At 40.3% G+C, this 288,358-nt stretch overlaps 11 protein-coding genes and 2 long non-coding RNA genes across 17 annotated transcripts; 5 read left to right on the top strand and 8 right to left on the bottom strand.

The window, feature by feature from the left end:
* Positions 1–3,429: 3,429 nt before the first annotated feature.
* On the bottom strand, positions 3,430–61,985 carry cdk17 (cyclin-dependent kinase 17). Its single transcript, XM_034162925.1, has 17 exons — positions 61,644–61,985; positions 34,597–34,741; positions 28,003–28,167; positions 15,248–15,381; positions 13,104–13,229; positions 11,437–11,493; positions 11,207–11,321; positions 11,012–11,106; positions 9,618–9,680; positions 9,171–9,294; positions 8,959–9,079; positions 7,538–7,635; positions 7,359–7,464; positions 7,120–7,162; positions 5,523–5,613; positions 5,344–5,421; positions 3,430–3,695 (listed from the first exon to the last, which is right to left on the bottom strand). The coding sequence occupies exons 2-17, from the start codon at positions 34,721–34,723 to the stop codon at positions 3,655–3,657; spliced, it is 1,584 nt and encodes a 527-aa protein (XP_034018816.1). The 5' UTR covers positions 34,724–34,741; positions 61,644–61,985; the 3' UTR covers positions 3,430–3,654.
* LOC117503710 (histone H2A.Z-like) lies at positions 44,625–45,107 on the bottom strand. Its single transcript, XM_034162928.1, has one exon. It carries the CDS (start codon positions 45,009–45,011, stop codon positions 44,625–44,627), a length of 387 nt encoding a protein of 128 aa, XP_034018819.1. The 5' UTR covers positions 45,012–45,107.
* On the top strand, positions 54,618–76,659 carry phyh (phytanoyl-CoA 2-hydroxylase). 2 transcript variants are annotated; one of them, XM_034162927.1, is made up of 10 exons: positions 54,618–54,622; positions 63,794–63,878; positions 65,706–65,761; positions 66,164–66,274; positions 68,526–68,694; positions 68,768–68,849; positions 72,748–72,929; positions 73,009–73,158; positions 74,726–74,860; positions 76,553–76,659. In XM_034162927.1, the coding sequence occupies exons 2-10, from the start codon at positions 63,816–63,818 to the stop codon at positions 76,604–76,606; spliced, it is 1,002 nt and encodes a 333-aa protein (XP_034018818.1). In that variant the 5' UTR covers positions 54,618–54,622; positions 63,794–63,815; the 3' UTR covers positions 76,607–76,659. The 2 variants fall into 2 exon arrangements, with proteins under 2 accessions (XP_034018818.1, XP_034018817.1); XM_034162926.1 differs by lacking the exon at positions 54,618–54,622 and having other exon boundaries at positions 63,766–63,878.
* Positions 76,660–81,080: 4,421 nt separating this feature from the next.
* Positions 81,081–88,384, top strand: ucmaa (upper zone of growth plate and cartilage matrix associated a). Its single transcript, XM_034163383.1, has 5 exons — positions 81,081–81,254; positions 83,231–83,290; positions 83,379–83,474; positions 85,587–85,685; positions 87,812–88,384. Exons 1-5 carry the CDS (start codon positions 81,197–81,199, stop codon positions 87,898–87,900), a joined length of 402 nt encoding a protein of 133 aa, XP_034019274.1. The 5' UTR covers positions 81,081–81,196; the 3' UTR covers positions 87,901–88,384.
* A 1,410-nt stretch (positions 88,385–89,794) lies between these two features.
* On the bottom strand, positions 89,795–107,621 carry mcm10 (minichromosome maintenance 10 replication initiation factor). Of its 2 annotated transcripts, XM_034163841.1 has the most exons (19): positions 107,486–107,616; positions 104,647–104,715; positions 104,364–104,414; positions 104,010–104,279; positions 102,520–102,723; positions 102,056–102,175; positions 100,340–100,514; positions 99,927–100,092; positions 98,445–98,612; positions 97,235–97,351; positions 96,821–97,017; positions 95,777–95,871; positions 95,460–95,573; positions 93,008–93,484; positions 90,918–91,048; positions 90,674–90,787; positions 90,426–90,571; positions 90,193–90,235; positions 89,795–90,094 (listed from the first exon to the last, which is right to left on the bottom strand). In XM_034163841.1, exons 3-19 carry the CDS (start codon positions 104,368–104,370, stop codon positions 90,011–90,013), a joined length of 2,628 nt encoding a protein of 875 aa, XP_034019732.1. In that variant the 5' UTR covers positions 104,371–104,414; positions 104,647–104,715; positions 107,486–107,616; the 3' UTR covers positions 89,795–90,010. The 2 variants fall into 2 exon arrangements, with proteins under 2 accessions (XP_034019732.1, XP_034019733.1); XM_034163842.1 differs by lacking the exon at positions 104,647–104,715 and having other exon boundaries at positions 107,486–107,621.
* Positions 107,622–108,828: 1,207 nt separating this feature from the next.
* Positions 108,829–127,320, bottom strand: optn (optineurin). The gene is made up of 13 exons (XM_034163417.1): positions 127,165–127,320; positions 117,934–118,058; positions 117,165–117,361; positions 115,558–115,719; positions 115,214–115,389; positions 114,911–115,013; positions 113,495–113,610; positions 112,661–112,807; positions 112,472–112,559; positions 112,233–112,391; positions 111,051–111,193; positions 110,869–110,951; positions 108,829–109,832 (listed from the first exon to the last, which is right to left on the bottom strand). The coding sequence occupies exons 2-13, from the start codon at positions 118,052–118,054 to the stop codon at positions 109,720–109,722; spliced, it is 1,608 nt and encodes a 535-aa protein (XP_034019308.1). The 5' UTR covers positions 118,055–118,058; positions 127,165–127,320; the 3' UTR covers positions 108,829–109,719.
* Positions 127,317–149,620, bottom strand: LOC117504057. Its single transcript, XR_004558715.1, has 3 exons — positions 148,898–149,620; positions 134,994–134,996; positions 127,317–127,330 (listed from the first exon to the last, which is right to left on the bottom strand). It is a non-coding gene; the product is annotated as an uncharacterized LOC117504057 (long non-coding RNA).
* On the top strand, positions 129,934–139,929 carry ccdc3a (coiled-coil domain containing 3a). Its single transcript, XM_034163416.1, has 4 exons — positions 129,934–130,171; positions 130,281–130,772; positions 133,325–133,502; positions 139,548–139,929. Exons 2-4 carry the CDS (start codon positions 130,366–130,368, stop codon positions 139,839–139,841), a joined length of 879 nt encoding a protein of 292 aa, XP_034019307.1. The 5' UTR covers positions 129,934–130,171; positions 130,281–130,365; the 3' UTR covers positions 139,842–139,929.
* Positions 137,285–147,520, bottom strand: LOC117504058. Its single transcript, XR_004558716.1, has 3 exons — positions 147,510–147,520; positions 141,596–141,606; positions 137,285–137,591 (listed from the first exon to the last, which is right to left on the bottom strand). It is a non-coding gene; the product is annotated as an uncharacterized LOC117504058 (long non-coding RNA).
* Positions 149,621–155,909: 6,289 nt separating the features above from the next.
* On the bottom strand, positions 155,910–241,133 carry camk1da (calcium/calmodulin-dependent protein kinase 1Da). Of its 2 annotated transcripts, XM_034163415.1 has the most exons (12): positions 206,404–206,408; positions 194,697–194,707; positions 191,847–191,978; positions 187,535–187,609; positions 170,300–170,438; positions 169,468–169,594; positions 163,099–163,174; positions 161,853–161,965; positions 157,830–157,908; positions 157,646–157,733; positions 156,342–156,603; positions 155,910–156,207 (listed from the first exon to the last, which is right to left on the bottom strand). In XM_034163415.1, exons 3-12 carry the CDS (start codon positions 191,927–191,929, stop codon positions 156,083–156,085), a joined length of 1,167 nt encoding a protein of 388 aa, XP_034019306.1. In that variant the 5' UTR covers positions 191,930–191,978; positions 194,697–194,707; positions 206,404–206,408; the 3' UTR covers positions 155,910–156,082. The 2 variants fall into 2 exon arrangements, with proteins under 2 accessions (XP_034019306.1, XP_034019305.1); XM_034163414.1 differs by lacking the exons at positions 194,697–194,707; positions 206,404–206,408 and adding an exon at positions 240,814–241,133.
* Positions 241,134–247,639: 6,506 nt separating this feature from the next.
* On the bottom strand, positions 247,640–257,993 carry cdc123 (cell division cycle 123 homolog (S. cerevisiae)). The gene is made up of 13 exons (XM_034163705.1): positions 257,853–257,993; positions 257,561–257,632; positions 254,902–254,965; positions 254,059–254,091; positions 253,805–253,900; positions 253,571–253,677; positions 253,077–253,128; positions 252,378–252,453; positions 252,094–252,216; positions 251,478–251,506; positions 251,276–251,380; positions 250,306–250,443; positions 247,640–248,343 (listed from the first exon to the last, which is right to left on the bottom strand). Exons 1-13 carry the CDS (start codon positions 257,924–257,926, stop codon positions 248,296–248,298), a joined length of 1,017 nt encoding a protein of 338 aa, XP_034019596.1. The 5' UTR covers positions 257,927–257,993; the 3' UTR covers positions 247,640–248,295.
* Positions 257,994–259,599: 1,606 nt separating this feature from the next.
* On the top strand, positions 259,600–265,621 carry nudt5 (nudix (nucleoside diphosphate linked moiety X)-type motif 5). 2 transcript variants are annotated; one of them, XM_034163595.1, is made up of 10 exons: positions 259,600–259,660; positions 259,886–259,951; positions 261,201–261,268; positions 261,348–261,400; positions 261,540–261,647; positions 261,838–261,933; positions 263,046–263,147; positions 263,777–263,785; positions 263,890–263,943; positions 265,484–265,621. In XM_034163595.1, the coding sequence occupies exons 2-10, from the start codon at positions 259,895–259,897 to the stop codon at positions 265,591–265,593; spliced, it is 657 nt and encodes a 218-aa protein (XP_034019486.1). In that variant the 5' UTR covers positions 259,600–259,660; positions 259,886–259,894; the 3' UTR covers positions 265,594–265,621. The 2 variants fall into 2 exon arrangements, with proteins under 2 accessions (XP_034019486.1, XP_034019487.1); XM_034163596.1 differs by having other exon boundaries at positions 259,627–259,669.
* A 4,474-nt stretch (positions 265,622–270,095) lies between these two features.
* On the top strand, positions 270,096–282,219 carry fbxo18 (F-box DNA helicase 1). The gene is made up of 21 exons (XM_034163442.1): positions 270,096–270,347; positions 271,466–271,633; positions 271,735–272,288; positions 272,499–272,632; positions 272,909–273,056; positions 274,355–274,536; positions 275,037–275,105; positions 277,039–277,130; positions 277,322–277,490; positions 277,653–277,866; positions 277,981–278,071; positions 278,166–278,261; positions 278,422–278,558; positions 279,082–279,178; positions 279,264–279,430; positions 279,647–279,713; positions 279,810–280,001; positions 280,694–280,819; positions 281,652–281,758; positions 281,847–281,981; positions 282,078–282,219. Exons 1-21 carry the CDS (start codon positions 270,329–270,331, stop codon positions 282,159–282,161), a joined length of 3,048 nt encoding a protein of 1,015 aa, XP_034019333.1. The 5' UTR covers positions 270,096–270,328; the 3' UTR covers positions 282,162–282,219.
* The last annotated feature ends 6,139 nt before the right edge of the window (positions 282,220–288,358 follow it).

Genomic DNA, 288,358 nt, shown 5'->3' with positions numbered 1-288,358 from the left:
GATTGCGGAGAGCGAGACAAGAAGGATCCACGACCATCTACTTGTTTGCTCAGTACTAATTGGTAAAGAAGTTGGTCTAGAAGTTGCCACTGCAGTGCTGTAGGAACTCCTACCCCAAACTCAAGCTATTTAACTTTGTCTCTTCTAGTTTAAATGTACCAACCATCCCGGCATTGTAACCAGTGTGAACGTGCCGCCGGCACCGCCACTGCTACCATTGCTTCTGACATCCATGTGTTCACGCTGCATCTTTTCCTGTCTAAAAACTGAGTCTAATAGCTGTACACCATCATTCATGTCATGAAAGCTGCTAAACATTTGTCTGCCACACCCACCCTTGGAAGCCAAAAAACTCTGACCCTTCTCCGATTATATTCTTAAGTACGCACTAATAATAGTCAGAGCAATTTTTTTTTAGACACAAAAAGACCCATCTTGATGATCTAGAGTGGTCTAAACTGCATAGCACAAGTGTATTTGGGGCTTGTTCAACTCTACTTTGCCCTTTAGCCGGTGAACAGTCACAACAAAAAGAAGGGGCTTGTATTTAGTTCGTGTTTTGGGTGTAACACAAATTAAACCAATCCCATTAGAGCCAGGGTGCTAGGACCTGGTGCTTTGCTATTCTGATGGCGGGCTTTGGCATTTTTCTGGTGGGTCAACAGGTATGTTCTTCAAAGTGCACAAGCAGCAAACCAAAGCTCCCTCAGGTGAAGCATTGCAACATTAAGTTTTGCATTTTTCTATTAGTGTTACTTAGTCATTTTCAGTTCAGTTTTCTGACATGAGCCCAGATTTTTCAGGGTCTGCTGTATAATCAGTTTTATTTTTTGAGCCTGTAAAATGAATGTGCCCATGGATGCCCAGGTCAGGTCTGACGGCATGTGCCGGTGCTGTGTTGCCACAACTATCACACGGACAATATAATCACCTTGGATCCAGGAAGGCAACGACTGTGGCCTAGGTGAACTTTCCACTAGTCCTCGGGTCTATGAGTCCTAGGGTATACTAGGCCTGGTTAGGGTTAACTTTAAAATCAGTCTGGAGTTATAATATACACCATCAAATAATATAAAGAGTTTAGAACCAGTGGACCCTCCCTGTGGCCTATAGCTGTCTATCAGCTAGAAACTAGGAGACACTTGCACTGTGTGCAGCGCAATAACCCATGTTTTCACAACACTGAAAGGGAACCAAACGTTGAGATACTGACTATCCACTTTCAACTTTCCACATTTTTCAGTCTGAGTAAATCTTGCTAATATGACTTTCGTTAGTTGTGTAAACCATTTTAATCTGAAATACATTTTCAAATAAATAAGATGCTGCAGATCTCTTTGTATGAAACAGATTAAATTTACTTCCAATGGTTATGAGAAATAAATAGTTCCAGTAAAAAGACTCGCACACCAACTGTTCACCGGCAGCTCAGTGTTTCCAAATGTTCACGACACAGCAGGCCTTCCATGCGGCAGGCGCACACGTACATACACATACAGATGCCTCAGACACGTTCACATCACTTCAGGTCATTCAAACATCTGAAAAAAGTACAGTTTGAAACAACAATAAATATTTAGCCGTTGGAGAAATCTCCTTTCTTGCATGCAGCTGTACTTCGCTAAATTTAAAAAAAAAAGTATTACTTTCATCAAGAATGATGACTTACATCCCCATGAAGCATCTCGTTGTATTGCAGGAATTTGTTTGCGATAAATTACTGTGATCAAGATCAATTATGTGTTAAAGGGATCGTACTGTGCACTAGTTTTTATCTGCTTTTTACAATTAAATTTATGCAGGGTTTCAAATTAAACTTCCCTAAAGTCCCACAATCAATTCTCAGAGTCAATAGAAAAAATCATTGGGCAACACGCAAAATTTCAATCAAATACACTTCATTTGATACTTCTGTGACTTATGTCACAAAAGTCAACGTATGACTCACTGGAGCTGCAGTGAAAGAAAATTACCTTTCATCATGTTTTTGTAAATTCCAGATGTTAGTTGACAAATCCAGTTAAGGATGTGTGGGTTTTCTACATTAAAAGTTTCAGGTCTACGTTTTTTTTTTTTTTTTTTGTTAGAAATGCTCATCAGTTTAAAACTGTGGCACAACTCAGTTTATCTCCTGCGCTTTAATTTTGTAAGGACTGACACAACCTTTTGGTTTATATATATTTAAGCACTTTTTTCTGGAAATGTGCCGTTACAATCAGAAACAATTCGCAATCTAAATAACACTGGGATGTAACAGACATCATATGATTTTTGGACGATTATTTTTGTTGTTGTTGTCTTAAACACGCAGTAAAAAGGGAGATTTCTCAACCAGCTTCATCTGTAACATCACTGTCAGTTGCAAACAACACAGCGGGTGTTAAATATAAAATTTCAATTTGAAATCATTTGTCGTTGTTTGTATACAAATGCTGCAGGTATCAGCAGTCCTTTGGAGATCCGCCTTCAAAAACGATGCCACAATGACAAGGCGAGGTCAAATGTCTCGGAGAACACACCTTAATACTGGCAGGCCATGCGGAGGCCCGGGTCCCTGATTCCAAATATACGCTGGAGTGCAAGTTAAACACAAAGAAGTACTGCAGTGAGATCTCAAAAAAAGGACACGGAGTGAGAAAGTGATGAAAAAAAAAAAGAAAAGAAAAACAGCACTGAAGCTCTGACAGATTAGCTTTTTTTTTTTAAAGGGGGCGGGGATGCTGGTTTACAGTGGGATGTCACAATTTCCTCTTCAGGGACAGTGTTCCTTCTCCTCGTCTTTAGAAGAAAAAAAAAAAAAAAAAGAAGCTGCATCTGCTGCGTCTCCAGTTTTTGCAAGTTTTGGTCCCATCTGCTGATCCAGAATGGTCCAAAAGATCTGAAGGTTGGTTTTGAGTTTATCCTGTGTGCTTTCTTTGCCATCGCAGCTCTGACACTCAGCGTAACGCTGCTGAGACAGCAGGGGGGGGGGGGGGGGGGCTTCAAGGAGAAGTATCCATCTGAAATGTTTCGGAGCCACAACCAGACGCACCCTTTTAACCCCCTGAGCAAGACCGTGAAGCTGCCCCAGTCTGTAAACCTGACAACGCAGAGTTCAGTCACGGAAGCTCAAAAACAAAACAAAACATAAACTCCATATATATATATATATATATATATATATATATATATATGCAACAAGAGAACAATTTGGATCACAGCGTCGACATCAATTATCAGTGGAATTCTGACTCAAACGAAGCCGGACAATCAGAGTCATCTGTGCATGGCGTCTCGAGGTCACATCATGCACACACACACACACACACACACACACACACACACACACACACACACACACACACACACACACACACACACACACACACACACACACACACACACACACACACACACACACACACACACACACACAGTGTGTTAGACAGTAGTATTTTAGCAGCAACAAATTCAACATCCCCCACCCCACCCAAATAAATTAACCCAGTTTCAAAAATAACAAACAAAAACACACCCAAACCCTGAACCCAGAGTTGCTTGCTCAGAAGAGGGTGGGAGAGGGTGGGGGGGCGGGCTCATGCGATACGAGTTGGTCGGGGCAGGAAATGATGATGAAGGAGGAGTTGTGCAGTGGACCTTCATCTCCATCGAACATTAGAAGAGCATGCTCTGCCTCCTGTTGATCTTCCCGTTAGCTGGAAGAAGAGGAGAAATTAAAGAAATGCAACCTCCCCCCCCCCCCGTAATGCTTTGCTACTAACAACCAGAGTCACTTGAAAACAATGTTAACAACCGAGCCTCTGAGTGCTGTACTCACCTTTGACGACTGCTTGGTTTGCGCGAAAACTTTATCCAGTGGAGTTTTGGACAAAAGCAATACAATATAGGCAAAATTGGTGCAATTTTTTTTTAATTGGCGCAATTTTTTTTATAGCTAGTTCAGTTATATAATTATTTAGAAGTGATGTTACAGGCAAAAATAGTTAATGTTTCAGACATTTGTATCCAGATGTGAATGCAGAGTTCCACGTCTTGTGTCAAAATTAAAAGTACAAAAACAGACTATCGTGGATCAAAAAAAATGCAGGTGGTTTAAAAAAGGTTTAAAAAAAAAAAAAAGGATACAAGTTGCATTGGCGTATAACTCACACCTTTTTTATACCATTTCCTGGGAGTGAGTTTCGCAACGGACAGGAACTCTGTAGCAAAATGTGCACATCACAGTATGTGCTGTTTCTTCACATAAAGATTCTTAAATTCCAAAAATAAGCAAAATCGGAAGATAAACGTGTTGAACAACATAATTAATGATATTTGACACGGTTTGGACAAAAGAAATCATCAACACCACTGTTTAAGTCTCAGACCTCCTGAACTACTACTTAAAAAAAAAAAAAAAAAAAAAAAAAAAATGCAATTCAATTATATAGCACCAATTCACAACAGAGCTGCCTCAAGAGAAAAAACAAAACAAAAACTGTCCAACTATGCTTGTCCACTGTGTGGTAAGCACAGTGGGTAGTAACTGGGGAAATTTAACAATATCACCAGCAATATACAAGTAATCATAGGTTAACAGGACAATTCCACAGGGCGCCGTTATACTATGACTGCCCACGATCCAAAAAAAAGTGTGAAATGGTTTGAAATGGCTTAAATGCACCTCCTCCACTCCAGGAGCTACAGGCTTGCCTTTTCTATCCTTGCGTCCTCGACCAGACATGATCAAACTGTTCATCTTGGAGCAAACAAAAAAAACGCAGCAAACGTTGATAAGGACTGCTTCCGCATCAAATTTTTACCCAAAAAGAGCAAGATGAAACAGGTTTCAAGCTGTAGTCACTAGAAATACCCCAATTAAATGACTGAAGCGCTTAAGACTATGAACACCTAGAAGTTAGTGCATATTATAAATGATTTCAAGGACTGGGTTAAATTTTGTTGAAATGTTCGAAAATTTGATTCCGATTTTAAATCTGGTGCCGACGATGGCTGTAAACTACTACGTACACCAGGTTACTACGATGTTTCGAAGCATACCCAGATTTGCCATTCGGGACTAAACGAGAAGAAACAGCGCTCTGGAATAGCCTCTATAGATAAATGAAGCGTGGGGAGAGCACTCGACTCGATTGGCAACAATGTTTCAATATGACTGAAGACACAACAAAACAGGAAGTTGTCCTACAAATGCACTGATGGAACCTTTCCACAGAAATAAATCAGTTTAATAATTTAACCCATCAGCTGTTATTTCTGATGTTCATTACAGGACTGAAATCGTTTCAATTTTATAATGCATTTATAACAGAACAGGCAAATCGGTGCATGTTCGTGGCCCACCTGACTCTGGGTACGAGGAGTTCCTGTAGCCAGGATCTCTCTGCAGCTGCACCTCCTTCAGTGTGAAGAGTGATATGCCTGCAGCACAAAAACATTAAATTTCATCAAACGGTAAAAAAGGAAGATTATTAAATGTAATCAGGCTGCTGCTGCTGCTGCTTCCAGCCGAGTGCACTCACTCTCGGGCAGCGTGTGAACTCTCATCCCGAGCTGCCTGAAGTAGGAATGTTTCATGGCCTCATCAGCAGAAATCCTTTTCTTGGATTCGTACTGTGAAAACATAAATGACAAGTATCAGCTGGGATCCCCTCAATACATGTGGGTTTATCATTTTCTCAGCACTGTTCCAGTTAGCTGGTGTGTTTAAAGCTACAGTGTGGAGGATTTAGTGTCATCTAGTGGCGAGGTTGCAGACTGCATTATGCCGTTGTCAGTTATATTGTTTTCCTTCATGTTTTTGCTTCTTTGGTGCCGGGATTCATGCTGCCTTGCCTCCTCTTGTGATAATCAATATGTACACTCCTCCATTCCTCAAAACGTGTTAGCCTGCGCTAAAATGCACTAGCTAGCATGCAGGTAATTATACACTAATGAAGAGATGGTTATGAATGCTATATTCCATTTCTGCTAATGAACACCTATAAATCTCACACAATGTAGCTTGAAAGACCTGCAACCACTTGCAAAGCCATAGTCAGGAGCCGCGCTGCCTTGCTACTACATACTGCTGCCCACAAGAAACACACGTGTTGGTGCACACGCAGAGCCTGAGCTGACTGTCGCACTTCCATAAATAATGCCAATTTTTTCCATCATTTTTTAAGTATTGTGACTCAAACCACTGCAATCTGTCATTCACTTGTGCAGTGTTATGTTTTAACACTAGAGGGCAAAACCCCACTTAACATAGAATATAATGTCTTCCTTACGATATAGATTTCAGAACAGTGTTATGAAACATAGGTTTTGCAAAGGATTGGAAATATTCCAGTGTTTTGAGTTAGCCATCACTAATTTGCAGTGCAGACGAAAAGTGTTTTCATCATCTTCAGTCATAAGTTGGATCCTTTACTGAATTCTTGTTTTACTTTAGAGTTCTGTTATATATTTCACATATTTACACACATAATGGGCGTCATGTTTTTCCCAGAGATTTCTGAATTCTGTTTACTGAAGGTGATAGCTATTTTAACTGGTTAGCTGACACTGTCACAAAGGCAGACCATGCACCAACCAACACATATCGTGCCCACCAAACTACATGCAAGTACCATAGCTGTTCATAATTTTCCATCATCCACTAACCATCCAGTAGGGGGCAGACATCTATAGGATATATTGCAAAAGCAAAAACAAAGCTGGTATTTCGACTGATCTCGTGCTTCAAAGTTAACTTCATCCTCATTATCTGTGCTTTTAAACTAGCTAAGTTACAACGTAGCATTTATTGTTTGAGTTGCCAGCACAGAGAATAAGGCACTGTTTACAGTTCATTTATACTTCAACTGATTATTTTGTGGCATTTATTTTTGTTGTATTTTGCTATTTAATCAGGAGTCTGTAGTTTTCTTTGACTCTCTGTTTAATAAGAGACCTAATATTTAGAAAGTATATACTGAATTGGCACAGATATGATATATGGATATGCTAATTAAGGTGCTGGTTTGTAAAATCAAGAATGCTGAAAGTCCAGCAGGACACTTCCCAATGCAGTCTGCTGTCTTTTCGAAGTGAATTAATCTTATTTTAGACAACATAAAGGAGACAAACACTCACTCTGAGGAACGCCAGCAGCAGCTCAATGCCTTCAATGTCCAGCCTACACGAGACAATGCAAAGGTTTACTATTAGACTGCAGCAAGGCCTGATGGGAATGTGGGTGCTCATGGGAGGAAGGAAATCTGTTACAGGATTTCCTGGTCATAGTGCACGTGCGCACACACACACACACACACACGCAGAGCGAGTGTTTGTATTAAATGCAGGGACAACAAAGGAGAGAGTGAGACCTGCACCTGGGGGCGTGGTTGATGAACGGCTGCGGTTTGTATTTGGCAAAGTTGTAGGATTTGAACTCATCGATGGAAGAGATTCCCGGCCAGCTTTCCTCTGTGGGTGTGCCTGTAGACAGAATCAGAGCCAATCACAACCTGCGCAGCTGATCACGTGATGTGGGTCGGCTCCGGTCACTCACCCAGTAACCTGAAGATGAGGTGGAGCTCGTCCTCCACCGTGGAGCCGGGGAACAACGGCCGACCTGCAGCCATTTCATAGAATATACAGCCAACGCCCCTGCGTGCACACACAGAGATCAGCAATCACAATGGCAATACTGTAACCAATAAACCACAGATCAATTATTTAACCCTCTAAACTCCAGCGGTTTCTGGCCGTGTTTCTGCTTGTCACATTTTGACTTATTGTGGGCTCAATTTTCACCGCACCTGCAAGTCCTGCACCTCTATGGAATCAGCACAGTTATGACTATAAGAAGACAGAACTCAAAAATGTATTTTAAGCAGTATGACACAGTAAAGCCATGAATTATAAAAGAAGAAAAAATTCAAATTGTGTTGATTTGCTAATTAATGCCATCTGTAGTTCAAAGTGAAAGATTTGCTAAAATTTTTGTCACGACTGTTGGTCTCAACCAAGTCTTTTTCTCTTTGATTTGTGGAGTTTTTTTTTTTTTTTTTAAACAGAATCAGCATTAAACACACAGAATGTTTTAAGTGAGACATGTAGAATAAAGTGCTGGAGTGAATGAAATGGCACATTTTAAAGCTTGCATTAGTTATTTCCTGCATCAGCAGCATTCCACAGACATGGGTAGTTCAAGGACTGGTGGAAATGCAAAAAAAAAAAAAAAAAAAAAGAAAAAAAAAGAAAAAATTTCAGAAGATGTAACTCAAACCTTTGGTCGTTGTGTTTTTTTATCTTTTAATTGTGCTTTTTCTTTTTTTTTATTCATTTTAAATTGTTTTTGAATTGTTTTATGTGAAGCGCCTTGGGGCGACGCTGTCATGAGTTGGTGGCGCTTTATAAATTGAATAAACTGAACTGAAATTGTATTTGAACCTTATCAATAACAGAAATTACCAGACAGTTATTGAAACTGCCAAATTGTTACATTGTGAAGTAAAAAGTAATATAATATTTTATTTCATGAAAATATTTTGGATCTGGGAGCTTTGGTAGCAAATTTTTCAAATTTATTAATTTAAATCAGGAATCAGAACAGCCAAAACACGATGCTTGTTGTTGAGTTCTGTATTGTAAACCTTTATGGTAGAATGGCCTAAGCAGAGCGTCACCCCTTTGAGTCTGGTCTGCTTGAGGTTTCTTCCTCAATATAATCAGAGGGAGTTTTTCCTTACCACTGTTGTCTGTGTTCTTGCTCTAGGGGTTAGTAAGGTTCGACCTTACTTGTGTGAAGCGCCTTGAAACTAAATAAATTGAACTGAATTGACTGATAATGAGAAAAACAAGTTGAAGGCTAACCCTAACCCACTCGGCCATGTTCTTCCGGTTATAACAGACTAACAAAACCTGCAGCCAGCGGTGGCGTTCACCAAGTGAGCGCAGTGTCAGTGAAATTAACAGCGAGGCTCATACCACATGTCAATCTGCGTCGAATACTCGGAGGATCCCAGGAGCACGTCGGGGGGTCGGTACCACAGAGTCACCACCTCGTTGGAGTAGGTTTTAGTCGGGACTGACTTGGCCCTCGCCAAGCCTGGAGACATGAAGCGACATCAGGTTGATTGATGAGAGGAGAGATTTTCCCATCACATCTGATTAACACTCCTGTCCTGCATACATCTTACCGAAATCAGCCAGCTTGAGCTCCCCTCTCTCATTGATGAGGAGGTTCTGTGGCTTAAGGTCTCTGTGCAGAACTTTCCTCTTGTGACAGTACGATAATCCTCGCAAAATCTGGAACAGGAAGATCTGGAGAGATCTGACGTTATTAGCACAGACACACACACACAGCTGCGGCCTTGTTCTGCTTTATCAATCAGTCAACTTTAGCTTCAGCCTTTACATCCAAAAACACATGCAAAATAAATTACAAGGCGCTAATTTTAGCGCCTGAGGCTCGCGCACTAATTAGCCAAAAGGGATATGAATGCAGGATGTGGTCGTGCATCGTAAAAATTAAATGATGGTGAATGGATGTATGGCGGAGGAAATGAAAGTGCAGCGTCCTTCCACAACAGCACAACGTCTACGGAGTAAAAAAAAAAAAAAAAAAAGATAAGGAGTGCGCTCACCTTCACGTTATGCATACTCATTATGTTCCCACAGTCGTCCATGTACTGCTTCAGATCCTTATCCTGCACAAAAAGACACCAGTGGAGATTTCACCTTGTGCTTCCACATTACACTGTAACAAAGGCTTTTATCGCACCGTAAAACATCCGTCCTCACAGGGGCACCAAAACCTGAAAGAAAAGCCAAGGTGAAGTTGAGGACAACAACTCCACGGAGAGGAACAGACATTCGAGAAGAAAAGACTGATCATGTAACCAAGACTATTAAAAATTCATACAAAATAAATACATAAATTAATAAATAAACACCCCCTCCCTCACCATATGAACATAGAATGTCTCTTCACTGGCTTCTGACATAAATTGTCAGCTTCAGATTTAATATGAACATACTTACATTCAAATCTTAAAATAATAAAGGATTATTAACCGAGTGAGAGGTCTGTACGAGGACATAGAGTGAGGTGTCAGGACAGACCGAGGCCTGCGCGAAAAACACAGAGGTCTGATATCCCCGTACAGACTGAGCAAACGAGGTTAACAATTTGTTTATATATATATATATATATATATATATATATATATATATATATATATATATATATATATATATATATATATATATATATATATATATAAACCACTCAAACTTACAGTATCACCTGACTATGACTGTGTTGAGCTCGTTCACTTCCTTCACCTCCATGAAGAACTTGCTAACAGGTGGTCCGGTCGTTAGCTGGTGAGCTTTCAATCTGTGTTTTTTCCGATGCTGTTTAGATACTTATGGAGTACGTTTATTTTTGGTTTTTCTAATTGTGTTTTTAGCTTCCTGGGTTGTAATGAAAATACAAATTGCGGACCGATTGTCATGGCAAGCGGTCAGATATGGGAAAATATCCGACCAGTAATCACGCCAAACAGAGCGCGCATAGCGTCACAGCCATATAATAATAGCATTTATTTATATGTCTGTCCAAGTTGCCATTTTAAAAAAACAAAAAAAACAAAATGAATCTGACATTTGATTACTGCACTTCATTTTGACAAGGTGCATGTTACTATGTCACTTTTCCACTGACAGAGAAAATTTGTGAGAGAAGCCATAAACACATCAAGACTCCAATAACAACTTTGAAGGAGTTCATTAGTGGCCATGACTGGTGAGATTGTGCACACAGTAACATCTACCTGAGAGAAAGTAAAACATGTGACCAATTCAATAAGTGTGAGTTAGCCTGAAATCCACTTTTGGGACAGAAATGTGTAAAGAGTTGGACATCAAACATTCAAACCACAGTGAAATGATCCTGTAACCTTTTTTCATGCAGTCACTTTGTTCAAAACTCCAGATGTTTGTATTAAAAGATGCACAAAGAAGCAGCGACTCTCACCAGGTACTCAAAGACCAGTGTCAGGCTCTTGTCAGTGTGGACAATATCATGTAATGTCACGATGTTGGCGTGTTTGAGGTCCTTCAATAACGATACTGTAGAGAAAAAAAAAAAGAAAGAGAAAACATTAACTATTGACACAGTAAAAATGAGTTCCTATTAGTTATGTTTTAAAAAATAGAATAAGCTGCTTACCCTCTCTGATGGCGGTGCACGGCGCCCCCTCCTCGTGTTCAAGTCGAATCTCCTTGAGCGCTACCAGGTTGTCCGTCAACTTACTGCGTCCTTTAAATACTGTGGCGTAGGTTCCCTGAAAGCGACACACAATCCTGTTTCATTACACCCGAAACAAACTGAATTAAAGAGCACTGAGAAGACAACAACAAACACTGCAGCGGCGGAAACAGATTTCACGGCTTTCTCACCTCTCCCAGCTTGTCTAGCTTGATGTAGGTCTCCAATTTCCCAAAACCGATCTCCGACTGAAGGGGACAATAGGCATAAATGATGTTAAAAAAAAAAAAAGACCAACAGCGCAAAAATGGTTAAAATCTTATTTCTGCAAATTCTGTGGTGTTATTCTTCCTGCAGCACTGTAGACAAGATCATCACCTCAAGAAAAGAACCATAGGATCTTTAAACTTGTAGTGACACAATGTGGAAGGTTAATGGTTTCACATAGTTTGACACCAATATCAAGATTATTGATCCAATCCAATTATCTGCTTGGCGCAGATCTTCCAAAATACCTACTCCCCTGATTTTGTCTATTTTAAAGTACAAATTTTAAAAGATATTAATCTTAAACATTTTAGTAGTAAACTTTTGATAAATTACAAAACGAGTTACACATTACCATATTTGCCAGACTATACGTCGTGCTTTTGTACTTTTGTGGCTGGTCATGCAATTTATATTCCAAAGTGAGTTATGTATTTAAAAAAATAGTGTATTATCATCTACGGCCACAAGATCACACAATCTACACGTGACAATCAGCTCCAGTGTACTGATCTGAATGAGTTGCTGTCTGATGCAAACTCCAGAGCAGAAGATGGTGGTAATGCACCATTAAAGTCAATGCCAATCACTGTAAAATACAAAGAATAACAAGAGCCGAATGAAGAGGACATGTTGGGTCTTAGAGAAAGAGCAAAATCAATACATCATGCTCTCAATCTGAAAGACCACTCAAGTAAAGATCGAGAATATAACAGTCAGACTATTCGACATTCCCCCCTTTTCGCACTTTGTGGGACAGCCAGAACAGTAACAAGGACAATTAGTCTAAAGTAAGGGTATCTATAAACATTTAAAAATGTAGAACAAAATAGAAAATTTATTTACATTTACTGAGGTAAATGTACACACATTTAGCACTTCTGTGTTGTTTGTTTGTTCCGTGGTGACAAGCAGTTTACTCAAGTTCTTTCTGCCTTGTACAACAACTTGTAGCCTGGTAGTTTCTGTTCACTAAGACGGTGTAGGGCAGGGGTGGCCAAGTTCGGTCCTCGAGAGCCACATTCCTGACACTCTTAGTTGTCTCCTTGTTCCAACACACCTGAATCCAATGAAAGACTCCTTAGCAGACTTTTAATGAGCCTTTCATTAGATTCAGGTGTGTTGGAGCAGGGAGACAACTAAGAGTGTCAGGAAGGTGGCTCTCGAGGACCGAACTTGGCCACCCCTGGTGTAGGGTAATAAATGAATAATAGCCCAATTCTATTCATTTTGTTTCTTACTGCATTAGGAGACAGCACCACTTTCCACAAATAAATGCAGACCAATGTGACTTATGTCCTCCCTCGCCCCCTTCATCATGGATTTTTGGACAGATGCAACTAATACTCTGGTGTGACATACAGTGTAGTCTGGAAAATACCTTGTAATCCACCTTGTGAATCCCTTTCTGGAATAAGGCTGTATAAATCAGTCAACAGTGGAACATTATGGTCTAATTCTTTGGATCGTGACTCTAGGTTAATCCAGACATGGCTAGTTGCCACGGTAACCCAATGCCGGGGGAGTCTGGCAATAGGATTGAAGGAAGGCAATAGGACATGCGTGCGCACACACCCACACACACACTGACCAGGGAAGCTCGGCGGGAGCGTCGACTGAGCGGCTGGTCGAAAGGCGGGCTACTGAGCTGCAGCTTCTCCAGGTAACCGTCAGGAATTCGGATGTCAGCAGGCAGTGACAGGCGCTTGTTGAGGTCCTGGAAGACACACACACAAAACTGGTAGGAAAGTTTAAATTTAGAGCTGAAGCTGCCGTTTAAAGTTTCTTCATCTGAGTGTTTTTCCCCCTCGAAGGAAACAAATCAAACACGCATTAAAAAAAAATAACTGTTGACTTTTAATTTGTTATTGTAGTTGCAGAAGCTGGACGCACAGTAGTTCTTAATCAAAATCTCTTATGGTTGTAAGCTGCATTTTTCTTTTCCCCGTCACAGCACACTGTCAGAGGACACGTTCACAGCCGCCTGGCAGTGTGGGACACTTCACCGCCGAACAGCAGAAGACAATGTAGGTTAGAGAGTCCACCCACGGACACGCCATGTCTTAACCAGCTCTCATCTCCTCCTACACACAGACAGATCAAGTCAGTTACCATTTTACAGTGTCTAAAAATAACACGAGGTGTGCGTGTCTGCGGTCGAACAACAAAGGCTTCATAAGCAAATATCTAATTCTGACCTCTTTTGAAAACACACGTCAGCAAACAAAGGCTCGAATGTCAAGAAGAAAAAGAAGGCAGGTGTATTTATTCTGACCACCGCACACAAACAGAGGCTCTTCTGACACCACGGGCTGCCGAGGCTAATCTGATATAGACGTGAACTGACATAACGCAGGCTGATAAAAATAAGAGCAGGCGTCTGTCAGCTGTTTGACGAGCCGTTTAGTTTGTGCTTTTACAGAGTCCGCCCAAAAATATCAGTCAACTCAGGCGTGCTTCAAATGATCCCACAGAGTGTGTGAAGAACAAAACTCTGTTTTCCATTAGTGTGTGAAGGCACCACACATAGAAGAGCTCCTTATTGACACAAGACAGCCTCATCTCCAGTAGCAACACAGCGAGATGCAATAGCGGCAACAATCGTGCAACAGACAGTGTGTGTGTGTGTGTGTGTGTGTGTGTGTGCGCGCATCATGCAAAAATGGAAAGGTGATTTCTGTCACACACATACACTCCTCTGCCAGCAGGGGGCAGCATGCCGCCAAGGCTAAGATGGTCACTAAAAACAAATTCCATTTTATAAAGACAAAAATATGATTTATTGGGGACGTGCGAATGCGGAACAAAAACTCACAAAGTCAACAGCTGAATGTTTTATTTGTAGAACAGACTCAAAGCTGGCAATTTATGTAACAGCAAGTGTGAACGAGTATGTCAGCAAGGTGAGAAACTGACAGGAACAGAGTAAACATCTCAAAAATAAAAATCAAGAAAATAAATGCACAAAAAACAACTTTTATTTCATGCTGTTCAGTTCATTAATTTGCTATTTGTACCCTTGGGGCTCATGCAGGCAGTTTATTTTCTTATAAACATTTTACAAGACAGTTCCTTAAAGTCCTGTTCTGACAGGCAGGTGCATCCCAAAATGCCACAGATTAAAACCTTGTCCACATCCGGGAAAGCCTTTAAGGGTTAAGGAGGGTGGACATGATGAACTAGGATAGTCAGTCATGATGCCGTGATAAAACGTTAGAAATATCTTTTTTTTTCCCCTATTGTGAACGTTAACATACTTCATAATTCCTTGCACTTCAATGGAGCCCAGTTCTCTGGAAGCACTGAAGTTGGAATATTCCAACTGGAATATTGAGACGCTGCTGGTTCAATATTTCAGGTGTGAAAATAACCAAAAATGTTGCACTGCGATTGTACAGATGCTAAAATAGGCCTGAATGACATGAGGTCATTATATCCAAAACAGAGCAAATTCATATCCCAGCATGCTCTCTGTTGCAGCGTGCATGCTCTCTGTTGCAGCATCATCGTGCAACAGCAAACTTTATAACGCTGCGTCCCTTTATCAAACGCCACTGGCATCCTTGTGGAGTAGAACTGATACCAGTATCGCGTCAGACAGAGACGGAGAGCCCATTAGGAGAGGATCAACCCCCCCCCAACCCCCTTCTAATCTACACTTCCCTGTGGAGGAATCGAGGGGGTGGCAAAGAACAGATCAGAAAGAGGAGGGGAGGGGGCGTGTACGTCACTCACCTCCATAGAGATTCGCCGATGGACCCGGTTCCTCAGGCAGACACCGGTTGGAGACTGAACCTCATCTGAAGACGTTCCCGATGCCTGGTCGCTCTCCCCGTCCGAACCCATCTTCAGATTCTCATGAACAATATCTGCAAGAGAATGTGAATAAGAGGATGAAAGCATATTTAAAGGGAGTAATGTTTACTATTTCAAAAAGTGAGAATGAATCTAATATTAAATTTGAACACATATTTGATCAGTTTTGAAACAGGACGTGTGCTGCTTTTGGAAGAGGACTCCTTTATTTTGAGCCAAAGCTCATTATAACAGAATAAAATCTGTCCAACAGGTCACGTGTTGTGGATCCCTTGACAAATTCACGTGTACATCTGGCAGTATTAGTCACATCATCCTCTTCTCGACATGTGAAGATGCCCAGTCATCAATGATTACAGTGATGACTACCCCGCGTCTTACTGGACAAATACACAGGCTGTTGGTACTCCAACCTTCTTTACACACTTCCAAACTCCATCACAAACATTCTTCAAAACAATACGTAATTCCCTCATGCTGAACTCAATCATACAGTCAACCTCCTCCTCCTACACAGTGGTATCTTCACAGAATGTCCTCAGAGCTTTAATTTAATGCAGCAGTGGTCTCCATCTCATTCCATAAAGGATGAAAAGGGTTTTCATTCCACTCAGCAGGTGATTTCCCAAATAAATTCCTCCCCATCCATTCAAAGTGATCAATGCAAATCACCAGTCTCCAGAGGCCACTGCTCGATCATTTCTGCAGCCCTAATCATCAGTCCTTTCCTTAAAGATGGGCACAATCAAACATTTCCTCTATTCTTTTGGGGTTTCTCTGCTGAAATATTGTCCCACCAGCCCAAAAGTGTGGTGCACGGGGCCTGAAATATGCTTTAAATCAGGAGTGTGAAATGGGAGCTATTACAAACACTTCTTCTCATTTCTGTTGCTGCAGGTAGTAAAAGAGAAATGTGTAAAGCCACCACTAATTACTAAATTTGTTAGAACATGTTTCACAATAAATCTGTGCACATTTCAAAATAAAACCATTTTACTGTGTAAGTAGGGGCAAATGTACAGCAAAATTTTTACTGTGAAAGTCACACTGTCATTTTGGTGCATGAAGAAGTGTAAATGAACAATGTTTAGACAATGTTTGCTAAAGGTTTCCTAAAAATAGATTTTAAAACTGTCTAAACAAACAACATTATGTGAGAAAGTCTATTTGTAATTTTGCAATCAATTCTAGCACATGACAAAGCACAATAAAAGAGAAATTCAAAATGACGACATCTTTTGTATATCAATCTTTTTTTTTGGAGCATATAAATAAAAAATAAATAAATGAATAAATAATAAATAAATAAATTAAAATAATTTTTTTTTTTTTTTTTTTTTTTTTTTTTAAAGTCCTACAGTGACAAATTAAGATGAATGCAGTTTTCAACAGCGTTTCAATAAGAAGTAAATATTGTTAATATTATACATCCATTCATTTTCTATACCACCTTACTCCGGTTAAGGGTCACGGGGGAAGGGGGTGCTGGCTATCCCAGCAGTCATAGGGTGTGAGGTGGGGTGCACTCTGGAGGATTCCATGGCAACTGCCCACAAGACATATGCTCACACCCTTAATGGAAAAAGAGACAAATGCTCACAAGCCAAGATTTGTATGTTTTAATGTATTGTTTTCATAGTACTTCATGATTTATTTATTGATTCACACCCATAGATAAAAACAGCTCACAATCCTTTGCCCCCATCACTTCACACATGCCAAACTTCCATTCACAGCTATCACACCTCTTTCAATTTCAATTTATTTAATTTTACATAGTGCCACATCACAACAAACAAAGCTGCCACACAAGCAAGGTCTAACCTTACCAACCTCTTGAATAACACCTCTGCTCAAAGTTTTGTTCTTTGTCTTATGTTCTCTAAGTTATTTGAGCAATTTGAGGAGTATTTTGAGCAATTCTTACTACAGCCGAGCTCTTTTTCTGTCAGTATATAAGTCCGTCATGTTGAGAATCACTCAAAACTCACTCAGCATGGAGAACATCAAGAGGTGGTGACAAGCTCTGTCTTGATGGGTACATGTATGTCAAGAAGAAGACCTAGTGAAAATGGACCCAGTGGTAATGCACTCAGCAATGCTCCTTGGGGTGTACTTACAACTTCTTTGACAACGCACGGTCCCTTGTCAATCACAGTCACCTAGCAGACAGGACTGAAGTGGAGGTCACCAAGCGTCATACCACCATGAAGGCTACAGCACAGAACTCCAAGGCCCTCTCCAACCAGATCCTCACCCAGGCTCTCCTTGAGGCATCTGTTCAAGTCTGAGCCAACATTGGGAGCGACGGCACCTGCCGCGGTGTGGGTGTCTTCCTGTATTATTCTCGTCTGGTGTTAAATACACTCATAACAGAGTTTCCTCAGTGTTTAGTGTTAAATGCACTTGTATTGAAAATAAAAGTTTCCTCAATGTACGAGGGCTGTCAATAAAGTAACGGTCCTTTTTATTTTTTTTCAAAAACTATATGGATTTCATTCATATGTTTTTACGTCAGACATGCTTGAACCCTCGTGCGCATGCGTGAGTTTTTCCACGCCTGTCGGTGACGTCATTCGCCTGTGAGCACTCCTTGTGGGAGGAGTCGTCCAGCCCCTCGTCGGAATTCCTTTGAGAAGTTGCTGAGAGACTGGCACGTTGTTTGATCAAAATGTTTTCTAAACCTGTGAGACACATCGAAGTGGACATGGTTCGAAAAATTAAGCTGGTTTTCAGTGAAAATTTTAACGGCTGATGAGAGATTTTGAGGTGATTCTGTCGCTTTAAGGACTTCCCACGGTGCGAGACGTCATGCAGCGCTCTCAGCCGCCGTCGTCAGCCTGTTTCAAGCTGAAAACCTCCACATTTCAGGCTCTATTGATCCAGGACGTCGTGAGAGAACAGAGAAGTTTCAGAAGAAGTCGGTTTCAGCATTTTATCCGGATATTCCACTGTTAAAGATTTTTTTAATGAAAGACGTGCGGACGGGTCCGCGCGTCGGGACGCAGCCGACGCGACGCTCCGCCACAGGAAAAACACCTCTGTTGAAAGCCTTAAGGACAAGTTGGAACACGTCCTGCTGTTAAACAATTTCTCATATACTCACTCCACTGAAAGCCATCAAAATCCGCCTGGATTTTACAAATGGTTATCAACACGGAGGTGTTTTTCCTGTGCCGCCGCACCGCGTCGGCTGCGTCCCGACGCGCGGACCCGTCCGCACGTCTTTCATTAAAAAAAATCTCCTTTAACAGTGGAATATCCGGATAAAATGCTGAAACCGACTTCTTCTGAAACTTCTCTGTTCTCTCACGATGTCCTGGATCAATAGAGCCTGAAATGTGGAGGTTTTCAGCTTGAACAGGCTGATGACGGCGCCTGAGAGCACTGCACGACGTCTCGCACCGTGGGAAGTCCTTAAAGCGACAGAATCACCTCAAAATCTCTCATCAGCCGTTAAAATTTTCACTGAAAACCAGCTTAATTTTTCGAACCATGTCCACTTCAATGTGTCTCACAGGTTTAGAAAAAATTTTGATCAAACAAAGCACCAGTCTCTCAGCAACTTCTCAGACAAAGGAATTCCGATGAGGGGCTGGACGACTCCTCCCACAAGGAGTGCTCACAGGCGAATGACGTCACCGACAGGCGTGGAAAAACTCACGCATGCGCACGAGGGTTCAAGCATGTCTGACGTAAAAACATATGAATGAAATCCATATAGTTTTTGAAAAAAATAAAAAGGACCGTTGCTTTATTGACAGACCTCGTACATCCCTGTTTTCTTGTCTGGTGTTAATATATTAGAATGAGTTACTGCAGACCACCCTGGATGGACATTATCACATCTTCAAAATTCTACGGAATAATATTTTTTAAAAAAATTATCAAATATACTTTCATTCTTAAAAGCAGGACTTCTGCACCTTGTGAGCCTGACCACTGGGCAACAGTGGATCATCTGCATTCAATCGCACCATATATCTATTCTATTCTTCTTGTGAACACACATCCGCTGGTATTTCTTCCTTCCTGGTCTTTATCCTTTTCCCAGTGTGTATTTTTTGTTGGGGAACGTCTTTAGAGACTCCGCCTCCAAATGCCACCCTTCATTCAGCAGCTTTTCAAACACCCGTTTGCGTCGATATTTTGGTTTTCTTCAGAAACTTTCTCTCTCCCTCTTGCGTGTTCCATTTTCCATATGGCTCTTCGTGGCTTGGCTCTTGCCATCGTCTTCCTCTCCTCCTCATATAGATTTCTCTATCTCCCTCTCTTCCACATGTTGTTCTTCTTTGCTCCTTTCGTAACCTTTATTACATCCTGCACCTAACGGTTCCACCAACACATCTCCTTATCTCTTGGCGGTGCCTTTCCTGTCGCTCTACCATAGACGGCCAGCTTGAACGGAACTCAACACAACTTCCACTTTGCATCAGTCTCTAAAAACTGCAATTCTTGCCGGTAGAGTTGCTTCATTTGTTCACAGACCACAGGTCCTCTCTGTCTCACTGTAGGTCTATTTCTCTCACTTTTCCCCATCTCCTTTCAGACCCTTGTAACTGCTGAGGCCAAAGATTAAACACTCAAACCTGCACCACTTCCTCCAGGGCAGTAAAACTACCACAACTACCATAGCACGGCAGGAGGAAAATGCACTGATGTACAAACCGCACACCCTGCCGCCTCCGCACGTTCACTCAAACACAGAGTTAATGAGTAGCCACGGTTGAGCAGTTCTCTGTCATCAGTGTGTCAGTGCCTCCAGCCGCGCAGTCTGTCATCAAATGTGAAAGCACCAAGCAGAGAAAACAGGAGGAAGAAACCTCCATAAGATCTGTGTGGCCAAACAGCATCGCTGCAATGTGTGTTTTTTTTTTTGGAAAAGTCACAACATTAAATTTTCTATTAACATTACATTAATAAAGATTAATCCTGTTTATTCACTTTGATTTCAGGGAAGGAAAAAAAAAAAAAAAAAAAAAAAAAAAAAAATCAGGAAAATCTGATTTTCTCGACTGCAAGTCTAACTGTCGCTTTTTCCATAAACATTTTACGTGAGGTTTCCCTGCTGGTTATTCATACGAATGTTGGTTTTCATAACAGTGAGTGCACTTGCTGCAGCGCAGCAGGTCTTTGAGCAGAGTATTAAAATTTAACACCCCAGTAGCACCAAACGGATTAACTGTCAGCTGTAAAAATGTAATGTTTTAAACGTTATTTGCAGCTAATTGTTCTGCTCCTAAACTGTGTGGCTCAAAGGCATCATTTATCCGGTTGTTAAGCGCTGACGTAATGCATCACATGATAAATCTGTTTCCGGGTCCAAAGACCTCCAAGTTTATAATTAAAGTTATGTCTGTTTGATCTTTTTAAGGATTTACAGTTTAAGTTTAGTTTGTGTTTACATTGAGCGCAAACCTCCGTCCCTCCCTTCTCCACCTCCACCTCCGTTAACTGCATTCGCCTATGGTCGTCTTATATGATCAGAACACTTAATAAAACTTTTTTTTTCTTTTACTTTACATATTTTATTATGCACAGGTAAAATATACATGTCTGTTTGTTAATAAAAAATTATTTATTACAATAAACAGGACGTTAAACTGCAAACGTCACTTTCCCCCCGAACGACATGAACAGGAAGCGATTGCAGCTCGCAGCAACTCCCATTGAAAAATAACGGAGAAGCAACCTGAGTGTCTGACATTTTTACATAAAACAAACGCAGTAACAACGTCGAAAAACCAAGTTAATATATCCAGGAGAGTTTTAGGCACAATATACAAATCAATCAATCAATTTTATTTATATAGCGCCAAATCACAACAAACAGTTGCCCCAAGGTGCTTTATATTATAAGGCAAGGCCATACAATAATTACGTAAAAAACCCAACGGTCAAAACGAACCCCTGTGAGCAAGCACTTGGCGACAGTGGGAAGGAAAAACTCCCTTTTAACAGGAAGAAACCTCCAGCAGAACCAGGCTCAGGGAGGGGCAGTCTTCTGCTGGGACTGGTTGGGGCTGAGGGAGAGAACCAGGAAAAAGACATGCTGTGGAGGGGAGCAGAGATCAATCACTAATGATTAAATGCAGAGTGGTGCATACAGAGCAAAAAGAGAAAGAAACACTCAGTGCATCATGGGAACCCCCCAGCAGTCTAAGTCTATAGCAGCATAACTAAGGGATGGTTCAGGGTCACCTGATCCAGCCCTAACTATAAGCTTTAGCAAAAAGGAAAGTTTTAAGCCTAATCTTAAAAGTAGAGAGGGTGTCTGTCTCCCTGATCCTAAAGAGGTTTATGTTGCGACGTTAATGCTGTTGTCCGTGTGCAGCGGTGTAAGTGCAGCCTGATCAGATCGTCTCAGTGCAGTTCTCAATGTTAATGACAGCGCACCTTTTTTTTGGAGCCGGAAGTTGAAAATCACGATGCGTCACGTCACACTTAACCGGATAGGGTCGGCCAAAGTTTTACAGCCGGACGCCAGTTCACATCGAATGCGGACGGCCGTTAGAAGACAGATATGTGACCAAATATCTGAGGCTTAATAAAGATTCAGAAGTTACTACAAAGATGGATGACCGGGTGTGAAAATCGCCCCACACTCTGCAGTCGGGATGGACCAACTGGAAGAGTGCATCAGGCATGTTAGTGTGATTGAAACAATTAAGGCAAATAAGGTATAAGACAAGAGTAACAAGTAATGATGTATCCATACATATATACACATATACACATTATATATATATATCATTTTCAGGGTTACCACAGTCCAGCATTAGGGGTCTTCAGCTGGTTCAGAATGCTGCTTTTGACACAAAGCAGAAGGTTTGAACATATCACACCCATTTTGGCATCTTTACACTGGCTCCCCATCTCTGTGACAGCAGATTTTAAGGTTTTGTTATTGACTTATAAAGCTGTTCATGGACCGGCGCCGTCTTATCTGGCTGATGTGGTGGAACCTTATGTGCCGGCCTGGGCTTTACAGTTGCAGGATGCGGGACTTCTCTGTGTTCCCAGGGTGAAGAAGAAGTCAGCAGATCAAAGAGCTTTTTCTTATCGTGCACCACGGCTGGACTGGTTATCTGGTGTACCGGGCAAATCCCCCTGGGCCCTCGCGCATTTTGGGCCCCCTCAGGTCTGTCATTAAAATATGTATGTATATAATTATATTTTTTATTGATTGCGACGGTAAAAAATTACACATAGAGGCCCATTGGATGCTTCTCCTGAGGCACATTGGGCTAGTCCAATGAAATTCCTTGGTTCTCGAAGGCCCGCCCCTCCCTACAGGCCCCCACCTGACCCAAGTCATCACTCAAAGTTTTGGCTATTCGGTCTGAGCTTGAGTGGAGAACGGAGAGTTGTGCGCAAAGTGGAGAAGCAAAAGAGTGGAGCTGAGAAGCGAAAGGAAAAAAGAAAACAGAAATTAAAAGACAACGCAGCAAAATGTGCCAAAATCACAAATATGTTTAAAACCACAAGCTCGACCTTGGGTTCGGGTAGTGGGGCCGCCGGTCCGTCATTTCAAACTAGCCCGGGACCGGCGTTGAGAGCACAGGTGGTGGAGAGTGAAGAGGAGGAGGAGGAGATAGAGATGGAGAGAGACGTGACCCAGGCAGGGAGAGATTGAGGTTAGAATTCATCTCAACACTTGCTATTAGCTAGCCAATGCAGTGTAGCTATTCACCCAGCAAGGGCAGGTGCATTTTTCGGCAGCGGCATCTTGTCTCAGCACCTCCTGTGGCATCTGCGTGTGCCGCGACAGCCGCAGCAGCTGCCGCTCTTTCGTTGGCATCTTTATGCGCCTGCCACGTGTGAAGATGCCGCTGCCGCAAAATGCACCTACCGTCTCTCTATTCACCACTTCGGCGTTTCGTTTCCCATTTATTGCCTGAAACTAAGTCGTCATCCTGACTTTCTCAAATCAGTCACAAACATGTACCCATTTATTTTCATACACTTTGACTTCTCTTGTATTGTTGCTCCAGCATAGAGAACTCTTCCATTTGTCTTGAACTGTCACAAGGACGACCCATTTATTTTCATACACTTTGACTTCTCTTGTATTGTTGCTCCAGCATAGAGAACTCTTCCATTTGTCTTGAACTGTCACAAGGACGACCTGTGCTGTGTGTCTAAAGTAATTGCTAGTGTGTGTTAGTTATGGCATCCCCCCCTTTCACTTTCTCAAATCCAACTAATATCTTATTTCTACTCTACTGCTTGTCGTGTGTTGTGCAACTCTGATTTTATACAAAATGTATTTTTGTAATCTTTTCCTTCTTGTAATGGCATGCCATGTCATTATCAAGACATCTGGTATTAAGTATTAGCTGCCTCGTGGCGTGGTAGATGGATAGGTAAGAAGCTGACAAGCTGTGCTACTGTTTACCAATCGCTGGTAGCCGTTCCAAGGTGGAGTAGCTACTGCCAGCCTGGTGAGAAGGGGCAGAAAGACGTGTGATACGCTGTGGAATTGGCATCAAATATTTTTGGTTGTTATTAACATTCCATTCAGTAAGCTCACTGACAGTATCTCTCGACTGGAGCAATTGTAAGCTGAAAGTATGAAAATGTTTAACCTAGGAAATTATTACTAAGGGATTAATTTTATTTATTTATTTTTTTTATTATTATTTTATTTTATTAGCTTTGGTGTCAAATAATGCTCTGACTAGATTTGGTGTCCAACTTACAGTGTTGTGTGTGTTAGTGAAATACTGCTTTGCTTAACCCTCGTAAGGTGTTTGGGTCTGTGGGACCCGTTTTCAGTTTTTGCTTAAGGAAAATGGTATGAATATATATATATATATATATATATATATATATATATATATATATATATATATATATATATATATATATATATATATATATATATATATATATATATATATATATATATATATATATATATATATATAATTTTTTTTTTTTTTTCACATTGAGATTCACTGGCCAGGGCTCATACCAGGGCTCATAATCAGGAAAAAAAAAAAGTTAGTGACCTTATCCTCCTCTCTATCTCTCACCCTCAAAAACATACATACACAGAACTTCACATACATTCTTCTTTAGCATACGCTTCCAGACATCATATATAGGCCTATATATAAATCGTATATATAATGGCGCTGGGCCCTCAGGTGCCCAGACCCTTTTCAGATGCCAGTCCAGCCCTGTTGTGCACCCACCCTGCGGAACAGTCTTCCTGCAACCGTGAAGCAGTCGGAGTCCGTGGACATTTTTAAGTCAAGACTTAAAACCTATTTTTATTCTCTTTCTTTTGAATAGTATTTATTTTGTATCCGTTTTATTCTTTTACTTCTGTTTTTGATTATGTATTTGATCTTTGGGGGCACCTTGAGATGGCTTTTGTAGTGATCTGGCACTTTATAAGCTGATTAAATTGAACTTATTAAAAATTGAAATATACAGTGGAGACATAGGCAGTGAAGGGAGTGAGAAGTTAAGCAGGAAGGGCAATGATCATTTTTAGAAGAATAAATTATTCCACTATCAATCCTCTACCTATGGAGGTACACACACTAAAATAATGATAAAAAAAAAAAACTATAATAATAATAATAACCCTTTAGTGATGGAAATGTTTGTGTGCAACTCTTAGCGATATAGTCCCCACAAATAAATAACCTGCACTTTATGCTGTTATCTTTTTTTGTAAATGTGGGAGGAGGTATCAGACTGTGCAGTGTGGACATCGTCAGTCAAAAACAACGCTGAAAGAGTGACCTCACGTTGCATACGGAAAAGATGAACAGAGAGAAGAACTGTGGTACCCAAACACAAATACACGTGACGGGTGACTTTTGTTCCTCACTACTGCTGCACAGTGAGCCTTATCCTGTCCACTTCAACACAACTTTAATCCCTAACGCTGACCGTTTCTCTTCCTTTATTGGTTTTCCAACCCGCTGTTCTAATCCATCTCGTCTAAATACTTGATCCTTTTGAAAGCATAAAAGAAAAATTAGTAGTTTGCGTGCCGCCAAAATATATCACAAAAACATTTATTAAAGTTTAGTATTTTGTGTTATTTCCTTTTAGGGCAAATTTTTAGCCCCAATTCATGTGCAGATTTCAAAATGGAAGAAATCAGGTCCATTTTTTTTTTAAACAGTAGGCATAATTTGTATTACCGCATTTTCCGGAGTAAAAGTCACACTGAAATATAAGCTGCACCTTGAAGAAGTAAAACCCATATCCAAGTTGGACCATTTTTATGTATCATCAGTGCTTTAATTTGGGATTTTTGTGCACTGTCGTGTTCTTTTTGTTACTGCCATTTATTCTTTTATTATTTGTTTGGTTCTTTGATTCCTGGGAAAGTCCTATATAAATAGCTATGATTGACATTTTTAATCACAAATGTGTGATTTTTCAGTATACAAGTCACACCAGAGTGGAAGTTGCAGGACCTCCCAAACCTGTAAAAAACAAACAAAAACAAAAACAAAAAAAAACCCTGTGACTTATACTTCAGAAAATTCCTATTACCTATTATTTTATATTTGCTTACATATGAGTGTAAGTGATTACTGCTGAATATGTACGATTTCCATTCCCCCGATTTTTTATTTATTTTTGTGCATGCATCAACGCATGCACAAAGTGCTACTTCTGCATTATTTCCCTACCCTTTTCCAAAAAGCCAAACTGACTGTTACCATCTCACAAGTGGCTTTTCTTGTACAGTACATGTTTTCCATGAGCTTCCTGTTGCAGAATATGAAGACAAGGAGGATTCTGGTCGGAACAATAGGTCCTAATTACTGCATATTATACCTGATTGTCCACTTTCACCTACTTTTATACAAAATTAGCCCCAATCTGCACCAATTAAATCAGATTATTCACATTTTGTGGATCACGATTCATCCTGATTTCACAAAGTTTTTGAAATGTTTAAAACTTTGTTCGCAGGTATGGTGCATACCTGCGAACATTTGACATTACCAATGCAGGACACCCATGCGTGACTGTGAGTGTCAATGGCGCGAAGTGTAACTCATGGGCATCCCACACACACTCATGTGGGGCGCGGGACACGGGTAAATCCCGCCCAATGCGGGAAGATTGGCAGCTCTGCAATACTACTTTTACAACATTATACACCCAATTTCAGGCTGATTGGGTATCCCATTTTTCCCCCTGACAAAAACAGACAATCTGGTATCAAAAATCATCATCATCAAGGACCACTCTTAAAATAACTTTTTTTTGGAGTTTGATGGGTCAATGTGAGTCGTGTGCTTTCTGACTACTACACTCATTAAATATCACTGGACCTGAGACCAAGTTTGTGTTAGCTAATAGCGTAAACGCTTTCTAGTGCTTTAGGGTAAGTACACACCAGCTGTGTGCCCAAACACACCTGATTTTTAAATCAATACGCCCATGTGAGTGCAACTATAGTGGACGTGGGCACAACAACAGCTGGTCATCTGGTGGAAACTAACAGTAGCACTGGGTGGAAGCTAGGGCCTTTGACAGTCAATTCCATACATTCCTTTTTTATCTTGACATTTCTAACGTTACGTCATCTCATCAGAAGTACCCACATGATCTCAGCCCCCATCAGCTCTCAATCTCACCCCAAACTCCCCAAATACTTTTATTCTAAGTTACTTTTTTTTTTTCTTCTCACTCTAAGCTTGGATCTTTCTCTTCAAATAACCTAAAATCTATATCTTTTCCATTTGCTTTTACACATTTATTCTCACTTCTTCCTCTCAACAAACACTTTGCAAGATTTTATCCTCTACCATTTTCATGTTTCTTTTTGATCATCCTTTGCCACACATCCTTCCTTCGCTTCCTCCTTTTCTGGCAGGTTACTGGAGTTTCTTGAGATTCTGAGAGCTTTTTTGTCTCCTTACTTATCACATTGTCTTCCTGCTCTCGTCTATCTTCATCAGCTTTTGTAATAAGCACACTGAGGAAAGCAATGTCCCACTTAAGTGTCCTGTTTTTGGATCCAAGCCCTCTTTTTAGGCCAAGGGACCAGAGTTTCTCACAACTGAGAAACCTAGTAAATTACATTGTAGTTTGTCGTATCTGACCTGGACAGATACGCAATCAAACATATAAAACACAAGCAAAAACAGAGTCCATTCCATTTGCTTTTGTCATTGAAAAGATCACAATTTCTGTAATGGGCATCTTGAACTCAGCATAAATTATGAATAAATCATGACTGAAGCCTTGTGACATGTGAGTTATGATGCCCACTACACACAGATTCTCTATTTCACAGTGTTCCATGAATCATGTTGCCACCCTCTTTCCTGTGCCGATTGCCACCTTGAAAGCTGCTGCAGCTCTGAATCATCCTTCACTCTCAGAATGAAACTCATTGGCATGGATCAACTGCTATGAATCAGTTTGTGTCGGCCACTGCGTCATGTTTGACAGAATCCCCCATCCAGCTGTCACTCCTGAGAGAAACTGGAGCGGCTGAAGGTGAAGAGAGAAGCAGTCACTCTGGTCAGAGCGCGTTGGTGAATGTGAGGGGAAAAAAAAAAAAAAAAAAAAAAGGATGGAAATCTCAGGACCGTGACACGCTTCCTGTTTGTTCCCAGCTACCATGTGGTCTTCCACTACTCACTTCCTTCTGTGTAAGAGTGTAAAAAATATGTCTGTCTCACCAAGACGGCTGCCGTTGCGGGGCATGGCCATGAAAGACCCTAGGGTGCCACCGATGACGCTGTGCGGCCGGCGGAGGGGGGGCTTCTTGAATGAGCCCGTGTACTGGTGCAGGAAGGAATGCATACTGTGGGAGGTAGGAGGGCGGCCGTTCCTCATGAAGGGCTCTGAAACAATGAAAGTAATGATTACTGTTGACTTTATGAAAATCAGTACTTTTGCACCAATATTTCAGTCAAAGCTAACAAATATACGTATAACGGGTGTAAATAAAGGCCTTTTTATGCTTCTACTACTCTGTAACTCCATGGTTATGCAATCACTTTGACACAGTCGTGGACCTTTTGAAGTTCTCCATTAACGCGTTGGTGGGTATTGCGTTGCAATTCACCCCCAGAACAGTAGGGGCACACCTTTTTTCACGAAGACTGGCTTACTATCCCATGATGTCTATGGTTGTGCAAGTCATTAATTGTGAAACCGGAAAAGTGAGATTTTGGAAATGATGTAGTTCGCAGTCCCTGTCATCTTGACATGTAATTACAGTTTTTTGGGATGTGCAAGTCAGGGTATGGAGAGGGGGTCGGAGGGGGTTCACAACGGCGCAGAGGGCTCTGCATGGCAACGGCCTTGTGGATAAGGAGTAGCATAAATTAGCCTTAATGATTACATTTTTAAGCAATTAATCTATGGATTATTTTTTGTTGACCCAATTAATCTAATAACTTTTAAAAATTACTCAACTATTTTCAGATTAGCCGAGGACCTTTTGGTTAGTTTACCATGAAACATAACCATAAAGTCTTCCAATAACTTTCAACCTTCTATTCAAATACTGGTAACTTCCCGGTTGGTCTACTCCCATTTCGTCTACTCTCAGAAATGTAGAGTAGTGCCATTTTGTCTACTCTCGTATTTTCCAGATTTTTTTCTTATTTACAAGATTTTGAATTATAAGCGGTTGTAATGATTAGATAAACCAAAAATACCCCCAATTTTCAAAATATTATTTTTTTTAGTATTTTTTATTTAGGGTTAGGGTTAGCCTGGAGTTTCTTTTGTATTTGTATCAGTTGCTATATTTAAAGACAAAACTAAGTCAATAATATTACTCTTTTAGTTTTAGAAAACTAGGTTTTAGGATATTGTAGGAGTTAATTTCCTTAATTTCATGCAAAAAATAAAAACTATCAACTAAAAGTTGCATTTTAAGTTTCATCTGCATAAACATCCAAAACAAAAATGGGAGTAGACCAAATGGGATTTATGTACTTTCCTAAGAGTAGACGAAATGGGAGAAGACCAACCAGGAATAAACCTAAATACTTTGCTATGAAAAGTATTTTACAAAAATAAAATAAATTTCAACAAATAAAGTATCTAAAGCGCCAAAAATTAAAAAAGGCATTCACCGTGCCAATAAAAACAAGGGGCTCCTAACTCTCACACTGGCTGTGACGGCCATCAATTATTCTATTGCAGTTTGAGGAGACAGTTTGTAAAGAGATGCTGCAACACAGTGTTCTCACTTTGAACCTTTTAGGGAACAAGTAGAGTCATAAGGTGTGGAAAAAAAACTCTGCTATTTAGTACGTCTGTAAAGATCCATATCACGTCAGTGGATCCAAAAGAAAAACTGATTTCACTCACATTTTTATTGTAATTCTCTCTTGTCAGCCTGAAATTAAATGAGTGAAACTAGAAACGCCCTCTAAATACCTCGTTCGCAACCTGGGGTGCAAGCAGCCCCTTAGAGGGGCGCCAAAGTTCACAGGAGGCTCAAAAGTTATCAAAATTAAAATTTCACCTATGAAATAAAGTCATAATGACCCTCTCACTTTACAAACAAAACTAATTAAGCAGGTCATTTTCTCTCGAAGAACCAAAAAGAACAGAGGGGTTCCAAAGAAAAAAGATAAGGAGTCATTGCTCTAAATGATGGACAATGTGGTCATTGTCAATCAAACAAATCAAAATGGACAGCCAATCACACTGATTCCATTAACATATCCAAAAAGGCAGATCATTACATAAAGAAGCCCAACAAATTTGTGCATGCCACTGTGAAAATGCGTGTTCATTTCTTGAATGACACCTTATTTGTTTTTCAGTCATGTAATTGTGTGTGTGTGTACATGTACCAGAGCACATTTTCTGCTCTTAGTCCTGTTACATAACTTGATGAAGAACTACTCACCGGAATCCTTTATACAGCCCCTGGCAAAAAATTATGGAATCACCGGCCTCGGAGGATGTTCATTCAGTTGTTTAATTTTGTAGAAAAAAAAAGCAGATCACAGACATGACACAAAACTAAAGTCATTTCAAATGGCAACTTTCTGGCTTTAAGAAACACTATAAGAAATCAGGAAAAAAAAAATTGTGGCAGTCAGTAACGGTTACTTTTTTAGACCAAGCAGAGGGAAAAAAATATGGAATCACTCAATTCTGAGGAAAAAAAATTATGGAATCATGAAAAACAAAAGAACACTCCAACACATCACTAGTATTTTGTTGCACCACCTCTGGCTTTTATAACAGCTTGCAGTCTCTGAGGCATGGACTTAATGAGTGACAAACAGTACTCTTCATCAATCTGGCTCCAACTTTCTCTGATTGCTGTTGCCAGATCAGCTTTGCAGGTTGGAGCCTTGTCATGGACCATTTTCTTCAACTTCCAAAGATTTTCAATTGGATTAAGTTCCGGACTATTTGCAGGCCATGACATTGACCCTATGTGTCTTTGCAAGGAATGTTTTCACAGTTTTTGCTCTATGGCAAGATGCATTATCATCTTGAAAAATGATTTCATCATCCCCAAACATCCTTTCAGTTGATGGGATAAGAAAAGTGTCCAAAATATCAACGTAAACTTGTGCATTTATTGATGATGTAATGACAGCCATCTCCCCAGTGCCTTTACCTGACATGCAGCCCCATATCATCAATGACTGTGGAAATTTATAAATCTCATTGGAACGGCACCAAACAAAAGTTCCAGCATCATCACCTTGCCCAATGCAGATTCGAGATTCATCACTGAATATGACTTTCATCCAGTCATCCACAGTCCACGATTGCTTTTCCTTAGCCCATTGTAACCTTGTTTTTTTCTGTTTAGGTGTTAATGCCTTTCGTTTAGCTTTTCTGTATGTAAATCCCATTTCCTTTAGGCGGTTTCTTACAGTTCGGTCACAGACGTTGACTCGTTTCCTCCCATTCGTTCCTCATTTGTTTTGTTGTGCATTTTCGATTTTTGAGACATATTGCTTTAAGTTTTCTGTCTTGACGCTTTGATGTCTTCCTTGGTCTACCAGTATGTTTGCCTTTAACAACCTTCCCATGTTGTTTGTATTTGGTCCAGAGTTTAGACACAGCTGACTGTGAACAACCATCTTTTGCAACATTGCGTGATGATTTACCCTCTTTTAAGAGTTTGATAATCCTCTCCTTTGTTTCAATTGACATCTCTGGTGTTGGAGCCATGATTCATGTCAGTCCACTTGGTGCAACAGCTCTCCAAGGTGTGATCACTCCTTTTTAGATGCAGACTAACAAGCAGATCTGATTTGATGCAGGTGTTAGTTTTGGGGATGCAAATTTACAGGGTGATTCCATAATTTATTCCTCAGAATTGAGTGAGTCCATATTTTTTTTCCTCTGCTTGGTCTAAAAAAGTAACCGTTACTGACTGCCACAATTTTTTTTTCTTGATTTCTTATAGTGTTTCTTAAAGCCAGAAAGTTGCCATTTGAAATGACTTTAGTTTTGTGTCATGTCTGTGATCTGCTTTTTTTCTACAAAATTAAACAACTGAATGAACATCCTCCGAGGCCGGTGATTCCATAATTATTGCCAGGGGTTGTAGCTGATGCCAACATGCTCACACAGACTCTGTAGTGATTCTGTTGTTTCATCATTTAAATACCCCCAAGGTCGACCATGATTCTAAAATCTGTATGTGCGTACGTCTTCACACTGGAGGTGATGGACATGTGCAGGAAGAAAGTCCAACAATGACATATGTAGGACTTTATTGCCTTGACAAAAACAATTAAACCTTAAACTTAATTATTTAATGTGCCTAAAATGTTTTAAAATCACAAATATTTTGGAAAATGCACCTGTTTTGGTAATAAAATGTCCTTATTTCTTTTAGTCACTCTTCTGTAGTTTATGAGAAAACACATTTGCATTTAATCCTGTTTGTTGTATAATTTTATAGCTGGGTGATCGTGTAGGGGTGTAACAGATAAAAAAAATTCATGGTTCAGTTCGGATCACGGTTTTATGTCATGCATTGGATCATTTTTTTTGAATTATCTTAAAAAAGGTGGGGGGAACAAACTGAGTTCAATACTTATATTAAACTTCAACAGTAACGAAAACACCAAACTTTTACCGTTAGTCATAATAAATTGCAGTATGAACAGTACTCGTGAATAAAATTAGTTCTTGTCAACATGACAAAAAATAAGAAAATGAAACAATGGAGACTTGAGTTTATAACTTCAACTTGTTAAAAAAATGAGGCTGTCTACACTGCCTGGTAAGAGGGAGGTAATAACAATAATTTAACTTTTCAATTTATTTTCATTTATATAGCACCAAATCACAACAGAGTTACCTCAAGGCACTTCACACAAGCAAGGTCTAACCTCACCAACCCCCAGAGCAGCAGTGGTAAGGAAAAACTCCCTCTGAGGAAGAAACCTCAAGCAGACCATACTCAAAGGGGTGACCCTCTGCTTGGGCCATGCTACAAACATAAATTACAGAACAATTCACAGAACAATTCACGGACAAATATACAAGAAATGCTATTGGCACACAGGACAGGAGGATCACCAACACGACTACAACTCCCATCTCTGGATGGAGCTGCACCTTAGAGAGAAAAAAACAGAATCAGGCATCAAAGACAAAAAAATACTGTATAATTTGCCAACATTAAACAACAAGAAAAACAGAAGAAATACTAAGGTGATCGCCGGCCACTAGCCCTAAACTTCACTAAAAGACCCAGAATTTAGGTAAAGCTGAGGCCGCTGCCCGCTCCAATTACTAATAACATTAATTAAAAGAGTAAAAAGCGTAAAACAAAACTGTACCAGTATGCTAGCCATATGAAAGGGAAAATAAGTGCGTCTTAAGTCTGGACTTGAAAGTCTCCACAGAATCTGATTGTTTTATTGATGCAGGGAGATCATTCCACAGCTCTGTGACCCGCAGACTTCTTATTCACCTTAGGGACACAAAGTAGTCCTGCACCCTGAGAACGTAAAACCCGGGCCGGTACGTAAGGTTTAATTAGGTCAGCTAGGTAGGAGGGTGCAGTCCATGAATAATTTTATAGGTTAGTAGCAGAACCTTAAAATCTGATCTCACTGGGACAGTGAGTAGTCCAATCTAGAAGAGATAAATGCATGGATCAGGGTCTCAGCATCAGCCATAGACAGGATGGGAGGAATCTTTGCTATATTTCGCAGGTGGAAGAAAGCAGTCCTAGTAATATTTCTAATGTGGAGGCCAAAGGACAACGAAGGATCAAAAATTACCCCAAGGTTCCTCACTTTGTCAGTGTGCTGTATGACACACAAGCCGAGGCTGAGTGTTAACTGGTCAAATTGACGCTGATGATAATAATAATAATAATATTAATAATAATAATACCACTCAGCAAAAATCGGAAGAAGTTGTCTGCTCCCCTCAGCCCTCAGCTGAAGATGGCATGGCCTCACTGATCTGAACAATCTCAGCAAGATCAGTGCACATTCAATCATCAGCTTCTCAATATTCTGGAGAGATTATTGCCACGTGTTAAGTTTTACAGGGTGCCTCGAGTGGAGCACAAGCCTGTGTTTTTAACATGCTCCGTTCATGTGAACACACAAATGCTTTGTCTGCTCACACAATTTCACTACATCTCTGCACTGAAAGTTATGCAGTTATTAGTTTTAAAAAGTAAAAGTCATCATGAAAATAAATCGGTATTACATACTATGATGTAAACTTTTGCAATTGATCCCTGGTTTATGTGTGTGCTGAACTATGAGTGCGGTCCGCACAGATCGCTGCACCACAACTTGGTGTTGTGTGTCGTAATGTGCAGGACAGTATACCAACAGTACTTTGTATGTTTGTTTCTTGAATTTATATATTATTTATATATATGGGATTTGAACTGGGAACCTTCTGCACTGAAACCAAGCGCACTAACCACTTGGCCACCACCCCTGTCAGACTGCAGACAATTTATATTTGTGGTTATTGTGAAAAGTCAGAAGTTTAGTCCCAGAGCAGACGGAACATGTGGGTGGGAAACATGAATGAACAGGACTCGTCTCATTCTCAATACCATCACTGAGATGCCCTTGAGCAATATGTCCCACCGCAGAACTGCCTTTATCATTTCAGACTCACTGAAACCGAAACAGCATGCAGCCTTTGAATTAATTAAAATTGAAGATTTACATTTCATCAAATATCATTTAGCAGCTCTCGCACTTGCACAGTGCGCTTGCATTAATACCACATGTCTAAAACAATCAGAGCTTTAACTCTCTCAAACATCAATAACATCTGGACAAACTGACCGTTGTCTTTGGTGCCGCCGTCCTCCAGGTTCATCTGCTCAGCCAGTTCTGACAGCGACTCATCAATGGTCTGGCTGGAACGCAACGTTAATGACAGACGCTTCTTAATCCTCTTCATTTTTTCCATGGCAGGGCAGTACACGGCCTGTGGGAAAACACACACACACACAACATCAATTTCACTGTAATGGGTCCATAAACAAACTCAGCCAACAGTTAGGAAACAGTTTTGTTATATGTACTCTATAAATGCACGTGTTTGTGAGAGAGGCTGTACGGCGGCTGAAGATTCCACGAAACATGCGTACAGTCCAAAATATCTCAGCTCGTGCATAATTAAAATCTACTTTTAATCCAATATTCATTCACGCCCAACACATCAACAGCACATGAATAAAATATGGACAAAGCATGAATAAAGAATGAATTTCACAGACGTGAACCTGACCGCTTTTACTGAATACACACGTACATTTACAAAAGCAGAGCAGTAAATCTGCGAGGTCTAACCAACGCGTGCACACATGCATCTGTAGGCACATGCAACTGTTGTTGCAGACTAGAATGTTTGTGTTGACGCAGCAGTCGTCCAGGTCACAGGAAACACCTTGCTCAGTGGCTCTTGAGCTCATTGTGTTGCTACATTAATGCTCGGTGTGAGTGCGTGTGTGTGTGTGTGTGTGTGTGAACATGCTCATGCACAGGCTGTGAAAATGGTCATTCTTCAGTTTTACACAGTTGCCAAACTTAAGTGTCTCAGATGTTCAAATAAGAATTTAAAGCTACAGTGTGTACAATTTAGTGCCATCTAGTGGTGAGGTTGCAGACTGCATTATTCCATCACTGGTCATAATTTTGTTTCCCTTCATGTTTGTTTTTTTGTTTGTTTGTTTTGTCTTTGACGATGGGGATTCATGGTCACTTTCATACAGAGTAAGTAAATCCCTTTTCCGATAGTCTATCAACATGGCGGTGCAACATGGCTGCCTCCATGAGAGGCCTTTCCATGAAACTATGAAGGGCTCATTATAAGCTTATGAAAACACACTGATTTGTTATTTTAGGCAATTAGCACTAATAACCAAAAGGTTATGAATGCTACACTGACGTTCTGCTTATAAACACCCATAAATCCTACACACAGTACCTTTAAATCATTAGCAAAACATAAATAAATAAATAAATAAAAAGCGAGAGAAACGAGTAAAACTACATACAGTTTTCAAATGATCTAATTTATTAGGAGAGGAAAAATGTATCCAACACCAATATTACCCATAATAAACACAAACTATACACCCGCCCCCTTTAGAAGGAACAAGCACAACTAAACATTTCTGGTAATGTGATTATCAGTCTTGGGTGTCGCTGTAGAAGAATTCTGACTTGACTACAGAATTGATTTCATTTACGGCTTGTTTTAGCTTTAGCCACGGCATCTTCATAGAGTACAATTGAAGACTTTGACCATGCTGCTCCAAATCAGTCAAAGGCTAGTTTTACGCTACATCGTAAGGTGACAATGCCACAGTCTCAAAACGCCAAGTTTGACTGTTGGTCTGACATTCTTGTTGTCACATGCTTTGTTAGCTCTGCACCAGAAGCAACGACACTCCTGTCTTTAATAAAAGTTCCATTTTAAACTCGTCACGCTCAGATGCATCACTATTGCTTTCTTAATTTTTTTTTTGTTTTTTTTTTTGCAAATAAGTCAAGCCTTAATGTTCCACTTGCACTACTTTTAGTCCTCTATCTCGATGTTGTGGACTCTCTTTGCAAACTTTGGCCTACCATTCCTTAGATATTTATCTGGAATCCTATAATGGTGGAATTTTGGGATGCCGGAGATGTACCACAGTTTCACATTCTCAATGTGGTCTTCTAGAGTGGTAACTTTTCCAGGCTGATACATAAATGGCTGCTTTTAAAAAACTAATAATAAATACACTACTCACCACTGTACTTTGTTTATCAAGGCTGTCTTTGTATTACTGATTTTGGATGAAATTTATAAAAACAAACGATGAAGAACGGTGCAAAAATACTAGTCAGTGCACTGTAAGTGTGCAAATACAAAGAGTGTGTGTGCTCACTGGGTGACTAAAGGAAGTGCATTGAGGAAACGGCTGCAGAACTGCCCCGCCTGTCCAGTCTGACCCTCAACGCAAAACGGACTGACCTCAGCCATCATCATCACTCTCTCTCTTAATCTCTCTCTCAAGGTCGTTAGCTCCCTCTGTGCAACTTGTCATCCAAGCTACTGTGTGGACAGAATGGAGCTGACATTATGAATATTAATAATAACCCTTAGTACACCAATCTGGATGAGCTTCTTTTGTGTTGGCTGCTGAAGATTTTCTATGAACAGCAACATCAGTCCATTAAATCAAAGGGAAAACTAATTAGTTTCAGCATTCTTAAATTCTTGGGTATGACTGTGCCATCAATTTAGAAAATGCTTTTTAATCATTAAATGAATGTTACATAAACTATATACCAATCTGCCACCTACTGGACATTTCTGGGTTTGTTGGAGGGAATAAACATATCATCACATGCATGATGGAAGCTGTGGTTGAAGGTACACGTAACATGAAATTAGCATTTATCGCATTCTATCAAGCTGAGGTCAGATCTGGATCAGGTAAAATGATTGTCGTTGCTGTCTTTTACACATTTTATGGTATTTCAACAACTTGCTTTCTGACATCACAAAGATCTATACATAGGGCGCACCAAAGCCATAGAGTAGATAGTCACCTCGACTACAGCTCAAAATGCTTGGTGGTCAAGTGGTACATGTAAGCTTTTTACACTGCTCAAAGTAATTAGGGGAACACAGTGCTCCTCTTATTATTTTGAGCAGTATGTAACATATCTATATGATCTTTAAAACATCTCACCTTTTACAAGTATTATAGACACTTTATTCTGCTGTATGGTTAGCATTTGCTGCCAACTTCCTCGAACTGACAGGCTCCATGATCTGGCATGGTTGTAAAAAAGTAAATAATTTTAAAACAGTAAATGACATTTATATATCCAATAATTTATATATTAAAAGCCAAGTGTCCTCTGTGTGCATGTGCAACTTAGAACACGGAGAAACTGGGGAGAGCTGACATTTGCCATTTGGTATGCTTATGTATTTTGGGTCAAGGATGAACGCCGCAAAAACAAAAAGCTGATAGGACTAATATTTTTGGACAAATTATGGATATTAGGTAAGAACAGTAAACAATGGATGCTGATATCACCATTATTATGTCCCTGCTAACCAGACAGACTCTGAACAAAAGGAAATATCTCAACCTTACCAGTTGTAAAACAAGACATCAACTAAATGTGACAAATAATAAATATAATTACAAAACTGTCGTTTTATTTTCCTGCACTATCAGTTAAAAATCATGATAGAAACTTTGCAAAATTTATTACCACCCTTAAAAAAAATGTCAGCTACCTGTTTTATAAATGCTACCCAATCTAGAACCCGTGGATCCCCACAGGTCAACACACTGGTTCAGTCTTATTAGCCCAAACCATTAATTGATATTTGTGGGTTAAAAATTAAATAAATCATATTTGCTATTCAAACCTTGCCTGAACATGGTATTCCTTCTCGGAATGCCACAATGAAATAGAGAAATTTTGAAAGGTGCATTTTTCATTGTGGATCTCCTTCAACGTATTTATTATCTGGGGATCTCTTATTCCCAGCCTGGTGCTACCTCAAACTATCAAAATATGTCGGCGTAAACTAATAATGAAACCCTGCATTGTTTCTAGATAGATCGCTTTCTGTAATTGCAGTCACTTCTACGTGGGAAAACATTTTCTTAATCCCATTTCTGTTTAAATTTGTGGATTTTCCAAGCACTTTTCCAAGCTTTTTTTTCGTTCTCCGTGTGCATTTGCAACATGTGCTGTGGTCCTCAGTGTTGTAATGGGTGTGTAACTAGCCCATATGTAAAGGGGAAGTGTGTCATGCTGGTGCCATCAACACGCCGCTCGCATGATGCCGCATACAGGCGCGCTTGCACACGACGCCCAGACAGTCCGGTGATTAGAAAACAGGAAACAACATATAGGCTAATGTGTCTGAAAATCTAGCTGTTTTAAAATAATAAACCAAAAATCAAAATGCAAATGTAAAAAGGAGTGAAGTGGACCAACGCTCACACAGACACGTATTCTCCGTGTATCAGAGGAACGTGCCGTATGTGACATAAGTGCTCTTTGTCTCACTTACAGAGGAGTGTAACAGAGCCGGGTTTTATCTCTGCTGCAAACCAAAACAATGAGGCTCATGTGACGTGTGTGTGTGTGTGTGTGTGTGTTGACGGTACAGCATCTGTCACATATGAATAATGTGTGTGAGGGGAATTCAACATAAAAAAAAGTATTCCAGCCTTTTGCCAGTGAATAAGCGAGCGAGAGAAACGCAGAGGGAGAACTGAACCCCGAAACTCTCCCTTTTTCATCATTAGCATCTCCAGAAATTCTCCTGACCCACATTCCCGGCAACCCCCCACTCCATCACCCGTCTCCTCCTCCTGCATCTCTCCCAAGTGCATTGTGGGGAGCCCGGTAGAGGAGGCTTCAAAGGGGGCGAAGACAAGCAACTGGGTCTAATTAGAAAGCTAATAATTAAGTGTACAATTCCTACGTCATTCCACAGCTCCTCTTTCTTCTTCCTGCCGTCCACTTTTGCTTTTTCTCCCCCAACTGCGTATCAGCATGATGGGGGGAAAAAGCTAAGAAAGGGAGCGTTGCTTTGTCTCCGATGTCACAGACGTGGATAAAAGTGTGAATGTGAAGAGGAGGAAGAAGAGGGAGAGAAAGGAGGGAGGTTAGCGAGTTTATTCTGGCCAAAGGTGCCATAATGGAGGCTTTGTGGTTCGTTAAGAGCCGTGAAATCACTGCAGTGTCTGCAAGCGCGTACAGTACAGCCGACAGACGAGATGAAGAAAAGTAAAGAAAAAGAGAAAAGAAAGCAAAAAATGAAGAAAGAAAGAAAAAATATGAAAGAAAAACCATTGGTTTAGTTACAGGAGCTAAAGTCTGTAACTTTACTTTCTGCAGGCATCACCTGGACATGAAAGACAATTCCTCAGAACATCACATAACCACAGAAGGTAGGCGAAGGTCCCAGATGACATCAGCTTTCCAAATGTTACATCACTACATTAAAAACAAGAGTGCCCTGAGAGCACAATATCCCCCGCTGGCAAATTCTGGTTTGTACATGTGCTTGTTACATCCTCATAACATTTCAAGGTATGTGATAGTTGACTTCAGAATGAAGACACTGACAGTGTCTAGGTTTGTTAATCAAGGGCAATAACTCTGCCAAAATGTGTCAGTCTTGTACAATATTACAATATGCATATTACCAACCTATAACAAGGACTTGTACCAAGTTTCATGAAATTCCTCCTAAAAGTGTGAGAGAAGTTGATTTCAGAATGCAGGCACCCACTCATGAAACTGACAGGGTCTTGATTTAGGGAATAAAGCTGCTGACTCTGATGATTTGCGGACGTTAATGCTGGATTTTATGGTCGCAAAATGAGTTTTCGGATATCCAGCATTAACGTCCGAAGTACGCAAATCATCAGACACAAGGGGGTTATTTCCATTCTAATCCAATTCCATCGTTTGCATGGTTTATTTTTTTGTAAGTACTTCGACCTGGAGCCGTGTTTTCAATGAAGCTTCCAGTAGCAACAGCGTCTTCATGCCAAACCGGAAATTCGGTGAGCAGACTCACAGATTTCTCCATCTCGTCAACTGCACTGAGTAATTCTGTGTCAGAATCCACATCAACACTTTTGTATGGTAACTTAAAAAAAAAAAAATGACAAAAAGGGACAAAAATGATAACACTGAAACCTTAACTCAAAATAGACCCACTCAGGAAAATCACGGAGGTTTAAAAAAAAAAAAAAAAAAAAAAAGAACAATCAGTGTCCTACTACCAAACTCAGATGGGACAAGGCTTGAAGGGAATGTGTCCCTGCATGTGACACCTATTGATCTATTATTAGTTTTTTTCTGCTCAGTGAGCAAATGTTTTGTCATCTGCGTGCTTTGTTCTACAACAGATTGTGATTAAAATGCTTTTACTTTAATATACATTCAGGAAATCCATTATCACCATTAGCCTTACACATTTCATTTAGTGTCTGCAGCAACAGACGTTTTTCTAGTTTTAATTTCCAAAAACATCAGGTTAAGCAGGCACCACCGTCTCCCCCACTGGGACAAAGGAACCCCAGACGCTTAATAAAGGACCAGACAGCAACATTTGAAGATCTGATAACTGTGGTTAGCTATGCACAGAGAATGATCAGCTGCATTCAGTTTTGCTATTTTTATTACGTTTGGTGTAAGGAATGCTTACTTTTAATTCCCCCCTGTTTGTTCTTTGGCTAAAGATACTAAGACCCACTTCTCTATAATCTTTAGGTCAAGATGTAAGTTTCTGTAAAAACTGATGTGGTTTGTGGAAGTCCTCATTAACGCTCAAATCAAAATTGACCACTTTTCAGACATCCACAGCGCGTTTGCATAGTGCAAGTAGTAAAGCTACAGGGTGAAACCTGAACTTGCACAGGTGCTCACACTTTATTTTTCCTCTTTTGAGGGACAGACGCAATGTTCGCACTGCCTCAGGACCACTTAGATCATCCCTGTCACACAGGGATCACTCACATACTCTGGGGTGAGGGGAACTATACATTACAAATGAGGCACCAATGTCCATCTGACATGGAGATGACTACAAAGACTTCAAAGACCAGATACACCGAACTGTATCATCTACAGCCTAGAGGGTAGATGAGCCAACACTGTGAAACACGCTTATATATACAGTTTTTGAAAAATTCTTGCAGATTCTTGGCATTTATCAAGCTGCAAATGTCAAAATTCAGCATTTCAGGAGGCATTCCTGCACAGAAAAATCTTTGTTGGTTTGCAAAAGCTCAAATCCTGAAATAGTCAACGCAAACTCAAACTATCTTCAGCTTCAGTGAAAGGTTTTCAACACTGCCGTCATCACTTGCAAGACCCACTTCGAATGAATCCTCCCAATCCTCACAGGCATGCGTTTGTGTGGCTCTGAGAACACGCATAACATCGCCGCTACTGCCCGGCGCAGTGGGCAATTTGCACTGAAGGACCTTTTGTTTGTTTGGCAGAAACTAACAAGAAGCTTCAGCATGACTGACCCAGAGGGGTGAGCTGAAATAGCGCTGTGCTTGTGTGCACACAAAAGCCTGCAGAGCAAGCATTAAAAGGGAAATTTCTCATATTCATCAAGCAAGATCTGTCTTAGGAGAAGAATGGATGCTTTAATCACATTTGTGCTAAAGATTAAAAAATTATTACAATAAAGTTTGCACCAGATTGATCGTCAGATTGATCGTTTATTGAGGCAACATTTACGTACTGTATGGAAATCTATCAACTGCTTCGGAGTAACTGTCACTGCCCACATACTTCCATGTGTCTTTTACATTGACGTGGGTGGTGAACAAAAACATCCACTAGAGGACACTGTAGGCCCTCTTGAAAGTTTCTGTCTGACAACATCAAACATGGTGACTGTCAAAGTTGTTATAATGTTTCCACAGCAAAAGAAACAAAGTTTAAGTAGCAGGTGGCCTGTATGGCTATGAAATATATATTTCATGACAAGATTTTATGTTACCCATTTTCATTGTGTGCTTCTTCTTTGAGCTGCAGCTACACTGCTCTAGCTTCAACACTAAGGCACCTATGTGCTGGAAATGCACAGAGAAATGCGTCACATGGCCAAAATATCTCATCTAAGTCTCCCTAAGCAACTGCTTGTTTGACACAAAGTCATTCCAGCAGACACAATATGGATTAAATGAATGCAGATCGCAGACAGAAGGCGCCATCCATATCTGTACCGTTACTTAATGCTGAGCATAAATGACCAAGGACAGGGAAGGAAAAAAAAAGAGAAATCAGCCAAGTCAGATGTGTGGCCTCTGCAAATTTCCTCATCTCACATGCACGTTTGAGTCTGTAGTTAACTCATTGTTGGAAGCTGATGCATGGAGACTTTCTTTAATAGTGTGTTTTGGTGTCACAAAGCCAGTATTACCTGTGAGAGTACGACTATCTAGGCTCTGGGTTTTTAAAATGCGCACCACGGTTTTGTTAGGTCTCTGGCATAAAGCGGCAGTTGAAGTGACTGTTCGCTCCGCACGCACACTCATGTTTAAATAGAGTTTAATTCACAAATACCGATCAATCCAATAATATATATATATATATATATATATATATATATATATATATATATATATACATATATATATACACACACACACACACACACACGAGGGCTGTCCATAAAGTATAGGTCCTTTTTATTTTTTTCTAAAACTATATGGATTTCATTCATATGTTTTTACGTCAGACATGCATGAACCCTCGTGCGCATGCGTGAGTTTTTCCACGCCTGTCGGTGACGTCATTCGCCTGTGAGCACTCCTTGTGGGAGGAGTCGTCCAGCCCGTCGTCGGAATTCCTTTGTCCGAGAAGTTGCTGAGAGACTGGCGCTTTGTTTGATCAAAATTTTTTCTAAACCTGTGAGACACATCGAAGTGGACATGGTTCGAAAAATTAAGCTGGCTTTCAGTGAAAATTTTAACGGCTGATGAGAGATTTGAGGTGACACTGTCGCTTTAAGGACTTCCCACGGTGCGAGACGTCGCGCTGCGCTCTCAGGCGGCGTCATCAGCCTGTTTCAAGCTGAAAACCTCCACATTTCAGGCTCTATTGATCCAGGACGTCGTGAGAGAACAGAGAAGTTTCAGAAGAAGTCGGTTTCAGCATTTTATCCGGATATTCCACTGTTAAAGGAGATTTTTTAATGAAAGACGTGCGGCCGGGTCCGCGCGTCGGGACGCAGCCGGCGCGGTGGCACAGGAAAAACACCTCCGTGTTGATAACCATTTGTAAAATCCAGGCGGCTTTTGGTGGCTTTCAGTGGAGTGAGTATATGAGAAATTGTTTAACAGCTGGACATGTTCCAACTTGTCCTTAAGGCTTCCAACAGAGGTGTTTTTCCTGTGGCGGAGCGTCGCGGCGGCTGTGAGCCGACGCGCGGACCCGTCCGCACGTCTTTCATTAAAAAAAAATCTCCTTTAACAGTGGAATATCCGGATAAAATGCTGAAACCAACTTCTTCTGAAACTTCTCTGTTCTCTCACGACATCCTGGATCAAGTCTGCTGTGACTCCACAGTTAACACACATGAACACAAATGCAAACATGGCACGTGGCGTACAATAATACTGTTGCACTAGTACCACACCAACACACAAAGCCACAAGCCACGAAGTATACACACAAGTCAGCTGACACACACACACACCTTGATACGAGCCAAGAAATGTCAGTGTCATCTGTCTGTACCTTCACCAGGATGAGGTTAGAAATAAACAAAAATTTCTCTCTGACTCTCTCTCAGCAGGAAATGGACACAATGTGGCGCTTGCAAATAAGTGCTCCAAGTTGTACTTGTGTGGAGTTGGCCCCATCACATTTTTTTCAACTCTAACAAAACGTATGTCAATTGTTTGAACAATAGCACAATTGGTTCAAGACTAACCAGCACTGGCCAACACTACAAACTAAAATGATGCGGAGTGTCGGCTGACCTCTGATGACCCTATTACTTAACTTTTTCAGAAAGACAGCAGCACAAATTAAGAAATCAATTCATTAATTTTACCTTGAAAAATGTTTGAGGTCAAGTCCTGTTAGAAGTGACTTATTCATAAGGTAAAATATAATACAAAATATCAATCAAAAGGGCTCCTCTAAATGTGAAATACGGATCAGACTTAATCTATTCATTGAGAGTGCCAGTTTGCACCTCACTGTCAAAAATGAGAGTCACTGAGGCACTTTTGATTGAGATATAATGCAAAATGTGCACCAAATGGGCTTTTCAATATTAGATTCAAATGTCAACAACACAGTTATACGGTCTTCTGCTGGCCCTTCTTCCCGATCAGGGACTTGTGGATGTGCGGGATCACACCTCCTCCAGCAGTGGTTGCTTTGATGAGTGAATCCAGCTCCTCGTCTCCTCTAATGGCCAGCTGCAAGTGACGCGGGGTGATACGCTTCACCTTCAGATCTTTGGACACGTTCCCTGCCAGCTCTAGAACCTCGGTGGTCAGGTACTCCAGGATAGCCGTGCTGTACACCGCAGTGGTGGCTCCAACTCTACTGTGGCTGGTGGTTCTGGACTTGAGGTGTCTGTGGATGCGACCCACTGGGAACTGCAGCCCCGCTCTCTGCGAGCGCGAGATGGCCTTGGTCTTAGTCTTCCCGGAGTCTTTGCCTGCTTTACCGCCAGCCATAGTTACAAGGACCGGATAATGTTTCTACACTGAACAAGAAGAAAAAACGATCACCGACTATTTGAACTAACGCCCGCCTACTATTGTACCTTAAATAAAGACAACTTCGATTTTTTTTTTTTTAAACACCACTTTAACAACGGGAATGCCACAAAAGCAAACAGCAGAGAACAGAAAGGCGGGAGGACACCCCAAAAAGGTTCTTTGAAGCCACTTAAAATGAACAAACAAACAAAAACAAACAAAAAAAACAAACAAAAGAAAGGATGGGTGACTGAATGCTACCGCTACAGGGCGACTAAAGCTAAGACATAAATCAACAAAATCCACAGTCCGGATCAGATCCGGATTAAACTTTGTCAGGTGATAAAGCAAACCATCCTACATAACACTCTCAAATATGAAAGAAATGTTCTTTTTTGACAGAGTTATGACTTTTTTTTTTAATATTCATTGAATGTTAAAGGACAGGGATTTTACCAATTTTCCAAGATTTTTCCTCAGTTTGACCTTTGACCTTGAAAATTGAATCAGTTCTTGCTTATCAGGATATGAATCCTCTGTAAAAAATTCAGAAGGATATGTGGAAAAATTGTGCGTTACAGGCTGTTCACAAGCAAACAGACAAACACGGGTGAAAACACAACATCGCTGGGGAAGGTAACAAACCCAAAAACGGGTGGTTACATCCTTCTCATTATGATCACTTTCGTCCTCTGTCATTGTGTTTTATGGGTTTAAAAAGTGCACTTCCTGCTCTTTCCAGCCCAGCCGTCATTCAGCCAGCATGCCGTTATTCTTGGGATATTTCCAAAATATAAGCTGGTGAGTCCACATCCATCACAGGACGAATCTACTGACGGGAACTTTGCTGAAAGTTCTACTTTACAAATACACATGTAACCAGTTTTTTATAGTATTTTATTCTTGCTTGTTCATCGGCAAGTGTCTCTATACAGATATTTACATATGCACAGATGTAGATCTGCAAGTACAGATATTTACATACATGTTCACATATTAGACATATGTGAACAAGGCCACATGTTCACATGTCTAATTTATATGAAATTAGACATATGTGATCATGTGGTCTTGGCTATAAAAACACACAGGCATATCTCTCTCTCTCTTTCTGCATATGGGCCTCTACTGGTCGTTGGCTCTCACTGCGGTATTGTATCACTTCCTGTTCCGGAGCACAGCGGTGTTTTGCTGTATCTGTTAGCTGTTTAATCTGCGCAGTTAGATTGATTTAGTTATCTAGATAACGATTTGTTTCCCAGTGTAATCTTCACGTGCCTTAACTAAAGCACTCCTTCTGCTGAATCACCTCTAAAATTATTTACACATTATTCACTTTGTGTGTTTTTAGGAATCCGCTAGCTTAGCGCAGCTACTAGCTCTTAGCCGGTTTAGCATGGCGGCTTCTCCTGTCTCTCCCGCACTTTTCTGCTCTGGGTGTGAAATGTTTAGTTATTCCTCGGCCTCCTTTAGCAGTAACGGTACTTGTAATAAGTGTAGCTTATTCATAGCTTTGGAGGCCAGGCTGGGCGAATTGGAGACTCGGCTCCGCACCGTGGAAAATTCTACAGCTAGCCAGGCCCCTGTAGTCGGTGCGGACCAAGGTAGCTTAGCCGCCGTTAGTTCCCCTCTGGCAGATCCCGAGCAACCGGGAAAGCAGGCCGACTGGGTGACTGAGGAGGAAGCGTAGTTCTAAACAGAAGCCCCGTGTACACCGCCAACCCGTTCACATTTCTAACCGTTTTTCCCCACTCGACGACACACCCGCCGAGGATCAAACTCTGGTTATTGGCGACTCTGTTTTGAGAAATGTGAAGTTAGCGACAGCAGCAACCATAGTCAATTGTCTTCCGGGTGCCAGAGCAGGCGACATTGAAGGAAATTTGAAACTGCTGGCTAAGGCTAAGCGTAAATTTGGTAAGATTGTAATTCACGTCGGCAGTAATGACACCCGGTTACGCCAATCGGAGGTCACTAAAATTAACATTGAATCGGTGTGTAACTTTGCAAAAACAATGTCGGACTCTGTAGTTTTCTCTGGGCCCCTCCCCAATCGGACCGGGAGTGACATGTTTAGCCGCATGTTCTCCTTGAATTGCTGGCTGTCTGAGTGGTGTCCAAAAAATGAGGTGGGCTTCATAGATAATTGGCAAAGCTTCTGGGGAAAACCTGGTCTTGTTAGGAGAGACGGCATCCATCCCACTTTGGATGGAGCAGCTCTCATTTCTAGAAATCTGGCCAATTTTCTTAAATCCTCCAAACCGTGACTATCCAGGGTTGGGACCAGGAAGCAGAGTTGTAGTCTTACACACCTCTCTGCAGCTTCTCTCCCCCTGCCATCCCCTCATTACCCCATCCCCGTAGAGACGTGTCTGCTCCCAGACCACCAATAACCAGCAAAAATCTATTTAAGCATAAAAATTCAAAAAGAAAAAAATATAGCACCTTCAACTGCACCACAGACTAAAACAGTTAAATGTGGTCTATTAAACATTAGGTCTCTCTCTTCTAAGTCCCTGTTGGTAAATGATATAATAATTGATCAACATATTGATTTATTCTGCCTTACAGAAACCTGGTTACAGCAGGATGAATATGTTAGTTTAAATGAGTCAACACCCCCGAGTCACACTAACTGTCAGAATGCTCGTAGCACGGGCCGAGGCGGAGGATTAGCAGCAATCTTCCATTCCAGCTTATTAATTAATCAAAAACCCAGACAGAGCTTTAATTCATTTGAAAGTTTGACTCTTAGTCTTGTCCATCCAAATTGGAAGTCCCAAAAACCAGTTTTATTTGTTATTATCTATCGTCCACCTGGTCATTACTGTGAGTTTCTCTGTGAATTTTCAGACCTTTTGTCTGACTTAGTGCTTAGCTCAGATAAGATAATTATAGTGGGCGATTTTAACATCCACACAGATGCTGAGAATGACAGCCTCAACACTGCATTTAATCTATTAGACTCTATTGGCTTTGCTCAAAATGTAAATGAGTCCACCCACCACTTTAATCATATCTTAGATCTTGTTCTGACTTATGGTATGGAAATAGAAGACTTAACAGTATTCCCTGAAAACCCCCTTCTGTCTGATCATTTCTTAATAACATTTACATTTACTCTGATGGACTACCCAGCAGTGGGGAATAAGTTTCATTACACTAGAAGTCTTTCAGAAAGCGCTGTAACTAGGTTTAAGGATATGATTCCTTCTTTATGTTCTCTAATGCCATATACTAACACAGTGCAGAGTAGCTACCTAAACTCTGTAAGTGAGATAGAGTATCTCATCAATAGTTTTACATCCTCATTGAAGACAACTTTGGATGCTGTAGCTCCTCTGAAAAAGAGAGCTTTAAATCAGAAGTGCCTGACTCCGTGGTATAACTCACAAACTCATAGCTTAAAGCAGATAACCCGTAAGTTGGAGAGGAAATGGCGTCTCACTAATTTAGAAGATCTTCACTTCGCCTGGAAAAAGAGTCTGTTGCTCTATAAAAAAGCCCTCCGTAAAGCTAGGACATCTTTCTACTCATCACTAATTGAAGAAAATAAGAACAACCCCAGGTTTCTTTTCAGCACTGTAGCCAGGCTGACAAAGAGTCAGCGCTCTATTGAGCTGAGTATTCCATTAACTTTAACTAGTAATGACTTCATGACTTTCTTTGCTAACAAAATTTTAACTATTAGAGAAACAATTACTCATAACCATCCCAAAGACGTATCGTTATCTTTGGCTGCTTTCAGTGATGCAGGTATTTGGTTAGACTCTTTCTCTCCGATTGTTCTGTCTGAGTTATTTTCATTAGTTACTTCATCCAAACCATCAACATGTCTATTAGACCCCATTCCTACCAGGCTGCTCAAGGAAGCCCTACCATTATTTAATGCTTCGATCTTAAATATGATCAATCTATCTTTGTTAGTTGGCTATGTACCACAGGCTTTTAAGGTGGCAGTAATTAAACCATTACTTAAAAAGCCATCACTTGACCCAGCTATCTTAGCTAATTATAGGCCAATCTCCAACCTTCCTTTTCTCTCAAAAATTCTTGAAAGGTTAGTTGTAAAACAGCTAACTGATCATCTGCAGAGGAATGGTCTATTTGAAGAGTTTCAGTCAGGTTTTAGAATTCATCATAGTACAGAAACAGCATTAGTGAAGGTTACAAATGATCTTCTTATGGCTTCGGACAGTGGACTCATCTCTGTGCTTGTTCTGTTGGACCTCAGTGCTGCTTTTGATACTGTCGACCATAAAATTTTATTACAGAGATTAGAGCATGCCATAGGTATTAAAGGCACTGCGCTGCGGTGGTTTGAATCATATTTGTCTAATAGATTACAATTTGTTCATGTAAATGGGGAATCTTCTTCACAGACTAAAGTTAATTATGGAGTTCCACAAGGTTCTGTGCTAGGACCAATTTTATTCACTTTATACATGCTTCCCTTAGGCAGTATTAGACGGTATTGCTTAAATTTTCATTGTTACGCAGATGATACCCAGCTTTATCTAGCCATGAAGCCAGAGGACACACACCAATTAGCTCAACTGCAGGATTGTCTTACAGACATAAAGACATGGATGACCTCTAATTTCCTGCTTTTAAACTCAGATAAAACTGAAGTTATTGTACTTGGCCCCACAAATCTTAGAAACATGGTGTCTAACCAGATCCTTACTCTGGATGGCATTACCCTGACCTCTAGTAATACTGTGAGAAATCTTGGAGTCATTTTTGATCAGGATATGTCATTCAAAGCGCATATTAAACAAATATGTAGGACTGCTTTTTTGCATTTACGCAATATCTCTAAAATCAGAAAGGTCTTGTCTCAGAGTGATGCTGAAAAACTAATTCATGCATTTATTTCCTCTAGGCTGGACTATTGTAATTCATTATTATCAGGTTGTCCTAAAAGTTCCCTAAAAAGCCTTCAGTTAATTCAAAATGCTGCAGCTAGAGTGCTAACGGGGACTAGAAGGAGAGAGCATATCTCACCCATATTGGCCTCTCTTCATTGGCTTCCTGTTAATTCTAGAATAGAATTTAAAATTCTTCTTCTTACTTATAAGGTTTTGAATAATCAGGTCCCATCTTATCTTAGGGACCTCGTAGTACCATATCACCCCAATAGAGCGCTTCGCTCTCAGACTGCAGGCTTACTTGTAGTTCCTAGGGTTTGTAAGAGTAGAATGGGAGGCAGAGCCTTCAGCTTTCAGGCTCCTCTCCTGTGGAACCAGCTCCCAATTCAGATCAGGGAGACAGACACCCTCTCTACTTTTAAGATTAGGCTTAAAACTTCCTTTTTGCTAAAGCTTATAGTTAGGGCTGGATCAGGTAACCCTGAACCATCCCTTAGTTATGTTGCTATAGACGTAGACTGCTGGGGGGTTCCCATGATGCACTGTTTCTTTCTCTTTTTCCTCTGTATGCACCACTCTGCATTTAATCAGTGATTGATCTCTGCTCCCCTCCACACCATGTCTTTTTCCTGGTTCTCTCCCTCAGCCCCAACCAGTCCCAGCAGAAGACTGCCCCTCCCTGAGCCTGGTTCTGCTGGAGGTTTCTTCCTGTTAAAAGGGAGTTTTTCCTTCCCACTGTAGCCAAGTGCTTGCTCACAGGGGGTCGTTTTGACCGTTGGGGTTTTACATAATTATTGTATGGCCTTGCCTTATAATATAAAGCGCCTTGGGGCAACTGTTTGTTATGATTTGGCGCTATATAAAAAAAATAAATAAATTGATTGATTGATTGATATGAATATAATAATATTAACAACTGGCGTGTGGTCCGTGGGGATCCACAGGCTCTAGATCAGGTAGTGTTTATACAATAGGTAGGTAATATTTTTCAAGGGTGGTAATAAATTATGCAAAGTTTCTATAATGAGTTGGAATGGCGTGTGAGTCCAGAATGTTTTTCAAACCTTAGACCTCAACCCTTTTATTTCCTGTTAGGTACATACATTTTTTTAATGTTAATTTACTGTTTAGGTTCCTGTTATCATATAGACACTTATTATAATCAGTATTATTATTATTATTTCATTATTACTTCTATTTTGTCATTTGATTTTTTTTTAATGGACTACAATGGAAATAAGTGTTCACTTTTGTGTCATCCATGTATTTTTAATATATTTACAATTATATTGTGCATTTACAATAAACTTATGAAATAAAATCATGCACTCACACTTTTAATATATAGATTATTTACCACCCCCTAGACTAGACTCACATGGATTGGTATGCGAGTCTAGAATGTAAATATCAATGTCCATTGTTCAGTGTTGTTAGCAAATATATGTAGCTACTATAAATATATTAGTCCTATCAATGTTCTGTTTCAATGACGTTCATCCTTGATCCAAAATAAATAAGCATACCAAACAGTAATTGTCAGCTCTCTACAATTTGTGTGTGATAGAAATTGTATGCACACACGCAGAGCTTTTTGTCATTTCTGCATTCTGCTGTAAGTAGATGCTTTTAATATGGCACACAGAGATTGTGGTGGAAAACATCAATAGCACTACACTTTTCACTTATGGTACCAGTAGCATAACACTTAACTCAGTCATGGTAACAACAACATGACACTAAACCAAATGAACTACAAAAACATAATAAATCAATAACACTAACAACACTGTTAAACTAGCATGAACCATAATAACATTTAAAACCCCAAACTCCCATGGTACACTGCAGCACAATGTTCACTGCTTACTGGTTAGCTAAAATTGTTAATTTCTCCAAAAATATTTGTCCTATCAACTATCTGTTTTCGCAGGATTCATCCTTGACCCAAAATACATAAGCATACCAAATGGCAAATGTTTAAAAAAAAATATATATATATTCAACAGGCTTGCTAGCAGTATGCAGTATAAAGGATAGATGTACCCGTTTGAACTTTACTTTCAGTTCACAATTTGTTGATGCCATACTGATTCAAAACAGGAAAGTTATGCTATGTTAACAGTTATCATCTTCTCAAGTTGCCAAACAAAGAGACAAAGATGTACATCCACCATCTTCATCTCCTTTTCTTCACTTGTATTTAGACACTGCCAACTCTCTCCTCTGCGACAGTTTTTCTGTCTGATACATAGACATATACTTTATTGATCTCACAGTGGAGAAATTATGTTTACACTCCAGTTACCTCGGACAGCAATTAATCCACAATTATTACTTGTTTACCGTAATAATGGCACACATCAGAATTAAAAACAGCACATACACATTTGACATTGTTGTCATTAGTCGGCTCTGCTTCCTGTGCCACGACTGGCTGTGGCGAGGTGACTTGTGGCCCACTCTGAATCCCTTACCAGCATGAAGTTAGATTAATAAGAACTAATTTCCTAACAACAATACTGTACACATATCCTTCCTTTCTGTCTTCTGTTGTCTGAACTATATGGTGCCTTCAGGCGCTTTCCAGTTCATGTGCCAACCAGGCCGACCATTCCAGCCTGAGAGAAACGCAGCATCATCATCCCATAAAGTTAGAACCTCAGACATTTGCTCGCTGAAGAACATTTGTTTATTTCAGGTGCTCTGACGCACGCGGTGCAATCTCAAACCTGGCATTCCCGGAATTCTCAATTCAAACATTGAAATATAAACTTTGCTTGTGCATATAGTTTATTCTTATTTTTTTTGTCTTTTGCACAAAAATTCACTAGATGAAGTACTCCACTGTGGATACTGCTTGGTACCTTTCTGATTACATTTGCCAAAGAGGAGGTTACAACTAACCCAGACAGCATGCATTTTGGTGAATAATTCAAATGCTACTACATACAGGTCTTGATAGACATCAAAGTGCAATACGAGGTGCTTATAATTGCACCTATGCGTCATATTTCTCTGCAGCTAGTAGCTCTGTGCATACATGGCAGACAGCGCTGGTGCCATATGCAGAATGACCCTGCAATAAAAACATTAAGCAGGGTTCTTTTCCCTTCTGTTCAGCCTTGGCTGCCATTACTGCTCATGTAGGACTGTTGCTTTAATCCAATTCAATCAGATTATTACAGTGTAGAAGCATGTCTGGCAATGTTGACCTTGAATGTCCTGAGCTTTCAGATAATGATGAATGAGATGCTTGCTGGGCTAATACAGTGAAGTACTTCATAAGTAAAGAATAAAAGTCCTTAGTAGTATCAGGAAAGTGTGGCCTTCACAATAACAATCCTGGTAAAATAAACATAAAGAGGAAAAAGAATAGGAAGGTCTATGAAATAAAGTCAAGTCTTCATTGTGATCCACCTTTCTCTGAATGTTTGATGCACATTGCTGGCACCGATTGCAGATAAAGACTGCCTGTGAAGCAATGATTAACCCACAGAGAAGAACCAAGGATAATTAGAGCCTCCCAGTTGAGATTAAAAGCGAAATTCACTTTCACACGGTGACTGGAAAGTAAATTCAGTTGACGCATTTGGGTCGGATGAGGTTACACAGGCTAGCATAAAGTTTCATCTCCGCTCACATGTTCAATTCCATGAAGAGCAACATCTTCTAAAAATCAAATAAAATATTAAGACGTTAAAGAGATCAAATTTTCTTGTTGAAAAAGCAAACCCACATTTCTAAAATGTGATGAGGTGCAAATCTGCTTTCAGAATAAGGCTGGTAAGTCAGCATTGTGCAGGACGAGATGTACTGAAAGGAATGTCAGCTGTCTGAGAAGCACCAGACAGCCAGTTTACTGCAGTTGCGTGGATTATATATTGATGACGGTACATTTTTGTGATGAAATGGCTGGATTAACAAAGTGGTCAACCTCTATTAACGGGCCCAACAACTCTGTATATACGTGTAACTGATGAACATAAGGTACTACAACAACTCTTCTTGGAGATGCTGGACCACAATTATTTTTCCTTCATGCATACGGTGTCCTTACAATGTGTGAAGTTTCAAAATTCAACAAATGGTTCAAGTAGGAGTAACACTTTCACATCTCAGACAAATCAGATGGACGGACAAAGGTGATTCCCCCAAAATTGTGTTTGGGGTGAGTATAAAAACAAAATGTCAGCCACCAAGATTTATGTGGGAAATATTAAAACAAGAACAATCTGCTGCAAAGTCAAACATATGTCAACAAAAATGTATTCACAAAGAAAAATAACCAGTAAAAAAAAAAAAAAAAAAAAAAAAAAAAAAAGTAAATTGATGGACAGGAATAAAAGAAAAATGGGTTATGTACATTGAGCAAATATAAATCAACATAAACTCAAACCTCAATCTCTGGTTCCCTGTCAGGTTTGTAAGTTTTTGGGGTTTTTTGTCAGTCAGTTTAAATCAAGTGTGAATTTCTGCAACGGGACATCAATATAATTCAATTAGATTATTTTATTCTCATGCAGTGGTAGACATCGAAGTTTTCTGCACATTGCCCCAGGGGGTCAGACACTTTTAAAATTTGCTGCCCTCACAGTGAATGCAGCATAGAAGCATGTATGGCATACGACAGAAAGAAATGTGCCCCTGTGCAATATTACTTAAATGCCTGATCCCAGGTATTACTGAGGGGGGGGGATGTGACTTTGCCTCAGCCTCCAAAGGAGATAAGGCTAACAAAAATGTGGGTTTGGATAGTTAAGGGTGAGATTAGATTGGACATTGCAATGTACGCAACTACTGATCCAAAAAAATCCTTCAAAAGAAGAAGAAAATAATGAAAAGTATTCAACTCTTCTTAAAATCATATGACATTTCTTTTAGAGTTATTTTGGCCTTTTTATAAATAGAACAAAAGCTTCCAAAAATGATATTCAAAGCAGAGCAAACAGAGCGGAGCTGTTCACTACTCTGAGATATGCATCTGTGTGAGTGTGTGTTGAATATTTCAGTATCCAGGCTGATAAATGACAGCAGATCAGTGCTCCTCACCCCCCACCCTCAGCCACACACACACACACACACACACACACGAATCTGGCCCATTTATTTTACTGTGTGACCTCTGTGTGTGTCAATAATCCCTGTGTGATGCGATGCTAACAATGCCACCAGCTAATCTCCAGATTACCAGCCAATCTCACCAAATCCAATGCCTCCACACACATTTGTCCAACTCTACATTCCTTGCATGGTTGACATAACAACATTCCTCTTTGGTTTCTGTGTTCATATCACTAGACCCTCTTTCACACGTCAACCTGACTGAGCTAAAGAAAACAGTGCAGGTTATTACACAGAGGATTATCATCATCAGGATTATCATACACAGGATTATCATCAAGCAAGAACGAAGTGTTGATGATGTTTCTCTTATGCAACTGGTGCAAAACCGGAAGAATCCAGTGGTCAAGGAAAAGGACCATTTACACAAAGACACCAAATAAAATGTGCAACTAGATGAACAATGAGATTAGGGAACTACTGTAGGGAAAGGATGAAGCCAAAGTCAGACAATTCAAGGCACAGCAACAGTGTACATTTTACATCATGTCTTGCCTCTTGCACACTTAACTCATGTGCCAACTAGTGGTGAGTGATACATTAATGTCATAGTAATCATTGGTGTGACTGTGCAATCATATAGCCTGTGCTATACCATGAACACCATGAGAAATCAGTTTCTCACCTATAAGAGTACAGGCAGGTCATCTGGCCAATGGGAAGCCTCGCCAGGCTAGGAATATTTTTAATGGCAGCAACAAAAAATAACAAAATATCCATTAAAGGTGTATGGCCTTTGGGTTTTTTCAGATTTAAGTCATAAAAATAAATTTTCTTTAACAGCACTAGAATTTCATTCCTTTGCTTTTAATTAAAGGATTCATAATATTTTCCTGCCAATATGATGAAAATGCACGCTGTCTGGAAACAATTTCGAATTCTGTCCCTTGATGGGTAGAAATTCAAGCGATCAGATGCAACCTACATCTGGCACCAATTTCATATGGTGGGTAGGACATGGCGACTGCCAATCGGAGTAAAGAAAGGCAGCGTGGCATCAACTGGCTGCTCACTTGAACAAAACAAACCAAGATGGAGGAAAATGCTCAGAAACAGCTTATTTCTGAATAATCTGTTTTTCATACTGTATATTTTGCAAAAGTTAGCGAGAAATAAAACACTTCTAATTATAAAAACACTGTTTTTGTAACCAGATAAGGCCTCTGAAGTGATTTACAAGACATCTAACATCAGTAAGATGTTAGTGTGCACACCCTGGAAATGCACAACAAACAAGTGGGTCAAGTCACAGGTAATCTCAAAACATCACACATGCACACATGTAACTCCTCCTGTAGTTCATTTGCATGATGGCATTACAAGGAAAAGACAGTATTTGCCATGTTCACTCCCCCCCCCCCCCCCCACCACCACCACCCAAGATAAATATGCACTCTTCATTAAAATGAGCTGTAATTTTGCAAAATGTTACAAAAATAAACCTACATTATAATGCTTGGATTTCAGCAGAACTTAACATTTTGTCAGTTTCATTAAATCTGATCATCATTGACACTCTGCATGGCTTTAATAAGCACTGAGGCTATAAATTAATTGAACTGATTAGACACCCATGCATAACAGAAATTCACTCATATAAAAACAACCAAACTCATAACAGAAAAGTCAAAAGTAAAAAGAAATATAAGAAAATAAATAAAATACATGGTGCCTAAAGGTGTAGGCAGAAGCAATGCTTACCAACGCCTACCCCCCTGTATAAAGTCAAATCAAACCAGGCATATATGCCTGATCATAGACGTTTATATCCAACATAATCTGAACAATGGCAGCACATAGCTACAGATAAAAGAAGTCAAATATTTCTCCAGACAGCTCCCAAAACAAAAAAGGTTCCAGTATAACAGCATCTACATATAACACAACTCAACCACATTCATCTAATTCATATCTAGAAAATACCATTTCATTGTATAAATATTAGAACCGGTTGATATCTAGACATTGCTTAAGTTTCTCTGGTAAATGATTCCATTTTTTTTTGGGCCACAAATGGAGACACAGAAGCACCTCCTAATCGTCCTAGTGCCAGCAATTTTAAAATAATACAAACCCCTTATATTCCTTCTCACTGCGTAAAATATTCTTGAATTCTGAAAAGGATTTGTTTATTTTTTTCGCTTTATGCATCAACTGAACAGTCTTAAATGAAATCATATCAAAGTTTTAATATCTTTGATTTAATAAACAATGGATTGGTATGATCCCGAAATCCTGAATTATTTTTAATGCTTGTTTTTAAAGGATGATTAATGATTGTAATGTAGTTTTATAGTTATTACATATAATGATCAAATTTCAGTTTATCCCTTGTCTCGCTAAGGTCCACACATAAGTCAAAACATCTTTTAAATACTTTTCTGATAGCTGTAACTGCCTATAAAGTAATTTTCCCTTGGATGCATACATGGATTATGTAGAGAACTTTTAGTAAATACTGTGTTTTTCTGCTGTTAAAAAAATAAATCACAATAATTAATATTTAATAAGTCTAGCTTTCTAACATAAATTTTACACCGGGCTTTTCAGCAAAGATTTACACTATTAATTGCAATCATTATCAGGATAATGGTTCATGTTGTAATTAACACACAGTTGCAGGATAATGGATAATATACTGTATTAAACGCACACAAAAACATGCAAATGGAATTATGCAATAAAAAAATCTATACAAACACAAAGAGAGCACCAATGCAAAAAGAAAAACTCTGCTACAAGAAACACTGCACAAGTTTGAGATGATAGAAACCAGAGTCGGGGGGCAGAGGCTGCATGCTGCTAACCTGATTGTCAATAGCAACAGTCTTTTGGAGGCTGCTCACCAGTAAGTATTGTCAGTTCTGCTGCAAAGCATGATGGGATACAACCACACATTTCACCACAGATGACGATTATTTGTCAGTGCAGCTAACAGCTTCATGTAATCCGGGCAAACAGTTACACAACACACCGAACTGCCGTCAAATCAACTTCACAGATTTAAGGAAGCACCGATTTCATCTTCCTGTGACTTCAGCTCATCGGGGCGGCCTGATCCTTATTCTTCTCTAGTGTTCACGGCAGGTAAAGCTGCTTCAAGACGCGGCAGGAATACTGACTGAGTCTCCAGCTTTGAACACGAACCAATTAAACCAACCAAAAGTGAAAAAAAGTTAAGTTGTAAGATGGTTGTAACAAGTCTATGTTTGAAAAGTTGAGAAAAATTGTGATTCTGATTGTGAGTCGACCACCACCTCTATCAGAAATGAGATGGTTTCAATGCTAACAAGAGACAAGAATAAAACTACTATGAATGAATGAGCAATCACAAATAGGAAGGTAAAAGTCAGCTCATGGATTCGGCTCCAATGTGGCCCAGTGGATATATTTTTAAACTCCAAGTTACGGGTAGAGTACACAAACAAACTTTTCACTCCAACAGGAATTCTCGCCTAAAAGGATAAGTTAGTCCTGTGACAGTACTCGCGGCATTAAAATGCTGCCAGCAATCAATCTTTTGAGTCGTTTACTGACCTTTGACAACTGCTTCACTTAAAAGAAATCTCATTTTGATAAATCATCTTAAGAAGAAATGAATGAATGAAACTGAAAGAAGCAGCCATAAAGTGAGTTTTAAAAATTCCCCTGTTCAAGATAGAAAGAAAATAATGCCCGTTGAAACCGACTTTGTAATAAGTATGGCTACCTAGGTGTCATTTTTTTCTAACATACCGGTCTTTCTAAATCTGTACGTGTACCACAATATTACACATAAATCTCACTTTCCAACTCCTTTTTTAAACTGTAACAATAACGTATTGAACGCAGTTCAGTACTTCATACTGTACATATGGACTGTAATTGTTGTGACGGTTTTATTGTCATGCTGAATTGATTTTAAAGTGTTAATTGCAGGTAGGTAAATCTTGATGCAGAGTTGCAGTGACATCAAAGCAGTTGTGTGTTCACACGAACAGGAAAAGAGCCGTCACGCTTCTATCACATATGAACGTGACTTGGACATGAACTCAGGTCTGAGTTTTCTTCACAGAACCCAACCACATCCAAACAGAGGGCGAGTACGGTGCATCCGAAAAGTATTCACAGCGTTTCACATTTTCCACATTTTGTTATGTTACAGCTTTATTTCAAAATGAAAGAAATACATTTTTTCCTCAAAATTCTACACACAATACCCCATAATGACAATGTGAAAAAGTTTTTTTTTTTAAGATTTTTGCAAATTTATTAAAAACAAAAAACACTAAGAAATCAGATGTATATAAGTATTCACAACATTTGCCATGAAGCTCAAAATTGAGCTCAGGTGTATCCTATTTCCACTGATCATCCTTGAGATGGTTCTACAGCTTAACTGGAGTCCACCTGGGGTAAATTCAGTTGATTTGACATGATCTGGAAAGACACACAACTGTCTACATATAAGGTCCCACAGTTGACAGTCAGAGCACAAACCAAGCATGAAGCCAAAGGAATTGTCTGTAGACCTCCGAGATAGGATTGTCTCAAGGCACAAATCTGGGGAAGGGTACAGAAAAATTTCTGCTGCTTTGAAGGTCCCAATGAGCTCAGTGGCCTCCATCATCTGTAAATGTAAGAAGTTCGGATCTACCAGGACTTTTCCTAGAGCTGGATGCCCATCTAAACACAGCAATCAGGGGAGAAGGGCCTTCATCAGGGAGGTGATCAAGAACCCGATAGTCACTCTATCAGAGCTCCAGCATTCCACTGTGGAGAGAGGAGAACCTTCCAGAAGGACAACCATCTCTGCAGCAATCCACCAATCAGGCCTGTATGGTAGAGTGGCCAACAGGAACCAGGAGACTAATCAGGATTGAGGGTAAGATGAATGCTTTAATGTACAGAGACATCCTGGATGAAAACCTGCTCCAGAGCGCTCCTGACCTCAGACTGGGGCGACGGTTCAACTTTCAGCAGGACAATGACCCGAAGCACACAGACAAAATATAAAAGGAGTGGCTTCAAGACAACTCTGTGAATGTCCTTGAGTGGCCCAACCAGAGCCCAGACCTGAATCCGATTGAACATCTCTGGAGAGATCTGAAAATGGCTGTGCACCAACGCTCCCCATCCAACCTGATGGAGCTTGAGAGGTGCTGCAAAGAGAAATGGTCAAAACTGCCCAAAGATAGGTGCACCAAGCTTGTGGCATCATATTCAAGAAGACGTGAGGATGTAATTGGCACCAAAGATGCATCAACAAAGTATTGAGTAAAGGGTGCGAATACTTGTGTACACATAGGTGATTATTTCGGGGGTTTTTTTTTAACATTTCAAAAAAACATTTTTCATGTTATCGTTATGGGGTGTTGTGATTAGAATTTTGAGGGGGAAAAAGAATTTACTCCATTTTGGAATAAGGCTGTAACATAATAAAATGTGAAAAAAAAGTGAAGCGCTGTGAATACTTTCCAGATGCACCGCATGTGCACATATGTACAGTACAGCATCTAATGTTCCTGCTATAAGTGACATATGCAGAGACACATCGATACAACCGCTGCTATATGGCGTCGATGGGGAGGGGGCTGCCCGGATAATTACTTTGTCCTCTGGGTTGTATCACTCTCAGTACCCGTACATCTGTATGTGGGTCAATACACACACACACGCACACGCACACACACACACGCGCGCGCGAGAGTGGCCAGTTGGTCCAGATGGAGGAGATCTCCAGTGCAATGACTGCAAAATGTACACAGCAAGAGCAGGACAGCATTTCAGCTTCAAAGAAGACGATGCTGCATTTGAACTAACACATTTCATGTAAATGAGCTGACCATGCTAGTAACGGCCAAAAAATAAATCCAACTTTTGGTTGCAGGTGATTTTAAAATTCTGGACACATTTTTAAGGCACTTTTGATCAAAGGCAACAAAAATACTACACTAAGTGGAATAAATGGCCTTTGTTTATGTTGAAAAATTAATAAATAAAACCATTAAGAAATACCTTGGATTTTTGCTAGTGCCTTTTTTTCATGTATGCATTGGTGACATGTTTAACTTACAAGCACGTGCAATGTATTTAATTTAATGTACTTGCAATCTGTGCCAGCAGAAAATTCCAAGTATTAACTCGGATTGGGAGCAAAAACACTTAACTGGGAAATCCCTATTTTACAGTAATCATATGCTCTGACAGCGTGACGTGTTAATAATATATGATAACATTTCTATATCACAGGATTATGATATCCTACATGATCCGTAATGTTTAGGTGGGCGGAAGACTCGCGCCTGTGGATGCACAAGTTATGTAAACACACCACATTTTCACCCGCAATGTCAAAATAAAAGCATAAGATTAAACGCTAGCTAAAGCGTAAGAGGGACGTTCGAAAAACCACACGCATAAAAACGTGAAGTATGGCAATCAAACGACAGACTTATTCTCCAGATGTCGTTTCCTCGCTGAGTGTTGTCATTTCCACACACAAACGTTCAGGATTCGTCCTTCGCAGTCACGCCAAACGTAAAGCCATTGAATCCATTATCGGACATAGCAATTATTATACACACAAGCATGAAAAAAAATAAAAAATACAAAAATGCGTGAGCCATATTACCTGATAATGATGAAAAGCGTAGTTTCAAGCCGAGTCTGCGGAGCTGCCAGGCCGGATGCCCTCTCTGCCTCCTCCGCTATATCCGCCTACTTAAGCTTAACAACACAGCCCCGTTTGTGTTAGCTTTCGGTTGCAGAAGAGAAATAATAAAAAAAAAAACATAGAGAGAGAGAGAGATCCTCAGACACAGAAACACGACGTGTAGAGAGGACGGGCTGCGAGAAACCGAACCCCTGAAACCGTCGTCTGTGTGGCGCTGAAAGCAGTTTAAAGAGACTGGAGGAGGTCGACACAGAAGAGCGACAGGAGTGGTGCAACAGCCCACTGCTGTCACTTTAAACGCTGCACGACACAACTTCCTGTTACGTTTCAAACTAAAAGCGCTCCTGACGATCATGTGGCGTCGCTTTCAAAATAAAAGCGTTGCACCCCACATTTGACATTTTGGGCAAGGCTCGGTTTTCTGCATACATACTCGTAGAAAATATTAACAATCAATCAGAACTCAGAATTGAGTGAGTCCATATTTTTTTCCCTCTGCTTGGTCTAAAAAAGTAACCGTTACTGACTGCCACAATTTTTTTTTCCTGATTTCTTATAGTGTTTCTTAAAGCCAGAAAGTTGCCATTTGAAATGACTTTAGTTTTGTGTCATGTCTGTGATCTGCTTTTTTTTCTACAAAATTAAACACCTGAATGAACATCCTCCGAGGCCGGTGATTCCATAATTTTTGCCAGGGGTTGTATCCGGTGGTGGTATCCGTACTGTAAATTCCGCTAAAGATTCAACATCTGGCTTTGTCATTCATTAATCCAAAAAAGAGTCATAACTACTACAGTCAACAAGGCTGTGTGGTCGCCTTTTTGTAAGTGGTCAAAACAGTCCATGCATAGATTAATATCTGCATAAAAGGGTTAAAACTGCTTAAACATACTATACTGTAACACTGTTAATAACCACAGATAAGCTGTTTAAATATTGATAATTTGATAAACATTTAGTCATCATTTACTTGATCTGAAAAAAAGGCTGTCGTTTGGATGATTTTCGATATTTGCGTATGGAGCATAAAGGGTCAATCTAAGAAAGTAAAGACCCCAACATTTTTCTTATGCTTTCACATACTGACACATATAGTACTCTAGATTCACTTATGTCTACTGGTTTGGCCCGGCATGGGATAATTAAGATTTCATCCACCAGATTTTAAACATCTCCTTCCATATGTGACCTTTTGACCTTTAGCTCTGCAGCCATTGACCCTAGGAAAGATTTTCTTTCTTTCTTTTTTTTTTTTTTACCAGTTTACACCTTACCTTATACCCTTTACAATGATACCCAGGTCATCTCATTAGAAATGACAATAAAATAACCAATTGCATTTCCCCTACCCCTAACTTTAAAGCAGGTTTTCCTTATGGTCTATGAATATGAACTCACTGAAAATGTAACTTTTGCAAGAGAATATCCCAAGCAGACCTCCAAAAAATCAATGCAGAAATGGTCCATTATATATATTTTCCCCGGACATGCCGACGGTCCGTGAATTTAACTACTGGTTGGTTGGCGACACCTGCTGGACATCGGCCTTGTTTCACTTTATTGTGTCTAATTCTACGATCATAGTTACCTGCTCTATCCGCTAATAGAACAATAGCTAGCTATTAATATAATAATAATAATTATCGGCACATAAACACTATTACATATATGTTTTATTATGACTGTAATTTGAATAAATAAAAACATCTTAAATCGAATTAATCTAGTTTCTTTGAAGGTTTTATAGTGTTGATTGTTCAGTATAAAAATCTTTTTCTAAATAGTATTCATTTATTTATTCATTCATTCATTTTCGGCTCTACTCGGCTCGTATTCGGCTTTCCGAGTCTTTCCGAAGATGACGGAACATGATTAGCTGTGGCACCACACCGCATAGCTCAGTAAACATTTGTCCTTGACTACAAAATTGTGAACATATTAAATAACACATTATTCTGTGACGAATAAGCAGAATTTATTGTGGTGAAAAAAAAAAGTCAGGCAACAATAAGAAGAAAGATGAGAAGATACGCGCGGTGACGCACACGGACGGAAGCGGCCATTTGCCCTGATTTTTTTTTTGGGGGGGGGGGTCGGTTTTTCCGTACGATCGTTCTGGACGGAAAAATAATGTCTCAGCCTGCTAAAAGACTGCGATTCTTAATCAATCATCTGGATCGATCAGCGATCGTCGTATCCTTTTAATCCTGCTTAAATTATCCGGTTTAGGATTCGGTGATCCCAACCGGCTGGATCGGAACCGAGTGAAACCGGCCTGGTGGACAACATGAAGACATAAAGGAATTCGTCCTCATAGTGCTTTTTAACATCGGCTTCCTCCGGACAAAATAACAGCTTGTGAACACGATCATGACGTGTCAGCAGGTGGACCAGAGGCGGCACTTGGTGGTGAGGGACAGTGGGATTTGTGGTTGTTTTTTGTTTGTTTTTTACTCTTTTTTTTTTTTTACTCTTTTTTTTTTTTTTTTTTTTTAAACAAAATTAGCATTAAATACGCCAAAAACGTTTCAACGCAAATGTAAAATGCCTACAGTTGTCTTTGGGATTTACCCACTTGCTCCGTAAGTGACTTGGTTTTGTTTTCACTCCAGTTTGTTTGTTAGCTAGATATATATATATATATATATATATATATATATATATATATATATATATATATATATATATATATATATATATATATATATATATATAGCTAGATAGATAGATAGATAGATATATCTATCTAGCTAGCTAATTAAAAGGTTAAAGAAGCACATTTAAATAAGTAAAAATAAATAAAAAGCATAGCATGGCATATTTAATTTGCCTCTTTTATTCACTTTACATTTCATGTTTATTTTTCTTTTTTCCTCCAGACCTTTCAAGTCTGCGTGTGGTTTACTCAGGTTTATATTTGCACTAAAAGGCTTGCACCTTACCTTTCATTGTACTGGTTAACATCACAATAAAGAATCTGTATCTGTATCTGTCAAAGGTCAAAGTCATGAAAAATCTTGGAAAATTGGAAAAAAAAATCCCTATCCTTTAACACTGAATGAATTTTAAAAAATTCATAACTCTGACAAAAAAGATCAAATTTCTTTCAGATTTGAGAGCATTATGTATGGTATCCTTTATTGACTGAGAAAGTTTGATCTGGATCTGACCCAGATTACAGATTTTGTGGCCATTTAAATTTAACATTGAAAACCCCATTTAATGTATATTTTACAAAATATCTTCAATCAAACGTGCCCCAATTACTCTCATATTTGAAAGTGAGGTGCAGAGTGACACTTACTATCACCTGACAAAGTTTGATCCAGATCTGATTCAGATTGTGGATTTTGTGGACATTTGATTTTAATATTGAAAACCCCTTTTGGTGTACATTTTGCATTATATCTCAATAAAAAGTGCCTCAATCACCGCCGGTGTTCTTTAGAAAAGTCAGGGGATGGATACATAAACATTTAACGTCAATGAATACGGTTTGGACTTCATTTGTATCACTTACTAAGAAATAAAAATGGTATGATACTGTGTGGTAAATCTGTCTGGAGTAGATTTTTTCTGAAAATCTGAGTGATCTTGGAAAATAAATAATTTAAATTAAAAAAAACAAACAAACATGTAATTACTTATAAATATTCTCATACATTTTGTTAAACCAATAATGTTTTAGAGCTGTTTCAAATTATATTTAATTAAAGCACCTATTTTAAAAAAAATTACATATTTTTTACACATATACATTTTACATAATTACATAATTACAATTACATTCAGGAATGTAAAATTGTACTTGCTGTTTGCTAAAATGTGTCAACTCAAGTATGTGCTTTGAAAACTGCAACAGCGACATATTGTGTTGCAGGTACTCCTTCTGTTTTGAGGAAAGGCTGGAAATGTTTGAAGGCTACATTTTCAAAGTTCCTGTCAGATTTTGGGCAGCCATCTACAAATAATGCATCAAAATGAAGGTTATGTTTTTTTTCCTTGACTGACTTCCTTCAGAGAGCTTTGCCAACATCAGCTCAAACTGTCACCAACCATCACACAAACAAGTTGAGGTGAGTAACAAGTCTAAATAATACAATCTGAATTTAAAACCAATTATAAACACACAATTTCAGTATTGTAGCAAAAGCTGCACCACGGATACAAAATAACACCCCAGGCTACTCTGGGAAACAGTGGTTGAAAGCACAAGCCAGGTGGTTGATGGATGCAAGTTTCTGAACATCCACTGGAGTTGCATGAAAGCAGTCATGACATAGAGAGTGTAAGGCACGACTGGAAATTACTTTACAAGTGAGGGAAGCCAACAAGACCTTCAGCACAACTCTGAAGGGCTTCTGAGGTAGAACAGCAAACTACTTCATATTTTACTCTGATTATGGAATAAAATTTCCATCTAAACGCTCCAATACCTATCACACGGTGGACTGAATGAGCTTTTATTTATATTGTAGGTACACTTTGGACAATGACTTGCTGACGCCAGAAGAGAGACTCTTCTATGAGGAAAATGGCTTCATCCTCATCAAGAATTTGGTATCTGAAGAGGATATCAACAGGTTCAGGTGACTATCACAGAGTTCAACAAATAATGTTTAAAATCAATAATCAGATTGAAGCACATCACACGGATCAGAACAGTTTGTCTGATGGTATCCAGTTTTAAACTTTTATTCAAGTTCAACTTGAGGACTGCTAGCTAACTACAGCCAGGAGAAACATTAATGCCTCTGAAACTGAATTTAGTTCCTCCGGGAAAAGAGTTTGTTTGTTTCTGTTTGTGTTTGCAGGTTGCTGTAAGTTGGGCAAATTGCCCAGTGCTAATATATAGCGAATATTTAGAGTGGCTATTCCAAGGAACTGGTTAAAGATACGCCTAAGGTTACTATTAAACACTGATATGAAGTTGTATGCCATCTTTCTATTGATCACATGACTTTTGACCTTGGATGACCTTGAAAAGGAATATGACGTAGGTTGTGGGGATTTATTAATATAGTGAGGTGCACTATAACTCTCTTCTTGAAGTTTAAAGGAATATATTTATCTATCTAGAAGGTAACTTTAGATCAGTGCTCAAGGTCTTTATTGACAGTAAATTTGACAGCTCGGTCTCAGGTTTTTCTTGTGATACCATCATGAAATGCATCACATTCTGGTAACGTAGTCACCCCAATGCGCATCCCACACCCGGTCTCACCCCAAATCCTACAGGTGCTCCAGTTTCCTCCCACATCCAAAGACATGCGGGTTAGGTGGATTGGGGATCTTTAAATTGTCTGTAGGTGTGTGAGTGGGCATGAATGTGTTTGTCTGTTTGTGGCCCTGCGACAGACTGGCGTCCTGTCCTGGGTGTACCCTGCCTCACGCTCTGTGGCTGCTGGGATAGGCTCCAGCTGCCCATGACCCTTGATTGGACTAAGCAGTTGAAGATGAGTGAGTGTCATGAAATGTATTACATTGTGATAACGCAGTCACCCTTCGCACACTAATTTTGACCCTAACCCCAACCCTAACGCACCCCACCCCGTGTCACCCCAAATTTTGTGATACTGTCGTGAAATGTATTACATTTTGGTAATGCAGTCATCCTTCGTGCACTAATTTCGACCCTAACCCCAATGCGCACCCCAACCCCCACCCTGTGTCACCCCAAAATTCATGATACTGTTACGAAATGTATTACATTTTGATAACGCAGTCACACTTCGCGCACTAATTTTGACCCTAACCCCAACCCCACCCCACGTCACCCCAAATTTTGTGATACTGTCACGAAATGTATTACATTTTGGTAACGCAGTCACCCTTCGTGCACTAATTTTGACCTTAATCCCAATGCGCACCCCAACCCCCACGCTGTGTCGCCCCAAATTTTGTGATACTGTCACAAAATATATTACATTTTGGTAACGCAGTCATCCTTGGTGCACTAATTTTGACCTTAACCCCAATGTGTACCCCCACCCAGCGTCACCCCAAATTTCATGATACTGTCACGAAATGTATTACATTTTGATAACACAGTCACTCTTTGCGCACTAATTTTGACCCTAACCCCAACCCCACCCCACGTCACCCCAAATTTTGTGATACTGTCACGAAATGTATTACATTTTGATAACACAGTCACTCTTTGCGCACTAATTTTGACCCTAACCCCAACCCCACCCCACGTCACCCCAAATTTTGTGATACTGTCACGAAATGTATTACATTTTGGTAACGCAGTCACCCTTCGTGCACTAATTTTGACCTTAATCCCAATGCGCACCCCAACCCCCACGCTGTGTCGGCCCAAATTTTGTGATACTGTCACAAAATATATTACATTTTGGTAACGCAGTCGTCCTTGGTGCACTAATTTTGACCCTAACCCCAATGTGTACTCCCCACCTAGTGTCGCCCCAAATTTCATGATACTGTTATGAAATGTATTACATTTTGATAACAGTCACCCTTCGCGCACTAATTTTGACCCTAACACCTACCCTGTGTCACCCCAAATTTTGTGATACCGTCATAAAATGTATTACATTTTGATAATTTTGGCCCTAACCCTAACCCCACTACCACCCCCCACCCCGTGTCACCCCAAATTTCGTGATATCGTCACAAATTTTGGCATGATGGCATCAGAAAAATCTACTGTGTTTTGTGGTGGTCACAAACTGATACTTTAATGACTTTTCATGACATCACAAATTTGGCGTGGGATCAGGTTGAAATTTTACGGGGTTTTTTTCCTCACATGTTTTGAAGGCCTGCAGATGTGTCATGAGGAACACGATCTGTGTTTCTTTCTTTACTCCTCAGGAAGGAATTTGAACACATCTGCCGACAGGAAATTCAAGTTCCTGGTATGACTGTGATGAGGGACGTGGCCATCGCCAAGTCTGAGTTTATTCCTGATGAGAAAGCCGTCACTAAGCTGCAGGACTTCCAAGAAGATCCGGAGCTGTTCTGGTACTGCACCTTACCAGAGGTACAAAATACAAAGGCCTTTCTGTCTCCCTCCGTGGTTTGAATTCATAGGTTTAAAATGTTTTTTGTGTCAGATCCTGCAGTATGTGCAGTGTTTCACCGGACCGAATATCATGGCCATGCACACCATGCTCATCAACAAACCACCAGACGCGGGTATGCTGACAGAATCTTTGACATTTTCACTTTTCTTTACCGATACGCAGATTTCTCCCCCAAAAAGGAAGCAAACAAACATTCTGAAATGATGGGACTGAACCACCCTAATTTTGGTTTGTGACCTTGCCCCCACTCCCCCACCACTTAGATCAGTGGATCCCAGTGCTGATCTCAGGGACCCCACACATTTTCCACCTTTCCCTATCGTGATTGCCCGAGCACACCTAAACAGGGAGAACAGAAAATGTGCAGGGTAGGTGGTCCCTAAAAAACAGCATTGGGAACCACTGACTAGACTGCATAAGCGATTTTTTTTTGGAGCTCAAGGTTTCTTGGTGGGCTTGCACTTCGAAGAGGAAAGAAGGTGAATTAATTCCTGTATAGACATATCCCCACAAGTCTACAACTCCCTCTGGGATCCCTGTGGATGGGACACCAGCCCATCACAGGCAATGTACCCAACCAGAGTTGACTGGGACAAAGCAAACAAAGTGTCTTGTCTAAGTATACAAGGAGGTAGCATGACTGGACTGATTCTAGCGATTGACCTGCTCTGCATGTGTTTTATTTGTAGGTGACAAACTTTACAATTATTCTGGTTGCGGTGTAAAGAGATCGACCCACCTTCCTAAATGTAGAATCTTTTTCTGCTATGCCAGCTTCTTTTCTGCTGTTGTCCACTCTCTACTTAATTAGTCTTTGGTAGGGGAAACCGGGGCACGGTGAATCAATAGCTATATCTGCAAAACTAGATATATTTTCAGCAATTATGCCATATTTTTATGCATAAAAACATCCCCCTTATAAATTAGTGTTTTGATTTTGGATACATTAAGGGTAAAACTAAGTGGCAAGTGAAGTCCAATCAAAAGTAAATTTTGTGGATGTCAGTGTCTTTGTATTTATTTCTCACAACAGAGGAAAGGTGGACCAAAAAAAATTATTAGTTAGACTACCCCGTTCAACTGATGAGTATGTGTTATGTCTTCTCCAGACTATCAGCTATTTGATAACATGACTGATGTGTGTCACATGCACCCAGGGCACAGTGAAACGGGCACAGTGAATCAGTCTAGAAAGTGATTTATTAAGTCCCAGTATCACGTGGGTGACATATATTACTTGTTGAAGCTTATACATTTATTTTTCTATTAATTATTTCTATAATTTGTGTATATAAACAACTGTTTTCACGTTTAAACAGAAATTATGACAGTTGTCTTTATAATAGTTTCTAAAGGACTTATATCACTACATAAGACACTCACACATTACATAGCTGGTTTGCTGGATTATAGTTTGTATATGCGTCAGCATATATTTAATAATTTTGAAGAAATCTTTATAATCATGTGTTTTTTCATTATATTCTAAGTTGATTCACTGTGCCCCGTGAATTAATGTCCAAGGCACAGTGAACCAAAAGTTTTAAACACCTGTAAGTTACACTTGGGGAGACATAAATAACACAGCCTTATAAACAATAACTTGCTGTATTAAATCCACAATAGAATGACCTAAACCTATGCATAATGTGTTTATACTGCCACAAAACAACATTTCTGATCCACTGTGCCCCGACTTCCCCTATCAAACTATAAGGGATAATTGTGGTTACTTTGAAAATCTGGAAGCTCCCGTAGATTAATGTTGTAAAAATGTCACCATTTTAAATACTAAATCACATCAAATCAATTTTATTTATATAGCGCCAAATCACAACAAACAGTTGCCCCAAGGTGCCTTATATTGTAAGGCAAGGCCATACAATAATTACGGAAAAACCCCAACGGTCAAAACGACCCCCTGTGAGCAAGCATTTGGCAACAGTGGGAAGGAAAAACTCCCTTTTAACAGGAAGAAACCTCCAGCAGAACCAGGCTCAGGGAGGGGCAGTCTTCTGCTGGGACTGGTTGGGGCTGAGGGAGAGAACCAGGAAAAAGACATGCTGTGGAGGGGAGCAGAGATCAATCACTAATGATTAAATGCAGAGTGGTGCATACAGAGCAAAAAGAGAAAGAAACACTCAGTGCATCATGGGAACCCCCCCAGCAGTCTAAGTCTATAGCAGCATAACTAAGGGATGGTTCAGGGTCACCTGATCCAGCCCTAACTATAAGCGTTAGCAAAAAGGAAAGTTTTAAGCCTAATCTTAAGTAGAGAGGGTGTCTGTCTCCCTGATCTGAATTGGGAGCTGGTTCCACAGGAGAGGAGCCTGAAAGCTGAAGGCTCTGCCTCCCATTCTACTCTTACAAACCCTAGGAACTACAAGTAAGCCTGCAGTCTGAGAGCGAAGCGCTCTATTGGGGTGATATGGTACTATGAGGTCCCTAAGATAAGATGGGACCTGATTATTCAAAACCTTATAAGTAAGAAGAAGAATTTTAAATTCTATTCTAGAATTAACAGGAAGCCAATGAAGAGAAGCCAATATGGGTGAGATATGCTCTCTCCTTCTAGTCCCCGTTAGTACTCTAGCTGCAGCATTTTGAATTAACTGAAGGCTTTTCAGGGAACTTTTAGGACAACCTGATAATAATGAATTACAATAGTCCAGCCTAGAGGAAATAAATGCATGAATTAGTTTTTCAGCATCACTCTGAGACAAGACCTTTCTAATTTTAGAGATATTGCGCAAATGCAAAAAAGCAGTCCTACATATTTGTTTAATATGCGCATTGAATGACATATCCTGATCAAAAATGACTCCAAGATTTCTCACAGTATTACTAGAGGTCAGAGTAATGCCATCCAGAGTAAGGATCTGGTTAGACACCATGTTTCTAAGATTTGTGGGGCCAAGTACAATAACTTCAGTTTTATCTGAGTTTAAAAGCAGGAAATTAGAGGTCATCCATGTCTTTATGTCTGTAAGACAATCCTGCAGTTGAGCTAATTGGTGTGTGTCCTCTGGCTTCATGGATAGATAAAGCTGGGTATCATCTGTGTAACAATGAAAATTTAAGCAATACCGTCTAATAATACTGCCTAAGGGAAACATGTATAAAGTGAATAAAATTGGATTTTAAAATTGAATAAAACTAAAAGTATTTAAAATGGTGACTACTGAAAGTATTTAAAATGTCACCATTTTAAATACTTTCAGTATTTAAAATGGTGACATTTTAAATACTTTCAGCTAATTGGTTTTAGCTAATTTAACTAATTAGTTTAGCTAATTGGTGTGTGTCCTCTGGCTTCATGGATAGATAAAGCTGGGTATCATCTGCGTAACAATGAAAATTTAAGCAATACCGTCTAATAATACTGCCTAAGGGAAACGTATAAAGTGAATAAAATTGGATTTTAAAATTGAATAAATACTAAAAGTATTTAAAATGGTGACATTTTAAATACTGAAAGTATTTAAAATAGTATAATATCCATTTTTCTGGCATGTTTTCAGGACAGATCAGATGTTGTCACTACAGATCTCTGTACTTTGGAATTTCCCCCAGACCATTGTACAGGTGTGGCAGCTTGCCAGGTTGAATCTCAGCGCTGTCAGGCCTGTGGGCCCCTTTTCTCAGAAGCATCTAAATGCTGATCACTCATAAAAGACAAAGAGTGTTTTCAGTGGCTCAGGCAGGGATCAGAAGATCCAAAAAACATGACCCCTACTCGATTGGTTTGGATAATTCTGGGAAACCGTTATGGAGAGTACTGATATCTGAGGTGGTGTTTTTCACACAGCAGTGCACAGACACTGTATCCTCTGTAGGATTTATATATCGGACAAATTATTTTCCATCTTCAGTACATTTCCCTGAAGGAGCTTTAGTGCTAAGCTTTTTTTCTCTCTCTTATTTAGTGTATTTATTGTTGTCTGCTTGTTGTCCAGTTGGATTTTTCCGTTTGTGCATTAGTAGATGTTTGTGGTTGCTCGCTGTTTCAGGTAAGAAGACGTCTCGTCACCCTATGCACCAGGACCTGCATTACTTTCCGTTCCGCCCAGCCGATCGGATCGTCTGCTCTTGGACGGTGATGGAGAAGGTGAACAGGGAGAACGGCTGCCTGGTTGTCCTGCCGGGGACGCACACTGGCACACTGCTGGAGCACGACTATCCTGAGTGGGAGGTACACGCACACACTGCAAAGACAGTTAGTCCTACAGGGAGGTAGGTGCACAAACCATGTCGCCGCTATACATCCTCAGGGTGGAGTGAACAAGATGTACCACGGCGTGCGTAACTATGACCCGCAGCACCCCAGGGTGCACCTGGAAATGGAGAAGGGCGACACAGTCTTCTTCCACCCACTGCTGATCCATGGCTCCGGGATGAACCGGACACAGGGCTTCCGCAAGGTACAGGACTACACTACCCACAATGCATTCTGTGTTTTACTTTCAACTGCTGTAAATTAGCACCCTGCTCAGCGTGCTGCTGTCGTTGGTGCGACATCGCTGCTATTTTGTCATTGCGGGATAGCTCGCCAGACTACTTTCGCCTGACCCAGCGACATGAGAAGATGCTGCTGGATGAGTGCGAGTATTGACTTACGATCATTTAGGCCTAAAAATACACGAGATTCACAAATTCTTTTGCCAAATATACTCATACAAATACAGCATTGTTTGGGAACTACTTTTTGCGCAGGAATTCATTAAGCACGTCGGCTGCGGGAGCGTAATAACACGGAATATACAAAAACTGTATAGTTGTTCGTCCAAAGCGAGAGTGTCCACTTTTAGCTTGCCACATGCTAAGCTAGTGGCGCTCGTGAGTGTATGGTAAATTAGTGCACAGTTGATGAACTCACAAGGACCTTTACTTTGGTCTCCTTCAGAAAAAAAAGTCAGTGGGAATTCTAGGGGGAAAAAAATCCCGTCAACTATTCATTCAGGTTCTACTCTTAACGCTTAACTCTTCACGCTGAAAACCTATTTATTTATTTTAAAATATTTATTTATTTTAAAATACCTCAAAGGTTGTTTTTCCTCCTTGTGCTGCTCCCGTCACATTATTTATTAAATGTAGTGTCATTTTTCACTGCACCTGCAAGTCCTGCACTGCCACCATGTTTCTGTTTCTTTCCTACTTTCTGTCTTGATATTGTTAGACCCTGGGCTCTTTGGGTCCATCCTGGATCAACGAGATGCTGTTATTACAAAAAGGACAATTTATTTATTTTCATGTGAAGTCAATCATACCAGATCTGGGGTTCTCACCGTCCCGAGGTCACGCAGGAACTTATTCAGGAAAGAGACCCCGAACACAGTTTACAGTAAGGTTTTTATGGACATCCATTGACATCATTGATAAAGAAGTGGTCTTCCCAACTGGGTCAACCTTAAAAGACGTAAAAGCAGGGCCTTGTGTTCGTGAAACCACTGGCTGTTGCTACTTGTACATCTTTTCACAATAGCAAAATAATGCAAGATGCTAGTTTTTACAAGATATACTTTTGGTGCAGACAAATATCTTAAGATTACAGTAACTTACTGTGCAGATATCAGGAACAAATTCACTGACCGTCATTGCTCTTAACTTCACGTAACCCCCAGCAGATATGCAACAATGTATTAACATGGGTTTAGAGAGTTTGAAATCAATAATAATGTATGAGATACAACAGCTGCAGAAATTTGTATCACGTGAGGAGTGCTGAGTATTTGGTTTTAATAAGATCTAGATAAAGCAAACTTTTGAGATGGGAGGATTAAAGTGATTTAGATGAAATATCACTATTTTAAGCTTAGATTTGGTTATTTTTCCTTATGGAAGTGGTTGCTGCACGCGATAAGTTCACAGACAGTTAGAAATATGAAAACTCCTTTTTCTAATCCAATTGCAGATAAGTTGTGGACTTCAGAAAAAGAAAGCCCGTCTTTAGCTCAGTTCTTTGGTCTTTGTGTGATCATGTGTTTCCAGGCCATTTCCTGCCACTATGCCAGCGCTAACTGTTATTACATCGATGTGAAAGGAACCACGCAAGAAAACATCGAAAAGGAGGTTATGCAGCTCGCAGCCAAGAGGGTTCCTCCGGGCACAGAACTAAAGTTTGAGGTCAGATGTTTCCATTCCGCACATGTGATGTATCGTTACAGATTAAAAGTCTGCGATGAGCGTTCAATACCTTTAGCTGTTTTAAAATTGCATACATATCTGCATATGTGACGATAATTAATGCGTTATTTATGTGCATCCTCCAGTGCAGTGTAGTCGCTATAGTACAGCAGATAACTAAAACAACCTTTCAAATGCTGATACAAGGACCAAATTTGGCACAAATATTCCTGAGACATGATTCTTTTGAAAAAACAAAACAAAACAAACAAACAAAAAAAAAACACTGGCCATTTGAATTTTCAGTAGGCAGCCAAGTAGAAAAATTACAGAGGTGCCAAAATTAAAAACTGTTCCAATCATATTGAAAACTACACCACATTATTTGTCTGATCGTAAAGATTCCAAAAAGGTATAGTTTGGACTATCTATGACTGAATGTTATGGGGTAAAAACAACAAGAATGGTGACAAAGGTCAATTTCATTTAATACAGGGGTCAAAAGTTAAATTTGCTGTAATTTGGTAAAAAGTGGTGCAATTATTGGTTGAACTAATAGGATTAATAAATGGAATAGTTTTGACTCTGTTGCTTGGTCTCCAAAGTAAAGCTCAAACAGTGTTGACATTCATTGGATTCTATGACATGTGACATCCGGCAATATAACTAAGCATGACACATAGTGCAAACTATTCCTTTTTAAAACCCTATTAGCTCAATCAATAATTTGCATCACTTTTTATCAAAATTAGAGCAACTTTAACTTCTGACACCTGTACAACCGGAAATTGACCTTTGTCACCATTCTTGCTGTTTTTACCCCATAACTCCATAACATTCAGTCATAGATGGTCCAAACTATACCTTTTTGGAATCTTTATGAGCAGACAAATAGTGTGATATAGTTTTAAATATGATCGGAGCATCTTTTAATTTTGACCCCTGTGTAATTCTTCAACTGAACTGAAAATTCAAGTGGCCAATCATTTCTTTCAAAAGAGTAATGTCTAAGGAGAATTTGTGCCAAATTTGGTGCTTGTTTCACCATTTGAAGGATTCCTCTGTAAATATTCTGCTACCTGCTGCACTGCTAGTAGTGATTGATCGATCAGTTGCCACTCCGCTCCTTAGTCTGGTTGTGTTACACTTTTATAACAAATACACTGCAAATGACACTTTATTGTGACTAACAGAACAGTGATGGAGTTTGTTGATTGCTTGTTTCTGCAAATGCAAAATAATATTCACGTCTTGCTACTTCTGTCAAATTAGTAGCTAGCTGACTTACGTTACAGCAACTAGCAATAACAATCCATGAGGAACTTACAATAATTAGCTTGCGTGTTATTATAGTTTACAAGCAGATCTGTCAGTAGCAAAATAGAATGACACCAAAAATAACTAGTGACATCATGTCCTTTATCACCAGCCTGTTAAACATGTTGTAGTAGCAGCACGTTAGCATCGCAGCGACATCAAAGCGTGATCTCTGATGACTTCAGAGAATGGTACCGAGGCCATAAATGAGTCAAATTTTTACACAGTACATGCTTGAAATTACATTTTTATATATCAGATTGTTCCACTGTAGGACTGTTTTTGTTGTTATTGATCACTGGCAGGAGAGGAAAAACATAAGGATTTTATTTTTATTGCAGAGAACTGACACTTTTTTTACCATTTTGTCTGCAGGACACATGGGCCATCCGAGGCCGCCTGGTGCAAGGAGAGAGGATTTCGCTGTGACGACAAACTCACCGCCATCAACGGAGACCGATTTTCAGACAGACACTGAACCGCTGAAATTAGAACAGACCGATAACAGTGGAGAAAATAATAATAATAATAACAGGTCTTTTACTTACAGTTGAGACCATAATTTTGCATACAGCAGATTACTTCAGTTGTACAGAAATGATTATCAACAGACTTGGTTGGTGCAATTTTGGGGTTAAAAGGTCGAGATCACTGGAGGATACTTGATTTGCTTTGGGAAAATTGAGTTTTAAAGTTTTTAAACTGAGGTGAATTATGTCCTTAACTAACTTCTACTAAATCTGTATTATGGAAAAGGTACTTTTGATAATGATCTGTTTTTATCGTGCTCATTACAACGAGAAGCAGTTTGAGATCATTTGACTTCTCAGAATGTCACATGTTTTCTGTAACAGTGCAGGAATTTAGGTTTTGTTTCAAGTAGAGAAGCTTGAATCTTCAACTGGACTGGGTTGCTTGACGCGAGGATGTTTCGCTTCAAATCGCAGACGCTTCCTCAGCTAAAATTCTTGCACTGGTAGTCTGACTTTTGTCTGACCCTTGTCGAGAAGAACAAACAGAAGCCACAAAAGCTGGAGTTTCTATGTGAAACAGTTGAAACCCAGCCTTAAACGGGGAGGGGGTCTGAGACACGCTTTGTCCCGTTTACAATAGCGTACTCAGATCAAAGCAGTTTCAGTCTTTTGTTCATGGTAATGAGCCATTCACATCATCAGGAGAGGCGTCAGTCCCATCGTTAGGAGGGACAGCTACCCTGTCATTAGGAGGGTGCTAACTAGGGCACAACAGATGCTAATTAAAGCAATTGTTTAGTCACTAGCCAATAGCTGTCTGCCTCTCGGTAGGAGGCGTCTGGTTAGGTTTAAAACTCCAGCTTTTGTGGCTTCTGTTTGTTCTTCTCGACAAGGCACAGACAAAAGTCAGACTACCAGAGCAAGAATTTTAGCTGCAGAAGCTTCTGTGATTTGAAGCGAAACGTCCTCGCGTCAAGCAACCCAGTCCAGTCAAAGATTCAAACTTCTCTACTATGGAAACCACCTGGACAACTGAGAGCCTACACAGAAACGTTTTGTTTCAAGTCGTCTGTAGCATTTAGTGCAAATAAATCCTTGACCTTATGCTGCCTTAATAATTTAGCACGGTGCTAATTCGTTTTCTGGTGATGAGCAGAATGCAGGTTTTCTTGGATCTTGGTATAATGTGTATTAATTTGAATAAACTGTGAAAGGACTGTGGCAACAGGAAGCTTTTTCTTTAATCACGTTGCCACAACACGCACCTGCAGCATATAAAAGCATGCACGCACCTGTGCACGAGACCTGTGACGAGGGGTGCAGCACCGACACGGGCGCAGAGAACAGCTGTTGCAACGTGGAGTGGCAACGCGACAAAAGCACTTTATTAAAAGAAACTTTGCCAGGAAGGAAATGTTAGAAAGAAGCCAGATGGGAAGAAGTTCTGTGGTCATATGAGACCAAAACTGAGCTTTGTTTTTTTTTTGTTTACACAACACAGCCTCTTCGATCACAGCCGCTAACGCCTATAACTCCTTCAGACTTTTTAAAACCTATATGTGCCGTTCCTGCCAACTGATTTCATGAGGCTACAGGAGATAATCAGCAGTTTGGGAACGCTGCTGCCTGACGTCTGCTTTTTAATCATTTTCACATGCATGTATTTAACTGCTGTTATCTTCGCTCAAATTCAGAAACTTTCAGGTACTTTGAGTAGATGCACAAAATACCACCTCAGCCAATGAGATGTCGCACCTGTAATTTATACACGGACTCAATCACACTTATGACAAAATATTTTCCAGACTTCAGAGCTGTTGTGTTCCTGAGTCACTCTGCCAGGTTTCCCTTTGAGGAAAACGAAAAGACATTCCTCTGTACACATGCGCACGCACGCACACACACACACACACACACACACACAGATGAGGGGAAAATCGAGAGCATCTGGTTCATTTTGCATCTTTCAGTCAGCCAACTCTTTAATAGCTTCAAGGATCGTGCAAATCTCAGATCTTTCAAGGCTGCTGGTTAATGAACGGGGTGAGTGCAGCGAATTAGGAGTGAACCTACGCCCCCCCCCCCCCTCCCCCCAAAAAAATTATTTTTTTTTGCACACACAAATCCACAACTGCAGCAGTCTTGTTTTTTGCACATCTGCCACAAAAAAAAAGGTTGGCTGACCAATTTGGAACTTTCAGGATATGTTTGGACCATGTCACCGTGGTAGCCTTTTGGTTTTATAGCCAGAAGGTGAAAGGTCAAGATCACTGGAGGCATTTACAAGAAAAAAAAAATATATATCTGCAAACTGAACATTCACTTCCACGGCTCATACTTAATTGTGTGCAAACCTGTTACATACAGCACACAGCCACGCTCCAAAAACCTTATTTCACGCTTAGGTCAAAGGTCACATCACTGGAAGCACTGTTAACGCTTGATCATATGCTCCCGGTAATGTGCGTGCTTTGTGATGCCCGTTTCATTTTAATGCCAGAGTGTGCAAAGTGTGACGAATTAAGGGCTTGCAGCTACCAAAGCAGCAGTGCTGGCCGGGTTCCTCGGGACATACTCCATCCCGACTTCACTTCCTCACTCTCTCTCATAATTGGAAACAGAGTAAGAAAGTTTTCACGACAACACAAAGGCTCCACTGTAGCAGTTGCAGACATCACTTCAGCTCCAGCATGAAAGAAAACGACCATCAAGATGTGGGAACGTTGCCCATAAAATTCAGTTTGTAAGAAATATATTTGAGTATTTGTGATCATGATTGCAAATGATACCGACAATCCAAACTCGAAGGCTGCTAATCGGAATTTAGCCTTGGTTAGCATATGTGTGCTTATCAGGGGAATATTTCACATCAGTTATAATTTTACTTAATTTATTTCACATCTTCACAATCCACCTACATTCCAATATCATTTGTGAATCCTCCATTTTTGGAGGCCTTGGGCTCTGGATGGCAACCACCCAGTCAGACACTCCTCACAAAAAAACTGGAATTCCTGTTGGAGTAACTCTGCAGTTGCCTTCGATCAAAGGGTAGTGGGTGCACATTTTAGGGGCCTGGGAAGCTGGTTGGATCATCACTTCTGGAAAAGAAGAAACCAGTGGAGAGCACCAAGGGTCTTGCAATTGGAAGGTGTTGGCCGAGGGATTGTCCACTACACTGCTGTGCCCACATCTATAGGGTGTCCCAAAAAAATATACATTTAAAACACTCGGTTTGACCCTTAAATGTTACAAACATAATCACTTATGTTTCTTTATTACTTGCAGAGACCCTGAAATTTATGTTGATGCCAAGCAAGACATTTCGCGAGAAATCCGAAACATTCCTCGGGTCACTTTACCCAAAGTGATGTGGAATATGGCGACATGTTGTCTAAGAGACTGACAAAATGCAGGGCCGATATTGACATTGGTATGAAAAACTTTAACCTTTCAGCTTTCTATCCAGCCATAAATTTATTTCCTAGACATATGTTTTGACCATTTTCTTTGCTGATAATATGCTGCATATTTTTTGGGACACCCGATAAACCTGAGGCAGCTCACGCAGACGGGTACCTGTGGTGTCCTAGTTGTAACTTCAGAGTAAAAGAATTTAAAAATAACCGGTGCACAGTTTAGACCTGTTTGAATGACCTGTCCCAGCTACTTGCTACAGTGGCCAATCTGGCTTCTAGTCAACAATTAACCTCATTGTACCTCTAGAAAGAGCCTATGTTGTGTTTTGCAAAGTGGTACATCCTAGGCATTTGTAGAAATTCCCAATAACTTACTATAGATGATGGCTGGCCTACATGGGGCATTGTGACAGGCTGCTAGTCTATCCCAGGGCCAACACAGCCATTTTCGTTTTATTTGATGTTGGTATGGACTTCTTAACGCTGCTCCTGCAGTTAGAAAGCTTCAAACACATCATGCTACACAATCAACTTTGAACACACTCAGGATCGGAACGCTGCAGCTACAGCAGCTAAAATATTTCAGTGATAAGTACGTTTCTCCAATCTTTCGACAAAAATTGTGGCGGGATTCCAACCAGACATCTTGCTCATGAGGTCACTGCTCTGCTCCCCCCACACAGGAATCCCCACTAGCCAAGGAACTCCCCACATTTCAACCTCATCCTGAGGTCACAGGTGCATTTAAGCATAATGAAATTTTGTCCATAACTGGAATGACATGGTCACCTACCGCATCCTGTCAGCACTAATTTGTAAGCCATGGAAGACAATTTGTGGCTTCTGAACACAAGGTGTCACACCTTTGAGACCAATGGTCACCTTGTATCATGTTTAGTCACATTTGTACTATTTCTTAACCTCAAATCCTGTTAAAGTTGTTACAATTTGGAGCTGTTCATCTTCTGTTTCTGATTCACCTCACTCCATCACACCTTGTCCTCCTCCTCCTCCCAGAAAATTTCTCCTCCCACTCCCAGTTTCTCCCTCCTTCCCCGGGTCCTCTCTTGCATCAGTATATTTTGGAGTTCTGTCTTGTTCAGAAGAGTCCCTGCTGTTGTCTGAAGATGTCCTGGACTCGGGTGATTGTCATTTCTCTGTTCACCGCCCTGCTGATCCTCGCCAGTGAGTACGCCGTTTGAACGGTTCGGGGGCGGGGGGGGGGTTACGGGATGGGACATTTTGTTATTGGTGAAACACGACTGTCTTCAGGGTCTTGAACACAGACACACTAATACGACTCGCTTCTGTTTCACAAAAATACCACATCAAAAATAAACAAGGAATTATGTCTTATTGAATGTCACCTAATGAGTTTTTCATAATTATTAAACTTATTAATCCAGGTAATGTTTGGTCAGTAATTTGAGGAAACAAAAGCAGTGCGAGGGTGAAATACATTTTGCCACAAATATCCAGTACAGGGAAGGTCCACTAGTCCTATGGTCTAAATAATTTTCCAAAAATAAAACATATACTTGTGTTGACATTCAACATTAATCACCTTTAATTGTGCTGTTGTCTATAAATCTGTTGAACTGTAGATCAATAAATAATGGTAATTCACCATAATTAAATGGGGTTTATTAATTGTCACACTTTTGTAACATTACTTAACCTACTTTAGTGCAACAAATAGCCTACCACAAATGTAAAAACAACTTCAACATGCTCTCCTTAATACCAGGACTAGTGGACTTTAGGTCTAGTGGACACTAGGACTATTGGGAAGTTCCCATCCAGTACCTGCCCAGACACAACCCGATATCCAGCAAAAACTAACCCATACTTACGTGAAAGTTAAAAGCGTGCTAGAGCTAATGATAAGCAAATTCACTTTAATTCAATATTTGGTTTTGTGACATGTGTCTTGTCTAATTACCAGCAAAGGACCTGGTCTATGATACCTGATGATGGCTGCATTCCAGTTGGTCACAGTCAATCAATTTATACATTTTTCTATAAAAAGTCTCATGCATTATGGTATTTTTTATTATTATTATTGTTTTATGGTATAACCCCCAAAATAACCCCTTTTTAACACAAACCTTTTACTCTCAAAGTGAAAACAAATTTCTACACAATCTAAAGTTTAGAAAATTCTGATAAAAAAAATTTGTGTGAGATTTAAAATCTTTTCAAATGTTTGGTCAATTTGTCAACAATTTCACATGATGAGGTCCAAACCAATTATAATATGAAAACTGCCTCTTGGTTGACTCCGGGGTGAGGCGGTGGGGGCAGAAACGACTGACTGGGCCGTCTTGATGCGCACGGTTTCCAACGTGGCTACGGGAAGCTTCTGTCTGTCAGGATTTTATTCTCTCCTTCCTCTTTGGAAGACTGTGGAAACTTTTAAAACCAGACTTAAGACAGCTATTCACTTTGTCCTATGGTTAGAATATTGTGCTAGCATTCTTTTTCATTTTTTGTGCTTATTTTAATCTTTTAATTGTGCTTTTTTTATAAACCCATTTTGAACTGTTTTGAATTTTTTGTGTAAGGCGCCATGGGGCGATGTTGTCGTGAGTTGGGGCCCTATAAATTGAATAAATTAAAATGAAAACTTTATCATCTGTGCTGTTTGACTGCATTTTTCTCAAAGACTTCCACTCTCGTGTGGATCATTGTTCCCTGGTCTTCTAGCGGATGGAGCAGCTCTTGAGGTTGTGCTTCAGGAGGTCCTTTGTAAAGTTTCTGAGAACTTGCGCAATTCAGATCATGAGGTAAAGATTCTTCACTTTGACATAAATAATAATAAAAAAATTCTCAATTTATTTTTAGTTAAAAAACAAACTAAAAACATAAAAGCTGAAGCGGTTGAGCACTCTGCCCTTCCCGATGCAATTCCACATGACGCGGCTGACGTTCACGAGGGGTCTTGATCTGGGAACTCCGTTTTGGAAGCAAGTTCAGTGACCACTGGGCCAAAACACCGGCCCCGGTTTAGTGTGAGCAAAGTCTAAAGTGGAAACTATGATCTCGTGATCCGGTGCACACTGACGTGATGACAGGAGCAGCTGTACTCCTGAGCAACGTGACAGACAGATGTGCACGTTTTAAAATAAGACACAACAACCACTTGTACTTTTCTTCTCAAGTTTCCAGACTGGCAGACAGTGCATCCGTCCGAGGTGACACAGACACACCCGAATCCAAAGGTGAAGTTTGTTTCCCACTTTTACACGCAAGTTGGCTTTTCATCTCCTCTATGTTGTGACCTTCACCTTGTTGACCTTTGACCTTTAGGGGCAGAGCGGCAAGTGTTCATGCCTGAGGCGGATGCTTCCAACTTCTTCAAACGCCGCACTCGCCGCTCATTTCGGTACTACGATGAGCACCAAGGTAACGTTCTGAACAGTTCGGTTCTCTTTGGCCGTCCCGGTTTGTTAGCAGTCTGATACCATGCTGACCTGCGGGTCAGGATGTGGCACAGTTTTAGGACTCACATGCAGCAGTGCATGCTGGGATGTTTTCAAAGCTCTGTGTCTAAACACCATAACTCCAAGAGTTTTGAACAGATATGGACCAAACTTGTTGGACTTGTTCACAAACAGCTGAGGACAAAGTGATTTAATTAAAACAAACAAACAAAAAAGTTAAAAATCAAGGTGATATGTTTGTATGTGCATTCACCTCTTTTAATACAATGCAAACAAATAGTCAGAGTTAACATGTTTGAGAAGCTAAATAGAAACACCCAGTATATAAATAGTATTCGCTTAAAGCAGACTGTAGATGTTGTGTAACTGAGCTCACAATAATATCAAATTTAACTTAAAATGCTTGTAGACGAGTAGTTTCAGCAAAACTGGAATATTTATATGGACAAGAACGCAGTGCAGAAGTAAAAAAAAAAAAGTGTGTGAGATGTTTCCACTCACTTACAGGTAAGCCCCAAATAATTGGTTTATGTAGAAGGAAAATACGTTTCCAGACTGTGGACACACATGGTTGTTGTTTAGACAAAATCGTGATGTAATCGTCACACTGATGCTCTGGTTCAAGTTAAATTACGGACATTAAAGAAAACCATAGACAGAGGGCTCATGTCTGTTTAGCAGCTACAATAAATTAAAAAAAAAAGATGTTTGTAGCCAAAAATGCTCCATTAGACACTCAGGCTATAATAATAATAAAATAATAATCTATAATGGTTTCTAAATCTCCCCGCGACAATCCCAGATAAGAAGCTGAAGATGACATCTAAGCATCGCTCAACCGTAAAGGAAACGGGTTGGATGACGACAGACAAGAGATGGTTGGCTGAATTTTTCTGTTCTCTCCAAGAATTCTCCGGTGTTCCCTAAATAAAAGTGTCAGAATATCAAGAAAAGTACCTACCGTATTTTCTGGAGTCGAAGTTGCATTTTATTTTTTTGTTTTTCTACTACATTGGGTGGTCCTGTGACTTATACTCCAGTGCGACTTATATATTGAAAAATCTCATTTGTTTTTAATAACAGTAATTATAATAACTATTTATATTGGACTTTCCCAGGAATCAAAGCACTAAACAACTCTAATAATAACAGAATAAATGCCAATTAATAAAAATTACACCACAACCATTCACAAAAAACCTACATTACAGAGCCGATAATACAGACAAAAGGTGCGACTTATACTCCAGTGCGACTTATATATTGAAAAATCACGTTTGTTTTTAATAACAGTAATTATAATAACTATTTATATTGGACTTTCCCAGGAATCAAAGCACTAAACAACTCTAATAATAACAGAATAAATGCCAATTAATAAAAACTACCCCACAACCACGCACAAAAAAACCTACATTAAAGAGCCGATAATACAGACAAAAGGTGCGACTTATATATGAGTTGATTTTTTTTTTTTTAAGCAGGTGTGACTTACACTCTGGAGAGTACGGTTCTTTACATTTGTTATCGTATTTGTTTTTGTTGGTGTTTCCCCATGATGTCACTGGGGACATACTTTAACCCCCCACACAGGGTACAGTTGCAGCCATATTTGAAGGCAGTATCATGTACATACAAACACAGATGTAGACGAATACCTAACGCTGTGCTCTTTCTCTTTAATTAAAATAAAACTACTTGGGGGGCTCCTAGGATTTGCTCGGGATCGGCATACGGATCTGGTAGCGATTGGCAAAAGGTTTTATAATGGGTGCCATTCGTGACACAACTAGAAAGAGCATTGTGGGCTTTGAAGTGGGGCTCTGCTGAGAGACAAGGCACAATTTTGTGCCAATTTGCACCCAGTTTGTCCAACTTTACAAGTATTCCATTACTTCAAAACACATTTCCAAAAATATCTGACTATTTGTGTCAGAATGGGTGCTAAAATAAGTATCTTGATATGAGAGACGACACGCTTGCATTGGTACAAGTGTGCATCTTATATTCACTGTTTTTTGTGCGAGATCAAACCTCTGGTTGAAGGTACTGATCGCGGTCTGTCTCCCTACAGCTGAGCAGAGGGTGAGACAGGCAGCGAACGAGAGGAGGAGGGAGTACAACGAGGAGCAGAGGAATGAGTATGAGAACTACACCGAGGAGCTGCTTGACGGTAAGACCTGGATGATTCAGCTGCTTTTGGCTCCATGCCCTTTTCAGTGCAAAGAACAACGATTTACAAATTCTAGATTATGCTGTAGTTTTGTGTCTTTTGCAGCATCCTCTTGTAATGTTTGTCTGGTATGACCTTTGTTGATCTGTAGTAAAAATGTGAAGAAACAGTTACTAACGCGGCTAACTGGATAAGTAGGACATGAGAGAAGTTCTGTACTGAGACTGAAACCTCAGCAGCCACAAGTCACACACTGTGGCGAGGTTCTACCAACTCTAACGTGTCCATTTGTGGCCGACCCCAAGCAGACTTTCTTCCCTGTGGCAGGCTGTCTGCTGTGATATAACAACAGTTTCTAAACTAAGAACTGGAAACCATAAACGATACTAGTGGTTTTTAAATGTTGGATCCACAGAGTTTTGGGAGGTTGGTCTCAGTGAATGGAGGTTTCATTTTTAGCGAGTAGTTCAGTGACCAATTAAAAAAAACCAAACAAAAAAACATTCATTCGTACACAGGAACAGATCTCACGGAGGACTTGGCCAACCGAATCTTATTGGCTATTGTAGGGTAGCCAACACTCATAAAGTTATGCTCTGGTTCACCTCAGCTCAAATCAGTTGGTGCCAGATTGAGGCTGTGCTATGCTCCTCTCTCCCTGTCACATATCACATCCAATCCTATTGTAACCAGTATGTGAAAATTTGGGCACAAATTAGGCGCCACCTCGGCTGGCTCACTCTCCCTTAAACCACTCCTATTTGTAACGAACATTTATTTTTACCGGCTAAAATTGACCCTTAATTTATGTCCTTTGAGGAAAATGGCCTTCGCTATTTGAAGGATATGCATGTGGATGTGGTATTTGCTAGTTTTCGACAACTGCGCACTTACTTTAATCTGAATAGTTCACATTTCCTCAGATATTTTCAGCTACGTGACCTTGCAAAGACTCACTCTTTTTATTTCCTTAGATCTCACCCCCATGTGGTCTAGATTTGATCCTTAAAGATGAACCTTTGTCTAAGGGAGATGTTTCTTTCTTTAATAACCTGTTTTCTTCATCATATCACCCAAAATAAAATAAGTGCAAACTGGGAAAATGAACTGCAGATTACTTTGTTGGACAATTTCTTGAAAAAGCCCTACTTGTTGTCAATTCCTCCTCCAGCTGTGCTAAACTCATCTTAATACAACTGTAAGTACTATATAGAATCCACTATAGTAAAGCCAGACTTCATTCATTCATTCATTCATTCACTTTCTGCCACTTATCTAGGTCCAGGTCATGGTGGCAGCAAGCTAAGCAGCTCATCGTACACTTCCCTAGCCTATTCCCTAGGACAGACTTGCTAAGTTTTATCCAGGGAAACTAGATGAAAGATGTTCTAAGACCCCCGGTGACTTGACCCACATGTTTTGGTTGTGTCCAAAATTGTCCAGCAACTGGCATACCTTATTTTTTTCTATATAATCTCAAAGATTTTTAGATTTGAAAATCTGTGTTGCCCCCCCCCCCCAAGATGATATTGAGTGTTGGTGACTTAATGGAATGTCATTACCTTTACCACTTTGCTCGCTCACCAGAGAATTTTGCTTTTGTGGAAGTCGCCTTACCACCATCAATTAAGGCCCCTAACTATCTGAAGTGTCTCTCACCTGGGGAAATCTCCCTGTAATGTAACAGAGTAAAACTGGGATAATCTTGCTCTTGGTCGTACTTTGCCGTCTGTCCGCCTGAAGCTCGATCAGGCACAGGAGCCAAGTGTTTTTCTTTTTTTTAATACTGATTGGTCCTGTTTTTGTTTGTTTTGTGCTTTATTTTTTATTTCTCCTTTGTTCCATTTTGTGGGTTTATTTTTGCACATTTGTTTGTAGTATTTACATTCTCCAATAAGATATACTGATGAAAGAAAACTGAGCTTCATTCACAAATCTATGATTTTTTTTTCCCCTTTAAAAGCTACAGTGTAGAGTATACATGCATTTATTAGCAGAACTGGAATATAACATTCATAATCTGTTCATTAGTGAACATAATTTTAAGACACCTGCGGAATATATTAAGGTACTAAAAAGTTGTATTGCTGCTTTACGCATATTTTATTGCTATTTTTTATCCACAGAGCAAAACGAAAGAACGAGGGAGGTGAATGAGCAGTATCGAGAGTTTCACTACGACGGCCTCTACCCTCGCCGACACTGGTTCTTCTGAGTGTGCTGTTGGGTGCAGGGCGGGGCTAAAGGGCATCAGTGTGTCGTTGCTCTCAGCGGAGTAGTATTAACGTGTCACCTTTAACCGGTGGATCCTTGACACTTTATATTTTTTTTTCATTTTTAAGCACCTCCATTAATACTCAAGACACTTTTTGTATACAGCCTAAGCCATGTAATATGCCTCCATATGAAATGTATATTAAAGATGCAGATTTACAAGCTGAATTGTGTCAAATTAAAGGGAGGATACACGTTTTGCATGATTTACTTTATTAGTTTTTAGATGTACATATAAGCTGTGTAATGTGTCCTTTCTGTCAGCCTGTTTAAACCTGATATGTGGGGCAACAGAAGCACCAAATCAGCCTCTTGTGTTACAGTTTGACCTGTTTTGGCAAAAAAGAGTTTGACAGTTTGTGTTTGCAAAGAGATCGATTTCATATCTGTCAGTCAAACCAATGAATAAAGACTATTTTCTTTGACTTTTTTTTGGTGTCGTAACTGAAGCTTACACTGTCTGGTATTTGGAGTATTTAGGAAGGGATGTGGTGGAGAATGACAGAGAGAGAGAGAAAAAAAAAAAAAAAAAATCGAAGTGCGCTGCAGAAATCATCAGACTGAAATGAATTCCACATCCCAGACTGGAAGTATTAAAGAGATATTCAGCAAAAGACAGAGGAGGAAAAGAAGGGAATAAAATGGAAAAATATAAAATTAGACAATGAGTACAAAGTAAAACCCACAGAATACTGTGTCATTGCACTGCTTACTCACTAATCACATCATTTATCAGGACCTCAAACCCCATTTTACTACTCTACTGTGATTCTACCTCTGGCTTTAAAAAATAGAATGCCTTGAAAATTATTTGAGCACCATCTGGCCTCATGTGGAAAGTATTAAGTACAGATTTTCCTACAGTTACAGGAAAAAAAGGCTTGTCACAGGTGTGAATGTACAGACACTCACTAGATGGCACTAAATCCTACATACTGTAGCTGTAGGCTCTTTGATTGAACTAATAGTGATGCTTACTGTTGAAGTAATTTTCTTCTGCTGGAAACAATATGGTAACAGCAATGAACCCATCCATCTGGCCAGATAAAAGCAGAAAAGGGTAACACCTAAAAACAGCCATAAACAAATCAAAATGATCATTATTGCTTGAGAGAGAAGAGAAAGCAGCAATAATGTGAAAATGCACTTACCCTAAATGAACACCTAACTCAACTGTTGCATCCTTCTTGATACATAGTTGAGGGATGTTGTAGATGTTCTAAGACCCCCAGTGACTTGACCCACATTTTAGTTGTGTCTGAAATTGTCTAGCTACTGGCATATCTTTTTTTTAATATAATCCCAATGATTTTTGGATTTAAAAATTTGTCCACCGCCACCCCCAATGATACTGAAGTACGGGTGACTGGTGACTAACTGAAAAAGTGTTTGGATTCACTGTATATGGCCATTACTTTTTTCAGTTCTGTCAATTCCTTACAAAGCATAAACACAATAAAACCTGAAGCAGCAGAAAAGACAGAAAATGTGCATAAAATTGTACAGAATGTGTGAAATTTTTTTTTTTTCTCATATGTTTTTGGTCTTGTTGACCCCCCCCCCACACACACACAAAAACCTGAAATTGGGTTTTGGCTTTAAACTTTTAAACTGCTAAACCATCATCTTACAATGGGTAGTTTAAGTGGGGCAACATGTATTAAAATTAAAAATGTATGTATTCAAATTAAAAATCAGTGATCTGAGAGCTGCCCTGCATATGTAAATATGAACACAATCAAATAAAATGTTCCCCTTTGCTCTGATACTTTCCAGAGCTGCAGTGACATCTTATGTGCGGAACACAAACACAAACCAGACACAAAACATTTAAAAAAAATTGCATGGTGTTGGTTTAATTAGCTCATTTCCAGCAGAAACAGCTGGAGAACAAAAGACAAAAATTTTCTGTAATCACAGATATTAAAACATCCATAATTAATAAAGAGACAAAACATAAATTTTAAAAGATAAAAAGGCTATAAAAGCATGCAAAATTCTGTTTAAACACAACATTGACAGCCTGCAGCAGTGACTCATGAAGAATGTTGTTACTTCATACTGTTGAGGAACTTTGGATGCTCTTCTCCCCGCGGCTGCAGAAGTTCGCTGCCGATCTTCGGTCCCGTTTTCTCCTGCAATAACAGGTAAAGAACAAACAGCCAGATTTTCTTTAATGATAAAACCAGAAAGCGTCTCTTTTTTCCTGCTATGAGGCATAAAGAGATTTTACCTTCAGCATTCCATCGCGTGTCCACTTAAACAGACCACAGTTACTGAAAGAGTTAAATATTAGATATTATTAGTCATTTCTTTACCGTAGTGAAGTCCAAAGTTAAAATCCACAAACTCTGATTCTCTCAAATATTCCAAGATATTTCAGTAACATTCCACAAACCAAGTGATCATTAAAAACAGCTAATGAGTCGCTAAGAGAGCTCGTCAGTCACCTGGACAGATTAGTACCTGCAGTGTTTGTGCGGGAGTCTGTCCAGCGCAATGGCTCTCTGACCGCACGGACATTTGAAGAACTGTTTGACGGCGTCGTGCCACCGCAGAGTGTGATTCTCCTCCACGCAGCGATCAGCGGGCTTGAAGTAGGTGTAGTTACACTGCAAGCAGAGGAGCATGGGAAACAACAGCATCCATTTTTAAATCTGTTTTTGTTCATCCAAAGCCACTCAAGCTAATGTTTAACGTGCAACTGCCGCTACCTTTTTACAACTAACGGCGCGGCACTTCATCTCTCGGATGCCTTTCATCTTCTCCTCCATCTGCTCCTTTTTCACCAGAGCGTCAAAGTAGCGCTCCTGCAGCTGGTACTCCGCCTGACAGACAGAAACGCAACTTTCAGTTCACATTTAGTTTTAACAAATTTGCACAAACGCAACGACAACAAACGAACATACAACAATAGTGCTGGATGTGTAGGAAAAGATAAGATGCCACGTGTCCTACCGCCTGCAGTATAACCGTGTGACGAGATTTGGCATTAAGGATTTTCTGGAATTCTTCTGACTGGATGTACTGAAGTTCTTCTCTCCGCCTCTTCAGCGCCGGCTCCTCGTCGTCGTGACCAGATGACTCGCCTACACATGTAATGAAACAAATTTGATTAAACCCTGAGAAAAAAATTTATGTTCTGACACAAAGTAAATAAACTTTGTTAACTTACTAAGAACTAATTAGTACAACCCCTGGCAATAATTATGGAATCACCGGCCTCGGAGGATGTTCATTCAGTTTAATTTTGTAGAAAAAAAGCAGATCACAGACATGACACAAAACTAAAGTCATTCCAAATGGCAACTTTCTGGCTTTAAGAAACACTATAAGAAATCAGGAAAAAAAAACTGTGGCAGTCAGTAACGGTTACTTTTTTAGACCAAGCAGAGGGGAAAAAAATATGGAATCACTCAATTCTGAGGAATAAATTATGGAATCACCCTGTAAATTTTCATCCCCAAAACTAACACCTGCATCAAATCAGATCTGCTCGTTAGTCTGCATATAAAAAGGAGTGATCACACCTTGGAGAGCTGTTGCACCAAGTGGACTGACATGAATCATGGCTCCAACACGAGAGATGTCAATTGAAACAAAGGAGAGGATTATCAAACTCTTAAAAGAGGGTAAATCATCACGCAATGTTGCAAGAGATGTTGGTTGTTCACAGTCAGCTGTGTCTAAACTCTGGACCAAATACAAACAACATGGGAAGGTTGTTAAAGGCAAACATACTGGTAGACCAAGGAAGACATCAAAGTGTCAAGACAGAAAACTTAAAGCAATATGTCTCAAAAATCGAAAATGCACAACAAAACAAATGAGGAACGAATGGGAGGAAACTGGAGTCAACGTCTGTGACCGAACTGTAAGAAACCGCCCAAAGGAAATGGGATTTTCATACAGAAAAGCTAAACGAAAGCCATCATTAACACCTAAACAAAAAAAAAAACAAGGTTACAATGGGCTAAGGAAATGCAATCGTGGACTGTGGATGACTGGATGAAAGTCATATTCAGTGATGAATCTCGAATCTGCATTGGGCAAGGTGATGATGCTGGAACTTTTGTTTGGTGCCGTTCCAATGAGATTTATAAAGATGACTGCCTGAAGAGAACATGTAAATTTTCACAGTCATTGATGATATGGGGCTGCATGTCAGGTAAAGGCACTGGGGAGATGGCTGTCATTACATCATCAATAAATGCACACGTTTACGTTGATATTTTGGACACTTTTCTTATCCCATCAATTGAAAGGATGTTTGGGGATGATGAAATCATTTTTCAAGATGATAATGCATCTTGCCATAGAGCAAAAACTGTGAAAACATTCCTTGCAAAAAGACACATAGGGTCAATGTCATGGCCTGCAAATAGTCCGGATCTTAATCCAATTGAAAATCTTTGGTGGAAGTTGAAGAAAATGGTCCATGACAAGGCTCCAACCTGCAAAGCTGATCTGGCAACAGCAATCAGAGAAAGTTGGAGCCAGATTGATGAAGAGTACTGTTTGTCACTCATTAAGTCCATGCCTCAGAGACTGCAAGCTGTTATAAAAGCCAGAGGTGGTGCAACAAAATACTAGTGATGTGTTGGAGCGTTCTTTTTTCATGATTCCATAATTTTTTCCTCAGAATTGAGTGATTCCATATTTTTTTCCCTCTGCTTGGTCTAAAAAAAGTAACCGTTACTGACTGCCACAATTTTTTTTCCTGAGTTCTTATAGTGTTTCTTAAAGCCAGAAAGTTGCCATTTGAAATGACTTTAGTTTTGTGTCATGTCTGTGATCTACTTTTTTTCTACAAAATTAAACAACTGAATGAACATCCTCCGAGGCCGGCGATTCCATAATTTTTGCCAGGGGTTGTATAATACTAAAATTATTAGGATGCCTTAAGGTTTGGCTGAAAATCGATGTAGAACTTGCATAATGTAGAATTCAGAGTTTAAAACGCTTGTTTCACAAATTATCTACCCAAATATATTTACATTTTTTCGTCCATGAACTTTCTTTCAACTGAATGAACCCGATGACCTTACCTTTGGGTGAAGTCAAGTTCTTCTCCACTCGGGCGTTAATCTCATTGCTGTTACTCCTTTTTCTCTTTACGGCATTGGGGTCTTCCTTTTCAAGCCCCGCCCTTTTCGCTCTCAGCTTCCTGAGAGCAGCCAGCTTGGCGGCTGATAGGCCGATCATGCTGGGCTTAGGCGCAGGTGGCAGGCTGTGTTCAAAGAAGAGAATGTCTTCATCTTTGGAGAAGCCCCGCCCCAAGGTTGGTGTGTGGAGAGGTGGAGGGCTTCCAGTGGCCTGAGAAGCAGGTTTTGGGCACGTTGGACTCTCCTGTAAGGAGGAAGTGCTAGGGGTGGCATGGTTGGAGTTCTGCAGTGCTCTCCTCTGGTTCTCCTCGGCTCTCTTTCTGCGGAGTGCCAGCAGCTCCAGCTGCTTCTGCTTCTGCTGCTTCAACATGTCAGAAGCCGAGATAGACTGAACTGTCACTCTGCCCACTTCTCTGGCACCTGAGGAGGGAAAGCATCATATTAAAGAGCTATAAAGGCATGCACATGCCAAAGTGCTAAACTAGCAGGTCAGAGGTCAATCAGTGCATGTAACTACACTCAACAAAAATATAAACGCAACACTTTTGGTTTTGCTCCCATTTTGTATGAGATGAACTCAAAGATCTAAAACTTTTTCCACATACACAATATCACCATTTCCCTCAAATATTGTTCACAAACCAGTCTAAATCTGTGATAGTGAGCACTTCTCCTTTGCTGAGATAATCCATCCCACCTCACAGGTGTGCCATATCAAGATGCTGATTAGACACCATGATTAGTGCACAGGTGTGCCTTAGACTGCCCACAATAAAAGGCCACTCTGAAAGGTGCAGTTTTATCACACAGCACAATGCCACAGATGTCGCAAGATTTGAGGGAGCGTGCAATTGGCATGCTGACAGCAGGAATGTCAACCAGAGCTGTTGCTCATGTATTGAATGTTCGTTTCTCTACCATAAGCCGTCTCCAAAGGCGTTTCAGAGAATTTGGCAGTACATCCAACCAGCCTCACAACCGCAGACCACGTGTAACCACACCAGCCCAGGACCTCCACATCCAGCATGTTCACCTCCAAGATCGTCTGAGACCAGCCACTCGGACAGCTGCTGAAACAATCGGTTTGCATAACCAAAGAATTTCTGCACAAACTGTCAGAAACCATCTCAGGGAAGCTCATCTGCATGCTCGTCGTCCTCATCGGGGTCTCGACCTGACTCCAGTTCGTCGTCATAACCAACTTGAGTGGGCAAATGCTCACATTCGCTGGCGTTTGGCACGTTGGAGAGGTGTTCTCTTCACGGATGAATCCCGGTTCACACTGTTCAGGACAGATGGCAGACAGCGTGTGTGGAATCGTGTGGGTGAGCGGTTTTCTGATGTCAGTGTTGTGGATCGAGTGGCCCATGGTGGCGGTGGGGTTATGGTATGGGCAGGCATCTGTTATGGACGAAGAACACAGGTGCATTTTATTGATGGCATTTTGAATGCACAGAGATATCGTGACGAGATCCTGAGGCCCATTGTTGTGCCATACATCCAAGAACATCACCTCATGTTGCAGGATAATGCACGGCCCCATGTTGCAAGGATCTGTACACAATTCTTGGAAGCTGAAAATGTCCCAGTTCTTGCATGGCCGGCATACTCACCCGATATATCACCCATTGAGCATGTTTGGGATGCTCTGGACCAGCGTATACAACAGCGTGTACCAGTTCCTGCCAATATCCAGCAACTTCGCACATTGAAGAGGAGTGGACCAACATTCCACAGGCCACAATTGACAACCTGATCAACTCTATGCGAAGGAGATGTGTTGCACTGCATGAGGCAAATGGTGGTCACACCAGATACTGACTGGTATCCCCCCCAATAAAACAAAACTGCACCTTTCAGAGTGGCCTTTTATTGTGGGCAGTCTAAGGCACACCTGTGCACTAATCATGGTGTTTAATCAGCATCTTGATATGGCACACCTGTGAGGTGGGATGGATTATCTCAGCAAAGGAGAAGTGCTCACTATCACAGATTTCAACTGGTTTGTGAACAATATTTGAGGGAAATGGTGATATTGTGTATGTGGAAAAAGTTTTAGATCTTTGAGTTCATCTCATACAAAATGGTAGCAAAACCAAAAGTGTTGCGTTTATATTTTTGTTGAGTGTATAAATTTCCAGTGCAGATTTTATTGTCTCTGTTCCACGTTTTTGGAAAAACAAACTGTACTTGATCACTGTTAACGGCCGAAGAAGAAAAGAGGGGAGCAATGCGCTGACAGAAAGTTGGGTCCAGACTGAGACCACCCAGGCAGACCTGTAGTCAGTTCCAGATGACTCAAAATTCTAAAGGTACTTTCGCACCGTGAGAACACCCGAGGGGGCCGCTGCAGGCGCTCACGTCGCCAGCTCCCATTTGTGGACGTAATAAGTACCTGATTTGTTTCCTTGTGCCAGGTGCTTCTTCAGCTGGAGCGCACCAGGTGTTGGCATCGACATCAAGGACTTGAAGTCATCTGAACATCCTGAAACCTCTCCAGACTCCATAGCTAATAATAATAAAACAACTTTGCATCATATGACAAGTACAAAAAGAAAATGAGATTATGTTTGCAGAATTCCCCAAAACGCTCAGATCAACGATTAGAGGTCACTTTTTTGTGCTCATGCCAACATCAGTTATTACATTATATATCAGTATTATACCTTCAGTAGTTTTATTTAAAATAAATAAATAAAATAAGTGACCTACCCAACTTTTTGGCTTGAGCAACAAGCTGAGAGGAGCCTTTTACAAACAGCTTGTCCAGGGTTCGCTGGGTGGGTTTATTTGGTCTGGATGCTGATCTGCAGAGTGGGATTTCAAAAATATGTAAATAAAAAGACCCACTACTAATAACAACAAGATTTATACCACTCCCACAGCATTTAAGGTGAATTTCAACCATGTTCACAATTAGACGGAGTGAAATATAATCCACAAACATTAAACATTTTTCCTCAAATGAGAAATTAAAGGGAATCTCCTTCGTTCAACCAATTCAAATGTAAAACAGAACATTACCTCCAAATTCTAGTTTTCAACCCTTTGTCCTTTTTTTTCTTTTTTTTGGCATGTGTGTCTATTCAAAACGGAGGGCAGGTGGAAGAAATTTGGAGGAATGTCTGTTGGCGTGCCCAAAGAGTAGCTGTTTATCCATGTACAAAGAAAATTAATATGTTGTGTAAAAATTAACACAAAAGATCTGATGACTGATTCTGAATATTCACAATAATCAACCATTTCATCGATTTTTAACCATACACAACAATAATCGCTTTCATCTTTAAGTTACAACAAACAGAAACAGCATACATGCTGCATTACATTAAAACAAAATTAATTTTTAATAAAAAATAATTTTTTTAGATAGATAGATAGATGACTGAATCTGCTCAGAATAATTGTTAGGTAGGGAAACCTATCTTTAAATTCACTGTTTCAGTGTGTTTTGTTTTGGAAAATGGTTTCCAAAATAAATTGTAAAGATTTGGTTCAAACTTCAAAACAGTTTTGTACCGTCCTGTAATTTAAGTCTTACTTTGTTGTTGGGGTAAAAAGTCAGCGTCTGTGTGGCCTTGAAGCACATTTTTGGCAATACTGTAGAGACCAAATCACTATTACAGCCCCAACTCTGATAAATTAGACTTTGTCCAAATGAAAGACTAACATGATACTTTGGCATGATGGGGGTGGGGGTGGGTAAAAAAAAAAAAAACACTTTCTGACAGAAACACCCGATCCTACGTTACTCACAGTGATGCGGCGCAGGCGGGGGATGACACGCCCCCGTAGTAAAAGCCGTCTTGACACAGCCGCTCTCTGAGACCGCCGCTCTTCCCCTTCAATCTTTTGGGAGCTTTTCCAGAAAACGTGGACTGTAGCTCGGCCCTCTTCGAGCTCATCTTCTTATACTGGGCTTTGACGTGATACTGGCAGTACTGGCACACGTACTGCAGACAAACAATCACTGTCTAAGACATGCTGGAACACAGACGCCTGCAGATTCGGCAGAAAAACACTGCAGCAACTGAATCAATGCCATTCGTCTTTTTACACCTGTCTGTTTTGTTTTGGAGCAAAAAACTATTTTTGCATGAAAAAAAAAAACCCCTTCTGCTAACTCAGAGGACATTAGAATTAAATGGAAGGTGAAGGTGTTGGACTCACCATATTAACGATCTGAGAACAGGGGTCTCCATTTTTCTTCATGGCCTTACAGGTGCTGTAGTCCTGAGCTTCGCCCATCAGCAGCACCTTCTGAGGGTGATCCACCGTCAGGCTGACCTGAACAAGTTCAACATACTTTTATCTTGACCAGCTCGGAGCAAACACAATGTACAAAATCAACAAAAAGAGACAAAAAGTTACAACAATTTATCTACTGTTGGACTTTGTTGCCTTTAGTTATTACCATTTTATGTATTAGAAAATGCAGTTCATGTAACATAAAAAAAATGATTGAGCTGCAATATAAAGTTCTTTAACAACAAGATAGCAAAAGAAGAACTGGACAGGAGCACAATGGCGGCAAAGAATATTTGTATAGAATGATTACATGATAATGTAAATATAAATAACTGGAACATTTTTGAAACAAAGTGATAATCTGTTGGTGATCAGGTTTTATTTTGTAGGAAAAATGTCCAGTTTGAAGGAAAATATAAGAGAAAGAGAGAGAGAGAGAATGGAAAAAAAGTAGCTCCAGTGCTATTCCACATTTTATTCCACAAAATATCAATTACCGGTAATGAAAGATGCAACATTTCTGTTAAGACTCCAGAATCGTCACACTGGTTCCTCCAGAGTTTAGCCTATTTGCATTTGGATGGCAGCGTCTGTGTATTTAGGAACTGTGTATTTGTACCGTTCCATACCACATCCCTCTCATCAGATTTCACTCTGTCGTATTGAGCCGACACCGAAACCTCATTGCCAATTTTGCCAAAGCCATCAGCTCCGTTTTTGTGTTTACTGGCAGACATTCTGGCAGCCAAAACACTCGACGCTCAAAAATCCTAAAAACCGATTCAGGAAGCATAAATAAAAAAACATGTTATCATACAACCATGCGTGAACACAGCTCCTTACGAAAAGTAATGAGTGAAACGGTGGCGTGTAGCTGTGGTGATGGCGGCTGAACAGCGGCGTTTGAAATTCCCGACTGTTTGGAAAGAAAGAAAAACAGTGTGTTTCCCAGCATTCTGGCATTTATTTTCTGTATCGATTCACTGGTTGGTTATTCATCTGTTTGCTGTTTAAGCTGAAGTGAATTAAGATGTTATTTCAGCAGTGTCTGCTTTTTGAAGTGCATCTGTTGCTGATTCTTTCTTTGATGTTATTTTTTCTAAATTAAAGGACCACACGCGTGTCCACTCACCCCGTCATATCCGTCTTTCGGCTTCATAGGGTTTGGGTTGAGGAGTCCGATGACAGTCCCTGGCTCTGTCTTCCAGTGCTCCTTGTGCACCTCCCCAAACAGGAAGAGAGACACAAACACTTCCAGGTTGTGCAGGTCGTTCAGCTTCCAGATGCTGAAGGTTTTGCCCTGCAGAGAGGAAGCATCACAGTGAGAGCGTGCAGTGTTTCTGACATTTCAAAGTTTGGATTTTACCCGACGGTGCCAAATGGAGAGGACAATTCTCATCCCTCTGTTGTCCAACCAGTGCTGCTGGCATTCGGTTAAAATGTGTCACTGAACTAAACTGCTCACATTTCACTTCCCTGCAACACTTAATCTGAATGAAGACTAAAGCCTCATTGATAACAGGGCTAAAACTAACGATTATTTTCATTATCGATTAATCGATTGATTCGTTTCTCAATTAAACCATTAGTTGTTCGGTCCATAAAAGGTCAGAAAATAGTGAAAAATGCTGACCAATGTTTTCCAGAGCCAAAGATATTCAGTTCACTGTATGAGAGGAGGAAGAAAAAGCAGAAAACATTCATATTTAAAGAAGGTGAAGTCAGAGAATTTGGATCATTATTAAATGACTCAAAATTAATTTAATAGTTGATTAATCACCACAGCTCTATTTATTAACTAGATAATCCACCAATATCTGCTGCACATAGACACCTTTGCTTAGCAAAACATTTTTTAGGCTCATTAATAAAAATGGGTCAGTTCGGATTCAATATTTTAGTTGGTTTTGGAGTTGAAATCATATTTTTTGTTTTTACTGTTTCAAGCTGATGCTACTTTGTGAAACAGCAATACAGTAACAAAGGCTCAAATTCAAGTAACAAATTCATGCTTGCATTAAGAAAAGTAAAAAGATCTCATCGCTGGGAGCTATGTTTTCATGTATGGTTAAAGTTTAACAAATAAATCTGCATGTAATTTACCAATCGGTTCCTCTTTGAAACAAAACAAACGTTTCGCCCTCAAGGACCAGGAGTAGAGCCACTGGTGTTCCTACTTGAATCATCACTGTTTTGGATGCAGAAAAAGATCAATGAAACAGTGCTGGGAAATAAACCTATACCCCAAATATCTTGGGTCTGTGAAAACATGGTTATTAGTGTGGCAAAGGCAGACACACGGATGCACCCTGTTCCTTTAGCATTGACGCCATAGTAGCAGGAGCTAATAGTGTCAGTCAAAACCCAACAATCTCACTTGCTTCTCTTGAGCAGGACTGTGGGACTGTCGAGGAAACCAACACATATTTTACTGCCAACTGCGGCTTACATACTGCAGCATCACTGCTTCACAGTGACAAAAATCAAATCAATGACATCAGTTAGAGAGGTCTTCTAATCTTAACAGTACGTATTTGTACTGGGTAACAGTTTCCAACCGTGTTTAGGATTATAACCCAGACTAGGTTTTTGAAGCTTTTAAACATGGACTTACACTGTTGTTGCTTTGGGGCGTGGCCTTGTTGATCAGCACGGCAAAAGTCACCCAGTCGCTCTCCTCCAGCTTCTCTCGAGTCAAACGTTCTGGCACAGATGACAGGCGGATCAGACGGCGGTCGGCCATTTTGCGGTCCATCTCGCTGGAGGAGACACGTGGTTTTCTGGAGTGGCAAAGAGTCAATAACTGTGTAAAGTACGTGTCTGTGTACAGTGACGAGTGATGGACCAGTGCATCACAACAGAATCTGAGAAACGTTTGTGTCTGTTCCAAAACTACTCTACTACTACTTTACTACTCAGGCTAATTTCCACCAAACCTGCTGTGTGCATGTAGGTTGAACCCAGAATTACCCTTAAAGGGTGTTCAATCTGCAATTCTAAATTTCAAAATCCCATCAGACTCCTGACCTGAGCCGTAGCCCGGAGTATTTCTCAACAGCCACATCTTTTGGAGGAGGAGGAGGAGGAGCTGGTCTGCTCTGGGAACCTGGAGGTGAACGCTGTGGAACGGCAATTTGGCTTTTGCTTTCTATTGGCTGGAAAGAGCTGCCGAGCCTTATCTCCACCAGCGGGCCTCTGTCTTCTGAGACAAAAAACAAAGATAACATCTCACATTACATCCACACACTGTATTAACATTTTAAATGTGAAATTACTCTTGAATTTTTCATCCATCATTTCTAAACTCAAGAGTAAAGGTGAAAAGCAAAATATTATTACTACTCTGAAAAGTTTATAAAATCATCATCATTAACAAGTTATTCTGAGGTGGTGACCAAGTGGTTAATACTCTTGGTGTCAGTGCGGAATGTTCCCGGTTCAAACTCCACCACGCCCATGTAATGTGGACTTGCGTCAGGAAGGCCATCCGGCATAAAACTTGTACCAAAATCAACATTTGATCCACCTCAGATCAAACGTAAACACAAACCCAGTGATGCAGGGAAATAACACTAAATGCAAGGTAAGGTAAATGTGAGAAGTTCCTGATCACAACTGTAGGTAGGGCTGGGTATCAATCAAAAATTTTCGATACCGGTACCAATACCTTCACTTCAATACCGGTTCCTAAACGATACGTTTTTTTGATACCAACTTTATAAGCTCAATTCTAATAAAAAGAAAATTAGATTACACAAAGTACAAATCTTGAGTTTCATTTTTCAGCTTTGGTAATTTTCCAGTCCAAGCAGTTTTCTTACAGAAAAAAAAAAAAAAACAACAAATAATTTCCAGTGCAAAAGAACACTTGAAAACATTCTGTAGTTTTTGGGAAAAGCATTTCCTTTCAGACATGATTGATTGATTGAATTTATTTAGTACAATAATGCACAAAATACGTATTTGCTCATTAAAATACACGGATAGCACAAGAAAGTAATAAATGCTTATTTCCATTGTGGTCTGGCATTTTGGCACATTTGCACATATTGCACATTTTGGCATAAATGTCTCTCCGTACCTCTGAGCTGAGCTCAGCTGCTGCACACCAGCGCAGGACGTCTCATTTTGGGAGGAAAAAACATTTTGATCGATTGCAGTTTGTTGTTTGTTTTACAATGTTTGGAAAGAGGTGTCATTTGATTTAAATGCTGATTCGCTTTAAAGTTATTAATTCCGACCAGACTCTCTTTGACTTGGCAGAGAGCCGCGCAGCGTTTGAAGCTGTGAGAACGGAATGGGGGATGATTCTCATTTCTTTCTCGCAACAAGACAGGAATCCCAAGTTAGTGACTTTAAGTCGCACAAAAGTGACTTACGATTGACATATTTTAATGCCTTTGAGAGGGGTTAAGAAGCAGATTTGCTGCTTCTGAAAAGCAGCAAAGCAAATATCCAATGAAGCGCTGCTTAAACAGTTCTACAGCCTGAGCTTTTTGTAAGACTTGCTGTGCCATCTTCCCATACTGGTGGCGCTATCTACTGTAGGTGGATACATTTACAACTTAGTTTAGAACAAAATAGACCCATAACAGCAATCATCCAGGAAGTGGATATCTTGAAACTAACCAAACAAAGTACAACATGAAGAATCTTCAACATTCAAATTCCTCAAGTAAAACCGAGGTTACAGATCACAAAACAATTTCAATGTAAGTAAATGATACATGCATTTATGTTCACCTGATGAAGTGCTCGGTTTGGGCTGGTGAGCTACTCTGGGTTTGCGCTTGAAGGAGTCGCCGTTGCACAACTGGGTGGAAAATTCAGAGGATTCCTGGAGCTTCCGGCTTCCGCCTCCAGCTGTGGTGGCAAAAAGGTACCAGCTGTTAGAATGACTATTTCATAATTGACCTGTTTGTATGTTATGTGTCAGGTATGGATTTATTTTGTATTTTATAACTAGTTTGTGATCCTAATCACTTAAATATTGACTAAGTGACTACTGATAAAGTAAATATTCTGTCTCCATAAAGGAACAATAAATACCTGCTTGTACTGTTTTTTGTTTTTTTTTGCAATTATTTTCCTTTTTTCCTATCACATTATTGGTTTTATCGATAATTTTGTGCCTTATTTTTCACAAATCTAATAAAATACCGGACCAGTACAGTTCTGGAATTGTCAGGTAAAATGAACATGTTTACCTGCTTGTGTCTGAACCTTGTGTGTTGTAGTGATTGGTGTTCTGAGGTTTGGTTTGGAGGAAGCTTTTTGAGGAGGCGTCTGTTTGGGATGAGCAGAGCCTCCTGTAGTCTTGACTGCAATGGAAGGTGAGCTGGAAACCTTCTGAGTTGCCTCCAGCTCCTGCTGTAATCGCTGCATCTTCTCTTGCATCCGCCTCAGCTCCCCTGATGTGAGAGAAAGAAAACCTTAGTACTTAAAAAAAGAATACTTGTTTGTAAATGTCTTGTGGGGACCTTAAGCCCCGTTTACACATAGACGGTAAGAGCTCCCGGAAGCGTCCCGGAAGAGTTTTTGGCCGTCTTAAGGATCAAACGCCATTGTCAACAACGGCACTAGGGGGCGTGGCTTAGTTTCGGCTTTACCGGGAATCATCGAAAAAACTATTCAACATGTCGAATAATTCCGGGAGCGCTCCCGGAGAATTCGCGTGACGACGGAGACAACGCGAACAACGGCGTTTGATACTTTTTAATCGCCGTGTCATCCTGCCCCTTCCTATAGTGCCGCAGTTTACACCGCCGTAACTGGCGGCCGGCGTTGTATCCCTAACCAACGGCATGTACAATGGCGATAGAGCCCACATCGGCGTCCTCAAAGGCGTTTTAAACCGTCGACAGAGGCAGACAAAACGGCGGCACTAGCGGACAGTACTCCGTTCTAAACGCCACCTCCCGGTTAATGGCGTTCCAAACGGCCGATAGGCGGCGGTTAGTATAAAAACGCTAGCGCGCTGCATGCAGGCCTCTCACTCACAGCCAGCTCCAGATATTTTTGCAGAGAAGCTCCAGTATGCCTCCTAAAAGAAAACTGGCAGTGGCAAGGGGTTACCAAGAGGTCTGGTTCAGAAGCAGAGGGTAGCCCTGCGGTGGGGACGAGCAACACGTTGAGGAGGGGAAAAAGGAGAGAAAAGGAAAGGCTGAGTGATGATCTCCCTCCCCCTGCAGTGACAGCTGCTTCAGCCTATTATACTCTGCGGGCGGTGCCTATATGCAAAAGTTCCTGGAGTAACGCAGGATTTGCCTGGATAAATCCAGCAGTACACAGGGCATTTTCGGTGGCAGCAGAACACCGCCGTTCTCACGCGCGTCTTAACCTGCGATTGTAAAGGATAGAACTGGGTATTAACCCCCGTTGCCTGACGTATGCCGGATGCTACGTCGTCAAAATGCTGCTTTATTCGGCGGATTTAGCAGCGTTTTATCCGCGTATTTACGGCTAGTACGGCGCTCAAAACGCCGGCGCAATGCTCCGCCCCTTTCCACCGCGAAAACAGCCGGAACTACCGCGAACTTCGGTCTACGTACTACCCGCCGACAAAACCGTCTATGTGTAACCTGGGCTTTAGGAGTTCATCTCACATGCTTTGATCTGGTCCCTGTACCACAAGGTTGAGACCCCCAAAACCAATTAACCAGAAATGGAGAAAATAAGAGACTACAGCAGCCCATACCTTGCAATTCCTCCTTGGACCTGTTGAGCCTTTCGAGATCTTCTTGTCGATCATCCGTTTCTTCAGCTCTGATATCATCCACATCTCCAAAGAGATCCGACACAGCGCCCTCGCTGGTGACATCTCTGCTCTCGTCTTCAACACCATCTTTGTACTCTTCCTCCTCATCAGTGTCGGCTTCAAACAGGCCTTCCAAGTCATCCACCTGTTCCTCTCCAACGCCTTCACTCTCAGCCAGTAGTGCCGTCAAAATGTCCAGATCATCCTCACCTGGGGGGAGAAGACAGTAACTGACCAAAACTTAAATCTCCAGATAAACCCGTATGCTTGTGTTGAAAATTCTATTTTACTTACTGTCCATTTCTGAGATCTTGATGTTAGGGCTGATTTCAGACGACCTACGACCTTACAAAAAAGCAGGGACAAAAACATTAAAAGCTACTGATCACCAAAAGAAAAAGTGGTCATGACATTTATTATTCAGAATGCTGCTGCCAGACTTTTGACATGAAGCAGAAGGTTTGACCATACTACCCCCATCGTGGCATTTCTTCACTAGCTTCCTGTCTCTGTGAGAGCAGACTTTAAGGTTTTGCTGCTAACCTACAAAATTGTTCACGGATTGAAGCCTTGTTACCTGGCCATTTGTTGAAACCCTACGTTTCCTGGGCTCTGCGTTCGCAGGATGCCGGACTACTTTGTGTTCCTAGGGTGAAGAAAAAGTCATTGGGTCAAAGAACCTTCTCTTACTGGGCCCCTGCTCTGTGGAACAGTCTCCCTGTGTCAGTCTCTCTTATCAGTTGCTTTTTTCATATATTTGCTTGTCAGCCCCAGAATCAAAGACCTAGGGTCCATTTCTATCTTAGTATGGAATATTTTCTCAATTTCGCCAGTAAATTCCACCCAATATCCTCAAAGCTTCTGACAAGAAAACCAAAAACAGTGAGTTAAGTTTCCCATTTCAGTTTTACACTTCAGACACATGAGGACAAAGAGTGGTTGAAGAGGTGCCTGCGATGAGATATATGCAATCTGTGTAAAATTTTAAACTGTATTGCTCTTGTTTGGGTAAAAATTGAAATCTCTTTGGCGAAACAGCATTTCCTCGACCGCAGATATTTCAGGGTGATCAATAAGAGCTGTACTATGAATAATATAATGTCTTATTTGTAAAAAAAAAATGGGGAAAAAAAAATCCTGTTTCAGTAACCTATATCTATTAATTAATTGTTCAAATGACAAAAGTCATCCTCTAAAAACAGATCATTGAGCGATTTGATATTCTTTGTAAACCATGAATAAAAAACAAAATTTAAAGAGCCCAGGGGAAAGGCCGGATTATTTATTATTGGAGTAAAGCTAGAGAGTAAACCTAGAGGTGATATTCGCTCTTCCCTCCAGATGATGCACAAGTCGCCAGGCTTTTAAGGTATTACATGTTACAGGATTTGTGCAACGGGCTTTAATTGGGGATGATGAAATCATTTTTCAAGATGATAATGCATCTTGCCATAGAGCAAAAACTGTGAAAACATTCCTTGCAAAAAGACACATAGGGTCAATGTCATGGCCTGCAAATAGTCCGGATCTTAATCCAATTGAAAATCTTTGGTGGAAGTTGAAGAAAATGGTCCATGACAAGGCTCCAACCTGCAAAGCTGATCTGGCAACAGCAATCAGAGAAAGTTGGAGCCAGATTGATGAAGAGTACTGTTTGTCACTCATTAAGTCCATGCCTCAGAGACTGCAAGCTGTTATAAAACCCAGAGGTGGTGCAACAAAATACTAGTGATGTGTTGGAGCATTCTTTTGTTTTCATGATTCCATAATTTTTTCCTCAGAATTGAGTGATTCCATATTTTTTTCCCTCTGCTTAGTCTAAAAAAGGAACCGTTACTGACTGCCACAATTTTTTTTCCTGATTTCTTATAGTGTTTCTTAAAGCCAGAAAGTTGCCATTTGAAATGACTAGTTTTGTGTCATGTCATGTGATCTGCTTTTTTTTCTACAAAATTAAACAACTGAATGAACATCCTCCGAGGCCGGTGATTTCATAATTTTTGCCAGGGGTTGTAATTGGTCAAAAGATGGCATAATAAAAATCCCCAAATACTCAAACCCATTAGGAGACCATTTAAAATGGAAGGGAGGATCTATAGCTGGTATTGTTGAAAGAGAACCAAGGGGCATAGCCTCTGAATTGGCCAAATTAATCTTATAACCAGAAAATCTACTCAATCTGTCAATCACATCTAAGACCTGGAATAGATGTTTCAGGGTTGGTCAAAAGAATTAGAACATCATCTGCATACAATGTTATTTTATGACACAGCTGTCCGATCTCTAAACTGCATATTGCAGGTGTCGCCCTTATAGCCTCAGCAAGGGGTGACAGAGGACAACCTTGCATCACACCTCTGTGAGTGTTAAAGTAGTCAAACCAGACTGTTAGTCAAAACTGTTACTTGTTACTGTACTTATAATCTATTCTTAACCCAGTTTTCAAAATTCTCTCCCAACTCAAATTTACCCAATGTATACAATAAGAAGGACTACTCAGTTCGGTCAAATGCTTTCTCTGCATCGAAGGAAAGCACCAGACCACAACTAGAATTTTGTTTAAAAACTTGAATAGCATGTAACAGTCGTCTGATGTTATCAACAGAGTTCCGGCCCTTGATAAAACCTGTTTGGTCTTCCTTCACCAATGTTGGTAAAACATTCTCCAAACAAAAGGCTAAGATTTTAGACTGATTCTGTGGACACTTAAGTCTAGGCTCAAAACACACTTGTTCTCCCATGTTTATGATTAGCATTTTATGTCATTAGAATTTTTATTGTGTTATTTGCCTTTTCTTTTATTTAATCATGTCTTTTAAATTGTGCTTTTTAATCTTTTAATCTGTTTATAAGTTGTTTTATGTGAAGCACCTTAAGATGTTGTTTAGACACCTAGAATTTTGATAAATTTAATGGTAGACTGATTAATCTGGTCAGTTAGATGCATTTTGAGATAATCAGCCTTGGTTGTCTGCGTTCATGAGCTCAACTTTTGTTTTTAATCTGTAGAATGAAGCTAACCCCCCGTGTCAATTTTCTCAATCTGTGTGTGTGAAACTTGAAATGTCCTAGTTAGTGATGACCACACAGTTGATGTAAACACCGAATTAAAAAAAAACCCTGGTTCTTATAAACTGCAGATCACAGAAAGTAAATGATTATTATCACTGAACAGGAATTATGTCATTTTAAAGATCAAATGTGGTCACACATTTTGCATTTGTTTATGCATTTACAAATTTTCCATTTATTCGATTTTAAAGCGTTTCGAAATGTGTCCAAAATCTCTGCAGAGCACTTTACAAAAACTGAAAAATGCGTTTTGAACTTGATTTGGAACAAAAATTCAAAACAGTGTGCCACAATCTTTTAAAAAGACACATTTAAGCGTTTAACACAGAATGCTCGAGACTTACCTTGGATTTATAAGCTATAACTTGTCAATAGACTGTTTATTAGCCGCGTTTCAAAATAAAATGTTATAAACAATTACACAAAAACATTTAATTAAATTTAATTTAATGAAAGTCACTAGTCGGAGCGAAGGATGTCTAAACTGGCGCTAAACGAAGGCCCCCCACTGTGTTTTGTTGTTGCTTTTAGATGGCTAACGATTTGCCTATTCGAAAAAGACGCTTTCGCCTACTTAATAATCAAATATTATGTTGCTGAATCTGAATGTTCCACGAGCAGGGGAAAGATTTTTTTTTTCTAATGAAGCTGTGGCCGTGATATAGCGTGAACAACTTTGTTAATGTTACCATAAATACCAAGTACCCACTTTAAACGTCGTCAGGCTGGAGAACAGCGACTCCTGCACGTCAGTGATTGGTCCGACTGCCTGTCAATCCCACTTTAACGCGGTAAATGGGGAAAAAAAAAAAAAAAAAGTGCACAATGCACATTCGCCCCCCCCCCCCCCCCAAAAAAAAACCTCTACGGCTGCTGCGTCATCGCCCGTTTTTTGTTTTTTTTTTAACCCACGAGGAACACAATAGAACTAAATATCGTTCTTTTGGAAGCTTTATTGTGCTTATCATTGCTGCCTATACATTTCTAAATATATTTTATCCCCAAAATACTAACATTTAGAGTCTAAATGTTAGTATTTTTGGGATGCTTATTATGCAAATTAGATGCTAAACACTCTCTGTAGCCCCATCCCTTCACACTAAAACAGAAAACTGAAAACACTGAAAGTGCTAGCATTAAAAAAAAATTCATTAAATTTTTCTTTTAAATTTTGTGATTGTAAAATGCACTACAATTTAAAAATACATTTTTCAAAATGAAATACATATTTTTATGCTCCATTTTATTATTCCGTACAACTTTTGTTAGTCCTAATCCCGGTGTCCAATGCAACTTTTTTCCCTTAATATTCCTGTTTTAATGCCAATGTCTACTTTCTCAGTCAACTTTTAAATCTTTCAATACCAATTTATTATTATTATTATTTTATTCAACATCTCCATCATTACATGTTGACAAATGTTTTATTTATATATATATATATATATATATATGTGTGTGTGTGTGTGTGTGTGTGTATGCCCTGGTAGTCAGGAGGATATTTGAACTGGACACACCGCACTTCTCCACTTTACTGCCCAGAGTATTGATTATGGAAAATGATCATCTTTCAGCTTTGGAGGTTAATTTTTAAATGCAGAATTAAATGATAAATGGCAAAACCAACATCTGCCTGAACTGGTTACAAGTAGAACATAAAAATAGTTGAAATCTCAAAAAAAATTACAAAATCAGATAGAAATTGGCAAATTTTATTTTCATTATTCCTGCAAGTACATATATAACAGGTCTTCTGTGTGCAGTGATAGATTAATTACGAGTTAAATATATTATATTTATAATGTTCTTTTTAGCAGGTCACATCCTCACAGTCAAAGAAGAAGAAGAAAAAAAACCTCGAAAGCACTCAGCGAGTGCATACTTCCACTAGTGCCCAACTGTCTCCTGTTTATTGCTCTTTGAACAGAGCTGGTGGTATCATTTCACCAAACATATAAATCAAAGGGTGGTGTTCTGAAAAAATGAATTCATCCTGGATTTACATCTGTTTCAAAAATCTAATCAATTCGGGGACTGTAACTCTGCCAGATTTCAATCAAATCTGCTGATTTGTTTTGGAAATATCCCACTTACGGAAAGAAAATATTAAAAGTGCTGAAATCGAGGAAGCACCTTAATCTCCCAATACAAATTACCAGATATATTGATTTCAAGTGAGAATTTTTTTGTATGTAGTTACCATGAAAAATGCAATTCCTTAAAATGGAACAAAGTACAGTAAACTCAAGTTGTATGAAAAGTCATGCACAGTAGAAATTCCATAATTATTCTAAGCAATTATCGTGTTTACATCAAATGTTTGTTCTTTTTCTGTCGTCATATTTCTGTTTCATGTAAAAATCTTCTGTCCATCTTTGATATCCTTCATCGTCATGCTAAAACCGGAGCGGTCCCGTCCATCAGCGACTGTTTCTGAGTTTGCAGGGGGTGTTACAAAGACCAGAGAAGAGGAACATCAAAAAAAGAAGAAAAGGGGGGAAATAAGGAGGTGGGGGAAGACTTGGATTAAGGTGCTGCTGTACCCGTTGATATTAAGGATGCGTATAAAGATGGTGGTCTAGATGATGCAGTCCATGATGTGGATCTGAAGGGAGTCCAAGTCTGGGAGGATCTCACTGCACTTTGGGCAGGCATGTTCGGGAATATTATCCTGCTGCTGCCAATCGACACCTGTGAGTCAGAAATAGGGATCACGTATATCAAATCAATGGTTTTCAGTTGCCGCCAAACTGAAAATTAAAGAATTGCATAGATGGGCTGAAATGGTAGAGTAGATATTTGCTAAACTAGACTTTGGGCAAAATGAATGCCCATTTATACATGTTAAGTGCCGTTAGTGGGGCGGCACAGCAAAACAATTGTTCATTTTGTGATAAAAGCATGGAATTTGGCACAAATATTTGAAATTAACTAATTTTTTTGTTTTTTCAGATATGGAATCATCCTGGAGCTGACCTCTAATGAGCTACAGGGGTCAATGAAGATTTACACAGGGGTCAAAATTTGAAAATGCTCCAATCATGTTGAAAACTATACCACATTATTTGGCTGATCATAACGATTCCAAAAATGTGTAGTCAGGGGTCAAAAGTTAAAGTTGCTCCAATTTTGGTTAAAAAGTGATGCAAATTACTGGTTAATAGGATTAATAAATGGAATCATTTTGACTGTGCTGAATGATTGGTCTCCAAAGTAAAGATCCAACAAGCTCGACATCCATTGGATTCTATCATGTATGACATATGCTACCCTGTAACATGATAACTAAGCATGAAAGATGGTGCAAACTATTCCTTTTTAAAATGCGATTAACTCAACCAATAATTCACATCATTTTTGAGCAAAATTGGAGCAACTTTAACTTTGACCCCTGTACAAACTAAAACTGACCTTTGTCACCATTTTTGCAGTTTTTACCCCATAACTCCATGGAATTCAGTCACAGATAGTCCAAACTATACCTTTTTGGAATCATTATGATCAGACAAATAATGTGGTGTAGTTTTCAACATGATTGGAGCATTTTTAAATTTCGACCCTTGTGTAATTCTTTATTGACCCCTGTAGCTCATTAGAGGTCAGCTCCAGGATGGCTTCGTATCTGAAAAAAAAAAAATTAGTTAATTTATGTGTGCCAACTTACATGCTTCTATCACAAAATTAACAATTTTTAAGGAAATTTTAGTTAAGATGCACCACTACATACCTCTTCCAACTAGATTTGCTGCACCGCCGTGTGGATTTCCTACCAGTGAGCCGTGCCTCCTCTGCATCTCATTCAGTGATTGTCTGTGGAAAATAATAGGAGTGAGATAGGGTGGGGAAAAAAGTAAATAATTATGGCCAGAAGGCATTTAATTCCATATCAAAGAGCGGCTCACTGCATACCGTCCCAACGACTCCATCTCCTCCTGCAGCTGGGTGTTCTGCTTCTTCACAAACTCCAACTGAGTAGCCAGGCGCTCCTTCTCTTCATGGATCTTCTCCCTCGCTGCTCGCTCAGCGTAGAAGTCTGAAGAGTAGACCTCTGCCTGTATAGAGAGCCAGACATAATACTAGGACCACAACAGAAAGATAGCACTCACAAAGCAGTGCAAAGTCTCAAACATGAAGATCTGGATGCAACATCTGCAGGAGGTGCAACCTCACTGTACCCATTGTACATTCTAAAATGCAAATATTTAACTCCAGCGGCACAGCCCACTTCTAATGACATAAGAAACCACTCAGAAGAAGAAACTAAGTCTTTACGTGGAGTCATGGAACCTTACAGTAAGATATGAAGCACCAGGAACTTCAAAACTTGGGCCTTCACTCTACTACAAAGGCATCATCACTAAACGGCTCTGTCCAGTAACCTCTTGACTCCATGAACTCAGATTTTGGCTGAGTCCAGGAAGTCACTGAACTCCTCAATCATTATCCCCAGACAATGAAACTCCTATCTCAGCTTTCCAAGTGTTGCAATCAAGGAATCCATTGATTCCCAAAGGAACACAAACACAGCATCGCCCACCAAGTCACAGTCAGTGAACCTTTAATCACAGACCAAGGGATCGAAGTCGATGGACTCCCCAACCTTACCCAACACTCAGTCCAAGTAAGCACTGAACAGAGCAGGAACTAGACCAGATTCCAGAGGAACACCAGATTTCACTGGGGTACAGTCATAGTACCTGTGTACCAGCTGATTCTGACATTCAGAAAATAATTGGGGATCCTGCAAGTTCTCTCAAATTGTCCCACGGAGCAGCTGAATGAACGACACATCAGCTGTTTTGTTTTCGGGTTGACCGGAATGACTTGTTCACACAGAAAGGGCCATTTTACACAGCCATGCTGGAGAACAAGTTCAGCATTTTTCCAGCTGGTGAATTCTGATTGCAAAGTCAAAATATTTGTTGGCCCGACCTTCTGCTATTTTGACACCAGTTCTCTTGGATCATCCAGTAAAGCAGGTCGATTTCATATTGTACACCTTTAAAAATCAATTTTATTGAAAATAAAAAAACATCTATTTTTCAGTACTTGTGGTGGATGAGAACAACCTTCATCATGAACTGAGCTGACCTGAGCCTGGAAGACAGAGATGGTCTCCAGCTCCTTCTCCTTCTCGTAGATCTCCTGCTTCATAGCGTCAATCTGATCCTGTTTGGTTACCAGGGCTTGTTCAGCAGCAGTCAGCCGACCCTGCAGCTCCTCCAACATCTCCCTCTGCACCAGCTGTGACTGAGGGAGCAGAAGGCAAAGTTCATGTCTTGTAGCGAGCTGTTATCAGAGGTTTCCACATTACACGGTTTTCGAGGTACCTCTCTCTTCTTCTTCTCCTCTTTGAGCTCATTGTAGTCTTCGAACAGCTTAGTGTAGGCATCCTTCAGTTGGGCCAGATTGTTCCTGAGGGGGAGGAGTTAAAGGGGATGACTGCAGCTTATTTCATTTATTTATTAACAATTTCTCATTTTGCCCACATGTGTGAACGTTGGCCGTTCTCTTCACCTCTCCTCCCCACCTTCTTCTGCTCCATCAGGCTCTGCGCCTGCATGCTGTCCAGCTGCAGCTTCAGCCGGTCGTTTTCCGACTGAACGGCCTGTTTATCTACCAGCTGAGCCCGCAGAGTCACTACATCCTGCTCCACCTCCCGACACCTACATGTAAACAAAGGAAAAAGAACTTTCTTTTACTAAATTCAAAGTTAATTTCATGGATGTTTCAAGAACACACTTGGTGGCATTGGTGCAGCTGAATCTTGAAATCTTGATGTGCACGTCGTACATTTTCTGGTCAGTTTGTGACTACAAATATATTGACTGTTTTGACTCGCAGAAAAGAGCAGAGGCTCTGTGAATGGTGTATGTGTGAATGGGCGAATGTGAGGCATCATTGCAAAGCACTTTGAGCTTCTGATTGATAAATGTAGTCCATGTACCATACGTCCATCGTCAAAAATTTTTAAATAAATTAACTAACATATCATGTTAAAACATGCTTTTCTGCACTGACTTCTGCAGCAAACAAATATGAATCCATATGTTTTTACGGTAAATGCAGAGCAGACTGTGTGAAGCTATCAGCAGGTTTCAGAAGTACACTGTGCCACATGGAAATAAACATGCACACTCCCTTATAATGGTGCAGCACAGCAGACTGCACTCTGACTGCTTGTGTGTAAAAAAAAAAAAAAAAGAGCGGCTCTAAACTTCATCTCTCCTGGGCTATAAGATGAAGCACCACTGTTGGCCACTAAGAGCTGCTGTTATCCTCGGAGTTGATTAGCTGAAATGTAAGTAAAAACAGAACACCGCGGCGGGACAGTAAATGAGCGTGTGACTAACCTGTCCTGCAGGTTCTTCTTCATGCCTTCTGCTTCATCCAGCTTGCTCTGTGCCTGCTGAAGATCTTTAAACAGCGTCATCATTTGTGACTTCAAAGTTTCCACCTCAGATGCTGCCTGAACATTTAGACATTCAAAAATAATACCGAATCAAAATATCATCAACATTATAGCAGGACAATATGGCCAAAAGTTTTAAGCACTTTGGGATCCTGTACTGTTGATTTTTTTGTTGTTGTTTTTTGTTAGTAGTAGTTTAAACTTATCACTTTTGGTGGTTAACTGACAGACTGCTCGATAGAGTCTGTGTCCAGAACAGCACAAACACACTGAACGTATAGAACTTTTTTTTTGAAACCATGTCATTGCCCTGCCTCTGTAACCTCAGCTGCTCATAATTAATGGTATGCATTGTTGTTAACAGTGCAATTTAACATTTCTTTTTAGTTTTGGTGGATCATTAATCGGATTTATTTTCCTTGTGAGCAGAATGCTGAAGTGTGGCAGTTGGCATTACATTGCATCATGTGAAGCAGCACACAGAGTAAATAAAAAGTCTTACTCTGACCTGTTGCATCCTTTCAGACGGATTTAATCATCACATCCTGATAGAAATTGTTGTCCACGTAAGATGGCCTTGTTTTGGAAGACGACATCTGGAAATAATTTAAATCCTTATCGTGGAAATTGAATAAACAATGAAGCATGTGTTAAAAGCTTGAGAATAATTAACTGACGCACTCCTACGTGTAGTGACAATGACAGACCTTGTACATACAACATAATGAGGCTACACACGTGGCAGATTTTCGTCACTTCATAATCGCTCTCCATCACGTTTGTCGGTTACAGCAGAAACTGATTAGCAGAAACTCACTCTTATGAAGCATTGCTTCATTTCGCTTCACCTACAGAGCCAAGCCCATAACTCTATGGCTCAGCCATAGAGTTATATTACAGCTATAACTCTTTTATATTATATCTCTATGGGCCAAGCCTGATTCTTATGAAGCATTGCTTCATTTTATTTCATTTACAGAGCCAAGCCCATAACTCTATGGCTGAGCCATAGAGTTATATTACAGATATAACTCTTTTATATTATATGTCTATAGTATAACTCTATGGGTCGAGCCCGACTCTTATGAAGCACTGCTTCATTTCAACTCACTTTCAGCGGCGCGCCATGTCAGATCGGTTTCATTTAAGTGTTGTTTAAAACCATTAAATCCTTCATTATGAATAGTCTTCTCTGTTTATTTGTACTGATTCAATGAAAAGCTGTTGAGTTAGCCTTAACCTTATTTGAAATAAAGCAGTTAATTACACCAGAACTTGGCGAACCACCAGGGGGAGCCGTCATACCACAGTTTGAGAACTATGGCTGGAGAAGATGGGTTTTAAATGCTGTAAATACCTTATCTTCCTTCCCAGAATCCTCCTTGGTCTCTGTTGTTTCTGGTTGGACGGTCTGTGTTGATTTCACTACGCTGGGTTTCCTCTCCTCCAGCTCACGAATCCTGTAAAATGAATTATTGAACTTTTTTTTTTAAGTGAAGCTGATAAAAGTGAGTAAACGTGTCATGAGGTGATTCGAGAACAACATCACTTTAAAACAAATGAACCATTTTATCCTACACTGCTGTAATTTTTGGATCCGACTGTACATTAAACTTTGGTACATATAAAAGAATAATCTTTTCTCAGGTAGTGTTGGTACCTGGCAGAGGACTCCTGCAGGTCCGCCTGCAGCTGCTCAGCCTTCTGGGTCTCATTCCTCAGCGACTGAAGCAGCTGGCTGACAGTCACCTCCTTGCTGTCTAGTCGGGATGAAGTCATGCTCAAATCTGGATGTCCGCCTCTATTACCATCGCACACGTCCTTCATGCTGTCATCCTGTCAAAACAGCACAATTTTCCACCCTTTTAAAATTTCATTTAATATCTGTTTACTACAATAAAGTCTGACTGCTCTTGTGCTAATTACACAAGTAATCAAACTACACTGGACGCGTCTGTCACAGTGGTTTAGGCGGTTTTGGAGGATGTGTATGTTGTTTCTTACCGACACTCTGATCACCTCGATGAAGGAGTCGTCCTGTGAGTCCTGACCCGCCTTCAGCTGTAGCTCAGAGTTCATGGCTACCAGGTCGTTCTTCTCCGCCTGCAGGCGAGCCACCTGTGCACGTAGGGCATCCAACTCTGTGCTGCAATTGGCTGACAACACCTGGACATAACATCACATGTTATTAAACATCTAGAGTCTGACACCGAAATGCATCAAAGTCACATGACCGAAATAAGCAAGCATACTATCCAATACACCACAGTGTAAGTCTCCAGTTGAATGTGTGTCGAAAGTGCAGACTTCAAACTATATACCAGTTTTTACATTGTGTTGATAGGCCTAGTATAACTTGAATCATGATTATTAATTTACACCATGCTTTTTCCTGAATATTATGGTCATTTTTGGTGCGCATTTCTGCAGAAACACACACCAAAGAGGGCTTTCACTTCATTCTTCTCTCCTCTCTTGTCGGAGCAGTGGCAGGGGAAAAAAACAAACAAACAAAACAAAACATGACTTCCTCTTTATGATTGGTGGAAAAATGCATGGCCTAAACCAATCAAAAATGATCACCAATCTACGTGTTTGGTTGCTGAGGAGATTCTGGCCAAAAAGGCACCAAAGGCAGACTGAGGTGCCAACACTGCCTCCAGGTGGACAATAGCAGGAGTGACATGCATGCTGTACTAGCAACCAGCAGATGGTGTACAGGGGAGCAAGCACTGACTTCCTTTATTTATTTATTTATTTATTTATTTATCAGTCTTCCAGCTACACTGTCAAATGCAGAAGGCAGGGGTGAGGGTAGTGTGTCACAGCGCGGTGAATGCTGACGAATGTTGTGATTTTTGGCTACCCTGCTAAAGAAGACAATGAAAAAATAGGAAGAAAAAGAAGAAAAGGTACATTGTTTTTGGTCAGCGTTATTGCGAACCAAAAAGCTATGCAATAAAGTCGTTTACCAATGCTTACAACTGTTCGTGGAAAAATAAATCCATTAAGAAATACGAAAGTGTTATGCAACCTTTTTACGAACCCTGATGAAACCCAAAATTCGCTAGGTTCATTAGCATTAGCCACTCCGTGAGATACGAGTTTAAGTCTGACCGTTTTGAGCTGGTGTACCAACATGGTGGCCTCCACGAGAGGCCCGCTCCTATGCAGATATGAAGGGTAGATATTATTCTTGTCTCATGAAAATGCATTGATTCTTTACTGCAGGAAAATACAGACTAATGAACTGATTGCTATAAATACGATATTATATTTCTGCTAATAACCTCTAAATCTGCACTGTAGCTTTAACACTGAATTAAAATGTTAACCTAAAGGCATTCCTCGATTTTTGAAGCCTTGCAGTCAGTGCACCACAAATCTTTTCCACACTAATCAATGCTAGTGTTGGTCATGTCATTATTTGCACTTATTTCAGACTTCAAACCATTTTTTAAATGGTTTTATGGTTGTTGTTTTTTAGCCCACAGAAAATCCTTCAAAATATAATTTCAGACTGATGAAAATCAGTGTAGAACATCAACTCTCAGCGGGCTAAATGAAAATATTTTTTTAAAAATGAAGCTGTATCTGGGTTACTAACTTACCTGCAAGCCTCTTGCCTTCCCCGCCTCCTCCAGCCTCTGGCTCAGCTCCTGGTTTTGAAGGTGTAGCACCTCCATGTGGCTCTGCGCATACTTCAACTTGCCCTCCAGGAAGTCCCGTTCTTCTTTCTGCTTCTGGCGCCACACAGACAGATCCTCAAAACGCTCCTTCATGCTTAGGTTGGTCTGACGTAGGGCCTCTGGTTCAGAGACAGAGAACCTGATCACAAGGTTTATATTTAAAGTGGAACAGGCAAATCCAAATTGTAGCCATGCCGATTGTGAATTTAATCTTCAGTGCGAGAACATGATTTGTTGTTCAGAGTCTGGATCTTTTTTTCCTACTTAAAAGAGGTAGAATTTCAAGATGAGGTCATGAATTCTGAGTACTGTAACAGAACTTTTAGTGTAATTGCTGCAATTAACAGAAAATTAATCATTTGATATCCCTTATTGGCTAATTATTTGTCTACAGCCAGGGTTATGTGACCAATCACATGGCGCCTGGAGCCATGACAGTCATGAAATGTTTCTCTGTTCAAAAGCAGAAGGGAGCCTTTAAGGTCTCACTATATTTTAAGAAAAGATAACTCGTAGCCCACTAAATGTTGATCCTGAACACACTCAGCACTAAGAACTGAAACAGCGCTCATTTTTTTATGTATCTGAACAGTGAAGCAATAACATTTTAAGAATTTTTCTGATCCACTGAATTTATACCAATGATTTAAATCCAAAATTTAACCTCCCCCTTTTTGTCTACCACCCTCACCTTTAAGGTCTCGGTTCTCCTGGATGAGCATGTTCATCTGTTGCAAGGTTTCCTCCAGTGTACCGGACTGACTGGGAGAGCGAGATATGTCGCCATTCATCACAGGACCTCCAGACGCCATGATGCTGAGAGGAGAAAAAAGAGAGAGAGCCCGTTTTGAAGAATTTGAAACAGAAGCTATGAATTTTCTTACTTGAAAAGTTTATTTATTTTTGTATTTTTTGAAAAATGACAAAATACAGACTGATTTGCTTTACTTTAACAACAAATGCACTTTTTAAAAGCATGTTTCCATCTTCATTAGACGTGATTAAAAAGTTAATAAATTAATGCGATTTGAAAGATCTGGTGACTTGCCCACATGCTTTTTTTGGGAAACCTTTGTGATTCCTCCAGTTTTGTTTTGTTTTCAAATCAAGAAATTACACACTGTATTGCGCAAAAGTTTTAGTCACAATAGTTTTGCCTAAAATGTTTAAAAAAAATAATGCGCTCCTAAATATCTAATATTTATAAATTAATATCAACAAGCAAAATGAGTCACCTTTAAAAAAAACAAGACATATTTATATGATAAAACTACATAATTTCTTTTCAACAGTCTTACAATTTATTCAATCATTTTAATGATGAGCAGACTTTTTAAATGAAGTTTTGAAGATAATTACTTAGATTTTTGTTTGAATGTTTGGATATTTCAAATTAGATTTTCTGTTGACATACTGATGAAGGAAAAACAAAAACTTACATTGAACTTAGTAAATAAAGTCACACAAGCACGCAGTCACACTTTTAATATAAAATTGATTTACCACCCCCTGGTAGAATGGTGTGTTAGTCCAGAATGTAATTAGCAACATTAGCTAATATTTGTAGTTGTTCTCCAAAAATATTAGTCCTACCAACTTTCCATAGTGGCACCGTTCATCCTTGACCCAAAATACGTAAGTATACCAAATGGAAAATGTCACCTGTCCCGAGCCACATGCACGCACAACTTTTTTTTTTCCCTGCATTGTACTGCAAGCAGGTGCTTTTAAATGTTTACACATGCACAAACATTGACAGTGGTGGAAGAAATCAAAAGCAATACTCTTTTCTCTCATGGTAATGACAACATGACACTTAACGAAACTGACAAAAACAATTGAACTACAAAAACACAATGAATCATTAACACTAACAACACTGTTAAACTAACATGAATCACAATAACAACATTTAAATCCTGAACTCCCATGGTGCATTGCAGCACAATGTCCATTGTTTACTGCTTATCTAAAATTGCTAATTTCTCCAAAAATATTAGTCATATCAACTTTCCATTTTTGCAGCATTCATCCCTGACCCAAAATACATAAGAATACCAAACAGTAAATGTCAGCTCTCTTTGGTTTCTGTGTGATCGAAGCCATACACACGCATGCACTACATGCACACAGAGGCCATTTGGCAATTATAATATTGATAACTTCACAATTTGAATAATACTGCTAAAATATTAAACATGCAAAAGCAGCATAATTACAATGCTTTATTCATATTAAGTTTTTGAACCTTGTAGATAGTTTGACCATTACTATAATACTGTTCAGTACTACTGAAAATTCAGTGCACATCCAGAAAATAAATTAAGTAGTTGAGTGTATTTATTCTGTTAATGTTGTATAATCTAGTACACCCTAATCACTTTGTTATGTCTGTGGTATAACGCAGACATGTTTAACTGCTCGGTCCAATAGCTGAGAGTTTCTGGACTTACAGACCTGGAGAAGTGAAGGTTGCCATATAGCTCAGGGGTCAGTTATAAACAAGTCTAACTCGCCACGTTGCCCTCGTGTAAGTTTTATCCACGACCTGCGCAAATACATTCAGCTCTTAAGAGATAAAAAACACTTTGTTTTCCAGTGAGAAGGAATTTCAGTGCAAAGCCATAGTAGCACTCCAGATGCAAGTCCTTATCTATTAGTCAGCCTGTTTTCTTTAAATACTCTGTGTTGGCTAAGGCCTCAGGGCCACTGACTTTGTAACAGACGTTCAACCCCACAGAGGAATATATATGTATATATATATATAAAATACAAGTAATGATTGTTTATGAGTGCAATGGTAAGAATATTTCATGAGGTGAAAGATTCTTTCCATTGTAGGAATGAAAAAATATTATTTGTTTTATAGAACACCCAACAATCCTGAGGATGTAGTCTGTACCTGATGCCGTGTATTGACTTCTTCATGTACAGACTACCGTCTGCGTTCCACAGTCCAGCAAAAAAATTGCACCAGAAATTTGTCAAGCTCTTAATTCAACAGCGCTTGTACTTCAGGTAATGACATCCCAGCGAATACTGCAAATGCCTTCAGATGGTTTATGGCATACTTTGTTGTTTGCCACATTTTTACATATGTTTTTGAAATCTACAGTTTATATTTGCATTCTAAGTTAGGAAAAAATACTAACTTTTTTCTATTACCACTAAGTTGGTTCCAGAATTTAAAAATTTGCCTTATGAGGATAGGCTCTTGCAACTGGGTCTCACAAGTCTTGAAGACAGACGAACCTGAGGTGATTTGATTGAAATATATAAAATTTTGCATGGCTTTGAGAATGTTGACCCCACTGTATTTTTTGAAATAAGAAGGTATACTGGCCTTAGAGGCCATGAATTGTGCTTGGAATTTGACAGATCTAGATTGAATGTAAGAAAAAAAATTATTTAGTAACTGAGCAGTAAAGATTTGGAACAGTTTGCCACCTGAAGTGGTCTTATCCTCGAGTATAGATATTTTTAAAGCAAATTATGATTTGTATTACAGTATAATGAATGCCACCAGATTTTAAAATTGTTAATAGCTGTTTTATTGTTATGTTATGATGTGTCGTTATATACAATCATGAATGCAAATATTTTGCACAATAAAATGAATTCTGAATTATAAAATTATGAATCGTGTGGTTCCGGTTCGTTTCCAGACGGGCGTCTCCTATCGTCGAGCCTGCCCACACGACACCTTTATTAATTGACTGTTGCACATTCTGAATCTGCTGTGTTTGGTTGTGACATTCACAACAGTAAAGTGTTATAATTTGACTCCTTCCATTGTCCGTTCATTTACGCCCCCTGTTGTGGGTCCGTGTCACTACACTTTCCCAACAGGATATCTCGGCCAGCGTCATGGACTCCGAGGGGCGTCACCAGGCTGTTGAACAACCAATGGGAGAGCAGGGAGCACAGGCATCTGCAGGAGGCGTGATTGGTGAGCTACAGCATATTCTCACCGCCTTTACGGCTCGAATGGATCAAATAGCCGAGCAAAACATCCTCCTGAACCGCAGGGTGGAGGCTCTCTCCGCGCAAGTGGCGGCGAGCGCTCAGGGCGCTGCTGCAGCTCCTCCTCCTGTCGATCCTGTGCTAGATATTAATGTTCCAGTGGTGGTTCAACAACCCCTCCCACCATCCCCTGAAGCATACATAAGCCCTCCTGAGCCGTACGGAGGTTGTGTGGAGACGTGCGCGGACTTTCTTATGCAGTGTTCGCTCGTCTTCGCACAACGTCCCGTCATGTACGCGTCAGACGCAAGCAAAACAGCTTATGTGATCACTCTGCTTCGGGGAGAGGCACGCGCTTGGGCTACGGCGCTTTGGGAGCAAAATTCACGGCTCCTTCACACGTACACTGGGTTTGTGAGGGAGTTCAGAACTGTGTTTGATCACCCTAACAGGGGAGAGACCGCTTCAACCGTGCTGCTGTCGATGAGACAGGGACGCCGGAGCGCAGCCGCTTATGCAGTCGACTTCCGCATCGCGGCTGCGAGGTCCGGCTGGAATAACGCTGCGCTCCGCGCCGCCTTTGTAAACGGACTGTCGTCAGTCCTAAAGGAGCACCTAGTGGCCAAGGATGAACCGCGGGAATTAGATGGGCTTATTGATCTCGTTATACGGTTAGACAATCGGTTGGAGGAACGCCGTCGGGAACGAGACGAAGGACGTGGCCGGGCGCGCGCCGTCCCTCTTCCTTCCGGGTCCGAGAAAGGTCCGCCCTTCCCACGCTCCCTGGCCTCTACGTCCCATGGGGCGACAGCTCCCCCTGCTGACGAAGCTATGGACACGAGCAGGGCCACATTTAGACCACCTAATAGACAGAGGAGGTTTCCACGCGGGGCGTGTTTTGTTTGTGGCTCAATGGAGCATCAATTGAGCGATTGCCCCGAACGGTTAAACACCAACTCCGTGGGACACACACATATTGCAGCACGACTCCCAGTTACAATCCTTAGTGGGGATTTAACCCTTCAGGCCCCAGCACTGGTAGACACAGGGTCAAGAAGGGAATCTGTTAGACAGCAGATGGGCCAGGGAGGTAGGGCTCCCTCTGGTGGCGCTACCTACACCATTGCAGGTGCGAGCACTAGATGGCACCCTACTCCCTTTAATCACACACAAGACACCACCAGTAACTCTGGTAGTGTCAAGGAATCATAGGGAGGAGATTGAGTTTTTTGTGACTCCTTCTACCTCCTGTGTGATTCTGGGGTTCCCCTGGATGATGAAACACAATCCCCGGATTGACTGGCCGTCCGGGGTGGTGGTACAGTGGAGCGAAACCTGCCATCGGATGTGTTTGGGATCCTCGGTTCCTCCCGGTTCCCAGGCTAAGGAGCAGGTCCAAGTTCCCCCCAATCTGTCGGCGGTGCCAGTTGAGTACCACGATCTTGCTGACGTTTTTAGCAAGGATCGGGCACTCACTCTTCCCCCGCACCGTCCATATGATTGTGCCATCGATTTGTTGCCAGGCGTGGAGTTCCCGTCCAGCAGGCTGTACAACCTCTCCCGACCTGAGCGCAAATCGATGGAGACCTACATCCGGGACTGCTTAGCTGCCGGGCTGATCCGTAACTCCACCTCTCCGATGGGAGCAGGTTTCTTTTTTGTGGGAAAAAAAGATGGCGGTCTTCGTCCATGCATTGATTATCGGGGGCTGAACGAGATCACGGTTCGCAACCGATACCCGTTGCCTTTGTTGGATTCAGTGTTCACCCCCCTGCATGGAGCCAAAATCTTCACAAAGTTGGATCTTAGGAACGCATACCACCTAGTTCGGATCCGGAAGGGAGACGAATGGAAGACGGCATTTAACACCCCGTTAGGTCATTTTGAGTACCTGGTCATGCCGTTCGGCCTCACTAACGCCCCCGCGACGTTCCAAGCTTTGGTTAATGACGTCTTGCGGGACTTCCTGCACCGATTCGTCTTCGTATATCTAGATGATATACTCATCTTTTCTCCGGACCCTGAGACCCATGTACGGCATGTACGTCAGGTCCTGCAGCGGTTGTTGGAGAACCGGTTGTTTGTGAAGGGCGAGAAGTGTGAGTTTCACTGCACTTCTTTGTCCTTCCTGGGGTTTATCATCTCCTCCAACTCCGTCGCCCCGGATCCGGCCAAGGTCGCAGCGGTGAGAGACTGGCCCCAACCTACAAGCCGTAGGAAGCTGCAACAGTTCCTCGGCTTCGCAAATTTCTACAGGAGGTTCATTAAGGGGTATAGTCAGGTAGTTAGCCCCCTGACGGCCCTGACCTCACCAAAAGTTCCCTTCACCTGGTCGGATCGGTGCGAAGCCGCGTTTAGGGAGTTGAAACGCCGGTTCTCGACTGCACCGGTCTTGGTGCAGCCCGATCCTGGTCGCCAGTTTGTGGTTGAAGTGGACGCCTCTGACTCAGGGATAGGAGCCGTGCTATCCCAGAGCGGAGAAACTGATAAGGTTCTTCACCCGTGTGCCTATTTTTCCCGCAGGTTGACCCCAGCAGAGCGGAACTATGACGTGGGCAATCGAGAGCTCCTTGCGGTGAAAGAGGCCCTTGAGGAGTGGAGACACCTGCTGGAGGGAGCGTCAGTGCCTTTCACGGTTTTCACTGACCACCGGAACCTGGAGTATATCAGGACCGCCAAGTGACTGAACCCCAGGCAAGCCCGCTGGTCACTGTTTTTCGGCCGTTTTGACTTCCGGATCACCTACCGCCCCGGGACCAAAAACCAAAGATCGGATGCCCTGTCCCGGGTGCATGAACAGGAAGTCAAGACCGAGCTGTCGGATCCACCGGAACCCATTCTCCCGGAGTCCACTATCGTGGCTGCTCTGACCTGGGATGTGGAGAAGACCGTCCGGGAGGCCCTGGCACGGAGCCCGGAACAGGGCCGAAGAACAGACTATACATCCCACCAGAAGCCAGAGCTGCCGTTCTGGACTACTGTCACGGGTCCCAGCTCTCCTGCCACCCAGGGGTGCGTAGGACCGTGGCAGTAGTCCGGCAGCGCTTCTGGTGGGTGTCCCTGGAGACTGATGTCCGGGCTTACATCCAGGCCTGCACCACCTGCGCCAGGGGCAAGGCTGACCACCAGAAGGCACAGGGACTTCTACAGCCACTTCCTGTGCCTCACCGCCCCTGGTCCCACATCGGTCTGGATTTTGTCACGGGCCTCCCGCCGTCCCGGGGATACACCACCATACTCATGATAGTGGACCGTTTCTCCAAGGCGGCCCACTTCGTGGCCCTCCCGAAGCTCCCGTCGGCCCAGGAGACGGCGGATCTCCTCGTCCACCATGTTGTCTGGCTGCATGGGATACCAACAGACATCGTTTCGGATCGCGGTCCCCAGTTCTCCTCGCAGGTGTGGAGAAGTTTCTGCCGGGAACTGGGGGTCACTGTAAGCCTCTCGTCTGGGTATCACCCGCAGACTAACGGACAGGTCGAACGGGCCAACCAGGAGTTGGAGCAGGCCCTCAGGTGCACGACCTCCGCACACCCGACGGCTTGGAGTGAACATCTGGCCTGGATCGAGTACGCTCATAACAGCCAGGTGTCCTCTGCCACCGGCCTCTCCCCGTTCGAGGTGTGTCTGGGGTACCAGCCCCCTTTGTTTCCTTTGGTGGAGGGAGAGGTCGGTGTGCCCTCGGTCCAGGCCCACCTGCGGAGATGCCGTCGGGTGTGGCGCACCGCCCGTTCGGCCTTGTTGAGGGCCCGGACGAGGGCTAAAGCCCATGCAAACTGTCGACGGTCCCCAGCCCCCACTTACCAGCCCGGGCAGGAGGTGTGGCTTTCCACCAAGGACATTCCACTCCAGGTCGAGTCCCCCAAGTTGAAAGACCAATTCATTGGACCCTTCCCCATCCTCAAGGTCCTCAGTCCTACCGCAGTGAGGCTCCAACTCCCGGCCTCACTGCAGATCCATCCGGTCTTTCATGTCTCCAGGATAAAACAGCATCACACCTCGCCCCTCTGTGCACCCGGTCCAGCGCCGCCTCCTGCCCATATTATCGACGGGGAGCCGGCTTGGACAGTTCGCCGGCTCTTGGACGTCCGTCGAATGGGCCGGGGTTTCCAGTATTTGGTGGACTGAGAGGGGTATGGACCCGAAGAATGCTCCTGGGTGAAGAGGAGCTTCATCCTGGACCCGGCCCTCCTGGCCAATTTCTATCGTCGCCACCCGGACAAGCCTGGTCGGGCGCCAGGAGGCACCCGTTGAGGGGGGGGTCCTGTTGTGTGGGCCGCTGAAGAGGAGGTACTGCTGGCCCACCACCAGAAGGCGCCCTGCCTGAAGTGCGGGCTTCAGGCACGAGAAGGCGCTGCCACCTCAGGAACAAGCCGTGGTGACAGCTGTCACCCATCATCCGTGACAGCTGTCACTAATCATCACATCTGGTATAAAAGCAGGAAGACACCTCCACCAAACTGCCGAGATATCATCTTCATCTGGAGGTAATACTCTCAGCCTTTTTGTGAGATTTATAAATCTGTTATTGTGAGTGTTTGCAGGAGAACCGGTCGTTTTTGCGGAGGCTGTGCAAGACGGCGCTCCTTTTCATCTGAGACCGCTGCAACGTGTTGAGAGGTGGAGGTGGCATTCCCACCATTGTTACTGGGTGTTCACACACCCACCCTTTGACTGTCTTTTGCTTTCTGCCAGCAGTACCAGATCCGACACGCCGGGAAGGTGGCCACCTGGGGACTCCGGGACTTGGCGGCTCCAGTATTCCTCGGGTTCAGGTGGCGGTGGAAATCGTGTGGTTCCGGTTCGTTTCCAGACGGGCGTCTCCTATCGTCGAGCCTGCCCACACGACACCTTTATTAATTGACTGTTGCACATTCTGAATCTGCTGTGTTTGGTTGTGACATTCACAACAGTAAAGTGTTATAATTTGACTCCTTCCATTGTCCGTTCATTTACGCCCCCTGTTGTGGGTCCGTGTCACTACACTTTCCCAACACTAATAATGTTACAATACAATTTTAGAGAAAGAGACAAAAAGAACCTAATGAAACAAAACACAACAGAAAAGATAAAACCATGTAACAATGAAAATAAATAAATACATATAGAAATAAATAACTGTTTCCTGTGAACACCTAGTGAGTAGCCTACTCTTGTTTAGGTTTTGAAACCTTGTTTCTAAAGTGTTTTTGTGTGATGTGCACAATTTTCAGTATTTTGACTAATACTACCAGTCATTTACAAGCCTAGATGAACTTTTATAAAAAAAAAAAAAACAGCCCGTTTTTTATTATTAACATTTACTTGTACTTTTACTTTCAATACTTGAGTACATTTAGTTGTACATTACTTGTCATACTTAAGTACAATAAATACTAGATACTTTAAGACTTTTACTTGAGTAGCATTTCAATCGGTGACTTGAACTTCTACCAGTCATTTTTTTAATGGGTATCTGTACTTTTACTTAAGTGTGATTTTCCGGTACTTTATACAACACTGATGAAATGTGAAGCCAACCTAACTGCAGGGCCCACCCTGGGAAAAACCTGGCTCCGCCCCTGACACAGTGATTAAGCATAAACAAAGACAACTAGACTGTCAGAGCTCACATGACAAATAAATTATATTAAAATAACAAACCTCACCTCACACACGGTTTTAAAAAAAATTAAATTAAGGTAATCTAGAACCATAACTCTACTAATAGGCCAAAACTGATATCCAACTAAAACATTAGAACTGAGCCTCTCTAAGATACTTACAGTAATAGAATTCTTAAAAACAGATGGCGTGTTTATAACAATATATTGTTTATGCTGGCGTTGTTACAATTTTGCTTTCATTTTTTAAATCGGGCCTGAAAAGTTAGCAGCAAGTTACGGAAAGGAAACACGTTTTTATCAAACCCAAACTGCGTCACGTCAACCAACAAACAAGTTTAGAGATTAAAACTCACCTGCTGTCGACTTTGGAACTAACCACACGCTGAATGTTTAGATCTAAAACACATTAACACTGACAGACACAAGAAAATGATTTTATCAACCTTCCCCTCCTGCGGATGTCTTTGGTTGAAGCAATGTGGAGTCAAGTTACCGACAAGCAGAAAAAAAAATGCATTTCTGTTGACGCTTTCAGAATAAAGTCCCGTTGTACACACAGAGCATTGGTTGTATTTTTTCAGACACGTGAAATCAGGAATTTCCTATATATACATATAGAATGTATAGAAAATAAATAATAGTTTATTTAATAATTGTGAACAAAAATTCAGTTCTGATATGACAAAATTGAAAAGTTTATACTATCGTTTCTCCGATGTGACGTCACAAGAGCAGCGAGACGCTTGTTCCGGTGCGGATACGCCCACATCTTGGGTGCATCAGCGGTGGGCGGGGCCAGCGCTCAGCTGATTGCGGGAATTCCCTTCGAGTCACCTTGTAATTAACATAAAAAAACAGAATGACGTCAACGATAAGGGAATTCATTTTCCTTAAGAAACAAAAAATAAAAACGATTTTAACCCTTTTCCACGAGTGAGGGAACAATGGAGCGTGAGATTGGCCAGAGAATGGGCGCAGTATCCTGTTGTGACGAAAAGGGAGCTGAGCCAAAAGGTCTAAAAGCTCTCGATCTACTCGGTCAATCTTGGTTCCTGCTCTCACCTATGATCGTGAGGGTTGGCTGGGTCATGACTGAAAGAACGAGATTGTGGGTACAAGCCACCGAAATGGATTTCCTCAGGAAGGTGGCTGGTGTCTCCCTTAGAGATAAGGTGAGAAGCTCAGTCATTCGTGAGAGACTCGGAGTAGAGCCACTGCTCATTGAAAGGAGCCAGCTGAGGTGGTTCAAGCATCTGGTAAGAATGCCTACTCGGTGCCTCCCTAGGGAAGTGTTCCAGGCATGTCCAGCTGGGAGGAGACCCCGGGAAGACCCAGGACTAGGTGGAGAGATTATATCTCCACACTGGCCTGGGAACGCCTCGGAATCCCCCAGTCAGAGGTGGTTAATGTGGCCCAGGAAAGGGAAGTTTGGGGTCCCTTATTGGAGCTGCAAGAATTGTTGTACAACACAGTGGCCACTAGATGGCAGTATTGTCTGAGGAAAAAAAATTCCAACTGCTTTATTTGGTTGTTGCAGAAAAGATACAAATGACTGGGAGATTGAAATACTTTATAGAGCATCAGATAACAGAATATTTACAAAGGAATCCTTCAAATAGTGATGCAAGCACCAAATTCAGCACAAATACTCCTTAGACATCACTCTATTGAAAAATGGACTGGCCAGGTAGAGTGATGGAGTTATGGGGTAAAAACATTAAGAATGGTGACAAAGGTCAGTTTCAGTTTGTACAGGTGTCAAAAGTTAAAGTTGTTTCAATTTTGGTAAAAAGTGATGCAAATTATTGGTTGCGTTAATAGGGTTTTAAAAGGAATATGTCATATGTCACATGAAAATTCAGTAAGGTATATCTTATATATTATATTCCAATTCTAAGGTGGAACTATGCCAGTATACAAAGGTATATCTAAATATCTAAAAAGGAAGAGTAAAATAGGAGAGTAGAAAAGAGTAGAGTAGAGCCACTTGTCAGAGGATCCAATGGACGTCAACATTGTTTGACCTTTACTTTGGAGACCAAGCATTCAACACAGTAAATTTATTAACATGAATAAATGTTAACCTAAATGTAAACCTTTCCACACACTGCTACCCCCATCAAAACCCTCTGATGCCCACCTAACAACACCTTGGTTCTTGAAACATATTCAGAAATCAAATTACAAGTTTCTAACAAATGCATATTGCCCCATTGTACCCCCTGGTACCTTTACCGCCCCTAGGGTGGTGTTTTTTGGGGTTGTCCCTAAGCATTTTGCCATAAGACAACCAGAACATTGACATTTGTCAATACAAATGTCAATCTGGACGACCCCTCTTCTGGGTCATCCAGATGGTCATTGGCAAACTTCAGACGGGCCTGGACATGTGCAGGCTTGAGCAGGGGTACCTTGCGTGTGGTGCAGGATTTTAATCCATGACGGTGTAGTGTATTACTAATGGTCCTCCTTGTGACTGTGGTCCCAGCTCTCTTCAGGTTATTGACCAGGTCCTGGCGTGTAATTCTGGGTTGATTCCTCACCGTCCTCAAGATCATTGATACCTCATGCGGTGAGATCTTGCAGGAGGCCCCAGACCGAGGGAGATTGACTGTGTTGTCTTGAACTCCTTCCATTTTCTGACAATTGCACCAACAGTAGTAGACTTTTCACAAAGCTGATTGGCTATTCTCCTGTAGCCCATTCCAGCCTTGTGAAGGTCTATAATTTTATCCATGGTGCTCGTACACAGCTCTTTGGTCTTGGCCATTGTGGAGAGGTTGGGGTTTGTTTGTGTGTGTGTGCACACATGTCTTTTATACTCCTAATGAGTTCGAGCAGTTGCAGGTAATACAGATAATGAGAGGAGAACAAGAGGGCTTCTTAAAGGAGAACTAAGAGGTCTGTGAATGCCAGAATTCTAATGTATCAAATACCTTTTTTCATGCAATGAAAAAATTTTGTGACACCCCCTCCCCCCCAACCTACCCACCCAGCAGCCCCACTAAAGAAAAACTGGAGCCACCACTGGGTGACACCATAAAGTTTAAACACTCCTGAAATCCATTTAAGACTCCACTTAAGTCCACTTAACCTCTTCACTTAGAAACTCTTTGAACAAGAAGAATCTTCTGGTTTCAGCTGATTTTTATTCCACTGATTGTCAATTATTCTTTGTTTTTTCATTTCACTAGTTTGTCATTAAATTGTGTATCACTTGAATGCGGTGGAACGTGGAAACAGTGTGTGTCGGATCCTCGCGTTGGTCCTCGAAGGCAGCACTCTGTTTTCTCCTCTCACTCTTCGCAGCAGCAGAACACTGATGGGATGGAAACACCGGGGGAAAGAGTTTCTGCAGTTCTGCCTGATGCCTAATTCAGTTTCGATTCGAATCTGTGCAACTTGGATGAATGCGCATTGTGAGAAGTGATTTGTTTTTGGCAAAGCATCTTTAAGAATTTGGGGGCAAGTTTAAAATTAACTTTCTCCTGTGCGTGTTTCTGTGATTTTGAGGATCTTTTCTCAACTCTTTGCTTTTACAACAGTGCGCCGGGATGTTTTATGCACTCCTGCTCGCGGCGCTCGGTGTTTTGGCGCGTTTGGACACTTTTACGCACGGCTGCCAGCTGCCAACCGAGTGGCGCCCGCTGAGTGAGAGCTGCCGGGCGGAGCTGGCGGAGATCATCGTGTACGCCCGCGTCCTGGCGATCCACCGGGAGCCCCTCTTGGGCGACGGGGCGGGCAGCCTGTACAACTCGCTGCCTTTCCCCTTCGGGTACGGCTACGAGGGCGCAGAGGAAGGACTGCTGTACTCGGCGGAGGTGGAGTTGCTGTGCGACCAGGCATGGGGCAGCATGCTGGAGGTGCCCACGGGATCCAGACTCAACCTGACCGGACTGGGCTATCTGTCCTGCCAGTCTCACACCGTGATGGAGAACTACTCCTACTTCTTCTTCCTCAGGTGGGCTGTGGGGCGCACAGGGATTGTGCACATTTCTCCATAATGTGTAGATAATAACACGTATAATAACAATAAAACACATTACAACGTAAAATGCATGTTACAGTGCACAAAATAGCCAACTCTGGAAGTGCGCAAAAATGGGTAATAGTGAAAGGTTTGAAAAATAGATGTTCTGTTATAATTGAAATGTGGCTAAAGTTAGGGATCCTCTAAAAGTTTTCAGCATGACTAATAGTCCATGGGCCAAGCAGGTTTTCAGTACCACTTAAGGGGAAAAAAACGACACTTAGAATCCAGCCCCAGTGTATCATGGCCTACACAAAAATGTATGATAGCCATCCCAGGGTGGTAGCTGTAGCCAGGTAGGGGTCAATGAAGAATTACACGGAGGTCAAACTTTAAAAATGCTCCAATCATGTTGAAAACTATATCACATTATTTGTCTGATCATAACGATTCCAAAAAGGTATAGTTTGGACTATCTATGACGGAATGTTCTGGAGTTATGGGGTCAAAACAACAAAAATGGTGACAAAGGTCAATTTCAGTTTGTACAGGGGTCAAATATTAAAGTTGCTCCAATTTCATTAAAAAATGTGCAAATTATTGTTTGGGTTAATAGGGTTCCAAAAAGGAATAGTTTGCACCATCTGTCACGCTTAGTTATCATGTTACAGGGTAACATATGTCACATGTCATAGAATTCAATGGATGTTGACCTTGTTTGACCTTTACTTTGGAGACAAAACATTCAACACAGTCAAAACTATTCCATTTATTGATCCTTTTACTGCAACCAATAATTTGCATTATTTTTTGCTGAAATTGGAGCAACTTTAACTTTTGACCCCTGTACAAACTGAAATTGACCTTTGTCACCATTGTTGCTGTTTTTACCCCATAACTCCAGAACATTCCATCATAGATGGTCCAAACTATACCTTTTTGGAATTGTTATGATCAGACAAATAATGTGATATAGTGTTTAACATGATTGGAGCATTTTTAAAGTTTGACCTCTGTGTAATTCTTCATTGACCCCTACCTGGCTACAGCTACCACCCTGGGATGGCTATCATACATTTTTGTGTAGGCCATGATACAATGAGGCTGGATTCTAAGTGTTGTTTTTTTCCCCTTAAGTGGTACTGATTAGGTCAAAATTCATGACTGGCTCATGGACTATAACAAGTTGAATCAGGTCTGGGCATCATTTCCCAAAAGCTTGTTAAAGCTACAGTGTGTAGGACAGCATCCAAAGACATTCCAGAAAGGGCAAAGAGGGTGCAGACTTTCTTTGCAGCCACTGATTCCAGCAGGTGATTTCGCTGATCACTTTGAGCAAGTGGGATGAGTTCATCAGTGAAGGATTTATGGGCATTAGCAAAAGTGGAATATGGCATTCATAACCATCTGTACATTACTGTATAATTCCTGCAACAATTAATGTTTTTTTCACAAGTTTACACTGAGCCCTTCACATATGAATCAGTGGCCCCTCCCCTACACAGTGTTTACTGGTTGCTAATGCAGATTAACAAGTTTGTTAACACTTATTTTGTGATCCCATCTCAAAAGATGCATAGCTTCCATTTCACAGAATGAATGTCTTCTCTTTTGAATGATCAATTAGAGTTGGCATAATGCAATCTGGATTCTCACCACTAGATGACACTAAATCCTACACAATGTAACTTTAGCCAAAAGTGATCATTGTCCCATTGGAAGGTTCTGAGCTAAGTCACTTGTGGCAAATTGAACCCCGATTCACAGCCCCCAGAGAGTGCCTCAAAAAACTCATAAGGGTTTGTTAAATGTAATCATAGTTGTCCAACCAGCAAGGGACAGTAAAATCAACATTTAAATTTTCAGATCTGCATGTTCATGTCTAAAGGTTATATTATTCCCCAACAGCTGTAAGGGCAAAAGGGGGATATAAAAAAGCAGTGTGTGTGCCTGCCAGTCACACTTCTTTAACACATGATAACTCGACTAAAATTCATATGATTTTCACCAAATCTGATCTGGACAACTTAAACAAGTGTATGTGGGACAGGTTTGAATTTAAGTATATCTGGGTTTCACCAAGATCCTCTAAGGACCACCCACTTATCTTCTTATTATAATTTATTATCACTGACAGTAGTAGCTCCATAGCTTTTACCCAGATCTTAACTTTAATCATCACTCGAAACTCTAACCTGAACCTATCACCAGTTTATCAAAACCTGTCCCAGTGGATATGTTGAAGAACGTTACCGGTCATCCAGGTAGGAGATATCTCGAAGTTTACTTGGAAGCAACTAGGCTTCTTGTTCAAATAAGAATTCCAGTTGTTTGGATTAAACCTACAGATGTTCCAATAGATCATTTATGGCTCCAACATGTATAGGAGAGTCTCACACCTTGACATCAGTGAATGAAGCAAAATATAGTCTATGCTTGTGCATTCCATGCAAGAGCAAGGAATGTATGAGAAGTCTTGGAAGCTCTTGCATTGCTACCAAAAGTTCTTCTCAGAACTGCTACTTCTTCTTCTGTACATGCAGGATGGATGAGAACTACAACATCCTACCCCATGGTGTTAACTTTCAAGATGCCATCTTTCCTGACACAACTGAGCACAGGCGCATGTTCTACAGCCTCTTCCAGTTCTCCAACTGCACCCAAGGAAGTCAACCATTCCACATCTTCAGTCCTGAATGGGACACCCAAGAGGACAGCAGGGTAGGACATTGCAATCAGGTTGTTTCAACTGTGGAACCTTTGAGCAACTGACTTAAGCAAGGCAAAAAGTTAAAAGGAGATAGAATATTTTCTAATAAACTCAGGCCAGGTCATGAAATGAGGATGTCTGCAGGACAGTTTAACATCTTCGCCTTTGAGCGAGGTTCCTTTAGCATGAGCAAACATGTCACTCCTGCAGCAGTGAAAATATGAGCCCCAGGGATTCTTTGTCAGGGCCAACTGTCAGAACTGATATCCTGTAGATTGTACCTTTTTACGCTAATACACATAAACAAATGCTTTTACAAAGACAATGACTTTGTTTAGCAAGCTCAGCATCTTTAGACGTACACGAGACGTCAGCTGTATTTCCAATCAGGTCAGCTTTTTTGTAGACATTGACATTTTTGCTGGGGATTCAAACAAACCTGATACCAAAAGGGGGATCAGACTCTGGGGTGTTGTGAGCGTTGATCCTTACCGCTAGTCTCAAACAGAGTGTGAATCAGTTATCTTATGTTATTTAAGGCTAATGTTAGTTAGGTAACTAAAGATAACATTAGTTAGCTAGCTAAAGCTAATGAAAGATAGCTTTAGCTAGCTAACATTAGTTAAACTGTAACTCAAGGCAAAAGTTAGAAACTAGCAAATATTAGCATTCATCTTGATCCTTACCGCTAATCTGAAACAGTGTGAATCAGTTAGCTAATGTTATTTAAGGCTAATGTTAGTTAGGTAACTAAAGAGAACATTAGTTAGCTAGATAAAGCTAATGAACGATAGCTTTAGCTAGTTAACTTTAGTTAAACTGTAACTTAAGGCAAAAGTTAGAAACTAGCATTGGTATTCATCTCTAGACACTTCTGAAGGTAAAGAAAAGTTAAGTGTATTAAAACTAGCTATCTAGCTGAAATAGCAATAAAGCATTTAATTAATTGATAGCTAACTGTACAATAAAAAATTTAATACATTTATTTATATATTATGAACGGGGCAAGCTAATCAGCACCCGAGGTGGTTTTGTGGTGGATGTGGTGGGGTGCGGCAAAAGTGTATGCTCCCAAATTTCACTCGGCAAGCTAAAACACTCACACTAAACCACTTATTGTCACAACAGAAGGGGCGAAAATGTCATTAGAAGTGTCTCGTAGCACAGAGAGGATACCTACGTCGAAAGTTCGACCACATTACACCCATTTTGGCATCCCTTCACTGGCTTCCTGTCCCAGTGAGATCAGATTTTAAGGTTCTGATACTAACTTATAAAATTATTCATGCACTGGCACCTCCCTACCTAGCTGACCTAATTAAACCTTACGTACCGGCCCGGGCTTTATGTTCTCAGGGTGCAGGACTACTTTGTGTCCCTAAGGTGAATAAGAAGTCTGCGGGTCACAATTTCTCTTATCGTGCCCCTATTCTGTGGAATGATCTCCCTGCATGAATAAAACAGTCAGATTCTGTGGAGATTTTCAAGTCCAGACTTAAGACGCACTTATTTTCCCTTTCATACGACTAGCATACTGGTACAGTTTTGTTTTACACTTTTTACTCTTTTAATTCATTTATTAGTAATTGGAGCGGGCTGCGGCCTCAACTTTACCTAAATTCTGAGTCTTTTAGTGAAGTTTAGGGCTAGTGGCCGGCGATCACCTTAGTATTTCTCTGTTTTTCTTGTTTAATGCTGGCAAATTCTACATTATTTTTTGTCTTTCTGATGCCTGATTCTGTTTTTTCTTGTATATTCGTCCGTGAATTGTTCTGTAATTTATGTCTGTAGCATGGCCCAAGCAGAGGGTCACCCCTTTGAGTCTGGTCTGCTTGAGGTTTCTTCCTCAGAGGGAGTTTTTCCTTACCACTGTTGCTCTGGGGGTTGGTAAGGTTAGACCTTACCTGTGTGAAGCGCTTTGAGGCAACTCTGTTGTGATTTGGCGCTATATAAATGAAAATAAATTGAAATTGAAATAGGGAGGTGAACGCGTGCATGTTTATTTCACTAAATATGAAGAAACCTTGTAAGATGACTATATATAGTTGGCTGCTTACCTTAGCTTCCAGTAATTTTAGTGGTGGTGATGCACTCTGTTCAGTCATTACAAGTTGATTGCCAGTGAGGGGCTCATTCTGCGGGAACATTTCCGCCTCAATAACGACAAGAAGTGGTTTACTGTTAGTGTTTTTAGTTTGAGCTGTGCAGCTACGTTAAGTAGCCCTTTAGCCTGTGACAGTGTTTATATTCTAAATCAAGACTGCACAGATTAAAACCATATTTGTCCAGAATGAAAAGACGAACTCAAAAACATCCCCTTTAATTAGGGGAAAGCAGACCCCCCAGTAACCCCTGTAATTTAAACCGTGGTCTGAAGCATTTTGAGTTCAGTAAAAAAAAAAAAAAAATTCTAGGCCCAGGATGTGTGTGAGAGGGGATGTTTAATCCTGCTGTGGCTCTGCTGACTGGAATCTGGTGAGAATCAGCAGACTACAATGACCTCCTGGAGATTTACCGTATCCTTTTCCAAAACGACAGCATAAAATCCGAAACCCAATTTACCTTTACCCTAATCCTAACTAACAAGCTAAAACAACGCCCCTAGAGATGACGGTTTCATCCACACGTGACGTAGACACAAATATTGACGGCAGCCTTCATTGATTTCCTGCATATGATGAGGTCTCAACCCGTTAAAGATCCGGTGTGGCCTAATCATATGTGCCTCAGGCAAACAGGATAATGACTATCCTGGGGCCAAAGGTCAAATTTGCATGCCTTTGACACAGGGCAGACTGAGAGCGTGGAGGTCTGTGGCTTCATTCTGAAGGAACAGAGATAAGCCAAGGCTTGTGAACAGAGAAATGATCGAAGCATTTATTATCACACCTCCTCCAGCTGAGTCCCGCCGTCGCACCTCAAACAAGACAGAACACAGTTCATTAACACATTTAACCTTCTATTTTGGCAGGTTATGCCCCTCATTTTAACAGCTACAGAACTGCTATTTGAATATGGAGCAGATTGTTGCACCACAACATGTTTCATACAAATAGGGATCATACATATTGCCTGAGAGGTCTTCTGTCCACAGCGATATCTTCAAAAGGCATGTTGGATCAACTCAGTAATTCATTTCCATTTATTTCTATAGCGCCAAATCACAACAAGCTGCTTCAAGGCGCTTCACACAAGTAAAGCCCAACCTTACCAACCCCTAGGGCAAGCACACAGGCAACAGTGGTAAGGAAAAACTCCCCCTGATGATACTGAGGAAGAAACCTCAAGCAGACCAGAGTCAAAGGGGTGACCCACTCCTTAGGCCATTTTAACACAAAGTTTTACAAAGCTGAAGAAACAGCAAACAACATAATAATATAAAGAAGATAAGAAGTCCACACAGGCGTCAGCACCACAGGCAGGGGTTGTCCACGCAAATACCAGGCTGCAGCATGCAGCGCCCGCCCCAGGCCTTCAAACTCAGTCTGTCCAGGCCCTTCAGTTCAGATCCATCCATCTTTTGTACGTCGGACAGAGAGAAAAAGAGCAGAATCAGTCAGTCGGAAAAACATACGCCTAAGGTATAATTCATCAGCAGTAAATCAACTAAGGTGAAATTACTAATTACTAAGGTGAAGGTGATCAGTGGACTTTCCTCATTCATAACAGGTTGTGTCAAGGTCATAGGTTTATAGGTCAAAGTCAGATCAGATGTCATCACCTAAAATGAAAATATTTCATGAACTAGATGAGATACTGAAATTCTGTTTTGTGCATAGACGTCTAATCTTCTGGGGTTGACTTCTGACTTCAGTGATGTCATGTGATGACATCAAGGGAATATGAATAATTAGGTTCCAGCAACGAGGCACAACAATCATTTGGATACCTTCTTGTTTCAACTTGTTTCCACATGGCAGCAAACTTGTTTAAAGAACTTTCTAAAATCAATTGTAATTTCTCATTATTCTGGTGCATTAGTTTGCCTTATTTTGAGATACCAGTAATCACTTTATGATAAAAGTAATTTTGAATAGGAAATTCAAAATAATATAATTCTATAGGCAGAGCTTTTATATTTTTACATACTATTTGACATACTGTCTATAATATGCCCATTATAATATTGAGGATGACATGTTTATTGTATCCAAAATGTAGAGATGGGACAGTGTTGTGGTGTCTTCTTCTCATTTTGATAATCAGGTTTTCTCTGAGCTGTAAGGTCAAAGGTCAGTAGGCCATGGGTTAAAGACACTGAGGACGGGCGCTTGCAACCTTCAGGCAAGGTAGGGCCCCAAACAGGTTTTCCTACGGAACTTAATGATCAAAGAATCTTGTTCTTTCTGCTTCCTGCACTGTTTCTCCATTTTCATTAAACATCATCGCTGGGTTTGCCACTGTATGTCATATATGTGACTTTTAACCCCTGACAGTCAAAGAGCACTCCGGTTGTTCTGTTCAAACTGGACTCTCATAGGTATTTCTGTACCCAGTTCTCTACCAAACCTGGGATTTATTTGTTGTGATCAGATGAAAATATCCAGAAATGTGACCGTTTTTGATAATCACCAGTCATGCGTTGGTGCAGAGACTCTCAAACATCAACAGTATGTTGAAGATTTGAGACAGCTGGAGTTAAAACACAAAACATCCCCCCAGATTAAGGCAGAAAGGTCGTTTGCTTCTGGTTTCTGCCTCGTGGGAACTAGATACCACTTCAGAAGGACAGAGTTTCTCCACATTTCTCTCAAAACCTCTAATTATGTTTTTTTTTTTCGATGCTTCCACTTATCTGCTGCTCCCAGAGTAGATTTTGAAGCGAGCCTACAACAATACAAAGAGCTAGCTGTATATCCAGTTAGCAGTCGGTTAGCTGTATTCAGTTTCCTTCACATTCACTTAGTTTTATATCTAGTAATCTTTATTTTCAGTTTTAAATGTAATTACTTTTCCACTTAGCCCAGTTACCCTATGGTCACATTAGCCACAAGTGAAGATATCAAAGGGCAAGAAGTAGTTGGCATTTGTTGCCTGATGGGCATTCCCAGTTTAATGTTTAATGATAGATAATAGAGGACGGGAAAACCGGACACTTTGAGTATGTTTTTTTTCAATCCATGCTTGACTGCTTAACGGAACAAAAGTTCACTGGAATTGTTTCAATCCAACGTCTTTCTCAGTGACGTTCCTGTATTGCAAGTTAGCATGCTAACATCTCTTGGTCTTGTAAATCAATTCAGAGGTGTTATCTAGTTACAAAACTAGCATTTTTAGATTTAGAAGTGACTAACTTCGACAAAATCTATGAAAAAAATACAAACATTTCAACTGATACAGAAACACAGCTGGTTTGGATATTAGCATATTCCACCATCGGATTATTCTGTTTGAGCAAACAACCAGCTGAAGTCACGCTGCTTTTTTCCTCGAATTGGCAGTCGCCATGTTGCGTTGCTCTTCTATTCTTGCTCTTCTAGACTTCTATTTTCTCTCCACCTAGCTAGCAACATAGCTACCGTTGCCTCTCGTCGCTTCAAAACACCACTCTTACTGAAAATAAATGGCAGGTTTGCCTCAGTCATTTGTGGCTAATGTGACTGTAGCGTTAGCTTTATGTTCATTTCACGTTTCGCAGTGTTAGCATGCTTGTCTCTTAGCAAGGAGGTTGTGGGTTTGACTCCTGTGTGGAGTTTCCATTTTAATCCTGTTGCTATGGGGTTTCTGCCACTTTTAAACTAAATGCACTGTATAGTATCTCTTAATTTTGGTGACTCAGTTATGGTCTTCCCCGTTATTTTGCTCCGACCTGGAATATACTTGAATTGGTTGATGTTGTTGGACGGCATGCATGTCCTCTTCTCCTCATGTGTCCCCTAAATCCTGTTTATACAGATGATGGTGCTCAGCAGGCAGGTAACGCTCAGATGTTTTCACAGGTGGCGTCTGCACGCTGGGGGCATCCCACCGAGAGCACAAGAACATTTAAAACTGAAAGCAAGTACTGAGATTATATAATATGAATTTGAACAACTTTCCCTCTCTCCTCTGTCTAGCTGCTGTGCCCCTCGGTGCAGACGGCGCTATTTGAGGAGGAGGAGCGAGGTCGCAAACTGCAGGAGCGCCTTGCTGCAGCAGAGAGGAGGAACAGGCAACTGAAGGAGCGCGTTCGCAAGGTGAAGCGCTCCCTGAGGAACGCCCGAAAGGCTGCACGCAAGGCCGAGCAGGAGGCTCGTGAGCTGCAAGAGAAGCTGAAGGCTGCAGAGCGGCGAGCGGGGCATTACCTCAACACCATAACGCAGGAGGAACCGCCTCCTGGGCGCTACACCAGCACAGGCATACTACTTTAGCTTGAACTAGTCACATCCACGAAGACTGAAATCTCTGTGGAGCGAGAGACTGCTGGGAAGTCTCTACGGAAGAGACAAACATGTACACGTTAAGAAAAAGCAAATGTTAGATGATGACTAAGCATACTTAAAGTGATAATCTAGACCATTGTCTTCATACATGTTATATCCAGTTAAATGGTAAATGGACTGCATTTATATAGCGCTTTTCCATCTGAATCAGATGCTCAAAGCGCTTTACAATTATGCCTCACATTCACCCCGATGTCAGGGTGCTGCCATACAAGGCGCTCACTACACACCAGGAGCAATAGGGGATTAAAGGCCTTGCCCAAGGGCCCTTAGTGATTTTCCAGTCAGGTGGGGATTTGAACCCATGATCTTCTGGACTTAAGCCCAACACCTTAGCCACTAGACCATCACCTCCCCAATACAAGAATTCCTCAATGATTATGGAGCAGTAGCTAAGCTTCAGCACATGCTTCAAGTGGATTCCACATTTTTAGGGCTGGTTGAAATCAGTTTAATATTGCTTGTTGTCTGGTATCCATGTGGTGATATTACTGCCACCTATTACAAAATAGCATTGCCAAGGGATGGTAAAGCTGTAGGGACCTATGGAATTAAGGCTGAACTCCTTCAGCTAGGTGAAGATGCTGATCTCCAAGTGTTGCAATCTTTGCTTCCATTTGGGAGACAGGTATCATTCCCAACAGATGGGAAGAAAGGGATTGTTGTTCCTCTGTGGAAAGTCAATAGCGAATGCTTGGATTGCAATAGCTACAGGGGTATTACACTGGTCTCTATGCCAGCAAAGTACTTGCAAGGGTCATTCTCAACTGGATTCAGTGCCAGCTACTTGCTGCTCATTGACTGGAGCAGCTTGCCGTCATGTGCAAGAAGTCAGGCATTGACCACAACCAAGGTCTGCAAGTACTCACTGAATGACAATCTAAATATCAGTCGTGCTTCTTTGGAGTCCACGTTGAAGCACAAAGCATTTGTTTTGGTTGTTCAGGCTGCTTTCTGGGACATCCTGAGAATTTGAGAGATCTAAAATTAAGTTGGTGGTCATCATAGTTGGTGTTTACTTGGATAATACGAGTGCTGTGTGGAGCTGGTCAGAGTCTCTGACTTTTTTCAGTCAATGCTGGTATTCATGAGGGATGTGTTCTAGTGTCTACTCTGTTCAGTGCTTGCTTGAAGGTCACTGTCCTTGAGTTTTCTGAAGATGCTGTGATCTTTGTAAGAGCTGAATTAGGAGTTGGAGTAACTTGCCCTGAATCAGCCTTTCAACTACTTACTGGACTCAGCCATTAAAAGTATCTGTTTGTGGTGAAAGTGTCAAACTTGTTGAGTGATCCATGTATCTCTGCAGTGACGCCCATATTTCTAGACCCTCGGCTTTTGAGATCTAGTTACACCTGGATAATCTTATGGACCATTGTGGTTGCTGCAGGTGTTTAACGATGCCAGTATGTTTGCAAAGAGAATGAAAGTACAAGTCTTTAGGATCCTTGTGTTTCTGGCCTTACTGAATGGTTGTGGACATCATTAACCAGTGACCAAAGGGTACAGTTGGTTATCTTTGGTACTATCTCTCTGCAAAATCCTTGGGTACGGCTAGAATGAAAAGAATGGTTACTTTGTGAGATTTGGATGAGGCATATTATTTAAACTGTGAGGGATCCCTGAGCATAATCCATCAAGCAGGTGCCTCAGTATTGAGAACCACAGGAACTGGAAAAGGCCACGGGAAGGCAGACTGCAGAAGACAGGTGGCTAGTTTCTGGAGGTGAAGCTGGATTGGTTGTCTGTCTGGGTGGTTGGCAACCAGGACCCAGGGCAATGCCATACAGCAGTACATGGCACCAGTGCACTGTCCTGTCTAACTTTACTGAACCTGACCAAAAGTTAAATAGATTTTGATTTTGATACAGCAGCCTAATAAAATGTGGTTTGAGGTGACTGGTTTCACCCGTCCCATTACTCTAGTTTTTCATCTTGGATCACAGAAGATCCAAGATGATATGGGTCAGAGGTGTGTGCTAGAATCCCAGTTGACAAAAAAAAGTTGTTTTTTTATTTTCCAAAGTGGCAAAATTGCAGTTTAAGAGACTTTAATTTACTTATGTAAAGAAGGCTGGTCCAACAACTGGCTGGGGTGGGGGGTGGATGGGTGAGGGTGCAATCCTCCACAATAAAAACAGGATGTTTTCCCATTCATAGTCAGTGTGGTTCTGTTTGACTCATGCTTACTAATCCACATCCACTTGTGAATAATCACAATCAACAGTTACTGTTGGAAATGCATCATCACACCACTGATGGAGAAAAGTTCTGATATTAATTTCACTCTCCTAAAGCCCTTGATACACCGAGCCATCTTCAAAGCGAGAGCATCACATCATCTGCAAAAGGTGATGCTAAGAGATGCAAACACAGCAGCTGTTGTCATGATCTGAGGCCATAATCTTGCTGTAATGACCCAAAATCAAATTAATACGGTATTTGAGACTTCATTTTTTCTAAATCTACACTGGTATTACTGAGGTTTATGTGGCTACATCTTAATAAATCTCTTGATAGTAGAAAAGGCAAACGCATTGGCGCCGCTTGTCATTATGCATATATTAAACATGGATATTTATTATGTAGAGCAGGTTAAGTTTGATCGTCTTCCTGTAATTTACTGCATGAAGTAAGGAGTTTCAGGGGATCTGGCTACTGTTAGTGGTTGTTAAGTTTAGAGCTACTTTTGTGCTTCTAATGCTAACTGTAGCATGTGGTTAGGGCTAGCGATGACATCACGTCTCCCAACATCAGATTTTAGCCACATCTTTGATTTTACACACCGCAGCTTTTAAGCTACTGTGAACATTAATGCCCAAAGTGGTTCATTTAAGGACTAAAACACAAATAGTGCAAATAAAGGGGCTCAGGTCAGGGGAACCATATCCTTGCAAACTACAAAGCAGGCACAAGTGTGCATGAGCGTGTTCAGTCCATCATGTGACTGGAATGTGTTTGTGTAGGTAACTGTGTTCTGAACAGCAGGATGTCCCTGAGATATTCCTGTAATTCAGTCTGGAAAAATAGGAGGCCTGGATGGAGGCGAGACTGCCACGAGACCTAAAGCAAAGACAACAAATTACCAAGACGTGCTGAAAGGCGCGTGGGGGGATACGGACAGATTGTGAGAGATGTGTTCATTAAATGAAGAAATGCAGGTTCAGTTTAGTCCTGTGGGAGAAACCTCAAACCCCGTGTGATAGAGAGAATAAAGCTTTAGTTATTCAATTTTGTGAGGTGACATGTTGAAACCAGTAAAACAGCAACTAAAGCTCACTTGCAGTTTGGTTCTAATGTTCAGTCTACCAATTATTTAAATTACGATCTCAGGTGTTTTTATGGTTACTCAGGTAATGGAGTTATCTATAAGGAAAATGCTGAATTGTATTAAGCTACCTGCAGGTTAATATATCAATGAGTCCAACTCCTGTTGTAGTTGGACATCATATGTAGACCTGGGTTAAATTCTCGGTAACAATACCTGTCTGTGTCCATGGACAAAACACTTCATCGGCATTGTCCCAGTCCATCTAGGTGCAATCTGGCACTGGCCTTGGCTGGAGAAGTAACCTGCAATGGACTGGTGTCCTTTCTGGGGAGAGTCATAGATACTTATCCGCTTCATGCTACAGTATCCAGGGATAAACAGTAGCATCAATCGGGACCTGTATAAAACTTACAGTATGATGATATAGTTAGGCATTATTAAAACAATCTTCAGATCAGTCTTGAGGGAAGCCCCAATAAGCCTGTGGTCACAATTTTCAACCTGAGCACTTCTATAGATCCTGCAGTTCTACAGCAGTCTCCAGCCTCTTCTGTCAGCATGGTCCATTTGACATGGGTCAAACTACTTGGATGATTGATCTCCTTAGCTGGACCACCAGTATTGGTGTATCATGTCCAGATGTTTGCTCTGGATGTTGGACCTAGAAGCCTGCAACTTGTAGCCCCAGACCTTTTGTAAAGTCAATGCCCATTCAGCCATTTTTACCATGTTTGCCAGATCTGTGTGGGCCGATATAGTCCGTGTAACCAACCGTGCAAGTGCCCATGGTTGCACTGAAATCACAGATAACCTGAGGAGTGGGTGCGAGGGTTGTGGAAACTAGCGGGTTAGGTCTCCTTGGTGGAGAGGACCATGTTTAGTCACTGTGTGATAGGTATTTTGGCATTCTGTGAAATCCTCCCATCTATAGGGGTTTATGCCAAACAGCTTCAAGGAGACTTGGAACAACCCTTTGGTTGCAACACTTTCAATGCCCTTCTGGAGCCACCTGTGATGAGCTAAATTTATCCTTTATTTAACCAGGTTAGTCCCATTAAGATCAAAATCTTTTTTACAAGGGAGACCTGGACAATTTAAAGTTTCCAATTCACTTAACCGGCATGTCTTTGGAGGTGAGCGGAAGCCGGAGCACCTGGAGAGAACCCACGCAAATAAGGGGAGAAGATACAAACTCCACACAGAAAGAACACAGGTGGGAATTGATCCCATTACCTTCTTGCTGTGAGGCAACAGTACTAACCACTAAGCCACCGTGCTTGCTGAAAAAGTGTAAATTGCATTTACGAATTGACCCGATGACACGTTTTGTTCTTTATTTCATGTTATACCAGTTCTTTCTTCTTGATATTGGAGTCTGATTATAAAATCTTGTACCAAGTCATTCATTCCTTTCAAACTGAAATGTCCTTGGATGTAATTACAACCATTTGTCATGCTGCAGGATGATTTTTCAGCACAAGCTGTAGCTTTGGTTCAGACAGAAAGTCATCACTTCTCCCCTGCTGTTCGTGCTCACAACTGTGTGCATTAAACGGGCGGTCTTGCACATTTCGGATTCCGCACCACACGACGCCTTCCGAATCCATTTCCAGAGAGACTTGAATGTTATCTTGGCGTGGCAGATGATCTGTCTCGTGCCATTTATAGAAAACGTATGCAGCTTAATCGGAAACAAAGCAATGCTTCTGCAGCAGAGAGGCAGAAGAAGAAGAAGGCGTGCACGGAAGGGATGAAGGAGAGGAATGTTTTGGAAGCAAAGAGTCGGAGCCCAAACAATTAGTGCAAGTGTGCCCGTATAAACACGTTTTTATGAGTTTAATAAAATTGAACTTCTGCTGCTTTTGTCTGATTCAATGTACGTTTTATGTATGCTGCTCTCACAAACACGCTAAATACTTTTTTTGTTGAGAAAAATGTCCAGCTGAGATGAAGGGAAAGCTGAGGAAGCATGACAGCAGTTTGAAGTGCAGGGGACATCTGCAGGTCAAACAAATTGAAACCTTCAGGATAAAAGGCGCAAACGTGTTCACTTTGCTGGTAATAATTAGGAAGTGTTTTGATAAGATTTGGCTCAAACGTGGTGGATTGATTAAGAGTTGGCAAAGTGATTTCAATGAGACAAGTCGTCTAGCTCAAGGTCAAAGGCCAAGGTGAAAATTTTCACCGTGTTTTTATATTGTGAGGGAACATCAACTACAACATTTTAGCCATGTGGTGAATTTCTCCAAGAGGCCAACAGTGCTGAAGAAACTCCACGAAGCATTATAAATGTTTACACAGCAAAACAGGTAAATATCTCGCTTTCCAAAGCTGCAATAACACGTAAGAACTCCCACTGACCTCTGAAATGTACATCAAAGTGGAATCAGCTCAGGTTGAAAGCACTCTTTATATAAGGAAGTACCATCTGTAGACATTGTGCTTAAGGTTTTAGGCCAATATTACTGTGCAACATCTGGCTGACATCTTTGCTACATCTGTCGTATGTCTGCCGAACATCTGCTATAGAGGATATTCTATACAAGTGAAATGTGAAGGATGTTTGCATAGCTGCCAGATTCATCTTGCATCAGTGCAGACACTTTCACCTTCAGGTCCCAAAACATAAATAAAAATACGAGGCAGGTAAACGGTGACGCTGTAATTATTCATGATTTATTCCAAGACAAAGACAAATGAAACACAATCAGTCGCTCCAGCCCATGTCGTCATGGTACTGCTGCTATGTGCACGATTGTCGAAGGCATTGGTTATACAAGCCCCATGAACAGAAAGTCATCACAGCACAACAAGTGCGGCAGGCGACGCCCACTCTGAGACACCAGGGCGTCGTCAGCATAATGACGGTGCACAGGATGAGATTTTGTTGTGGCCACATGCAAAGAGTAAATACAGCCAGCTGGAGACAGCAGGCTTTAGATGAGGACACCCACAGGGGACACACAGAGTCTCAAAAAGAATTAAGACCCACAAACTGTTTGGAGAGGCAGAGCATTTCTCATTGGTTGGGTTACTTTAGATTTAGTCACATTTCAGACTACATGGAAGATTTGCTTCGCCACAGCTGCAGTATACTACAATTAAAAGTGAGACAGGCAATATGGAAGAGCTGGAACAACAACAACAACAAAAAAAAAACCCTTGTAGAAATCTTGGATTGATAGCAATGTTAGAATAAACAAAAACTGATCAAACAGCTAACATTTCAAACCACCACCTTACTGAAATAATGCAATCTAGAGGTGCAAAAGACCAGTCATTTGCATGAAGCTCTATATGGCAGGTTTGGATGTCTGTCCACAAATAGTGGAAAAGTCCTTTGTATATCTGGTTTGGCTGAAATCAGCTAAATTAGGCCAACAAACCTCTGCCCATATAATTGACCTTTGGTGATTCCGGAACCCACCTGTGTGTGTGGCAAGTTCAGTGCAAACTCGAGTGGAAAACATAAATTTTGACATTTGACCCCAATCAATGACCTTTAGTAAATTTGACCTGACCTGGGCAATTGCTAGATCTACCTCCTTATCTGGGCCACATCTAGTGCAAATCACAGTGAATTTTTTTTATTGTTGACCCTGTTGTTTGACCTATGACAAATTTGACCACACCTTGGCAACTGCAGAATCTTACCTTCAAATGTGTGCACTGAAAAAAGAGAATAGTTGAACCAACTTAAAAAAAGCATTACAATTGGTAAAACCTGAATGAATTAAGTTGTTTGAACTTAAATTTGTAAGTTAGATCAACTCAAGATCAACTCTAACTTACAAATGTAAGTTCAAACAACTTAATTCATTTAGGTTTTTACCAATTGTAATGCTTTTTTTTTTTTTAAAAAGTTGGTTCATTTTCAGTGTGTCACATCTGGTGCAAAACAGGGCGAAAAACGTAAATTTGGCTCTTTGACACCAATGATCTTGGCTGCAGTGCTTGAACTTTAGTAAATTTGACCTCACCTGGGCTACTCTAGAACCTACCTATGTGTGTTTGGTGCAAATAGGAGTTGGGGGATATAAATTTTGACTTTTGATCCCAATGACCTTGACCTTTCTCAAAACAAACCCTTTAAGAGCAATTGTGGGGTTGATGGTCGTCTCCATATTAATCTGCCAAAGGTCGTGGGAAAATCTGGGGCACAGACAGACAAACAAACGTTTCTCAAATTACCATCTGATTTTAACCACTTATCTAATTTCTAGCACCCAATGAGATCGCTCCTTCCTCCAAAACAGTTTGTGCAGCTGAAACTCTGATCAGTGGAAGCATATTGCAATGACTGGATAAAAACAAAAAAAAAATCAGACTGCTGATTTCGTAATTACGAGAAAAGCTCTCATAATTACGAGATCTTTTCTAGTAATTACAAGATCAGCAGTCAAATTTTTTTTTTATCCATTGAACGTAATACACTTCCGTACCGATCTACAGATGGGTAAACTCCACTTTTTGTGGGCTTGTGGGTGTCAAAACCTGTGCCAGTGGTTTACATTTTACACAGATACAAACATCATACAAGAGCATATACGACGACACAAACAGTCATGATGAAGCTTTTTTGTTTTTTCTTTTCCATTTTTATCATGTTCGTTTGAATCTTTTGTGACAATTCTCTTCGCTCCATTCCACGTAAAGTAACAGTATAAAAAGTCAGAGGATGCGTGAGCTGTAGGTGGAGGGGAGGAGGGGGCATGGTGGGCGGCGTGGAACCACCTCACGCCCGTTTAACAGTGTTGTTCTGAGTCAGACACAGCTTGGATTTCTTCCGTTAAAATGGCAAAACGTAAGCCTGAGTTCAGCGAGTGATGCTTCCACTTGTGGTCGGACCAACGCTGAAGGCGGCGTAACCCCGACGTGCATGCTTGGTCCCACAGCACTGGATAGTACAGTAGTGTTACAAAAGCAAACCGCAGTGGGGGTAAAATGGAATTTACTTTCTTTTTAACATTAAACATTCCATTGAGAATACAATCAACTTCCCTCACACACCCACTCACTCACACAACATACCAAAGAAACCACTTTGAAAACGACATCCACATTCACAATATATGTAGAGGAGCATCTTTAAGATTCATTCAGAATACATTTTTTGTAACTCTCCGTTAAGCGGACACAGAGCCATGGCAGCATAAACCTGAACTCTCTGCCTGCCTCATGTCACAATGGCAACTGTCCGAATGACATCACATTTCATGAGGCCTTCACAATGTTGTAGCATTAAAGGGGAACTCTGAACTCCTGAGCTATATTTTTTTGAAATTATGTTTTTGGGTTCTTTTCACTCTGGGGAAACAACAGATACAGTTAGCCGCTTACCGCCACTGAGGCATGACGAGTCGATTGTCAATGACGGGCACGTTCTGCTGACAGGAACAGCAGCCAGCACCTCATCGGCAATCCGTTGGTTATGACTTAATATCAACTGCCGTCTCTGTTCCAAGTAGTTTGCAAACCGGGTCAAAAACGTTTTTGCGTTTTAATTCCCGTAACAGACCATTTCTGGAAGGGTGCTATGTGCTTTTGGAGTCATAACAAGACTCTAAACCGGATGTCTTAGCTGCCTTGCAACCTTATAAAGTACCGTATTTATCTTCAACGGCTTAGGGATAGGATAATGGTAAAATTTTTGTGAACCATATAAAAAGTTCAGAAATTAAAAAAAAATGTCTGCTTGTGGACCAGTTTTGTGCACTTCGGGGAGTCTTGTGCAGTAGCACAATTCTGATATGACCAGGTACAATTCTGGAACTTTTCACATTCGCAAGCTGTGCAGAGCATCTACAAAACAGAATAAGGCTAGGGGTAGTGGCTAACTGTATAAATGTTTGTTTTAAAAAGTTTCTTTACATTTAGCGAGGTAAACATGTACAAATTTACCTCCACAGGGATCATCTCCATGCTACCACACTTCAAATGAGATTTTTGCATACTCAGTGGCAACAAGAAGTAGGTTATTTTGTGTTTAAATTGCCCCATTCCATTTTGTAGTCTGTTAGCCCATGACGATATTTGGGTTCTTAGTTAATACAGCAACGATTAAATTTGATTTTATCCTGAGTGACAAGATAAACTCAAAAACATGTAAAAATAGAACTCATGTTTAAGAACTCCAAGAGTTGCCCTTTAATGTCTTCCTGCCAGGGAAAACCCCGGCACATAACGAAGCTCATTTCCAACAATAATTAACAGATGATCGGAATTCCTGCAGAGCTCCAATCTGAAAATGCACCAAGATACATTTAAAAAAAATGCACTAACATATGTTTATAAAAAAAAAAAAGCATTGACATGCGTTAAAAAAAATGCATAGCTGTCACTGGACATAAAGACGTGGTTACGGTGAATAATCACATTAAGGTGATTGTTTGAATAAAAGCCCTTACATGGTTCCATATTTGCCTCAATAACAGGAGTAATATGAAGCCTTAGGGTTTGATGACAAAGAACACTGAGAAAACAAAATATACGCCGTTTAAAAGCTAGGCAGACACATGGTTTAATAAGTCACTAAAAGCACTCAACAATCAGCTTCTTCTCCTGACTGTATTGAAACATGCACATAAAAAAGTGTTAGTTCTTCAAATCAAGTTGTAAACTAATCTTTAGTGCTCACAAAATATCCTCTGGGGATGACAGGAACTCTTTTAGGACTGAATAATTTGCAGATGTATGAATAAAAGAAAGCTCAAATCTGCCAGTATGCATAAGGTAAACAAAGCTGTCAGCTTGACGCTGGTGCTGCCGTCATGTACATCAGTTCTGCAGAATTCAAACGTGCGCTTTGACGCCAACGTGAGCCATCAGATTCACTTTTACAAAGGTAAGTCAACACTGTGAATGAAAGCTTAAAACCAGGTCAATTTTTATATTTAGCACTAAACTTCAGTCATTGCTGCATGTTTGTGCACATGCTCATTTTTGATCAGGATATGTCCTTCAATGTGCATATTAAGCAAATATGTAGGACTGCTTTTTTTCATTTGCGCAATATCTCTAAAATTAGAAAGGTCTTGTCTCAGAGTGATGCTGAAAAACTAATTCATGCATTTATTTCCTCTAGGCTGGACTATTGTAATTCATTATTATCAGGTTGTCCTAAAAGTTCCCTGAAAAGCCTTCAGTTAATTCAAAATGCTGCAGCTAGAGTAAAGACGGGGACTAGAAGGAGAGAGCATATTTCACCCATATTGGCCTCTCTTCATTGGCTTCCTGTTAATTCTAGAATAGAATTTAAAATCCTTCTTCTTACTTATAAGGTTTTGAATAATCAGGTCCCATCTTATCTTAGGGACCTCATAGTACCATATCACCCCAATAGAGCGCTTCGCTCTCAGATTGCAGGCTTACTTGTAGTTCCTAGGGTTTGTAAGAGTAGAATGGGAGGCAGAGCCTTCAGCTTTCAGGCTCCTCTCCTGTGGAACCAGCTCCCAATTCAGATCAGGGAGACAGACACCCTCTCTACTTTTAAGATTAGGCTTAAAACTTTCTTTTTGCTAAAGCTTATAGTTAGGGCTGGATCAGGTGACCCTGAACCATCCCTTAGTTATGCTGCTATAGACTTAGACTGCTGGGGGGTTCCCATGATGCACTGAGTGTTTCTTTCTCTTTTTGCTCTGTATGCACCACTCTGCATTTAATCATTAGTGATTGATCTCTGCTGTCTTCCACAGCATGTCTTTTTCCTGATTCTCTCCCCTCAGCCCCAAACAGTCCCAGCAGAAGACTGCACCTCCCTGAGCCTGGTTCTGCTGGAGGTTTCTTCCTGTTAAAAGGGAGTTTTTCCTTCCCACTGTCGCCAAGTGCTTGCTCACAGGGGTCGTTGTGACCGTTGGGGTTTTTCTGTAATTATTGTATGGCTTTTGCCTTGCAATATAAAGCGCCTTGGGGCAACTGTTTGTTGTGATTTGGCGCTATATAAATAAAATTGATTTGATGCTCTTTCTTGGTGCTTATAGTTGTTTTTAACTATGTGAGCACATACAGAGTTATAGAGTAAGGTTTATCCTGCATTCTCTGCTCAAGCGATCTACAATTTTTATTTTTTATTATTATTTATTTAAGAAAAGAAAAAGTATGAACATCTCTTGCAAGGTGAAATACCCATTTTAACCATAGGGGCAGTATACCCATAGCCTACAAGGAATGAAATACAAAGAAGAAAATCAAGCTGTTCCTTGCCAAAACAAACAAACAAACAAACAAACAAAAAAGAGTATTGGACATACCATCTATCATTTGACATGGCTGGAGAATTTTTAACATCTTAGAATTACAAATTAACACAAAAAGGTGGAAAGCACACAGGGTGGGGGGGGGGCGGCGCAATAATTCTGCAATAACTTGTTGCGTCAATCCTGTGTTATGCTTCTTTTTTTTGGTTATTGTGGCCATAGCAGATGGTCACCCCACTGAGTCTGGTCTGCTTGAAATTTCTTCCAAAAATCACTAAAGGAGTTTTCCCCTCATCACTGCTGCTCAGTAATATGCTTGCTCAGAGGATGGCTACAGTCTAGATTTTAGATCTTACTTGTATATAGTGTCTTGAGTTGACTTATGATTTGGCGCTGTATAAATAAACTGATTTGAATTAAAAGTATAAACACATACCTCAAAGAAGTACACCGTATGTGCACCGAAGCATGTAAACATGGAGGAATTGTTTTAATTACTCACTGAAAGAAAAGCTGCTGTGGTGGAACAGTGAACAAAATGCAGCGAGAGGACAAAGTTTTCAAATGGACAGTATTGACAAATACGTCTTAGGGTTTGTTTTGGTTAACTGCATTGGTAAGTAGGTCAAGCGCAGCAAGCTAGCCAAAAGGGAATTCCACACTGTATGATGAGGTGTTGATTTCTGTTGTATTTGACTTCAATTTATGTTTTGACAAGTGGAGACACTCTAGATATACAATCGGGAAATGATTAACAAAAAAAGGGCGATTTATCAATGTTGAAAGGGATCATAGCTCAATAACTTTCTCCCAGGATAATTCGTTTTTGCCCACGTCAGTCGCTGACCCGCTGTCATCTCATGAATTCAACAGATAGAACACGATACACCAAACGTTCTACCGAGCACTAGTCTTTGGCTACGATTCACAATAAAGGGATAGGCCGACTTTCGTCTAAGAAAGATATGACAATCTGATATGTGTGAGTGAGCACCTGACATCGTAGTTTTTTCCGAGTTACGCCTCAAAGGCCAATAAAACCTCTGGCACCACCGAAACTAGTTCTAAATTCATGTCCGAGTCAGAAGAGGTTCGTGTCCGAATCCAGTTTTGACAATTAAAACATCAGTCTACCACATTAGAACATCTACCTACCACGTCACCCGAAGCTAGGTAGAATTTGGTTGCAGAACTCAACACTGCAATAAGGACACGGCTAACATGTGGAACCATAGACCATTAACTGTGACGCCGCAACATCTGGACCTCAACATTTACAGAAAATCCAAAACCAGTATTCACCTGCACACAGTGCAGCTGCAGTTTTCCCTGAGCGATTCAGAACTGGGTGCAGCTCAGCAACGCAAGGTGAGATCATGGCTTCATTAAGAGAAGAACAGTGGTGGGCAACAACTTCACTATCTTGGTCAGTGCCTCCACAGACACCAAATATGGCCCTATAAATGGACACGACTTTAGAATTACTCCAAATTCTGCACAGTGCCCCCAAATCCCATTTTATACACCGATGGTTTGTTTGGGTCAAAGCAATAATGCCATGGGGTAGAATTTGGGGGCACTGTTTTGTGCTTGGACAATTATAAAGGAGTATCCTTTTATAGTAGTAGGTAGCGAAGTACCTCAAAGAAGGTTTCTAACAGGTAGTCTTGTGTCAAGCCACCTTGTAATTGTGTTACCATGCTTAGTGGCTCCTTAGTCTGGGATTTGAAAAACATAAAACAATGAAATGAGAAAGCTGCAGTCCATAACATTCTTAACTGGAGACAGTTTCGTCGCTACTTCTGTCCCTCTGCTCTTTCCTGTTTTATCCTGAAACTGCTTCATGTTTGATAGCAACCTATACGTGTCCCTTAAGAGATGATTGTTATAAAATTCTTATAAAGTAAGACAAAAACTAATCACTCTTTCAGACAAGGGAGTTGGACAATGCTCCACTCTAACATCAACGCCAAAAGTTCTATAAAGTGCTATGATGTTTACTTTGTGGTGGATAGCTTAAGGTCTCAGTATACTTCAAAAGACATAAGTCAGTAGTGGAGTGCTTCTTTTCGACCATCAAATAGAGGCCAAAGCCTTTGCAAACATCTTGCTAGCCCCACCACTTGCACCATTTAGCCATTATTCACAATACGTCTTCAGGTCTTCATAAAACAACAACAGAACATGTATCACGATGCAAATGCTTCTCTGTCAGCATCTTTACATAATACAACCCTTTCCCTGAGGACAGGGTATATCATTCCACTACTTTGTGTGGGCCGACAAGAACATAAATACATGGAGGCTTTTCCAACCTTAATCTGCAGTCCTTACCGTATTTTCCGGACTATAGATTGTGCTTTTTAAAAACTTGTTTGGATGGTCCTATGACTTATATTTCAAAGCAACTTCTGTGTCCAACCCCCCTCCCCCTCCAAAAAAAAAGAAAACAAACAAACAAACAAACAAAAAAAAACAATTTCATAGAACCATAAGATGGTACCGTCTACAGGCATGACAAGCTGCTCCTATAAAGAGAATCTGTGAAATTAATAAATCATGCTCTCACTCTGAAACACCACACTCTTGAATAAAGAGAGGGAACAATGTTCATATTACACAACAATCCCTTTGTTTTCACTTTTTGGGACAGCCTCAGGACAACATGGAGAATAGCTATGCTAATGTAAGGCTAACTATAATGTTTTAAATATCTATAATCAGTTAAAATTTTATTTACACTTAGTGAGGTAATGTTGCACTCCTTTAGCTTCTTGATGTTTTCATCATTAGTGGTGACAATAAGTAGTTTATTCGAGTTTGTTGTACCTTGTACTACAAGAGGATTATTTAGTCTGTGCGCTTCTGCTCAATAACACAGTGTTTGCATTATAAATAAATAAATGATGTGCCTGTTAAATTCTTTTTGCATGAAGCAGCAGCACCACATTTAAAAAAATAAATTCAGCTTGCATATGTTTTTTTTTCTTTTTACAAAGCATTTTTGGACAGATGCGACTAATACTCCAGTGTGACACATAGTCCGGAAAATACGTATTCTCCCCACTTTCAGATAAAAGAAGACGATGTGCACAAGTACTTTTTTTTATCTTTTCATGCAACTACAAGGTGCAGAATGGCCAGAATTGTCTTTGCTAGCAACGACACTCAACAAAACCCAAGCAAAGAGATGCAGTGATGATGGTTAACAAAGGAGCTAGTTTTGTTAGTGACAGTCCTCTGTTTTATAACTTGGATATCCTGTGAAAAACCTGGAAACTCTTGCCTTAACCATCTTGATGTTTCGCTTGTATTAGTGGATATACGCTAGCAATGTTTTTCCTCTCGTCACAAAAGAAGCAGTTCATGAACTCTAAAAAAAAAAAAAAAAAGTCTATTGAAGGCCAGTGGGAGGGATCAAAAATGGCAAAGAAGTAGTAAGTCCTTTATAGATCCTGAGGCTCACTGGTGTCGGTGCGTATTCCCGGATTCCATGTTCAACTGCCCCTAGATAGGACACCAATCCAATGGAGGTTACTTCCCCAGCCAAAGCCAGTACCAGTTTACAGCTGGGTGGATTAGGACAATATAAGTGAAATGTCTTCTCCAAAGAAATATACAGCATAACCGGGACTCGAACCCAGGTCTAGATATTGGTAGCTCTTGCTTTGCACGTATGCAAGATATGTTTTTGTGCCAAAACCTTTCGAAGTATACTGAGGCTTCACCTTGTGGCTCTCTGCGTCTGAAATCATTCCCGACCCTTCCTGTGCAAAATAGATCAAGCGTTGACTCGTATTCCCAAATGTCAACAGTCATATGGGTACTTTTATTAAAGCACATCTTAAAGCAAAAACACATAAGCCCATACGGACATAGAAGACCTCTTAAAGGTGCTATGTGTAGCATTCATCATCGCCCGCGTCAGTTTACAACTTTAGCCTAGCCAATGTAAACAAGCAAAATGTCAGATCAGGAGTAAAAGTGATGCACACCTTTGCAGACATTTTCAGAGTAAAAATAGTAGAAGTAGCGTTAAAATTTAGAGAATCAATAGCACAATCTGGTGGGGCTTAATTTATCAACCATGCTGACCTTTTGCTTGCAGTATCGACACCCACGTAGAGCTCTCATTGTAACGCCAGTGACGCGCTTATTTGTAGAAGTTACACGTACCACCTTTAAAATGACAACAGCAACAATAAAAAAATTAATAAATAAAACAATTCAGTTGTCAACAGTCAAATCTAAGTAGGAAAAAAGAGCTAAATATATGTGTGCAGGAAAGACCAGATTCAAGAGGGAAGTTGATGATGACTGACAGTGAAAACAGTAATGATGCCAGCGGCCACACGGTCAACCTGCCTGCTCGAGCGCCGAGCAGTCGCCGCTGTGCAGCCAGTAACAACCGGCATGACGCAGATCAGCGGGGACCCTTTGTGCCGTTTTGGCGGGTGTACCGTATGGCGCAGCGCGGTTTGAATGGGTGGCAGTACAGTCCTCTGCTCCCAGGAGCAGGGCAGGGAACTGGTTGGGGAGGTTGGAGGGTTGCCAAAGAGGAAGTGCGGTGAAGTCTAGGAGGGGCGAGGAAGATGTCGATCTTCTTCCTCTGCTGTTGTCCTCTGTCTCTTATTTATTTATTTGTTTTCTGCCTCTTTAGCTCACAGCGCTGTGGCCTCCCAGCTGGTTCCCCGTGGGACCTGGCGTCACTTGGTCTCTGTGAGCACTGGAGCGGGAACCGCTGAGGGGTGTGGCCTGCTTAGCTCTGCCCCCGTGGTAGTAGAAGACGCTGCAGAAGCCAAACTGCAGGGCGTGGCCGGTCCTGTAACACCTGAGAGGAAGGGGCCATTAGGTTTAGAACCAGTTGTTTTAACATTGCATGCTGAAAGAGTGTTTTTTTTTTTCTGCCTTCTAATAGCTCCTCTTATCTTTGCGGAACCACAGATGGGACCGACTGGTACTCACATTCTTTGCGTGGAGCTACAACGGTGCCATCTATGGAAGAGGTTTTGCTGGGGGCTGAATTTGCGTTCTGGCTTTGCCCCTCCTGTCCCATGTTTTGGCTCTGACCTGGCTGGCCCTGGACCGCCTGGTTCTGGTTTGGTGCCACTTTTTGTGTTTGGTTCGGTCTTTTGTGTGGGTTGGAGGGGTCTGTGCTGCTCGCCATGCTGCTCCCAAGCTGGAGCCGCCTCATGTGTCGAACAACCGCAGTGGCATTGAACGCTTGCTGAAAAGAGGCAACATGACATTATAAACGACAGCAGACAAAACCAAAGAACTCTCAGTTCAGGACAGCATTTATTTCAAGGTCGTGTCGTCCCCTGCATCTGTTTGTTGGTTGTTTGATGGCAGGATTACTTAAAAAATAATGACTCACTTTTATAAGAACACGGTGAGGTTTGGTTTAACCTTTGCCCGAAACTCTTATATTATGTACATTTTGGGGTAAATCCACAAAAAAAAAAAGACAGAAAAAGAAAAAAATGATTTTCATAAAACACTGTGTGTACTTTGGGCTTTTTCTTGCACAGATTCTTGCACACATAGTTATCCTGGTGCCACCACAATGTAGTCCCAGGTAAATACGTTTAGCGAGATGCAATTATGTGCACTACAGCTATGAACATTACAAGACTAAGGCACCGTACACTCTAATGAGTGCCATTCTACCTCGATTTATTTCTTAAATCATACAAGTGCGATTTGTGCGTCTCTAGCCAGTTTTAATTTGCAGCTCCCGGTGCAGCATGAGGTCCCCATACGGTTTCCATAAATTAGAGAGATTTGGATTTTATGATAAGAAATACTGGAAAAGTGTTTGTTATAACAATGAAATACTAAAAAGGCCATTTTCAACCCAACTTTGAAGTTAGAGAGAACAGCAGAGAATCTGCTTTCAATGACCGAGCGATAGCGGGAAACTACAACGATATGGTCGTCTGCCGCAGTTTACATTCCATTAAAAACATCTGAGGCCCAAACAATGCACAAGATAGATTTATTGTCATCACCCGGTCCTAAAGCAGATTTTACTGCCCGAGTACTTTTAGAGAATCCTCGTTTCTGTGGCAACAGCTGAGAGAACAGAGTGCACGATGAAGGTTAAAATCCTGCTTTTACCAACCACATCGTGGGCCATTTTACTACAGGGTGATTCATTTTCTAAAACCATGGACAATTACTGGCAGATTTACACTCATGCACGCAGTAGCCTGTTGCAACAGAACCAAAAACATGTAAAGAATAAATAGCAATAAACAAAAATTTACCCTCCACTTGCTCTTGGCGAAGTTCTTTCTCATCTGTCGACTGACTGACTCGTGGATGTTCTTGCAGAGAGCCGTATCCCCGGCAATCCTGACACACACACGCACAAATTTTCTATTAACACCACGTTTATATGTATTGATGTTTAGCCTTCTGTTCACCTGCCTTTATGTGTGTTTTTCTCACCAGGGATGCCTGAGTGCCTGTTCACAGGTGAAGCGCTTGACTGGATCTTTTTCCATTAAACTGCTGATGAAATCCTTGGCTGTGAGAAATAAACATCATATTGCCGTTTCAACACTGGGAAATATCACAATGGGTTTTTCAGACAATTTACGTACCGATTCATACATTTGCAAAATCAAATTATGCAGCAATTTTTCCAAATAATTTACTTCGATGTGGATGTTTTCTCAATCATCACCCATCTGCAAAGTGTAGCACACTGGATGCAGAGATGATCCATGTTTTTGTTGTAATGTTTGGTTTCTGGCTTGCCGCACATTCAGATTCGATCTTCAGATTCTCCAAATGTTACTACAACAATTTTACGAGAGCCAGGACGTTTGATTACGTTATTATACTATTAGCCTCATGTTAATGGCTCCATGCAGGTGAGATAAGATTTTTAAAGATTTGTTGCTAATATATGACATTTTGATTGATTAAGCACCCTCTTATTTGGCCAACCTTGTTGAGCCTTATGTGCCTTCCCAGGACCTGTGCTTTAAAAATACAGATTTACTTGTGTCTCAGAGCTGAATAATGGACTTTTTTTTTGCTTGTTTTTATGATTAGACAATATAATTCCTTCAATATGCTTAAATCTAGAATTAAATCTTATTTATTTGCTCAACTATGACAGTATATATTTGTAACAGTCATGCAGACTGGGCTTATATACATTTAAACTTGAGGAATTGGGACATTGGGGATTTTCCAAAGGACTGACACTGTCAAATCACTGATGATCCCATTCGTATTCCACTTGAAGGCTTCATGATTGTTTGGACAAATGGTTAATATGACCCCTGGATTTTATGAGTAAGTTCCGTCTACTCTTCTTTAAGCATTACGTCTGTGGTTTTTTTAACTGGTTTTAAATATTATATTCTTAATTGTTTCTGAAGATGTTTTAGCTTTAATTTCTTGATGTCTTTGGTTTAAGGTGTTTTACTGATGATGTGAAGCTGTTTGTTGTGTTCATTTTGGGTTGTAGGAAGAAACCTCAAGCAGTTCAGACTCAGTGAAGTGACCATCTGCTTTGGCTGGAACAACAACAACAACAAAAAAAAGGAATCCACAACAAAGAATTGTCAAACAACAGAAATGGTGCAGCTACACAACCATATTGAGCTCCCAAAGTGATGTCACAACCGCTTGACAACTGCTCGGCTGGTTCCACACAAACTGTTGCTAGGAAAAAATGAATGGCATCACAACAGCCTCGTTGGGTTATTATTCAGATGAGCTAAAACCGTCACAGAATCGGATTATGTGAGAAGTTGTAATTATTTCCTAGGTTACTATGAGGAAAAGAAATCAAATCAAATCAATTTTTTTTATATAGCACCAAATCACAACAGTTGCCCCAAGGCGCTTTATATTGCAAGGCAAAAGCCATACAATAATTACAGAAAAACCCCAACGCTCAAAACGACCCCCTGTGTATCAAGCACTTGGCGACAGTGGGAAGGAAAAACTCCCTTTTAACAGGAAGAAACCTCCAGCAGAACCAGGCTCAGGGAGGGGCAGTCTTCTGCTGGGACTGGTTGGGGCTGAGGGGAGAGAATCAGGAAAAAGACATGCTGTGGAAGAGAGCAGAGATCAATCACTAATGATTAAATGCAGAGTGATGCATACAGAGCAAAAAGAGAAAGAAACACTCAGTGCATCATGAGAACCCCCCAGCAGTCTAAGTCTATAGCAGCATAACTAAGGGATGGTTCAGGGTCACCTGATCCAGCCCCAACTATAAGCTTTAGCAAAAAGGAAAGTTTTAAGCCTAATCTTAAAAGTAGAGAGGGTGTCTGTCTCCCTGATCCGAATTGGGAGCTGGTTCCACAGGAGAGGAGCCTGAAAACTACCTAGGAACTACAAGTAAGCCTGCAGTCTGAGAGCGAAGCGCTCTGTTGGGGTGATATGGTACTAAGAGGTCCCTAAGATAAGATGGGACCTGATTATTCAAAACCTTATAAGTAAGAAGAAGAATTTTAAATTCTATTCTAGAATTAACAGGAAGCCAATGAAGAGAGGCCAATATGGGTGAGATATGCTCTCTCCTTCTAGTCCCCATCAGTACTCTAGCTGCAGCATTTTGAATTAACTGAAGGTTTTTCAGGGAACTTTTAGGACAACCTGATAATAATGAATTACAATAGTCCAGCCTAGAGGAAATAAATGCATGAATTAGTTTTTCAGCATCACTCTGAGACAAGACCTTTCTAATTTTAGAGATATTGCGCAAATGTAAAAAAGCAGTCCTACATATTTGCTTAATATGCGCATTGAAGGACATATCCTGATCAAAAATAACACCAAGATTTCTCACAGTATTACTAGAGGTCAGGGTAATGCCATCCAGAGTAAGGATCTGGTTAGACACCATGTTTCTAAGATTTGTGGGGCCAAGTACAATAACTTCAGTTTTATCTGAATTTAAAAGCAGGAAATTAGAGGTCATCCATGTCTTTGTCTGTAAGACATTCCTGCAGTTTAACTAATTGGTGTGTGTCCTCTGGCTTCATGGATAGATAAAGCTGGGTATCATCTGCATAATAATGAAAATTTAAGCAATGCTTTCTAATAATACTGCCTAAGGGAAGCATGCATAAAGTGAATAAAATTGGTCCTAGCTCAGAACCTTGTGGAACTCCATAATTAACCTTAGTCTGTGAAGAAGATTCCCCATTTACATGAACAAATTGTAATGTATTAGATAAATATGATTCAAACCACCGCAGTGCAGTGCCTTTAATACCTATGGCATGCTCTAATCTCTGTAAGAAAATGTTATGGTCAATAGTATCAAAAGCAGCACTGAGGTCTAACAGGACAAGCACAGAGATGAGTCCACTGTCTGAGGCCATAAGAAGATCATTTGTAACCTTCACTAATGCTGTTTCTGTACTATGATGAATTCTAAAACCTGACTGAAACTCTTCAAATAGACCATTCCTCTGCAGATGATCAGTTAGCTGTTTTACAACTACCCTTTCAAGAATTTTTGAGAGAAAAGGAAGGTTGGAGATTGGCCTATAATTAGCTAAGACAGCTGGGTCAAGTGATGGCTTTTTAAGTAATGGTTTAATTACTGCCACCTTAAAAGCCTGTGGTACATAGCCAACTAATAAAGATAGATTGATCATATTTAAGATCGAAGCATTAATTAACGGTAGGGCTTCCTTGAGCAGCCTGGTAGGAATGGGGTCTAATAGACATGTTGATGGTTTGGAGGAAGTAACTAATGAAAATAACTCAGAGAGAAAGAGTCTAACCAAATACCGGCATCACTGAAAGCAGCCAAACATAAAGATATGTCTTTGGGATGGTTATGAGTAATTTTTTCTCTAATAGTTAAAATTTTATTAGCAAAGAAAGTCATGAAGTCATTACTAGTTAAAGTTAAAGGAATACTTGAAAGAAGAGTTGATATGAATACAGAGTTCATGTATGCTGTGGCAGAATTAATTTAACACTCTGATAGTGTTGATTTAACACAATTTGGAGTGGGACCACATCTGATCACTGCAGTCCTTTTTACCTTTGGAAAAATTAATGTGTTGTAGCTTTAATTGGGACTAATTAAAGAACAAATCCAGTGCCTGTCAGGAAAAAAGTTATTAAAAATATTCTTTTAAACAGCCATCAATAAATAATTACTCTGTTTTTTGCAGATGCACATTTGTTCAGAGCAACATCTGATCTATTTGTTACAAATACAAAGCTCTTGGGGGACATAAATGTCATTTTTCTTACAGCGGATCCACACTCATGCACGCACACGAACACACACACACTTCGGGCGGCAGCCTCCGACTGGTTTTTACTGGCAGGTTTTGTGCATAGCTGTGGTGATGACTGATGACCCCCCCAAAAAACACACACATTCCAGGGAGACGACATCACCGGCGGTGATGAAGAGCTGCAGAAAGATCCACATGTGCCACATGCTGGAGAGAGAAGGAGGAAGAAGAAGAAGCAGATCACCTGAGTCAGATATGTCGTCCCAATACGGGGTGTCAAACTCGTAGTCAGCTTTCAGGATCTGTTCAAACAGCTTGGAGTCGTTTTCGTCGTAGAATGGAGGGTAACCGCACAGCCTGCAGAACGAGACTCAGTTATTCCCGCAAAAGTCCTACGTTCATCCATTACGGTTTCACCAAATTCTCACTGACTCATTCTGACATTCATTCAGTTACTCATCTATTAGTGTGCAGCTGCCGCTCCCAAACTCAAAAACATCGAGGCCCATGAGACTAACACAAAGTATTTCCACACAAATACATAGATAGAAAAAATGAATAATAATATATCACTTTAATCCAATAGCTTTGTTTTATTACGTCTTAATGCAATTTAAACATAATCAATTTTTTTTTTTTTGGTCATTTTAAACACAGCAGTAAGACTGCACAAATCAGCCAAAGTTCCACTCAAGACTCTCCCTAATGAGCGAAATGCTGCTCAGCCAAATAAATCATATCCAGCTCATTAAGGGGCTTCTGAACGCATGACAGATCATAAAAAATTCATTAACATGCCATTCTCCATTGATACAATCACAGCGCCTGTCGTGACAAAACACAGCCTTTCCCTTTTTGTTTTAGCCGCTTTCTCATTTGGGTAAATACTCCACCGTCACTCGGCTCACATTCCGCTCCATCGGACTCGGCATGCACAAGCCCGCGGGAATTCAATCGTAAGCGGCGGGACGGAGGGAAAGCGGGTTCCACCTGGTGTGAAGAGACGCTTCGTTTTTGTTTTCCTGCTTCCACGTTACACTGAAGATTTGACAGCAACACACCTTACACCCCACTGACTGAACACACACACGCGATCCAGGATGTTTATCATGGCTGATTACCTGATTTGATCTTTCCACCTGAGCAGCAGCAAAAAGCTAACAAGGTCTAAATCCCAAAGCTAACTGTGCTAATTGCCAGCAGGAGGCTGCGTCCTCTCTGCACCTGACTTTATTCACTTTAAAGCAAACATTTTGAACATAAATTTTTGATTTTCTGCAGATCACACGTGGAGCATCTCAGGGGGTTACAGATGGATTATTATATACTAATTTTCTGTTTGGTTACTGCAGCTTGTTGCAACTGCAGAATGTAAAATGTTAGAGGAAAAAAAAAAGAGCATAAAACCATTGTTGGATTTCTGCTTATAAAAAGCTGGACTGCCACCAGATGTATAATGTTATGCAACATGACAACGGGCTGGTACTCACAGAATGTAGGCAATAACTCCAATGGACCAGCAGTCCACTGCCTTGCTGTACGGCTTCTGGGCAAGAACCTCTGGAGCTGAGGGACAGAAATTTATTTATTTATTACCATGCTTTGAAATAACAGCCTTATGTGTGTATAGCAGTATCTTAAAAATTCAAAGTGGTATTTCAGTCAACACTGGTGCGCAAATTCAAAGGACTTTCCTCTTGTAACAGATTATATCAAGGTCAAATCTGAAGGCATCTTCAGAAAGAAATGGCAACATCTTTAAAATGCAAAGAACAATTTCAATGGACCTTCATTAGATAAACTGAACAGACTGTCTTCTTGCAGTACAGGTCATGTCAAGTTCAAAGGTCAAATTAAAGATCATCGTCCTGACCATATCTCAGAAACTAGATGAGATGCTGAAACAGTCTTCTGTTCTACTGGATCTATTAAATGTATGACCTTTGACATACCAGATATCACATGATGAAAATTTTGACATTCATAAAAGATGTCATAAAATGTGCACACACACGCATGCACACTTCTTCACTTCTCACATGCTAATAATGTTAATTTGATGCTATTGTATCAGTGCAGAAATAGATCCTTGTATTTAGTATCATTATAAAATGACGTAAGTGCTGCTTCATTATAGCTGGTGGCGATGACGTACTGCAGCTGCCCGGATGCCTCGTTGTAAAATTGATTTATTCATGTACCGTACTTTTATTTTGCAGTAGCTTTGTGGCTGGACTTAAATCTGGATCGTGTTACTGTCAGTGTTTTTCTTTCTTTCTTGTCAGCTTGAGCCCTAATTAAACCTGCAGCAGTATTTGTTTTAAAATGTGAAACTACAGCTGTTTTATGGGGGTGAAAGGAGAGAAAAGTTGCAAACGGACATCGTCTTTCTAAATTAAAATCTCACGTCGGTTCAGTTAAACTGTGGGAATTTTTCTCAGATACTCAAAAACAGTCTTGGCCGACCTATAAAAAGACTCTAAAACAACTGAGGTAAACAGTGGACCTCATTCAAAAATAAACCAGCAAACGCTTTTGTTTGCACAAACTGGCAATAAAAGTGGAAACAACCTGCAATAAAACAAGCTGATGAGACAAAGTGTGAACCTGACATCAGGCCTGGGTTTCCTGTAGGTTTCATCTTGTCTCGCTGCAGCGTCACACATTCTATGATCTAAGGGCGATGATCATTCACAGCACAAATGAGGTGTTCAAATTAACTCTGAAACGCTTGATGGAGCTTTTAAAACTGTGCTTAAACTTGGAAAGTGTTGGAGTTATTTTCCAGTTGACCATTTCAGTATTGAGGACTTCTTGTGACACAGTTCAGTGGCCGTGTAACAACAGTGCTGCTGACTCATAACCTAAAGGTTGCAGGTTCAAAACCAACCTGATGCCTTTGTAGTGCTCTCAGAGTAAATACCTGAATAATTTTAATTACATACCAGGGTTCTCACTAGCGCAGTTGAGCATAGGGGGCCCCTATGCTGTGATTTAACCAACATAGGGGAGTTTTCTGTTTGTTTTTTTTCCTCTTTTTTAAAAGGACGTGTGACATGTTATTTATTGTCCCAATTTGCAACACAAAGTGGTCCTCAAAATGCAGGAAACAGTGTTTCAAAGGGTTCATTTCAAAATTTTCTCAGGGGATGCTTTTGGACCCTCCCACAATGCTCGCACCTGCAATGCTTGTTGCGTGGCTATGCCTCGCTAAGTTCCCCCCTATGCTATGAAAAAATCCTGGTGAGAACCCTGCATACTGTTTTAAAATACTCTCTACAGTGTTGTAATTAACATTGTTGAGACTTAAAAATTTTAACTCTTGCAGATTATTGAATTTTTAACTCTGTCTCGTGATAATTTCACTTTGAAAAGCGCACAGCTGTCAAGTCAGTGGACAGTGACAGTTTTTTTGTGTGTGTGTTAATTTTGCCTCTGCACACCAATGGGGAAAAAGCATTTAAGTAAAAAGAAAAGGTAAAATTTCAGCTACAGATTGCTAGAAGGCACAGGGGAGACCCAAGTCTAGATATAAACTGCTTTCTTGAAAGAAAATTCTGTTTTTGAGAACTTTACTCCAGACAAATTAACAATAGAGTACCGTGCTGTTTGTGTTTTTTTTTTATTGATTGATGTTCATGAAGGATTTGTTTGTCCAATCACTTATGGGCTTTGCAAATGGATGTATACAAATGGCTGTAATTTTTAAATGGTCAATACAATATTTTTATTAAGCCCCTTGAATTACAGAAAAACTACACTACAACTACATCTTGTTTCAGTTAATCTACAAACAATACAAAAATAAATAAATAAATATCACTGTCCAAATACTTATGGCCCTTACTGTAACCTGATAAATTGCTCATTCATAACTAGGCTTTTTGCTGTGTTCTTGCTTCTTCTGGACCTGCTGAAACTGCCTGTGTATATTAAGAACTATTTAAGTGATTCTGGGTGATTTATTGCCGTTATCGTTACAAATTCACATTATCAAAATACTGTATTTTAACTTCTTTTTTTTTTTAAAGTTTGTAAAAGCAGACTGTCCTGATCTGACCCTCTCGTTGAGCTCGTTACTGAGCCACAGAGCCAATTATTGGTAACTGTGAGCAAACCAAAACACCACCTCCCACAGGCCGGGCTAACTAGAAATAGATTTGGCCGTAGTCAGATATGAAGAAATATTACTTGTGTCTGGAGCAAAATATAAACTTTGCACACGTGCAGAATCGAAGTGCTTAAGTTTGTTTATAGGTCTGCAGTGACTCACCGTGAATGTACGCGTGTTCTTGTTTTGCAGGACTCATTTTTGCACACTGAGCTCATTGTGTCTGTTACTCACGACTTCAAAAACTGAACGCAAGGTTGGTTTTAGGATTAATAGAGAACTCAAATATACATGTCTGGTTGGTTTGGTTAGAAACGCTCATAAAATCAATCAATCAACTTTTTTTTTATATAGCGCCAAATCACAACAAACAGTTGCCCCAAGGCGCTTTATACTGTAAGGCAAGGCCATACAATAATTATGAAAAACCCCAACGGTCAAAACGACCCCCTGTGAGCAAGCACTTGGCAACAGTGGGAAGGAAAAACTCCCTCTTAACAGGAAGAAACCTCCAGCAGAACCAGGCTCAGGGAGGGGCAGTCTTCTGCTGAGACTGGTTGGGGCTGAGGGAAAGAACCAGGAAAAAGACATGCTGTGGAGGGGGGCAGAGATCGATCACTAATGATTAAATGCGGAGTGATGCAGACAGAGCAAAAAGAGAAATAAACAGTGCATCATGGGAACCCCCCCACAGTCTATGTCTAAAGCAGCATAACCAAGGGATAGTCCAGGGTCACCCGATCCAGCCCTAACTATAAGCCTTAGCGAAAAGGAAAGTTTTAAGCCTAATCTTAAAAGTAGAGAGGGTATCTGTCTCCCTGATCTGAATTGGGAGCTGGTTCCACAGGAGAGGAGCCTGAAAGCTGAAGGCTCTGCCTCCCATTCTACTCTTACAAACCCTAGGAACTACAAGTAAGCCTGCAGTCTGAGAGCGAAGCGCTCTATTAGGGTGATATGGTACTACGAGGTCCCTAAGATAAGATGGGACCTGATTATTCAAAACCTTATAAGTAAGAAGAAGAATTTTAAATTCTATTCTAGAATTAACAGGAAGCCAATGAAGAGAGGCCAACACGGGTGAGATATGCTCTCTCCTGCTAGTCCCCGTCGGTACTCTAGCTGCAGCATTTTGAATTAACTGAAGGCTTTTTAGGGAACTTTTAGGACAACCTGATAATAAAGAATTACAATAGTCCAGCCTAGAGGAAATAAATGCATGAATTAGTTTTTCAGCATCACTCTGAGACAAGACCTTTCTGATTTTAGAGATATTGCGTAAATGCAAAAAGGCAGTCCTACATATTTGTTTAATATGCGCTTTGAATGACATATCCTGATCAAAAATGACTCCAAGATTTCTCACAGTATTACTAGAGGTCAGGGAAATGCCATCCAGAGTAAAGATCTGGTTAGACACCATGCTTCTAAGATTTGTGGGGCCAAGTACAATAACTTCAGTTTTATCTGAGTTTAAAAGCAGGAAATTAGAGGTCATCCATGTCTTTATGTCTGTAAGACAATCCTGCAGTTTAGCTAATTGGTGTGTGTCCTCTGGCTTCATGGATAGATAAAGCTGGGTATCATCTGCGTAACAATGAAAATTTAAGCAATACCGTCTAATAATACTGCCTAAGGGAAGCATGTATAAAGTGAATAAAATTGGTCCTAGCACAGAACCTTGTGGAACTCCATAATTAACTTTAGTCTGTGAAGAAGATTCCCCATTTACATGAACAAACTGTAATCTATTAGACAAATATGATTCAAACCACCGCAGCGCAATGCCTTTAATACCAATGACATGCTCTAATCTCTGTAATAAAATTTTATGGTCAACAGTATCAAAAGCAGCACTGAGGTCCAACAGAACAAGCACAGAGATAAGTCCACTGTCCGAAGCCATAAGAAGATCATTTGTAACCTTCACTAATGCTGTTTCTGTACTATGATGAATTCTAAAACCTGACTGAACCTCTTCAAATAGACCATTCCTCTGCAGGTGATCAGTTAGCTGTTTTACAACTACCCTTTCAAGAATCTTTGAGAGAAAAGGAAGGTTGGAGATTGGCCTATAATTAGCTAAAATAGCTGGGTCAAGTGATGGCTTTTTAAGTAATGGTTTAATTACTGCCACCTTAAAAGCCTGTGGTACATAGCCAACTAACAAAGATAAGTTGTTGCTGCCCACAGTGAAGATGACCAGTCAGGACTCATTTTCTTGGAATTTTGCAAATTGTTAAAGTAGACCTGCATTGAAATAAATGCAGTCAGATCTTTGGACCAAAAAATGACTTATATTTACACATAAGATCCTTCTGAATGTAGTAAAGTAAATCTGCAAGCCCAGATCTGTCATTCAACGGAGAAATCTTCATTTGAAAATGACAAATTTACAGCTAACATTTAGCCCTCCGCAAATTGTCCCTCTCATCATGGACGCTGCCGAGACATCAGGGACAAGACCCTCTCCCAGCATGCATTGCGCGCGCCAACTGTAATTTGTGGATTTACGTCAGTTTGCATCTGCACCTTTTTCTTGTCTTATACGGAAGGATCTACTTTTTTAAAACTTCATATAGTCTTGCGGTATGCTTGGTGAGTACACATTTCTTTTATTTGTGCTTGAAAATTATTTTTGTGGACTTTTTCATACGCCCGTTTGATTGAGTGGTGTCGCATTGAAAATCTACTGTCTTTCACCTTCGGTGTACCGTCGCGGGCTACGGAGGCGAGACCCGCAAAGAATTCAAGTCATTAAAAATATATAAACTTCTCTCAGCGGCCACGGAGCTCTGCGGCTCAGATTACCGAGACGTGTGGCGCTGTGGATTTTGCAGCAAGAAGTCTGTCCTTGCGAGCAACAGGTGTCACCGCGCGCACTGCATTAAAACGGCAAGCGTAGTCTCTGGACTTGTGCCAAGTTGGCTGCAACTCCATTCAGTAGACAGAGAGGTGGTGCTGGCTGCACAGCAGACACGGGGGTGTGGGTGCAGCGGCGGCATTTAACGAGCGCATGCACTCGGTAAGCGTATCGGGGGCAGTGAGAGCGAGGCGTCGGGGAATAATGTCGCCCGCTGTCGATGCCGCCGCTGATCTGATCCCCGGATCTGAGCAAGCAGAGCTGTATCTCACATTCATTGCAGCTTACTTTTGGATGTTGAAACCAGGATGTGTATAACAGTAACATTACTAAGAGATAAAATCAATTTCAATGCGGGATCGGACTGAAGGCGGGAGCGCGTCGTCTTGTCACCGACGTCATGGAAATGATCCGGATGTACAAACTGTTTTCACAGAGGGCTAAATTTTAGCTGCAAATTTGTCAGTTTTAACCGAATATTTCTCCGCTGAATTACAAATTTGGGCTTACAGATTTACTTTACTGCATTCACAAGGGTCTTATAAATACATATCAGCTATTTCTTTTCTGAAATCTGACCACATTTATTTCAATGCAGGTCTACTTTAATAAGCGCTTCACCTTTGCAGATGAAATCCATCTACCTGGTTGGCGCGGTACACCACAACGCTGATTAAAACAGCACGGTTATTGCAGAGATGTGTCTTTGTATTAAAAAGCCACGGTCTCCATCATGCACCATCAATTAAAAGGCAAAAATGGCCAATAAAAAAAAAAAACAAACAAACCATGAAATAAACCCAAAATCTAAAAGAGTTGGAACACCATCGAGGATTCTACTGACCTCACTGACAAAAAGTAATACAGGTGAAAGGACGATCAGCTCACCCACATATCCCGGTGTGCCGCAGGCGGTGGACATGACGTCGCCACTTCCCTCCATTTTGGAAAGACCAAAGTCACTAATCATGATCTTTGACTCATCTTGTGGATTAAAATACAGCAGGTTCTCAGGCTGCAGAGAAGGAGCGAGAAGAACAGAGGACAGAAGATAGAATCTAAATGTTTTCATGTAAAATGATGCTTTCTGAGTCTGAAGCCCCACTGTTAACCCGAACACTCCATTTTAATACAATAATTAAGTTAATGTAACTCAAACTCTGAAAAATGTTACAGTCACTCATTTCCATTAATTAAACAAACTCAAAAATAAATTGCTGTCATAACAACTCAGTTCCTTTAAGTGCATTTAAAATTTTGGGCCATTTAAGTGTTGGTGATGTATTTCCAGTGCATTCCATTCACTCATTTTAAGTGAGTTTATACCATTATGATAAACTGCAAGTTCTGTTCATGGGGTACCATTTAGCATTTTTCATTCTGTTGTAATCCTTTTAGATATTTTTTTTTAGACAGCAGATTATTGTCAACAGGTAAACCAAAGAATGTATCCAAAATACAATGCATTTTTTTGGCAGAAATTTATATCACTTTTTTATTGGAAAAAACAAACTAGATTTACATAAGTTTAATTAACTACAAACTGCTATGTTACTAAAACTTTAACAATTAAATTTTTGAAAATTATTTAAGTTGGCAAACTCAAATGGTTTAAGGCAATCGGTTTCCTCAAATGGTTTGATTTCAACTAACTCATTGAGTTTTACACTGCATTCAAGAGGTCAAAGGTCAGGTCTGCCTCATGGTGCGAGTGTGACACCTTCAGGTCTCTATGCACAATGCCCATCTTGTGCAGGTAGTGGACGGCGTCCAGCACTTGTCGGATGAGCGTGCTGGCGTCTTTCTCCGTGTAGAATCCTTTTTCCACAATTCGGTCAAACAACTCGCCGCCAGATACCCTGTATGATGGGACAAAGAGCGTGTGTTAGCAGGTGCATTCACACAAATCTCAAAACCTCGTCAGGGAGCAAGAAAATTCTGTTTCTGTTCATCTTCCAGAACAACCGTAAGACAGAAAGCTTTATGGGTGCATGACAGTGGAACTCTGGGAGGATGGCTGTGTGTGTGTGCCTATATTCCATAAAGATGACATTATTTTAGCAGTTTTTGGTACAGCTACAGGTGTTTAGCTTCCGTTCTGTAGGGAATTCTTCCACACTGTAAAAGCTCAGATTTTCCTTAGAATTTGGGGAAAATCCACAATTTGACTCTATTTCCTCCATCTAATTTAGTATAGGCCTACAATTAGAAACTTACACTGTTTCGTCCATGCTGGCTCCAGACTGTCTGCGTTAAACAGATACGACTTTGTCCTTTCAAGGTCAGCAAAGGTCAACGGCCATGTGACCAAGAGCACTCATACAAAATTTCATATTAGTGTTTCATAGTAACCACAATGTATCTGTAACCAATTTCTCAAAATAGTAATTCTCAAGGCCAAGAAGGTCAAAGGTCATGTGATGAACAGAAAGGTATGACAACAGATTGTTTTAGAGCAACTATAAGTGTATTTTAAACTAGTTCTTTGAAGTAACCATTCGAAACATCCCATTTGTAAAAACACTGGTCTAACCCCACCCCCCAACACACACACACACACTCATACGTACACACATATACAGGAATAAAAACAACACCCCTGTATGAAGTGCTGCATAAAATCATGTTTTAAGATCAAACCGTGACATGAACAGCTTGACAGTTTCCCCTGTAAATGGTAAATGGACTGCATTTATAAAGCGCTTTTCCATCTGCATCAGACACTCAAAGCGCTTTACAAGTATGCCTCACATTCACCCCGATGTCAGGGTGCTGCCATACAAGGTGCTCACTACACACGGGAGCAATAGGTGATTAAAGGCCTTGCCCAAGGGCCCTTGGTGGTTTTCCACTCAGGTGGGAATTTGAACCCATGATCTACTGGACTCAAGCCCAACACCTTAACCACTAGACCATCACCTCCACTTGTGCCCGTTTGTCAGTGGCTCTGTAAGTTTGCCCCAACAATTGCTCAAACAATCTTTGGTATCAGTCCAGGAAAAACTCATCAAACTTTGTCATTGATCTGGATTCAGTAGATTCCTCATAAATTCATGAATGCATCTCAGTTTATATTTGAGATTGAAGAGTTGGAATGGCCTGTTATGCCTTGGCGTGGCGGAGGAATGAGCTTTACTGAGTGTCTTAACTAGAGAATTAAGCCATTTAGAGTACTTTTCCCAGGGACATTTTACCCCACTTGTTGACAAATACTCAAAATGTTTTTGTAAACTGAGGGGAAAAAGTAAAGTTTGCATTAAAGAGCATGCGCAGTTGACATCGAGCCAGGAAGTCTTATCTCTGATTTAAAACAAGTGCCCCATACAGGATGCTCTTTTTCCAGGACTCTAAACCTCGAGGGCCACTGTCATCCCATTGCAACCCGCCAATTATCCTGTCAGTAGCACACAAAGCACATCAAAGGTACTAATGCTTCGTGATCTGACCTCAAGCACACTTCAGACGTGCACAGAAAAGCCAAAGATGAAACAAGAACACTGCTACATTTCAAGTGTCAAAGACTGAACCCACAATGGTCTGAACAGGACCAGTTTTCCTGTTAATGTATCCGCATGCTCGGTGGTCAAGAGCACACAGGTTAGAAACAGCGCAGCTTTCAGCATAACTTGTCCTTTTAACTTATACTTAATGTGTCATGGCGAAGTGCTGTGTTTCCTTGAGTCAGGCCCTGTGGCGTCAACACAATCCTAAACCAATAAATCCTAATAAACAGGAAATATTTCAAAGTCTATAATGTCAGCACCATCTCACCACACCATCATCAACGTATGAGGCGGATTTTGGTGTGTGAAAGTTGACAACCTTAATTTTTTTTATTTTTTATGGCTATGTCTGTGTAATAAATTTCTCCCCCGAAGCAGATTCTTTTACTGTTTGCTTTTAATGAGTTTTGACTCTGGAGTCAAAGCAGGAAAAAAAAAAAAAGAAAGAAAAAGAAGTTTCTCAGGTAGATGCACAGATGGTCATTAGCTTTTATGGAAACACAGCTCCCCCTGCTGGTGGTTGAACATCCATTTCTTAATGCAGAGTAGCACTAACTGGCAACAGCAAAAGTGCTTTCCTGTAAGTTTGTCCTCACGTGGAAATTACAAATGAAGGTCCAAAAAGCCCTCCTAAATAACACGGGTCATCGAACCCCCCCCCCCCCTTTTTTTTTAAGATAAGCACAAAAATACTCATCAGTTTGTAGCTTCATTTTGTGAGAGCTGGAGCTTTATACAATTTTATGTTTTGGAGACGGAGAGTAATTTTGAGTTTGTTTTCATGCACATTTAAAGTAATTTCCAGCTATTATCCAATTAAAAGCACTAATCTGCTCATGAGAAAACACCTAACCATTTAGTAGACAGAGCATAAATGTTACATTTCCCCAAGAATTTATTAATTTACTAATGGGACAAACAAAAAACACCTATAACACTCATTTCTTTTGCCTTCCCCCATTTTACTTTAATTCATTCAGTGGCACTTTGAATTGTTTTTAGACTCTTTGTCACACTTTGTGCACTCCTGATACTGTATCAGTACAACCCCTGGCAAAAATTATGGAATCACCGGCCTCGGAGGATGTTCATTCAGTTGTTTAATTTGTAGAAAAAAAGCAGATCACAGACATGACACAAAACTAAAGTCATTTCAAATGGCAACTTTCTGGCTTTAAGAAACACTATAAGAAATCAAGAAAAAAAAATTGTGGCAGTTAGTAACGGTTACTTTTTTAGACCAAGCAGAGGGAAAAAAATATGGACTCACTCAATTCTGAGGAATAAATTATGTAATCATGAAAAACAAAAGAACGCTCCAACACATCACTAGTATTTTGTTGCACCACCTCTGGCTTTTATAACAGCTTGCAGTCTCTGAGGCATGGACTTAATGAGTGACAAACAGTACTCTTCATCAATCTGGCTCCAACTTTCTCTGATTGCTTTTGCCAGATCAGCTTTGCAGGTTGGAGCCTTGTCATGGACCATTTTCTTCAACTTCCAAAGATTTTCAATTGGATTAAGATCTGGACTATTTGCAGGCCAAAACATTGACCCTATGTGTCTTTTTGCAAGGAATGTTTTCACAGTTTTTGCTCTATGGCAAGATGCATTATCATCTTGAAAAATGATTTCATCATCCCCAAACATCCTTTCAATTGATGGGATAAGAAAAGTGTCCAAAATATCAACATAAACTTGTGCATTTATTGATGATGTAATGACAGCCATCTCCCCAGTGCCTTTACCTGACATGCAGCCCCATATCATCAATGACTGTGGAAATTTACATGTTCTCTTCAGGCAGTCATCTTTATAAATCTCATTGGAACGGCACCAAACAAAAGTTCCAGCATCATCACCTTGCCCAATGCAGATTCGAGATTCATCACTGAATATGACTTTCATGCAGACACCCACAGTCCACGATTGCTTTTCCTTAGCCCACTGAAACCTTGTTTTTTTCTGTTTAGGTGTTAATGATGGCTTTCGTTTAGCTTTTCTGTATGTAAATCCCATTTCCTTTAGGCGGTTTCTTACAGTTCGGTCACAGACGTTGACTCCAGTTTCCTCCCATTCGTTCCTCATTTGTTTTGTTGTGCATTTTCGAGTTTTGAGACATATTGCTTTAAGTTTTCTGTCTTGACACTTTGATGTCTTCCTTGGTCTACCAGTATGTTTGCCTTTAACAACCTTCCCATGTTGTTTGTATTTGGTCCAGAGTTTAGACACAGCTGACTGTGAACAACCAACATCTTTTGCAACATTGCGTGATGATTTACCCTCTTTTAAGAGTTTGATAATCCTCTCCTTTGTTTCAATTGACATCTCTCGTGTTGGAGCCATGATTCATGTCAGTCCACTTGGTGCAACAGCTCTCCAAGGTGTGATCACTCCTTTTTAGATGCAGACTAACAAGCAGATCTGATCTGATGCAGGTGTTAGTTTTGGGGATGAAAATTTACAGGGTGATTCCATAATTTATTCCTCAGAATTGAGTGAGTCCATATTTTTTTTCCCTCTGCTTGGTCTAAAAAAGTAACCGTTACTGACTGCCACAATTTTTTTCCTGATTTCTTATAGTGTTTATTAAAGCCAGAACGTTGCCATTTGAGATGACTTTAGTTTTGTGTCATGTCTGTGATCTGCTTTTTTCTACAAAATTAAACAACTGAATGAACATCCTCCGAGGCCGGTGAGTCCATAATTATTGCCAGGGGTTGTAGCAGCAGTGGCACTAATGGCACGAGCACTCATACTAATAGTAATCTACATCGCCACATATTGTACGTTCTCACGGACTAATGCACATGGACGAATATGTGTGTACAAGCTTTTACAAGGGTAAAACTGCTGTCATTCTCTCTCTCACACACACACACACACACTGGCAGGGTGTGGGCGTTGTCACGACAACAGATCAGATTAGAACCTGTGAACATGAAACTCGAAGTTTCTAAAAAACAGCGCACAAGATCAGAATTAATTGTTAATCTACTCCCTCTTCAAAGATGGTGGTGATGTGTTTGATTTAGGAGAAAAAAAGAGCCTCATCACGCACATACACCGCAGCAATGGAAGAGCAGAACAATGTTGCATGGTTGCATAAGTGTTTAAGTAAAGAGACTGTGAAAATCAAACACACACACACACACACATGCATGGATATGGAGCTGGAGCGTGACAACAAAAATGTTTTAAAGAACGTGTGGAAAACAAGTCTGCATGCATAAGCAGATCATTCTCAGTGACTCTACAAAGGTCAGAGGTCAAGCCTTCGTGCAACGTGTGACTTGAACTGCAGAGATGAAATTAAATATGAAGTCAAAGGGCGGATGATATTTTCAAGAATAAAGTGAATCTCTGAACATTTTCTGCATCAGAAAACGCCTTCATCTCGTTTCAGGTCAAAATCGTCATTAGATCTGTGCCTCCAGCACAGCAATCTTTCTGGGTTGTACATTCGTCTGATGGATGAATGTGAGCGACCAGCATTTTTCCAAAGGAAACACTCCTACTCTTTCTAATTTCCCCATCCTTCCTTCCATCCATCGCTCCTCTGTCATCTGTTTAAAGGCTGGCAGTCACTTCACTCTATCTCCCCCCAGCAGAAGGTTGTGGATCACAGCTGACAGCGGCTCTGTATGTGCATGTGCGAGCCGTGCTGTTTGTGGTGGCGAAGAAGCGCTGTTGTGTCTTGGGAGCCAACTAACTAATCACAGCAGCATCAGACGAGAGTCAGACGTCCTGCTGCTGCAGTGATTAGTCGCCATCAAAGGAGGGAAATCCCACTTTTTAATATATATATATTTTTTTTTAATGTAGATTTGCAGATGGTGTTTCTAAAGCTGCCTATTATACACCTGACGTTTTTTGGTCTTAATGAAGGCACGCAGAACAACAAGAAGGTAGATTACGACAGTATTAAGACCTGGCTTGATGCTACATTTGTACACCATCTGATTAATAAAAGTAGTAGTAGTAGTACTGGTAGTACCTAAGTCCTTTATAGGCCCCGATGCCCAATGGTACTGGTGCTTGCAGATGCTTATTGTTATAATGGGTTTCATTTTTTTGTACTGTTTGTGTCTAATTCATTATTTTTTAATTATGTACACTGTACACTCACCGGCCACTTTATTAGGTACACCTGTTCAATTGCTTGTTAACAAAAAAAAAAAAAAAAGCTAAATCAGCCAATCACATGGCAGCAACTCAATGCATTTAGGCATCTAGACGTGGTGAAGACGACTTGCTGAAATTCAAACTGAGCATCAGAATGGGGAAGAAATGGGATTTAAGTGACTTTGACTGTGGCATGGTTGTTGGTGCCAGACAGGCTGGTTTGAGCGTTTCAGAAACTGCTGATCTACTGGGGTTTTTAGGCACAGCGATTTCTAGGGTTTACAGAGAATTGTCAGAAAATGAGAAGATATCCAGTGAGCAGCAGTTGTGTGGAAGAAAATGCCTTGTTGATGTCAGAGGAGAATGAGCAGACTGGTTGAATGAGCGACAGCCTCATGCGATCATGTCAATATGGACCAACATCTCTGAGGAATGTTTCCAACACCTTGTTGAATCTATGCCATGAAGAATTAACGCAGTTCTGAAGGCAAAAGTGGATCCAACCCGGTACTAGCAAGGTGTACCTAATAAAGTGGCCGATGGGTGTATTTGTCAAAGCACGTTGTTATAACTATTATAATACCTTTCCCAGAGTTACTAGTGTAGCAGATAACTGAAACAATCATGCAAATGGTGATAAAAGCATCAAATTCGGCAGAAATGCTCCTTAGACACTCAAAAACCGATTGGCCACTTGACTTTTCAATCGGTGGTCATGTAGGGGTCAGTTGAAGAATTACACAGAGGTCAAAATTCAAAGATGCTCCAATCATATTGAAACATATTCCACATTATTTGCCTGATCATAAAGATTCCAAAAAGGTATAGTTTGGACTATCTGTGACTGAATTCTATAGAGTTACAAGATAAAAACAGCAAGAAATTACTGGTTGAGCTAATAGGATTAATAAATGGAATAGTTTTGACAGTGTTGAATGCTTGGTCTTCAAAGTAAAGGTCAAACAAGGTCTACGTCTATTGGATTCTATGACATGTGACATATGTTACCCCATAACGTGGTAAGTAAGGATGATACATGGCCAAACTATTCCTTTTTAAAACCGTGTTAACTCAACTAGTAATTTGCATCACTTTTTATCAAAATTGCAGCAACTTTAACTTTTGACCCCTGTAGAAACCGACACTGACCTTTGTCACCATTCTTGCTGTTTTTATCCCATAACTCCATAGAATTCAGTTACAGACCGTCCAAACATACCTTTTTGGAATCTTTATGATCAGGCAAGTAATGTGGCATAGGTTTCAATATGATTGGAGCATCTTTTAATTTTGACTCCTATGTAATTCTTCAATTGACCTCTACCTGAACACCAACTGAAAATTCAAGTAGCCAATCATTTTTTTCAAAAGAGGATTGTCTGAAGAGTATTTCGGTCGAATTTGATGGTTTTATCACCATTTGCGGGATTCCACTCTAAATATTCTCTTATCTGCTGCACTATACAGAGTACGAAATCTGTCTTTTGATAGTGTTTTCTTCCATTTTTCCCCAGATGGAGATCAGAAATTCCCAGTTTCCAAATGCCATCAAATGCAGCGCAAAGCTCAAAACATCAGTTTCTGGTCTCTTTCAGGAAAAGTCTTTTATAGAAATAGACCAAAATCTGATCTCTAACTCCTTTTGTTAATAACATACAGGAAGCCACAATTTCCTTGGTGTCAAAGGTCAAAACTGGCATTTCTGGTTGTTTACAGGGGAATCTGGTGTCAAGCCTCTGTGTTTATATGAACAGGATTTGATTTTTTTTTTTTTTTTTGGCTATTACCATGGTAACACTTCTGTTTTGGACAGCACTTATCGTGTTCACAGAAATGTATTTGTTGCAGATAATTTCACAGAAAAATTAAGATTGCACCAGGGGCGTAGGTTTGCATATGGACCATAGGGACAAGTCACAACCATTATTTTGGGATGGCAAAATAGTCCCTACCAATATTTAGCATTTTTGTTTATATAACAAAATCATTCAGTATTTTTTTTTGCGAACTCGATACTATAATTTTAGTCGTCACGTTTTGTGTTTTCCACGTGCCAGTGACAGGGTTACCCATGTTGCAATTTCATTGGCTCACGTTCTTCTCACATGGCCGTAAACAAAGCGCATCTCGTGGCAGGCAGTGCTTCATTTGTAAAGTGGGAGGTCCCGGAGCGCAGAGGATGGGTGGCTCCGGTGCAGTGTTGCCAGATGTACGATAATTATCGTATTTGTACGATAGTTTTGCCCTCTGTACGATGTACGATCAATAATGGGAAAAAATCCAATATGTACGATAATTTCAGTTGGTTGCCCAAACACGCATCTCTCTCTGACACCCAAGAATCATTTTGCAGGCGTTGCACTCAGGCGGCATCAAAGACACACCACACACAGCTTTGGCCGCCCGGGACAATGTCATTTGAAAGCCCGCCCCCTCTCCATACAAAGTAATGAGTTCCCATCCAATCTGTGCCGTGACAGGAAGATTCCCCAACCAACATCTTTTTTTTTTTTAAACTTTATTTCAACAAATGCAACAACAAACGAACAAAACACAAGAGCAAAGAGATATACAAGAAAAATAAAAAAAGTTCAAGTTCCTTATGGAGGTGTCAACATTTTTTCTGTGTTCAACAAAATCTGCACAAGTGTCCATGGCATCGGATGACGACAGCGACCTCGAGGTTGAATTCGACTCTTTCTAATCTGGTAATTAACACGTTTGTGTCCCTTCACAGAAAAAAAAAAATCTTTCTAGTAGTGCGTTCTAGTTTCCCCATTACTATAATTACTGTTTAAAAATGTGACATAAAATTCTTTGGAAATAAAAAAAAAAACCAAAACAAAACGCTAAAATAGCTACGTTGTATGCGTTTTGTTTGTGTACGATCATTTCTCCCAAAATACGATAATTTTGAGGTTTTGGTACGATAGTTTCATATTTCATATCTGGCAACACTGCTCCGGTGCAGAAAAACAAGAAGGGCGGGGTGGAGGGCTTGCGAACAATGCTGTGCGCCACAATTAAAATAAACTGCACACCCACACACACCTTCACAAATGGCACTAACATCCTGCCTTTTCCTCAGAAATTACTACATTTATGTTTGCTGTCTGTCTCTGTACTTTTTTGTCACTTTTGCGCTCTTTTTCATACTTTTGCTTCGTTTCAAAAGTCACCGAACGCACTTTACCGTAATATATGCAACATATAGCATGCTGTTGGAAAGCACGGGTTCTTGGCTTGCTGTCAGTGTTAAATTTTTCAGAGTGAGGGCTTACATGAGAACTTACGGTAATGAGAATCAGCGGCGCATTAGTGTGAAACTGACTGACATCACAGGCTTCGTTTACCGTAATACACCATATATATCATTGGAAATCCCTTTTTTTTTTTTTTTATTAGGTTGCCAGATACCTACAACTGCATTATTGATGAAGAGAATAAATTATACATCTTGGTTGCAAAAACTTTTTTTTTTTGTTAGCTCCACAAGTATTTTTTTGTTGTCTTGTTCTCTCAGGTGTAGGCCTATCGAATAGATTCGTGATTTTGTGTGCAATTTTGTTATTTAAGCTATTTGTTTGTTTGCCTACACGCTTAATATTGTAAATAAAGTGTTAAATTATTCAGCATTATGTCGTCATATGTTATGTATTACGCTGTACTTGTGCGTCTAATGGTATGAGTGGGTTAGGGGGTGGTATTGTCCCTACCAAAGCTGAGACCAAACCTACGCCCTTGGATTGCACAACCAGGTTTCTGATATATAGTAAAATGTAAATTAATTATTCGGTCACTTAATTATTGGTAAGTGATCGGTCTAAATGTTGGGGGGTAACGTGACATAATGTGACATCAATGGTTCTCTTTGGAGAACGTGTGCTGTGGTAGTTGCGGCGATCTGCACTGTGGTGAAGCTGGTGTTGCCTTGGATACAGTTAATGAACTTTTCCATTACCCTTCTCCTGAGCCCATGGCTGAGTTATATTCTGAGGGTGTTTCCATGCCGATGAGCATGCATTTCTTTTTATTTCCTGTCCTTGATAGCGATGTCAGACTCTTTATCCACAGAGGACTGTCACACTCTCAGTTCTCTGTAATGCATCTGGGCTGATTATCATATCATTTCTCAGATCACCGGATCCAATTGTGATAATTCAGAGTCAGCGTGCACCACAGTTTCTTCAATTTTTCAGAATAAACACACCAAGTCACAGTGATAATTGTAGATTTTGTGGATCTTATTGGAAAAATAGAGCAGTTGATATTTCAGATATTGCGACAAATTATTAGATTAGATTAGATAGAATATTATTAATTCCTTGGGAAGACTCCCTCAGGGAGATTGAGGTTCCAGCAGCATTGTATAGCAGCACACAGCATAAGAAGCACACAGTATCAAAAGTGAAAGTTAAAAAAAAAAAAATAATGCAAATATAAAAATAAATACCAGACATACTGATACTGTTACTGGTTTACTGGCTACAACTGTTCCTCTCCTTCCCGTCCACTGTCTTCCTGTTACTCCTCCTCCCCGAGTGAGGATTTGTACAGTCTGATGGCCTGAGGGACGAAGGAGCTTTTCAGTCTGTTGGTCCTGCACTTGGGAAGGAGCAGTCTGTGGCTGAAGAGGCTCCTCTAGTTGCTGACAATCGTACACAGAGGGTGACTGGCATCATCCATAATGTCCAGTAGCTTGTCCAGTGTTCAAGAATATTATCAAGCTTCCTGTTAATGGTGACTCATCAGGGGCGTAACGCCAGTGCGCACTTTCAAGTCTCCTATCTGGGTGTTTCACACAGGAACTTTCTTTGAACCGAATGGTCACTTCATTGAGTACTAAATATGTGTCGACACTAGATTTCTCCTCTCTGAATGACAGTGATCCTGCACTGAAATATACACAGACTGTGGGGGAACATTTTAGAACTGATCACACATATGCTGACATTTAAAGCAGTAGAAGCGAAAAGGACGTAATTACAGCATTATAGCATTTCATTTACATTAAATCAGATTTACTTGCTGCTGTGGAAGAATCTTAATTTACCAACCCATTTCCTTCAGCTTGCAATTTTTTATTTAAATTTTTTTTTTATGTAGGTCAGTTGGTATTTTCAGTCCCAACACCAGCAATAGTTTTAATGTCAAAGAAAGACACATACTTGACAGTAACTGGTGCCACCACAGAGACAACTAGAGCACCGCACCCGTAGAGCGCAAACCTCGACCACTAGTTTCCAATTCCACAAATTTTTACGTTGGAAAAAATTTTTCAAGGTCAAAGTCCTGTTGGCAGAGGTAATAAACAGTCACTCAGCCACTGCCTGAGTATGAGCATGTCCAACGACTTAATACCTTCGAATATTTATACAACCTATAAAGACAAAAGAATGAACAAAAATATACTAAAAACACAGATGAAGAATGAGCTCGTTTGGGTTGGAATGTTCTGACAATTGTATCTAATTTTGTCTCCTTAGTGTGACCAAAGCTGATGGTCACCTCACCAAGTCTGGTCTGCTTGAGGTTTCTTCCTATTAAAAAACAAAACAAAACAAAAAACCCCTAAACCTGTTGTGATTTTGTCTTGTATAAATCAGTTCAATTCTGGGTTTGCTGGAAACAGGTTTGTCTTGCCTTTTCTTAAAAAAAAAAAAAAAGAAAATCATTTACTTGTATGCAATTCAGTACCCAAACATCAATACAAAGTCCACGTTGCACTCGGTTGCATCGATTTCCATGGCAGCCAGAGCCCGATTGCTTCTCTGCGGTCGAAGTTACATAAGACAAGCTGTGATGAACGGCCACGAAGGAAACACTGGCAGATTACATTGATCTGCAGCGCTGCAATTACACAGAAAATATCCAAGAATTCCTACTGCCAAATGGGATGTTTTATTAATGGGGGGAAGAAAAATGTGACAGCTCATTAAATGCATATAATCATAATAAATGTCATCAAGATTTGTACAGAATGAAGCAGTTACATGAGAGCTTAGAAAAAAAATGGAGAGAGGCAACAACACAAAATTACACTATGAAGGAAGAACAACCAGCGGAACTAAAAGGCTCGATAAGAACAGAACTGTGTCTCCTGGTCTTTTACATTCAGGCTTCTGTTCAGTAATTAATTAACTATTATGGTGAGAGAACATTTTAAATGTCCAGGAGCTCACATTCAGGATTTGCCTGAGGCTGAAGAACTCACTACTTGAACCAAACAACAAGTACCGGTACTGTGAATGATCCATCTGCAAGCAAAAAGTGTGATCTTGAGCTTGAGCCTCACTACCTCTTAAACAATATGGATAAAACTCACTTTGCAATATTTAAAAATAACATTTTTAAATTTTACAATATAGCACGGTGGCTTAGTGGTTAGCACTGTTGCCTCTCAGCGAGAAGGTGCCTCAGTTCGCTTCCAACCTAGACCTAGCTTGCATGTTCTCCCCATGTTTGTGAGGGTTCCAAAGACATGGAGGTTAGGTGAATTGGTGACTCTAAACTGGCCGTAGTGAGAGTGTAAATGAGTTTGTTGTCTATATGTAAGCGGCGTGTCCACGGTGTACCCTGGCCCAATGACTCCAACCTCTTCGTGATCCTCATCTAGAATTACTGTGTTCAGAAAAGGCTCCTTAAATACAAGGGAACATTTTATTAGCATTCAGGTTATTAACTTTAAATTGTATATATGCAATGTGCATCTTTTTCACCCATTCCACCAAGTTCCCTGTAAAGTACTAACCAACCAGCAAACAAACAGAACCAAAAGAATGACATCCTTAGCTGTGGTAATAAAGTATGTAATTTGCTTATGGGTGCCTAAATGTTTGCATGGAATAATATTAACAACTTATCTTGATTTATAACATACATACATTGTTGTTATTAATCTCTCAAAGTACTGCAAATTGTGAGGTGCAGGAGTTAAAAAAAAAAAAGAACAACTACAAGGAATATTAGAGATGAATTCATGATGCTATCAGATTATTCTAGAAATGTAAATTAACAACGGGTCCTTGCTTGATTGGGTAACGCTTTATGTCAAGCGTGCATCATAAATGCTGTAATAAACATGAACAAACAGTGAATTAAAACAACTATGAATTTTAAATGGAATGCATTTATATTGCGCTTTTTCATCTGAATTAGAAGGTCAAAGCACTTTACAATGATGTCTCACATTCACACCGATGTCAGTGTGCTGCTATGCAAGGTGTTCGCTACACACCGGGAGCAATTTGGGGTTTAAAAACCTTGCCCAAGGGTCAGGCTGGGATTTGAACCGAGGATCCACTGGTCTCAATTCCACCGCTTAACCACAAGACCATCACCTCCCAAACTGTGTTTAGTAATCCTTTATTAATGGTGTTCAACTAAACTAAGGCATTCATTATATGATAGACTAACAATTTCTAGATACTGACCACTAGCTCTTAAACCTGCGTCATGCGTGCGTGTGTGTGTGTGTCAAGGGAGCAGGAGGAAAGTAAGAGGTGATGGAGATGGAAATGAAGTGTGGGAGGAGAGGATAGGAAGCAAGGAAGTGGAGCACGGAGCAGATGGTGGGACGAAGTGGAAAAAGAAAAACAGGTGAGAAGAGAACAGAAAACAAGTCCGCTAGACTAAAACAAAACAGCTTGTAGAGCCTAGGCCTCCTGTGATCCTCCTCCAAGATGCTTGGGTTGAAAAAAAAACAAAAAAAAAACTGTTCTATAAAATCTTGCACTTTGGAAAACCTGAAGTTGTCTAAATGTATAGTTCTAGAGAGGATCAACCTGGAGTTTTAACACCCTCATGCAATCCTGGTGGATCTCACATCTCTGACCTGGTAGAAGGACATCAAATGGAGTTATAGTTTGAGGAAACTGGATCTTCTGCAAATTCTTGATTTTTGCATCTTTGCATGGGAGGCTTCTTAAGGATTCCAGAATAAGGAAGAACAACTCAAGTTTTTTCTGCTGTTCTCATATCTTCAAGAAAACAGGGGGGAATTTGTTATAAAAAAAAAAGAAATCCAGTTCGTTTGAAGAACTAACTCCAATAAACGTTTAAAACTGTAGCAGAGTGTCTTAATTACACCTCTGTGAGAAAAGATTGAACCTCAAAGCGACACTCAGGAGTAACATTTCTTAATTTGCTGTCTGGCTGTCTGAACAGAAACAGAACAAGATGAATTTCTCGGCTCATGCAGACGGAGAACTGATCAGCGCTCGACTTGAACTGAACTTAATGTGTGATTAATGAGCAGAAAGGAAACTTCACCTCAACAAAACACATTATTCAGAGACCCTTTTTTAATGTCCCAGTCAGTGACTGCAGTAATAAAAGTCTCATTATAACCGCAACAGTTGATCTGTTTGCACCAGTGTCGTGTTTTTATTGGATTACAGATCCCGCGTGCGCGCCGGTCGTCAACAACAGCTCCGCTAAGTGAAATTTTCTAGCCTGAAGTCACAATAATATCAGCAGTTCCATTAATGCGAAGCTCCTAATGGCTAAAATGTGACATTTACAGCAGGCAATTTAACCAAAATTACTGCCTTTGTCCTTGATGGATCATTTCACGATGGGCCAAACTGCAAGAAGAAAAACCATTAAATACCAGTAATGTGAGTTTAAACAATTTTATGTAAGCATAGTACTGTGTTAAGGTTTTATAGTTACACCTTGGAAATTGGTTGAAATGTAATATTTCATGTGTGAATGTGTGCATAGTTGTATTTCCTATTACATAACAAAACAATCTCTTTAGGATAAAAACATTATTACCAATACAATCAAATTTTCAAAAAAAAATAAGCTCACCTATGAAAATTATATATATTTAAACGTTATAAATGGTCACATTTTACTTAATTATTCATTCATTCATTGGTTCTTTCATTTTCTGCCTTTTATTCAGGTCCAGGCTGTGGTGGCAGCAGACCAAGCAGCTCATCCCATTTCCCTATCCTCAGCTGAGCCCTGCAACTCTCCCCGTGTGGATCCTGAGGCGTCCACACGCACGGATAAGTAATTATACTTATTTATTAATTGGTAGCACCACAGTGATACAAGCAATTAGCATATGTGCCTCCCAAAATAGGAGGTCCCCGGTTGGTTGCTGCCTGTGTCCCATTTGCTGTGTACATGGCACTGCATCAGGAAGGATAACAAGAAATTAAAAATGAATTAATCATTAATTTCAAGTTATAATGTTTTACTAGTTGCCCTAGATTTCTATTTGTTTAAATTTTTTGGAAAGGTTTTACCTCTTTTAGTTTTGTATTTATAAAGACTAAGAAAACTGATGCAAAACTTATTTGTGTTTTTAGAAGTTATGCTATAAAATTCACAAGTATGCATTATTACGTCCACCAAGGACATAATAAAATCATAGGCGTTTATTGATTTGTCTGTCTGTCTTTTAGCAGAATTACTTCAAAACTACTGCACGGATTTTGACGAAAGTTTCACCACAGATAGATATTAGGGCATGGAAGATTCTGCTGAATTTTGGAGGTGATCCAGATCTGGATTGGCAGATGTCGGAGATCTCGGATTACTCTTGTTAGCGTTAAGATTTTTGTTCACTTCTGTATTTGAATCAGTTGAAGATGTTTTCAAATATGTAACACGCAAGCAGCAAATCTGATGACATCGTGCTGTAATCATAACCTCTATTGTGTCCACACGCTCAAAATAAATAAACAAATAAAATCTAAGCATTGATTTAATTTAATTTATTTTGGCAGAAGGTTCTTTCCACAAAATTGTATTCGGTTTATTAAATAGCAAAATATTCATCTGGTCATCAAACTAAATATGAGTAGAAAACATACTTTACCTAACAAAGAGATGCATTTTAAGTAAACTGAAAACAAAAACCACCTCCTTCACTTGTGTTGAGCAGCCAGTTTCCACCTGCACTTGACTAAAATGTTTCCAACACGAGTGCCAAATTTCTAGACCAACGTCTCCTCTTATATAAGCAGCGGTAACCTCACAGTGGAGGTTGGGGGGAGCAACCACGGGTGAAGAACAAGTTTCAACTACTGACCAGAGGCGGTTTCGAGGTAACAGACACTTTGTAGATGAGTGGTGTGTGTGTGTGTGTAGGTGAATGGATGATTGGCAGGCAGGCAGGCAGGCAGCAGAAAAAGACTGAAAAGTGTGAAATATTCAAAGAATACATGTGAGGATCATATTTACTGATCGTATAATTCATGAGTAGCAGCTCCACTTGTAGCTAAACCTGTAAATGAACAAATATTTAAGTGTTCATGATCGGAATGCAACAAAAATTATGTCAGACATGGGGGGCGCATACATTTACCAATGTCAAAAATACATCTATTCCTAAAGCTTTTATCAATCTATCAAGATTTGCTCCAAAAATATAATAGTTTCCACAAAACTATGGTGAAAGTCTGTGTTCCGATGAACAAAAACAGGCCAAAACAAATGCTGCTACACAGGCAGATTCAGGCGGATCCAGATGGTGCTGCATCTACAAATACTTAGCTCTGATATGGTGTTTTATTCTAAAATAAATTATAAACTGAATTTAAAAAATATATAAAAATATAAGATAAGATCAACTTTATTTATCCCGAAGGAAATCATTTTGCCAGAGTACAGAAACAGTAAACAATGTTTTTTTTTACAAAAAGTACAACAGATTTACTCTAAATAACTGAATAACTCTGAATATATCAGTTCATTATGTATTTGTTATGTTATGTATTATACAGTCTGATTGCCACAGGTAGGAAAGACCTCCTGTGGCGTTCTGTGGTGCACCTCGGTGGTCTCAGGATGCTGAGCAGCTTCCTCAGCATCCTCCTCTCTGACACCTCCACCACGGACTCCAGCTCCAGCTCTCCTGATGAGCTTGTTGAGTCTGTTCATGCCATTTTCCTGTTATTTCATAGAAAGAACTAAAATATCTGTCATCAGACAGTGGTAATGTTTTGTAAATGTGTATTTTGGCTTTGATAATCATAAACTCTGTCATGTGCCAGAATGACGGGCTTTGTTTTTATTTTGCACATATGATCCCTTGCTGTAAACGGACACGGCCTTAATAACTGTTCAACTAGATGTCACCATTTGCGGTCCGATGGCTTTGATTATCTCTTAAATCAGTGAATGAGGACATTTTCCAATCACACACGGAGGCTATCCTGCAACCTGATCCGGGATAAGCGGTTGAAGATGAGATGACACGGAGGCTATGGGGTCGTGTCTCCTTCAATTATGGCAACCAAACAGAAAATCAAATTAAAAACACACACACAAAAAAAACAATTAAGTAACACATTAGTTAAACTCACAGCTGCATAATCAGGTAGAGGTGGTCCGGACTCTCGTAGATGTCTTCCAGCGCCACAATATTTTCGTGCTTGATCCTGAAATCAAACCCAAAGCACTGATAAAGTTCTTATGACACAGCACAACGTGTCTCACGTCACACACTATAACAAATTAACAGAACTAATCAGGCCCCCAAATGTTGATTTCTGATTCCGTCATGCAGGTTACAGGTCGGTCCACATGTAGTAGGACATGGACGATGCTTTCTGATACACAAACTTTGTCAAGCTTAAGATCAATATTTATAAGCCTGAAAGATAAGAAGACACGTATTATATGTATATACGAGGTCTGTGAGAAAAGTATCGGACCTTTTTATTTTTTTCAAAAACCATATGGATTTGAATCATGTGTGATTGCATCAGCCAAGCTTGAACCTTCGTGCGCATGCGTGAGTTTTTTCACGCCTGTCGGTTGCATCATTCGCCTGTGAGCAGGCTTTGTGTGAGCACTGGTCCACCCTCTCGTCGGATTTTTATTGCGAATAAATGTCTGAACGATTTGGAGCTTTGCTGCATCAATTTTTTTCCAGAAACTGTGAGAGACCTCCAGGTGGACACCGTTCGGAAAATTAATATGGCTTTCAGGGACGATTTTAATGGGGATTATACAGATTAAGGAGTGTTACTGCCGCTTTAAGGACGGCCCACAACTGCTGAGAGCGCGGCGCGCTCCCAGCGCCGATCGACATGCTCAGACCCCGCTGAAACAACCAGATCATTTCCAACGTGAAGGATGCACCGTCCTGTGAGACCAACACCGAGGTGGTTTTGTCCCGCGTAATGAACGGCTCCATGGCGCGTCCCTCCGCTTTTCTTTCCATGAAAAAAACTCCTGGAACAGTGGAATGTGCCGAAAAAGTGCTGATGTCCACGTCTCCTGCCTTTTTGTGAAAGTCAGACGAGGTCCCGGATAAACAAAGCCTTCACGTTGGAAATGATCTGGTTGTTTCAGCGGGGTCTGAGCATGTCGATCGGCGCTGGGAGCGCGCCGCGCTCTCACCAGTTGTGGGCCGTCCTTAAAGCGGCGGTAACACTCCTTAATCTGTATAATCCCCATAAAATCGTCCCTGAAAGCCATATTAATTTTCCGAACGGTGTCTACCTGGAGGTCTCTCACAGTTTCTGGAAAAAATTTGATGCAGCAAAGCTCCAAATCGTTCAGACATTTATTCGCAATAAAAATCAGACGAGAGGGTGGACCAGTGCTCACACAAAGCCTGCTCACAGGCGAATGACGCAACCGACAGGCGTGAAAAAACTCACGCATGCGCACGAAGGTTCAAGCTTGGCTGATGCAATCACACGTGATTCAAATCCATATGGTTTTTGAAAAAAATAAAAAGGTCCGATACTTTTCTCACAGACCTTGTATTCTTTGGTAATACTTTTATTTAGCAACATTGTGGCCCATAAGATTATAATATTTGAAATAGTTGCAGCTTTACCTGTTGGGTTTTGATAATTGTATTTACAACTCTTGTTTTATTCTTATCATTTCTTCCAGCGTGGATTTACTAAAGATTTAAACCAATAACCTTACAAACAAGTGGAAATTTAACCCAAACCAATTCCACCTTTCAGATCTGTTCATCTTCCTCCTGCTCAATTCCACCACCATTCTCCTGATTTTGTCATGGTTACCGCACTGTGATGGAGGCTTTTCCACGCTTCTGTGTGTGTGTGTGTGTGTTTGTGTTGCATGCAGAGGCATACGTTTGTGATCTTAATACCTCATACCTTGTAGAGACACGACAGATTTTGTGCACGAGTTAATCATCTTGTGCATTATAAAGAGGCAGGCTGCAGAGGTAATCCCCCTGATCTAACACCCCCCCTACATGGATGTGTGCGCACACACACACAAGCAGCAGGTGTGCAGGTGAGCATCTAACGCTCATTATGAGTGCATGATCCCAGGGACGGCACGCGGGCGATGGACCGCAGAGCTGAGACGTGACTCATACACAGACGCACGGTAACAGGTTGAGAGGAGATAATGTCTGAGTGTGTGTGTGTGTGCTTAAACTCTGTCTGCGATAATGAAGGGCTGGCAGCAAACAGCCCGAGTTTAATGGCTGAGGAGAAAACACCTCACACACAATAAGAGGTTTTCAGGCTGCACTTAGCCGTCCTTACTCAGGGATTTCCCCTGAATTTGTCCGGTGTTTATTTAAAGGTTCTCAATCACTTCCAACTATGTGTATTATCTCCCGCTACCACTTCATTCTGTCTCAATACAAAACATTTCCTGCAAAAGCACCATGACCCTAAAAAGGAAGTTGGACATAAGCGGTTGTAAAACACAGACTGAACGCTCTGTAAGAAAGTGGATCAAGTGTCAAGAAATGAAAGAAATGAAAGAAAGACATTCGATTCCAAGAGGGATAAAACTGGAGTAGTGCTTGCGTGATGAGACCAGCAGGAGTCGCTATGCTGTCTGTCGAGCAGGAACAGTGCGAGGTGCACCACATGATCGCACCGCTTATGTGGAATAAATAAAAAAGAAAAACCAGCCGGTACCTGTGGGACCACACTGCGCCGGTTATGTGGAATAAAAGAAAAACACATACCACCCATGGGATGCGAACTCGCACCTTCCAAAAGCTCTTATTGCCAGTCAGACACTTTACCACTGAGCTACTGAGCTGTCCTTTGAAACCTGTGGGAATCCGCCTCATATCAGGAAGGACATGGAGGTATTACAAAAAAAAATTAAATCACACACCACATAAAAACATCGCATTTATCAAGTGAGCAATACAAATACGACCCGTCTGTTCCTCTGGTGATGACCCATGGTCACTGACATACAGCCATGAAACGACATGAATAAAAAGCAGTGTGCTCTGATGTCCACATTTACTCGTCAGTTGCATCCAGACGGCCGCGCGCGTTCTGCCCGACACACGTGTATTGTGGATGGCGCGCCACAGCACACACACTGTGTCATGTGGAACAGAGCTCACGTGGGTGACGTGACGGCCAGATTGCCCGCTGCGTGTTCTGATCTGATGATCCGTTTCAACCTGGCAGGCTGTCGGTGCACTCCATGCACGTGCTCGCTGCAGCTTGTTGCCACGGCGATATGTTTTTATTTATAAGTACAGCAATCAGACACACGTGCCTCACAGTGGACAGGTGTTAGTCCATGTCTGTCCAAACACAGTAGGTGTTGTCTAGCTGGAATGACAGATCATCACAGCCGCTTCTGTCATAGCCACGCCTCCTGTCAGTTCTCAGCGCACACACCAAAACCACACTCGTGTGGAACTTAGACAAATTTCACAGCAGTAAAACAGTGGTCACCTGCAGTCTGCTGTTGTGTGAAGAGCGCGATTGGCCACACATTTTCTAAGTGCCATGTGAGTAGTGTTAGATATTCATGTGTATCACCTGGAATTTGGCCGACACCTGCCGCAAGAGGATGCAATATGTTTGCACAGCGCGCACTTTATCTTTCAGCCGCTGGTGTGCGCAAATACTTGTAGCAACAGGTGTACAAGGCGTTAGAGGCAGGGACGATCTCACACGGTTTGGACACGATTCATGCGTCATGCGCACTAAGTGCGCAAATCGGCCAAACGTCGCGCTATGTGTCAAGGGGCCCTAAGGTGTGCTCTTGAGTTGAGTTCTATCTCAACCCGTTAAAGAGTGAAATGCAACCAAATTCAGCCTTGGGTAAGAGCTGATTAACAACGCAGCCATTTGTATGCAAGTTGTGAGTCCAAAGTGGCTGAATACTGATGAAATAAACCCCAGATTGATAAACTGTGATAACATTACGACCCAGAGAATAATAAAGGAGTTAGAGCAGGAACACGTGAGATCTCAAAGTCATTCAAGGAATCAAGATCCACCAAGATCACGACCACTGTCTTCTGGGATTGACTGTGTTAATGCAACATCAGCTACAAGTGAGCAGCTTTTATGACTTCTCAAAGGAGTGCAACCGTCAGAGGGTGAAAGTCAACACATTCTCTTTTACCGCTGACATTCAGCAACAAAATATCTAATTCTGAAACCAGCAAAGGGTGCGGCGTGATCTCCTGCACCTCTGCGCGCCGTTTTACAGAGGAACAGAAGTTTCAGTTGTGACATCTGTATGTGCACGTATGTGTGTTAGGTGGGCTGTGGATCGTGACCTGGGGGCGGGGAGTTTGGCTGGGGGGTGGGAGGTTGCTACGTGGGAGAGAGGAGATGCACAGTTGCCTCGGAAACAAGGATTTAGAAATTAGTAAGCGCGTGTGTGTGCATGTCTCGCAGCACTTACTTCCTCAGAACAGCGATCTCGTTCTCAATGCTGCTCTCTTTCCCCTTCAGAGCCTTTTTGGGGATGCACTTGACCGCAAACATTCGAGCCGTCAGCTTCTCCTGAGCCAGGACCACCTCGGAAAACGCCCCCCTATCAACAGACAAACAAAAGGCTGTGAGTCACAGAGTCGATAAAAAGAAATGAGACGGTATGAAAACAAGATGGTGAGAAAATAAGAATGCAATAAAGCAATTACAATTAATGATCAAAGTCCATTAGTACAAAATTTACAGATTGATGAAGCTGTTTTACTGCATTTTTTCCCTTATTTCTTTTGTTTGCAAAAAAAAAAAAAGGAAGAAAAAGCGTTTCTTTTCTTAGAGGACTGAGGCACATTTTTACGACTTCTCAGTGGTGGAAGTAAACAAACCAAAGACAAAACTTGACTCCTTTTTCGGTGAACAGAAATCTAACCTGCACTGAGGTAATGCAGCTATTTCGCCTTTTAGATACAGTTCTCCCCAGGTGCTAAAACACAGCCTAATTATCCTAATCCCCAGAAAATTTAACTGCAATGGCAATGTGATGTAATCTGCCAGGTGCAACACTAAAATGTCAAAGGGACATTCGAACCCAAATCCTCTTTTTATGGCCCCAGTTTTTTTTTTTTGTTTTAATTGCGAACATTAGACATTCTTTCAACGCTGTGCTAATTTCTTTACAATTGCTACAGCTGCATAAAATATCAAACTACACTATCTGCAAAACAATTTGTATAATTAAAATATACATTTCTGAAAAATCTATAAAATATTACAGACAGTGCACTCTATTTGATCCATCCATGCAGTATGTCTGCAGCCGCTGGTTATCTAGTCTTAATTTTGGTGTCAAATTATTCGAAAGGCAACTTTCTATTAGCTTTAAAGGTGCATTTAGTCTGAAACAGACATGTTAGCATGGTAATGATCAAACTAACAACTGAATGGACTGTATTGATATAGCGCTTTTCCATCCGCATCAGAAGCTCAAAGCACTTTACAATGATGCCTCACATTCACCCATTCACACTCACACACAGATGTCAGAGTGCTGCCATGCAAGGTCACTACACAGCAGGAGCAAACAGGGGATTAAAGGCCTTGCCCAAGGGCCCTTAGTGATTTTCGGGTCTGGCTGGGTTTTGAACTGAGGATCCTCTGGTCTGAAGCCCAACGCTTTAATCACTACACCAAAATCAACAACCACTCACACTCCAACAAACAAAAAAGCAGATTTTTGCTGAAATTATGCAATACCTTTTGTTTATTAATTGATTTCTGACTTAATATTTAAAAGTTTGAAGTATTTTACACCCTTCTATAATACTGATTATAGAACAAATACATTTTATTTGTCAAAAGGCCGACGTTACCTCATTTAGAAATACACAACTTAACTCTATCCAGTAGTTATACTGGTACGAACCAAGTTTTACTGAGGCTACGTATCTGATGCAACTTCAGAAATACACGGAGAATGTACATCTGAAGTTGCATTAGGAAGTAGATGGTCTTGAGCCGAGAGCCATGTAGTTGAGAGTCAAGTCCACAAACTGATACATGTTCACTCATTTTCCTTGGTTAAAAACTCCACGTATTCCTCTGCATTGATGAATGAGACTCCAACTTCACAACTTCTGCTATGCTGAATTTCCTTTCTTCCACTGTCTATTTTTTCCTGTGTCAATGAATAGTGTGAAAGGGGGAACGGGGTGTTAATTCATTCGCCGTTTCATTTGTGTGTCTGTGTGTTTTATACAGTTGATTCAAGAGAGAAGAGTTGTTGTGAATGAGCTCTGCGCCGCTTCAGTATGTTATGCGTGTGTGCACTGCTGTCCGGAAACCCCTCAGGACATATAGCGCAACACACATCTGAGAAGTCTAAAACAACACCAGAGCGACATCACAACGGAGTCCTGCAAACGCACAAACACACACAGGTGAAGGTTTGACACCGATATTTCTGCTCTGCTGTTCCTCTTGTGTTTTTCTCACGGTGATTTTGGAAAGAAAGTAATTTTCCTCTCAAATTCACCTCCCGTCTCTCCCATAAACATTCACCATCTTTGTCTCCAACCACATGCTCAGCATATCTTTTGGTAGGTCAGGTGTCGCCTGGGAGCGTGCACTAGTGCTGCATACTGCCCCATCGACCACATGACAGAACCGCCCCGGGTCCTGATTGGCAGCCACCCACGCTGACGACCAGTCCGAGCAGCATGCAGCACCAAGCTCCCTGCAGGCTGGATCACATCTCATAGCTGTGATGTTCCCTCACAACACTAGTAGTGGTTAGTGTCACTTCACGCTGACTCAACTATTGCATATTATATATATATATATACTCAACAAAAATATAAACGCAACACTTTTGGTTTTGTTCCCATTTTGTATGAGATGAACTCAAAGATCTAAATCTTTTTCCACATACACAATATCACCATTTCCCTCAAATATTGTTCACAAACCAGTCTAAATCTGTGATAGTGAGCAGTTCTCCTTTGCTGAGATAATCCATCCCACCTCACAGGTGTGCCATATCAAGATGCTGATTAGACACCATGATTAGTGCACAGGTGTGCCTTAGACTGTCCACAATAAAAGGCCACTCTGAAAGGTGCAGTTTTATCACACAGCACAATGCCACAGATGTCGCAAGATTTGAGGAAGCGTGCAATTGGCATGCTGACAGCAGGGATGTCAACCAGAGCTGTTGCTCGTGTATTGAATGTTCATTTCTCTACCACAAGCCGTCTCCAAAGGCGTTTCAGAGAATTTGGCAGTACATCCAACCAGCCTCACAACCGTTGACCACGTGTAACCACACCAGCCCAGGACCTCCACATCCAGCATGTTCACCTCCAAGATCGTCTGAGACCAGCCACTCGGACAGCTGCTGAACCAATCGGTTTGCATAACCAAAGAATTTCTGCACAAACTGTCAGAAACCGTCTCAGGGAAGCTCATCTGCATGCTTGTCGTCCTCATCGGGGTCTCGACCTGACTCCAGTTCGTTGTCGTAACCGACTTGAGTGGGCAAATGCTCACATTCACTGGCGTTTGGCACGATGGAGAGGTGTTCTCTTCACGGATGAATCCCGGTTCACACTGTCCAGGGCAGATGGCAGACAGCGTGTGTGGTGTTGTGTGGGTGAGCGGTTTTCTGATGTCAATGTTGTGGATCGAGTGGCCCATGGTGGCGGTGGGGTTATGGTATGGGCAGGCATCTGTTATGGACGAAGAACATAGGTGCATTTTATTGATGGCATTTTGAATGCACAGAGATACCGTGACGAGATCCTGAGGCCCATTGTTGTGCCATACATCCAAGAACATCACCTCATGTTTCAGCAGGATAATGCACGGCCCCATGTTGCAAGGATCTGTACACAATTCTTGGAAGCTGAAAATGTCCCAGTTCTTGCATGGCCGGCATACTCACCGGACATGTCACCCATTGAGCATGTTTGGGATGCTCTGGACCGGCGTATACGACAGCGTGTACCAGTTCCTGCCAATATCCAGCAACTTCGCACAGCCATTGAAGAGGAGTGGACCAACATTCCACAGGCCACAATTGACAACCTGATCAACTCTATGCGAAGGAGATGTGTTGCACTGCATGAGGCAAATGGTGGTCACACCAGATACTGACTGGTATCCCCCCCAATAAAACAAAACTGCACCTTTCAGAGTGGCCTTTTATTGTGGGCAGTCTAAGGCACACCTGTGTACTAATCATGGTGTCTAATCAGCATCTTGGTATGGCACACCTGTGAGGTGGGATGGATTATCTCAGCAAAGGAGAAGTGCTACCTATCACAGATTTAGACTGGTTTGTGAACAATATTTGAGGAAAATGGTGATATTGTGTATGTGGAAAAAGTTTTAGATCTTTGAGTTCATCTCATACAAAATGGGAGCAAAACCAAAAGTGTTGCGTTTATATTTTTGTTGAGTGTATATATATATATATATATATATACACACACACACACACACACACACACACACACACACACACACACACACACACACACACACACACACACACACACACACCTTAAAACAATACACAACATAGAAAAGCACCTTTATAATAAAACATTTACAGAAATCCAATCGGAGGAACTAATTTTACAATATTACACTGGATCAAGATTTGGCTGTTAATCGTGAAAACTCGAGGAGACGGTTTTTGAGTAAAAATAATTTTACATTTCTGATTACAGTAAGACTCTTTGGCTGTTCCCTTTGTTGCACTTGGGGTCACCACAGCAAATCCGAGGGGAATCTGCATGTTGAATTGACACAGGTTTTACGCCAGATATTGTTACTGATGCAACTCCTCATTACACGGAGAAATGCGGCAGGGGTGGGGTTTGAACCGAGAACCATCTGCACTGAAACCAAATGCACTAACCACTTGACCACCACGCCTGCCCTTACAGGTGACATGAATATAAGTTGTAAATATAAGTCTTGGTGGTGGGGTTGTTCGGTGAAATTTTTGTCCAAACTGTTTATATGAGGAGTTCAGATGCAAAATCCAGTAAGTATTTTTGGGTTTTGCATTTGAACCCTTCATATTATATATATATATATATATATATATATATATATATATATATATATATATATATATATATATATATATATATATATATATATATATATATATATATAAGAGAATATGCATATCAAGAATTGCAAAAAAGTAACAAAATTCCTTTTGAAAAAGTATTTGGAAAAACGTTTTGTATTTTTCAAGGTGCCAAGAATTAACTAAACATTTTTACTTTTTTTTTCATTAAAATCTATGATGTGAACTGGGAACCCCTGGGCTAGTTACAAAGTTCCTTCAAGGATCCTCTGGATGGAACCGTCCCAGACCCACTCCCAGTTCTCGCCGTATCTTTCATCGTGACACGTAATCATAGCGCTTGGTGAAACAGTCCTGCAGCCAGACAGAACACTTCAAACGAACACCTGCTTGTGCTGATAACGGCTGCTGCGAGTTGTGCTGACGTCAGAACCAGACAGGACAAAGTGGCGTGTGATTTTCTGTGCTGCTTCCTGACACGTGTCACACCGGAGGATTTCATTCATTCATTCATTCTCCTCAGTAAAAGAGAGACCACAAACTGCACAGAGGTCCACCTACATACAAACCCAAGGTTTGATGATAAAAGGCAAACATGAAACATCATCTGTCTGACAGATGTCCAGACTGACTTAAAACACTGAATGTCTACTCAGTTAAAAAGGACAAGCCAACATGAAGACCAGAGAGTTGTCGGTAAGAGAAAAGCAAAACACTTGAAAGCAGAGAAACTCAATCAGAGGGATTGCACAAATACAATCTGGAATCGCTTGAAAACAAAAGAAAACATCAGCGTGCTGAGCAGACAGACACTGAACGGCTCAACAAGCGAAAACAACAACAAATCACAACGATTCTGCAACACGTTTATGGGCTGATTAGACCAAGATTAAAGCAACCAAGAAAATAATTCATTAAAGGTTTATGATTTTTCTTTATGACCCTAAAAGTATAATTATTTCACGATGCCTACGAAATAATAAAATCTATTCTGACATTGTTGCCACAGCAACATCCTTACAAAAAATGTTTCTTTCCAAGTCAGTGTTGGGGAGCTCATTTCAAATATGATCAATTTCTGTGTAAAAGAAAATCAGTAATGCTCCAATAAAATAACTTTATGATGAAACACAGGACAATGTTTGACAACGTTTTTTTTCCTCTCGTGTATGTTTTCAGTGTACATTTCATTGCTTCTTCTATTCTTATGGTTTTCCTGCATCAAGCACGTTATACTGATTCTGAAAAGCGTTTATATAAGTTTATTTACTGACTTGCTGTTTGTTCGTGTGACACTTTCAAAAACAATCAAACGCACTTTAAAAGAATCATTAAACAAAAAAAAAAAAAAAACATAAAACGTAACAGCATGTATTATAAAAATGCCATTTAAATTCTAAGGCATTATAATATTCAATTTGAGGTACATAATTAAGAAATGTAGATTTAAAAAGAAAAATAAATTGATCTTATAGTTTTGATTCTAAACCAGATACATTTTCAAAAAGGTTTGTGGTAACTGGTTCATTACTTTTGGTTCATCAACTTCAAAACCAACAAAGAAAATCCAAGCAGGATCCTTGAGGTAAAAGTAATAAAACATTAGGATAATCTGTAGTTACCCAATACATGAATATATTAATGTAAATATCAGCAAACAGCACCATCTGGGGGTATTAATTAATGCTATTTTACAGCTGGTAACAGCAGGGGGCGGAGACGTTCAGCCTGCAAAAAACGTCTGTTTACTTTGTTGTCTAATTGGTGTTTTCCACAAATCAGAGGGCATGCGTTTAATCCGCACTCACTCTCACTCCCCTATAATCCCAATCATCCCACAAACAGCATCTGAACGCCAACTTTGATAGTGTCACAATTATTACGGCGGATTGCTTTGCAGACACCAGCCTGTACTGCTTCTGCCGCTCCCATCAGCCCTGTTGCTTTCAGTCTCCTTGAATCGTTTACTACCACATTCACTACTTTCACTGTGGCATCGACTAGCCAGTGAGGCATCATATTATTGAACAGATGGGTTTTTTGTGTGTGTGTTCTGAGCTGCCAACATTTCCAGCTTTGCCACAGAGAGCATCTATTCTTCTTTTGCAAACGCACTGAAGCGGCAAACACATTATGCAGCACAGCGGCTCTTACATTTACACAGTTGGAGCTCTTAATTATAATCAGTCTGTTTGCCTTATTTGCATGCGTATCTTGCACAGGTGGGACCAGCTGCAGCTGCTTGTGTACCTGTGCTCTGGCACACTGTTAATGTGTCCAGACTTTACGCTGGAGGAGTAAAATAATTAAGTGATAACAATATAAAGAAGCAGGTGCTAAGTGATAAAATGCCATTTTATCACATGTAATTACTACAGATCTATCATCTCATCTGGCCTTCAAAATAAAGTAACTGCCACTTCATTTCAAAAGACATACTCGTAGAAATAACCTACCTGTAGCTGTAGAAAAACTATTTGGTCACTGTGCAGCTTTTCGCTTAATTGTCTTTGCCAAAACGATGTGAGAATCAAAACTATTTGGAAAGTGACTCAACAAACTTTGTGACAGGGCCACAATTAGACAAATTCTGATCTCTAGTTAATCATTACAACAAGCAAACAAACGCATGAATCATCAGTTATACACACACTACATCGAGGTGCAACAGATCACCAAACTCATAGTTCTGGATCATTTTGCAGATTAGCAAAAGCAAGAACTTTGCTTTCCATTTATTAAATGAACCTGAGGAATAATTAAAACAAAGAACATTCATTTGTCCATTTATTTGTCCTGAATGAAAACAAGGTGTTCCCATGCAGCTCCAGCCTGAATGCACAGAGTTCCCCTGAGCAGCACACAACTCAGCAGTTGTCAGGAAAAGTCATTTTTCCCACAACACTTAAAGGACTCCCAGCAGCTTTGGCCTCCAGCTGTGCTCAGCTCACAAATGAGGCACAGTGAACACACACGGTTCCAAACTCTTAATATTTCACAGTGATTATTTTTCCCCGTGTCTGGACCTTGATGTGTGTTGCAGGCTGCCTTGAGACGAGTGCAAGACGGCAGACATCTTACATGCTCCGCTCACGTGAATGCACCATTGCTTTGATTTGACTGCAACTTTGAATTGAGATTATTACTTGAGATTATTATTATTACTTTAACAAGTCACTGTGACAATAAACCTGCATTTCTGACTGTTATTTAGACTTTGAAATTAATCCATGGTTCACATGGTAAATGGACTGCTTTTATATAGCGCTTTACCATCTGCATCAGATGCTCAAAGCACTTTACAATAATGCCTCACATTCACCCTGATGTCAGGGTGCTGCCATACAAGGTGCTCACTACACGCCTGGAGCAACTAGGGGATTAAGGACCTTGCCCAAGGGCCCTTAGTGATTTTCCGGTCAGGCTGGGATTTTAAGCGAGGATCTTCTGGTCTCAAGCCCAACGCTTAACCACTAGACCATCACCTCCCATATGCATGCTGAACCAGAGGGGAACAGCTCACATATGATCTGTACACTACTACAAAATAATATGGTTTTACTAATACACATAATTTGGCAGAAAATATGCCAGTCAACACACTTCATCCATACCGCATATTATTTCTGTAGCATGGACAGAAATGAGACAAATGAAGGTGAACTGCACTGAAATGAAGAAAAGCTCAGGACAGAGAGAGAGCGCAACAGGAAAAAGAGAGCAGGGGCATCATGTACAAAGACTTTTGTGGATTTCCTACTGAAACATGGCGTACGTTAAAACGTAGAAACTGTCATACGCACAAAAAAATTCAGATGTATCACAGTGTGCATACGCATGGATCCAAGCACATTCCATTTGTATATCCCAAGTGCACATACAGACGTACCAAACTCCTCCCTGTCCACGCCCCTATTTAATAGGGATGTGAATCGTTCAACAACTCACGATTCAATTCGATTCTGATTCTTGGGGTGACGATTCGATTCAGAATCGATTTTCGATTCAAAGAGCTCTGAGAAATAGTTATATTACTTAAAAAATGTTTATGTTTAAGAAAATACAGCTTTACAAGGTTAATCAAGTGATTCTAGATGTAAATTTACTGATCTGCTTTGCTCGTTCGGAGCTAGTTGGCAGTTTAGCGAAGCGCTGGTCAGTAGTCAGCAGAGACCGCTGCTCCCCTCTTTTAGCTCCGGGTGATGACGTAGCATGTGGGCTTGCGGATTTGAAGTGTTTCCAAAGTACTTGACTTTCATTTTGCAGATTTTGCACACTGCATAAGTCATGTCAAGCTCCTTCTTACGCAGTAAATAATAAAATCCAAAATGCGCCGGTGCTGGCTGAATTAGCTCTTTGTCCGCCATGCTAAGCTAAGCTACAGCCACTGAACTCTGCATCTCACGAGTGTTTGAAGCACGCCGGACCACCCCCCTCGCGGGGACACTGTAGTACCGAAGCCATTGCCTGACAAACAGTACACGCAGCGAGTAAGCACGAAAATGTTTTAAAAAAATGCTTTTTAAAAATCGATTCTTGGACATTTTGGATCGATTCAGAATCGTAATAAATAAGAATCGCAATTTGGACGTGAATCGATTTTTTACGACACCCCTACTATTTAAATATGCAAATTCATTTAAATATACCCTGGGAGCTGGGATTCCCCACTATGTCAGATCAGTCAACATGAGCAGAGCCAAGAAAAGGAATTTCACTGAGTGTGAGCTACAGATGGAGTAAATAAAGTAAATTAATTGGAGATATGGAGGGATATTTGGTACCCTGTCAACATAAACATGAAACGGAAGCAGCGCACACACAAATGAGGTACACCGTGGCAGAGAGTGTGTGAAATCAGAACGTTTATTGACAAATACTGAAAACAGGGAGACAATCTGGGACTTGTTAAGAAGCTCTGCGGCTCCAGTTATGCCACCAAGAAAGAATAACAACAAAAAAAATAACAAAATCATGCCCGCGCTGGTTTTCATTCAGAACAATGACACAAATAAACCATTTACTTACCAAGTAGCCATCCATCACGCACCGTGCCAGACAGGGCATGAAATGCGGGGTGACGGGGGGGCAGTTATGTTATGGTTAGGAGAAGGGGTAGGATTAGAAATAGTGAAATAAAATTCTAAAAACACGTCACGGAAAAGTCACTCATTTCATGATGGGAGCATGAAAACGCGTGAGACTGGGTTGTCCCAACCATGCTGTTAGGCAGGATGAATGAGTCATGGGTTTAACCAGGCCACTTAGCCACGATATGAGTTGCATGCATTTGTGCATCACATATGATTTGAACATTGACGGAATAAAAATGTTTCCTATTAACAAACAAATTCATCACGTGATGGCGACTTTATACCAATACGTGTGCAGTCGATAGCTCTGATTACATTAGGGAAACCGGCTCTCAGTGCAAAACGCGTTTTAATGTTGGCCGGTTCAACCCCGGTGCCAGGAACCCCGGTGTGGTCGGCACAGACAACCTCTGGCTCCTCGCCGTATTGCGGTCTGGGCTGGCCGCAGTTAGTTAGTTAGTTAATTAAGATCCCCATTAGCCACTGAAAATCAGTAGCTATTCTTCCTGGGGTCCTTTAAAATTCATTACATTCATTTTTCAATACACACACACACACACACACACACACACACACACACACACACACACACACACACACACACACACACACACACACACACACACACACACACACACACACACACACACACACACACACACACACACACACACACACACCTTAAGTATGAAAGCCCATTGTTAACTCTAAACTCATGAATTTCCACTTCCATTGAAATCAAATCTGAATAACGTAACATGCAAGAAAAAGTACAGCTCATTTGAAAAATGTACAAAAAATATAAAATTAAAAAAATATACATACATACATATATACACACACACACACATATACATCTACACATACATACACATAAACATGATAATCATAATTAGAAGTTCATAATAACAGTAAAAAAAAAAAAAATATATATATATATATATATACACATTAGATCATTGTGTGAATAGGAAAAGTTTTAACTTCTTCTGAAACAACTTTTTGTTTGTTTCTGACACCAAAAAAGTAGGCAGTGCATTCCAGGTGACCATGGCACGATAAACAGTGCATTGCATTTGACCCGTTCTACACACAGGGAGCAAACCTCTTATGTTGCTGCTTTGACGAGTTACATAATTATGAACCTCAGAGAAAAATAACAATTTACTAAAAATAATTTCTGGACTTTTGCTTATAATAACATTTCTAATAAATGTTAACAAAAAATATTTCAGTCTGCATTTTACCATTAGCCAGGCCAGTTCACTGTGCATTGATGTTACACTGGTTCTATATGGACAACTCAACAATTCGTGTCGCTTTGTTCTGAGCAACCTGTAACCTGTGCAAATTATTTTCAGTTGTATTTGACCAAACCACAGAAGCATAGTCCATCTGGGAGAGCACTAATGATTGAACTAACTGTTTGGTTAAATGTTGTGGAATACATTTTCTGCAGTGTCTGATCATACCCATACTGCGACCCATTTTCTGCAACATATAAGCAGTTCTGTGCGCAACTCCAATAACACTGGCCTTAGCAAACAAAATCGGCTTATGAGCGAATTATCATCATTTGCAAGTAAATCCTCGCGTTCCCTGAATACTCGCCCCCCGTCAGATTGCACCATATTTGCAAGGTCTTCTAATAATGCTAACACAGCCATTGTTAATGCCACTGTACGCATCACTTTGCGCGTACTTTTATATCCACCCATATAACTGTAAACACGTGGGTTGTTCATCAGTGTATCTCTGATGTGAACATCACTCTGATGACTTCTTGTTTCCACATTATTAACAGTTTTCCAGCATCACCTACGCCAGCCATGAACTTGGCGTGATGCACCGCAGATTTCCACAGTCATTTCACTTTTGACACATCTGAACGTTAGCGTGGAGACAGATGCACGCCACATTTTTGTGCATATGCAACACTGAATGAAGTTCCTTCTGTACGAACCAGTGTAATTGTGTCAGTCGAGCTCCGCTGCTCCCGTCAGAATACCGAGCGGGAAATGTTTTGGTGGCAACAGTGTGAGCATGTGTGCGCCTCCATCAAGCACGGAGCCAACAGGGAGGCAGTCTGTCACACGCACATGCACGCCCTCTATCAGGCTCAGAAAGAGGTAGCAGAATAAACTGACAAAGTGACAGTGACACGTTTAACATGGAAACTGACAACAGCCATCAGTAAGGCTCAAAGTCTCAGTAAAAAAAAAAACACTCATCTTAAAATGTCTTTCGGTCAATCAGATTGTGTATTTTACCAAAAGCATAAATCCACATGAAATATCGACAACTTTAACAAGGCACAGCAGATTATCTTTACTAATGATAATAATCAGCTAACAGGTCTTACAAAACAAACCCTGCCCCCTGTACAAATAAAGATAGACAACTGTTGTGTATCCATTAAATTCACTTTACTAATATTTGCACACTCATTTTTAACGCATCTTTGATTTTCATTACTGTATAAAAACCTGTTTGCACATTTTTTTAAATGTACTGCAGTAAATTGAATGAAGGTCATTTCTTTCCATTACATCCCTTTGAGTGTTAATTCTGTAAGACTCCGAAAACACCACGAAAACCAACAAAATCCATTAATGCGCTTCTGCTGGCTCTGAAAGAGGTCACTGTAGTAATTAAGTAAACCGAGGCCTGTGAATTTGCATAAAAGGCATAATTAACAAATGTGAGCACATCTCTCATGAGATCAAAACCTCGCACAAACACCCGTAGAAGACTCTAATCTGAAGCTTTTTAACTGCCTGATACCGTTTAGAGAACCTGTCCCGTGCTCCCACTTCATCTCTCGGTTTTTCAGTGTTAAGAACATTTAAATCCATCTAAAGTGTTTCTTCTTTGCATTTCACATAAAAACGCTTTCAGCAGTCGAAGGTTTTCAGTCTCTAAATTGGTTAGAATGTGCATTTGTCAGACAACAAGCAGAGACTGTTCATAGTATAATAGCATTCAAAATGCTGTTCGGCTTGCCGGAAAACATCCAACGCTCTTGTTTACATAAAGGAAAAAAGAAAAAAATATCACAATGTGTAATTTGATGAATGTGTCACTTCAACAGCTGCGACAATTTTGTGTACTGATTATCCAGGTGTGCACTGATGATCTTTATTTCCTTCCAAGACCATTTTTTTCTTATTTCACACAGAGGAAAATAATGAAATTTCCCTTCAATTTCTTCATGTAATAGGACGCGTAATGTGAGGAAAGATTGCGTTACCTCACCCCTCTAATTTGGGCTGTTGACAGAAGACCACAAATGGAGACTTTACCAACTTGATTGAACAGTCTACTTCTAATGGACCTATCAGACCTTAACAATTTAGCCAGAGTATGCCGACAGCCCCGTTTCCACTGAGTGATCCGGCTCAGTACGGTACGGTTGGAACAATTAAGTCTGGGTTGGCTTGCGTTTCAACCACCAGCAGGACTTTTTTGTCTAGCAGGCGGAGCATGTAGATGCTGACATGCATGTCAACGAGAGCACGAACGCTTTTGTGCTGCCTCGTTCCCTCCACACGGAGCCCAAACAGACTAATTTAACATTTTTTTATTTAATTAAATTTTTGTCTTGGTGGATCATGGGATCTATTTTCATTGTGTGCAGAATGCTGAAAAATCGGCTGATGTCTGTGATAAACGCTGACGTGAATGAATGAGGCGCTGTGACTCTTTCAACTTTTAAAATAAATTATCTTGTGGCACAAAGCTCTGGTGTTCTCTGGTTCAGGCTGAGAAACGCACCGGGGGCAGACAAACACAGAGGGACTTCTTCAAAAATGCTACCTCAGCCACGACAAGGAACTAAAGTATTTTCATATGTTTTCCAAAATCAGGACACTATGTGGATAGGTTTTCATCAGGCTGTGGTGATGAATCTGACTGAAACAACACAACGGGTAAGATTAAGACTTCACATTCAGTCTGTGTGTGAATGGTTTTAATATTTGAAACAGTCTGAACTGTTTGCACGAGGACTGCAGCTTTCAGATGTTGAGCCAATCAGCGGACAGCATCAATGGACATACTTTGACTTATGAGTAACTTACAAGTAAGGTGCGTCAACAATCGCATAACTTACTGACATCTTATGATCCGTGAATGCGTGACATATGAGCCATATGCTGGCATGTGTTGAAAATATTGTGCATGCCCAAAATTTTTCGACGAACTCGCCGTACTACGACATATACCGCTCTTAACTTATACAAAACTTACCCATAACTTATTACATGTACACCAGCGTATTTTTAATACGTCGGCATACGCAGGCTAAATCGTCAAGATGTGACAGGGCCTTAAACTTATGGCATCACTGCAGCTTGTCTCTAGATTTGATTGGGCTATAGTACATTTAAAGTTACATATGTGCAGAAACACATTTACACAGACAGCTGTAAACTAGAGTGTGATTAGGGAAAAACCAATCTGTCAACTGAGTTATGGATGCTGCAAAAAAACACCTGTTTGAACTGTAAATTAATTAGCCTAGATAACCACATATTTACTTATTGTACATTTAAAAAATAACTACATTCAATTTAATATTTGTAACAGGGAAATCTATAAAACCCACTGAAATGAATAAATGCAGTAAAGAGTACAAGCCTGTAGTACAGAGATATTAGGGGCCTTCACTTGATGATCTGTATTATAGAGTCTAGAATACAAAGCGCAAGTGGATTTTGGAGTTGTCCTACTACCCTTTGCTATTTAAAAGATATAAAACGGACTAGAATTATCATCTAAATTAGCCATTGTCATGTTGTAGATATTACATGAAATAAACCAGAATGTCATCTGTCAACCTCTTTAAAATGCACAGCAGTTTAGTTTAAGTTTGTTTTGCATACACGCAGAGTGTGCATGGGGCATGAACCTGCTTATGTAATGTGCATCTGAGGCCCATCCAAGTATTGCATTCTTTAAATTCAACCAACAGAATGCATGCAAATTTAGACCAGGTTTTTGATACCTACTTTCTGTTTCCACATGATACCAATACACCAGCCCTGACAACACCTCAATGTAAACCCAACGCAGCCATGGGATGAGCGCAAGTGAACTTGAGATTTAAAGGGTGTGACCATGATAGACATGCAAATGACAATTTTGTTGGGTGGAAACTACAAATAACTCTTGCTGTCCCGCTGTTTTACGTCATGGGGTAGAGCCATAATACACACTTTCCTGCACAGAGGGATAATAGCAGGTCTGTATGCGTGTTCTTGTCTTGACCAATAATTAGCGATTTTAATCAAAACAACCAGTTACATCTGACTGGACACACACACACACACACACACACACACACACACACACACACACACACACACACACACACACACACCCATCTGCACAACGCAGAAGGGCTGATAATGACAGAGCAAGGACAATTATACAGCTCAGAACTAACACCATCACTGACCGCACAATACACACACACACACACTAACAGAAGTGCACCACATTCACGCTCTCTGAATACAAAGTAATCAGCTTGAATTGTCAATCACTGTTTTGATAATGACGACGGGACTGTATGGTTCTTGAAGCCCAAACACAAACACAATAAGGGAGCTGATGGCTACAAAAGAGAAGAACGACGAGAGACAATGAGAGATGAGATGAAAGGAAAACATAATTTTTGCGTGACAGATTCACAAGAGAGCCACGGCAACAGAGAGAGTGATGGTAAAAAGCTACGCATTCCTGCTCGCCATTTGAACACAAGCCATTTTGTGCTCAAGACAAAAACATTGCATCTGCAGTATCTTCTGCTACGCGGCAGGTCAAGCGTTTTTGATGCAGGTTAACCCCCTTGAGAATCTAAACACACAACCTTGAGAATTGTGGAGCCACTTTCCACCTATTGGAGCGTGGGTGGGGGGGGTTGGGGGGAGTGGGAAGACGTTTTATCTGACATCACAGGAATGTTGACTGTGTTGCATTTCCAGCTGAATATTTGGTTGATTTAGGGGCCGCGAATGCATCTAAAAGTGACAGAACAGACCAGACAAATTCTGTGATGCTTTTTACTGTCAGTCATCCAGCTGGATTGAGATTCAAATCGAATTTGTTTATAAATTTTGGAAGACCATGTGACTGACTTAAGTTATGTCAAGTCAAGGAGCACATGACCGCATCCACCACACCATGGGAACACCCCGGAATCTCAATGGCAACTACACAGGCAAACAGATCCATCCCCATGTCTTGAAAGTAACCACCTACCTGCCTGAAGCTGGCACTCCCTCACAACTGTTTCTCAAGCGCTGCAATTAGGTTACCCATTGAATCCCCAAAGATCACAGTTTCATACTCAAAGTCAAGGTCAGTAAGCCTTTCTTGACCAACAACAGCATCTAAGCTGCTGGTTTCCACAACCTCTTTCCAACATCTAATTCACTTGTAGACTTATGGATGTTACCATACATTTTAGATGTGAATTTTATTACACTGGATCAACAGTCACTTACTATCAGGGCTTGACATTGAAGTTTTTTGCCCACTAATTTGGAACTTGTGTGAGTTTGAAAATTTATATTTCAATGGCCACCCTGTCAGAAGAAAAGGGTGTAAAATCTTTGCCACGTCATGAACATAAACCTGCATGAACTCAAACAAAACAGTTCCAAAAATTAGGTTTCACTGGGACCAGGCATTTTCTAATTTCTGACTTCAATTGCAAAAAGTCCAACACTGTACTTGTCCAAGGAGGAATAATGAACCCTGGATAAGGGCTGCACTGTGTCAGCATCAAAAAATGCAAAGAACTCAACTCCTCTGCTGGACCAGCGGTCCAGTGAATTATGAAGGTTGGTGGCCCATGATGACTCGAAGCCCAAGAACATGATGTCGGGCCACAGGGTCAGCGATAATGTCTACTCCTGTGAAGTGTCCTGATCAGCAGCAGGAATATTTTATGACGATGTTGCACCACAAGTATAAGTACTTTGGATTTGTTGATGATGTAACTGGTTGTTTTTAAATCCATGTGGGTGGAGCACCGTTAACAGTGTGTGACACCAAAGAAAACCAAAGAAATAAATCAAGAAATCATCTCACAACCCCTCATACCTGATATTATGACTTGTTGCAGGGTCCTGCTCAACAGCTTGAGAAGTAATGAGCAGAATTGCCATGGCAACGGGAAGCAAGTCAGGGATTTTTTTTTTATGACTGCAGCATGAATGCAACAGATCAGAAGGGCTGTACAGGAAAATTGCATAAGTCATTTAAACATATAAACACAGTGTGCTTCCGAATCAATTCTCATCCTATAACCTATTAATTTTCATCTTTAAAAAAAACAACCACACTTGCAGTGAAATTAAGGAATCAAAGGCAAAATCCTCTTTCCTCGTGTCTTTGTCCTTTCTCATTTTTGTGAGTGTGAGCGTGCACGCAGTGAGTACGCCTTTGTTACAGAGTATGTAGGCTAAAATAACACTGCAGCAAATAAGCACCAATTATCATCTGTATTCTGCACTGTGGCATCAACAGCAGATGATGAAGATGAGGGAGAGAAAGAGCGCATTGGAAGAAAAATGCATTCACAGAGTTGTATTCAATTGAAAAAAATAAATACATAGATAAACAAAAATTGAGAATTTGCTCTAAAACCTTTGACCAAGAAATCAAACCCATTGCCAATATGGGCATGAATAGTGGGCGCCACTCCACCAGCGATACAACAGATGGGACGTGCACACAGGGCTCTGCGGGACAAAATTAAACATTAACAGAAAAACATCATGCAATGCATGTAGGGCAGAATTACACGAGGACGCTACTCACCACTAATAAAAAGACTGAAAAACAGATGAATGAGTTGACGGGATGCAACTCAAACAGAGTCTCTCAGGGATTTCAGATGGTCTGGTGCCAGAAAAAACAAAATCAGTCAAAGCAAATTGATGAAATCAGAAGAAAAAGCTTGTTATCTGATGCTGAAATGAAAGGCACAAGTGTCATTTTACTCGTGGCACAAAAACAGCCAGAAAATTCCACCCAAATCAAGCAAGAGGCAATGAGAAAACCAAATTGCGCATGAAATTTAAGAGATGTGTAAAGCTCTGAGAAACAATGAAGGAGACCAGGGATTCCCAGATGCAACGTATGCAGGACACCGTTTTAGCATGTCATGATTTTTGCTCATTTTCTTGCCAATAAAACACGTTAAAAAGACAGTGAGGAAAGAGGGTGAAGGTGCAAGTGGTCAGATTTCATTTTGGAAGCAGTTTTTTAGAGCATGCAAAGAGAAAATTGTGTGAAAGGTAGGTTAACACAAAGAGGAGGAAAAATGAAAATGATCATTCTGGTTCATCACAAGCTAATATAAAAACAGCATCAGCAGACCCACATACACTAAACGCATGTTTTCTGGTGAGGAAACCGACTTGCGTGCAAAGTGTCAACGTGCGCCGCTGCTCAATTATGTGAGCTTCAGTCAGTCACCAAAGCTCCCTGAGGTGAAGCAGTCGAGTTCCTCATTCTGTCAAACAGACAGTGCCAAACCTCCCCCGCCCCCAGTTATGTCAATTTGTCATTGAGAAACTTAAAAAAAAAAAAAAAAAATCTCATAAATTCCTGGAACATTCCATGCCGTTTAAAAGAGGCACTCATCTTCATGTATGTAAACTACAGAGCTACAAATCAGAGGACATGGGATATGAGATACGTGAAGAAAAACAGATAAATCTATGTTTTACCTACTATTTTTAAATTATCAGTGTACCCGGGTGATGCCCAGGTGTGAGATTTTGTAGACGTTGTGATTGTTTTGCCTCTGACAGTCCGGGTTTGCAGATGATAGGTCCCTGGATTGAACAATGTAACAGTTTCAGAATAATTTAATAATAATGCTGAATACGCAGGAGTGGTGGCCAAATGGTTAGTGCATTAGGTTTCAGTGCAGAAGGTTCCCGGTTCAAACTCCCCCCTGCCACATTTCTCCATGTCATATGGAGTTGCGTCAGGAAGGGTGGTGACCCCAAGTGAAAAACTAGGGAGCAGCCGAAGGGATTTACTTTAATGCAGAATTGTTACACTTATGTCGATGATGGTCTCTACTTTTGCATGACATGATCATCCCCTACTGGTGATCGTTTGAATTAATGTACATAATCAAAGTATTCCAAATGATAAAAAAAAAATTTCAATTTCAAATTTTTTTCATTTATATAGCACCAAATCACAACAAAGTTGCCTCAAGGTGTTTCACACAATTAAGGTCTAACCTTACCAACCCCCAGAGCAACAATGATAAGGAAAAACTCCCTCCGATGATTTTGAGGAAGAAACCTCAAGCAGACCAGACTCAAAGGGGTGAGCCTCTGCTTGGGCCATGCTACCGCCACAATTTACAAAACAATTCACAAAAGGAATATACAGGAAATGGTGCTTTTGTTGGCCTATGACAGATGATGTTCAAGCTGTTTATATCGATACAGATAGCCTTTTATATGTAAGATAATGTAACACAGGAGGAAAAAAAAAAATCTGTTTCAATGACGGAGCAGTGGGTGACTCAGATTATTTCCTCTGACTCAGAAGATTGTCCAAATAGATGGGGCGTAAGAGCATCAAATTTGGCAAAAAGGTAAAGGGCCAACTGTAGTGAGAAAAACACACACACACAGTCGCCACAGCATCAGAGACGTCCAGTCGGTACGACAAGACCCACGCTGAGGGAGAAACAAAAACAGACAGAGAAAAAAGTGTGTGAACGAAAGCAGAAGGACGGATGGAGACAAACAGGTGGACGTAGCAAAGCTTTTCCTTCTTTTTTATCATTAAAATAATTATCTCTAAAAATTGCATTTTGGAACATTAAAAGTTACCCTACCAGAAAACAAGCCAGTATTATACATTAAATTCTGCACCTAGTCTGTTCACAAGTTATTGCACTCCATCATCAACTAGAGCCTTTTTTTTTTTATTAACAGCTGTTACACACACACACACACACACACACACCTTTATCAAAATAATGAGGTTTCTGTTATCAGCAGTCCAATGAAAAAAATACCTAACACAAGTGCCACCTTTTATTTGAAACATTTTTTTTTTCCTTTTTAAATGGAACATGACACAGATTTCACCTTTGCAATTAAAAACCTCTTTCCCCGTGTTGGGCTTCCCCTCCCTTCAGACACTTCACTATTTGCTCGACGTTTCTTCCTTGTAACAAAGAAGGGAAACAGCATTAATCTGGAAAAGGTGACCAAAAACCCAAACCAGCAGTTCCCTCCCATATTAGGTTGTCACCTGAAATTATAAAAATTTTGCCCGAGTAAAACTGTTCTAAAATCAGATCGATACTGTTTTCCAGAGAGTGCAGATACTGATATTTATAATTTTTTCATCAACACACCGCAGTTTAAAGAAAACACTAACTGCATTTGAAGACAAAACAAATATTTAAAAAGCATCACAGGATAGCTGCTTAATACACATATATACATACATTAGGGGTGCCGGGGGGGGAATCGATTCACGTCCGAATCGCGATTCTTATTACGATTCTGAATGGATCCAAAATGTCCAAGAATCAATTTTTAAAAAGCAATTTTTAAACATTTTCTTACTTACTCGCTGCGTGTACTGTTTGTCAGGCAACGGCTTCCGTACTGCAGCGTCCCCATGAGGGGAGGGTCCGGCGTGCTTCAAACATTCATGAGCTGCAGCTTAGCATGGCGGACGAAGAGCTAATTCAGCCAGCACCGTCTTTGCTGAAGGCAAATGTTTGGGCGCATTTTGGATTTTATTATTTGCTGCGTAAGAAGGAGCTTGACATGACTTATGCAGTGTGCAAAATCTGCAAAATGAAAGTCAAGTACTTCAGAAACACTTAAAATCCACAAGCCCACATGCTATGCTATCACCCGGAGCTAAAAGGAGCGGAGCAGCGGTATCTGCCGACTACTGACCAGCGCTTTGCTAAACTGCCAGCCAACTCTGAATGAGCAAAGCAGATAAGTAAATTTACATCTAGAATCACTTGATTAACCTTGTAAAGCTGCATTTTCTTAAACACAAACATTTTTTAAGTAATATAACTATTTCTCAGAGCTCTCTGAATCGAAAATCGATTCTGAATCGAATCATCACCCCAAGAATCGGAATCGAATTGAATCGTGAGTTGTTGTACGATTCACAACCCTAACACACACACACACACACATATATATATATATTTATTATCAAAAGCAAGCATAAATTGTATTCACTAACAACATTAAATTAAATGTATATGTATTTACATCTTAGATAGGCTGTAGCTGTACATCGTATTAGAGCAGCTTGCAGCTGTTTTCTGTCTGGGTGTGACAAAAATATGAATCATCAATGAATAACGCACTTCATGACATTTCCTTTACACACACATGTTCATACGTGTCTCTGTTTCTGAAGAAGCCAAGCCTTCACACCTCTTGCTTACTGGAAACCAAACCCATTACGAACAGGTGTTCACAGAACTGTAGTACAACAGGAATTCATTAAGCAGGACTGAAAAATACCTTTCATCACAGTCATTGATGCAACTGCATGAGATAAATACACAGATACACACAATGAGGTGAGTAAATAAGAGCACCAGCACGGTCAGAGCGCGAATAACCTTCAACCTTGAAGCTGAGCGAGAAACTAAATGACCTAACACTAATTTAACTGGTTACCTTCGCCAACAAAGTTGGGCAGAGGTATATCATTATGAAACTTGTACAGAGGATTCATACCCTGATAGACAAGAAGTGACTCCATTTTCAAGGTCATAAGTCAAAGTCAGCAAAAATCTTGGAAAAATCCCCCTCCTTAAACACTGAACAAATTTTTCAAAAATTCATAATTATCAAAAAAGACTGAATTTCCTTAATATTTAAGCACATTATGTTGGATGGTAGCGAGGCAGGGGTGGGGGCCAAGTGGTTAGTTTCAGTGTGGAAAGTTCCCGGTTCAAAACCCACCCCTGCCACACTTCTCCATGTAATGTGGAGTTGCATCAGGAAGGGCACCCGGTGTAAAACTTGTGCCAGTTCAACATGCAGACCCACTTTGGATTTGCTGTGGCGACCCCGAGTGCAAAATAAGGCAGCAGCTGAGGGGACTTACTACATAGGATTACATCCTTTATCGACTGACAGGAATGACATCTTCTGATGAGATGTCATTCCTGTCCTCCGCACCCATGCGCAATATTGTCGGGACGAGGAACTGTAGATTTATGCAACAAGACACACAATTCGACAGAACACTGGCTGCACGTGCTACTAGGTGTTAGCGCTGTTAGCTGAGAGCGAGAGAGTCACATACAGACTCCGCTGCCAAAATGGGTGAATTTAAGCTACCATACAAAAGTATTGATGTGAATTCTGACATAGAATTACCATTTCACATTTCCGGACCCTGACCGCTGGTGGAGCGACGCTGCCTTGGCTCGATGGTAAGCCTCGCCGACCAAATTACCTACAGAAAAATAAACTGTGCAAACAATGGAATTGAATTAGAATGGGAATAACCCTGTTGTGTCTGGTGATTTGCAGATGTTCATGCTGTTATACGGTTGCAAATAGCTGGTAAAACTCAATTTGCTACTGTATAACCTAAATTCCCTAAAAAAAAAAAAAAGTGTCCCAATCACTCTCATTTGTGACAGTGAGGTGCAGACTGATTGTGAATTTTGTGGATATTTGAATTTAATATTAAAAAGCCCATTTGGTGTACAATTTGCATTATATCTCAATCACTCATTTGTGACAGTGAGGTGCTGACTGGCACTCTCAATGAACAGACTAAGTTTGATCCGCGTCTGGTCCGTATTACGGATTTAGAGGATATTTAATTTTAACACTGAAAAGCCCCTTTGATCTATATTTTGTATTGAACTTTAGCCTATGAAAAGCCACTTCTAACAGGACTTTGAGCTTGAAAATATTTTCCAGGTTAAAAATTTGTGGAATTGGAAACTAGTGTTGGCAGATGTTTGCGCTCTATGAATGCGGCACTCTAGTTTAGTCTATTTACAACTGCCATGCAGGACACGGAGATGCAATTCTGTTTTTTATTTGCTTATTTTTAGTATTGAATATTCTGCCACCAGCAAACACCCTAAAAGTTAAGAGTTGATTAATAAAGTTGATTGTTAAAAAAAGGTCATTTTTTAAGATGCCAAATGTAAGGATTTACAGATTGATACAGACAACATCATCAATCCCAAAGGACAATTAAGACATTTGTTTACAATCTTGTATTTGATAGAAATTGTTTTTAACCAACTGAAAACTGCTCTACTTCAAGGTCCACAGAATAATTTAAACTACTATTCAGACTAAAACAAAACAAAAAAACCCTAAAAACTCAAACTGAGTTACACAAGGAGATTTTATCACAACAAACAAATGACAGTAGAAACAGTGTTACATCCAGTCTCCACATGAACTAATCAGGAGTTTGTATCTCCCTGCGGTTTGTAACAGCGGTGCTTCAATAATGCTAATCATTGTTTAAAGGTGTTTAGAGTGCTTCATAAGAAGATTATCAGCGGTGTGTTGGATATTGGCATAGAGACATTAGCGTAAATATTGTTCCCCTGTTACCACTACAAGTGCCATTTTCAGACAATGAAAAAGAGTGCATATTCCTGAGACAAACAGATATAAATATTGAAAATATTGTCTACAAGAAAGAAGACACTGAACTGTGGTGATAATCCCATCAATGCTACGCCAATAATAGCACAACGTTATTATCTACTCAGACTGATAAACACGAAAATGAAAAAGTTTAATCAAACGAGTTGAAAGGTTTGAAAACTCCAGTTAATTCAACAAGACATAACTCATAAATACGTATAAACAAAATAACCTTCTGCGGTTCACATATGAGTTTTTAATTAGCTGGAGAACAAACAGGTGAGTGATTACCGGCTGGGAGCAGCAGAGCTGAGATGAACAGAGACGTTTTCTGTAGTTTGGACAATCTTTCAGTAAGTTTTAAAGTTGACTATTCTCTCTGTACTCCGTGTGCAAAACATCGAGCTACTTGAACATGGCATTCTACTCTTAAATTGCTTTCAGAGACGTCAATTCATTCATTCATGTTCTGAACCCTCTCAAGTCTGTTAAGGCTCACAGGCAGCCGTTAACGGGCAAAAGGCGGGTACAGCCAGTCTATCGTCGGCTATTATCTACAGTCAAGTGACGTAAATAATTTGATGGAATAATAGCCATCAAACATGTAAAATATGCCAAAATTATATCAAGATGGCTCAGGATAAAATCTGTAAAGTTGAAATTGTTGTAAGTAATGTTTATTTATATAGCACCTTTAACAGACAAGGAAAGTCACGAAGTGCTTCACAAAAGGCACACACATAAGAATTATGTAAAAAATACAATGTACATCATAATAAAACAGCACTAAGACACACAGTGGTCATACAACAGTCCTCTCACTAATAAGGTCCAGCGAATGAAGAGACAACGGGAGGTCATTCCAGAGCCTCGGCACAATGGCCTGGAAAGAGCGATCTCCTCGGGTCTTAAAGTGGGTACGAGGGACCTTCAGAAGGTTCTGATCCACTGACCTCAGGCTCCGAGCGGGAGTGTAGGGACATAACAGGTCTCTAATGTAGGGGGGAGCCTGGCCATGCAAAGCTCTAAAAGTCAACACCAGGATTTAAAATGGAAACAAAAACACTGGGAGCCAATGAAGGGACTTTAAAATAGGAGAAATGTGAGTCCTTCTGTTTGAGTGAGACAGCAGCCAGAATTTTGGACCTGCTGCAGATGGGACAGCTCCTTTTTGTTTAGACAGGAAAGCAAACTGTTGGAGTAGTCCAAAGAAGATACAAATGCAAGTAAAAAAAAAAATTAAATTGACCAAATGGCTCCTGATAATTTCCTAAAGCTAGTTCATAGTTTTCATTTAGAACAACCTTCAAGAAACTTTGTTGATTACTTGGGAAGCGTTGTCCACAGACAGCCACAGCCAGCTGGAGTTTTCGGATGAAATCACATATGACATGATGCACGTGAACACAATATCAAAAAGTGTGTTTGAATTTAACTTATATAATCCATGGAAAAATGAGACCTATTGACATTTTAAAATACAGAGTATCTTGCACACGTTATTTACTGTACATGCTGTGACTTAATCCAGTGCATGTGAGACCTCAAACTCAAAACTGAGCTGACTTTCGTTCTCTACCGTCAGTTGTTGGAGTGCAGGAATCAATCCCACCTTAAAACCTTCAACTTCTGTAAAGAAAAACGCTCTCACAACACCGGAGGCCGGACTGCCACCAGGCCTGATATTTTCTTGCTCACACACATTCACCTGTCTCTGAACATAATCTGTTCATCTTCTGCTCTGCATGTTAATTTGGAGTCTGAATGACATTTAGCCTATCTGATCGTATGAAGGCCTCACCAAACGAGAACAGTCTTGTTTATTCTTTGCACATGAATCAAATTTATTCAACTTTTCTTTTTTTTTTGCAATTAGTTTTCCCTTCAGTAATCCACAACTCTTCTCTTACAGTTACACCAAAGAGTGGGAACCTCTGAAATAACATCCACTGCGATTTCTGTGTGCATTTGTGCAGAGTTAATGCAGTCTTCAGCTAAACAAAAGAAAGCTAGATAACAGTATTGTGCATATGAGCGCTCAGGGCTCTCTCCTTAAAGCTAAGACATTTTGCAAATTTGTGCCTGTATGTGTGTGTGTGTGTTTCTCCAGCATTGTGTTCTGCTCAAGGGTGATTTCAGTGGAAGTGGGCCAAGCTGAGCCAGATCAACAGCCCTACACATGCATGCACAGGCATGCACACACACACACAGTAATCTACATACAGTATTGGGATTCGGTAAAAGTAGGTTTGACATAGAGTAAAAGTCTCCATGGTGCACTTGAGCATGTGTATGTAAGTGTGTGTCACCCTGTGTGGTGTACTTCTTACCAGTGCATTAACATTCCTGCCGTTTCTCAGTTACATCACGCTTGTTCCTGCTCCATATATATATATATATATATATATATATATATATAAACAAACAATACAAGCCTGTTGATCTTCTGCTGTAGGTTTTTTGTGTGTATGCCTGTTGCATGAGTGTGTGTTCTGCCCAGAAGACTGTGTGCATGCACTACCATCGCACTACTTCCATTACAGTCATTCCCAACAGCCAGCTGTTGCTATGGCAACCTGCTGAGTTACGACCAAATATTTTTTATAGTTCATGCTCTTGGAATACAAATAACATCTGCAATACGCTTTATATATATATAAGACAAGCATTTTTGTTTTTTTAATGCATGCACAGAGTTATAAATAAATACATAATTTCCCAAAGAACTGACACAATGTGTGAAATGCAAATACTTGCAAGCATTCTGTAGGTTTGAGATTGACCTGGATCGAGACCAAGATCCAGGCTTACAATGACTTCCTTGACTCGGCTATCAGACGTGATGAACTTCGAGACGCGTTCGCTCATCTCAACAGTGACATTCGTGTCTCCGGGTCCTCGACCTTTGCAATCGAGAGATGCCTAGGAACAATTTATGGAGTCATGAGGTCAAAACAAATCCTTTTACATCAAAATAAAGAGTTGGGAATGAGACTGTGTTACATTATGATGTCATAAATGTTACATCTGAGAGTCAGAATTTTGACTACTCTCTTAAAAAAAACCTTCAAAACAGGAACATGAGAAGCAATGTGAAGGTGTCTTACTTGGCTATCGCAAACATTTTGACTGAATGTCAATATGTGACAAGTTATCAAGATAGCCTCTTTTAGAAATACCAACCGTAACCATAAAACCCAAATACATATGATTGTTCGCTGATGACATGGCTGCGAAAAAATGCTACCTAACTTGTCACATAGGGATGGAAAGGGGCATGGACCAACCATCAAAATGTGACGAGCCGGGAGTGAGAATGTATTCCGTAATGTCAAGACTGCTACAGAAAGAGATGTATAGAAAACATGTGAGGAACATCCGCATCATGAGCTAGCAACAACGGTCTTGCCACTCAACATACGTCGTCCATTTTTTGGCATATCCTGCCTTACATGAGTGAACAGATAAAAGCGGGGACAAACGCAATGCAATCAACTATGCCACACAAGGAGTTTAATGGAAAGCAAGTTCTCTGAAACAGTAATCAGTCTTTTTCTAATCCGCTCTACCACGAACCAACAAGCGGAACAGTGTTCTCGGCACAGACTCTCCAATCATAGCCACTGAAGCCTGTTACTCCTTCAGAGTTATAATTACCGTCTTGATGGCTTCCCTCATTTGTCTCCTTTCTAAGGACATCTGCTCGAGGCAGTATTACGATAGAGCAACATGCAATTTCTATTTTTTTTAGAGACATATTTAGGAAGAAATCTAGCTGTCAAAGTGATAATTTACTTTGGGTTTCATATTTTTATTTACGGTAATTTATAACAAATTGCAATTAAAAACCAAATAAATAAAAAAAAAAAACCTGTATGAAGTAGCCTGATTTTTAAACATCAATTCGACATCATCAGACAATTAAAAACTTAAATTTCCAAGTGCACTTGCATACCTGTACATTAGATGCAAAGGAAGAGTTTGAATCCCACTTAGCGAACATAAACATTTACAAGATTCTGGATACATCATTGAATTATTCATTCATGGCTGAAAGTTTTCTTTATGGTGACTGATTGCAGGGGATCAAAGGTTAATAACTGTTTTGATTAAAGGCTGAATACACTGTTCTGCAAGGTCACTTGTCTCACTCTGGCAGAGGAAGAAAAAAATGAATAAAAATCAAAGCTGAGCGACTCATTCTCTCCTTTACAAAATAAATTTAAAAAACTTAGACCTACGTGTTCTACAAGTGGATAAAGCTTTAAAGAGCGAGTGATGAGGAAAGGTAGTCAGACACAGCTGATGATTCATTCCGTATTCTGGGCAGCGTTCCTCGTCTTCTTTGAACTCGACCCAGGTCACTCTATCATGTTGCTGCTTTTTACCATCACTTTCTTACTGCAGCTTTCATTTACTAAAATTACTCACTGTCATCACTATAAGAGAGTACAGTGCCTTTTTTTTTTTGAGGGGGTAAATTTCCAAAATTGCTTAATAGCACTGAAGAGGAAGATGGCAACGTTTTCAGAGATTCCGATAACAGCAGATGGTGAAAGGAGTGAGAATCTGTACAACAGGGACCCCCCTACCCCCAAGACTATATTTGCTTCTTCTCAAATTTGGCACTTCCACTCTATCGCTTTTTTTTTTTTTTTGTGGATTTTTCACTGGCACAGTCGGAAGCAGTGGAGCTTCCAGGGAAATATGCTAAGCCACTTTCTGACGTTCTGTGCAGGTGAAGGCTGGAAAGTGAATCCCAGTCAGCCGGTATCACAACCATCAAGGATTGCTTTAATTTTAAAAGATTTAACAAATCAATGTCACATTTTTAATTAAGAAGAAAAGGGAAGCTTTTTCTCTGCATTTTTGCTCAGGCACAACAGTGAGTCCATTTACTGCTCCGAATGCTTTTGTGTGATATGAATCAAAATAATGAGCGTACCTCAGCAGTGCGCGCAACAGCTGTGCACTTCGTCTGGGATGAAATGAGTAATGGGAAGTGTGAAAAGGAACTGGGCATAAAACCAGATTCTACAAGCGTTTTTACAGCCTGACATTGAAGTCGATCTGTGTAATGGACTGACGGCTGGTGACATTTGTCTCCTGCAGTGGTTTCCGCTGAGGGTTTGGCGTTCGGTATGATACAGAGGCTTGTGGTAAAACTTCGAGCAACATCATTTCGACATACAATCCAGACTGGGAAAATTTCCCTGTGGGCAATCTCAAGATGTTTAATCTTGATCCACCAAGAAACCTGAGGCCTGTTCTGTATCATTGTCACTCTGCCTCATATTTGGATTTCATAAGCGCCTGCTGGAGGAAGGCCAAATTATACTTCAAAATGGCTTCAGACGCACACACGGTGGATGCCGGAAAGCCAGGAGACACATTTCTGCTTATACTAGATTCTGAACTCTACTGAGCAGATGTGTTGGGGACAAATGGGTCGACATTTGAAGAACGAATAAACAGCAGACGGCTCACAGGTACTTCCACATTGCAATGGTTCTCCAATACGTTTACAGCATTTTATACACATATATGTACATGCACGAAACCCCAAACCACAAAACGTTGGCATAGTATTCAAAATACAAATTTTTTATTTGCTGTATGTTGGTTTGATTTTTCTCCGTGGTATTGAAAATGGTATAGTGTATCAATTTTTTTTCTTCAAGGTATCATATATTTATTAGGGGTGTAACAATGCATGAATCATGATAATCGTATCACAAAAATTGTATCAAACGTTTTTTTTTATAAATATCGTGATACCATTAAAAGCCAACACCTGCAGACCTCTTGCAGGAGAATCATAAATGTTTTATAAAATATACAAACAGAAAACAGATAACGTCAATTACAATTTATACTTCAGAAACTCTTTTTATTAAAACATTCACGGCAGGTTACTTTCCAACTAATTTGTGTGAACAGTGACATAATTATGTATCATTGTATTATCGAATCGTGTGATACGTGTATTGTATCGTGGAGCAACAAGCCTATAAGTTAGAAATTTCAGTATCATGTGTCAACAAAAAAAACTGTGGATGAAAAGCTCACAGCTCACTTAAAGTGGGCAGTTGGTGATGATGGTGAAGGTGATTGGCTTGACTTCTGCTTCAGCTGAGCGAGTTCCTGTGTGTGATTTACGTGTTGGCATCAGAATTTTGGCTCTCTGTTGGGACTGTTTACACAGAGACTGCTACCTGCTGCTTTGGACTTGAATTAACAGTCTTTTTCAAGACTTTTTTACTTTTTTACCTTTTTACTTTTTTTTTTTTTTACTGTGCTCCAACGCCTAAGGAAGACCTCTAACGGTCGAAACATCGCGACGGAGCACTTTTATCAGCTAACTTTCATCAGCGTTGGCAAGCTAACTAGCTTGCTAACGCTTTCGTTTTTATTTTATTTTTTTATTTTATTTTATTTATTTATTTATTTTTTCTCTTTTAGCACTGTTGTCGTGCGTTATCTGTGCTGCTCCACAGCGTGTTTAGTTGATTTTTATTTTATTTTAGCACCGTTGTCGTGCGTTCGCTGTTGTCGTGCGTTGCCTGTGCTGCTTCATGGCCTGTTTGGTGCCTTGATTGGGGCACTCCTTCTGCTGAATCACCTTTAAATTATTTACACATTATTCACTTTGTGTGTTTTTAGGAATCCGCTAGGTTGCGTAGCTACTAGCTCTTAGCCGATTTAGCATGGCGGCTTCTCCTGTCTCTCCCGTACTTTTCTGCTCTGGGTGTGAAATGTTTAGTTATTCCTCGGCCTCCTTTAGCAGTAACGGTACTTGTAATAAGTGCAGCTTATTCGTAGCTTTGGAGGCCAGGCTGGGCGAATTGGAGACTCGGCTCCGCACCGTGGAAAATTGTACAGCTAGCCAGGCCCCTGTAGTCGGTGCGGACCAAGGTAGCTTAGCCGCCGCTAGTTCCCCCCTGGCAGATCCCGGGCAGTCGGGAAAGCAGGCTGACTGGGTGACTGTGAGGAGGAAGCGTAGCCCTAAACAGAAGCCCCGTGTACACCGTCAACCCGTTCACATATCTAACCGTTTTTCCCCACTCGACGATACACTCGCAGAGGATCAAACTCTGGTTATTGGCGACTCTGTTTTGAGAAATGTGAAGTTAGCGACACCAGCAACCATTGTCAATTGTCTTCCGGGGGCCAGAGCAGGCGACATCGAAGGACATTTGAAATTGCTGGCTAAGGCTAAGCGTAAATTTGGTACGATTGTAATTCACGTCGGCAGTAATGACACTCGGTTACGCCAATCGGAGGTCACTAAAATTAACATTAAATCGGTGTGTAACTTTGCAAAAACAATGTCGGACTCTGTTGTTTTCTCTGGGCCCCTCCCCAATCAGACCGGGAGTGACATGTTTAGCCGCATGTTCTCCTTGAATTGCTGGCTGTCTGAGTGGTGTCCAAAAAATGAGGTGGGCTTCATTGATAATTGGCAAAGCTTCTGGGGAAAACCTGGTCTTGTTGGGAGAGACGGCATCCATCCCACTTTAGATGGAGCAGCTCTCATTTCTAGAAATCTGGCCAATTTTCTTGGATCCTCCAAACTGTGACTGTCCAGCGTTGGGACCAGGAGGCAGAGCTGTGGTCTTATACACCTCTCTGCAGCTTCTCTCCCCCTGCCATCCCCTCGTTGCCCCATCCCCGTAGAGACGGTGCCTGCTCCCAGACCACCAATAACCAGCAAAAATCTATTTAAGCATAAAAATTCAAAAAGAAAAAATAATATAGCACCTTCAACTGCACCACAGACTAAAACAGTTAAATGTGGTCTATTAAACATTAGGTCTCTCTCTTCTAAGTCCCTGTTGGTAAATGATATAATAATTGATCAACGTATTGATTTATTCTGCCTAACAGAAACCTGGTTACAGCAGGATGAATATGTTAGTTTAAATGAGTCAACACCCCCGAGCCACACTAACTGTCAGAATGCTCGTAGCACGGGCCGTGGCGGAGGATTAGCAGCAATCTTCCATTCCAGCTTATTAATTAATCAAAAACCTAGACAGAGCTTTAATTCATTTGAAAGCTTGTCTCTTAGTCTTGTCCATCCAAATTGGAAGTCCCAAAAACCAGTTTTATTTGTTATTATCTATCGTCCACCTGGTCGTTACTGTGAGTTTCTCTGTGAATTTTCTGACCTTTTGTCTGACTTAGTGCTTAGCTCAGATAAGATAATTATAGTGGGCGATTTTAATATCCACACAGATGCTGAGAATGACAGCCTCAACACTGCATTTAATCTATTATTAGACTCTATCGGCTTTGCTCAAAAAGTAAATGAGTCCACCCACCACTTTAATCATATCTTAGATCTTGTTCTGACTTATGGTATGGAAATAGAAGACTTAACAGTATTCCCTGAAAACGCCCTTCTGTCTGATCATTTTTTAATAACATTTACATTTACCCTGATGGACTACCCTGCAGTGGGGAATAAGTTTCATTACACTAGAAGTCTTTCAGAAAGCGCTGTAACTAGGTTTAAGGATATGATTCCTTCGTTATGTTCTCTAATGTCATATACCAACACAGAGCAGAGTAGCTACCTAAACTCTGTAAGGGAGTTAGAGTATCTCGTCAATAGTTTTACATCCTCTTTGAAGACAACTTTGGATGCTGTAGCTCCTCTGAAAAAGAGAGTTTTAAATCAGAAGTGTCTGACTCCGTGGTATAACTCACAAACTCGTAGCTTAAAGCAGATAACCCGTAAGTTGGAGAGGAAATGGCGTCTCACTAATTTAGAAGATCTTCACTTAGCCTGGAAAAAGAGTTTGTTGCTCTATAAAAAAGCCCTCCGTAAAGCTAGGACATCTTTCTACTCATCACTAATTGAAGAAAATAAGAATAACCTCAGGTTTCTTTTCAGCACTGTAGCTAGGCTGACAAAGAGTCAGAGCTCTATTGAGCTGAGTATTCCATTAACTTTAACTAGTAATGACTTCATGACTTTCTTTGCTAACAAAATGTTGACTATTAGAGAAAAAATTACTCATAACCATCCCAAAGATGTATCGTTATCTTTGGCTGCTTTCAGTGATGCCGGTATTTGGTTAGACTCTTTCTCTCCGGTTGTTCTGTCTGAGTTATTTTCATTGGTTGCTTCGTCCAAACCATCGGCATGTTTATTGGACCCCATTCCTGCCAGGCTGCTCAAGGAAGTCCTACCATTATTTAATGCTTCAATCTTAAATATGATCAATCTATCTTTGTTAGTTGGTTATGTACCACAGGCCTTTAAGGTGGCAGTAATTAAACCATTACTTAAAAAGCCATCACTTGACCCAGCTATCTTAGCTAATTATAGGCCAATTTCCAACCTTCCTTTTCTCTCAAAGATTCTTGAGAGGGTAGTTGTAAAACAGCTAACTGATCACCTGCAGAGGAATGGTCTATTTGAAGAGTTTCAGTCAGGTTTTAGAATTCATCATAGTACAGAAACAGCATTAGTGAAGGTTACAAATGATCTTCTTATGGCTTCGGACAGTGGACTTATCTCTGTGCTTGTTCTGTTGGACCTCAGTGCTGCTTTTGATACTGTTGACCATAAAATTTTATTACAGAGATTAGAGCATGTCATAGGTATTAAAGGCACTGCGCTGCGGTGGTTTGAATCATATTTGTCTAATAGATTACAGTTTGTTCATGTAAATGGGGAATCTTCTTCACAGACTAAAGTTAATTATGGAGTTCCACAAGGTTCTGTGCTAGGACCAATTTTATTCACTTTATACATGCTTCCCTTAGGCAGTATTATTAGACGGTATTGCTTAAATTTTCATTGTTACGCAGATGATACCCAGCTTTATCTATCCATGAAGCCAGAGGATACACACCAATTAGCTAAACTGCTGGATTGTCTTACAGACATAAAGACATGGATGACCTCTAATTTCCTGCTTTTAAACTCAGATAAAACTGAAGTTATTGTACTTGGCCCCACAAATCTTAGAAGCATGGTGTCTAACCAGATCGTTACTCTGGATGGCATTTCCCTGATCTCTAGTAATACTGTGAGAAATCTTGGAGTCATTTTTGATCAGGATATGTCATTCAAAGCGCATATTAAAGAAATATGTAGGACTGCCTTTTTGCATTTACGCAATATCTCTAAAATCAGAAAGGTCTTGTCTCAGAGTGATGCTGAAAAACTAATTCATGCATTTATTTCCTCTAGGCTGGACTATTGTAATTCATTATTATCAGGTTGTCCTAAAAGTTCCCTAAAAAGCCTTCAGTTGGTTCAGAATGCTGCAGCTAGAGTACTGACGGGGACTAGCAGGAGAGAGCATATCTCACCCGTATTGGCCTCTCTTCATTGGCTTCCTGTTAATTCTAGAATAGAATTTAAAATTCTTCTTCTTACTTATAAGGTTTTGAATAATCAGGTCCCATCTTATCTTAGGGACCTCGTAGTACCATATTACCCCATTAGAGCGCTTCGCTCTCAGACTGCGGGCTTACTTGTAGTTCCTAGGGTTTGTAAGAGTAGAATGGGAGGCAGAGCCTTCAGCTTTCAGGCTCCTCTCCTGTGGAACCAGCTCCCAATTCAGATCAGGGAGACAGATACCCTCTCTACTTTTAAGATTAGGCTTAAAACTTTCCTTTTCGCTAAGGCTTATAGTTAGGGCTGGATCGGGTGACCCTGGACCATCCCTTGGTTATGCTGCTTTAGACGTAGATTGTGGGGGGGTTCCCATGATGCACTGTTTCTTTCTCTTTTTGCTCCGTATGCATCACTCTGCATTTAATCATTAGTGATCGATCTCTGCCCCCCTTCACGGCATGTCTTTTTCCTGGTTTTTTCCCTCAGCCCCAACCAGTCTCAGCAGAAGACTGCTCCTCCCTGAGCCTGGTTCTGCTGGAGGTTTCTTCCTGTTAAAAGGGAGTTTTTCCTTCCCACTGTTGCCAAGTGCTTGCTCATAGGGGGTCGTTTTGACCGTTGGGGTTTTTCATAATTATTGTATGGCCTTGCCTTACAATATGGAGCGCCTTGGGGCAACTGTTTGTTGTGATTTGGCGCTATATAAGAAAAAAGTTGATTGATTGATTGAACACTGATATATAAAGCAAGCCAGAGATATAGATGAGCAATAGACGGAGACAGAAAGATACTACTAATATTACTACAAATAGGATTTGTGCTGGAGACCCTCCTGTCCTGTGCACCAACAGCAATTCCTGTATATTCGTTTTGTGAATTGTTCTGTAATTTGTGTCTGTAGCATGGCCCAAGCAGAGGGTCACTCCTCTGAGACTGATCTGCTTGAGGTTTCTTCCTCAGAGGGAGTTTTTCCTTACCACTGCTGCTCTAGGGTTTAGTAAGGTTAGACCTTACTTATGTGAAGCACCTTGAGGCAATTCTGTTGTGATTTGGCGCTATATAAATGAAAATAAATTGGAAAAAAAAAAGAAATTTTTGTCGTATCCATCATTCAATTCCAGTTTTACGTTCCCTTTCTGATGTATATTTTGTCCCACATTAGGCAACATGTTTCTCCCCTTAAGTTGTCAGCTCATGTGAAGTTCCACCCCTCCAGCGGATGGCAGACACATCTATGGGATATTGCGTGGGCTAAACTTTTAAGTTTTTGACTGATCTGGAGCTTCAAACGTTCACCAGGTTTTAATCGTTCTGTCCTGCTTATATCCCCTTTAAAGCTGGAGACATACAAGACGAGAGCACTTGTTGGTTTTTGAGTTACTGTCTACACAAGCTGGCTGGGCTGGACTGCAGCACAAGCCCCACTTTGTTACCAGCACAGGGAATAACTGAAGCACTTCTCCTCCACATCTCTGCTGAGAGCGGAGCTGCCAGATTTAATTATCTGCTAATAACACTGTGAAGTCATCTTTTGACTTCTAATGATGTTTTGCAGAGGTCAACATCTGACAGGAACAAAGTTAACTCTGGTCTCTCTGGCGCGACTGTTCGCTGCCGTGATTGTTCACAAAACACGGTCATGTGACCAACTGCTAACTCTGTCACAACAAGCTGTGTTCTGTCCCAGCAGGCTGCGACACAGATTTACCCCCTTGGACAACAAATGCTGTTGTCAAGACTCTTGTGGAACCAGAGTGAAATCAAATCCTCCTGTAAGAAGAAACTAAACGAAGCATTACCGCTGGGTGTCCCATTTCATCAGCTGGTCGAGCGCACCTGTATTTGTTTTGTGTTCCCAAGCAAGCTTCATGTGTCTGCAGGGCAGGCAGAAGATCGCACCCAACACAACATCTCACGTCTTCAAGCTATTTTCTAAAAGTACTGAGAAATCATCATTCCAAATGTGTCTTCTTTCCATAACGTGATGACGCTCCAAGTCACAACGGAACAATGCAAGCTGCAACACATGAGCATGGAAAGTGTAAAAGTAGAGGAGGCCTCCACGGGTCCCTGAGCCAGATCAGGTCCAATTATCAGTCAGTTAGTCTAGTCAAGAGTGGGTCGGTTTTCGATCTGTTGCCACGAGTCTCTGAGCTGCCGAAGGATCAGCGTGTACACGCCAACAGCGTTGGCCATTTGTGCGCCGCAGGAGAGAGAGAGAACGCATGAACAATGAAGAATGCAAGGTGAATGCGTGAGCTAAAAAGAATAAGAAGGAAATATAAATCAGTAAGCAGATTTTTCCCGGTGTGCCATATTTACGCTGGCCAGTGCACGAGAATAGTTTTTCTTGGCTACTGACGATTAGGAGTAGTTTATACTGATGTGAATGCAGCTATGTCACCAAATAAGGCATGTGGCACTCTCAGCCCACGCAGTCAGAAAGATCGTCATGACCTTTTTTCCCCCAAAAGAGTGGCGCTCCAGATAGGATGCAGGTGAGTGTCCTTGCCACTCCTGTTTTAAACATTTTTTATTCACTGTGATGAAATCTGCGAGTTATCCTCTACTGTATTTGCTGCATGTTGGTATTGTCATATAAGGAAACCTGGTGTGCAGATTAGAGGGCTGCATTGGGATTGGGTCCCACCAGGACTCAACGCAAATCTGGCAGGCGCGGGTGGTCAGAACTTCACTGCAGGAGCAAGTGGCTAAATAAAACACTGCGGTAAAGGAAATGACAGGATGACAGTCAACAAAGGAGAATAGTGTAAAGTATGTGGTGTCCACATGCAACTTTCAGAGAATGTCTTTAATTTAACAGAAGCGGACATAACAGGAATTAACAAGTACATATACAGAGACACACAGATACAGCGCAGTGCGTTACCATGGCAACACTGCATGCCCATATATAGCACACACATGAAAACAATCAAATAGTAGTGCTATTCCTGACCATTGCATCAAAGACATACAGGCCAGGAAATCGAAACAAACAATCCTATGAATGACATGTTTTCTCCCGCGGGATGGGAGAAAACACACGAGTGCATCTCTAGTACTCTGTGGGGAAAAGTTCTCAGCATTTCAAGGGTGTGGGTGGGACTGGACAAGCACATTGTGGGAATGTGCAGGAGTGCAACACACCCGTTGCAGAAGCAGGCAATAACGGTCCGAAATTCAGTGAGTGAAATGAACAGATAGTCCCGCACAAGGCTCGAGTGTAGATGTTAGTCCAAAGATGTGCCAGAAGTGACTGATAATTCTAATTAATTTTAACCAGATTGTTTAAACAAAAAGTGAAAGGATGCCTAAGGAGTGGAGAACATGAAGCGCTCCAGTAACTACAGAGGCATCAAGCTGATCAGCTACGGCATGAAGTTTTGGGAAAGAGTAATGGAAGTTAAGCTTAGAAAAAGAGGTGAAGATCTGTGAGCAGCAATATGGGTTTCATGCCGCAAAAGAGCACTAAGTAACCCAAAATTTGCCAATGAAGGTCACCTCTTTAGATTTTTTTTTTTTTTTTTACACATTTAACAATGCTGTCTTTAATTACTGCGGAAACACCGCAATGGATGAAAGCAGACAAACTTCATAAGTATTTTGAACGGAAGCCTGTTAATGACAATGAAACAGTTTTTGAACAAAATGTTGCTTGTTGCCTGTAAGATGGACACAGTTTCCTGGGTGTGATGAGCCAAACAGAACCGCTTTAGATCACAGCCCCTCCGCGGGCTGGGAACCCTCCTGCAGCCGGCGAGAAACTATTCACCTCCCCCCCCCGTTAAAACCGGAAGTGAATTTACAAGCGCGCTCATTAATCGGTTGAGGTTGGGCGTATATGCTCGCGTATTTACTTTATTGAACCAACAGTTGGGCATATAGCCACTCTGTTTTTTTTTTTAACTGTCATAACAGCACGTTTCAAAATTTACTCCAAAAGAGGGACCCAAGGTTGGCACAGTGGCTAAGTGGTTAGCTGTGTTGCCTCATGGCAAGAAGGTGGGATCGATTCCTGCCTGGTCCTTTCTCTGTGGAGTTTGCGTGTTTTCCATGTGTTTGCGTGGGATGGATCCAGGATGTATTCTAAATAAAAATAAATACATAAATAAATAAAGCCATTAGGTCACTGCATGAAAAAAGCCGCAATGTAAAAGTTTGAAACACAGATTTTTGTCTTTAAACATAAATATGTGATGAGTATGTTTATGTGCAAAGCACGGGCGTGCACACAGCTGTTGGGTCGAGCCCTGGGTGTCACTTTCAGCCCGGGGCCATTATAAGATGCATGCGGTTGTCAAGAGGCTTAAAATAGAGCACTGATCCGATAATGGACTAAACTTTATGATCATTAACACTCAGAGGTCTAGACACGAACATAATCTGAGCACAGAAAAGGATGGAAACACCCCCCCCCAAAAAAGAACCACACACAAAATGGATTTTTTGATGAAGAAAGAGTGAACGACCTGCAAAGGATGTGGTTTCATTTCTTGCTTTTATGAAGTGTAAAAGTGTATTTTTCTCTTTGCTACTGCTCAGCGTGTGTGTGTGTGTTTGTTCTGTAACTGAAACTCAGTACTGCTTAAAAGTCAAACTGCAGTCTGTACACTCACAGTCTTCATCTGTGCTGAAACCCTAAGAGCTATAAATAGAGAATACACAAAAGTACTAATAACTCTAACAAAGGCAGCATCAATAACTGTTGAAATCCAAGCAACCACATGAATCTATAACTTCACTCTGACATCAGCACCAATGGGGGGGGGGGGGCAAGCAACAGCATAACACACACACACACACACACATCTTCAACTGCTTATGCTCATGCTCTATGCAACAGGCATAGAGCATGAGGCGGGGTTCACCCTGGACAGGACGCTAGTCTGTCACAGGGCCACATATAGAGAAAAACATTCACACCTGCACACACACTTACGGACAATTTTAAAAGTTTCCAATCCAGCTAACCTGCATGTCTTTGGATGTGGGGGGGAGACCCGGAGGGAACCCATGCAAACACAAGGATAACATGCAAACTCCACACAGAAAGGCCACAGGTTGGGAATCAAACCCATGACCTTGTTGCTGTGAGGCAACAGCGCTAACCACTAAGCCACCGTGCTGCCCACAATTGGATTTCATTTAAACAATAAACTGGATTCCAAGCACAAGTATGTTAAAGCGTGTATTCACAGTAGCCATTCATCTCGTGTCAACCGTGTGACAATAAATAATCAGTATAACCGGGTGGTGGAACAAAGAATGGATCCAGAGAAGGTAAAACAAAATTATATTATTGATTTCTAAATTGTGGCTGCGAGAAGGAAACTGGTAAACTACGGCACTCACGGTCCTTCTTATCATGCTGTCTACTCAGGATGATATAGCTGGTTGGTTTAACACATCTGAATGCTGAACAGAAAAGGAAAAAGTTTTAGATCATTTTTCATTGAATAATTGACCAAAACTCAATATATGGCCTTTAGAAGTCTGTGTGTGATGATACCTGCTGTATTTGGCCATAATGCGACAGTAGTAAACCCATTAAAAAAAAATAAATCTTTTGACAGTTTAGTACCTTAATTATTGTGGGTAGTTGTGCACAATGCATCTGCAGATACACAATTAATGGACTGAGATGGTGATTGTGGGCATGAATGTCAAACAATGAGATCAACGATGAAGCGCACATTAAAGCAAGATCAACAGCATCATCTCAGGAAGACAAAAACAACAGAAACGAAACCCAAATTTTCTGAACAAAAACAACAACAGTGATCAGTAATAACTGACCACGGTTCAAGTAAAGTGACATTAAAGAGGATTGAAAACATACAAAATAAATATTTCTACATCAATGCTTAAAGGGCACTCAGTTAAATGTACACTTACACCAAAGTATAACTTTAAATATTTTGTTTCCCGCAATCTACACCATTCTTTAGAACTGCACAAAACTTTTAATAGAAAAAAAAAAAAAAAAAAAAAAAACTAAAAAATATAAACACAATGCTAAAATACCCTTGTCCGGCCATATGAGCATGTAATCAATGAAATAGTGTGTAGAAAGAATGTGACCTTTTGACCCCTTAGAATAGGTCAAGGTTAGCCATCTTTGAACTTGTCTAAGATCTGTGCCCCAAGAATGCTCCCTGTGAATTTGAAGACCGTGCCAGTAATAGGACTGGAGTTAAGCTGAGCACAGACAGACGGATGGACGGACGGACGTAAAGTCTCTGCAATACCCGATGGCTATATTTTGGCCTCGGGTAAAAAACAAAACACACACTGAAAATTCACACCAACCAATAAACATTTGGTGATAAAGGTAACCTCCTTGTTTCTGTGTAGGCTCTCAGTTGTCCAGGTGGTTTCCATAGTAGAGAAGCTTGAATCTTCGACTGGACTGGCTTGCTTGACGCAAGGACATTTCGCTTCAAATCGCAGAAGCTTCCCCAGCTAAAATTCTTGCTCTGGAAGTCTGACTTCTGTCTGACTCTTGTAGAGAAGAATAAAACAGAAGCCAACAAAAGCTGGAGTTTTAAACCTAACCAGATCCCTCCTACTGAGAGGCAGACTGCTATAGGCTAGTGACTAAACAATAGCTGTAGTTAGCACACCTAATGGCAGGACAGCTGTCCCTCTAATGATGGGATGGATGCCTTTCTGATGGCTCCCTTGATGACGTGAATGACTCATTACCATGAACAAAAGACTGAAACTCCTTTAACCTGAGTACCCCATTGTAAACAGGGGATAAAGTGTGTCTCAGACCCCCTCCCCGGTTAAGGCTGGGTTTCAAACGTTTCACAAAGAATGCCTCCTTGACCCCTCTCTCAAACCATTTCTTCTCTCTGGCTAATATTTTAACTTCCTTGTCCTCAAATGTGTGGTTAGTGTCTTTAAGGTGGAGATGAACTGCAGACTGAGGTCCACTGGCGCCCTCTCTGCGGTGCTGGTATAGCCTTTTGTGTAAAGGTTGCTTCGTTTCACCCATGTAGTGTTCGTTACAGTTTTCCTGACATCTGATAGAATACACTACATTGCTCTGTTTGTAACTAGGGATCATGTCCTTAGGGTGAACTAATTTCTGTCTCAAAGTGTTAACCGGTTTAAAGTAAACTGGGATTTTGTGCTGTCTGAAGATCCTCTGTAGTTCTCTACAAGAGTCAGACAGAAGTCAGACTTCCAGAGCAAAAATTTTAGCTGAGGAAGTTTCTGCGATTTGAAGCGAAACGTCCTCTCGTCAAGCAACCCAGTCCAGTCGAAGATTCAAGCTTCTCTACTATGTAACCTCCTTGTATAATCAACAACAAAAAAAGTAGCTACTTAAACACATTCACAAGTCCATGCACACACAGGAGTGACACCCAAGGAACTTGTTAATGGGAACACACTCGTATTTGTGTACATATAACTGCTGTACATTCACAGACACACAGCGGGCTAGCAGTCAGTTCTGTCACATAAATTCTCCTCTTTTGGACTATTTATAATCTGGTATTTATAACTGGGATAAAAGAAGAAACTAAAAAAAAAAAAGGTCACAAAAAAGAAATGCTCAAGTTTATCACAGATGTGTGATGGGACTTAAAAAAAAGTAGAGACATAAAGGGATAAAGATTGGGATGGAGAGAGAGAGACGGGAGGGTGGGCGACTGTGCAGTCCCAGAAACAGTAGCGAAAATGGTGCCAGGGGCAGGGAAATGGAGCATCAATTAAGGGCAACATGCTGTAAATGGCACAGGAACATCCAACAATGCACCACTTCACTTTCTCCATCTCACTCAAATACACACACAAACACACACTTTCTGTGGGCCCACTCATGAGGACCTTCCACTGAGTTGGCCACCTCTGACCTCAACCCAAAGTCTGTTAATATATACAAAAGAGTGAATGATAAGAGAATAGAGAGAATCAAGAAGTCACATTAATAATAATAAAAAAAAAAACTATGATGTTGATCCCAACAACTTTGGAAATCCATGATAACAGGTGATACACACATCGGATGACCCTGGTTTAAAAGGCTCTTATTGGGTTGGTTCCGATTTATTTATCCAGTTGACTTCGGGGATCTGAAAGCCGTTATGCTTTGCATTCAAAAGACATGTTGCCCTTTCACGTACCTCGTGTTCGCACTGAAACGGGAAAAAAAAGCTTTTCTTTTTTCTGCTCTGTCTGCTTACAATGTCCTCCAATCTGAATGGAAACTGTCGGGGTTGATTTCTCTGAACGCGTTCCATTCTGTTTTAAGAGACCGCAAATAGAAATCTTTTGAACAGTGTCTGTGTTTTTAAATTCTTTTAACTTATATATTGTATAATGGCTTGTATTTGATTTATTTTAAGGTTTTCTTGATGTTGTTAACTTGTTTCTCATGACGTGTGCTGTTGCCTTTCTTGGCCAGGTCACCCTTTGCGAAAGAGGGTTTCGATCTCAATGGGCTTTTATCTGGTTAAATCAAGGTTAATAATATTAATAAATAATAATAATCAGTACCAAAGTATAAACTGAAATTCTACTATACGCAGTAATTTTGTAGTTTTATCAAATTATAGCATTGCATACATAACATAGAACAATATAACAGTTAAAGGAAACCTAAGATTATATAAAGCAGTCTATAAAAAAATTATAGTACAATTAAAAACGGTAACAAAGGCCACCAAGAAAAAACATATGAAGTTACTGTAATCATCACCAACTCATAAATTTGTAATTAGTGGAGTAATGGATCATAGTTGATCCATGTTCTGTATTGTATTAATAGTTGTAAGAGTTCCATCAGTGAGGAGCTGTTGTGGAAACATGGTTTAATTTTATGTCACTAAAGCTTTAATGCAGCTTTCAGGCTGCATTACTGACTAAAACAAAAGGTTATGAAATAAATCAGCTTTACAAAATCAACTCTATTCCATCAATAACTGCCCTCAAACATCCTGGTTTGGATGGAACTTCTCTATTACCAGCAGCATAAAATTCATCCACATGGAAAAAAGGTGCAAGAATTTTTGACAACGGTTTGTCTTGCCTCCTGCTGAAAGGTGCAACCTACCTGGGAGTCAAACACTTATGCCGGTGGGTATTAAATTATTAAGTAGTGAGCCACAGGAACACACATACTCCATACACTCTGGGCAGAAACAAGATACAGATAACCTCATGGAGATGCCAGAAATGCACACACACCCTCATACTGGTCAAACTTTTTGAATGTTAGGGGACAAGCAGTCAAGCACACGTATAGTGAGACAGCATTTGGCTTAATTAGCTGACTGGACCTTCATCAATGACGTCGCAGTCTGGCAGAGCAGAAGCAGCTCAGAAATGAAACGTACACTCAATAACGTGCTGCACCTGAACACCTTCAGGGTTTCTCTGAGCATTACGTTTACCCAGCAGGACACCGACCCAATTCTGGTGACCCGCCTCGCTTTCAGTAAGGAGAGTTAAGGGAGATCTGCTGTTCTGTTCTTTTCCATTGCTGCAGGCAGTGAAGTTAAATGTGTAAAGCTGCTGCTGTTAACTCAATATCTTAAATAGAATAGTTTTTATTGTCATTGTACGGGGGGGGAGCTCTCACATAGCTACTGTACACCACAAAAAAAAAAATTTATATGCCACAAAAATGGTTTAAATATGAAATATGTACTGTATACCGTATTTTCCGGACTATAAGTCGCACTTTTTTACATGTTTTGGCCGGGGGTGCGACCTATACTCCGGTGCAACTTATAAATGAAAAATATACCGGTAGGATCTCAATTAATTTACTGTAAAAAAAAACATTTTACGTGACAGAGTCGATCTATGTTTTAAAATGGCCACCAGAAAAGGAAATGCAATGCATCATGGACACTGTAGTATGGCGGCCGTCCTATAAGTCACGCTGGTCGCGATAACCAATCAGAGAACAGAACGTTGGACGCGTATTCCTCACCTCACCCACAGCGTGTGAAGCTGACGAATACGGTGCTTGCTGTTATTCCGGCATGGCGAACAAAACAGCTTCAACCCTTGGATATCAGTGTGAGCAGAGTGTTTAAGTTGACGCTGAGAGCTGCGTGGGAGCACCGGGTGAGCGACGGCGGAGGATTAGTGTGTGCACTTGGAAGGAGCTGGCGTCGAAGATTGTGAATAGCGTTTGAAGCAGACGAACATGGTGTTTATTCCGGGACGGCTAACAAAACAGCTTCAACCCTTGGATATCAGTGTGAGCAGAGTTGACGCTGAGAGCTGCATGGGAGCACTGAGCGACGGCGGAGGATTAGCGTCTGCACTTGGAAGGAGCTGGATCGACAACGCTGGGTGGTCATGAGCTGCGCAGGTAGGTGCTGCATGGTTCGGCTCGCAATGTGGTCCGCAAAATACAAACATATCTGTAGGTAAAATGCAGCTCACGAGAGGGCACTCAAGGCTTGTGTGACTGTTCCTGCGACTTCTGACTACCATAGAAAAATAAAAATTTCAACGTTACTGATAACTTAACAAGACAACGGAGAAGGCCTGAAAAAATGCCACCAAAAAGAAAATCATACTCTGCAGATTGTAAGTTACGACTGGTGAAATATGCATCTGAAAACGGTAGCCGTCACAATATTATCATCTGAACTTTTCATGTTAAGTTAACATACCTGTATGTCCATGGGACTTATAGTCCAGTGCAACTTATTTATGGTTTATTTTTCTTTATAATGATAAAGTGGCTGGTGCGACTTATACTCCGGTGCGACTTATAGTCCGGAAAATACGGTACTTATATATGTGTGTGTGTCAATGTAACATATGAATAAAGTACAGTTTAAAAGGTGGCTGTAAACATTTAGAACAAATGTTCTTCATAATAAAAGCGATGTCCAGATATCAACCGGTTCAAATATTCATACAAAAAAAAAAAGAAGGTATTCTCCAAATATGTATTCGAGGAAAGGGGTTGAGTTGTGTTATATGAAGGTGTTGTACTTGAACCTTTTCTACTGAAATATGTAGATGGTAACCAGCTTTTATTGGGAACTGGTAATTGTAATTATGAGCTGCTGTTGTTCAGATTTTGTTTAGAAATGAATGTTTATGAACAGACACATATGCCTGGTTTGATTTGATTTCATGGAAGGGTGTAGGCATTGATAAGCTTTGCTTCTGCCTACGCTTTTAGGCACCGTGTACATTGTTCATTTTTTTTTTCTTACTGTCTTTTCTCTTTGACTACTTTGAGTTTTGTGTTGTATATGAGTGAAATTTTGTTGCATGGGTGTCTAATAAATTCAAATTCAATAAAAGCAGTAACATACATCATTTATCTTAAAATATAATCTCACAAATGTGCATGTTATGACACCCATGTTGCCAGATACAGCTGGTGGTTTCCAGCCAAAAAGCTGTTCAAAAATAAACCGCCAAAATGCATGTGCAGCTATAGAACGTTAAAAATGAGTTGTTTAATGTATACGCATATTATATAAATATTTTAACTGTCCCAGTTGCAGTGCTTAGTGAATTATAAAAAAAGCTGTACAACTGAAGCAAAACCCTACATCAACAAAAAGAGCCTCATTCATTCGACTTCCCCCCCCCACACACACACACACTTTGGGAACCACTGCGTTAGCCTATAACTTGACATTTTATTCATATGAAATAGTCTGGGGTTTTGTTTGTTTTGTTAAGTTAATTAGTCATTTAACACTAATGAAGAAAAAGACAAACTTTAAAACACATGTACAAGGAAACTGTAGGGCAATTCGACAGTAACAGAATTACAATGACAACAAAAATCTAGCTATATTTTAGCTTTCCATTAAAAAAAAAATTCTCTGATTGTAATTCTGTTAGCCTAGAATTACCCTGTATGGTGTTTAACACCCACATCATTAATCTGCTGGCAAAAATTAAAGCCAGGCTTTGTTTTCTGTACCAGAACAAGGCTTCCTTCATTTACACTGCCTGATATACTCTTGTAAAAAAGGGCCATCCTTCCTTTGTTTGATTATGGTGACACAACTTACAAAATGCCATCAAATGGCATCCTCTCTAGACTTACACATTACAATCAGAAATGGAACACAATGGCAAATGGGACGAATGATCAATATCACGTGACATACAAACCATCTATCAAATGACAAGAATCTATTTAGGTCTTATACAGTAATTTATATGTGCTGGTCATTTATATTTTGTTGTGTCCTCTTGTAAGAACGTTATGTTGTATGGGGCTGTACTGGGTGTAGGACAACACTGAAAATGGTAACTGGTGCTGAAATTATTTTACCTGGTTAAAAGGTCAATTAAAAAAAACAAAAAAAAAAAAACACTTGTGCAGTACTGTACATTGAACAAAACTCTGAAGCGCACTCAAAAAACTGACTCATTGGATTGGATTTCCATGTAATAAATATATGTAGTCCAAACTAAATTAATTAAATTATCTTGCATGGATTGGTTTAATTTGAGTTGGGGCTACATATATAGGGTGTCCCACCCAAAAAAAAAAAAATCTACAACATTTAAGACACTCGGTTTGACCCTTAAATGCTACAAACTTAATCACTTATGTTTCTTTTTTACTTGTAGAGACCCTGAAGTTTATGTTGATGCCAAACAAGACTCAGGAAAATGCCAAGATTAAACATATTACAGCGAACAAAAATTATTGAGTTTTGGCACCAGACCAAGAGTGTCAAACAGGTGCAGCAACTTTATGCTAGACTGACAAAATGCAGGGCCAGTATTGACATTGGTAAGAAAAACCTCAACCTTTCAGCTTTCTATCCAGCCATAAATTTATTTCCTAGACATAAGATGCTTTGACCATTTTCTTTGCTGATAAAATGTTGCATATTTTTTTGGAACACCCGATATTTATTCGATGGAAATCCTGCACATAACTGAATTGAGTTCATCCAATGAGTCATTTTTTTGAATGATGAGTCGTTTTTATTTTTCTGTCCAAGTGGTCCCACGTACCAGACTTGTGGAGTAAAATGAGCGGCACCGTGCTGCTTGTACACGGTTTATGCGTGTTTGTCGTTATGTCTGTGAGCACGATAATAATAAAAAACTCTTGTTGCATTCTGGCTTTGCATAAATGAATATGTTTTGCACACATGTTCACTGCTCACAATGTGTGTGTTCATGTTCAAAACATTCCAGTCAATAAACACACACTGATCAGAAACCTGTGACAACACAACTGATCCGGATCTGACTCAACTGACTGATCTGGCTCACGTCTTGGACCGTGGACCACGAGCATTTTGACCATACGTCTGATTTCTGTAACTCCATGCCCTGATCACTCTCATTCACGCCTTCATAAATGAAGCATTTTTTCACAAATGAAGCAATCATCAAAGTGGAGTCGGGCACTTCGAGTCTCGATTACTCACAATATGACACGGCTATAAAATTTTTTAAAAAAAGCGTGAACGCCTCCTTATTCCGATTAAATAGATGTCTTGATGGAGGTGCGTGCAGGCTGAGTGGCCTCTAGTGTTTTATGACACTGATCAGGTGACCTGCCTCACTTCCTCCCGGAGCCTGCTTTTCCAAACAGAGCACAAACCACGCCCCCGCTGCATGACACCGCATCTGTTTCTGCTGATGCATCAGCTTCAAACAGCTGTCAGAAGCTCTGGCTAATGTGTGACTCAGATCACCGTATCCGGATGTGCACCACTTAGGTCCAAAACAGCAGCATCAAGATTTTAGAACCCACTCAACCTGAGCAATTCACTCAAACCCTGCACTTACAAAGACTTTCTGTTACCCAGCAGGTAACAACAAAATTACTGTGACGGCTTTAAAAACATGGACATTTCCCCCACTATTATGTTCATGTTGTGATATTCATTTTGTCTTTGGAAAATGTAATTAAAAAACATTTAATTTTTGGCGACAATAATTCCAAATAAGTGGTAAATGGACTTCACTTTCAATTCAATGCAGACACTCAAAGCGCTTTACAATGACAACTCCCATTCACACACACATGCCAGGAGCAACTTGGGGATTAAGGACCTCGCTCCATGCTCCTTTACTTAATCTGACAGGGAGTCAAACAAAGATCTTTTGATTACAATTCACCCAAATGTGATATTTCAAACACATTTTCCCCCCATTTCCGAGAACCAGATCTCCTTATGTATAGTCCACATTTAATGTTACACAACATGAATAAAGTTCCTTCTATTTAGGGAGGTTTTTCTAATCCCTGAGCAGTTAATCCCAATCTGGAACCGCCCTGAGTGTCCCTCTTCCAGGCCACTGTCCAAACGGATACAGCTAATTCCTCACTGCAGGGAAACAGACAGACGTTTCAAGGGTCTGGCTGTCGAAGATGAGGGCTGGCGTCAGAGATGAGAATAAGTGAAGATGGAAGAGAACAAGACAAATGAGGAAGATCGGGAAAGGAAGGAAGCAGGGAAAATCTCAACATAAAACCAGTGAGGGATTTTATAGTAGACTATTGCAACTGTTGCTGCTGAGAATTTCCCGCGGTTGAAAAATCCCTCCAGGAATATTACCAAAGCCGTCGAAATGGAAAACCATAGAGATACCAGAACAACTCCACAAGTCCCTGAATAAATGATGATGAATAATACAGAAATGCTGATGGAATAACAGTCGTGCCAAAAGAGATCAGGAAAAACCATTACGATGCCCATAAATTCATTACAGAGTAACAGGAATGCAACAGGGATTATGAGAACATTAAAGCCATTTCCCAGAAATATTAACAGGAATAATGCAATAACACTGTAGGAGTTTCGACTTAATAACATGCGAATGGTAAAAGCTTTTATTAAAGCAGTGTATTTTCCATAAACAACAACCATACAGATGATGTAATGGCACTTTAAAGCATAATAATTAAACTGGAGGCGTGACACACTGAGGAATGTTTAGGACACTAAACCGAAAGAGAATATTATGTTAAAATGTAACAGAAAATAAGACATATTATCGGAAAAAAAATAGCCTCATTAAGTGATAATACTACAATAATGACAAAAATCTAGTAAACGCACACACAAAAATAAATAAAAAGTGACGTGACTTAGCCACAAGCAAAACTAAAGATATTTTATTAACATATTAATGAATGAGGATGAAAAAATAAAAATAAAAAAAATACTACCGCGCGCGTGCCGTGGCGCGTGCTAAGTGTCAGCGGGAGTTCAAAGTAATTGGGGGGGAAAAGCCGCTGTACTCACGTGCCGAGGACTTCTTTGAAATCAAAGATCTTCTTGATGTCGTCGACTTTTTTTTTCCACGTCTCTCCTCTGCCGGGGTCTCCGTTCTCCCGAGCCATGGCGCTGCTAGCGGTCGGAGTCCGAGCCGCAGTGAGCCGCGGCGGGAGGCGGGAAGGAGAAACGAACTCAGAGGAGGAGGAGGAGGAAAGGAGAGGAGAACGGAGAGGAGGCTCCCGGTGGTTTGTGTGCGGCTGCTGCAGGACCATGTGAGTCCTCCTGCAGGCGACCGAGTCCCCGCTGCCTCCCTTCTCCTCCCCCCTCCTCACCGCCAGCAGCTGTCAATTACGACGGGAAATGGGAAGATTTCTTGATGGACTTTTCAAAGTAAAACGACTGACTCGCACGACCCAACTAAGAACAAAAAATTTTTAAAGTACCATTTATAAATCGCAATAATACTTTTAACTTACACATAATACGCTACACTTTGCCTGTGTGTTCGGTTTGTACTGTCTTAATTTTGATGTGATTATTTCCAACAAATTTTAAGCCCTTCTGTCCACTTGAGACAGAATTCATTCACTTTTCAGGTGACAGTAACCGCTAATGATAGGGAAGAAATGATCTTACGGGTGATTCGTAGACTACGGGCACTTATTATGTCCTTTGATCATATTGTATGAAAAACAGAAAAAAATGGGAAATTTCACACTTTTATAGTTATCTTTACAATGAAAGTGAGTTAAGAACTTTGTCCTAGTAGTCTATGATGACTTTTTCACCTTTTTTTCAGCATCATTATATGCAAATATTGCGGTTTTGTGCTTGTCCCACACCCAGACTTTTGATCTTCAGTGATAAAAATGAATGGTAAAGAAATGTTTTTTCTAATGTTTTAAAATATCTCTGAATAAAATATCAGTAAAATAATCAAAACATAATTGGGGTATTCAATGTCATACAACTGTTGTGACTTTTTTAAACAAAATGTAGTTGTCCCACACTATTGCCGTAATTTCCACCACAACACTGTAATGTCCCTAAACAGTTTGTATGAAAGATTGTTTGGGTAGTTTCTATGGAGATAAACAGTGACATCAGAGCACATGTATATAGCGCCAAATCACAATAAACAGTTGCCCCAAGGCTCTTTATATTGTAAGGCAATGGTGTGGTGGAAATTACATTTACAAGGCCAATAGTGCCCGTAGTTAAAGAATCACCCTTAAATAAATCAAAGACCCCAAGTTTCTGAGACATCCCAAACATGTTTTCTCCTGAAAATGACCAGAAATCCATAATTCGGTCTATGACCCAAATGGAATCACAACTGCCCCATCGTACCCACCCGCTGACACTACATGACAGATTTTGAGCATAAATTACTTAGACACCAAGTTTATATCTAATCCAATAAAACGTAATGTCTGAAAATGGCCAGAAACATCTGCTTTGACCTTTGACTCAAATTAAATGGCTCTTCACTGTACCCATGTAATTATTCACTGAGATTAGAAAGCAGATTTAGAATTAGTCAAAGACCCCAAGTTTCTATGGAATCCAAAAATAATTTTTCAGTGAATTTAAATGTTTCTAATTTTCAATGTTTATGTCAACATCACAATGTAGTGCGTTGCCACGGATACAGTCACTTCCGGTAAAGTGGCCAATCCGAAGGCAAGAATTCGCACCCCCGCTACTGGTCGCCGATGAAAACAAGCTCCGGCTGCACTGATTGTCAAGTGGTTTTGTTTTGTCTAACGTGCTTCAACAGCCAGCTGATAGCTATCATTGCCTGGAATGATGAGATTTATGCACCAAAATGACCTGACGTCTGCGGCAACCCACACTTTTTAAACCATTCAGTAGTGTAGCGCGTTAACCTGATGCTTATTGTATTTAAAGATTTTTTTATTTGTTTTGCGTGACGTCCGTACTTTTATTTTGAAGGTAGCATCTTCAATTTCCTGTAGCACTTCTACGTTTCTGTTCAACTTGACGGCGGACTTCCAGGCACCTGCAATTGTTTTTAAACGAAGTTAATTGGTGGGGCCGTTTCTGGATTCCCCGCTGCATCACAAAACACTGGACCGGTTGGTTCCGTTACGCTTCTCCTCGGACCTTAACGGACGTTCCGTTTTACTTTGACGCCCTAACGGCTGTAACTGAGCTGTCTGCAATGCGCCAGTTTACTGACAACCATCGCGCACACATCCGTCGGAATTTGGACCTTAAAATAGTTGCCGGGGATCAGCAGTGTGCTTCGAGGCTGCAGCTGCACGTCCACTCGTGTTTATCCGGCTGGATAACACCTGGATTACGAAGTTATACATTTGCAAAGGAGCAGTGATCCTGCGGACAGCTGCAGGACCGGAGTTCAACTGAGGCCAGAGAAAGAGAATTAGAGAGAGAGAGCAGCGGGCTGCAGCCTGCTCATGAGTATTCCGGCTGCAAACTACTGCAGCTCTTTCTCAGCGTGCGACAGAGGAGAACTCCTCCTCCTCCTTTCCTCTGAGTCAGCAAATGTGACCTACTGATGAAAGCTGCTTAAAGGAGGAACCTGGAGGTGAAGAGGCTTCATGTTTGGAGATTACAGGTCTGCGCACATGCAGGAAGAACCTCATTGGTTGAACACAACCTTAGTGGGCGGAACCAAACAACCTCCTGGATACGAAGGATTCTATCAATTAGATTTCTGTTCGTGACAGGATGAATTCACTTTTGAAAGAAAAAAAAAAACGTATTAAAACGATATGAGCAACCGAGTCTCGTGATTTCTTAGTGTCCACCGTCGTTTCCAGCAGCACAGATTTGACTCATCTTAATCGGGCAAACGCAAACATCCCCTCTGCTGCATTTAGACGTGCCAGGATAGACCGTCACTGCACAGGTTTTCATTACAACCCTTCACCTCAGCAGGTCATTTCACCGACGAGTTCCTCTTCTCAGATTATAGATCTTATTATGGTCTCATGGTAATGCATTAACAACCCATGAAAACAAATGATCACACGGCACTGCATGACTAACTCGGCCACTCAATGAGTATCTCATGGCCACATTTTAACTCATGGCTACACAGTAAGGTTGTCAATGCTATACTAATACAATAAGAATCTAGGGGCAATGCATGACTAACTCACGACTACACAGTAAGGATTGCTGTTTCTGACTAACTGCCCAAACATAAGATCTTACAGCATACCATTACTAACTCGTGGCCACAGTCTCATACAATGCATGATCAAGTCACTGCCATAAAATCATGGCATGTCAATGCCTTATTAACTTGTGGCCATGGAATAAGGATGTCAAGGCAATCCATTATCAGTAACTAACTCACAAGTACAGTAGTGTTCAGAATAATAGTGGTACTATGTGACTAAAAAGATTAATCCAGGTTTTGAGTATATTTCTTATTGTTACATGGGAAACAAGGTACCAGTAGATTCAGTAGACTCTCATAAATCCAACAAGACCAAGCATTCATGATATGCACACTCTTAAGGCTATGAAATTGGGCTATTAGTACAAAAAGTAGAAAAGGGGGTGTTCACAATAACAGTCAGTGAGTTTGTCAATTTTGTGGAACAAACAGGTGTGAATCAGGTGTCCCCTATTTAAGGATGAAGCCAGCACCTGTTGAACATGCTTTTCTCTTTGAAAGCCTGAGGAAAATGGGATGTTCAAGACATTGTTCAGAAGAACAGCTTAGTTTGATTAAAAAGTTGATTGGAGAGGGGAAAACTTATACGCAGGTGCAAAAAATTATAGGCTGTTCATCTACAATGATCTCCAATGCTTTAAAATGGACAAAACAAAACAAAAAAAGATGCGTAGAAGAAAACGGAAAACAACCATCAAAATGGATAGAAGAATAACCAGAATGGCAAAGGCTCACCCATTGATCAGCTCCAGGATGATCAAAGACAGTCTGGAGTTACCTGTAAGTGCTGTGACAGTTAGAAGACACCTGTGTGAAGCTAATTTATTTAATTATTGGCCTTTTATTGTGGGCAGTCTAAGGCACACCTGTGCACTAATCATGGTGTTTAATCAGCATCTTGATATGGCACACCTGTGAGGTGGGATGGATTATCTCAGCAAAGGAGAAGTGCTCACTATCACAGATTTAGACTGGTTTGAGGGAAATGGTGATATTGTGTATGTGGAAAAAGTTTTAGATCTTTGAGTTCATCTCATACAAAATGGGAGCAAAACCAAAAGTGTTGCGTTTATATTTTTGTTGAGTATACTTGAAGAGGACATGCTCTTGAAATGGGTTTTAACAAGACAATGACCTCAAGCACACTAGTAAATGAGAATCTTGGTTCCAAACCAACAAAATTAATGCCTCGCAGATGTGAAGAAATTATGAAAAACTGTGGTTATACAACTAAATACTAGTTTAGTGATTCACAGGATTGCAAAAAAGCAGTTTGAACATAACAGTTTTGAGTTTGTAGCATCAACAGCACATGCTACTATAATTGTGAACACCCCCTTTTCGTTGTTTTTTTTTTTTTACTAATAGCCCAATTTCATAGCCTGAAGAGTGTGCATATCATGAATGCTTGGTCTTGTTGGATTTGTGAGAATCTACTGAATCTACTGGTACCTTGTTTCCCATGTAACAATAAGAAATATACTCAAAACCTGGATTAATCTTTTTAGTCACATATCACTACTATTATTCTGAACACTACTGTATGCAATAAGGCTCAGGTGGCAACGCCTTATTAACTCACAGCCCCGAAATAAGGCACACGTGGCAACGCCTTACTAACTCGCAGCCCCGTAATAAGGCTCACGTGGCAACGCCTTACTAACTCCCAGCCCATAATAACGCTCAGGTGGCAACGCCTTACTAACTCACAGCCCCGTAATAAGGCTCAGGTGGCAACACATTACTAACTCTCAGTCCCGTAATAAGGCTCACATGGCAACGCATTACTAACTCTCAGTCCCGTAATAAGGCTCACGTGGCAACGCATTGCTCACAGCCCCGTAATAAGGCTCACATGGCAACATCTTACTCACAGCCCCGTAATAAGGCTCAGGTGGCAACACATAACTCACAGTCCCATAATAAGGCTCACGTGACAATGCATTACAAACTCACAGCCCCGTAATAAGGCTCACGTGGCAACGTCTTACTAACTTACAGCCCCGTAATAAGGCTCAGGTGGCAACACATAACTAACTCACAGTCCCGTAATAAGGCTCACGTGGCAACACATAACTAACTCACAGTCCCGTAATAAGGCTCACGTGACAATGCATTACTAACTCACAGCCCCGAAATAAGGATCTTGTGGCAACACATTGCTAACTCACGGCAACACAATAAGGATCTTGTGACAATGCATTACTAACTCAGCCTGGTAATAAGGATCTCATGGGAATGTATTACTAACTCACAGCCACGCAATAAAGTTCTTGTGACAACACATTACAATCTCACAGCCCCATAACAGGGATCATGTGGAAACACATTAATAACTCACAGCCATGAAATAACAATGTCATTGCAACAAATAAATAACTCACAGGAGTGAAATATGGAACTCATGGCAAGGCATTACAAATGTGCTCTCACAGAATACAGATCCTGTGGCATATACTAAGTGAAGGTGATATTTAAGTATATTGTGACATTGTATTCTCTACTCATGGGTATGTAAAAAGAACCTCTTGGCAAGGCATTACTAACTCGTGACAACACAATTAATTAATGTCACCTCCTGGGCACCACAGATACTGAATTGTTTTTTTTTATGTCAGCTGCCTCATTCACTATTTTATAACCTATACTCTAACCTCTTGGGGGAAACATTGCCTCCTACTGGTTAAAAACCAGAAATGATTTCTTTTTCTGTCATGGATCAACCTATAGTCTCAAAGCCTCATAAAATATCTTAGCCCATATAGGGGTGATTCTTTAACTACGGGCACTATTGGCCTTGTAAATGTAATTTCCACCACACCATTGCCTTACAATATAAAGCGCCTTGGGGCAAATGTTTGTTGTGATTTGGCGCTATATACATGTGCTCTGATGTCACTGTTTATCTCCATAGAAACTACCCAAACAATCTTTCATACAAACTGTTTAAAGGGACATTACAGTGTTGTGGTGGAAATTACGGCAATAGTGTGGGACAACTACATTTTGTTTAAAAAATCACAACAGTTGTATGACATTGAATACCCCAATTATGTTTTGATTATTTTACTGATATTTTATTCAGATATTTTAAAACATTAGAAAAAACGTTTCTTTACCATTCATTTTTATCATTGAAGATCAAAAGTCTGGGTGTGGGACAAGCACAAAACGGCAATATTTGCATATAATGATGCTGAAAAAGGTGAAAAAGTCATCATAGACTACTAGAACAAAGTTCTTAACACACTTTCATTGTAAAGATAACTATAAAATTGTGAAATTTCCCCTTTTTTCTGTTTTTCATACAATATGATCAAAGGACATAATAAGTGCCCGTAGTCTAAGAATCACCCATAGATACACTATTACAACATCGTGTTCACCTTGAAAGCTTTAGAGAAAACAGGAACAAACCTCCGTATGTCTGGATGGGATGTTTACACTTCATTTTCATTTAGTTGTTTAATGTGCTGTATCTCCCTGGATGTGACCGTAATACCGTTTTCCGCACACGCCGTTTCCCTTGGAGAGCTGTAAGCCATCACATCAGCTCTTTCCACCTTCCTGTAATTGCTTTCTCCATCCAGAGCGTGGGTACAAATATGAACTTCCCCGGCGCTGTGCGCGTACAGCTCATTTAGCTCCCGGCATAATAAGAGTGCTTACGTAAAAGCGCAATCAATTTTTAAGGCGCTAGTTTATGGCACCCACCAGGCTGACAGGTGAATCAATACACGACAAGAAGTTTAATGGTATTTTTTCTCAAGCTACAGTCTACAGTGATGCATGATGGGAAAAAAAAACAACTCCGAAGGGCACTCGGAGCAATGGCTTTGACAAAAGTGACAAATTACAGGCAACTGTAATGAATGGATTTAGCGTTAAATGAAGCAGACTGTCAAAACTGTGTACGCTGTAATGTGTGTTCATTTTAAAATCCAAAAACATACACATATATACATATTTGACATAAAAGCGGATATTCTTTACAGTGAGTGATTGCTCATGCAGTTGTACTAGTTGTCCTCCAGAGGGAAAATAATTACGCTGCCATGAAAGAAACATCCGACTAAATGGTGCCGCAGAACTCTCCGTAACTCATTAGGATCAGACAGTCTGCGAAAGGATATGAATCCTCAGAGATGTGATCCACTAATGTAAGACTTTCTGTTAAAATGACACAAATTAGTCTTGGCTAGGAGAGATCCTGGGTACACCGGGTACCTGTCACCATGAGAGCGTATGAGAGAGAGAGAGACACACACAGAGAAACTTGACGCACAAAGTGCGTTGAGGCCGGTAGCAGCTTTTCTTCTCGTTTTAGAGGAACGGTGTTACTGTGGGGCATTCTCCTCCTCCTCCTCCTCCTGCTGGCTTTTCTTCTGTGAACAATAGGAAGGATGAATGTTAAAAGTCAAAGTGACATGGGCATTTTGAGTGATTACTGAGGAAAGAGTGAGGCTAGAAATGTAAACCGGCAGAGCAGCTGGCAACAAAAGGCAGTTTCAGTCATAAAAAAAAAAAAAAAAAAAAAAAGCTTGACGGATAGTATATCAATTGTTGATAATAACGGCCAATATGAGCCTTTCACAAATATATCAGTATTGGTGCAGACATGAAAACTTTTATATTACTGAATAAACAATGCAGAAAAATGCTCTGGTTGTTGGAAACTGTGCCATTACATAGTTAATCCAGCAGAGGGCACTCCAAAGGCATTGTTTACAATGCTGTCAAGCATGGCTGGGACCCCATCACCCCTTTGTCACATTAACTACTTTACGGAGGCAATGTGACCTGTTGCCATGCGTTTTCAATTAGAGTGGCTATTACACAATGACAAGAGACAAGTGGCCCCTATGCCTCCAGCTAGGTGCGTCCAAAATAGACAAGTCTCACTCACTCACTCATCTTCAACCGCTTACTCCAATTAAGAGTCACAGGGGTTGGAACCTATCCTAGCAGCCATAGAGCGTGAGCGGGGTACACCCTGGACAGGACACCAGTCTGTCACAGGGCCACACATAGACAATCAGATTCACACCCACACACACACCTATGGACAGTTTTAAAGTTTCCAATCCACTAAACCTGCATGTCTTTTGATGTGGGAGGAAGACGGAGCACCCGGAGGGAACCCATGTAAACATGGGGAGAACATGCAAACTCCACAGGTGGGATTCGATCCCATGATCTTTTTGTATGAAGCAACGGTGCTAACCATGCTGCCCAGCATGACATATGATCAGTATTGGTATCAGCCCACAAAAAGTCCATATCAGTCGGCCTCTAATATACATAATGAGTGATCATGAAAGAAAATTTAACTCGTTAGATTACATTTTTTTTAACAACTGATAAAAGCATCATATCATAGTTGTTATAGTGTCTGCTGTATTTACCGTTGCTGCAGTAATCTGCATAATTTGTATAAACGGCATTTAAGGTAAATGAACTGCACTTCCATCGCACTTTTCTCCTGTGCTGCCATGCAAGTTGCTTAACTGCACACCGCGAGCAACCTGACGAAGAAGGATCTTTCCCAAGCAGCGCTTTACCTGTCTGACAGGGATTTGAACAGAAGATCCTACAGTCACAAGTCCAACTCTCTAACCTCAAGAGTTGTTTCATCTAATCGTTTATTTCGCTAATTTGTGCTCACTGGGAAACGTAAAGACTGCTACCCGCTCAGTGATTAAACTAAATTATTTAACAGTGCAGTTATGACGTTATAGGTTTCTGCTCAATTAGCTCCACACAGCGGCCCGCGGCAGGTTGGAAAGACGCATTTTACTTGTTAAAATGCAGTACCTAAGTAGCATGTAATGTACTGCCTTCAGGGATGCAGTAACAAGCGTAATTTGGAGTTGTGGCACTTTCAGTGTTCGGGGGACACACACCAGAATTTTAGCCTAAAGAGAGCTGTGAACAAACATCTTTTTTTGCCTCTTCCGCAACTTAAGAAAAAATAAAATAAAATCTGTGTTTATTAATATGCAGGCTTAATTTTTTAAAAATATATTTTATGTTGCTTTTACACTACAACTATTTCAACATAAACTAGCAGTCCTACCCTGTGGGCGTGCTTCCATTTAAATTCTTAACCCTCAACCCTGAAGTACACAAAATAACGTATTAATTGCAAATAAGAAAACACAGACACCATGTCATTACTTCACCCTTTTCTTTGCACCTGAAAACCAATCACAGTCCCACCATGGATATCTACACTTAGCTCTATGATCAACAGCTTTTAAAAGGACAGTGAGTTTTAGCGTGCACAGTGACTGTAACACACATTAAGCTCCTCAAACCCATTATGTCCACCTGCTTGAATTTCTTACCAGTTTCAGGAAATCAATGAGCTTGTAGGCGTCTTCTCCAGTGGAGAGGTCCACGAAGTCCCGTGGGATTCTGTAGCTCAGACAGGGACTGGGCTGCACAGTCACCTCACTGGTGGTGTAGCGGAACAACGGGTCGTCCTGCCCATGTACAGTGATCATATAATTATAAATGCACATTTTAGTTTTGATTGGCAAAACTACTGTATTTTCCAGACGATATATCACAATGTTTAGTTTTCATGCAACTTGTATTTTGAAGGGATTTCTATATATAAATAATACATCATCTTCATCCACAAGACCAGTCTACACGTGACCAGCTGCTCCTGTTCACTAATCTGCATGTGGTACTGTCTGAACCACAATTTGGAAGAGATTATGGCAATAATGCAACATTAAGCTGGATGCCAACCATTGTAAAACAAGGAGAAGAAGGTCTGAATGAAGACATGCCTTGTCTGAGAGAATGACAAATTAATAAATCATGTTCTCAAACTGAAATACCACTCTTGAATAAAGAGAGAATAACCTATATAATACTTAACACTCAACTTGTTGCACTTTGTGGTATTGCAGGAGGATGGCTATGCTAAGGTAAGGCTAACTATAGTCTCTTAAAAAATGTATAATCAATAAAAAAGTTTATTTACATTCATTGACATAAATGTGCACCATTTAGCTGATGACATTTTCATCTGGTCAGTGGCGACAAGAAGCAGTTTATTCTTGAGTTCTATGGGGCTCTTACAGGAACATTAATTAGCCTGTTAGCTGCTGCTTGGTAAGGCACTTTGCTTTGTAAATAAAATTAGTTTTGCTTCTTTGTTGCAACTTATAGTTCTAGGTAACTTAGGCTTTGCTCAGTCTCCTAGTAAAAAGTCGATTTTTGGACCGATATAACATGCAGTCCACAAAATACTGTGCAAACATGTTGTATCATCTTTGACTAGACAATGCTGAGAAGGCTGACCTGCTGCTGAGCGATGTCCCCGCCTGATGTCAGCTCCTTCCAACTGAACAACAGAGGATCTGTCACCTCTCCAAATGGGTTGAAGTCGATGAGCCACACCCTTCCCTGAAATACAAACCAACCTTATTAAAAAAAATTATTAGTCATTAGAAAATGGCATTTGTTAAATTTTAGCATATTAAAAATCCAGGAACAAGCTTACCTGACTGTCTCTGTAGATATCAAACACAACTGTAAAACAGACAAATTATGCTTAAAATCTTATTTAGTATCCATCTGTGTTTCTGGTAATATAGTTTGTAAATATATTCAAGGGGTGTGGCTTGGCGAAATAGACTAATATGTCTGTGGGTTGACAAAAGCTAGCTATTTATGCTTTGGCATGAGGCCTTTTAAGATTTGATGCACCTGTTTCACAAAATTTTACTTCAAATGACATCAACAAAGCAAGATATCAGTGGATGCATGAGTTGGATTATAGCTTCATTTCTGCAGGGTGAGTGAACAGGATGGAGCCATCCATCTACATCAGGGGTGGGCAACTTGTTCCAGAAAGGGCCAAGAGGGTGCAGGTTTTCTTTGCAGCCACTGACTCCAGCAGGTGATTTCACTGATTAATATCACTGAGCAGATGAAATCAGTTAATCAGTGAAATCACCTGGTGGAGTCAGTGGCTGCAAAGAGAACCTGCACCCTCTTGGCCCTTTCTGGAACAAGTTGTCCACCCCTGATCTAAAGCCTTCTGCTTCTGAGCAGCGCTAATAGATTGGTGTGAAGCGTGACACGAGCAGAATAAGAAAAAGTATTAGGGTGCTCACAGTCTTCATCCAGGAAATGATATTGGATGTGCTTGTTGAAGAACTCCTGCACGGCCTGACAGATCTGCTGCTCCTGCTTCAGGATGTGCTGGTAGTACTGGGTGTAGTCTCTCTGGGAGATAGCTGAGGAAAAAGCAAACAAATTATGATGAAACTTCATTTTAATGTTGAAGAAAACTAATAAATCTTCTGCTTCTGAATAAATATGCTGCCCGAACACCAACGGGTTGCTCTCGGATTCCAGCAGAAGCTTTGAGTTCAGAGTGTGAGCAGAGGGAATTTACCAATGAGTTTGTTTTCTTTGACAAAGCAGCGAAACTCTCCACCAGGAATCAGCTCGCTCCACTTCCTCAGGACCAGCTGAGCACATGAGATAATACAACCGATTTAAAAAACAACAAAACAATCCTGCATTGGGACTCAAATGTTGACCAGAACATTGAGTGCAACTGAAAATTGATCATTTAAATTCAACATTTCAAGCCTCTGCAGAAGAATTTCCAAATAAAAACAGAATTACACATTTAAAAGAAGACTAATGTACTGCAACATTTTTAACACAGTTTTGCTGCGTTCCAAAAGATAATTTTGAGATGGTATTCCCGAGATCTGATCTAAATATGTTCTATTGCATCTGCTCAGGAAAAGGACAGTGAGCGCCTTTCTGCGATAATTTCATCCGCCATCTTGGGAAGGGAACTGTCACAAGTTTGTGACCACTGTCGTACCGACAGCAACACAAAGATTCACAACTTGGTTCGGTACCCGTCATATACGAGTATAAACTCACATAAAGTCACCATCATGTCAAAATGAAAGAGGTCGCTCACTGTGTACGGCACCGTATTGCTGTGACGTCTTCCCCGAGTTTCCGACTTCACTTTAAGCCACCCCGCCCACGAGTTCCGAGGACAATGGAATGACAAATAATTTACCGGCAACTGTTTAAAGCTGAAAACCACTCAGCCGTAAAGGTTAAATACCTCATAGCTGATGACTGGATCAGGAGAGTCCTGGTCATTACAGTGAAGAAATCTGTAAAAACACACACACGCACACACACAAAAGACAGTTAAAAGAGGAAAAACAAATAAAAACATCAGCAAGTCTTTAGTAGCATCAAAAAAGATTTATCGGGGGGATTTAAAGCATGTAATTTAGCTGCTGTGTTACTTTGGGGGCACTTAGATAAATTATTCCATCTGCAGTCCTTGTGGACAGCAGCAAATCATTTACAGCTGTAAATATTTGGTAAGGAGAACCTGCAGCAGAGAAAAAAAAAAACTTAACGGCAATCTCCTTTGTGACAGTGTTTGTATCTCTGTGCACATTAGACACATTTCTGAGGATTAATCTGAGTTCTGCGCCAGGACATTTTTTTTTTTTTTGAAATGTTAAGGAACGTCTGAAAGTTAGGGCTTGGATTCAGGGTTAGTGTTAAATTTATATGGATGTGCTTTTGTTGAGGTCAGCTTACGGCTGTGTGAGGTCGTGGGTGATGAAGTCGGAACTTTTGAAGAGCAGAAATATTTCACTGAGATTGCGGCACTGTAAGGAACTGTTCAGTGCGATCCAGTTAGCGTCCTGAAACACACGTACGCACACAAACACGTGATTTTAGCCAATAACTCATTTCAATTTCTATTCAATTTAATGCGATCTTTGGTGTGACAAATCAAGACAATCTGGTGCTGCATTTTTTTTTTTTTACCCGGGGAGCGCTCCAGTTGAGTTTGGGAAAGACACGGCTGCCCAAAGTGTTTATGGCCTCCAGCACTTTAGAGGTGAATTCTGGAAACTCAGGAGCCTGGCAGATATAAAAATGTGCCATCACACAAACGCTTTAAAAGGGCTTTGGAAGAAGAATGTCAAGTAGATGATGTATTCAACCTGCCTGCTGCAACTTAAAAACACAAACATATTTTGATGAAAAACAGGAGTACTACCTTTTTTGCCTTTACTTACTGTGACAGTTGTGGTTGTTTCATCATCAGACCACTAGATGGGAGTAAGGCATGGGGAACAGTTTGAGAATTAGACATAATTCAGACTAAAGGCTGTTCTTAATGGTGAACAGTTTTAATTGTTGAGGCTTAGAAGCTTAACTAAAATAAAAAAAAGAAAAAAAGAAAAAAGAACAGTCAATATTTTTCAGGTATGTCAAAATTCCATCTTCCAAAAAGCTGTAAAAACTCATGAGAAAACTTCACTAAAGCTATTTAATTTTCACATGTATTTCTTCTTCCATTCTGAATTTATTAAAATATTAAAATAAAATATTAAATATATATATATATATATATATATATATAAAATCTCAACTGCATCACTGCGTTTCATCAGCGTGTTTTACGATGGCCGAATAAAAAACAGATTTCTGCAGAAAGACACTACTTATTCTTATTCTGTCTGTCACGTTCTGTTAAATATGTGAAGCACATGAATTCATCTGTGTATACAAAGGTAAGTAAGTCCCTTCAGCTGCTCCCTTGTTTACACTCGAGGTCGCCACAGCAAATCCAAGGTGGATCTGCATGTTGAATTGGCACAGGTTTTACGCCGGATGCCCTTCCTGACGCAACTCCACATTACATGAAGAAATGTGGCAGGGGTGGGATTTGAACCCGAAACCTTCTGCACTGAAACCAAGCGCATTAACCACTTGGCCACAACCCCTGCATCTGTGTATACAAAGGAAACTTGACAAATTACTTCCTGAAAGTCTTGCACTTTTCTGCTGTGGGATGAACCATTTTAAATTCTGAATTAGTAAAGCAATGCAAGAAAATAAAGTCCAGTCCAGCTCACCTGAACGTCTTCCTCTGCATCAGAGTCGCTGTTGTTAGTGTGTGTCTGCTGTGTGTTGTGATCACTGAACCCACATAAAGAAAAAGAAAAACACCAACAAAGAAAAAGAAAATGGGTCAGAGAGTCATAATGGTAAAATTTTAATACAGAAAACTGATGGTTTTGAAAATATACAAACATACATTATGTTAACAAACAAATCATTTTGTTTTGAAGTAGTTTCTCATTCCAAATTATAGTCTAACATGTCGGACAACACCCACTAAAGAAAAGCAAGACAAAACATTTTTCCATTTGCCAAATATATCTCCAAGGCCCTGAGAGACAAACTAACCAAACTTGGTTAGTCCTAGTGGTGGAACCCACCACCATCACAACAGTGATCTGAGTTACTTAATAATTCAGTCACATGGTCAGCAAGTCCAAAATCACTGTGGTCCAAACTACAGTAATGAGCCACACACACAAAATTTTGACAGCCTACAACTGACCAAGTACACCAGTCAAGATACAAAAAAAAATTAGAGCACAAACCTCCGCCAACACTAGTTTCCAGTTCCACAAATTTGTACCTTGGAAAAAAATTTCAAGGTCAAAGTCCTGTTAGAAGTGGCTTTTCATAAGCTAAAATATAATACAAAATATAGATCAAAAGGCCTTTTCAATTAAAAAAAACCAAAAACATAAAATATACGCTAAATCTGCAATATGGATCAGATGCAGATCAAACTTAGTCTATAACCCCTGGCAAAAATTATGGAATCACTGGCCTCAGAGGATGTTCATTCAGTTGTTTAATTTTGTAGAAAAAAAGCAGATCACAGACGTGACACAAAACTAAAGTCATTTCAAATGGCAACTTTCTGGCTTTAAGAAACACTATAAGAAATCAAGAAAAAAAGATTGTGGCAGTCAGTAACGGTTACTTTTTTAGACCAAGCAGGGGAAAAAAATATGGAATCACTCAATTCTGAGGAAAAAATTATGGAATCACCCTGTAAATTTTCATCCCCCAAATTAACACCTGCATCAAATCAGATCTGCTCATTGACATTGACCCTATGCCATGACATTGACCCTATGTGTCTTTTTGCAAGGAATGTTTTTGCAGTTTTTGCTCTATGGCAAGATGCATTATCATCTTGAAAAATGATTTCATCATCCCCAAACATCCTTTCAATTGTCCAAAATATCAACATAAACTTGTGCATTTATTGATGATGTAATGACAGCCATCTCCCCAGTGCCTTTACCTGACATGCAGCCCCATATCATCAATGACTGTGGAAATTTACATGTTCTCTTCAGGCAGTCATCTTTATAAATCTCATTGGAAAGGCACCAAACAAAAGTTCCAGCATCATCACCTTGCCCAATGCAGATTCGAGATTCATCACTGAATATGACTTTCATCCAGTCATCCACAGTCCACAATTGCTTTTCCTTAGCCCATTGTAACCTTGTTTTTTTTTGTTTAGGTGTTAATGATGCCTTTTGTTTAGCTTTTCTGTATGTAAATCCCATTTCCTTTAGGCGGTTTCTTACAGTTCGGTCACAGACGTTGACTCCAGTTTCCTCCCATTCGTTCCTCATTTGTTTTGTTGTACATTTTTCGATTTTTGAGACATATTGCTTTAAGTTTTCTGTCTTGACACTTTGATGTCTTCCTTGGTCTACCAGTATGTTTGCCTTTAACAACCTTCCCATGTTGTTTGTATTTGGTCCAGAGTTTAGACACAGCTGACTGTGAACAACCAACATCTTTTGCAACATTGCGTGATGATTTACTCTTTTAAGAGTTTGATAATCCTCTCCTTTGTTTCAATTGACATCTCTCGTGTTGGAGCCATGATTCATGTCAGTCCACTTGGTGCAACAGCTCTCCAAGGTGTGTTCACTCCTTTTTAGATGCAGACTAACGAGCAGATCTGATATGATGCAGGTGTTAGTTTTGGGGATGAAAATTTACAGGGTGATTCCATAATTTTTTCCTCAGAATTGAGTGATTCCATATTTTTTTCCTCTGCTTGGTCTAAAAAAGTAACCGTTACTGACTGCCACAATCTTTTTTTCTTGATTTCTTATAGCGTTTCTTAAAGCCAGAAAGTTGCCATTTGAAATGACTTTAGTTTTGTGTCATGTCTGTGATCTGCTTTTTTCTACAAAATTAAACAACTGAATGAACATCCTCCGAGGCCGGCGATTCCATAATTTTTGCCAGGGGTTGTATTCATTCACTTCATTGTCATGGAGTTACTGAGAGAGACATTTTTGTTTGAGATATAATCCAAAATGTACACCAAATAGGCTTTTCAATATTAAATTCAAATGCCCACAAAATCCACAATCCAGAACAGATAGAGATCAAACTTTGTCAGCTGATAGTGAGTGCCAGTTTGCACCTCACTTTCAAATTAATATATATATAATAATACTAATAGTATTATTAGTATTACTATTACTATTTACTATTAATAACACTATAATACTACCTATCTGCTCAACAAATGTCATTAAAATATGTTCATTGCTTTTTGCGTTATCCTGTTAATCATCTAGTGCATAATTTGGGCAGATTTCCAGTGTAGGGTTTCTTGATTTTCTGGTCTTGCTAACAGAACTGATCTTTGAGCAAAATTTGCAGACATACAGCTCTCACCTCCCAGACACTACCAATGTTCCATCATCCAGTAAATAGTCGATTACATTCTGAGGCAGCGGGAGAATCAGGCTAGAAAAGAAGTCAAAAACATTAGCAATTAATAACATCATACGGGTAAGGATTTCATAAAACCAAACGTCAAACACTGAAACTGTTAGAAACAGTTAGCAGCTAAGCGTTAGCCGGTTCATGTAACAGCAGCAGCCGGAACTACAAGCTAACTGAGCTTTACTTTACAACTACAACTAAAATGTTTTCCGTGCTCTGTCCAAAACCTAAAACTGTTTACCTTTTAATTGTATGTTTTTTAAATATCGGATACCAGACCGAAAACTGACAATTTACAACTTGCTCTTTCTTCATGCTGTAGTTTCCTGTGCCGGAAGTGTGTCCGTTGATAAAACGTTCCCGAATTTTATGATTATGAGTAAACTTTGGTAAGGATGAGTTTAAAAAAAAAAAACACTACGTTGTTCTCTGTTTGCACTGCCGTGCAGTATGTGCAAAATAATTAAAGCGAATTTAACTATAGTATAAAAGCATAACTGAGGTGAATTCATCTAAATGTTGAGCTAACACTGATTCCGGATAGGGATTTTTTTTTGGTGCACATATAGGCGTGGCCTATGTAAACCAAGGTCGCAAAACTCATTTAAAGGGGAAGCGACAGTTTGGTTTCCTTGCTAATTCAACCGTTCTCCCCTTCTGAATGTTTTGGAACAATGGAGTGTGGTTCAATTTATTTCAAAAGTGTTTAACAGCACATTTCCCCAAGCCTTTGGTTCATTTGGTCTTTTAAGCATTTCCAAACTAATTCTCTCTGAAGCATTTGGTTCATTTAGTGTTTTATTCATTTCTAAATGGCGCCTTTTCTGTAGCAATAATTCGTTTAGAATGTTTTTGAAGCAATGAATTATGACCTGCAGTAATTAGTTCAATGTGTTTCAAAGGTTTCTAGACACCAACACTTTCTGAAGTCACTGGTTCATTGGGTCTTTTGAGCCTTTTCAAAACGGTCTCTTTGAAACATTTGTTTCATTTAGTGTACAATTTCTAGCCAGCATTTTCTGTTGCAAAACTTAATTTAGAAAGTTTTGAAAGGATAAATTACTACCTGCAGTAATTAGTTCAGTTTGTTTCAAAGGTTTCTAGCCACCATTTTCTGAAGTAATTGGATTTGGTCGTTTGAGCATTTTGAAACTTTCTGACATTTGTTTCAGTTAGTATTTCAAGTGTATCAATAAAGTTATCTGAAGCATTTGGTTTAAATTGTTTCCAGCATTTCTAAATGACACCATATTCTGAAGCCATTTGTTCATTTATCTTTTTAGCATTTTGAACTTTGAATATTTCTTTGAAGCATTTGGTTTACCTTGTGTTTAAAGTGTTTCTAAATGATTCCCTTTCTGCAGCAATTACTTAATTTAGGGTTTAAAACCTTTTGGAATTTCATTTAGAAAACTTTGTAACAGTGCTTTTTTATTTGAAGCAATTGGTTCAATATGTTTCAAATGTTTCTAAATAAAAGAGCACCATTTTATGAGCCTATTTGTTTTTTGAGCAATTTTGAAAGTTTTTTGGAAGAGCATTTGATTCTTGTAAAGTACGACGGAGTTTTAGGGTCACATTGAATTTTTTATTTTTTTTGGACTTCGAGAATAAAGTCGTAATATTACGAGAATAAAGTCATAATATAATATTACAACTTTTTCTCGTAAAATTACGACTTTATTCTCGTAATATTACGACTTTATTCTCGTAAAAGTACGAATTTATTATCGTAATATTACGACTTTATTCTCGTAAAATTACGAGTTTTTCTCGTAAAATTATGACCTTTTTATTCTAAAAATAAATATATAAATGACTAAGAAAATAAAAGATAAACAAAGGTTTAGGTGCTCCAAACATTACTTGTTGATTGTTTTGCACTCATCTTTGAAATGAAATGAAACTCTTTGAACATGTGTAAATATTTTTACAAAGACCAACTCTTTGCCTGACAACATTCGCGACACCCGGAAGTGTATCCGAGTGACTCATCTGTTTTATTTTTTCCCATCTTTACGTACAAAGACACGGCAGCAGGGGCTTCACGTGAGACTGGTTTGCTGTTTTTAAATTTTACACAATTTTATTCACGATTATGTTAAACATGAACTAAACAAATGGTAAAACTTTCTAACATCGTCAAGGTGTTAAATAGCTAGCTAACCTTAGAGGAACAGTAGTTTACTTGAAGGTGAAAAGTTGGTGCCGTTTTCTGAAACATCGAGCTTTTTTTGTTTTTATTATTGTTGTTATTGCATTTTTATTATTCAGATCACAAAAATGAGCCATTCCGAGGAGCCTAAAGTGAACATTACCCCCAGGATTGTGGAGGAAGAGGTACGTTTGACTACTGATTTTATCCAGAGGCGTAGCCAGAAATTCAGTCGGGGGGGTTGGTTACTGTTTTCAGCATCACAAAATATTTGATACATAGGTTTTTCCGTGTTTCAAGTGGTTTTTCAAACAGGCAGCCTTAATTTCCTCAATCATTTAATTTGTTGTTTCACATTTTTCTAAAAAGTACATCACTGTCTGTAGTAATTATTTAATTTTGTGTTTATGCCATTTTGAAAGAGTGCAATATCTGAAGCACTGGTTTATTTTGTGTTTTGAACATTTCTTGACAGTATCATTGTCTGAAGCTGTTGTGATTTAGTGTTTTGTCATTTTCTGAAACACTTGGTTTATTTGATATTTCAAACCATTCTGAACATTTTCTAAAGCAGCTATGCATTTTGTTTATATTCAAAGTGGGATTTTTTTTTTTTATCAATCGTAGCCAGTGTGACTACAGATCTGGGTTGGGGTATAATTTTTATAAACTACATAAAGCATTTGGAAATTTGAACAGTGCTTCTGTTTCTGGACCACAGCTTTGTGCACGCTTGCGCAGTAACACCACATCCCATTCCAAATAATTCATATCAGCAGAATACGTGTAACGGCTACATTATACTTTGTGCTTCATTGTAAAACATTTTCTGAAGTCATCATTTGATCTTTTGAAATCTTTAAACACAATATTTTTATGAAGCACTTGGTTCATTTAGTATTTCAGAGATTTCTAAACTGTGCAATTATGTGAAGCACTTATTTAATTTATTTAATGGTGAATAGTTTTCTGAAACTGTTAATTAAATGGCTTGTGAAGTCATTGGGTCATTTTGTATTGATAATTTTGAAACTGAATTTTTTCTGAAACAGTTGATTAGTAAATGGCTTGTGAAATCATTGGTTCATTTTTGTTGGCCATTTTGAAACAGTGAAAATCTTTCTGAAACAGTTGATTAGTAAACAGCACATGAAGTCACTGACTTGTTTGTGTTGTGCATTTTTACATAGTGAATCTTTTCTGAAGCTGTTGTTCCATTTAATGTTTTGTGTATTTTGTTGAGTAAATATATATTAAATAAAACCTGTTGGTTCTGAAAATTGCTGAATTTTGTAGACTGGTGTAATTTACATGATTAATACCTCTTAAAAGTCACTAAGCAGGTTGGCTGATCAGATTTCGTTGTTGCTTTTAGTACTTTTGAAATAGTTTTAGCGTTTTTACACTACATTTATTTATCTGTTTATTTTTCAGACCATGGCTTCGGGAAAATGGGTGAAGCTGGAGAAGACGACATACGTGGATTCAGCTGGAAACACCAGGTAACGTTCTTTCAGTTTACTTGCAAGACTTTTTGAGCAAGCCTGGTCCTTCTTTATCGACACAGTTCTCATCCAACAGAATCTGGGAGACTGTGAAAAGAATGACAAGACAAAGCCACACACAAACAGATGGTGAGCGTATCAGGCTTTCTTTGATGAATTGCTGATATTTTGGCATTTCTGATCCAAGCCCAAGACTTGCAAATGAGTTGAGTCAGATGTTAGATGTTGTTCTTGAAGGAGTAACGCAGTTTTTTTTTTTTTTTTGTAGGTGTGGGAATCATCGCTCTACTGAAACGGACGCTCCATAAGGACTGTGTGGTAATGGTGAAGCAGTTCCGTCCTCCTCTGGGATGCTATGCTCTGGAGTTTCCTGCAGGTCAGACAGCTGTAGTTGTTGGGTTAATTGACGTGAGCATTTCAATAAATTTTCTGGAGAAGCGAAGGCCTTTTATTGTGTTTTCCAACACAACGGAGGTTGCTGATTAGAGTTTTGCTGTCATTGTGATCACTATTTGCTGATGACATGACTGTATTTGTTCACGTTTTTTGGTATCCGCTGTGCTCAGGGCTGATGGACGAGGGCGAAACAGCTGAGGCGGCTGCACTGAGAGAGCTGAAGGAAGAAACGGGCTACAAAGGCGAAGTGGTGGGAGTCACGCCAGGTATCATTTAGTGCTTGATTGCATTAGCTGCCTTTCTAACTATATGTTATCTCTTGTGTGTGTTTGCTAGATCTGGGGGTCAGCAGTGTAAAGTGAAAACAGTCTTTGTACTTAGTCAGGTTCAGATAGTAGCTTTGGTTGGAATTTTGTGGAGATTTCCGAAACTATAAGTTTTGAAACATGCACATGGTTGATTCCATTTTCTTGGACGCCACTATGTCAGCTCTCTTGAATTTGAAAAATTGGCAGCTTAAAGTTAGTATCTTTCAAAATCTCAACTTCTAGATGACCTTGGATATTTCATTGACTCAATACACATTTTCAGGACCAAGAAATCCAATGGTGCTAATCACAAAAATGTTTATTTAGCCACCCACTCACAAATCCAAGACAGCCAATCATAAATATGGCTTCCCAAATGCATGTTTTTGGAGTTGGCTCTGAAAATGTATGCTTGGCCACTGGAATCAAGATCTGAGGTAATTTAGAAGCATAGATATTGAAAACCAGACATTTTTAGATGACATGTTTACTAATCCAAGATGTCCACAATGGTGGCTTCGGGGGAAAATGTAATGGGTCTATTCCACAGAGCACTGTTCTTTTCTGTTTACTCCCAATTAGCAAATCAGGGCACATTTTGAAGCATCATAGCAACTTCTTCGTCCATTTTTGTCAATCTTGAACAAACTTGGCCGTAACTACATAGTTACCGCCATCATCAACACCAGATTTTAAATTGGAATCGAATTTTTGAACTCTTAAAAAAAATTTTTATCCACATTCTCAAAATTGCTGGTAATATGTGATAACATCCAGGTATTCGTAGTCTTAATAGTTTCGATCATGTTCGAATTTCTTTAATGGGGTATTCTTAGTGAGCACTCAGTTGGGATAAAAATTTGAAACAGAAACGGTGTACGAGTATGTTGCGGTTTTTGTTCAAAGTCTTAGCTTTTGACATTTAACAGGATCTGGCTTACAATCATGCTAAAGTTTTTTGTTTTGTTTTTTTCTCATCCTCTTTATGTAGCATTGTAGAATTAAGGGGAGTGTGTGTGGAAGTACTCAATCCTGTCCTACGGTTACTAAACCTGTTTCCATGGTTGCAGTGACCTGTCTGGATCCTGGTCTGTCCAACTGCACCACCCAGATTGTCATGGTCAACATCAACGGAGATGAAATGGAGAACATCAACCCAACACAGCAGCTCGGTGAGAAGACTCACTCATTCATTCAAACAGTACTTCATTAATTCAGATAATCATTCATCATTAACTGTTAATCATGTCTTTTGATCTATTATTGATACACTCAGTTACTCATTAACTTTTTTTCATTAAGTTGTTGCCTTCTAAAGGTTTTCAAAGACCAAACTCAGGCCATAGTTATTGGATTTATTGGTTTTATGGCTCCGTCGGCTGCTCTAAAAATTGCCGCCGTAGTGAAAAAAATTGCCCTGAGCACTTTTTTAAAAATTTTCCCACCGACTGCTTGGTGTGCCGCCCAAAAATTTCAAGACTTGAGTGACTTCAAGAGTGGTGTTATGTCCTGGGTTTGTGATCTTTAACTGATACCCTACATTATGGATTAAACTGAATTTTTATTGGAGCGCTTCCAAAGGATCACGGTGCCTGTGCATCCTGTCCAGCCATAGAGGAGCTGCTCCGTCTAATGAAATTAATCAATTAATAAATAATGAAACCAGTAAATCCAATAACTATTGCCTCAGTGTATGTCAAACTTAAAGTAAATCACAATATAGATATTGTACACACAGTCTCCTTCACAATACAGTTGGTTTGTTTCCAAGTTAAACTGATTATCTTTTGTTCTTCCACAGGTGATGGAGGTAAGTTTTTTTGTTTTTTGTTTTTTCTCCCTTCCCTCAAGCCACTTTAGAAGTACCGTTGTTTTATAATCCATATAACCAAACAACTTCTATCTTGTTTCCAGAGTTTGTCGAAGTCATTCTTTTACCTCTTGAAGGATTCCAGAAGAAAATAGATGGTGAGACTCGAACTTTTATCAAAGTTTGATGAATGCAGTAATCAGGCTTTGTGATCTATGAATATTTACCATATGCTCACTGTTGATATGTTCTGGATCAAATCAAATCCATCTACTAATATAAGCAACAGGTTGGCCGTAGTTGGCATCCCACAGCAGCCTGTACTCAAGTTTCTTAAAATGGAGCAATAGAGATTTGCCAAAAGCTTAGTACAAACATGGTTACACAGGTAGCAAGGCAACCAAGAGCATCCGTCTGTAGTGATCTTGCCAAAAAAAAAAAAAAAAAAATCCAAATCAACTTTCTTCATTAGTAAGGTATGTCTGCATGAGACCACATTTCAAATATTTAGTGTTTTTAGTACTATATTATAATAATACAATAACATGCTTTTGGAGGGTGGTATGCATTTTCAAGAGGCCCGACGTCCATCCCCAGTCGCCCAAAATGACAGCTATTCGCCCGAGTTAGACGAGGGCAAATAGCTGTCATTGCGGGCGATGGGATGGACAGAGGGACTCAGAAAAATACATACCGCACGACAACAGCATGTTATTTGCATTATTATCACTTTTTAATGAGATACACAACACGTAACGCGTACATAAGAAGTTGGCTCACTTAACTTCTGCCACCTGGCCCGCGCGCTGCTGTTCAAATTCAGCAGTGCGTCCTCATCAAGCTGGCTGCTTTAGCTGCTGTTCTTTGTCGTACTATCCATGAGAAAATCTTCCGGAATATCCATATTGGGACCAAAACACACTTCTCGCCTTTTCAGCTTTTCCTCTGCGGACAGTTTTTTTTTTTTTTTCCCCCTCTGCGGACCGTTCTTGGGCTGCGCGCGGTATGACGTCATTTGTTTACGCACAGCGGGCGGGTATACTCAGATACCGTCGACATAAATCTATGAAACTGGCCTAGCAACGCTCCGATAAAGTGATAATAATGTGGTATATTAAAGATGGTTAAAGATCTTCTTAGACTAATTAAAAACTCACTAGCTTTGTAGGATTACAGTCCAATTAAATGCATACGGTGCATCTGGAAAGTATTCACAGCGCTTCACTTTTTCTACATTTTGTTACTTTACAGCCTTATTCCAAAAATAAAATAAAAAATCCTCAAAATTTTACTCACAACACCCCATAATGACAACATGGAAAAAGTGTTTTTGAAATTTTTGCAAATGTATTAAAAATAATAATAAAAAAACTTAAGACATCATAGGTACGCAAGTATTCACACCCTTTGCTAAATTTAACTTTAATTTTGACTTTTGCCCCAGTAAGCTTGACCCCAATGATTAACATTTGACATCACCTGCCCTGAGCAATTCCATAACTCACTTACAGTACATACCACACGTGTGCCACTTTTGGTGGACATGAGAATGTAAAACCAAAAATGTGCCCTTTGACCCAAAATAAACCCATTCTCAGCCTGCCCATCATTCTCATCAAGGAGTAGATGAACGAACACATAAATGTTGCTGTATTTTGACTGAGAGTGACGCTAACAATTCTTTCAATGATCCTGCAGAGTTGCTGAAAAAAGAAAAAATTGTGGTGGACTCCAAAGTTTACATCTATGCCATGGGCATGGCACAGGCTTTCTTCAAACCAAAGGAAGTTCCTGTCCTCAAACAGTGATGTAGAAGGCTAAACCCCCATTTTTTTTTTTTTTTTTTTTTTTTTTTTTGGCTGTAAATTGTGTCACTGTTTGTGATTATGTTAAAGGACTTTGAAAAGCTGAAGGAAAATGTCTGAATTGTGATTCTTACATCTGATATAGGAATTTAATGTTGTAACAGTTGTTGCTGTGACATTTAGTTGCCATCATCGGCGTGGAGAAAAGGCAGGGTGAGTGCCAAGTTTTTGTTTTTTTTTTTATTACATGAAAAATTTAATTAATTTAATACATTTCTTGGGGGGGAGATTGGGATTTACAACACGCAGTGGACCAGTTTTTTTTTTTCTCTGTGTGAACTTAAGTCAGACACTATAAAAACTCAAACATGCTCCATGTAAGCGCTCAACATAAACCGACAGAAAGACGATGCACAAAGTTCTGTGTATCACCTAAATTTTACTGCAAGTCATTTGGATCTAAATAAATAACTCATAAATTATACAAATAGGACACAGATAAGATCGGGGGTTACTATTTATACTTCAGGATAATTAGATTCTTTAAAGTTAAACATTCCTTGAAAATCACTTTCTACATAATTTTTGGGAAAAGTGATGTAATTATGTGAAATTGCGATAGGTGTATAGTGATATACTGTATCGTTCCTCTCTAGTAAATAGCCTAGAATCCGTAGTGCCTTAAAGGGGAACTCCAGGATTTTTCAACTTAGGCTTTATTTTTTTATTTTTAGATATCTTTGGTTCATATTTTTACTCAGGGTAAAAATTATGATAATTGGTCCAGTAGAAAGTCTGGAAAAGCTGCGGCGCATTACCCTCTAAAATGCAGTATGTGGAAAAACTAGTAAGAGTCTATCCTCTCCAGTTCCTAAAACTCTCCAGATTAAATGGACACATTATGAGGAGGTACTGATGAAAAGTTGGTGAACTTTGGTGCACCAGATCAATTACAAAAAGCAAGTTTGTTTTGCTTATGTAATATACCGTATTCTGCACCTGCCTGCCACCTCCTGGACATGTCTGGACTTGTTGCAGGGAATAATATTATCATCACGTAGGTGATGGAAATTACAAGCAGGTGTGGTTGAAGTTACATATAACTTGAAATTATGTTGTTTATCAGTTTCTTCCAGGTCTGCAGTTTGTATTTTATTGTCACAGTGTGAAGTTGTCATTGGATGTCTCAGTTTTTGATCATCAGCAATGGCAGCATCAACAGCACACCTCTTAGCAACATTTGCCTCTATGCCGATAAAGCACACAGTTAAGACACCACTTTTATAATAAAACAGTGGATTGCAGAAATCTTAAACATTGCTTCCTGTTGCGGCTGCAACTAAAGAGCTTTTTCGTTTTTGATAAATCTGGCGATTATTTTCTCATTTAATTGAGTAGTTGTTTTGTTTCTAAAATGTCAGAAAATGCTGAAAAATGTCGATTATACTTTGGCATATTATAAGATGATGTCCTCAAAAGTCGTTTTGTCCGCAACAACAAGATAGTCAGTTTAGTGTCAGAGAGGAGTAAATAAACCAGCCAAAAATAAATAAATAAAAATCACATGTAAGAAGCTGAAGTCTGAGAATTTAGACATAAAAAAAATTATCAAAATAGTTGCCAATTAATGTAATAATCGAGTCATCATTGCGCGTCTATTTCCTGTTTCAGAAATTAATCAAAATATATTTCAGCCTTATTTTCCTGTGAAATATACCATCAGTTTTATCCTGAGACATAAATACTGTATTTTCCAGAGTATGTTGTCGTTGTTTTTTTTTTTGTTTGTTTTGTTTTTTTCTAGTTTGGAAGGCCCTGTGACTTGTACTCAGGTGCGACTTATTTACCGAAAAATTATATATATAAAAAAAAGAAAAATTATTATTATAGTAACTATTTGTATAGAACTTCCACAGGAATTAAAGGACTAAAGAAAATAAACCCAATAATAAAAGAATATATGCCAATAATAATAAGTACACTACAGCAACGCCCAAAAATCCCAAATGCTGAGGTGATAATACAGAAAAATGGTTCAACCTTTTCTCCTGTGTGACTTATATGTGAGTTTTTCCTATTCAAAAGGCATTTTTTTTAACAAGTGCGACTTATACTCCAGAAAATAAGGTAGTCTCTAAAAGCTTAAATTTTCCTTGGCTAATGTTACTGATATGTTGTGTATGTACACATCATGTCATTACAGCAGTACACAATACAGTGTTTGTCATTTGTGTTTGCACATTATATGGAATATGTTTCAGGTTTAAGTCTTTTATGTGTTGACTGATGACAAATGCTGACTTCTGGGTTTTAGTATAACAAGATGGAATTTGTTGTGATGTTAATTTAATAATGTAACATATTCATTGTTGCTCTAACATTCCTTTTTTGTGTCTTAATGAATAAAGAGATGCCTCCTAGTCTTTTACAATTAAAATGTGTTTTATTGGGTCAACATTGAGTCCGGTGTATTCTGTCATATCCAAGTTGTTAGCAGCTACAACAGCTGAGCCTGGTTAACTGTGGTGGAGTTTTAGGACTACTGCAATTTTGAGAAGAATCACAATAATTGAAATTTCAAATTAAAAGAAGAAATTTACACTTGATTTAGTATCAAAGTAGGTGTGATATATGTGATACCTGCCCTAAAGAATAACATGCAAAACTGTATCCTCAATTTCCCACTTTTTAAAATATTTTTTTGTTGCATTATAACTTCTCAAAAACTCACTTCTTAAGTTTTATTATGTATGTATGTTTGGGGGGGTTGCCCTTATATAGTGGAGCGTTGTGACTACTGTATGAGAGCCACCATTAGTCCTCCACTCAACAGCTGCTGGATCTTGAACTCAGACACTGTCCTCCTCCTAGAGGAGTGCAGTGAGTTGGAACAGGTTGGGATGGTCCTGGCAGGCAAGATGGTTAAGCCTGTTATGCCAACCTTCCTGTCAGTTGTTGGTACGATCTTCAGTAGACACGAAGTGGTTCACCATCCTCACTCGAAAGTCTTTCATCCAGGTCGAGGAGAATTACTCAGTGAAGGTGAGGAGTTAGCCATGTTGAGCTTGATAGTTATTTATAAGCTCAACACTTTTGGGTGGTAGGCAAACTAAGAGTAGACGGTATGTGAATAGTGGTCAAAATGAGTGCAGACCAACTGGGAGTAGACCAAACAGGAACTTTGCTTAGCACGAAAGTGGAACTTCAGCGTCCACTAAATGGGAGTAGACGAAATGGGAATAAACCGTAGGAGGTACTGGTGAGATCTGGACCCCTGCTGGGTTGGACTGGAGCTGGTGGATGGAGTCATGGGGGATGGTGTCACTACTCTGTTGGCTTTCCAAATAGCATATTGTTACAAAAAATGCTATGAATTAATAGATTCATCCATAAATCAAAAACAACAAATACTATCATCTTGTAAATCACCAAATTAAAACTGTATATAATGACAAACTTTGCAATTTGATACACCAGATCAATGAAAAAACAATAAATATGAAATTCTGCATGACATGTCATGAAGTCAGAAATCCAACTTTTTTTGGGGGGGGGGGGGGGGGCACAATTTGAATTTTTTATTTGTATTTATTTATTTTTTGGAAACTACAATTATGGTGTCTCCTGTCACCACTGTTGAGAGAGTAATATTACAAATGCCATTTAAATACTTTTATTAAATTACTTACTTTTATCTGTATTCTTTATATATTAGTGAAGTTGTCAATGTTATAGGTTTTGGAAAGATGTCTGCAATAATTCATACTGTTACTCAGTCCAGACAGCAAATAGAAATACATTCATCTGACCCATTTTCCATCTTGTGCACCCACGGCAAGCAACTGTATTAACTTATGTGTTCATTGCAAAGGCAACAAAAGCTTTAATATGCTATTGTCTTCTGAGTTCATTAGGTGAACACATGTTTTTCAGAAGTTAGAAGTTTCCAAATAGTTTTCTTGAGTTTACAGTCACTGTGAATGCAGTAGAATATCTTATAGAAGTTGCTGCCACCTAGTGGATGGTTACTGGATGCTGGACTGTTGATGGATTAGGAGCAGGCGTAGTAGTGAGCGAGAGACCAATTGTTTTCACACAGAAGTGTAATCAGAGTACACTGTTAAACTGGAAAGTACAGTGGTTATACTTTAAAACTCAAATAACAGTTATCTCTCCACACAACCCTACAGAAAGAATATGGTATTAATTTAACCATAACATTTAAAAAAGCAAAAACATGATGGTTGAGTGAGGTACACAGTGAATGAGGTCAATGAGAGTGAGAGTTTCAGCACAGAGCTGTTTTAGATCAGAGAAATAAACTATTAGCAACAGTTACCCTTTAAAACTCAAATAAATGGTCACACTGATGTGGGCACTACTTCTTTTACTCTTAACATATCTGTATGGTTTTAAGTACAGTGTGTAATATGCTGCTATGAAATGTATTTAAGGTCGTTTCATTTCATCACGTGATTCCTGGTGAACCAATAGCGGCCTCCATACGGGGATTCAGCGGAACAGCAACAGACGGACCGTCGCGACATTTTATATCAAGAAAAAAAACACGAAGTCGTGGATAATACGTTATTCATTGAGACTTTTTAATCTAGCCTTACATTTCATTTTGAAATGCGTTTAACGCTGCAGCTACACGTTAGCTAGCAGTAGCCGCTGGCACTGTTTATGTGGGCGAACTAATATGTCCCAGATCGCCGTTTTTCTGAGATAAATGTAGATGGAGGTGGCCGTTAAAGGTAGGATTCGTGTTATCCAGAAACTATCACATTCTCTGATCCGAAGCATAGATAAAGATCTATCTTTGTTCTTTTAACTGGTGTTTGGCAACAAACGGAGTGAGGTGGGAAACATAAAAATCACGGTTGATAAATAGCAGTACCGCCACCTAGGGGATTGGAGTGTGGATCAGAACGGTTTCTGTACAGTCAGGTCCACAGGATTTTTCTAATTTCTCCTCAGTACGCCACCAGAATGGAGTTGACACATCAAGATGTGAAATGCAGATTTTTTTTTTTTTTATGATTAGCACTTTGTTTTTTGTCAATACAACATACAGAACATAGCAAGGCAGTGAAAGAACTGTACACCACTACGCAGAAACAAAAGAAAATTAAATAAAGTATTAAAATACTTAAAGTATTAAATAGAATAGTAACAATACATAAATAATGATAACAAAAAATATAATAAATAAATACCCAGTGAGGGTGAGAGCACTGCAATTATCAGTGAGAGTGAATCATCAAAAGTCGTATCGAGTCCTTGGTTTAAGCTTTGGCGTAAAAGGTTCCCTTTTTTGGGGGGGGGGGGATTTTTACCTAAACCTAACCCTTACCTTAACCCTAAATTTTTAGATTGAAATTCGCCATTTGGGGCCTGTACAGCTTTGATGCCATGATGCCCTTTATCTTGTGATAATCACGGCCCTTTATATCTCAAAAACCATTTAAGCCATTTTTAAGTACAACCTTTCCATCTTCAGAAGACATAAGAAATTGGGGAAACTGAAAATAAAGATTAAATCAGGGGACATGAACATTTCCAAGACAATGAATATGTTGGACTTTATATCATTAAGAAATACTAACTGTATGGTGCAAACTTTAACATGTGTTTATGAAAATGTGTAATCTCTGTTAAATTGCTTAAAAAGTTGTATAATACAGCAGCTTCAAAATCCATCATTTCATTGTTGTGCTAAAAGAGAAAACATCTTGTCAGACAGTAACATTGGCTGGTAATTTTGTCAGTATTAACTAAAATACCAGCCTTGCGCATTCATAAAGCAGAAGCACTAATTTAGAGTACTTTGTCATTGTTGGACTTGCGTGTTTGTGTGATCTTGCCATTTCAGGGAAAGCCAAGAGGAGGCACCTGAATTCTGAGGAGTGTGATGAACTGGGACGCAGTGGAGTGGCCAGTGATGTCCTTGCTCAACCCCAATCTGTCAGTCATACGCAGGGAACCTCTGACCCCAATCAGAGGCTTTACCCCAAGACACCCACCAAGCAACAGAAACGCGGTAATCTTAAGGAAATCATCTGGTGTCACACTTTTCACAATTCTGTAAATTAGAATGCACCTGTTTTTGAAGCTATTGCTTCTCTGTTTTTTCTCATTCAGGCTGTACTTCAAGAAGCCCCGCCTGGCGGAACAGATGCATCGACACCTTCTACCCCGTCACAAGAATCGTGAGCTCCAGTCCACAGAAACTGGATCAGGGCTGTTCCTCCCTTCAAGCAAATATACCCAATGGAGAAATTGTTTTGCAAGAACATCTTTCAGATGAGGAACTACGAATGATGGAGGAGGCTGCTGATGATACAGATGATGATGTTAGCCTTTTAGCTGTCCCTTTACAGCCAGAGTCTGAGAAAGAGATGAATTATCTAGAGGGACTGACCCCAGAGATGTTCGTGGATGATAATGAATGGGACCAAAGTGATACTAAAAATGGCTCACAGGTAAACAGTGAGGAAGAGGAGGTGGAGGCATTACCTGATGTTCACTATGGCCTCCTGGGAAATTGCAGAGACCTGATTGAGCCACAGGGTTGTGTAGATGATCTACCAGAGGAAGTGCTGAGGCTGGTGCTGTGTCTCCTCCCTGCGCGGGACCTCTACTCTGGTGTTATGCTTACCTGCAAAAGATGGAGGGACATTGTCTGTGACCCTAAGGTAAGACCAACCATGTCATCTCCTGATGACTCATCTCATACTCACAGTTCCCTCCAGCACTACCAGGTGCCACCAAAAACTCTAAAGACAGAATAAAGTAACATTACTTTAGCCTTTTTTCCCCCCACAGGTTCCTATAATTTGGAAACAAATTTGGCAACAAGAAATGTAATCATTTGTGTCAGATGTTTTGTGTATCTCGTTTTCCAGTTTGTTCCCTTCAAAAAACAATACTACCGATACATGCTGGAGGAGAAAGGCACCGTGGAGGAGATCAATTCCCTCCTCAACACCAGCGGCATAACAGGACCTGTGTCGGATCGCAGTGTCCGTTCACTGGTTGTGTAAGTTCCACAGTGAAAGGAAAACCGAACTTTGCTTTTACAGTTGATGCAAGAAAAAGTCGCTTTGCAGCTTTATATTTTGAATATGTAGTGGGACTTTGACACACGGTTTCCAGGCATATCAACTGTAGTTGCGATTATATTCTTTGGAAAGGTTAAACTTTGTTTTCATTGTTTACTGTGCACCTAAGCGTCAGTTTCAAAATTAATTAAAAAGCATGACTGGCACATACGTATGTTTGTAATAATAAAGTTTTTGCTCTGTTGTTTTGTTAGATTAATGGCTCAGCATAAAGCGGGTGAACGGGTGCAGCTGGACAGTGTTCTGGAGTGTGTAAAGAAACATCGCCTGTTTCCTCATGCTGAGGCTTCTATCAGATTACGAATGCCTGATATTCAGATGGATCTCAGTGTTGGAACTGCGGTATGACCCGATCACATAATGGGTTTGCATTGCAGAGAAGATTCTTTCTTTCATTTATTTAGCACAATGGAAATCACAATTTGCAATAAAAAAAAAGTGTGTGTGTGTGTATATATATATATATATATATATATATATATATATATATATATATATATATATAATACAATATGAGCATATTGTGCAAGGGAGAGTTAGAAGCCAAAGAGGCTTATCAAAGACCCACTCCCAAACAAAAATATCACAACAATAAACAAAAGTATTATATCAATTCACAAAGTATAAAACATTTAAACCAGTTAAAACCAGGTAATAAGTTGACATAAGTACTCATACAGGAGTTTTACTTTTAATCCACTTTTATATCTGTATAAAGTGGTGGATTTAGAAGATGTACTGTATTATTCCAAGATTTAACACGATATCTGATGCGACGCTGATAAGTTCTGTGGAAAAATAAATGCAAATATGAGGTCTGCCTTGTCGGATAATTATGATGGTTATGCACAAAATAATATTTAATAAAAAAAAAAAAGGCCAACTAGTATCATGAAGAGCTCTGAAGACAAATGTACAGGTCAGGAAGATATTTATATGAAAGATATTTAAGAGCTGCAATTTGAAAAACAAAGGTGCACTTGGAGCACAAGGTTTCGACAAAGTAGCTATTCGAACAAATTTTTTCTGTAAAAGAAACATTTTTTTTATATAAGATGCGAAGATGGTATTTTAATGTCTGTTAGTTGTCTAACCTAGTTTGAGTACTGTTAGATAATATCTGTACTAATTCCGTATTTTACGTGAGTGATCAAGTATTTGCTTTTGTCATTTGATTGGAAATCTCTGAAATCTGTTTAAACATAAGAGTTACGTTTCACTTCCATCACACATATGCAAGTTTATATACAGGGAGGGCTCCCCCCCCCCCCCCACCCATCTGTGAGAGCCAGTAACATGTAGACTAAAGTACACCCACTGTAACACCCACAGTGTATAAAAGTGTTGTGCAAGCTACGTTCTTGGTCCCTTCACAAGATGGACGCTGTCTGTAGGTTTCAACGTGACCTTCAGTAAATTCAAAATGAGGAATATATCAATGTGGTTCTTTGTAAGGGGCAGTAAATTACATAAAGAGCCGGGAGAAATTACAGTACAAAGATGAGCGCTATATTTGCCTGGCTATAACTTTTTAAAGTGCAGTTTTTTCACCTGTAGTCACGCTTTCAGAAACAGTCTGTGCATAATTTTAGTAGGGTGCAGCCATGATAATGTTCCCTTTATATTTTGTTTCACTCCAGCATCCCAACCCGTATGCTGCTATGGCCGTGATACTGCTCTTCAGTCAGACGGTCAGCGATGTGCGGTCACTGGTGTCTCTGCTCACAACCTGCATGTCAAGTGTGGCCATCACAGAGTACCTCAGCCACACGGGTATGATGCTGCTCGCGCTGCAGAGAAACGGCGTCAAGATAAGTAACAGGTAAAACCTCCAAAGTGTCTAAAAAGTAGGGTTGGGACGACTAATGAAAATAGTCGACTAGTTGAGTATCATTATTCATCGACTAGTCTGCGATTAAATTTGACATTGAATGGATTAAGCCAATTTCAAATAGTCATGGTGAAACTCAAATGTGACATTTTAAGAAATATAAGCACACAATCACAAATTCAAATAACAGCATTTAGCATGAAGACAATACCTGCATTCATTTACTAGGTATAGACTACTCCGTTTGAGCTGACTACCCTTTCTTCACTGAGCGAAGGGAGTGGTGGCAGCTTCAGCAGGTCTTTTCTTTGAAGGGATAACTGAACTTAATAACTGGCTTTCGACTAGTCAGATGTTAGCTAGTCATAGTTGACTGTTAAGACTAGTCGTCCCATTGCTACTAAAACGCACGCGTCACTCATCGTTTTTTTTCTCCCCAGCCACTGTGCAACATTGACCATTTTTGTTATTTGTTTATTTGGCTTCTACAGGTTGCATTACAACATCTACTATGTGCTTCACTTGATGGAGAACAGTTGTGTCAGTTCTGGTCACAACAGGTGAGATAAAAGCAGCAGTGATCAACCATTAGTACCGGTACCTCTTCCAGCCGACAGAGGAATGCAGTCAGATTTGTCACGTTTTTTGGATCACATCTTTGTAGTGACTTATGGCAAGTGTTGAGAGAGATAAAATCAGAATGTGCCCCACAGTGTTTAAATAAATGGTGAGATGCCAATATTTACTCAACTCTTCCAAAAAAAACTTTATAATTTTTTTTTTTTTTTTTTTTTTAATAAATAAATCAAGTAGAAGAGTTGACATCACCTCCACCCCTTGTCTTTTGGTTAATTCAGAGTGAAGAGAATCTGACAACCTGACAGAAATGCTTGTCCAAGTTTTTTTTTTTTCTTCTTCTTCTAAAGTGTTTTCGACTTCCACAAAGATTTAATCATGTTTTCAGATGGAAAACACACATCATGAGGTGGCTTGGTTGTGAGAACCACCGCTGCCACTTCCATTCACAACAAGTCTGAATGAGAACAAAATTCTGACTTTGACAATATCCTGTTATTAATATTAATTTATTTTGTACCTTTTATGTATTCATAATGCATTTTCATTACATGCCAAGTATGAATGGAGTCAATTTCAATTTATTTTAATTTATATAGCACCAAATCACAACAGAGTTGCCTCAAGGCGCTTCACACAGATAAGGTCTAACCTTACTAACCCCCAGAGCAACAGTGGTAAGGAAAAACTCCCTCTGAGGAAGAAACCTCAAGCAGACCAGACTCAAAGGGGTGACCCTCTGCTTGGGCCATGCTACAGACATAAATTACAGAACAATTCACAAAACGAATGTACAGAAAATGCTGTTGGTGCACAGGACAGGAGGGTCTCCAGCACAAATACCACCCATCTCTGGATGGAGCTGCACCTTAAACAGAGAGAAAAAACAATCAGGCATCAGAAAGACAGGAAATAAAGTATAATTTGTCAGCATCAAACAAGAAAAATAGGAAATACTAAGGTGATCGCTGGCCACTAGCCCTGAGCGTCACTAAAAGACACAGAATTTAGATAAAGTTGAGGCTGTGGCACGCTCTGTTTCCTAATAAAATGAATTAAGAGTAAAAAGCGTAGAACCATTCTATGCCAATATGCTAGCCATATAAAAGGGAAAATAAGTGTGTCTTATGTCTGGACTTGAAAGTCTCCACAGAATCTAACTGTTTTATTGACACAGGGAGATCATTCCACAGAACAGGGGCATGATAAGAGAAAGCTCTGTGACCTGCAGACTTCTTATTCACCCTTGGGACACAAAGTAGTCCTGCACCCTGAGAACGCAAAGCCCGGGCCGGTACATAAGGTTTAATTAGGTCAGCTAGGTAGGGAGGTGCCAGTCCATGAATAATTTTATAGACTAGTAGCAGAACCTTAAAATCTGATCTCACTGAGTCATTTGTATGTGTTTGTGTTATTGTAGCCTAGCTGAGCAGAGGGATTTGAGCTGATTGTGTTTTGAGCCGCATATGAACACAACTGTTGCAGGGAAATGAATGATGACTTAACTTTAACTAATTCAGTTCTATTTTGTTCATATACCTCAAATACACAAAATGTCTTTGTGCTTTTAAATGAGATATAAAAGATGAGACCCAGCTCGGAGAAACTGACACGGAGCTTACATTCTACAAGTCTAGACAGGAGATGTCTGCATTGATTTCATCACACAGTTCCACTGTACTTGCACACTTGTGGACACACTGCAGTTATCTTTTCTGTCTCGTTTACAAAGATCTGGTCATTTTAAACAGAATCGTATTAACTATTACTGTCAGATTATGTTTCTATTTTTAGAAATACGTAGGTCTGCTGTGGCTTGAGTCCAGTATTTTGGACCATTGAAATCCTACACATACGCTGTGACCTTTTTTTTTTTTTTCTTTTTTTTTATGGCCATCATGTGTGTGTTTGTGCTAGGCAGCCCCAGCTCAAGCTTACGAGTGAACAGCAGCGGATCCTCAGTCACGACATCAGAGAAGATCACGTGGTCAAAATCATAGCCTTTGCAGGTAGAGTAACACCAACACCAACAGTTGTGTCCAGCAGTACTGTAGCCACACCCATCTCACAGTCATGTGGGACATTCATCTACAGATGTGGTTATTCAGCCAGCTGTTTAAATTATACACCATTAGTTTTTGAGCTGTACCACCCTCTATGAGTTTCAAACACACACAACAAATTCTCATGCTTCCGGCAGGTACAGGGAAGACAACGACATTGATAAAGTTTGCAGAGAAGAGGCCACACCTCCGTTTTCTGTATGTGGCCTTCAACAAGTCAGTTGCTGTTGAGGCAACACGCCGCTTTCCAGTGAATGTACACTGCAGGACTGTCCACTCCATGGCCTACAGGGATATTGGCAAGAGGTAATAACACAAATTTTGCTGCAGGTGAACGGAAACAGTTTAGCAGTAGCCCAAAGTGGCAAGTGTAGAAGGTCCTGCTTGTTTTCTTGTGACTGGTAGGTTCATGCAGCATAATGTCCAGTTTAAAACTACATTGCTTATGTGTCTGTGCTGTTTTTGCAGGTATAAGGATCACAAAAAGCTGACCTGTAAACTCAGTCCATTCTCCATTAGTTCGATTCTGCCTGCAGGCCGCGGCGGCTATGCTAATTCCAAAGTTGTAGTAACAGTTCTCAATGCATACATGGCCTCAGCAGACCGGAACATTAGCGTCGACCACGTCTCTCGGAAAAACAGGGACGGCGTGAGCGTCGTCTTAAAACCTGAGGAGAAGTTGGTATGTAGTACGCCTGTTCTTGATAATGCATCCTCAGCGCTAACTTGTCTACTCCGCTTGCATAGCACATCATCGAATAGACAGAATTTGGGTCTACTTTTTTGTTCATGAAAGATGTACGTCAGAGATGCAGAAATGATCTGGGACAAAATGAAGGACCTCAGTAGTGTATCGGAGGAGAACAGCTACTGCATGACTCACGATGGTACGTCGATTTACAGAAACTGATAAACTGCAAGATGATTCTGCTGTTATGTTATCGGGAACACCTCTCTGGTATTTAACTGAGACCTTTACAGGTTACCTTAAATTATGGCAGCTCCAGGACCCAAAGCCCCTCCTCTCTGACCAGTATGATGTAATTTTCATTGATGAGGCACAGGACTGTACTCCAGGTAATCAGAATTCTCACACATTATTATGCAAAGAAATAAGTTTTATTTCCTTATATTGTTATGTGACTGGTTCTTCTGTTGGATCTCTGGCCTGCACGTTGTCAGTACAGTGTGTGAGTTTGTTTTTCCTCATTCTTGTCCTTGTTTTATCCCCTTTCAGCCATCATAGATGTGTTGATGTCTCAGAGCTGTGCTAAGATCCTGGTTGGAGACCCTCATCAACAGATCTACACATTCAAAGGTGCCGTCAACGCTCTCGACCTCATACAGCACACACACATCTACTACCTGACAGAGGTAGGTACACCAACACACACGGGGAAACACATACACAGGAGAAAAAAGTATAGTTATGTCCTTGAATTTTGTCTTCTCTCAAATCAGATCCTAGTTTATTGGTGGCTTTAAAAACTGATTCCAAATGATGCAGCAAAAACTTTTAATCAGAATGCAAGATTACAGATAGTTTTTTTTTTCCTTCTTCTTCTTTTTTAGTTGCCATATGTTGCTAGATGAAGCTTGCATCCAAAATCCTTCCGTCATATTCAGCTTTTGAGGGAGATTTCTTTAACAGATTGATTGAAGTTTCCCGCAAATTACCGGCAAAGCATGCTGAGTACAAAATAGCCCAGATTATACCCAGTTATGATTTTCATTAATGAGGCTATATTTCAGTGTGGGTTACTGGTTTTACCTTTTCTTCCTCGTGTTGACAGCTGGATGATTATTTGAGATCAGCGCTTGTCTTATATTTTATACATCCATCAGTTTTGTCCTAATTAGAAAATTTAACCATCATGCTATTATTTGCCCCGATCAGAGCTTCCGGTTTGGCTCAGAGATTGCCTACATAGGTAACACCATCCTTAAAGTATGCAAGAATGTCAAGAAGATTCTAGTAGGACAAGATGTGAAGGGTGAGTACTGCAAGTGGTTCGTCTTAGAAAATTAACAATAGCTCAGTTTACCGGCATGAATTTGCGTACTTGTGTCCGTGCCAAGGTGGAGTGTGTGATGAGAGCACAGACAAGATATTGACAACAGCGAGGAGCGGAGAAGGTCAAAACGTGGGCACGACGGCCATCCTGTCAAGAACCAACGTGACTGTGTTCAGCGAAGCCGTCCGACTAACCGATGCCAACCTGCAATGCCGAATCCACTTTATAGGAGTGAGTGTGCACACGTAGCTATGAAGACAATGCAGAAAGAACATCTCACTCCATGATCTGATTAGGCTTTGGAGCTGAGGTTCAGAAGCTGCCAACGGCTTCAGTATGTTAAAGTTGCATATTTAGCATCTCTTATATGGGAAATGTTCATCCAAAGCGATCAGGATTCCAAAAGCCAGATTGATCAAAACCTGTTTATTAAATTATTTCCTGCAGGGCGTCATGAATATTGGTCTGGAAAGGATCCTGGACATCTGGCAGCTGATGATGGGAGAGCCAACCTGTGAGTCTCAGAGACAAGCACAGGTGTTCCCACAGCATAGGCACCATACCTAGTCTATACCAATGATTTGTTAAAAAAAATCTGCTCTCCCTTCAGATGTCAAAGATTCCTTCATCCGCATTTTTGCTCGAAAGAAGAACGGCTACTTCAGCCTGAAGATGTACGCAAAAGAAACAGAGGATCTAGAACTGCAAAACAAACTTTCTATTGCTGATGCATACAGGAATCGAGTCCCCGAACTAGTGAGGAGACTCAAAAGTTGTCACGAAGACGACCTACGTAAAGCAGGTATGCACACACACACACGGACATAATTCAATTCAGTTTCAATTTAATCAGCTTATAAAGCACCAAATCATAACAAAAGCCGTCTCAAGGTGCCTCACACAGAACAGTTCAACATAAAAAAATTCAAATACATAATTAAAAACAGAAGTAAAAGAATTACAACATAAAAAACAAAACAAAAAAAAACTATTGAGAATAAAAGATCTGCATGAAGCCTTTTTCTCCTTAGTGTCTTTGGAGGGAAATGTATTAAATATAATGTTTTAGTAAAATTGTCCCACTTAAAACGAGACAAAACAAAAATCTCTACTTAACCTTATAAAGCCGTTTTCACAGAGTTTACAGCTTGTCACGATGCTACAACGTTGTCGAGAAACAGACGAGTGATCAGTTGACTTGTTTCTCTACCAAGTGCACAAAACTCAGATGTGGATTTTATTCCTGTTCCCTGACTAACACAGTGCTCCTGTGAGTGTGTTACAGTAGAAAGAGTTGTATTAAAAGTGCAGGTAGATACTTGTGTCTGCGCTAACGCCAGCTTCCACCAACCCATCAATGCTCGGTTGAGATCATTCATAGAACCGTGTCGGGCCATTTGGGAACTGAAGCGCTTCTTGTTTTGTAAACATTTATTCATTTCAGCACATCTTTAACAACATTTGTGTTTCAGGACCACCTTTGTCTTGTTTCAGACTTTATACTCGGGACGGTTCACAAGTCTAAAGGGCTGGAATTCGACAATGTTTTGGTCACAGATGACTTCATCAAGGTTCCCAATTCCAGGCATAATCGTCACCGCGGCTCTTTTTTTTCAATAAGTGAGCTTATTTATTTTTCTAATTGTTGAGTGCCAGTAAAAGAAGAGCTGAAATGTTTCCTTAATCAGTGTGTGAATAAAATTGATTCAGACGTGCATTAAACAGCTTTATATCTTCATCTGTTATTGATCTTATTTTGCTCTCCCATTATTCCATTTAACCCAGATTTCTGTAATGTTTAGAATCTTATGGCAAGCAGTGAACTCAGTAGGTGTTTGTTAATCTGCTACGTGATCCGTGTCAGGACAAACTGATTCATTTCATCCTGATTGTTCTTCTGGTTTTTCAGCCCCCTTCCAAAAAGGAAGGTTATGTCTTATGATCCTGCAGTCAGGATCAAGGTGCAGATCCTGAACTTTGATCCTGATGACTAAACTGTTAAGCAATACTGATAATAAACAAGCTCCACCCCTTGATCCAGATCTGCTTTTTAGTTTTACTTTGATACTGAAAGCAAATCACCGCACTCACAACCAAAAGATACCAGATCACCCAAAGAATATCTGCACACTTGGATCAATGCAAGTCTCTTTAATACAATGAGACTTGCATTGATCCAAGTGTGCAGATTTTTTTATTTTTTTTTACTAGTTTACTTTATTGAAATTTATTTGTAGTTTTGAGATATTCTGATTTATTAAAATAAAGTATAAATACATTAACAAATAAGTTCTAAATCCAAATCAGTTTCCAAAAATTACCTAACATTTAATATGGAAAGTTCGTAATTACAAAGGAGAGATAAATGAAATCATTCTTAATGTTATTTCCCGCTTGGATCACTTTGGTCAGAATAAATCCTTCAGCCTCCCTTAATTTCATCATGTTCCAGGTGATTATCCTGATGACGAGTGGAACCTGCTGTATGTTGCGGTGACGCGTGCCAGGACCTCACTGGTCATCACCAAGAGCATCTACAATATCCTCACCTTAGCTGGGGTAGGTCCTCTTGTGGACGGACGTGTTCACTGTGTATTCTGAGCATGTGGTGGTGGTGTTCATGTCGTAACCTTCTGGTGATCTTCAGGAATACATGCTGAAGCCAGCGATGCGCAGCGATCTTCAGGAGCAAGTTCAGCTCCTCCCCTGCTGCATCCCAGACTGTCCCAACTGCACCAGGCCGGACTCGGCGTTCCTCATGTGCAAACAAGAGAGGAAATTTGTAAGAAGCGAAGCCGCTCTTTCTAAAGCCTCTTGTTGTTTATTCATTGAGTTTTTCTGTAGCTTATTTTTAAGTTTTGGTCTCGTCTCTCACCAGATGGACATTACGTGCTTCGGGCGGTCCACTTTGCGAAAGGTGCGTGTGGACACGCATCGGGCCGTCCGTCTTCCTCATGACTGACGACGTTCGCTCAATGGATCCAGTACCAGACCGCCTACATTTTCATCACCACCATATGATACTGCCGCTGTTAATCTGATCTCGTTTGGGTTCCAAAACCTGAAAGGAAACTGCGTTCAACCATGGTGACTATTGATTAAAGAGAGACTGAACTGTTTTATAACCAAATCTCACTTTATACTTCGAGCAATGGAGAAAATGTTAACTGTGTGGTTTGAACTGTTTTATATTTGTATTTTTTAATTGTTATTGAGAGATAAGAGCGACTTGATATAAAAGATTTTGATTTTTTTTTTTTTTTTTTTTTTTTTTTTTTTTACAAAATTAAGTTTATTATTGGCTCCTGCAGAGCTTTGCGTCATTTCCAAACTATACTTCAGACATCTCAAAGAAGAATTTTTTGTTCCAGTGTTGCTGCCTTAATGTCTGAACTGGTCCAAAATCTCAGTGTGTTAATTTTTTTTGGTAAACTGTGGAATATTTATTCTGTCAGGAATAGTCAGAAAAGTATGTATGAAAATCAGTGGTGATAAGTGGGTGTGGCACCATCAAATGTTATCTGAATCCAGTGGAACCCCAATTAAACTCCCATGACAGCGGCCCAGAGTTTAAAAGTAAAAGTCTAACTTGGAGTGTTTCTATTCCTTGATCTTATGTCTGTATCCATTGCCGCTCAGACCAACATTTTTGATTGGTTGGCGTTAGCTGTATTTTTTTTTTTTTGATGTTTTGGAATTGTAGCAACTTCCTTGTTTTGACTTTGGCTTTGACTTGCCTGGTGTTGAGCACTGAGGCTTTTGTTGCCTTCCCTTCTCACAACTGTAACAGCTTGTAACGCCATCAAGTGGTGTTAGGAGCAATCACAGTTACAATCAACGTGGTCTGATCTTGTGATCAAGTTCTATGAGGAATGTTTTTTTCCATCTTTTCATTAAAAATGCCAAATACCACAAAAGTCCAGATTGGTAGATTTGTGTCGGCCTGTAAGTAACACGCACACAGCCCCCGTGCTGGCGAGAAAAGAGGCTGTTAAAAACATGCTTTGAAAAACAGCAGCTGGATAAAATGTGTGGGCCATTTCCTTCTGTGCTGGGCAATAGTTAATGTTGAGTATTTGCACCCCCTTTCTTCTTCTTAAACATGATAGATTTTACAGTTTAATTCTGTTTTTTCTTTTGCCTTTGTTGTGAGATGGTTGGAATCACCTAAGGATTCCCATTCTAAAATATTTAGGAGTTACGGTGTTAACAATAATCATAAACTACAATTTCAAGTAACCAATATTTTAAAATGGAAATGTTACTTTTAGTAACATCGTTAAAGCATCATTTTTAACAAAGCAAAAATTAATATATCTAAACAAATGCAGTTTTATAATTATTTTACAATTTGCCGAACATCTCTGACCCTCTTTAAGCTGTGTGATTTCTTAACTCGTGAGAAAATTGGTCGTCGTGGGTGAAAATTAAAGGAATTTGGAAGAGTGTTTGGCTCAGCAGCTGTGTGATAACAATGAAGCAAAAGTGAGCAGAGAAACATCTGGACATAATCAAATCTTTTCCCACCAGGAATCTGAATGGAAAGCCAAATCTGCTGCTCCCCTGCTTGCAGTAAGACCAGACAGCAGTTTCCCAATTATTTTGGCTAATAATCTGCTGTAAAGCGTAAAATGGAATGCAAAGTCATGGAGTTAAGTAAATACAATACATTTTTATATGGATTTTAAAACATCGTCCAGCATAGATTAATACTGGATAACTGATACCTCTTAATGTTGTACAACTGGCTCCAATTTTAAAAGTACTAAAAGCCACAATTGAGCGTGTTTTTGTCAATCAATCAATCAATCAATTTCATTTATATAGCGCCAAATCACAACAAACAGTTGCCCCAAGGCACTTTATATTGTAAGCCAAGGCCATACAATAATTACGTAAAAACCCCAACGGTCAAAACTACCCCCTGTGAGCAAGCACTTGGCAACAGTGGGAAGGAAAAACTCCCTTTTAACAGGAAGAAACCTCCAGCAGAACCAGGCTCAGGGAGGGGCAGTCTTCTGCTGGGACTGGTTGGGGCTGAGGGAGAGAACCAGGAAAAAGACATGCTGTGGAGGGGAGCAGAGATCAATCACTAATGATTAAATGCAGAGTGGTGCATACAGAGCAAAAGGAGAAAGAAACACTCAGTGCATCATGGGAACCCCCCAGCAGTCTAAGTCTATAGCAGCATAACTAAGGGATGGTTCAGGGTCACCTGATCTGAATTAGGAGCTGGTTCCACAGGAGAGGAGCCTGAAAGCTGAAGGCTCTGCCTCCCATTCTACTCTTACAAACCCTAGGAACTACAAGTAAGCCTGCAGTCTGAGAGCAAAGCGCTCTATTGGGGTGATATGGTACTATGAGGTCCCTAAGATAAGATGGGACCTGATTATTCAAAACCTTATAAGTAAGAAGAAGAATTTTAAATTCTATTCTAGAATTAACAGGAAGCCAATGAAGAGAGGCCAATATGGGTGAGATATGCTCTCTCCTTCTAGTCCCCGTTAGTACTCTAGCTGCAGCATTTTGAATTAACTGAAGGCTTTTCAGGGAACTTTTAGGACAACCTGATAATAATGAATTACAATAGTCCAGCCTAGAGGAAATAAATGCATGAATTAGTTTTTCAGCATCACTCTGAGACAAGACCTTTCTAATTTTAGAGATATTGCATAAATGCAAAAACGCAGTCCTACATATTTGTTTAATATGCGCATTGAATGACATATCCTGATCAAAAATGACTCCAAGATTTCTCACAGTATTACTAGAGGTCAGGGTAATGCCATCCAGAGTAAGGATCTGGTTAGACACCATGTTTCTAAGATTTGTGGGGCCAAGTACAATAACTTCAGTTTTATCTGAGTTTAAAAGCAGGAAATTAGAGGTCATCCATGTCTTTATGTCTGTAAGACAATCCTGCAGTTTAGCTAATTGGTGTGTGTCCTCTGGCTTCATGGATAGATAAAGCTGGGTATCATCTGCGTAACAATGAAAATTTAAGCAATGCCGTCTAATAATACTGCCTGTGGGAAGCATGTATAAAGTGAATAAAATTGGTCCTAGCACAGAACCTTGTGGAACTCCATAATTAACCTTAGTCTGTGAAGAAGATTCCCCATTTACATGAACAAATTGTAATCAATCAATCAATCAATTTTTTTTTTTATATAGCGCCAAATCACAACAAACAGTTGCCCCAAGGCGCTTTATATTGTAAGGCAAGGCCATACAATAATGATGTAAAACCCCAACGGTCAAAACGACCCCCTGTGAGCAAGCACTTGGCTACAGTGGGAAGGAAAAACTCCCTTTTAACAGGAAGAAACCTCCAGCAGAACCAGGCTCAGGGAGGGGCAGTCTTCTGCTGGGACTGGTTGGGGCTGAGGGAGAGAACCAGGAAAAAGACATGCTGTGGAGGGGAGCAGAGATCGATCACTAATGATTAAATGCAGAGTGGTGCATACAGAGCAAAAAGAGAAAGAAACAGTGCATCATGGGAACCCCCCAGCAGTCTACGTCTATAGCAGCATAACTAAGGGATGGTTCAGGGTCACCTGATCCAGCCCTAACTATAAGCTTTAGCAAAAAGGAAAGTTTTAAGCCTAATCTTAAAAGTAGAGAGGGTGTCTGTCTCCCTGATCTGAATTGGGAGCTGGTTCCACAGGAGAGGAGCCTGAAAGCTGAAGGCTCTGCCTCCCATTCTACTCCTACAAACCCTAGGAACTACAAGTAAGCCCGCAGTCTGAGAGCGAAGCGCTCTATTGGGGTGATATGGTACTACGAGGTCCCTAAGATAAGATGGGACCTGATTATTCAAAACCTTATAAGTAAGAAGAAGAATTTTAAATTCTATTCTAGAATTAACAGGAAGCCAATGAAGAGAGGCCAATATGGGTGAGATATGCTCTCTCCTTCTAGTCCCCGTCAGCACTCTAGCTGCAGCATTTTGAATTAACTGAAGGCTTTTTAGGGAACTTTTAGGACAACCTGATAATAATGAATTACAATAGTCCAGCCTAGAGGAAATAAATGCATGAATTAGTTTTTCAGCATCACTCTGAGACAAGACCTTTCTGATTTTAGAGATATTGCGTAAATGCAAAAAAGCAGTCCTACATATTTGTTTAATATGCGCTTTGAATGACATATCCTGATCAAAAATGACTCCAAGATTTCTCACAGTATTACTAGAGGTCAGGGTAATGCCATCCAGAGTAAGGATCTGGTTAGACACCATGTTTCTAAGATTTGTGGGGCCAAGAACAATAACTTCAGTTTTATCTGAGTTTAAAAGCAGGAAATTAGAGGTCATCCATGTCTTTATGTCTGTAAGACAATCCTGCAGTTTAGCTAATTGGTGTGTGTCCTCTGGCTTCATGGATAGATAAAGCTGGGCATCATCTGCGTAACAATGAAAATTTAAGCAATACCGTCTAATAATACTGCCTAAGGGAAGCATATATAAAGTGAATAAAATTGGTCCTAGCACAGAACCTTGTGGAACTCCATAATTAACTTCAGTCTGTGAAGAAGATTCCCCATTTACATGAACAAATTGTAATCTATTAGACAAATATGATTCAAACCACCGCAGCGCAGTGCCTTTAATACCTATGGCATGCTCTAATCTCTGTAATAAAATTTTATGGTCAACAGTATCAAAAGCAGCACTGAGGTCTAACAGAACAAGCACAGAGATGAGTCCACTGTCCGAGGCCATAAGAAGATCATTTGTAACCTTCACTAATGCTGTTTCTGTACTATGATGAATTCTAAAACCTGACTGAAACTCTTCAAATAGACCATTCCTCTGCAGATGATCAGTTAGCTGTTTTACAACTACCCTTTCAAGAATTTTTGAGAGAAAAGGAAGGTTGGAGATTGGCCTATAATTAGCTAAGATAGCTGGGTCAAGTGATGGCTTTTAAGTAATGGTTTAATTACTGCCACCTTAAAAGCCTGTGGTACATAGCCAACTAACAAAGATAGATTGATCATATTTAAGATCGAAGCATTAAATAATGGTAGGGCTTCCTTGAGCAGCCTGGTAGGAATGGGGTCTAATAAACATGTTGATGGTTTGGATGAAGTAACTAATGAAAATAACTCAGACAGAACAATCGGAGAGAAAGAGTCTAACCAAATACCGGCATCACTGAAAGCAGCCAAAGATAACGATACGTCTTTGGGATGGTTATGAGTAATTTTTTCTCTAATAGTTAAAATTCTCAGACTCTTTTTCCAGGCTAAGTGAAGATCTTCTAAATTAGTGAGACGCCATTTCCTCTCCAACTTACGGGTTATCTGCTTTAAGCTACGAGTTTGAGAGTTATACCATGGAGTCAGACACTTCTGATTTAAAGCTCTCTTTTTCAGAGGAGCTACAGCATCCAAAGTTGTCTTCAATGAGGATGTAAAACTATTGACGAGATACTCTATCTCCCTTACAGAGCCTAGGTAGCCACTCTGCACCGTGTTGCCACATGGCATTAGAGAACACAAAGAAGGAATCATATCCTTAAACCTAGTTACAGTGCTTTCTGAAAGACTTCTAGTGTAATGAAACTTATTCCCCACTGCTGGGTAGTCCATCAGAGTAAATGTAAATGTTATTAAGAAATGATCAGACAGAAGGGAGTTTTCAGGGAATACTGTTAAGTCTTCAATTTCCATACCATAAGTCAGAACAAGATCTAAGATATGATTAAAGTGGTGGGTGGACTTTACATTTTGAGCAAAGCCAATTGAGTCTAATAATAGATTAAATGCAGTGTTGAGGCTGTCATTCTCAGCATCTGTGTGGATGTTAAAATCGCCCACTATAATTATCTTATCTGAGCTAAGCACTAAGTCAGACAAAAGGTCTGAAAATTCACAGAGAAACTCACAGTAACGACCAGGTGGACGATAGATAATAACAAATAAAACTGGTTTTTGGGACTTCCAATTTGGATGGACAAGACTAAGAGTCAAGCTTTCAAATGAATTAAAGCTCTGTCTGGGTTTTTGATTAATTAATAAGCTGGAATGGAAGATTGCTGCTAATCCTCCGCCTCGGCCCGTGCTACGAGCATTCTGGCAGTTAGTGTGACTCGGGGGTGTTGACTCATTTAAACTAACATATTCATCCTGCTGTAACCAGGTTTCTGTAAGGCA

Source organism: Thalassophryne amazonica, chromosome 22 (genome assembly GCF_902500255.1).
Source record: "Thalassophryne amazonica chromosome 22, fThaAma1.1, whole genome shotgun sequence".
Lineage (NCBI taxonomy): Eukaryota > Metazoa > Chordata > Actinopteri > Batrachoidiformes > Batrachoididae > Thalassophryne > Thalassophryne amazonica.
Note: the sequence above shows the minus strand (reverse complement) of the source record. Positions and strands in the feature narration are given on the sequence as shown.

Excerpts from the sequence above, each read along its gene's own strand:
- cdk17 (XM_034162925.1), bottom strand. The coding sequence starts at position 34,723 with ATGGAAAAAATGAAGAGGATTAAGAAGCGTCTGTCATTAACGTTGCGT. Across the intron at positions 13,230-15,247 it reads ATCGGCGAATCTCTATGGAG|GACCTCAACAAGCGCCTGTC; the intron begins GTGAGTGACGTA and ends TGTGTCTTCCAG. Across the intron at positions 5,422-5,522 it reads AGTTCACACGCTGCCCGAGA|GCATATCACTCTTCACACTG; the intron begins GTGAGTGCACTC and ends TTTGTGCTGCAG.
- LOC117503710 (XM_034162928.1), bottom strand. The coding sequence starts at position 45,011 with ATGGCTGGCGGTAAAGCAGGCAAAGACTCCGGGAAGACTAAGACCAAG.
- phyh (XM_034162927.1), top strand. The coding sequence starts at position 63,816 with ATGTCTCAGCCTGCTAAAAGACTGCGATTCTTAATCAATCATCTGGAT. Across the intron at positions 68,695-68,767 it reads GGTACTGCACCTTACCAGAG|ATCCTGCAGTATGTGCAGTG; the intron begins GTACAAAATACA and ends TTTTTGTGTCAG. Across the intron at positions 72,930-73,008 it reads ACGACTATCCTGAGTGGGAG|GGTGGAGTGAACAAGATGTA; the intron begins GTACACGCACAC and ends ATACATCCTCAG.
- ucmaa (XM_034163383.1), top strand. The coding sequence starts at position 81,197 with ATGTCCTGGACTCGGGTGATTGTCATTTCTCTGTTCACCGCCCTGCTG. Across the intron at positions 83,291-83,378 it reads AGACACACCCGAATCCAAAG|GGGCAGAGCGGCAAGTGTTC; the intron begins GTGAAGTTTGTT and ends TTTGACCTTTAG. Across the intron at positions 85,686-87,811 it reads CACCGAGGAGCTGCTTGACG|AGCAAAACGAAAGAACGAGG; the intron begins GTAAGACCTGGA and ends TTTTATCCACAG.
- mcm10 (XM_034163842.1), bottom strand. Across the intron at positions 97,018-97,234 it reads GTTCTCAGATCGTTAATATG|TACGTGTGCCAGTACTGCCA; the intron begins GTGAGTCCAACA and ends GTTTGTCTGCAG. Across the intron at positions 90,236-90,425 it reads CTCCCGCACAAACACTGCAG|TAACTGTGGTCTGTTTAAGT; the intron begins GTACTAATCTGT and ends TAACTCTTTCAG.
- optn (XM_034163417.1), bottom strand. The coding sequence starts at position 118,054 with ATGGCGTCTGGAGGTCCTGTGATGAATGGCGACATATCTCGCTCTCCC. Across the intron at positions 117,362-117,933 it reads GGAGAACCGAGACCTTAAAG|AGGCCCTACGTCAGACCAAC; the intron begins GTGAGGGTGGTA and ends TCTCTGAACCAG. Across the intron at positions 115,390-115,557 it reads TCGAGGTGATCAGAGTGTCG|GATGACAGCATGAAGGACGT; the intron begins GTAAGAAACAAC and ends CTGTTTTGACAG.
- ccdc3a (XM_034163416.1), top strand. The coding sequence starts at position 130,366 with ATGTTTTATGCACTCCTGCTCGCGGCGCTCGGTGTTTTGGCGCGTTTG. Across the intron at positions 130,773-133,324 it reads TCCTACTTCTTCTTCCTCAG|GATGGATGAGAACTACAACA; the intron begins GTGGGCTGTGGG and ends CTGTACATGCAG. Across the intron at positions 133,503-139,547 it reads ACACCCAAGAGGACAGCAGG|CTGCTGTGCCCCTCGGTGCA; the intron begins GTAGGACATTGC and ends TCCTCTGTCTAG.
- camk1da (XM_034163414.1), bottom strand. The coding sequence starts at position 241,058 with ATGGTCCTGCAGCAGCCGCACACAAACCACCGGGAGCCTCCTCTCCGT. Across the intron at positions 187,610-191,846 it reads GAGATCGCTGTTCTGAGGAA|GATCAAGCACGAAAATATTG; the intron begins GTAAGTGCTGCG and ends GTTTGATTTCAG. Across the intron at positions 161,966-163,098 it reads GGAGTTATTGCCTACATTCT|GCTGTGCGGTTACCCTCCAT; the intron begins GTGAGTACCAGC and ends CTCGTTCTGCAG.
- cdc123 (XM_034163705.1), bottom strand. The coding sequence starts at position 257,926 with ATGAAGAAAGAGCAAGTTGTAAATTGTCAGTTTTCGGTCTGGTATCCG. Across the intron at positions 257,633-257,852 it reads AAAAAACATACAATTAAAAG|CCTGATTCTCCCGCTGCCTC; the intron begins GTAAACAGTTTT and ends CTTCTTTTCTAG. Across the intron at positions 253,678-253,804 it reads TCAACTGGAGCGCTCCCCGG|GACGCTAACTGGATCGCACT; the intron begins GTAAAAAAAAAA and ends CGTGTGTTTCAG.
- nudt5 (XM_034163595.1), top strand. The coding sequence starts at position 259,895 with ATGAGCCATTCCGAGGAGCCTAAAGTGAACATTACCCCCAGGATTGTG. Across the intron at positions 261,269-261,347 it reads GATTCAGCTGGAAACACCAG|AATCTGGGAGACTGTGAAAA; the intron begins GTAACGTTCTTT and ends CTCATCCAACAG. Across the intron at positions 261,934-263,045 it reads AGTGGTGGGAGTCACGCCAG|TGACCTGTCTGGATCCTGGT; the intron begins GTATCATTTAGT and ends CCATGGTTGCAG.
- fbxo18 (XM_034163442.1), top strand. Across the intron at positions 277,867-277,980 it reads TAAAACCTGAGGAGAAGTTG|ATGTACGTCAGAGATGCAGA; the intron begins GTATGTAGTACG and ends TGTTCATGAAAG. Across the intron at positions 281,759-281,846 it reads ATATCCTCACCTTAGCTGGG|GAATACATGCTGAAGCCAGC; the intron begins GTAGGTCCTCTT and ends GGTGATCTTCAG.